This window comes from Pagrus major, chromosome 16, assembly GCF_040436345.1.
Source record: "Pagrus major chromosome 16, Pma_NU_1.0".
Lineage (NCBI taxonomy): Eukaryota > Metazoa > Chordata > Actinopteri > Spariformes > Sparidae > Pagrus > Pagrus major.
Genome location: NC_133230.1, coordinates 24,768,195 through 24,990,085, shown reverse-complemented (window position 1 = coordinate 24,990,085; position 221,891 = coordinate 24,768,195). Strand labels below are relative to the sequence as shown.

Genomic DNA, 221,891 nt, shown 5'->3' with positions numbered 1-221,891 from the left:
GTTTTTCTGTGACATGACAGAACATAGTGTAACAGTAGCACCACACTAAATCCATATTGTCAGTTATACACCAGCATCTGTCTAAAGTTTGCGTGCAACATTAGCTGCCAGTCATACCAGACCATGTCAGGCTTTAGATGCAAGTTACATAGTCACACATCAGTTATTGTTTAATATAAGGCATATTAACCTGTTTTCCTTTCCTTGAAATGTAACTCTCTAACATACAGTAGGTTTTGTCTTTGATTCACCAACTTCCATCTCAAATTAGGCCAATATCACTCACATACTGTATCAGTAAAACTTCACTCAGACTTCAAAGCATGTTATGATCCAGATCTGAAGCCAGACCTTCACAGTACATGGACATCAGTGCAGTCCAGGCAATCAGCTCATTTTAAGTGACGTTATTGTTTTCATGTAACACATAACAGTTATGTCAGAATCACATCGTTTAATGCAGTAAATATAGAGGCATGTCAGTGTTTTGTTTCTCAACAGATGATCCTTTGCATGTTCTTCCACGCATGTATGACCCATCTGCAGTATGAACAATCTTTTCTCTCATTTTTCCCTTTTTCATTTGTTTTGTTTCCTTTATCCTTTTTGTTTTTCATCCTATATATACATATATGAAATGCATTTTTACCCCGCAAAAAATAAAGCAGCATAAACAGCGATTTATATTATAATTGTTTTCTTTTTATTTATTTTGTTATCACTAGAAACATCTGGCGGGCCAAACTGAACCTTATGACAGGCCAACTTGGGCCGCTGGCTATATAGCAGCACTAGTATGGTGAGATTGTTCTGCTGCTGCGGGGCTAAATGATGTTAACAATTGTGCTGTATTTTTTCAAAACTAGACAGTACGAAACCTCATAATAGAATCCTTCTTCTTAACACATTTAACCCAATACTTCAAAACATAATTTCACACCTGCTCTCATTTAGTGATGATAAAAAAAGAAGATTTTTTTTGGCAGTCTGTTTACAAAGCCTTATCTTGGCTGGCATTTATATCAGATCCTAGATTTTCATCCACATTACATGTACTGTATGACTCGACTGATGCCATCGGAGGAGAACTATGTGATGTCAGTGACCTAAACATTAAATATGTAAATAAATAAATGAATGGGGAGTATGGTGTTAATACACTTGCATATTTTTACAGAGTGTTTGGGCCGTCACAGAAGACAGAACTTTGTTTGTGGTGCTTGGCAGTAGAATTGTACTTTATTGTTTTGCCCGCCCAGAGTGAGATGGTGTGAGTCAAATAACACTTAAGATCACTGTACCAACATATTAAAAATCATTTATTTTATAGTTTAAATAGACACTGTTTTTTAACATGTACTGTACCTATCAACTTAAAAATATGTCAAATGTTAAATATAAATATAAGCATGCTGTATATACTCTATATTGACATGCATGCAGAAAAAATAAATAAATAAAAAATTACTATTTTTTACCAGCGGTATTACTACTATTATTTCGAAATATTATACAAGCCCACAGCAACATAACTTCATAGCAAAGCCTATTAAATAATGGAGAGGCCTTTTTTCTGGGCTCCTGGCTCGTTGCACTGTACCTGCCCTCTGTGAGGGGGGGGGGGGCTGCCTGGATCTGACCGGACCGTGACCCAAAGACCAAGAGAGACATTTAATAATACTGAAGCGGAACCACAATGTCCAAAAGACTGAAACCATCCGGCGCCCAGGGAAAGAAAAGAAGGAAAGAAGAGGAAGAAACACGTGAAAAAGAAAGAGGTACAGTAACATCAATGTGATGAAGTGAATGAAATGAATAGTTTAATGCATCGTAGTTACCGTTGTTGGAGCAGAGTGTTAACTTGCTAGCTTACGTCGGACGATAGTAGCATTGTTTAATAATCAGTAAATAACTAGAGTCGACGTGAGTTAATGTTACTCCACCTTAAATTCATCAGGGACATTTTAAAAGTTAACGTCAGGCCTGTTCAGGTGTTATTTTAACCTGTTGGCTGTGTTTTCCTGCTTGTATGTCAGTTAAAATGCTATTAGCTTTCCATCCCCTTTATAAGTAACAGGGCAGTTGTAAGACTTTGGTTTATTGTGTCACAGTTTATGTTTGTTAAAGTTTACATCAGTGTTAAAGTGCAGTTAAAGTGTATTACCGTTAATACTCCATACCTTCATCGTATTATTATTAGTTGAGTCTATATTAGTCTTATGTATAGCATTGCACTGGTCCAGTGGTCACATATACTTATCTTCCCTCTTCAGATTCTCTTTTAAAATATTGAAAACGTGCATGCAGTTTCTGTGTGAGTGTATGAAATTGACAGCGATGCCATGGGACGCCAGCTAAAATCTTGCCTAGGGCACCAAATTGGTCAGGGCCTGCACTGCATGCATGCTCATATCCACCTACTCACATCCACCTAATTCATGTATTAAATAACATGTTAACATTAATCATTCATTATTTTTGCTTTGACTCTCTGCACTACTGTATTCTTATTTACAATTTACAGAAAGTTGTTTATTTATAATATATATTTTCATCTACTTGTATGTGCACAATGTTTATGTTTACATAAGTACAGGGTTTTGTGTATGTCTTTTTCTGTGAAAGTACAATGAGAGCAATGAAAAGCTATATGCTGAGCATTTGGCCAATAGAGCTGATTCTGTTTCTGACTGAATTATCTATTTAGTTAATAATCTAATGCAACATCACCAAACTCCACCACAGATTGCACATCTGCTTTACAAAGTGACTAATTCTTTCAGAGTTGTTAGACTGAACTGGTTTACATTGATCAATTGTTGCTTTTATTACGCCCCCCTTCTGTAGTTCTCACTATGTTCGCCTTTACAACACTGGAGGGCAGTATGAGCATGATGTAAAAAATGGACAAGTCACAGCTGCACCCTTCTCCATCCAGGCTCCTACTGGAACACTGTATATACACTTGATCATACTGGAGTGTATACTGCCATACGTCATATCTGGCCCATATTCAGGATGAGTTGTGGCAAGATTGGGTTGTGGTTCTTAAGGGTCAAAAGATAATGTATGGTCCTGTTATTTCACAGAACATGTAACACTCAAAATGACCTTGTAAAGCTGTAAGGTTCAATTCTGCTGAGCTAGTTTACCAGACAATCATAACTATTATTTTAAAAACAACCGCTACGATTAGGTTTTCTAGTATCACCTCTCAAAGTGTTATTGATTCAATTTAGAATTTACATAGAATATTTTTTGGGGGTGAAAAATTCAAAGTTTATTGTTGTAGCATATAAAAAAGCTTTTTTTTTGATGAACCATCATTTAAAGATGATTTTTTCATTATGAATAGACCCCTTTTTATGATGATCAGTCAAGGAGTCACTTTAGAAGCGCTAAATTAGGTTTAAATTAAAATGAAATATTGCATTATAATTAATGATTTTAATTTAGCAGTGAACACTTATCTTAATATTGTTATTACTTCAAATTCAGCAGATCTAAATCAAAAAGAAAGAAAACAACACCTACTAATTGCCCATAATGAATTGTCACAACAATGCACTCTACATAAAACCCAATCTCAGGTCCTCTCAGCCTGTTGCCATGTAGCCGAGATGATTGACAGCCTCAGTTCATCCCGTCACAAACCCATACCTTGATGCCAGGTAAACAGTTTTTGTGAATGTTGAAACAAGCTAATTTCACAGCTGACCTGCCTCATTGGAAAGCTCAGCGGCTAGTGTAATTAGCATTAGCTTGGTAAATGTTAGTAGGCTACAGAAGCTCACTGTCAGTGCAGTCTAGCGGTATTCCTGACACCTTAGCCAGCCGTTCATTTGGCACACATAGCAAATACTAGGTTAAGTTAGCTAAGACCAGCTAACTACAGGGCTGTCTGGTCAAAGCCTGACAAAAGGATAAAGGGGCACTATGTAGATTTGGAGAAGAGATTCAAACTCAAAATTTTAATGTTTGCAATATTGATGAAGTAATAATGCAAACTCAGAAATATTTATTTTTTCCACAACTGAATAAACAAGCTGCTCTCAGAAGAAAATCACCAGAACGCAGCTTGAAGCTAGAAAGGTGGCAGGGTCCGCCACCTTGTGTTGTCCTTTCAGACCAGTTTGTTTATTCAGTTTATTCAGTCATGAAAAAAAAGAGTTTGTTGATTCAGTTTGTTTCGGCATAAAAAACAGCCAATGAAGATCTTTCTCTTCTGGTTAAATATTCTTCCCCTAAACTACATAGTGCACCTTTAAAACTAGCCTAAACGTGACATTAATCTGAAACTTAGAAAGGAAAATATGCACTTATTTGGCTTTTTATTGCTTTCAAAATGGTGGTGTTAGGTTAGCTAGAGTCAAAGTGAGGTGAGAAGTTGGTCTAAAGCTGTCTTTAACAATTTTCTTTGCTTTTTTTTTCCGGTCTTCACCTTTTCACAGCTGGTTAGGTAAAGAGCTGAATGCACTCATTGCATGAACCTGCAGCACACAGAGTAAAAGGTAATGGGGATGATCTCATACATGTTGGATGGGGAGGGACCGTACTTTGAATTCACTTTCTGTGACTTGGGTTGAATTAGTTGTCATCCCTTAAATAATATAATAATAACCTTACCTGCTGCATAAAAGTTTCACCTTGGAACTCCTAATTTAGGCCAGGGACTCTTTAATTGCTCATTATGACTCGACGTTTAAGTGTTTCACATCTCTTTTTACATTGTCTCTGGCTTTCAGATGCCCACAGGAGGTGTGAAGCTGATCTGGTGTTCAACTTGAAACATTAAAGGTGACCCATTCTTTGCAGACCCTTTGGAGGTGGCGAGGTTGGAAATGTAAGAATTGAACAGTGATTTTTCATTATGGCCAGCAAGGCAAGGAGTGCATTTTATTTGCACAATTGTACAGACTAATATATAAACTTGTCTGACGGGGCCCTATTTGGAGGTAAGCAGCTAGCCCCATGCTGCAGTCGCCTTTAGTTTTCTTACAGAATACTAATTATGTTTGCATAATTGGTTTTAGTCATTTAAATGGGGAGCTTGTTAAATCTTCCCCCCCTGTTTTCACCTACAGCTAAATTTAGCTAACAAGGTCTGTCTGAATGTGAACTGCTTTGTTCAAAGAATGAGGCATTAGTGGTTTAGACTTCAGAGTGCAGTGTCAATTGATCTTACATCTTGAAAGAATGAAGATAAAATTTGAAATGACTTAAAACCGCTTATGTGATAAGCTGTTGGGAATGTTTTTGTGCTCCGTCGCTGAATAGCTTTGAGCGGCCTCTTTTCGTGTAATGGCAAAGAGATGGAAAAAAAATGTGACATTTTGTTTTAATTTCCACTTGATTATCTGTGATTATGTGCTAAAACAGCAAACTTGCACCCCTTTAAAGAGACAGAGTGAAAATGTAAAAGGCTGGAAATTAGAATCACCAGAAAAAAGTATGGCCTGGGGAAAAGCATCATGTAATGTGCTTTTCCGCATCCACCCCGCACTCTCTCATTTTTGCCATTTGAATATACACAGAATTATTTACACCTTCAAGGCAACTCGACTGAACTGCACATCAGTCAATTAGTAAATCAGAAATTTTCTGTGATTCCAGTTTAGCGTGGAGTCCTTGGCTCCCTCTGGTCCCCCCCTTTTAGTCTCCCATCCTGACAGTGACAAATTACTCCTCTGCTTGGCGAGATTGAAAATTAAAAGCATTTAAAGTTGCTCATGCATTTATGCTAATGAGAAATTCAGATATGATTTGCATGCGAAAGAGGCTAGTCTGAGAACTCATCATTGCCCCCACCACCTCCAGCCCTGCATTTCTTTAGGCTCTGTTTTTTAAATGTGAGCGAAGGAGAAAATGTGGTGTGTAAACACTCTCAAAATATGACATTTAAGATGGCTGCGTACAAGAAATTGTATTATTGCCTCTAAGAGGATCTTTGTACAGTATTTATGATGCAACCTACCATTGGCACCCCCCTATAGCCACTCAGGCAAATTGGGTCATTGTGTCTGGCGTTGTCACATCACACCACAGGAGGAAACACTACGAACATAATGACATTGTGCAGTTACTGCTCATGCTGTCCCCTGTTGGCATTTGGATAGAGACAATTAAATACAGGATGTACATCCTAGTATAACACTGGCGAGGCAAAGTTTGAATTATGAACATTATTCTGTGGGCATAAGCCTCTAAAGTCTAATATTAAAATGTTTGTTCAGATGAAAAAGGCTTTGTTTTGTGATAAACATGTGCGGAACACTTTGGAGCTGGAGGATTAAAACTCTGGGCTGATTTGTTTTCGAAGTAAGCTCCATCCACGTCTTCCTCTCTCAAAATATCAAAGCGCACCCTCCTTTTGAGTTTGTTTGTTCCACGGTTACTAAATGATTGTAACCTTGGAAACAAGATGCATTAATGAAGGTGGAAAATGAAATGGGACTTTAATTTGTTTCAGTGTTCATAGCTGAGGTGAAATGGATTAGCTTTGATTGAGGTGCGAGATGAAGAAGGAAAGCGCTGACATGACACTTGTATTTGTCATCATGTCATTTCAAGGAGGATGCTGCAGCAATTATGAATACGGGTACACAGCAATTAAAAGCGGTAGTATTCATTAATAATTTTTATATTAATTTTTCAGTGGCCGCTTAAATGATTGCCACTGCACACAGGCTTTCCAATTACGCTGCTTAATTAGAAATGTCAATATTAAGAAATAATTAAACTTGGGAATACATTAAGGTTGTCAGAAATGCTTAAAAAGTTATGACCATCACTCAAATGATGTTTTCTCTAATATGTTTTGCAATGATTTGTAAATTAAAGATGAGACTTTAATCAATGTGAGTGGCAAACTCAACTGGATAGTTACAAACTTACATGATCACCTATGTATATATTTTTTTTAAGCAGCATCCACGTGGAGATTGCAATCTTATCACGGTATAGAGTGAAAAGCTGCTTCCTTACTTTTATCTTACTTTTATCTCTCCAAAAGCCTGTTGAACAGAACTTTCTAAAGGTCTCCAAAGAGATGCCCGAAGGATCCACAGGTTCACTGAGGCCCAATCCCAATGTCCACACTCAGACTCAGACTTTGAGGCGTGTTCCTGGTGAGTCTGCGAGGGTTTAGCGTTGTCCAACCGTGAAATCCGTCAAGTGTGTGAGTGCTCTGGCCACTTTCCCTGAGTCCGCAGACTTTGCCTGAGGGAATTACCCACAGTTTGTAGCGTTGTAACGTTAAACAAAGGGTTGCCATGGGTTACCAGTGGAAGTCTGAAAACATAAAAAAAAACAAAAACGAAAGACACAGATAATCCAGATGATGGAGCTCTTAAATGTCTGATTAATTTAATTACATTTGTATTATAATAGCGTTTTTTATTCACAAACAGAAATGCTCTCAATAACTGGGTAGATTTTCTACTGAAATTAGTAATTATCAACAAAAAAGTGATTTTTGAAACAGTATGAATCAAATATGTTTATATGTTCTATATATGTGCTCCTGTTTTTTGTTTTTAAATGTAAACCCACAAGGTGAAATGAAATATCACAAAGTGCTATCCCATTCCTGTTATACCATTTCAGCCCCTTTTAGCCCCTCTCACTCAAACACTTACTAGGTGGCATCAGCTAAGACTTTGCGGGTTCAGGGGTTAAGGCTTTACGGGGGGACATTGGGAGTGGGCATAATGTCAGGTACTCATATCTGTAGTCCTATTAGTCTTTAGATTCATCACCCAGAAAAGATATGTTACCTGCAATTGTATTGCATGAGAATGAAGATACATTCTAGAAATCAACACAGCAAATGATTGTTTGCAACATGATGTTAAAACATGATGTATGTATGTTTTAATGCCTGTTTAAGACCAGAGCAGTTACAGTGTTGATACACACCTGTTTAATAGTCACCTGCAGTATGTCTGTTAGATAATAACCAAATAATTATCTTTTTTTCTTCAATGACAGTTTCAGTTTTCTATTTAATATGTATACAGCGCATTTATGTGTGTATGCTAATAGTGAATCAGCTGAATAATCCTCAAATAATTGCCTGTAATTCCATTAGACAGCTTCATATGTATTTTAGATATGTATACTTTTGCGTGTGCGTGTGCCGCCCTTTCAAATTAATTGAATTGGAATTATGTTCAATACACTGAAATTATCTCCCTTTCTCTTAAAATAATAAATGGAATATATTTTGTATGTGTCTGGCCTTACAGCAGAGAATTAGGTCATTAGTTAATTTAGTTTTTTCCTGTTATCTCAGAGGCTTCGAGCATTATTTGTGAACACGGGCGATATTCTCTCACAAATACTAAAAACTTCGCTCTGGTTTGAAACGTTATCAGATGAAAAAAAAAATCAGACGTGCTCCGACCAAATGAAACTGTCTGGTCATAAACTCATTGTAATAGCTGATTTTCCAAAGCTGTAGCTGCAATGTAACCCATGTCGTGTCCCATTCAGTGCCTGTGGAGTTGTTCTGTTTGTCTCTCGATATTAAAAGCATCACTTGCTTGTTTTTATCCTGAGAGACAAACCAATTTTGGACTGCCTTTGATCGTAGGAATACATTTTCATTCCAATATGGATCTCACAGGTAGCTGCATATTGATACTAGTGGATTTAAGGCAGACTGGTAATCAAGTAAAGCCATCACCTGTTGACTGCAGCGGAAGCTCGCTGAAAGAAAGACTTGAAAGCATTTGTACCTCAAAGCGATGGCAGCCTCTAATGATAGGATTGGTTTTGGCACAGCACGTTGGCCATGTTTCCCTCAAAGCCTTGTATGACAGCTCTTTAATTGGACTGCTCCGCTCCCTCAGTGCTGTAAAATGTTACTAGCCAGTATTGCTTGGCTGTTATGGTATAATTATTCCACAATATACTGTAATAAAAATCTAACAGGACAAAGTTGATCTCAAGGAGTTCTGTATGTCTATTTATGAATACAGGCAATTTCGTGTTCATTTGGACCTTGATATCCCTCTCTGAGACTCACTGAATCATTTCTCGCCCTAATCAAGTGCTAACTGAGCGCTCATGCATGTAAGAGAATGAGGAACTCAGACTGCTCGGCACTACAGTTAAAGCAATGTTTTTTGCCTCCATCAGAGGATAATTACTAAAACCATGTCCAATTACCTTTGTGTGTTGTTTGTAGCTCTTCAAATCAGCCGCAAAAAAGCATTTTGCAGAAGTTGTGAGAATGTAATGTATAATCTCATCATCATCCATATCTCCATGAGAGGTTGTATGCTTGACCTTGATACCGCTGACATCTCTTTCTGTCTGTCTCTTACTTGTTGCTCTTGTTTTCCCCCCGCTGAACGGAAAGAGTAAAAAGACCCTTGTGAACCAAAGCCTATATCAGTCAGATGAGAGGAAATAGCGTGTGTGAATGTGTGTGTGTCTCCTCTTGCCTGCGGCTGCAGATTAGCCATGAGAGCCAGAGGATCGCCCCCGCTCTCTGACAAATGAGAAAAGCCACAGTGGCCCTGGCCAAAGTGACAGGCCAAATGGAAGCAATTCCTCCCGAGGCGGGGGAGAGCAGCTGTGACCAGGGCCTGCTATGCCACTCTAGACAGGACCCTATGTATGTGTGTGTGTGTGTGTGTGTGTGTCTGCGTGTGTTTGTGTGTGACTGTGTGTTTTTCTGTGCTGTAGGGACTGAACCCACAAGACAATTGGCATTTCTCTTCCGGCGGTCCCCGTGAAGCGCCGTGTGTCGCTGACCTTTGGGAACCCCCATCAGCCGCCGATGACCACGCACCTTTACCTGTGTTGTACGGGCTGTATTAGTGTGCATCATGGGGCTGGTGTTTAGGATGTTTAGGATAATGGACAACGACCGCACACATGGTTGTGGGATCATTCCCGGCAAGGACCAGTGCCAGGTTGAATCAGCCCGGCCCCACTTCAGAGCCCTGTGGATGTGTGAGTAATTAACACTGAGCCCTGATAGATTAAATACTACCCTGCTGAGATTGACTCTGTCTGCTGCCGTTGGCATAGTGACCTGCCAGCAACAAGACACTTCGAGGGGCAAGGATGGCAAGAGTGGCAAAGAGTGTGATATGAACAACAGGGATGGAGAGAAATGTGGAGGGTGTTTATCGGTCCCAGACCATCTAAATAAGCAAGACAGGTGGACACGAGGTGTTTGAGTGAACAGGCCTAAAAAATGAGGACTGGAAGATGGATGGCTCAGGGTTGGAGGCGATTCCCACCAGTGTCTTGTGTTCTGCCTCCAGTTCAGTCAGGTGATCCGTCAAGAGACATAGCCAGACCTGCGTCTCCACAATGCCTCCCGCCTTGTCTTTAAATCTCTCTGTTCTCTCTCTCCCCTATCACCCAAGGCCAAGCGGATCAGGCTCCGCGTCGACACAGCCATCATAATTACTCCACGCCGGAAGAATCAATTACAGCTAAGCACCATCATTTCCAGAATGGAGCAAAACATTAAAGTTTAAAAATTCCAAATTATTAAAAAGTCATGCTCTCAGGGACACATACAGAATATTTACTGTTAACAAATAACTTAATAACTTCACTCCGAATTATTAATTCATGGCTCACATCGGCTCGGCGAGACTTGTCTCATGGTTAATTTCTCTGCCTTTATACATTGTTAAATATGCATCAGCTCTTGACTATTCTATATGAGCGCTCAGCAAATCGGTCAGAGCTTTGTGACTTTATTAGGAAATCTGAGCTGCAGTTTTGTCTGTTGACACACTGATTTAAATATTCTAGTCCAAACAAATGCTTTGTTTATTGCTGGAGAAATGCAGGCAGTATCCTCTGTGCATAATACTGACTAGCTGACACAGTTTGATGCAGCAGACCAGTGATTGAACTTAACTAAGTGCATTTACTCAAGTACAACTTTGAGGTACTTGTACTTTACTTGAGTATTTCCGTTTTATGCTACTTTATACTTCCATTCCACTACATTTGGAAGCAAATGTTGTGCTTTTTACTCTACTGCATGTATTTGCTAACTTTAGTTACTAGTTACGTTGCAGATTGCACGCTGCATCAGAGGCAAAGGAGTACATTTTAAAAAAAAATTCATTTAATCTGTAATCAGATAAAAAATCATTGATCCTGATAATCAGAAAAATGCTGAATATCAGATCCTATAATTGGCCAGGTGGATAACGTCAGTGTCGATAACACAGATAACAACAACTCAACAGTAGGTATACACTTTATACATACATGTAAATCTATGTTTTGATTTACTTTTGCTTGTACTTTTGATACTTCAGTACATTTATTGCCAGAAAATTACTCCTAATACCTAAAGTGACTACGAGGAATTTTCAGTTTTTGTTGATTCTAGCTGCCCCTTTTGACAAAAGTGGTACGACACCAGCACCTGCTGTTGTAAAGATCTTTGCTGCGTTTGTTTTGGAAGTGAGTAACAGAGAGATGGCAGGATGGATCGTGATGAGGTAATGTATTTATATGTGATTTTATATGTGATACATGTGATCGGACCCGAGCACGGGCATTATTAATAACTATATTGAAATAGCAGTCTTTTCGCTCATGGTCTCGTTTGCTGTTACAGGCCATTTATAATCATCAGAGGAATCACGAGACTGTTTCATAAACACTTAAAAGTTCCTCGTAGTCACTTTAAGAACATGTCATATCAGATACTTAAAGACTTTTACTCAAGTACTATTTGTATGGGTGACTTTTACTTCTACCAAAGTAATATTTTAACAATATGTTATACACTTTTACTCAAATATAGCTTGGGTACTTTTTACAACACTGCAGTAGATAATTTTTCCTTTGAGAAATGTCTGCCATTTAAGCAAAATGTCTTCAAGTCAGCCTTGTTTGAGCTAATGAGGTGGTTCTGATTGGAGCAGCTAACAATCCAGCAATCACGGGTCATGTTTTTGATGGGCTTTTTTTCTGTTTGAAGGTGAAACTATAAAACTGACTAATCAGTCATGCCACTTGAATTTGAAGTAGAAAATGATTGTGATGAAACAAAGGTGGAGAACCCTGCAAGCAGCTCGGCTAATGGACATGCAGGTAATGTGACTGGAAGGAGATTCCTGAGTTGAATGTCTATATCTCAATTGTTTAAAGGTGCAATCTGTAAGAATTTTTGTTGAAAACATAAAAAAATAGCTATACTTATCAACAGAATGTAAAGAAATAACAGTGTTGGGATTATGAAGTTGATGTATTATGTTGAGGAGATATCTCCTGATGTTAGCATGCTAACCTCCTAACCCACGGCCCGTCCAAAGCTCCTGTGTTAGTGTTGCAAGCACCAACACTCCCCTGGTGCTCCAAGCTCTCAATCCAGACCGCTAGCTGCACGGCTAACTGAGCTAACTAGCTAACAGCAGCTACAGTTACCACCAATTAGCAGTAAGTCCGGTGATATGCTGCCCCCATCTGTTTTTTTAGTATTAATTCGACAGGTTGCTAATTCTTACATACGGCACCTTTAACTTCTTGCTCATAAAATCAATATGGCCAACCCACACTGGTGTGGGTTTCTTGTTTTTGCAGAGTCTACAGGCTACATCCAGTCCTTAAGCCAATTGCAGCTGTTGGCACTTCTCATTCATTACCTCAGGGTATGCACACAGAATATCACCAGTGGGATTTATTTCCTTAATGTTCAATTCAAGTTGTTAGGCTTCCATGAGATTAATGTTATTGCTGACCTGTTCGAATAGCCATTGCAACAAGCAGCAAACATTTTCCAATACAGGTTGAACATACAGTAGTCCAGGAAATGCAAATGCACCAAGAGGTGTTAATGGATTTTAATGGGCTGGGGGGCGAGATTGAGAATAAGGAGAGTGAAGGTGCATGCTCTTTCAGCCCCTTCCAGCTGAGTGAATCAAAAACATTGTGGCAGAACCTGAAATAGTTTGCAGCTTCAGAAAAAAGTCCCCAGGGGCTGTAAATTGGCTCTCAGAAGAGGAAAAAAGAAACAATTGCCCTTTACCTCCGAGGTTGCATGTCATCTCTCTGAAACTCACTACTGGGCAGATTAAGGTCAAGTAGACCATTCCCCCCACCTTTTTTCCCCCTCCTCTCCTCTGAAGGGAGCAGAGAGAGGGCGAATAAAATGATGACAGCGAGGGATTGAGAGAGAGAGCGAGGGGAGAAACTGGGATTTTGAAGGTCTTTGAAATAGGTTTTACACCCATCCCTGGTGGTTTTTCCTCTCTCACTCCAAGAACTGTGTTGATAATGGCTGCTTGTCAGGGAGGATGAGCCCACCTGCTCTTTGTAACTCAGTCCTGCTGGTTCAGCTCATAGCCTCGACATAAATATGAAAAGAGCGCAATTGGGGGTTAGTAGGGGTCCTGCTTTTTGGATGTAAGCGGCCTCTTAATGCAGTTGTAAAGGGCACAATATTCTATGAAAGGACTCTCAAGGACTGAGAGGAGACATGAACATTACCCAAACTGTAGGCCTACTGAGATACAGTAGGTCAGCCTCCAAACAGCATATGACGCTAACACCACATTATGTCATTAGGTACTCGCTCGTCACAGATGATAAATCAATAAAACTGAAGTGGCATGCCTGCCAATTGTAATTACAAAATCAATTGACGCACAATTAAGTCTTTTATTTCAGTGGATTGTCCTGTCAATCATGCACGTTCAGTAATGTGCGAGTGAATGGCATAACATTTCACCTTTCCATGTCAAGGGCACAGTTGCAAAGTCTGCCGGCAATTAAGAACTATAATGTGCTGAGTCGAGCACGGCAACAAAATAGGCAGCAATTTCTCCTGCACCCGTTGAAATTATGCTTATCAGGTACCTCGCCTCAGCAGAGGTGAAGGGTCAGCCCGAGCAGGCAGGCAGCATTTCTCCACATAATTGAGAGAAGTTTGGATTTAATTGTATAATTAATCTTGTCAAATTAAGTTACACAGAAGTCCGACCCCTAAATTAGGCAGTCTGGAATATTTTAAATTGCCTTAATGTGAAATCTGGCTCCAGAATGCACTTTGTTCTCTCCTGATGGTATGAGGTAAGTTTTTAGCCATGATGAACACGGCACTCTGTAATAACCTGTTAGCAGTTCTTATCACGTTGTTCCTTTATATGATTAATTTCCTCAGAAAGTAATTGCAATTTCAAAGAGAGGTTCATTTTATTGTATAGCTTATTGTTAGCCAGTGAAGTGAAAATATAAAGACTGGATTCATGGTAATGCTCAACAACTGAATGCTCAACTGGATTGGAACGTGAAGTTTTTGAATATTGGTCTTTTCGATGAAGGTTTAGTTCGGCAATTTGTTGTCCTGCTGTCCTACTGCGTTCATTTTTTGTTGTTTTCTCAGTTTGCATTTAATACCACTCCCTCCGTGAGCCAAGTGGATTAACTTTGAGATTACCTGGAAGTAATCACAGTTATACTGTTTAGAAGTGATGGTGAACAATTGTATGGTGATGATGTCTTGTGGCAACATCAAAGCCCAAGGCTAACACATGTGAACTACCGTTAGGCCCATGTGGTGGTGACGGAATAAATGGAGGCATACAATTATTTTCTGTGCGACTGGACTCACCTGAGAAACCTTTAATTATATTGTTCTGATGTGGATTTTATGACTTTTGGTCATTAGTGATACAGTATGAGCCGTGCTGTTCAAAACATAGATAGATAGCGCCGGTGTTAACAAAGATAAGATAAGATAAGATAAGACAAGATAGAACTTTATTAATCCCAGAAGGAAATTCTTGTTTCAGAGCCTGCTCCACAAAAATTACAGTCCCAACCAGTGGGTTCCCCAGGTCAGGGTCACACACTGGCCCAGTTTTTTTTTTTTTTTTATGAGAATAAAAACAATATTATTAAATATTAATGAAATATACAAAAAATATAAAGTGTTTATAGGACTGAAATGATTAGCTGATTACATGATTGACAGTAAATGAACTGACAACCATTTTGAAAATTATTTAATTGATTAAGTAATTTAGATATTGACAATGTGACTCAAACATGTCATCTTTGATGTGTTTTCAATGTTTCATATGTCTGTTTGTTTTTATATACAAGTACCCAGGACTTCCTGAAAAGTACTGTTGATACTGAACGGATTGTTCCAGTGAAATTAAGTAAATTATATTGGAGGAAAAATGTAGAACATTCACTGCTCCGACCCTCAAATTGTGAGAATTGTGTTCTTCTCTTTAATATCATCATAAACTGTTAAACCTTTATCAAGCTTTAGTTGTTGCATTATTAAGATTAAAACATGGTTTAATACACATTTATAGCAGCATTTATTAAAAGTTAACTATGCTTTATGCAGCTAGCAGATGTGAAGGAAGCACAATGCCTTATTTAGATTAATAAAAACTTTAAAGTTTTTTTAAAACTGGTAATGAATATCATATGATCTAACAATAAACTTGTTTTTTATGCTATTATTAACACTTACAATACAATCTTATTATTGTTAATAAGCATCTTCAAAGGACTTATAAAGGCCTTATTACCTATTAACTAACTCTTATTACAAGGACCTTAATATAAAGCGTTACCTCGACATGTTCTGAGATCACATAAATCCTTAATGTATGTAATGCAAATGCATAGGTGAAATCCTTGGATGTATGCATACTGATCTACTCTTTTCGTGAATCAATAAGTGGCTCCAGTACGTGACAACTTTATCTCGTACACCATAAATAGTTTTATGACCATTGACAGAGTCCTGTGTGTAATTATGACCTGCTACTGAATAACTCTGTCAGTGGAGCTCACTGCCAGCAGCCCTCAATAATCCCCTCTGAGCTCCGTCCTATAGGTTATGTTTTGATATGGCAGTATAACCTTGTCGTAAATCAAAGGCTCGAACTCCATCTCTAAACAAATGAATGCACCTCGCAGTGTATCAGCCAGATAATCTTGTTTCGAGTCACAGTTAAAGAGTGCATCTCCCAGCAGTGTCTCTCAACAGACTTTGCAGAGATTAGAAACACTTGAGTGGAGATTGGTTGGGGAGCGAAAAGCCAGTTGAGGGCGTCACGCGAGAAGGGATAAAAGTTGGAGGCATCAAGTATCAGTGACCTGACAATAATCTGAGATGTTGATGATGCAAATGAGAACATCATCGTGATGTACCTTTTGCACACACTCATTTAAAAAAGAACTTGGATAAAATAAAACCCTGCTGAAATTCTAGTACAGTGTGTTGTGTTTAGTTTGCTGCAGATGTTATTTGTATTTTTAATTATTATTTTCTACCTGTGCAATCGACTCAACTCTAATGACAACATCTCCATTTACTGCAGTATATAGATGAGAACGCACGTCAGATCATCTACTGCCTGGAAAGCAGGAGGCCCGTGGGGTATTTGCCAGCATAATTCTCTTCTTAACACGACGACCTTACTCTGCTGTTGTTGTCAGATTTAGTAACAGCCGACACATGAGAGGAGCTGGTTAGAAAAAAAAAAATCTCCTTCGGCTTGTTCGAATGCCAGCTATGTGTGCGAGCTTTCAAAGGGCCTCTTTTATGTGCGTGACGTATGACTGTTTCTGTGTGTACGGCATCTCGGGGAGAGAAACGCTACCCCAGCACAACGCTGCTGTCACCCAGAATACAGATGGAGGATCTGCCCTTGTGCACTTTCCCTGAAGTACATACTTACATAGATGGCTCTATTCAGCAGTGATGTGTGTGTGTGTATGTGTGTGTGTGTGTGTGTGATTCTGTGTAGTGTACTTCCTGCAAGTGGAGAGACGTAGGGTTGCTGCAGTGGAGTATTTTGGAGTGTGATTATTTTTAGAGTCTGTTCCAGTCACTCTCTGTTACCAAATTGAGGAAGGTATTTTGGCGATAAACCCATTTCTGGTTCCTGGCAGAAAGTAACACTCTCAAGACTCAGGGGGTCACAGATGTGGTTCTTTGGGTTCGTTTTTTTGTGTCCAGAACAGGCATACGTTCCTATCCCGACAGAGAACATAAGGATAGCATTAATGCCGTATGGGAAAGTTGTCTCAGACTACAACCCTGGCCACTGACACTCAACATGTTTAACCTCTAACCCTGATACTCCCATGATATTTTGCAAAAAGCCTCTCTTTCTCTGTAGCACTCCATTGCAGCATTCTGTTTTGAAATTGAATCTTGCTGCTTTTTTTAGGACTTCCATGCTTTATTTGGCTTCCTCCTCTTTTCCCAATCTGTCTTTGATTGTTCAGGGAAATCTTGTGAAATGCAAATGGGGCCAAACAGAATGTAATTGCTGCTGTGTGATGATTACGAGGGAGAACTAATGATGTCCCAACACCGGGGTCAGGTAGGGTTTAATTAGAGGAGGCACAATCAGTGTCACTCCACTCTTGCGCTCTCCTGTTCCCGGTGCCTGTCTGGTCCTGTGCCAGCTCGCTCTCCAAGAGAGTTTAAAGAAAATGGGCTGCTGATGTGAAAAGAGAGCGAGAGGAGGGGCGGCAGAAATTAATGTAGCTAAGTTCCTTTGTTCCGAACGGGGCTGTTTTGGAAATGGGACCCCGTAAGAAGCATCGCCCTGTCTGCAGATAAAGGTGTAGGTTAATGAACGCAGCAGAATGGAAAAGGTCGAAAACATTGGTCCATTGTGAGAAAAGCCTTGTGATGTGCTGCGCTTAACCCATGCACTGTGGCACGTACTCTCACGCTCACCTTAGTGAATCAGAAAGGAAACACCTTCCATGCCTTCGCTGTGAGCATGAATTATTGTTCCGCAGGAGTATGTTGCGCAACTGAGCAGATTACTCAAACAAGGAGACCAGATTGGACAGATGAGCGAGACCAGCCAAGGAGAATAACTGTGGCCAACATTCCTGATTATCCAATCACCGCTCCAAAAACATCAATTCCATCTCGTCAATAGATAATTAAGAGGGATAATTGGCTGGCTGCGCTCTGGGCAGACGAGGATTGCTGGTAAAGTTCCATCCCTTACCTCAGCATCAAAACACACACACGTAGCCGAGACATCTGTCCGCTGAAGGTCAACGTCATATCAAAAGAAGTTTAAGATGGCACGCAATCCAAATTGGAATATATTATGTTTTATTATATGTTAACATTTTCAAGCATTTAAACTATCCTCCATTGAAGAGTGCAATAAGATATCTTTTAGGATCTTTTATGGTCCAAGTGGAGAGACCAGTCAGCTGTTACACATTAGGATCCTTTCCATGAGGCCTCTGTTGTTTTTAAACCACGGATTACCGTATTTTACCAGGGCGCCACCTCACCCTTTAGGAAACCAGAGTTCTTTTATTGTCAACCATCTTTGCTCGGAGCTATTCATCCCTTTTAGATCCACGAGTGTCTGTGAAGTACAGGCCAGCAGATTTAACCGGACAGGGCCAGAGATTTAAAACATTGACCTGCCCGGTCTCAACAGCTGTGTGCTAATCCATTCCATTGCTCCGACCGTCCTCCCCCCTTTTTCCTGCTCTGGTGAATAGCAAGGTCCTTAATGTGTGAGATCAAGAGGAAAATAAGGCTCTCCAAATGGAATCAAATCACACGGAGGGGCTGCCCGGCTCGCCGCAAAAGGCCTCGGCAGCATTAGGGCCAGAATAAGACAGAGCAATTGGACTGTAATTCCTTTTCCAGCTATTAGCCAGTCACAGCTTGCCGTTTGCTCGCTTCGCTTCTCACCCCCCCCCCCCCCCCCAACCGACCAGTCTTTGATTAATTCATTAATTCACAAACAGAAGCTGAATCACATCTCAGCACTCGGTTGACTCAAATTGGATGCAGGGTAACAATCAGTCCCTCCCACCCCAGACTGATCTGACAAATAAAAAAATACAGCATTACTGAGTAAATAGATCTCTGTCCATTCGGCCTGATAATTTGTTGCATTTTCATGTTTTATTTATGCTCAGAGAAGCTGCCTGCTCTCGTATATCACAAACCCAACGAGGCAAGGCGGGTAGGGGTGTATTGATTTGGGTCGACTGTGCACCCCTCAACACAGCCCTTCCCCTACAGGCCCCTGCTACGCCCCTTGCAGTTTGTATTCGTCTCAAGCTTTTAGCCCTCTAGCCCTCGTGCATTGGCTCTCATTCAATGGTCGCCCTTCTTGGCTCACACAAAGCCCAATCCCATTCCCATGCATTCAATATTCCCATTATAAGCTCATTAGTCTAGTCATTGTTTTGGGCTCATTAATAGGATATCCATCGCCTTAGACACCTCTGAATTACCATGTCACAGTGTGGCCCCTTTCAGAAGATCAACAGTGGGTGGATTTGCAGAGTTGTGTGAGCGTGCACGTCTCGCGCTTGTGCGTGCCACGTCGACCTTGAGTTTGCTGACATGCCAGCCCCTCTAGAAACCTGCTGACACACTTCATGTAGATACACATGCACCCACACATACACACACCGAAGTCCTCCCTCCTCAGCCTCAGTTCCCCGCCCACCCGCTCCCAGAGGCTTGTCCGTCAGTGATGCAGGAGACAGCGGAGCGAGCGGGCAGGGGGGCTGGGGGCTGGATTGGGGTTTTTAACATGCGAAGCAGGTTCTCCTGTGCGTACGTATTGATCCTCGGAGGGCTCCCAGGCCCCCTTTTCCTTTCTTTCCCCGGCAGTGGAGGCCATTCATCACCGAGGCCATGACTGGAGAGCTCAAACAGCCGTCTCTGTCAGAAAATGGGCTGCGGCGGGCTGTGGCGTGCCACACCGAACTGGCCTCTCTCATCAGGAGGGATGAAGCCTTGACACAGTGGCTCATGGCGTGATCTGTTCCTCTCACTCACAGGAGTCATCCATAGCGCGCTGGTCAATGCACAGTCATGCCTCTATAAAGCCAAGCTTCCCTTAACTGCTCTATTGGATTGCAGTGTACTACTCTCGCCTAACATGTTTTTATCGATTTGCAGAGAATGAAAAAAAATCATAAAAAGAGGATACCGAGCAAGTGGTTTTGCTCTTTGGTAAAAGCAACTTGTCTCGCTGACAAGAAAACAATCAAGTTTTAAATGGCGCTTCCTCTGTAGGGCCATTTTTAATCTGCGCTCAAAGAGGAAATATGAATATGAATATATCCAGGTCATGTTTATCTCTGACATCTATCCCCTGGCTGGTGATTTATGCAAGTCTCCTGCAGTCTCCCTTCCTTCCTGCCTCCTGCCACACCTAGGTCCTCCCCCGCACCCTCATGTTTGATTGATAGTGACTTTCGACGCCATGGGGAGATGTGCATCCCAGCTGAGCTGCCGAGACTGGAGCTCCAGCCGCGGCCTAGGTTTGGGCCACGACAAGGACGTACAGAGAGAAAGACAGATGGTGGGAGGGAGCAGAACGGAGCGTGGCCTCAGCATCAGATGTGTTTTAAATAACTTTGACAGAGGAGTTTGAACCGTCTCTCTGGGCTGGAGCTAATCTGATGTGAGAGGATGCCACACTGAGGCTGATAGGACACAGAGATAGAGGAGGGGAGGGAATGGCAAAGGGAGGCATGGAGGGAGAGAGAAAGGGTAATAGAGGTGCTCACTCAGCTGGTGGGAAATCTGCCCTCTTCATCTTTTCATCTCTCCAGCCTCTCTCTTTCTCACTTTGCCCCTGCCTCCCTCAACCAGTTATATCCATTTACCACCAAGCCCAAGCTCTCCTCTCCTCTTTCTCTTTCACACTTTGCGTCACGCTCCCTCTCGCCTCCCTCCATCTCTCTCCCTGTCGTCCCCTTCGCTCACCATCTCCCCCCACCTCGCCGCTCCCTCCCTCTGTCTTTCACAGACGATTTAGGAAGTCACAGCCTCTCCCTTCCATTTATGAAATTGCTCATGTTATTTCCTGCCCCCCCATCCCCCCAAACCCACCCCTGTGCCCAGCACCCCCCCATAAGTCTTAGTGGATGCATCCTCTCTCTCCGCAGATAGTCCCCGAATGGCCCAGAGAGCACACAGCTCAGTGGCCAATGCTCTACAAAAACAAAAATCCATCCGGAGGGTAATATTCTCAGACAGCACGACTAGCCCCTGACACCACGACCCGGCCATAACACAGAGCATCCATTCTTAATCCCCACCCATGGCCTCTTGTTTACCTCATCGCCCTCTGGCCACTGTGAAAAGGCACATGCTGCCCCATTTTTCCCGTGGCTGTGTCTTTTTTTATGGCTTAATGCTCTGAGGCCATCGCTGTTATGAGCGTTGTCCGAGTGCCGGTATAGTCAGAGAGATTTACAGGGCCTGGAAGCATTTTTTTTCATTTATAGTGAAGCACTGCACCTGTTTCAGGGCTTTAGAGGAGAGAGCATTTTACAAGAGGATAGACATATTTTTGAATGAATGAAATGAGTCTCATGAGCACTCATACTTGTCTAATATTATTTTTTAACTGATGAATGAGGACACTCGGAACTGTTCTAATTTAAAGAGGCCAGGTTAGATCAGGATTTGGGTTAAATTTAGCGAAAAAGTTATTGTTATTATTGATTATTTGGCCACTTGGGGGCAGCAGATCAAGCTGCAAACACAACACTGACATATAACCACATGCCTATGTATACTTTCACACAACAGCATAGCATTCATTTGGAGTCAAGTTTCATGCCAAGTGGTGAATGTAAGTCCAATATTCACTTCCGTTTTTGCTCTATTTTGGTCTCCACCTACTCTTGAGGGAAATATCTGGCTCTTTAGCTGCTAAAGGCTCCACTATATTGACCAGCCAGCTGCAAGCGCTCTGTCTGTTGTTTGGTGCTGTGCAGGATGGAGTGTTGCGCATGACCATGCTCATATTCTGGTGAACAGTGAACTGAACGTAACCATTTGCAACTAATGAACGTGAGCATATCCGTTGTTTATTCCCTTGAGAGTTAACAATGCTTAAAAGTACGAGTAGGCACTAATAAAATTCCATTAACAAATTGAGTAATGTTTCATATCGAGTAATCAAGGAAGTTTATTGCAATTCATTACAAATCCAGTGGTGGGCTGTATTGTATAGCCAGGAGCCCTCTGCTAGCAACAACAACTGTTTTCAACAAGCAAAATTGATTACTAATAACAGATGACATTTAGCACTGGATTTATCATTATAGATTTATTTGACAAGGTCTCCAATAAGACACAGAAGTTCAAGGCTGGATTACAAAGCTGCTGAAAGGGATACGATCGCACTGGAGGACTCATTAGCACAACAGCATGGGCGTAAAAAACGAAGTCTGTAACATGCAGCTTTCCAGGGATATTTAATATGTTGTATATTACACTTTTGATGTTGCATGTGACATTGTTGACGACGAGGTCGGGTAGTAACGCATTTCTTGACATAGTAAATGTAATAATTTCACCAAAATCCTTTTGGAAACGTGTTAATATTGCTTTTTTACTGCTAAAAGTGATAATTGGCTGGAAAAAGAATGCATAAAATGAAAGAAATTGTGAACTGTGAGCGTGAACTGGTTCTTTTAAATCTGTGTGATCTGAACTTTGAACTAGTCCACGTGAAGTGTGAATGGCTGCTGAAAACTAAGTTGATGAAAGATGTGAAACTGAACCAAAACATAAAGTTGCAGACTGTAAAACCAAAACAATCAGCTGAAAGTTGGTAAAACACTCCACAGACTTTAGGGAACTGACAAATTAGGGGATAATTTGATGTAGGTTTGTCACTGCAAAAGACCCCTTTCACATAACACATAGTTATTTGATAAGTTTGTGATGTAAGAGCATTAATCAGAGCAGCTGTAAGTTTAGTTAACTCTTGATGTAATAGCACATAACTAACACTAACACTATTATCATCCTCCATACTGTAGCTTGCTAGCTAACAAGATAAAATGTGTAAATAAGACATTTTTTAATAGTGGTTGGAAGAATTTCTTTTATTTTTGAAGGCTAACATCTTGTCTGTATGCTAACTCTTGGTAAGATGGCAAATTAGCAAATATTTCAAAATCTCCTTGATGCTTTATTAGTGAAATTATGTAAACTTATTAACAGTAATTGGGTGTAGTGCAGTGTGCATTTAACCTTACACAATGGAAATCCCCCCATAAGAATCAGAATGCAAGGATGTGTGTGTGTGCCCAGCCTGTGAATGTGTGCATGCAAGCACATACAAATGTCTTTTTCAAGTTAGAGTGTGATGTAGAGCAGAACAGACAGAGGGCCAGACAGAAGGAAGTTGGGAATGAGTGTCAAATGGTGAAAAAAAAAAAAGAAAAGAAAAATCCAGGGGAACCTTGATGGCGCTTGGCTTGCTGTGAGTGGGAGAGGGATGGCAGCGCAAGGAAACAAGAGAGATTGAATGAAGGCTGTGTGTGTGTGAGGTTGTGGTGATGGTGGAGGGGGGTTTGAACGTGGCGGCCTGTCCTTGTGCCTCCTCCACTCCTCTCCCCTCAGCCTTCTCCTCTCTCCTCTCAGCTTGTTTCTGGCTCATTACCCCCTCCACCAGCAGACTTCTCCCTGGGCGGCAGTGAAAAGAACTGTCCTCTCTCGCTCTCACCGACAGCCGCAGCCCGAGCACTGCCCTGCCCTCCTGATATTAATCAACACGCACATACACACACACTTTGGAGCTCGCGCGCACACTCTCCCTAGTGAGCCCCTCTGACGGACAGGCTGGTGGGCAGCCGTCTCCTCTCCCGGCCCTCACTTGCAAATGAGACGTCCAACCCCTTAGAGAAGCAGGCAAGGGACAGGATATTAGAAAACTTTTATTGGGAGGGAACTTTGTTTTCATTACATGATCTTATATGGGGTGGCTGTGGGAGGAGATGCTAATTGTGCATGGTGCTGCTGGGTGGTTTTTTTTTTTTTCTCTTACATGCTTTGAAACTTTCTAAATTCGACAATCCATGACCCCACTACTAAAAATACAAGAATGGAACCTATTAATGCACAAAATCAGATTTTCCATCCATATTTCAAGCTGCTCAATTATAGTAATTAATTTGACATTTATGAGGTCAGAAATCTATGGATTAAATCTTTAAAAATAAATATTGTGTCATGCTTTTCCAGTAGGGTGCACTGTGACCGATGACATGTGTTTCACTCCGTGTGTTATTATTAGAGAGTGCCTCATTATATACAAATGATACAAATATCTCTATTTAGAAGTTTAAAAATGTGATATTTAGTATACATAAAATATGTAATATAGACATATTTAACATAAGAGCATAACATAAGGCGTGACTTAAACCTTTTAAAGAATTTTGGCTGAGGTATGTACCTGTTGGGGCATTTTACAGTAGAAAAATAAACTTCTCAGTGTACAGAAGCGGCCTTAACCTAATATCAGCCAATAATAATGATAAAACATTACTTTGGAAAAAGTGAAAGTCACCGATATGAATAATATTTAAGTAAAAGTCTTAAGGTGTCTAATATTATATGTATTTAAGTATCAAAAGTAATTCGGCAACATGTATACTCTATCAGAAGTAGGCTACGTGAAAAGTAAATTATACATATATGTACAAGTATTGTATACTATAAATCAACCAATTATTGGCCTGGCAGATTGTCAGATCCAATATTTAGTGTTTTTCTGATTATCTGAATCAGTGTTATTCTTTATCCGATCACTGATTAAGTTAATTAATTTTAAAAATGTGTTGCTTCGGCACTGATACAGCAAGCAATTTGCAAAGTAACCAGTAACTAAAGTTATTAAATAAATGTAGTAGAGTAAAAATTACAGTAGTTGCCACCTAAATGTAGTGGAGCTGGAAGGATAAAGTAGCAGAAAATGTAAGTACTCAAGATAAGTATAAGGTCTGAACAGTGACCTGAACTCTCCCAGAAGAAACAAAATTTCAAGTTTCGAGAGGTCTTTAATAACTCATTGTCTGATGCGGCAATGAATCGCCTTAGAAGTACATCAAATCAAAATCTGATGTCCTCTATGATGTCCATTGTGAATGTATAGATACAGCTCTGCCCTGGTCAGTGTAGCTGGCCTTATCTTCTGTCAATAATATGTGCAACATGATTGATCTGGACATGTGCAGGGGGTTGGTTTTTTATTACAGCTCATTGGCAGCTTTCATGTGTTGTTTTGTAGGTCTATGAATAATTGTTGTGCGGTGTCGGCATGGTGATTTTCGACTAGTCCGTGTCTTGTTGGCTACACCTCCCATCATTTATGGCCTGCACTAAAGCTGAGTATTGTTACTATGGTAAGATTTGGAGAGATTGGATGTTAAAAAAAACAACAAAAAAAACCCCCTTTCGTAGCGATTTTTCCCAGAAATAGACCACTTAGTAATGAGATTTTTATTTTCCCTCCTAATATTTGGTATCCGAGGAAGCAATAGCTTGATAAAGTCTATTTGCAGCTTATCTCAATATCTATATTTGTCTTTAAACTGAGTCAGAAGACTAGCGGAGACAGCTGACTTGCCTCCCAAAGCAGTGTGGTGTGTTTATTACACACTGTCGTCTCTTGCCTAAAGATATCCCAGAGCGCCTGCCCCTCCCTGCCTTACCCTCTTTGCCCTCTCTGAAAACCTGTGCCCGCTGACAGTCTGCCAGGTGCGCCCATACCCAGGAGACATGCCCGGTGTCACTGAGCAAAGCGGGCTCACGTTGGCCGCGGAGAGAGGCAAGATGCCAGCTCGGCCGCAGAATAACTTTAGCTGGGGGACGCAGAAGATCCCCGTTGCTGGTATGTGTGACATTAGCTGGCTGCTTTCCCTCTCCTCTCGGCAAAGCTCGTGGCCCCAGCTCTGCCTTCACACGCTGACTGGGTATGTGACCCGGTGTCCAACTGACATATTCCCTGGCAGGGAGTCAGAATATGAAATGATCGTATTATTCACGTCCTACCTTTGACATTGTCTGTTAGCTGTGCAGCAGGTAGCGAAGATAGAGCTGCAATCTGGCGGTAGGATCCACCCAAGCCAGTGTGTCTAAACATCAAGCAAGGAAAAACCCAGGAAACCCAGCACTGGCTTGTCTCTCGTGCGTTGTTACACAGCATCATTTGAAACAATGAGTATTCAGTGTGTCTCTCTCCTGGCTTGATGCTGTGCTAATAGCTTAGCCTCCACTATAGCAGTGCCGTCTCCTGGGTGTTCCTCGAGTCTTCCTGTTCTGATGAGAGCAGCTGGACACCGGGGAGTCTTCGTCTCCTTTCTCAGGCAGGCTATGCAATTTAAACCTGCCTCGGGCATGTAGATATTACTCCCCGGCGAGATGGCTGAAAATTAATGGAAATTGTTTTAGAGGAATCATTATTAACATTCTCCTTTGGATGCCCTTTTGTCATCTCAGCCCTGTCGCCTCTCCTGTTTTATTCTCACACTAATTTATGCAGCCGTTGACATTCGTGTCGGTGTGAGAATGTGCCGGGAAATGTGAATAATCAGCCTAATAATTAGTAATTGCTCCGTCACTTCACTGGGCATATATTTTGGCATTAGAAGAATATCAATCATGCATTTATTATCTTATTTAGCTGTTGTTTTTTTTGTCTTATCTTCACTGCCATCATTTCTGTTTTTTAGCATCCAGTATGCAATGCTTCGATTTTTCCGCCACTGTAGGCACCACTAATGCACAGGCAAGAAGGTATTACAGTTTTTCTTCTCATGTTTTTCCCCTGGTGAAGGGGACTCGGTTGTAGTATAGTATAACATAGCAGATATACTCATCTCTGGAACCAGGAAATCACATTCCCCCACACATACGACTCAATTTCACACCCCGAGCTGGATTAAGAGGACTCTTCACTCCGGGCCTGCGCAGGAAAAAGGGTAAATATCACCCTTGTTCCCGGTACCGGAAAATCCGCTATTTAAATGGGGAGTAATATAACTGACATTTTCCAGTTCATTATGCAGCCCCTGACCTTCACAATGTACGACTCGGATACTTCCCTGGCAAAAGGCGAGGCCTGGTTCTCCCTAATGGGAAATGTTTGACCTTGTCAGGAACTAAGGGGAGGTTAGGGATGAAGGAGGCTGTAATCGGCCCAAGAGAAATGGGACGCAGCGGAGGAACACCTACAACAATGACTAAGACAGCAGTTAAGGTGGCAATCAGTCCGATCTGCAGTCACTAAAAACTTTGAAAAATAACAATTTCTTGACAGATATGAGAAAATAATCTATTTGTGTATTTTTGGGAAGCAATAACACCGTTGATATTTTATGTTAATTTCTGATCTTTGGGGATAATCTATAGCTCTCGAATGTGTATTACATCATCTGGCCCTCAGATTTGTGTTTATCTCTGTTTGTGGCCAAACTACTGAAGCTTATCACAGATGGATTTGACTAATCTTCAACTGGCTCTTTGCCTTTATGTCCAACTGTACTTTAAAGACTCCTCAGGATTCCAGATAAATCCATCGCACTCAGTCACCAAACGTAATAGAAAGTAATCATATCGGGAGTCTTTCACGGATTAGGCTGTTTTGAATGTGACTTATAATCTCTTCCATTTGTGTGAACTACAATGATGTGCACTGGGCGCCTGGCAGAGATAATCTTATTACCCAGTTGGCTTTTGTTTTCTGCTGCCTTGCTTTTATTCTTTATTAAAACATTTTGCTGCATTAAACATGCTAATTTGTGGCTGGGCATAATTGGGGTCTTGCTTTAAAAACCTCTCCCCTGTTTGGTATAAGATTAGGAATTTCATCTTCAGGATTATGCATAGAGTACAGTGAAAGCCCATGAAATAGTCTTGCTTTCCATTATGTTTAAAGCCACTCAAGCTTATTAATGTGAAAGGAAAATGTATTATTCCCCACACAACAGCATTGTCATATGACAAAAAGATGTCAGATGGCAGCTATTTTGATTGATGGGATTGGTCGGCTGATTAGTTCTCGTCCAATCAGTATGCTTCGGGGATCAAATTCATCAAGACAATCAGCTTTCAAACAGACAGAAAAATCCTGGTAATTCTGGTTCAGTGTATTTTCAGGATTGTTAGAAATAGCCCAACATTCACTGTCAGAGCTGCAACAGCAAAGCTGTCAAATCTCCTATAGTACTATAATCAGAAATGGAACAGCAGCAAACCTAGCTTTGGACACTAGAAGGGAGAATGTGAGGCAGATAAAACCCTGCAACTCACGTAGGAATCCTCATTGATCACTGGTGGCTTTTCATGAGCCTCAGATGTGGAGAGATCAGAGCTTCAATCTTACTATGAAATGATATCTCACATTGTGAAATGATTCCCAGATCTGCGCGAGAAAAAAAAATGTCAGAGAAAGTGCAAAGAGAATATTCAGGTGTCAGTATTTCTGCCTCGCTCACCTAGGGGTCTAATAAGTGATCACACAGAAAACGGGGAATCTCTCTCCCCGTAATGGCGAGCAACTTTTGATTTTGTGTCAAAACATATTTAAAATTTGAACAGTGCCGTCATTCCTGCGGCGCGCCGCTCTCTCCGTGGGGCTTGTCATGGAAGGCGTCACGGCATGCAGCTCCAATACACGAGGCTCCTTTCATTTCTCTGTCTGACATGTTAAGTGTGATGGTACAAAGAGGTTCCATTTTAATTGTTTGGACAGATCACTCAAGGGAGAGGGGTTTTGATTTTGGGTGTTGACAGAATAGGCACAGGCATGCTGAGTTGCTTTGGTGTCTGTGTTGCCAATTCTGGCACGGCATTGTATTGATTGTGATCGGCTGTTTACCTCAGGCCACACTTAAGCTAAAGGCCAAGCGTTGTCCAACCTTTCACGGTAGCTATTGTTGTGGGAATTAGGTTACCAAGACAGTGCTGTAATGTAGAGATGTCTTGTTATTGCTCTACCCTTTTTGGATTCGTACGCAAAAAATCCATTCAATCAAATTGTGACTGTCAATCAATTTTTATTGGATAATCTTTCAGGTAGGCATGCAGCAAGCTTAGTGACAAACAAGCCATTGATCTATAAGCATGGGCCAACTGCATGTGTAATATATGTATTAAATAAGACGAATGGGCACTTGGGCTGCACCGCGCAGGCACTTTATGAAATAGGAGTATACTTCAATGAAGCCTAGTGAGTGGTGAGAAATCACCTGTTGATGGCCCATAATGTAATAGAACATTCCTTTTGAATGGGCGGGAACCATAATGTCACACAGTCCATTAATATTCTCCTGCTGTGCCCACGTCTTGGCGCTCCGCTGTGGGGGAATGATTAGGGTGACGGACGACGGGGCGATGACACGAGAAAACAACGTCCCCACCTCCCTTCTTCTCCTCGCCCACCCCCTCCCTCCCTTTTCTTCGGCTCCCCTCAACCCTTCAACACAACAGCCACAAATTACCCACTTTGCTTGCAATATTATCAGGGCTGATCGTTGGTGTCCATAATTAGAGTCTTAGTGTCGTCTAGCCTCCATTAGGCTAACAATAGAGCTTTGGAACAAGGCCACTTTGGGCAAATAACATATTGAGAACACTTGACTTTTGTGAAGAGATTGTGAAAAGCATCTGAGGCCATTTACTGATCCAAACAGCCTTGAATAGTTCTGTGGCGGGTGGATCTGTAAAAAAAGGCAGACTGTGGAATCATCTCCATTGCAGAAAACACACATATATACGGCCAGAGAAGCATGGGATGCAATCACAAGCAGGAACACAGACACACACATCTTTATGCTGAGAGGGTGACAGTGTTTTGCCTTTCTGTGCCCGTATTCCTTTGACACAAATACAAATATCATCACACTGCACGCTGCAGCCTAGTGGAGCTTGTATTTCAATCACACAGCGTTAGATAGCTTGCCGCTGAGTTTCCTCCCAGGCTACGGAGAGAGAGAGCGCGCTCTGTATTCTGAGCCCAGGCCCCGTTTGATCTCCGTCATCGCCCCTCTAAGACATCATTGTGTAACACTGTAAAAGCGGACGGCTTCATGGAGCGAAGGAAATATCAAGGAAGTTATTCATAAATATTAGATAAGATCAAAACAGCCAGTTGCTCTCAGACTCTGAGCTCCTGGGTCAAGCCATCCACATCCCTTTGATTTTCCTTCTTCCACTCAGACTGAGCAGGGAGGATTGAGCATGCACTGAAATGCATGACCCCCCCCCCCCCCCCCCCCCCCCTTAAAGAGCTGGAAAACAGGAAAAAAACACAATGACTCCAATCCTGTTACTAATAAGCCACTAATAAAGCACAAATCTGCTGTTTTGTTTCATTTCTGATCAACACTTTTCATTATTCATAATTTTCTTGTTTTGATTACCATCCCTAACGCACAGCGCACCGAACCTGAGGAGATTAATAGGCAGCATTCTCCAAACTCTTCCTCCTCTCCTCCGGAGCTGACACAAATTGGTGAAATATCACTTTGATCATGCCTCCTGAACAACAAACAAAACACAAACCTAATTAGCCTAATTCAAAATCGTTCCAAATGCCTCTGTTTTTTATGGAAGCCTTCCTTCTCTGTGCTGTTGTTAAAGGATAAAACTCAGTTGGATGGGCGTCAGCGTATCACCTCGGCGTATTGTGTGCGGATAACTGAGCAAATGAGTCCCAGAATGTGTCATCTGACCTTTGACCTTCACTTGACAGAAGGCAGGGGGCGCCAGTTGCTCTGATGCATCAGTCCTCATTCCTCGAGACCAGTATATCAGAAAGCAGAACAAAGAAAACCTGCTTTAAAAAGACTTACAGGCTGTGACGCTTATTTTTTTTTTTTTCTTTTCCGATGTGGGAGAGCTCGCTCCGCTGACTCCTTTGTTGATGTTAGTCATCCCATCTGGGTAGAAATGTCAAGTGGCAGGAGAATCAAAAAGCTCTCTGATTTATTGCACCACTTTAAAATAAAAATCCCAGTAAAGAACGGGTGTAGGATCTGCTGATGTACTGACTGTGGACTGGTTTTACATTTTGCACATCATATGGAGTTTTTAGTAAAGTCTTGATGATCACATCAACACCCTTCATCAACTCATGAATATGCTAAGTCCACCATGAAATGAGCAAAGTGTTCATCTTTTGCTGCTGGTGCCACTAATTTGCTATAAAAGTTGATGCATCGCATCAGCGCCTGTTTGCCAATGGGGACTTTTTTCCAAGGGCAGCAATGCACCAAGGCTATACAGCATTTGAAGTGTTCACTTACTACAAGCAGCATGAAGTCTACCTTGCAATGCTAGCGGATTAGCTCACGTTGCCTCGCTAACATATGCAATGACTGCCGGCGAGCTCTTCCCCATTAGGTTTGCACATCAAAGGCGGCGGGAGAAGTTCTTCACAGGCAGTTAAAAGTGGGCTCAGTGTGGATCTTGTAAATACCGTCTTTGAGTCTGTGCCTCTCGGGGGACACTTCACACACTCCTCCAGTCAGGAGAAGGGAGGGAGGGAAGGAGAGGAGCAGTGACAGGCATCAGAGGGGGCGGAGGGGATGGAGGTATGGGAGGGGAGGGGGGTGTTTCTAAGAGCCCAGTCCCCTGTCACCATCAGGATGGGATCTGTGGATGAAGAAAATCACTCTCCTCTACTCTCCTCTCCCTGTCTGTATCTCGCTCTCATCCTCTTCCTCCTCTTCACACTTCACATGATAGCTGACAGTAAAAGTAGAGCATGGCTGTTTTCCGTTTTTCTTTTGAGTCATGTTTTTCATAACACATAAATAGAGCATGCGGCGTCCTGGGAATTCTGTGATTCTGTGTTTCGGTATACAGGCGGACACAATAGCATCCACTCCTCTCAAGTGTTGTTGAAAACATTTTATCCATCATAGCCGTTTGTAGGGCTCTGGTGAGGCCCTCGACTCCGCAAGGAGCAGAAAGGAATAAGAGATGTGTTTTGTTAGCAGCCACACAAACATACAGATGCCCAGACGCGCACATACCGCACACTCCCAAGCCCATCGTTGCCTGGTTTTCCAGACTGATCAATGCAAATGCGGTTATTTACCCAAGCCTGAAATGAAAAGACTATGGATCAATTTGATGCACTTCCATAGGGTGTGCTCACAATGGCTGGCTTGCTTTTTGTCTCAGCTACACCCCCTTCTCCTCCTCCTGAGCCATCCACCCTTCATATTAAACAAGACCCCCCCCCCCCCCCCCCCCCAACCACCACCACCACCACCCCTCAACATCACTAATGCAAAATATACTACCATGCTCTCTCTCACGTACACAAACCCTCATCCAGGCGTTCTCTCTCCACATGCTCTTCCTCTCTTTTTCTTTCAAACACACCCACAGTGTGACACTGGGGCTGCATCCGTCTGAGCTGTGTGTGTGTGTATATCTGAGTGTGTGCATGTGTGTGTTTTGGGCTGACCCACTTTCTGTGCTTGGCCAGGCTTGTGCTGCTGCTGCTGCTGCTGTCTGCTGTGCTGTTCTGTGCTGCTAGGGGGAGATCCCTGCAGACTCCCTCGGAACAGACTCCAGCTCTCTTCCTGACAGACACTCACCGTGGCATGTTATCCCCCCGCGGAAAGGAGACCTCTGCCTCTCTGCCAGTGTGTGTGTGTGTGTGTTTGTGTGTGTGAGCTTCAGATACACCTTGATGCAGACGCACGAATGAATACTCCCAAAAAAAAAAAAAATGCACGCACGCCGGTGTACACGCAGTAACAGCATCCTCACACTCTCGCACACATATGCAAAGCACATACCATCCCAGATCTGTATATTTTTAATTCCATCCACCCTCCTCCGGCTCCTCCTCCTCTCTTCCCCGTGTTTGTCTGGAGTTATTGTTTCAATCTTGCTGCATCAGGGGGCCCCTGAAGGTTATAAATTAAACATAAATGCAAATGCGCTGAGCCATTGCCCTCCTCCACCTCCCTCCTCCTGCACACACACACACACACACACACACACACACACACACACACACACACACACCCATCCTCGCCATTCAAACAGATCAGTGTGTCTGCGAATTAATAGGAGAACAGTGGGCTTTTTTTAATGAGCGAGAGAGGGAAATTAGAGTTGCAAAGCCACAGCGCGCACACCCAGAGCTGCAGCCGAGGCAACGGCTTGAAAAGCCGGGCGCCATCATAGAATATGCTAATGCTCCAGGTCCCCTCACTGTCAGCCCTAGTGTTGCTCTAGATGAGATCAGAGCTGAGGCTTTGATCTGGGACACTGATGGGAGCCAGAATCGTCATGTGCACAAAGTACAGAGAGCAGGAAGGGTGTGGATGAGGCTTGTTCTAATCAGAAAAGGTGCAGTGATGAAGCCCGGACATAAAGAAATGCTCGATCATTTAAGGACATTTGTCTATACAGTACACACACCAGCAGCAGTCTGTCACCTACACACTCTCCTCTCTCTCACAGGATGTAAATGTGATGTCTTCTCAGGGTGTCCTATAGATAAATAGCCATCTGGTCCTGTTGATGCTATAGGCTGGCCCTGAGTATACTGAGTAGTGAACACCATGGAGACTCTATAGTTGGACCATAACAACGTTATAGCTTTTATTCTCTGCCATATGGGCTCATAAAGGCAAACGGCTGGGAAAGGTTTCTAGGGATGTCACCAGCTTTTATTTGTGTCCAATGAGCGAGCTTCCATTTGGAAAAGTGGGATTAAGCCTCTTGCTGTCATGTGATGATATGATTTTTTTTCCATCTTACATGAGTAGTTTCGCAGAATGCATCATATATAATATTCTTTTCACTGAAACACAAGGTCTGTCACTGCATGTGTTTTATATACTTTTTTCTTCTCTCTCTTGTACTAACACTGTATCTCCAGCAGGGGTCTTCCCATTGTCATGGACATGGCTTCACAGTGAATTACACTATACGCTCAGACTCTACACCTACAAGTAAAAGGCAGAGTGAATGTGTGAATTAAAGCAACAATTAGCTTCCGCTTATACATTCTCCATCACTACCTCTACAGAGATCACCATTATTTTGGTTATCATCGCCTCCACCGCTGGCATCTTCACTCATCATCATCATCATCATCAACACATTTGTTCCCACCACCACCAGTCATCATCATTATCACGGCCATCCTCAGCACAACTCTCATCCCCAAATCCTTCTACACCCCCCCCCCCCCACCCCCCACCCCCCACCTCTCTTCCTCCCTCTCTCCCTCACTCCCCTCCACCCCTCTTTCATCCGCAGCTCCCTCTGTTGATCAAATGCATCTGATCTCATCAAAGCGGACCCTCTGCTCATTCAAGTCCCAACAGACACCCCAGCTTCTTTACTAAGCACTGTTTTGCATTCATGTTTGAATACCGCTGATGGGATAGCATATCTTGTAGACTTTGGTTTTTGTGTGGTCCTACATTGCAGCCTGGGGTTGATTTTTTTTCTTTCTTTTTTTTTCTTTCTTTTCTTTTTTTTTTTTTTTTTTTCTAAATTTCATTATCATTTCAGACAGGTTAGTCTCTGATAAAGTAAATCAAATGAAGGGAATTAAAGAATGTAGACTTTTATTCAAATAAGACCCTAATGAAGAATGCCTTTAATATTCATAATATTCATATTACATTCCAATGGAGACTTACAACGAGTTTATGGTGACCTAATCTTACTGAATGGCAATTTTTATCTGCTATCCCACCGAATAGCCCTGTAGAATATTAGACAGTTTATAGTTTGTGATATTTCCACGGTTTCCCTCTCATTACACGATTGCTGTGGTTCTTTGTTGAAGGGCAACATTACTCCTTCTCAGGCTGAAAAGAAGTGATAGGAGCGCGTCGGGGACGAACTCTGGTTCAGATATTACAACATTATAGCCGCTATAAAGTGCGATTACATTCTTATTCCGATGGCAACATTATTGCGCACAGCTTGTGGTTGCGTGTCCGACTCCTGTCAGAGCTGCAGAGAACTGGCTTGAGCCGAGGGACAGAGAGGGGTGGGGAGAGGGAAAATCAGATCTGGATAAATGCGTACCAAGTCGCTCGGGCAAACTTAACATCTGCTGGTGTGTTTATTTGAAGGGTCCGCGTGGAGCGGAGGAGGAATGTCTGTGCGTAATTTGCAAATACGGTTATTGTTTGTTTAAGAATATCATGCACTTTAGTCTCAAGGAAGGGGAGTCATTCCTTCAGCGTCTGGGGCGCAATTATTAAAATAAATCCAGATGTTATAATGACAGTAAGACAATGTGTGACATGTCCAAATGCTGCCACACCAGTGTCTCTTTGTTTTTTTTGTAAAATCAACCTGTAAAACACCGTAAAACACAGAAAAATCTAAATGCAGCGTGCGTAATGGCTCACTACTCCAGTCCGGATTTTCCATGTGAGGCGCGCCGGAGCCCTGGAGGTGGATAAGCTGGTAGAGCCCGCTCTCTCTCATGCCATGCTGGGCCACAAGGGCTCCGGGAGACGCTGCTACATATTACCGAGAACCGGGATGGAGGAGAGGCGGAGGGGGGAAGAGAAAAAGTTTCGTTTAAACCTGGCAGAGAAACTTTCAACATGAAGCCTCACTGACGCACCGATTCACCACCACCACAGCAACAACCAGCGCTACAACAGAGCTTGCTTTTCCACTGAATACATTTTTTCACCTCCCAGCTTGTGTTTTTCTTCCCCTCTTGTGTTATTTTCTGCGCGCAAGGCTGGTCGGGGCTTGCTGTCACTGCGCGCTGAGATGTTGGAGTGACCATGGCTGCGCAAGTTGCATCGGCTCCGACCAGAACTAATAACAAAAATAAGAAATTATCCAGCGGTTTGGGTCCGGAGCTCAATTCGGGGAAATCCGGAGGAGGAGGAGGAGGAGGAGGGACCGTACAGCGGACTGGACCGATGCTGAGTGCCGGAGATGGGACTCTGAATAATGTAGACCATCACCGCCGAAACGAGCTCAACATGGTTCATTCAACTTCCACGACTCACAATGCTCCGGACGGCCACGACAAGGATGGGAATAACCTCGCGTCCGCCCCGGCTTCGACTAATTCAACCACTTCCTCGATGGAAACGGGTTTGATCGCGAACCACAAGCTGAAATGTGTGGGGAGCAGCGGAGATCCCCCTCAGTCTCAGCCGCCGCCGCAGCAGCAGCCGCCGCCGCAGTTCGGCCAATTTGCGCCACATCAGCAGCGACAGATTCAAAGTAACAACACCGCCAATAACAACGGCCAGGGGCCCCGTGGGGACAGAGGTATGGATCACCAACACCACGGCGGCAAGGAGAACCTGTTGGGGGGCCAGGGGGAGCCACAGCAGCAGCACATGCCAGGGAAAGGTGAGGGGGAGCTCACCTGTAAACCCGCGGAGAGGATGATGGGTACCAGGTATGAACACACTAACTTGGGGCCAACTAGTAACAACTCTGAGTTTAATAACAACTATTACACTCCGAGGCCCTGCTATGAGCAACATGGCGGACAGCAGCAACAAAGCAGTGGGATGGGGATAACGCACTCCTCGGCACATAACAGCATGGAGAACTCCCACGAAGCAGGGTACCACAACAGCCAGTACAATCAGTACCCGGCGGCGTACCGGGCGGGCTACGGCGGAGGGGCCTACGGGATGATGGGCCCCTCTGGATGCCGGCAACCCGGTAACATGATGATGGGCAGCAACTCCTCGGCGAGCCACGGCAAGCCTCCCCTGGGAGCTGCTCAGGGTGGGTTTCAGAGGTTCCCAGGACAGACTCAGCAGCAGCAGCAGCAGCAGCAGCAACCCTCAGGGGCCACGCCGACCCTCAACCAACTGCTGACGTCCCCCAGCCCCATGATGCGGGGTTATGGCGGTGCGTATCAAGACTACAGCGGCTCCACGGCGCAGCAGCAAGCCGGCATGGGCCTAGGGAAAGACGTGGGGCCCCAGTATGGAGCCAGCTCGGCCCACGGCTGGGGAGGGCAGCAGAGGAACCATCCTCATTCAATGAGTCCGGGCAACGGAGGGCAAGGCCTCGGCAGGACGCAGGTAAGTTTGGGAAACTTCTCGCTCCGGTGTGCACCAGTGAACTTGGGTATCTCACCGCTGGTGTGTCACTCATAATAAACCATTTATAGGTGAATTATATGGGTTAATATTTTTATTCAGGAGATTTTAGGCTGTGTTTAAACGTGTGAAACATTAGACCTACCTGAGCTTTAACATGACAGAAAAAAGGAAGAAAACACACATTTATTTTTTTTAAATATCTTCATTTATTAGGATATTTTAAGGAGCCTGCAACAATTAATAGGATAAATCAGAGGCTGTGTTTCTGCCGTCATATATCTATAGTTCATTTTCCAGTTGTGTGCTCTCCTTTTTATTTCTTCTCTAGTTTTATATAGTGGATAAAAAGCACCGTTCACGTTGGCTGGACCTCTCTGCCGACGTGGTGTCAGACACGTTGCGAAACGCCCTGTTTAGAGGACGTGTTGTGTTCGAGGCGCACGTCGAACAAAGTGAAACGCTCCTATAGAAAATGTACATAAATGCTCAGTATAAACTGTCGTATTCATCATGTGTTGGTGTTTAACTGATGTGAAGAATCGCACAGACACCGCGGCCGTGCAGAGACCGTCCGTCTCCCCTCCTCTCGTCTCCTCTTCGTGCGCTCCATGTCGAGCCGGAGCGCTCCTGTGTGCGCCTCGTTTATTCCCGTGCCTGCTTCTCTCTTCACTATTTGAATAGTGGAGGTAAACTGGCTAAAAGCTCTCCGTACTCCTCGGCTCACAGTTGACACCCAGTCTGCCATCTGATTGGCTCCCTGTGGCCCCGCTGGGCAGACTGCACGGAAAAAAAAGAAAAAAGAAAAAACAGGATTCTTGCAGGGATCCTTGGCCATGGCGCTGTAGTGATGCTGCGTTCAAGTCTTATGGGAATACTCCAGACTTGGAGGCCGTCCAACGCAATAATTGAAGTTTTATGAAGGTTTAGGCTGCTACTGATAATTATTCTCATCTTTTTTTCCACACTGAACAGACACTTCAATGTCAGCCCAAAATGATAAAGAAAAAAGATGATGTGTTTTCATGTAGAGTGAGTTATCACCTTGATTTACTTGTCATATTTTGCTCTATCCAATATGTGAGAAATTGTGTCTTACACATGTGATGTTCATGCACAACCACAGTTTTACACAACATCCCCCCCCTCAAGCTGCACTTCTGTGGGCCACTGCTGCAGCTGGGCGTCGAATGCCTGGCTCGAGGGCACCTCAGTGGTAACAGAGTGTTGCTAATTGTTCAAGTATTCCTCCGTCTGTTTTGGAGGAATCCAGTCAAGGATCCCTGGGTGTCCCCGACCCTGAGCGGAAACAGTGATGTGTCAACAGTGTGCAGACCTGCAGCCAGGGGGAGGGAGTAGCCGCCAGCTCAGAACACTGGCCCCTAGAAACAACGCAGTCTCGCTCCAGAAGAGCCATGACTGTGTGGTTGTTTTTGGTGCACTAAATTATTCGCACTGCTGGATGGCACATCTGGACGACTGGAGGGCAAGGTGGTTGAGCATGGCTTACACTGCCTGCCTCTCGCAAAACAAAAGTGGTTCATTAGCCTACATTGTTTCAATCAAGGGCAATTTGTGTTGAATGCTGGGAAACTAAGTGAATGTTTAAGCAAAGGAAGGTTTGCTGTGGTAAAGATTATGCACTGATAAGCTGGACCAACATGTGTAGATTGGTGTATATATATATCCAATATACACACACACACACATCATAGCAGTCACAGCATATGAGCCGTACTGTACACATTCAGTTTTTCAGTGCAGATAATTCCAGCAGCCCCCTAAACAAATCTTAAATTTAACATTTTATACTGCAAATGTTTTTTTTTTCCTTCCAGTTTTCCACTTTAAGAGTAAGTGCATGCGCTGCTGTGTTTTTCTCGACTCTATCAACATTTCAGCAGCAGTATATTCACGCTACAAAAGCCCTATGTTTAATTCATATTTGGAGCGGCAGCACTGCTCTCCTGCGCGCTGACAGGCTGTGTGAGAAAGGCGAGCAGTGTAGTGCATAATACTGCCTCCAAATTGGCCCCGTGATATGACTGCGCTTCACTTCAGAGTGCGTTTGGTCGGAGCACGCCTCTGTCACCTGTTGGCACAGTTTCCCCTCTTTCAAATTCAATTTCCCTCCCCACTGCCTCTCTTCAGGAGCAAGTTGTGAGCGAAACGAGTGCACCTCATTTACACCGCTGTCTGCCCCCCTCCACCCTCCACCCTCCACCCTCACACTCACTTGTCTGGCCACTCACCAAAAATGAAGACGGAGCCACACCGCTGCGTGTGTGTGTTTGTGTTGTGTACACACACACACACGCACACGCACTTCAGAGAACCGTTAGATATGTTATTCAGAAGTGTGTGTTGAACCTGCTCTCTCATCAACACGACATTGTCCTAGTTTTGAAATTACTGTGGCCTATTTAATTGAGAAAAAACAGAACAATATTCAGTGTCCAGTTTGCGACCTTCTGCCCGAATGTGTGTCTGCATGTGTGTGTGTGCTCTTCCTGCTCAATGTGTGTTTTTCTCTCTTTATGTGCAGTGTGTGCCTATAGCAGTTACATAGCAGCGATCCGAATAACTTACATAGGTTTGCATCATAAATGAAACAGCATGTTCTGTCTCAACCTATACGTGTAACAAGAATCTGTCTGTTATCCACTAATCACAACACACAACACACACAGAGAACAATAAAAGTAATTAGTAGAAAATAATGAGGGCCTAGCAAGTTGGAAATAGTGTTGTTGCTCAGATAATTACAGCAGCAACTCATTTAAAATCTGACCTAATAAAACAAAAAATGAATATCTACAGTTTCCACTAATTTATCACCATTATTCTCTGTGTTTTGCTTTTGTTTTTTTTGGAATTGAAATCAAAGCTCAGTAGTTCTACATATCAAAGACTAGACCCAATCCCATCCTTGGTAATGTGCTTACCTTGAAATGATTCCTGCTTGCAGTGCTCTCCAGTGCATACTGTTTACATTTCTCTCTTATGAATTATTAGTGTGATACGAACAAAGACTTTATAATAGGAGCAATGCATCAATGTCACATTGTATTATGCGGCTATCTCAGGGAGCCTTGTGCATAGTGATGGGCCTGACTGTGGCTGCTGGAATTTAATTTATGGTACATGTTCTGCATCGGACCGACAGCCCATGGGGTCTGGTCAGGTGTGTGTGTGTTTGGGTGCTTCCTTTCCTCCTGTGTTTGTGTCCTTGAGTGTGTGTCTCTCCTCTCTGTCTCCCTGTTTATGTATGTGTGTGCAGTCAGGAGGAGGCTAAAGCCCCTTCGTCAGCACTAAGCAGTCCAACCTCAACCCCACCCGTCTCTCTTCCTCCGTCTGTCTCTCTCGCTCTCTGCCCCCTCCCGTCAGTCGTTTGTTTACGTTGTTTTGTTTACATCTCTGTCTTGGCCAGCCAGCGCACTGCTGATTAGCAACACCAGAGTGAAATTTTAATTTGCTCTGTTGCGTCCGATAAGGGCCCCGCGCCGCGTTTTTCATCTTCCTTGGATGAAACATAGAGCCTGCTTAGGTAATTGGCAGGCAGGGGTTATCCCTGGTCTGCATGCGGTTTCCACAAAACGCCAATTAATTCAGATTTTCAAAAATAATGTGAATTAAAAAAAACAAAAAAACAACAGCTGTCCAGTTGCATCACTGGACATAAGCTCACATATTACCAGCTAGCAAATACAATGATTGTAGTTTTTTTTTTTTTTTTTTGTCTGGCTCCACTATGCACTCACACCATCCCCTGGAGTCAAAGGTGGATGTGTAAACGCCCTGAAGAAAGGATTTAATTAGTGCGAGCTTTGATTCAGTGTCAGCTGTTTCTCAGCTCCGTCTTATCCGAACTGCCGTGTGTCAGGAGGGAGCAGAAAAATCAAAACGAAAGCAATTTTGGGGACGAAAGTTAATTGTGCATGTGGGAGAATTTGACTTTTCCTGTGTGGACGAAGTCGTCCAAGGCTGTTTTGATTTGATCAGTCATTTAAATTTCATTTTTCAGCCTTATTTAGTCTGTGTCAGCAGTGGTGGATCCGACGTATGATGACCCTGAAGGAAAAGTAAAGCCATCCTATGGCATTTATCCCAGGACTACTTCCTCCTACTGGCAGCCTACTAAACAGCCTTCCTTAATTTTGTACATAGTTACAACCATTACTAAAAGCTATGCAGCCTGAACACTGAAACAAAGAAAAGCTCTTGTCAATATTATAATAATCATGTTATCAGAACCTCTGCACACAATTATGACATTTTATGTGAATTCTGGCAGCAGACATGTTGCATTTGTCATTATTTTTCCAGCCAGTGCTTCCTGTTGATTTATGACAGATTTCTTTTTTACCCCCAACCCCTTTTTGTGATTGGATTTTAATTTGTCTTTCCTACCTCAATAGGTCATGATTTGCATAAACCTGCTGCTAGCATTGAGACTTAGCTGCAGGAGTATGAGGCGGCCAGAGATGTAGAAATGTAGGCGATATTTGAAGTGAGTCACATGGAGGGCTGCTGACTTCTGAGGAATGGGCCCGGCCGAGTTCTCAGAGACAGAAAGACAGAGAGAGAGAGGGAGAGAGAGAGAGCGAGAATCACTATGTGAACTCTGGCAAATGTCAGCATGGTTAAAATTCTCTCCCTGCGGATCTCGCCCTGCTTCATCCTTGTGAACGACGCGAAGAAAAAGAAGTATTTACGAGTTGTTAGCCTCTCTCACACACACAAACATATTGGGTTTCCTGCCGTCAGTAGTGTGTGTGGCTGGCAGGGCGCCAGGTCTCATGGCAGTGGGTGCTGTGGTGGCACCCCAGCCCCCCCCCCCACCCCCACCTCCACCACCCTGACCTTCACATATGCTAATTAGCCACGTGGAGCTGCTGAAAGGAAGGACCCCCCTCCTCCCCCTCTATCCCAGAGGAGGGATGGTCTTTCTTTCTTTCTTTCTTACTATATACTAATAGTTTTATACTTACTAAACAGATGGTCCTATACTTTTTGCAGCCATTTCTTTTTGTTCCCCCTGTGTTTTCTCTCTAAAAATGCTCTCTCCTCTTTTATCTGCCTCATGTCCCCGGCTCTCAGTAGCTGGCTAGGTCTCCCGAGGGACCAGCAGTCAGTTCAGAGGTATTTAGACAGCCAGCATATCCTATCGAATATTTATACACTATACTGAGCAGATCTGTGGGCTACTACTGAAACACTGCCCTGCTTAGAGGAACTGCTTCCTCCATGTCCTCTCTCTCCTCTCTGGACAAAAGGAAATGAGAAACAGGCCCGTCCGTCCCTCTAGAAATAAGCAATTTGGGCGATTGCAGCAATTAATGCAATTAATTCAAACAGTCAGCAGGACATTTCGAGGATCCAACCAAACTCTGCTTCTCCTCCCTTTTTGTATAATAAAGCTAATGGTCTGATAGTTCAGCTGAAGGAAGAGAAGAGAGGAGGATAATTGGCAGATTATCCAGGGAGCTGTTTTTATTTAGACTGCGAGAATGTAGATTTTTTGGTGCATATAAAAAATATATGTATCTTTTCAGTCTAGTCTGGCGACTCAATAAGCACATTTGATATAAAACTTAGAAGCTGTGTTGTTTTGTAAAATCGGGCTTTTGCCTTTTTATGTTCTCAGAAAACACAAGTTTATGAGAATAAATAAATAGGAGTGTGAATGTGTCAATTGCGACAGAAAGTAATAACATTTGTCTCAGGTAGATATGCTTTGGTATGACTTAAGTATCTTTTTCTAGTTGATTGTTTTTTAACAGTTGCTAGTGGAGTCAGCTTACTGCAGATAACATAAAAATGTAAATGCATGTTCACATAAAAGCCAGTGTGTGATTCATGTAGTGTGTGTGTGTGTGTGTGTGACTTCATGTATGAACTTCTAACAGCCACCATCCTCTCCTCCTCCTAGCAGCCCTGCGAGATAATCATCATCAACATCATCATCATCATCATCATCACTCTCATCCATCACTTTACACATCAAAGCCCCTGCACTCCTCTCTGTTTCCAGACTGTAGACTGTGCACTCCAGTCACACGTCTCGCTGTTTGGTTTGAGTTGATCCTAATCAGTGCTGGCACGGTGGGACCATTTGCTCAGCTAAAAAAAAAAAAGAAAAGAAAAAAAAAAAGAATACAACCAAACAGCACCAGCAAGACGCTGTCTGTCGTCTGTGAAGCACAGAGCGACAAAAATAGAAAAACGATGGGACACGGACGACGCACCGAGTTGGTGTTGATGAGTTTTGTCTTTTACTTTGGGGTCGTTTCTTTTTCCCTCCGAGTTCCACATTCTTTTTTCTTTTCTTTTTTTTGTCTCTCTCTGTGACACACACATGCGTACATACACTCACACTCTTAAACATACACTTATTTGTATGTCTTTTGCGTTGTCTTGTTATTTTCCCAGCCACAACATGTTTCTGTCATCTTTTTCCTACCAAACCTAAGATTGTCTATTACAGCTTACTCTCTCTCTTCTCTCTCTCTCTCTCTCTCTCTCTCTCTCTACGCGTGTGTGTGTGTGTGTGTTTGTGTGTGTGTGTTTCTGTGAACAGAGCTGCTGTGTGGATGTATTGGTGATTTATAGTCACCAGTCAAAGAAAGACACATGTGGTCACTCCTGGCTGAACGATACCTCATTTAGATCAACTTTATCTCAGCAATTTAGAAAGCAACATCACACCACATCCTCCTCCCCATATGATATATGCACAGTGGACACACACACACACACACACACACACACAGACACACACATGCATGCATATTTGACACTGCTGATTGGAGATACTGTATGTGATGTTGAAGGATTCTGGTTGTTCTGTGTTGGAGTGGGTGTGGATCACAGATGTTCACTCTTGGTATTTCTCTCATTTTCTTGCACGGTGCACCTCTCTGATATGGCCAGACATGTGTTCTACATTCCAGCCACTCCTTTGACACAAACCGGATCAACTGGATTAGATATCGACAACACGAGTGAACTTTATTTTGAAGTTTAAATGTCTTATTTCTTTAAGATGTTAATTCCTCCAAAGGACATCAATACAGTTCGCGAGAGCAGATGTTTGCTGTTCACAGTTAATCTCCCTGTGCAACTGTGTATCTCTGTGTGTGTGTGTGTGTGTGTGTGTGTGTGTGTGTGTGTGTGTGTTTCTAGGTGCACGCACGTGTGTGTGTCTCCCTACTCAATGAACATCCATAGTTACTGTTGGCTAAACATGCAAAGGTTACTGTAATGTCAGACACATGCCAGAGGGGAGTGTGGAATACCACATTAACATAATCCATAGACAACTGTCCCATTTACAAACACTGCCGTGCCGGGCTGATCGCCACAGCACTGCAGGAGCACATGACTGCCTGCTTCCGCTACGCTGCATGACACTGAATGGAGGAACTACAACACAGTAGCACTTCCCTGACGGAAAGACGTTTCCAAGGGAAATGGCCGGTTGTCAGCTTTTTGGCATGAGTCGGCTGGACAAATTATGATACTTGAACCTGAAACATTCCTCTGCTTTACCTCAGGCAAAGACTGACGGCTTGGCTTGCTCGTACAGTTATACAATTTGAAGATATTGTTGTCTTGTCTGACCTGCCGGCCCCCGGGTGCATGTGTCAACAGTTTGTAGTGTACTGTGAAAACTTGTAATAAGTCAGCGGGTGGAGACTTGATTTGGCAACAATTTATTGGAGGCAGACTTGTAAGGTTGTCGCCAGAGTCTGACTCATACTGGATTTTTGGGTCGATGGCCATACCAACATTGAGGATTAAAAAATGTACGCATTGATGTATATCAGCTGATTTTCTTATGTACACAAATTAATACAGAAACATATATTTTGCAGCAATTCCTCTAACGTCGTTATCAAATACTACGACTAACATAATGAAGGCAGGATATCTTACAGTATAACAATAAACTTTATTTGTCCAAAATGAAAACGTAGCACTTAAACAGTAAGCTTCACTGAGAATTTCATTATTATAACCTACCCAAAGCATCTTTTCTGCATTATGTTCTGTTAAAAACAAATCCTATCAGCTAGGGTTGAGCAAGTACTCGGCTGAAATGACTATCCGGTACAGATAATATACTTTTTACGAGTACGGGTATCATCTGAGTAAAAACATTGAAGCTTAATTCTGAGGCTGTTCTGTAAATAGCTTTAAAATAGATTAAAATATAGACACCTCTGATCAACTCCTGTCAATGTCAGTCTTAAATTAACATTAATTCCGACAGCCACACCTACGTCTGGGCCGAGCCCCACCCACTCCTGATATAAACTCCGCCCATTCCAAGTACAGATATGGATACAGATAATTGAGTTGGTTAATGGGTACAGATACAGATAATGGTGTACTCACTCATTCCTAATATTGGCATTGTCACTGAACACACACTTGGGTTAAAAATAGGATTGTAGACCTGTTTTTTTCGTAGCTTTGGTTCTTTATACTATTAAATTTAGATGTGGTATTGTTTTAAACACATGATTTCAAAACAGTATTGAAGTATTGATCCTTTTCCTACTGTATCTTGCAGACTATTAAAGTGCGAATTTTAGAGTTTCATTTTGCTCTAAAGTCCAGATTCACACACAGATATACGCATTCTTTTGGGATATTTCTCTTAGTTGCATTATTATTTTCCGTTATTTTCAACAGTATCTTTCCTCCTTTTGGGACTTGCCACAGAAATGAAAACAAAGCAACCACTGGACTAATATTTAAAGCATTCAGCGTTAATTAGATGCTTTATAGCGGCTAACATGTTGCCCTCTCACCCGCTGGGGCTGGAGTCTGTGCTGCCAGTTGGAGTGATTGTTTTGATAATTATGTGTGCATAAGCCGGAGAAGAGGCTCTCAGTGCATTTTGAAAAATACATTTCTGCATTTAAAGCTCGTTTTTTCGACAGCGCAGAGTCTGTGCTCTCAGCGTCGTTTTGAGGGATCCATTGTTTTCACTCGCGTAACGGGTATTTTAATTAGTCTGTCTTTGGAAATTCCCTGTGTGTGTTGTGGTTTGCGTTGGACACTGCAGACTCCCACAGCTCCCAGACATTTCTCAACTTTTTTTTTTTTTCTGCACATTGGCCATATTCCAAAAAGCAGAGTCATGCATGGAAACTTCTGCAAAGTCACATTTTTTCTCCTCTGTATTTAAAGTATAAACAACGTCTCCATCTCTACTGTTCTCCTCTTTTTTCCCCCCTCACTTGTTTCCAAGTCTCTGTCTCTCTGTCTTTTGGATGCTAGTTGTGGGTGACCTTGCCTGGTGACTAGAGTGCCTACTCATTAAGTAGTAAAGATGAATGGTTCCATTATAGCAGGGGGAAAAAACGAGCGCGGCCAATTAGTGGTAATTAACAGCGGCGAGGGCGAGGCGCTCTGGAGGGCATGCTGACCCGCACTCTGGAGGGGGCAGAGGGGAGCAGCGGGCGTGTGTGGGGAGGAGATTTAGGTATATATGCGCGGAAAAGTGTGTATTCGTGCATGAGCCCATGTGTGAGTTAGGGGAGCTGATTATAGGTGTGTGTATTGATAATATGGAAAGGAGAGAAGCAGTTAGAGTTGTGTGATCGATGTATGTGTGTATGTAATCAGTGGCATGTGCATGCGTGAATTTGTGTATTAAGGTGTTTATGGGATGCTTAAGATGCATGTGTGTGTGTGTTACATGTACATTACAAGGCAAAGATTCAAGTGTGTATCCCTGTCCACATACCTGAGAGCTGACAGATGGGAAAATCACAGCGGGATTCGGCACGTTTTGAGCATTTAGAGGTGACGGGGGTCAACAGCCGGCAACACCTCTCTTTGACCTTTGACCCCTGATGTGATGTCACTCCCCCTCCTGCAGCCCTTTGGCGTGGCCAGGGAGCTCGTTATGTAAAGGTCTGAGAATAAAAGGCCCTGAAATGCCAAGCCGATATACCATCAGCACTAATGAACATTTTGTGATGATTTTTGTTCTTAATTGGGGATATTTTTTTTTTTTGTGCTGATTAGCAGTATTTTAGCATCTCGGCATCAAGGAGAAATTCAAGGTTGTTCACCGAGAGACTCTTTCTGTCTCTCTTTTCTCTTTCTCAGCGGCTGCGCTTGATTTATTCACCCCGCCTACCTTCGTTTTCTTTTTTCTTTTACATCAGTTCTTGGGTGAAATTGTCACAGCCGTGTAATCCTTTGGGGTGCCACTAGCTGGGAGACTCGCACGTGAGCGGAGATGGGCGTGTGTGTTTGTAATGGTGTTGGCGGCGGAGTGTCTAAACAGTAGGCAGGGCCGGGTCTTGTGTCCAACATGGAAATCCTGGCAAGTCAATAAAGCGATGTTCAATATACCAGGCGACAAGGCTGTGTTGTCACTTTAACAGACATGCTAGAATTGGCAGTTAGCGAGAGACAGCATTTGTAGAGGCTGGGGAGTTTTTTTTAAGGTATTTTGCAAAGTGCTGGCAAAGTGCTTCTTTCAGGGCCCCTGAAATTGCAATGCCTGGTAAATGGATGGTTTGAGGAGTATACAATGTATTAGAAGTCAATTGTGCATGGGAGGGCCTATTTTCCATATCGCTAGTCGAACAAGTGTGTCACTCTGTGTGTGTGTGTGTAGCTGTTGTGTCTCTGCCTTCGTGGCACACACACACACACACACACACATTCAGACTGTACATGCCCCCGCTCCATCTATTCCCCTGTTGCTTCAGCGTCTCTCGACTCAGTCATGTGCAGGTCTGTCTGTGCAGTGGGGATGGGTGAGGGAGGGGTTACACTGTGGGGGCTGCAACGTACATCAGAAACCATTACCCGTAATGGCCTCTTTCCCCACACCCCGCATATCCATTCCCCTTCCCCTCTTCTGACATTTATTTTATGACTGCTTACATATCAAATATTTAAATAAACAGAATCGGGGGCTTCGGTTGAGGTTTGCCCGGGGGTGACGGGGGGGAGTTGCGGCGGAGGTAGAAAGGGGATGGATGATGACATTCATTTCCGAAACGAGGAAAGAAAAAAAAAACACAGGGTTGGATGGAAAGGGTGGTAGTGGTGGAGGGTGGGAGGAAAAGCAGCAGTGGCGGAGAGGAAGGGGGGGAAGAAAAAAAATGCTTCGCTTGGCTCCAATCAAAGCGGGCGGAGGACGGCGTGTTTTTCGCTTACGCCTGGCAGCGGCGGTGACAGACGGTTGTGTATGCGCCTGGGTGTGCGGGTGCGAGTGTTTATGTGCGAGTGCACATTGTCGCGGGGCTCATCCGTCAGCATTTCCTGGGGACGAGGGAGGACGTGGGAGAAGGCCCTTGTGGCTCGTAAAAAGCAGCCCGCCGTACTGAAGCAATATCAATTGCGCGGCAACCGGCAAGGAGATCAGAGCACGATGCAAAGTAACAAAGGGAAAAAAAGAACACAACAACAAGAAAACAAAAGTGTAACGCAGCAATGAGAGGAGGTAGGAAAAGAAAGGACAGAGGGAGGGAGTGAAGGTGAGGAGGAGAGAGATTTATCTTTTCCTTTTTTCCTCAGGAGAGGAAGATGGAGAGAAGGCGGGCGAGGAGTGTGAAGGGGAGAGGTGGAGAATGAAGGGGATGAAGACAGAAAGAGAAAGGTGTATCTATATATAAATATATATGTGGAGAGACAGAGTGGTCCTGGGGTGCAGGCGGCCAGTCGTGCGCTGGCTGGCGTCGGTGGGAGGCCCATTACTGTCAGGCTAATCTTAAAATAATTAATTGCGAAGTCGACGCTTTTTAAAGAGTATTGTAATTGAATCCTAAATTAGGCTTGGGAAAGGGGACGCGTCCTGCTTTGCTGCAAGTCTGTTCCCATTCTCCAGTCATACATACACACACACACACACACGCACATACGCACACATGAGTGGGTCGTGCGCGCAGGCGGGCAGAAGGAAAAAAAAAAGACAACAGGCGAAGGAAATGCTAATGAAATGCATATTTGGGGAGAAAGGGGCCATCTATAATTTAGCTGTGCTCTTTGAATGTGAATGATGTGTGTGCAAGCGCTGTGATTTATTTTTGTTGTGCAGAGGGATAATTCTGTCAGAGTAGGCTTTTATTCTTGTAAACAAATGTGGGGAAAAGAGCAGAATAAAAGTGGAGTAATAAAGTAAACAGAATGGTATGAATACATTTAGCTAGTGGCATGAATAATTTGTATAGGGGATGGAGGGGTTTGATGAAAGAGAGATGACAGATATGAGAGCTGTGATATTGCCTGATGAAATTTTGGGCTGGCCTGCGATTCACTATTTTCTGGCGCTTGTTTTCATTTTGGTGTGATTTGTTTCTCATGGATTAGCGGTGCTGTGTGTGTTTATCTCTTCCTCTTTTTTTTCCCACACCCGCACAAGTAGACAGAGCTTAGCCTGCGCAGACACACACACCCAAAAACCCAACACGCACCTTGTAACCCCTCAACTCCTCCAAGGCCCTTTTGCACTAGGCTCTGCTTTAAAAATGAGCAGCTCAATGTGCTTTCACTTACACACACTGCTGCCCACATGGCTCCTCTTGGATGACCTCTGCGAAACTATAGGCTATAGAACTCTCTGGATCAAAGCTCCGGGAAAAAGGGTCTGCCCTCCATAAACGTCGGCCCTGCTCCATAACTCTGGCAGGAGCCCGGGAAGAAAGATGGCACAGGGTGCGAGGTCAGGGAGACAGCTCTCCAAGGCAATAATGGAAACTAAGCAGTCAACAGATGCCTTTTGTAAAAGAAGAGGAATGGATAAACATGGAGTTTTTTTTAGGGGAAATTTGCTTAATTTTACAATATTTATGTTTATAGTGTAACTCTGATAATGGCTTCTGATATTATTTGATTTGCTCATTGTTGACACACACAGATTACAGGATTAAGCACAGAGGAGTTGCAGGAAGTCAGATTGCTTAAATATTTTCTGTTATGTTGCACCGTGCCTCCACAAACACACAGGAACCAGTTTAACCGCTCCCGCCAACATGTTGGCCCTTGCTGCTGCGCTCACCCGAGAGCACAGGGCTGAGCACTTTAGCTTCAGCTTCATTGTCATCTGTATTAAAGTCCTTGTCAGAATTGAAATACAATGAAATTCTTCAGCTCTGGCACAAGAATCTGGCTGCATCTGTATGACAAATCAAACGTTCCTCATGCTGTTTTCCAAATGTTTGAAACCTATTCAAGTCCTATTTGGCCCAGATCTGACAGCTATAAACTTGGCTCAGAACATCCCATTTTCTCCTGGCTGACTGGGATGAATAACAGCAGCGAGGACAATATTGTGGTCTAGCTGAGCACGGCTGACTCTTCTGTCTCTGTGATCCCTCTATCAATAAGGAACACAGGCCTGTCAGAAGGCCTGCCAACTGTCTGGCTGTCCACGCAGCCTGCTCTCTACGCAACATCTGGACACAGATGGTACGCACTGATCACACACTCACACACACACACATACAGAATACTTATACACATGTTTTACTGATACTGGCAGACATTCACAGACATGCTGAGCATTTACAGTTGGTGAATTCAACGATGTGTGTGTGCATACATACATATCCATAAACATAGTTAGCAAACATATTGTTTTCTAAATCGTATTTATTTGCACTCATAGTGTGTGAAACCATACACTGAAAACATACAATAAATGCATGCACGCTCGCACACACACGCACACACACGCGCGCGCACACACCTTGTTTCGACACATGGTGAAATCTGTGTGTTGCAGCCAAAGGATCTGCTGCCTCTCCCGGGAAATATGTGCATCCCTTTAATATGTCTGGCCTTTAATAAAAACCTGAACGTTAAAGGTCGGTCAAGGTTCAGTGTGTAAAACAAGTCATGATCACGGCACTCATTCAGGCCACAAACTGGCTCACATTGCTTTCGATAAAGTATGTGGTTGCACTGTTACTAAATGCCGAATTTAATAATAACAGGGAGATACAGCTTTTGTTTAATTTTCTCATATGAGATGATGAAAACTCAAAAATGAAAATGAAAAACGGGTTGGGTTCTATACATGAGGTGTACATAGACACAGTCATTTTCAGCGTGATCGTGTCCAAATCTAATTAAGGCCATTTAATTGCAAATATCACTCAATTTCTTCAGTCATATGCTATTCATATGGTCTGGCACAGCCAGTCCTCTGTACACATAGCTGCCCTGGAGCTCAGCAATAATGGAAGTGAATGCTGGAGTTAAGTGTGAGTCAGAGGTGTGTGTGCACAGCCAGGCCATGCATCAGGGCTCCCACAGGCCTGGAGCCTCTCATTGATCGACCCGGCTCCCCCACCTCATGTTCTCAGCCAGCTTCGGTGATTGATTCCCAGTCAGGGCCCTGGAGATGGGAGGCCTGGCCTGGGCTCACAGAGCCTGGGGCCTCCCAGAGGGCAACCTGGAGGGGCTGCGGGGGGAGGGAAGCCAATTTCCAGGGCCTCCTAACCCAGGTCGAGGAGCCCATTTTCTGGGGAAGCCTTCACAGCAGGGGTGGAAGAGTGGAGGCTCACATTCATTACAGGAGAAAATTAAGGCCACGTCTGCTGCTGCTGCCGCTGTGACCGCTATATTGAGGTGTGGGGAAAAACAAGGTGGGGTGGTGGTGGAGTGTGTTTGAGTGCATGCATAGAAAAGGTGAGGAGGTTAAGAGATATTGGTGAGTGTGGGTTTGCGGGGAGAGAACACTACCTTTACATGCTATTACACAATCTGTCATAGCCATACACACACTGTTCTATTACCACTGAAAGCTGGAATAAATTTCCCGACTCCACTTACAATGCTCAAGCCTCTAACCTGCTGTGTTCCCATCCACACTGAACATCACCGCTGCCACGCGTGAACAAGCCCCCTCTCCATGTCACTTTACCACCGTAAAGTGACATAAAGTAAAGTGGAGGGGGAAAAAAATATTATCTGAAAATCAATTTTTTTCTAATTAACTTTGTAAATTTCCCGCTGAGCTATCAGACGTGGGGGCCTTGTGTGTCGTGCCGAGTCCCATAATGAAATCAATTTGGTTCAAATTGTTTCAGGTGACTTTTAATGAGTATCTAATATCCGCCTGAGGGAGGAAGGTCAGGATATCTGTTTGTTATTTGTGTTTTTGTTTTGTTTTTTTCCAGTGATGGATCACCCGCAGGAGAAATATGGATGGTTCCGCCCTGGAGGACTGGGCAGTGCTCCAAAACAAACAGCCTGAATGTAAATCCTCATTTTTAGCGGGGAGCCTCTTTAACTGCACCGCGGGTGTGACCTAGTTTGACAAGTTGCTTTTTATAGATACACTATATTTACTATTTATTAATTCATTGATGAAGGACATTTTGTTTTTTAATGTTACACCTGTGTTTCAGGAGTTGAAAACAGACTCGAGCAGGAGAGACGGAAAACGGCTTAATAACGGGGAGGGGGGCTTATTGTGGTCTTGCTTTAAATGGAGCTCTCGCATTCATAATTTACTCTGCTCCCTCTCTTTCAATGGCCAGCCTCCCAGCCCGAGGAGCTCGTTAAGCTTTGCCTTACAGGGAAAACTAATGGATGGCAGAGAAAGCCCCCTCAGGACCCTTTAGCATCGTTTCTGTTGGTCTGCTCGCTTAGTATTCACTTATGTATTTTCACCCTACTCTGAGCACAATATCATGAATAACCATTGCTAATTCATAAACACACTTGGCGATACGGGACCTCGTTCATAATTATCCAAGCTGTGGAAACGCAGTTCCTCTCCAATACCATTCCATTAGCAAAGGTGGTGATTTCCTTGAATAAGGGGCGAATCTAGCCTGCATATTTAATACCCGCATTTCGGCTCTGGGAGACGAGGGAAGCGAAAGGGCAGCATATTTGCTCAAATAGCCTGTTTTCTCTCTTTGGGGCAGATGGAGTTATTGTTATTTTCCTCCCTCCTGCCCCTTTTTTTCTCTCTTTCATTTGGTTGTGTAACAGCATCTCCATGGGGTTCTGTGGGCTGGGGAACTTAGAGACGAGCGCATTCCTCTCGTTCCACCACGGCCCTTAGATGAAATGGGGTTTTTCAGCGGCCCACCGCCGTCCCAGGGTCGTGGCAGGCAGGAAGCACACAGGACTGAGAGACAAGAAAAGACTGGGAATGTAGCAAGGCTCTCACATAACAGATTCTGTGAAAAATAGGCAAGCAGCGCTGCAAGAGCTGCCTTCACTATTTCCTGAAAGCATTTAATTTGCATTGGTTTCAAAGCAATAGTTGTAGCGCCACACGGGCTTACCTAGAAGCGTTTCAATGGATTTTCCACCTGGTGAGAAACTTTTTTTAAGAGGCTGGTGTGTAGCAAAGTTTGTCAGATGATTTAAAAACACATGCTCAGCACATGGAAAAAACTGTGAAGGTGTTAGAAAAGAAGAGAGAGTTTTGATCTTTGACCAGACTTGAAAAACACGACAAAAATGCCCCCGGATGAAAAGCTTTTTGCTCGAACTGGATCCTGTGCATGTTTATCAAGTCCATTTCTTGTTATACAGTGGGAATCTGAATGAATTCAGTGTTGGAAAACTGCACCCTGGCAGGAGATTTGACTGGCAAATTTGCAGTCTGTGTTCCTCTTCACATGCTTTCTCGACTGTTTGCAGACGATTGCATTTTATTTGTTTTCATTCTCTAATGGCGTGTCGCGGGCATGTCAGCCGGATCCCGTTTTGTCATTGAGGGTTTTTTTTTTTTTTTTCTGTCCCTGCTGCTTCCTCAGCCCTCAGTCTTGGCGAAGGAAAAGGGCTCTGGTGACCCTGCAACCCCAATCTCACTTGAGACAGATGAAGCAGCCTCTCTCTTCCCTCCCTCCCTCCCTCCCTCCACCCTCCCCTCTTCTCTTCCATCGTCCTCCTCCCCTCCCTTAATGACGTCTTCGTGCTTGGCCGTGACGAGCCGAACGCTCGGCAACTTTTCCTCATGAACTGGGGATGTGTGTGTTTTCTGAGCACCCTGATCTTTGTGTGTGTGTGTGTGTGTGCGCATGTGTGTGAGGGTTTGTTTGTGTGTGGTGTAAATATTGGTGTCAAACGCAGAGGGCACGCCGATCACCGGCTCCGAGGACGACGCAGGAGAGAGAGCAATTATGTGCATTGCGCCGAACACAAAAGCACGCTGGTCGGCCGCATAACATCAAGCTCTTATCTGGCTTCTCTGTGTCTGCCTTTCTTTTCTCAACTCACAGCATTGTCAAACATACACTGTGTACGTTTCCCACCGTCTCCTCCATGGCTGTCACTCCCCGCACCTCTCTCTCCTCTAATTTCATGCTTCTCTTTGCTAGCCAGCCTTCATGCCTAGCTGCCTGTGCCATCCAGGCATATTGGGCTGAGGAAAGGCAATTTGGCTCTACCCAGCTCCCTGCGGACCAGTGCTACTCTTCACACTGTCATTCGTTATGAGACTTTTTACTAACAAGGCGCGCGTGCTGAGATGCAGGATGAGATTGTATTTCAAGACATAATTCACTGAATTCGGTCCTCTTAGCGATGCGGCACTCACGTGGGAATTTACCGTGCACACAGCTCAGCTACTTCAACCGCACACTCAGACAATAAGTTCTGTTTTTTAAGGATAAATTGAAAGGAAAGATGTGTCAAGGCCAAGCATGACTTGACACATTGACTTGCTCGAATCCTGGCAGTGAAATGAAGTGATGAACCGATACTAAAGAGTGATCTATTCCTCACGGAGGCCAGGCAGGGAGGAGTTAACAGCGCGCTGCTCCTCTCCTCTCCTCTCCTCTCCGCTTGATGACATCAGTATTGTCTCTGCATCCATGAAATTAATTTTTCTAATCTTAGTCAGCAGGAGCGGGGGAATTTGCACACATTAATATGGAACTCGATCTGTACTCGCCCACTGCTGCAGTCTCTCTTCTCCTCTTTCTCTCTCCCCCTCTTCTCCTCTCCCATCTTTTCTCTTACCACCCTCTCTATTCTTTTTTTTTTTCTGCTTGAAACAGCAGGCCCAAATGCACAGGGTTTCAAGCCTGAAATGCAGAGCTTTGTTCTGGAGGCCGAGGCATCGCCGGGCCCCGCAGTGTAATAGGAATTGGAGAGTGCTCTGCTGCATGGTATAAATAAATAACATAAAAGACAAGGCTGATTGTCCCAGCAGACCAACCGGCTCTGGCTGCAGCATGTTGATTCTCCAGAGGCAGACGCGGCACAGAGGATAAAGGGGATCCGTTGACAATAATTATCCTTATTTGTTTCTCCTACACAAATACACACGGGCTAAAATGGTTTCATTATGCAGGTATAAAAGCCTGCGTTATGCTGTAGTCTTTCCAAGAAAAAGAGAAGATAATCAATACCAGAAAGGCATCTCGGGGCTAATTTTCATACACAATCAGGTTTGATGCGTCTTTCTAACATGATATTCAGAACAATTTGCACCATGTGAGTACCAAATAGGTCTTTACACCTAATAGTTGAGAAATATGAATCCTGCTATTTTTGCACATCACACTGAAGACCCCGGAGTATCCAAGGAGCTAACAACATCAAGCTTTGGAGCAGTAACACTCGCTGTAGCAGCTAGTTCATCAAGCCTGAGCTGAAATGGTTCTTTGGGAACTAAACAGGAAAAATCTGTTGCTCTAGATGGTATTAAACCACCTGGTGATGTGAGGGATCATATTAGTTCACTGAACTGCTCTTTCGAGGTTTGAACTATTTCTGAAATAGCCTTAGCTCAATAAAGCAGCTTGTAGCCCATAAAGGACAAACAACCTTGATTCCAAAAGAGTTGAGATGCTGTGTAAAACATGAATAAAATAGAGCGTGATCATTTGTGGATATGTTTTGACATTTTCTCAATTGAAAACAGTACAAAGACAATTTAGTTAATGCTTTACATCATCAACTTCATTGATTTTTGTAAATAAGTGCTTATTCTGAATTTGATGCCAGCAACACGTTTCAAGCAATTTGCAACAGAGGCAACCAAAGACACCTGTTTGGAGCATTCAACAGGTAACAGGAGATGGTGCTATGATTGAGCATGAAAGGGGCATCCTCAACAGGCTCCAGGCAAAGTGAAACACGCTAGCATAAAGGATATTACTGCATGTGCTCGGGAACACTCCGAGAAGCCATCGTCAGTAAATACAGTTTTTTTTGCCAATGGCTGCATTCTGTTTTTATTTACATTTACATGGCATCACAACTTTTTTCGGCTTCGGGGTTGTATAAAGGAATGTTTTTATCCCCATCAAGGAGGTTATGTTTTCACCTGTGTCCGTTTGTTGGTTGGTTTGTCACCAGGATTCCACAAAAACTACTGAACAGATTTCCACGAAACTTGGATGGAGGTTGGGTCTCGGCCCAGAATAGACCCCATTAATGTTTGGTGCGGTTCCAGGAGTTTTTTCTTGCTTTCTTCAACATTGCAAGATAGGCAAATGTTAGACATTTTTCGTTAATTTCTCAGGCAATAATGCATTGATGCATTGATGAAAACAATCAGGTGTATTAAGATGGCTGCTATCTATGAGTGAGTACAATTTGAATACAGATCGTAGATCTGGTGAGCTTAAATTATGGTTAAGCAGTTATGTTTAATTTGAAATATTAGAGTGATACAGGGCGATCAAGTTTGATATTGGATCAGGCCTGATTGAATTCAGGAGGATTGTTGGGCCTTGGTGGAGGTATGCACTCTACTGAGTGCCATTTTAGTTTATTACAGTTTTGGTTGCATGAAGAACAGTGTTTTGTTTAGGTCAGAAAAAAGATTAGTAGAAAAACTACAGGCTGGTATCTGTAGAGTAGCAACACAGATTTCACTGTATTGTTGCTACACCTGCTAAGTGGGTGAGCCTTTCTCTGCCACAGTTTCCTCTGTGTGTGTGTGTGTGCGTGTGTGTATGTGTGTGTGTGTGGATAGTAAATAACCGAAATGAAAGGCTGATGCAGACAGCTGATGATTTGGTCATCTAGTGTGAAGGACAAGGGTAGCAATAGCCACAGGGACACAGTGTGTGTAAGTGACTGTGTGCGTGTGTCAGCCCTGTTCGAACATGTTCATTCACCACGGCTGATAAATCATACGATTTTTTTAAAAATAATTCCCGCATTGAAAATGAAATTGGAATAATAACCATTTACCAATATTGTTTTATGTTTGTTTGATCCCAGTGTGTGTCTCATAATCCACATATCCAAGCCTTTTGTGTCGAGCGTTTTGTCTCTTTCTGATTAACAACTTCGCACATTAAAGCGAGGAGTAAAATCATTTTTTGCAACATAAAAATGTTGAGCTCAGAAAAGCAATTTAGCAGGTTTCACCCCACAGTAATTTCACCCATGTTCTGTTTTAATGGCTTTGTTTTGCGGGAAAAAAGGGAGCTCACGAGAGTCGGAACGCTGGAGAGGAGTTCATAAATTGAATTTTAAATTTAGCAGTTGAATTACTATTGTCTCCCATGCCTCCTCCCCCTCCTCCATTGAATGGCATGCCCAGATGAACAAAAGTGAAAAACACATTTGAAGAAAATAAAAAACAATTTCTGTATATTCCCTCTAGTTTTTTATCTGCTGTCCCTCCTGGCACAAACACGATTCACTTCGTGTCATATTCATAATTTTTTTTCCTAAGTACAGCCATTTCTCTGAGGGTAGAGAAAAAAAAATAATGTTTCAATTTGTCAAGAATTGTTGTGTTTTTTTTTTTTTGTGCTTGGTGGTGTGAGGGAAATGGTGGGCATATCTCTAGGAAAAGGCTGCAGTGGGCTGAAATCTCATTTAGTGGAACTTGTCATGAGAGCAGATATGAGGCTCCGTTCAGGGAGGCGGAGAATACACATTCATTTTTGCCTCTGTGGACAGGTGTGGATAATGCCATGTGTGGAAGATGGACCACTGTATCAGATAGCTCTATATAATTTTATTGAGGCTGTTTTATTTAAGAATTGCCCACAAGTGTGTGTGAGAGAGCGGGAGAGGGAGATCAACAGTGAGAGCCAGTGCAAGACACATTTCTGTGCATGTGTGTCCAATCGAGCGTCCACTTCTCCGCTCCCAAAACTCTGAAGTTGTTTTCTGTGTCCAGTGCCTTTCTAAGTGCAGCAGTTAACAGTTTTTTTTTTTTTTTTTTTGCAAGCGTGTCTGTGTACATTTGGCAGCCGTGTGAGGGGATTTACTTCTGTTGCGCTCAGCATTTTTGGCAAACGGAGGACCTCTTGAGATGGATTGGTGAACTGGATGGAGCTGGGGAGGGGGTGTGTGTCCCATATCATGGGTGGCACAGTGCCCTGGATTTTCAGAAACTGGAGAGCAGATATTGCTTAGTGGACCTGTGTGTCTGGCTTGTGGTTGTCCTGAGTGTACAAACATTAGAAACATATGACCAGCGTCATTTTTAGCACATCAATAAATTCTCCAAAACAAGCCTCTCCTTTGATATTCAGATGGTTTAACTCTGTATATTGCTCAGCTCAGACACACTTAATGACTCAATCTATTTTAGGTGCTTTCTGCATTAAGTATCACTCTCTTTCCTCTCAGTCAGGCTCTTCATCGTCTCGCTGAGCATTAAGGATGATGATTCAAGGTTTTCTTTCCAAAATCTTGTTTCTTGAAGTTGAAGTTCATCCATCATTATTTCAAAGAAATACAAATGATTTTTTCTATCAGAAACATGTCAAATGGTTTTTACTCCACAATGGCTCATAACTTGAATTATTCTCTGATGTGGTTTCTTCTAATGTTGGCAATCATTTTGTCAGATGAGACGTCAGCTCTGTCCGCGGTTAAATACTAGTAAACTCTACAATAGAGCTGGGTGTTATGGCCTTAAAATAATATTGCAACATTTTTAGGTTATATTTCGAAATCTTTTCTAAAGCACTTCATAAATGCTAAATCTAGGCGACAAAATCACCTATTACAATATTTTTGACATAATACCTGGATAACGATATTGGAACAAAAATCCTAGGGATGACTGTTTGTACTCTCACAAAATATTAAAGGTGAAATATATAAGAATTTGCCACCTCTCTAATTCATACTCAAAACGAAGAGGGGGCTGCATATCACCAGAGTAACTGCTAACTGCCACGTATTGTAGATGTGGTTAGCTAGTTAGCTCAGTTAGCTGTGCAGCTAGCAGCCGTACAGGGAGCTCAGTGTGCCAGGCAGTGTTGGTGTATACATCGCTAGCAGAGCAGCTTTGGACTCGTATGGGGCAGTGCTAGCCTGTTAGCATGCTAACGTCAGTATTTTGCTATTGACAACTTTTGTAGTTCTTGAACGTGTTCTTACATATTGCTCGTTTGACACAATGAGATTTTCAATAAATAACTATCAGTAATGTGACTATAATGACTTAGATGTGCAAGAATTAGTAGAACAGACTGAATTGAGTCTAAATTCAGAATATTACCTCACTTTACTGTAACATAAAACCAGGAAAAGACAACACTTATGCCACGTGATGATACAACGATATCCAAAATCTAAGATGATACATAGTCTCATATCATGATAACGATACAAAAATCGATACGTTGCACGGCCATACTCTGGAACATCTGTAATTATTCACTCATTAGTGGTTTAATACATGACAGAGGGCAAAGTAAAGAGTACAGCATATGTTCAGGACTACAAACATGCATGAACACATTGCTAAAAGGCTTTTTTTTCTTTCTTAGGATTAGACTCTTGAAATCCTGGAGATGCAGACCTTTGCAGGATAACCCCCTCTCCTCACACACACCCACATACACCTCCATGCTGTGAAATAACTTTTAAACACCCAAGAGTACTCATTCCTCTCTCTCTGGCTTTCTTTCTCCATCTCTCTCACTACCAAAACACACTTTTTATTCTCTCTCTCCTTCTCCTCCGCACTCTGTGAAATAGTCCAAACTACTCCACGCACATGCCTCAGTAGACAAAACCACTTTAAAGCTCGAGCGCCGTAACCGTCCGCACGTAACCTGCTGAATAAAGTGCTCCCATCCCCTGACATGTCTTCTTGATATTAGCCTGGCAATATGAGGCAGCTGCAATTTCTCCTCTACGCTAGACAAGGTGATATTGAGTTGGGGAGAAGAGAGGGAACTGAGGAGGGAGCTGGTGGTGGTGGAGGAGGAGGAGGAGGAGGAAGAGGAGGTGGGGGGTGGTTAGTTGAAGATGAGAGAGGAGAAGTGAAAGTGTGTGTGTTAGAAACAGTAGGAACAAAATGTCATAAATCACACATGATCCTACACGGCGGAGACAAAAGGGAGAAAGCATGAGAGCAGAGAGGGAAGATAGAACAAGTCCACATTATCTGCCCGGCAGACAGACAAACACGCCGCTATGGGTGACGGATTAGCATTAGCCCGACGCACTGTACCGGAATTTTCCAATGGTGCACTGAGACCCCAAACAGCCTCTAAAAAGGCTCTGAAATACTTACAATGGAATAAATCGCCCTTGACACCTTCTCTTTCTTCTCTTTGAATTTGGTTTGTGTTCATATAAGAAGCTAGCTCCCGAAATGTGGCTTTGGAGAGCAGGTAACCTGAAGCCCCACCTGGGATTCAAAACTTCACAAACTTGGAATGCCTTGTCACGATTGGAAAGCAGAGTCCAGATACCTGCCAGACTCTCAGTCTCTACCCTTTCTCTTGTTTTCATTCAGAAGAGCATACACTCAAATGTAATAATCAGTTTGCTGTAAGCAACAACGTAGCAAGCGAGAGGAGAGCGCTGCACGGTGATTATTGGCACTGCTGGGCTGTGGTTGTGGGAACAAGGCCATGGAGTTTTTATTGCTATGGCTTCCCACCGCTTTAAACAGCATTTACAACACTTTCAAAACCCTTTCAGACATTAAAACAAAGATACAAGCTTCAGGTTTTAATTAAATCATTTTATTTTGGCCTTCCTCCAGCAAAGTTTGCTCTTGATGGCTGCGCAATAAACATCTTTGCTTACTTAATTCCATTTGTAGTTCATTTATGACCTGTAGACTTTAATTTAAGGCTTCCACTCGCTGCACAATTATAAAATAAATCAATGGTGGCTGTGGCTTGGAGTGTGTGCACTAAGTGGACTTCTGTCAGGGGTTCCAACTTGGCAGATGGTGGAGGAATTCATTTAAACGCCTCTCAGCCAATCACAGTATACCCCTGTGAACGAATGCAAGGTATTGGCCAAGAAAGAAATGCTGATGACATATCGTTAATCCCTCTTTTTCCCTCCATAGGTGTCCTCCATGGACTTCATGGCTATGAAGCGCTCCCAGCTGTACAGCATGGCCAACAATCCCTACTCCACCACCCAGCAGCCAGGGGGCGGGCCTTACCCACCTGGCCAGACATACACTTCACCTCCTCCACACAGATACCCAATGAGCATGCAGGGGAGGGGCCAAATGGGCATGGGCGGGATGCAGTATCCTCAGCAGCAGGTATGTCAACAAACTCAATCGCCGCACTTTGGCACACATGTGTCTCACCATGATTCATGACTGAGTCAGCCCCCTCTGCAGAGCCCATCCAGGCTTAATAGCCGTTGTTATAAGCGATATTGCTGTGGGACATTCGCTTCTCGTGGTGAACATTCTCCAGTGATTTTCCCCTCAAGGCTTGGCATGTTCAATTTGAGACGCAGCCTAAAACACCAGGCAGCACATCTCACACCCTGGCATGTGGTGGTGTCACTCCTGTTCATCACTCAGTTCCCCTCAGACTCCCACTGGAACGAGATGGGTTTGATGCTGTGTGGGCGTGAGTGTGTGTATGTGTGTGTAAGCATGCTCATACTTTACCCTGGTTTAATGGAGCGCGTCTATGCTTGATCATGTATCTCTATATGCTTCTGTATGCGTGCATGCTTGTTTGATTTTTTTGTATGCATGTCTCTTGCGTGTGTGTGTGTGTAGTGGAATGCTCTCTGCTTAGTAAACATAGACACAGCACAGCCGACTCACGTCACAGTCTCTCTGTACGAGGCAATAGGCCTGTGTTGGAGACAATAGTGCTTCTGTCTGCTTTATTGAGTCTTAAGTAAATCCCATTTGGACTGGAAGGGTGTGTGTGTGTGTGTGTGTGTGTGTGTGTGTGTGTGTGTGTGTGTGTGTGTGTGTGTGTGTTTGTGTGCTAAAGCGAGAGATACAGAGAAAGTATGCAAGTGTATTAATCTGTGTGTACAATATGTATGTGTTGGTGTGGATAATGTGTCCCACATTTCTGGCAAAAAGGGGACTTTTCTGTTCTGTTTGTGTACTTATGTGTGTGTGTTTGTATGTGTGTGTCTAACAGTCTAGATCAATCACTGTAGTTTGTCGTGAAACAGCAGTACCGGGCGCCACAGCGAGATATGGGGGAGTGTCCCCTGCTGTCACTGCCTGCTATATTTAGTCAGCTTGGTCTGTTGGTCTGGACTTGGACACCTCTTACTGGGGCGAGCGAGCTTCCACACATACCAAGACCGCAGAGAGAGAGAGAGAGATGCCGAGAGAAGGAGGTAAACACAGATGGACTGACAGACAGACTTCTTACAATGTCTTAAAATACTGTACAAATGTGCGTACATGCAGAGTAAATCGGTGTGTAATGCTCTTGTGTTTGCATGTAGATAGACTTTCACACATAATTTTCACATAATGCAGTGAAGATATGCAATTTGTTTAAATAAAAAAACATCATGCGGAGATAGAGAAAACATTAAAGGGTCACTATGTAGTTTGGAGAAGAAATTCAAACTCAGAATTTTAATATTTACAATATAAATAATACAACCTCTGTAATACTTAGTTTTTCCTATCTGAATAAACAAGCTGTTCTCAGAGGAAAATAAGGTCCCCAGAACACTGTTTGAAGCTAGAAAGGTGGCAGGGTCCGCCAAATACAGACAAAGTAAAACAGCAGTTGAGTTGTCGATTAAGGTCAGGTCAGGTTTGTTTATTTAATTTGTTTGGGCATTAAAAATCAGTCAATTAAGATCGTTCTCTTCTGATTATTTCTTCCCCAAAACTACACAGTGCACCTTTAACAACTGGGGTGCACAAAGAATTAAAGGGTTACTACACTGATTTTACAGTCGGGAGTCAGAGGACTAGTAGTTTACCCAGCAAGGGAAGTACAACATCAATTGTGAAAGCAAATATTTAGCCAAAAGCCGCTGGGGTTCAGAGATGTGGTTGTCTACCAGGCAGTGAGGGTCTAAGCTACATTATGGAAATTGTACCAGTATTGTTGACGAATACGTACAAAAAGTCAGGATATCCTGGCTTCTGCTGCATCAGTTTTCAAATATTTGGATTCAGAAACATGACAGTGCTGTCCTTACATTGCAGATATTGGTTACTGTGTGCAGTGGTAAAATGTCACTGAGTACTTTTACTCAATTACTGTACTTCAGTTAATTTTTTATTGCTACATACATTTTATTAAGCTTACAATCAAAGTTATATTTGTATTTTTGTGCTTTTGTATTATTTTTGTAATTGGTGCCCAGACTAACTATATTTGAAATATCAATAATATTTAAATTGAATTGTTATTTATTCTGTTTTTTAGGTTACAATATGTTAATAAATGAACAACTTCAAAATAAAAGTCAAAAACAGACTACAGTAACAAGTGCAAAGGTGTCAGCTGAAGCCAGAGCTTATTACGCCTACCCTTTTTACATGGCAAAAACATTGTATGATAATAGTAATAATAATAATAATAATAATAATAACAACCAAAGAAGTGTCATGCTAAATCACTATGTTACTCTAATGAAACAGTTAGAGTCTCAGTTCATTTTGTCTCACTGGTCACATTGTGCTGTGCAGTCCTAACAGGCAGACTTCATCTCAGACTTCATTACCCAAGCTGCAGGTCTAAACCTCCTCTGACGCATTGTGACGATGTCAACACACTCCCAAAATGAGCATTATTGAGCCTGCTCTGGGCTTCTGAAGTATCAAATACACACAATTGGGACCCAGCGGGGGTGTGTATGTGAAGACAGTCTGCGCGTAGAGAGTAATGCCAACGCATAATGACGTTCAGTCAGTAACACGCACAAAAATACATCCCTGGTACTGTTTTGTGATGAAATCCTCGGGCGTATTACATAGCCCGAGCGTAGAGCTACGGAACGTAATTAGTTCAAATAGAATTAGTTGTTCACTCTGGCTATAGCCATGGGAAATGCGCTTCTAAAGTTTCTAATTATCTGGCTCTGGCTTTAAAAGCGGCACCACCGCATTGCCTATCTGCAGCCGGTGAAATCTAGCTCACAGTAATGAGTTCGGAGGAGGAGGTTTAATTCCACGCTCTCAGATGAGCGTAATGAGCCTCACCTACAGAAAAGCGGTCAGGGGTCTGATCAGGGAGGAGCGGGGAGGGCTAAAAATGAATGCCCCAGATGTGTACTGCAAAATATACTGTACATCAAGTCTTAAAGTGACTATTAATTACATATCAAAAGATGCACCAATTGCAGTAAAGATGGACATGATTGCTGCCGTGTCTGTGGGAGGAGAAGTCTCCCACCCTCTTTCTTAACCTCAGATGTTGCAAAACTGTCCCAGGATCAGCCGGAAAAGAACATTCTCACCATCCTCACTGTGGCTGCAATCAGCATGGGGGGATTGCGGGTGATGTAAGACGCGGCACACACATTACCCCATGATGCACCGCGCGCCAGGGCTGAGACCTCAGCTCATCACAGCCAAGCATGCTGGGATGTTGCCAGGCAACGTGACGTCAACAAAGATATGCGTGTACGTCTATCTCTGTGATTTCCCTTGGACTGAGTGACTGTGTGTGTAGGGGGTTTTAGCAGAGGAACAAAAGGTCCTGTATTGTATGCCTTTCATTATTGTGATTAAATCCTACTAAAATTAAGCCCCACTCGTATTAGAAAATAACTCTGAAGCAGAACATACATTTCATCCGGCGAAGGTTAGTGGATATGTGTAGGGGACTCATACCATGCCATCAAAATTAATATGTAGCAGCGTATACTGTATATGTGGTATGATGCACTTCGTACCACTTAGATTACAGCCTGTTAAAGCAGCACTCCATTATTACTCCATTTTGTCATTCATATACATGTTTTTCTTTGCCTTTGTTTAGGTGTTTAAATATCTGACTCTGACATTTCTGCCACTACCTCAGTATAATGAAGGTGACTTGAAATTTGTGTCTGGTGCTCACAGTATTGAAAATTACAGCGCACCCTTATAGTTTAGAGATTAAGAGCCAGCCACCCAGCCATACCATCCCTTTACCTGTGTTGCATCCTCTCTTCCTTGTTTCCTGTCTCTCTACTATTTCTATTTAATAAAAGCATAAAAGCCCCTCACAATACAGAGAAGAGCTGTAAAAATAATCCTTATGAAAACTGTTGACTTAAACGTGTACCTAAGTAGTTATTGTTGTATTGTTGCAAAAGAATTTACCTCCATTATACTGGGGTGGAGTCAGAAATCTCTGAGATGATAGATATCTAAAAAAACAGGATTATCTGAAAGGTTTTGGTTTTCCCAAGCAGAAAGTAGGAGAAGAGGTTATGTTTTTGTTTCTTTTATGTGAGTGTATAACCAGAATAAGAGTGTGTTAAAAAAAAAAAGATCAATTTAAGTGCCAGAGTGCACTGTGGCACAAACTGGACTGTTTGTAGTCAGAGGCTTTTGGTTACCCAGAGCACCATATACTCGGAGCAGCAGAGGCACTCTGGGCTCTCTGTCTGAGGAGACGGAGCAGCAGAGCGCCAAAATGTTAAAATGCTACTCTTGGCTATAACTAGCAACTAAGGTTGCAGCGGTTTAAAAAACAAAATTTTATTAACGTATTGTTACAGTATGTCTCATCATCTCTTAATCGCCATGCTCCTCTCTGTTTCTTTAATTGAGTAAATAAATATTATATAACATGTCGATGGGAGTGTTTTTTTCCCCATCCATTTTCTGACAGATGACCTGTTTGTTGACTCATACAGAAAGCGCACTTTGAACAAAACTCATTTTAGTGTTAAGTGTCAGATTGGATTTAAGAACGCACCCTTTGTACTTTAACTTGATCACTAGAGCTGCAATTTCTGTTTGCATGTGTACAAACACAAATCATGTCAACTCAGCTAAATTATTATGATTTCTTTATGTTCGTTTGCACCCTGAAATATAAGGTTTCACATCTACACTGTGACATTTACATACATAAAAACAACAACGTCTGCAGCTGTTTGGACACATTCACGTATCCATTATTGAAAAGCTTGTTCATGAGAACTGACTGTTACCTTAATCTGGCTGTTTACAGTGGGGGAGTTATTGTTTTACATGTGAGCGTTCCCACTGTGTGTGTAACCCAGAGGCTATACATGACCCTCCAGTCCAGGTTGAGTCATCATTTCTGGGGGACCTTGTGTACCTGTGCAAACCCTCCAGCTTAATGTCTGGAGCTCGTTTTGTCTCTTCCACACACGCACAATCACATTCTTGCACAAACAGCGCGCACATGTTGACGTACATGTGCTCTCACACAGGCTCTGACACATTCTTACCAATTAGGTACTCAGCTCATGGCTTCCTCTGCTTAATCCAGCCATAGGAGGCAAGCACAGACACCGATCTCACTGTTGATGTCTTAGAGGGAGAGAAAAAAAAAAAAAAACCTTTCCCACCAGCCTCCAGCAAATAAGCCTAGAACTTGCATTAGGTGTAGTTAGCGTCATGCTGCGTCTGCATGCATGCCTGTGAGAGACAGTTTGACTGTGTCACAAAGGGTGAGTGCGTGTGAAAGAAAAGTGTGTGTGTGTGTGTGTGTGCGGGAGGTGATGGGAGCCAGAACAAACGTATCAGCAGGAGAAGAAGAAAAGAGGAAGAGGAGAAAGTAGAAGAAGGAGGCGGGTGTCTTGGGGATGACAGGCCACACGAGAGAAGCGTCTGTTTGGGAAGTGGAATGAAGTTGAAAGCAAAAAAAAAAAATATATATATATATATATATATATATATATATATATAAGAAAGAAAAAAAAAACAGTGCAGCCAATTCTTAGCGTAATTTCCTGTGATTTCAAAGTTGGCAGACGGAGAGGAAAAGGAATTTGAAGGAAACATTAGTGTTTGATGTGAATAGAGGGGGAGGGGTGATGGAGTGGGAGAAGGAGCAGGAGGAAAAAAAAGATATCCTGGGAAATGAAAGAAAGAGAGAGAAAGAGAAAAAAGGAGCGAGTGTGTGTGTGTATGGAGGGAGGTGAATGTGTCAACGAGTCAGGCAGAAACCATTACCAGTGTTGGCTGTTTGTTCGTTACACACTGGGCCAAACCTAATAGAAGCCAAGCATTTAAAGTCAAGTGGAAATGTGGCTGACCCCGCCGCCTGTTCAGTCCATACAAACCCCCTTCACAAGCCTGCTGTCCTTCGCTTTGCTTTATACACCTTTTATCAAGTCACACTCTCCTTTTTAAAGATTATTTTCCAGACATCGTCTTCATTCAGTAACGGCAGAAAGATGCGGACAAAAGAAGACGAATGAACAGAATAATAATACATCTGTATCCTTTAAAAAAGCCTCTGTTGCTTTCAACTGGACAACAGCTGTGTGCATTCCTCTTCTCCTTTGTTTTTATTCACTTCATGCATTTAATTTATGCAATACAACAACAGCACATTTTACAGTGGTTTTCAAAACAGCTGAAACCACTAAACTAAAAGCAGTGTCAAGCTATTGTCAACTAAGCGTTTTATAGCTTTTGGAAAATAGTTGTAGACACTCAATACAGCTTTTTAAATTTAAATTTGATTTTCAAGATAATAATGTAAAGGAGGCCTATTATGCTCTTTCGTTTTTTTCCCTCTCCTTCAGTTTTATAGTTGTCCATGTGCATGTAACAGATCTTGAAAGTCAAAAAGATCAAAGTTCGCACCAACAGAAGCTCCTCTCTCCCACAGAAAACACTGCTCCTGAAACGCCTCGTCAGTAGTCTAGCCTTTAATTCTGTGACTTTGCGACATCACACTATGTCACACATTTGCATAATTTATGCCTCTGGGCTCGTTCGACACATAACAATCGATTTAGCACAGCTGCTCTGTTGTTGTTAGTGGTGCTGGGTCAGGCATGTGTGAGGTGACCAATCAGAGGAGACTGGGTATTCAGGCGCTAAAACAGAGCGTTTCAGACAGAGGGGGAACACAGTGCTGCAATACCTGACAGTATGAGAAAACTGATGTGTTTTTTGAGCACTAAAGCATGTAAACCTATTTGAGTAGTTACCCAAAATTAAAATTATGAACCTCAAAATGAGCATAATATGTCTAGTTCAATATAATATTAGGAGCCTGTTATATAGCCAGTAAATAAATTTAATCAAAGTCAATTTGTGGTGGTTTCTGATGGTGGAATAAGGTGAGGTTACATCTGTAATGTTTGCAGATGTTTGACTAAATCTAATCTGTGTTAAATGAATGCCAAAATGCTGATAATTTTAATAAAATATGTGAGTATATACTTTACTTTGCTAGAAAACAGTGATTAGGCTTTTTCGTTTCCATTAAAACAAAAAGCTGGTAAAAGTCCTCGTCTGTCCTAACATCATCTTGTGGACTATCGACTTCTGGGAGTTAGATGGGTAATTTACGACATCGATTGAGCCTGAGCAGGGGGGTTCCTCACCGGTGGGGAGAGTGAGGGCCACTTGGAAGCACTTAGGGGCCCCGGGTGCCGGGGTTGTCTCTGGGGTTAATGCAGCCAGCGCTGCTGGCTCTGACGGATGGCTGGGAAGCCCCAATAAATCAGCCCCTCTGCCAGGAAAGATGGAGGCAGAGGAGGGGTAGGGGTACAAAGGGGACCACTCCAGCCTCGCCACGCCCCTCCCTATTTGAAAGGCTCTTGAAACATCCGAGGCTCACCGTTCAAAGCACACATCTCCACCATGCAGATACACACACGCACAACACACACTTTCTTTCTTCTATCTCCTTCACAACTCCAAACCTGCACTCCATGCCAGCCCGTGGGACCCTGGGCATTTTCACCTCACAATTAAAAAAGACATTAGGAGAGAGGAAGAGAAAGGGGGTGGGGGGGTTAAAAGAGGAGAGAGAACAGGATTGAAAGAAAGGAGGACAACGATATGGAAAGGCTGATTAATTAAGGGTTCCTCTCTGGCTACAAAATAGATGAAGTTTCAGGATCAATTAATTAGCAAGCTAGCCTACGCACGTCAATGGCTCTAATAGCCTGCTCTCATTTGTAACTTTTATTACCCCGCTGCTCTGGAGTGGCTCTTAGCCAATCAGACGCCACGTGGAGATGATGCTACGTGGCCATTAACTGGAAAGGGGGGAGAAAACCCCTCCCATTTCACAGACCAGTTGAAGTGATGCCATCAATTATACCAATGTAAAGTGTGTATATGCCAGATCTAACATAAAGGAAGACAGTATAACACAGAATGGGACATGCATTAGTAAATTCTGTGCCCACTCAGATGAAGCAGGCCATACACATAATATATAGAACTAAATTGTGATATATATGATGTGGCCCAGTGGATTACACTTTTTCATGTGAGCCATTAGTTAAATTACAAACCCAGCTGTCACTTCTTTCTTGCTGTTGCATTAGTTGTATGAGCTGCAGACTCCATCATTCTCGCTCAGGCAGGTGAAGTGATGTTGGAATTTAATATAATTTAGTGTTGAATGCAGGCAAGCGGTGTAAAACGTCACAAACTGAGTGTTTTTGAAAGATCCAGGCTCGGCGCTCTGTGTCTGCAGCGCTCTATATGTGCCTATTGATAAGATAAAAGAGCAGGGAGATGAAAGCGGAGCGAAACGGAGGGTGCGAGGAAGAGAGGGCGAAAGAAAGGGATGCTTTACGTCTTTGACGAGTTACGAGGGGATTAGCTGCTGCTCTAATTGGTTCACCGAGAATTCATCTCAGTTTTCTTCCAGATTAGAGATAGATTTTTGCACGGGTCAAGTCTGCTCCGGCGTCTCGGTTTCTGCCTCGGCTTCTTTCTGTAGAACGTTGAAGTGAGGAGACGTGACACGCCATCAACATTTGAAAACAGATCTGAGAAGGCATAGATTGGTATGATCAAGGTGTTACCTAGATTCAGCTCACATCTATCCATTTCGATGTTAGATTGATATGAGAAGGGAAGATGAAGCGGGGCCCAGCTGTATAGACTATGGAGTGTAACTTCAAAGTACGTCTAACATTCAGTATTGACTTGAATTTAGGTTGACCTGTATTTTGAGTTAAAACTATATACAGGACAGTAGATATGGTAGATAAAGCCTCAGCCTCTTGTGAAATGTGTCAAATGAAATATATTGTAGATTTAAAATCAAGAGAATCATCTTTGACTAGGTGATAAATATGAGCAAAATACCATGAACACTTAGTTCAGTATCTAATGTGTTTCTGCACAACTACCAGAAAAAGCAGACAGACAGAGAGAGAAAATGTTGAATGTTTAAGTGTAAAACATGATCTTATATTTAGGCCTATACAACTTAAAGATCTTTTAGGTCAATACAAAAGCTTGGAGCTGTCTATGTTATGTCTTTTGTTTGCTGATGCATGCCTGCTCCTGTGTTTCTCTGGTTGACATGGCAATACATAAATGTTAGTTGCCAGTTTATTAGCCTCACCTAGCTAAAACTAATGCAGTCTTATGCAGCAGTTCTGCAATAAATCCTCCCTTCATGGAGGTTATAATGGTAAGTTTTTGTTCGAGAGGTGTTGATTCAACTTTATGGTCACTTTGGAGGCTGGATCTTGTGGTGCTGTTGAACTGTACTGCATTATACAGAGAGGCGTTTTGTGTGTATATAAACACCTCTCAGTATAATGCTGTACAGTTCTAATGACCATAAAGTTGAATCAACACCTCATAATGGTTGGATAAAAAAACTGAACATTATAACCTTGTTGAAGGTGGGATTTATTGCAGGACTCTTATATTAGAATGCATTAGTTGTTGCTAGGTGTACCTAATAAACTGGCAGCTCGTAAAATGGTTTTCTTTAGGGGGGCATGTTATGCTCATTTTTAAGGTTCATGATTTTATTTTTGGTTACTACTAGAATAGGTTTACATGCTCTAATGCTCAAAACACATGGGTTTTCTCATATTGTCTCATGCCCTCTGTCTGAAATGCTCTGTTGTACTTCCTGTCTCTTTAAGGCCCCGCCTCCCGAATACCCAGTCTGCTCTGACTGGTCAGCTCACACACACCTGAGCCAGCACCGTTCACCGTGTCTCCAGTCGGCTCTATCGTGTTTTCAGCTTCCAATTCGCCTGTGATTATACGCAAAGATTATGCAAATATGTGACTTGATGTCACAAAATCATGGATTTAAAGGCGGGACTACTAACGAGGTGTCTCCAGCCTTCAGGACCAGTGTTTTCTGTGGGAGAGAGGATCTCCCTTTAGGCTTTTTGATTTTCAAGTCTTTAATGTTCACAAAAACCTATATAACGCACTGAAGGACAGGAAAAAAAAACAAAAAAGCATAATAGGTTTCCTTTAAGTTTTCCTCCTGGGATACAGGGGCTTGCTCATGAGCACTTCAGCACAGATTTACTTCAGCAAGGCGTTGACGCAAGGCACAGTTAAGTCATCGTGTCTGTGGTGTGATCCTTCAAAAGGTGTCATGGACAACACAGGCTTACCTGCCTGTAACCCCTTTCCCCTGTCATCCTCACATCACCAACACCTGATTCATCCCTCACACACCGCACGGCATCCAGCGCCGACCCGAAGGAACTTGACGATCCATTGTGTCACTGTCATTTAACACAGCGGCACCTCGGAGCGTCAGCACCCAAAGAAGCCGGCCGCGCAGCAGGGGATGTAAAATACGAGAATAATCTCCTGAGCTGATGTCGACCGCTAATGGCGAACAAGCGTGTTTCAACTAGAAGCCCCCCCCCCCCTTCCTCCCTCCCTGTTCAGATGTAATTGACATGACTCCTACACAAGTTCGAGCCTGTCATCACAGCGAGCGGTGAAAAATGAGCCGAGCCGCCGTGAGCCGAAATGATTGATCTGAAAGACGTTTTAGGGCTATTTTGTGCTGAATTGTGATGTTTACACGTGTCGCGGGCCTCCTTTCCTTCTTCTCCCCTTTGTAATTTAAGGGTGATTATTTTGAATCTGTCAAGACTGAATTCAGCTTGAGTAAGATCAAGCCTTTCCTCACTAAATGTTCCAATATAAACATTGAGAAATTCTGTATTAAGAAACGTTTCAGGTGATCAGCGATGTATTTTCCTTTCTCTCACATGCTCTCCTTGGGAAAGCCTGCTATAACTCCTTCAGTATCAAGAACTGTGACCTGCCCCCCCCCCTCGCCCTCCCTCCCTAGCTCGTTCAGATCCGTTTTTGACTCCCCCCTCCACAATGAATCACATTGGCTTTTTTCTCTCTCCCTCTTTCTCAATTTCCCCTCTCTCTTCTGTCTTTCTTGGCCACAGATTGGGGTCAGGAGTTTAGTAGGGGAAAACATTTGGAGCCGGTGGCACGGGGCCCAGAGGCTCTCGCGAAAGAAAAAAAAAAACAGAAAAAAAATAAATCGCTGTTCACACACACATTACAGAGAGCATTAACCTGCCCTGCTCTGCCTCTCCAAATGTCTCCATTACGGCTCTGCCTGGAACAACACAGGCACAGCTAGTCGCAGCCAGCCATCAATTGATGCGAGCAGAAACAGAGAATTAGAGAGAGGGAAAAATAAAGAAAGACAGACGGGGGGCAGAGTGCAACATTTGGCAGTCTTTAGAAAGGGATCCGAGATGAAAATATAGAAAAACACGCCTGTGTGTCTATCAGTCGACTATCTGCTCGCTTTCACTCGCCGTCAGTGCAATGTTGATGTTATCACTGGGTCGATAAGTCACAATCTTTGAATAGACAGGCTTGTGTTTTCATTTGGGAATAAAAACCTGCAGTATATGAAGTGCACCATGCTTCATACAAAAGAAGAAAAAAAACATTTAATTCATCTGCAGCCTAGCTTTTCTTTGTTCCCTGAGTGTGACTGTTTCTATATTTTTATATTTAGTCTTTGCTTGATGTGTAGGGTCTAGGTCGTCACGATTGAGAGTCCTGTATATCACTCCTCCTGTCCCTCACTCTTTCTCTCAGCCGTGTAAGGGCAGCCGATTCCTTGAGGTGTCAAGGGCCTCCCGATGTGTGCGAGAAGGGGGAGGAGCAGGAGAAAGGGAGATCAGAGGAGGTATGGAGCGACGGAGAACACCGTCACCTTGGGGGGAGCGATGCGAGGACGATGACATCTACAGTGATGCATCCCTTCTTCTGCTCCTTTATGTTTAATCATGAGCCTGTTGATGCTGATCCTTCCCTCCGACGCCTCACATTTCATTAAGGGACTCACCTTCGCCTGCGATTCACAAACCAGCGATAGTGTTCCCATCTCGTTCTGTGTACAGGAGATGAGTGCACGTGGTGTTAGCTATGAGCGGCTGATCTTATCAGCACACAGAGCTGAGGAGGCTGCTTGATTTGTTTTGGTCCTGAGTGTAATGATAACCTCTTGTCGGTTCAGCTCACATCCAAAGAACTAATGTGTTTCTTTAGACGTCAACTTACAAAATGCGGAGAGGGAATGCTCTTATTGTTGGACTATAAATTTGCCCGATTGAACATCAAGTTGTAAACTATCTTAATATATATAAATTAGAATAATATAGACATAGTATGTTGCCATGTTGTTGATAATTACCCAATAGAAATAATAAGAAAAAAACTCACAACACCAAAGACAAGTAATACACTCACCAAATATAGTAATATAAAAAACCATAACACTGGCATTAGCACCGGCAGCTACCCAACACATCACCATGCAGCTACATTTCACACAAATCGATGAAATGTTAGAATTACCCAAGAGTACCCAGCTCCATGCCTCCCACATCACTTCTGTATTAAGAGTTTTAAAAGATGTCTTCACTACAACTGTTTCTTTTTAACTAGAGCAATTATTTAACTGTATCTGACAATGTCACTACTATTAGAAGCATTTATTTTTCAAACACACCCTCGAAATAAATGCCAAGCACTTATTTGAGTCTTTGTCTACTTTGGAAAATCTTGTCAGACAATTTTGAGATGTTCTGCCGATGCAAAGGAGTGAAAACATGAATGAAAGAAAGATATTCTCGTTTTAACGTAAGTATCCTACAGTACACCATGTGCTTTAGGTTAGGGTTAGGGTTATTAAAATGTCAGCCTTCAAGTTACAGCCTGAACTCTCCCCAGTTTTTATAACATGAGGCTCAACGTCCTTTTCTCATTGGTTGCTATCACTTTGTCAAACTGAAACAAAGAAACGTGTTTTTCATTGTTTTATTGTGATACATCAGACAGCATGAGGAAAAGGAAAGAAAAAGATGCAGGTCAGTTGAAAAATGTTACACCTGGATAATTTGAATGCTTCAGCCGCTTATGGCAAATAAGCTTTAGAAAAATAGAAGAGGCGACTGCCACAGTCGTCGGCGCTATTTTGATGCTGGTATACTTTTCATTCTTTTGACTGACAGATCTGTCAACACTGCCATTTCTCCCTTACTGTTTCCCCGCTGCGCTCCCTTGCTGAAATTTCCTTTGATTATCCGCCTTTAAGTTAGGTTTTACTGAACTGAAAGAGAGTCTAGCTGTGAAAAAAACATACTTCATTTTGCACTCTGTTTACAAATGTAATTATTTTAATGTAGTCGGCTTTTTTGCATTCACATCCATCCCTCCAGTGATGCTGCGATTAACCCGTGTGTGTATAATTCTGTTTTAAGAGAGCAGTTGTCTGTCAGTAGGTACAGTAGCTAAGCTTACAGCTCTGTGTGATTATATTCAAACATCTTGGCTTCTTCCTGCCTTGGCAAGAGGCCTTTTGAATAAGACTTATTTTCCTTCATCACTGAAGAATGGCTGCCACCAAGACAAAAACACCTAACTTGCTACAACAAGTTCTTGATCAATATCATTCCTGTATGATTAAGTAATAAAAGATATGTTTAGCTTGGTGCTGTAATATATAATGACATTCAGATGGGATTGCATATAAAAATGTCAGTTTGAGCGAATGTTGCTGGGCAGGTATAGGCTATTCCAGCATCCGTCAGTTTGCAGGATATGTATAATATAGTATAGACAGTGTACTCTGTGAGTCCTTTTCATTAGTGTGCCCTACAATCATTGCAAGGGTGGTGGATAAGCTATTTATATTATAACTAACTGCCTGTCTGGTAATTTCCATTTGTATAGATTGGGGGGAGAGCTGTGTATTCGCCATAGAAAGGAGACATTAATAAGTATACTCAAGTATGCCTACTTTCTCAGCTTTATCCTTTGTGTTTACTCGTTGTTGCAGTAGTTAAACTAATACTTTACCGTTTCCTATGAATAAGAATTATACAATTTATGCAAAGTCAAACCTCAGTCAAACTATGACTTTATAAAACCAAATGGTTATAATTTTTTTTATTTATTTTTTTATTTTCCTTAGATCTTTCTTGAGCTGTCTCCACACCTACAGCGACTCGCTCATATTATTTGCCATTGTGACCTCATTATCCTTTGTGTATTTCAATGTGTGCATCAACAGCACGCTCTAAAATAAAAGACAAACAAATTAAAAGTGTGTTTAGTATGCTTATCAAAAAACACACTTTTAATTTGTTACTTATAATAAGTGTGCCGTATGGGACGCAGTTAACACTTCTCCTTCCTAGCCAACTCAAACTGCTGCTGTCCTAGCTCGCTAACGGTAATCAATTAACATCATTTACCTGGTGGGATCTCTATGTGTCTCCACCTCTCAACCCTGCCTCACCTATATTCTTCAAATTTTGTGAGTATCAAACAACTCGACGCTCCACTCATTCATGCTTCCTTCCTCTCTCCATTCGTCTTCATGCTTATTTCACGTTACCCATCCATCCCTCCTCTGAGCCCTTTCTTCTTCCTCCCTCTGCTACTTGTCTGTGTCACTCCTTTCTCTCCACATATCTCTCTGTCGGCATCACCGTCTTTATCTGTCTCGCTCTGTCTTTATCACGTGAAACATCGCTTTATCCATCCCTTTAAGTACTGTATCTCAGTCTGTAACACCCTTCCTCTATCTCCCTCCTGCCTATCGCTCCATCGCTGCCTCTCTAAACATCTTCCTCCAGCCTTCTCCTCACATGTCTGTATCGTGCCTCTCCTCTGTTTCACTCTCCGTGTCAGCTCATCGGACTCTTTATTACTCGTAACCCTTTTCTCTCTCTCTTTCTTTTTTTATTTCGAGCTGGCACTTCTGTGGTCTGTGGTGGCCAACTAGCATGACAGCATGCTAATGCTGATGCGGCGCCTGTGTGTCCCTGTCATGCCGCTCAGTGTGTGTGTGCGTGTGTGTGTTTAGGGGGTCGTGGGTGGTGGCTCTGCTTAGCGCTCTGGTTGGCTGAGCCCATCTGTCACTCAAAACGGGCGACCTGTGGTCCCAGTTGCCAGCCAGCCGTATCGCCACTCTGACAGAATTATGAAAATCCCTGTCTATTGCTCATTGGCCCAATTGAATTACAAGCAGTGCCTTGTTCCGTGCAAGGTTTTTAAACGGCTGATTTAAGGCACACACACATGCACACGCCACTGCCATGGATGGCTGTTTATTCCCTCCATTTGCAGAGCAGGAAGATATTGTCTGCCTTTTCATTCGACTCTTGTTTTGATAGATTTTTGATTGAGTTCTGCTCAGTGTTTGTGTGAGTGTTTGTCTTTGTATCTTAATATGCCGCCAAGGCTTTTGTTTTCATCACACTGTTTCTGCAGTTTATGGTGAATTATTTGCTTCGCAGGACGTCTATTCTGCGTCATTTCTCCCTACAGCACTTCACATCTGTTGTCATTTCATTACAGACATTTATTTGACACTGTGTGCCTGCCAAGACACTCTGGATAAATCACACTGTTATTTCGCCTGCTTCCACACACCTGAGTGGAAGGAAAAAGGCACCGAATGGTCTTATTTTCTACTTCCAGCAGTTATTTTTATTGGTATAAGCAACAGCACAGCGAGTCTGTTTATCACTAAGCATATTCTCAGTCAAAGAGAATCAGGTTTCACCGAGCTGGTGTGTACTCAGTAGGTACAGTACATTCATACAGCCGCCCCCAGCGATCAAACAGAAGCTGCATTTGAATGACTCTTTCTTTCCTCCCAAAGCCACTGTGACAGGTTGCTACTTGTTAGACCTCCAGTCTGCTTGCTGTCTCTGTGCCTATTTGACTGACTGACTGGCGGTATTTCTCTCTTTTTGTCTCCGTGTCTGTCTCTTCTGCTTGCTTACCTGATTGCCTGTCGACCTGCTTATATATCCGTCACTCTCTCATCTTGAACACACTGAAAAAATGGACGTTCTTTAAAGGTCCCCCCTGTGAAGGTTTCAGTTACAGGCAGCTTGAAAATGAGCTAGATGTCAACAATGAGGAGAAAGTGTAAAGAATAATTCAAGGTTGCATTTACAATAATCACCTCTGGCCATGATAACAACCGTTTACACAGGGGATTTGTAACGCTCTAGTATAAAAAACAGACCTTGCAGAGATAAGTACTGCATGCTTCTGCTGATGGTTAATGTGTAATAGGGGTTGGACAAAAAATATAGATAAATCAAACATATCGCAATATTTCCACTTGCGATACCACTCGCTGGTAACAAGTATGGATAAAAAAAATTCAACCATAAGACTGTTCCTGCCATTTTAAATACATTTTTCTCTCTTCTTCAGTTACAGATATCATGATATAGCGTTGATTACGTCTTTGTGATATATCTTGTATCACCTTTGTTATGCTATATCATTAATGCGGGAAAAATACAATGATGGTAATGTATTGTGTGTTCATCTGTGATTCCCACCCCAATGGGTAACCAACAAATCACCTGAATGTCCCTCAAACCCCTACAACACAGTTCTGCAGAGAGAGTAACGTTGTTGAAAGGGCCCATCTCCTTAATATTTAGTAGAGTCTGACCGATACTTGATTTCTGGGGAAAATACTGATATATATAATGTGTTTTTTATTTATTTATATCTGCTTATAAACACATATCTTTTTAATGATGTTCCACTTGTGGTTATCAAACACTTTTGGCCTGTTTTCTCTCTTTGAAAGTCCAGCTCTGATTTTCCGAGTCCTCTGCAAAAAGCTCCAGTTGTTTGTCTCGTCACAAAGGGGATCTCTCTGTAGTCGTGTGTTGTAACCCAGAGGACAATGCATTGTGTGTTCCAGAAATGGTGTTCTGATGTTAAGTATTTCGCGAGCATGCAAATGGAAAGGCTGTTGCATGCACTTGTTTGTGTAGTGGCACATAAACAGCCACATTTGCGGCCAGGTAAAGGCTGCAATTTGCAGAACAGTGCACGTCTTCGACACCTCCGCCCATGTCACGCAATTGCCGGCACATTGACGCCTTGGATTTACATAGCAACGGAGGCGGCAAAAAGTGTACCCTCCGAGGCGTCATATTGGTGGACCAAAACAGACACCCAATATACCGCGCTCTGTCTAACTAACTGACTGATCCGCAAAAAGGACAGCCAAATTGGCGGCTTGCTGTCCAGTATAAAAACGCCTTATGTTTCTGGACACCTATGTATGTACGTATGTGTTCAACGCAGTGGTTGAAGCAGAGCTTTCTGTGTATGGGAAGACTTATGAGACAAGTGATCATCAGACAGTCAAGTTAAATTCAAAAGCGATCTCAGCCACACTGGTTTGTCTTGTAATTGCTGAAGAAGTCACCAGATTTTTGCCAGTCACAGTGTCACTAACCTGCTCAATAGTGCTAATTCTGCCATGAAAAAGGTCTGTTGTCATCATTAACAAATGTATGAACCTGGTAAATCACTGGAGAACTTTATATTAACTATAATTCATAATTGGTAAATTCATTCTTAATTAAACTTTAATTGATAGTAATTTCACTGAAATGCTTTATTAATCATTTATGAAGCAATTATTTATTGTAAATTTGCACTTGATGTTTAAGATACTCTGTAAATGGTTGATAAAAGATGTTAAACATGATCTTGATGGCCATGTTTTTTAAACTTCGACAATTGCTTAATAAATGGTTTATAAAGCATTTCATTGTCAACAGTAAAATAACTATTAACTACAGGTTATTTAACTAGTACCATTCATTAATGATAGTAATTACTAGCAATACCAATAATTTAACATACTTGGAAATCCAGGAAATAAGAATCACATGACATGACATTATTCAATCAGCTCTACATACTTATTTTTACCCATCTAGTCAGTCACGGGATGCTTTCTCCCGATTCATAGCAAAGAGAGACAGCAGATGTAACGTCGGTGTGTTATCGCTTTCAGCGTGCTCGCTAGCTGTGTCCCAGGTGTATTTTTACATATAAAATCTCAGCAATTCAAACTGGCAATTTTAAAGACAACAGAAACCAGTGTAGTTTATCATTTATTCATTTGCTTTTCATGCCTTGTAACAGGGTTATATTTATAGCACCAAGAGGATTTTGTGGAGGCACAAACCTAAAGATCTCTGTTCACCCTTTTTTGTGTGATTTGTCTCTCACTCCGCCTATGTGGTATCTATCTATACCCCTTTCTATCTGTCACTGTCTCGCCCTATCTGTCTGTCTGCCTGTCATTGTACGTGTCTAAGACAGGAACCCACCCACGGTTGTCTGGTCTCGATCTGCATGGCGACCTAATCCTCGCCAATTCCACAACAGTAGTGTTCCAGTTGAGACCCACTGTGTTACACCAGCCTGTCATCGCTGATCACTGGATTCTACTTTTTTATCAGAGTGGCTTTGATCCGCATCTAATGATGTGTGTGTGTGTGTGTGTGTGTGTGTGTGTGTTTGTGTTTGTGCGTGTGTGTGAGAGAGAGGGAGAGAGTATTTGTTTGTCTTTCTTTAACAAATCCCTACATACAGACAACAAGAATTCATGTGCATTCATTTGAGTACATCGGTATGTGAGTGCTATGTCTGTAAGTGACACAGTGTCTGTGCGTGCATGCATTTGTGTGTGTGTGTGTGTGTGTTGCCCTGGCTTGCAGTAATGAATCCACTGGTGCTGTTGGCATGAGCAGGGCCATGCTATTAACCTCTCTGCCAGCTAGACTGATCTCACCCTGTCTGTCTGTCTCATCGGCCTAATGACACTCACACACTGTGCACACACACACCACACACTGCACACACACACACGCAGACCTGTCCTTTCTAATCAGATTTCCATTGAAGTGAAAAGTATTCCACATTGTCCAATCATCTCTATTCAGAGAGTCAAAAAGCTTCTGCCGGTGTCGAGAGAAGATTTCTTTTTCAACACCCACTCAAAGGAAGTTACTCTTCAAAACTATTTCAAACGTTTTAATATCCCCTTGCCCTCTGCAGCCAGATCACTTTTCACTATATTTTACACCAGCCATCAGTTTTAACAGGGCTTTTATGAGTGGGTTCTCTCACTCATAACAGTCCCAGTAAAACTACAACTCTGGATGTTACGCGCTTTGCTTTTGATCAGACAAGACCGTAATGTAGTGTAGTGGTTACGTCACGTCGGAGTCCCTATAATACTATCATATGAGATATAAATCACTCAGAGTGAGAGTAATAGAGAGGGTTTTACTTTGCCAAGCTTGCTTGAGAAGATTTAAAGGGACATTTCAAGTTTAAGGCTCAGGGCAAAAGGCTGGAGGTGGACTGTGAGCTTTACACGTGCCCAAAATTACAGCCTGTGTGCTTGTTTGATGAGTTTGCGGTGGCACTTATGGTTGTCACTGAATAAAACAGCAACATGACATGATGGGGGGAAAAATATGACATGAAAAGTGCTGTCAAAGTGCTTCACCAGCGGTCGTAAATGTTGTTTAATAGTCTGTACTTGGATTTTGTGTGAGCATGTGTGTGTGTGTCTGTGTGAATGAGAAAACCCCAGCCTCCATAGGAAATCCTTAGAGGAGCGAGGAGCACCTGGCGCTGTCTGTAGTCATAACAAACGACAAGGAGGGATTTAGACTACATTTGTATTGGTGCCAGCTTGTTACACATACTCCCTGTTCACATTCGCTCTCATAACCACCGTGTAATGCAGCATCGGCACTTGGCGTGGCTTCGCCCTCGCAAGTTTTTTTTTTTTTTTTTTTTTAAACTGCTCTGCTCTGGAATGCCCCCGCTCATCCATGTGTCCCTCATTAGGGTTACGGCCTGGGACGGTCCAGCAGTAATATCCAACACACCTCATCCCATCTGTGAGCTGACCGAGACGGAGATAATGTAGAGAGAAGGATGCATTTGGCAAGCCAGAGGACATAAAGTTAGACTTCTCTGCAGTGCGAGTTCATTAGGCAGAGAGGACTGCTGGGAGACGGGTGTCAGCCTGGTCTGAGCTAAATTAAGAACTTCAGCTGAGGGACAATCAGATGAAGTGGGAAATGGATAGAGGCCAGTTTGTGCGGGCCCACGAGGGATGTTTTGTTTTTTATTTTTCATCAGTCTAGAGGACTGTAGGCCAGAAGACTCTTCTGTTTCATGTGAATGTGAGTGACTACTAATTGCACCTGACAGTCTCTCTTATATGGAGTCATCGGAGTGCCATAAAAAATATATAAAGAAAAAATAAACAATAAATAAAACAATAAAAAAAACTAATATCAACTTAACAGAATATAAAATAATAATATGAATAAATACACACAGAAATAGATAAACAAATAAATGAAAATGCTTATTTATTTATTATTTCACATTTGGTTATTTTTATTACCACATTTATTTATGCTTTTATTTCCCTTTATATTTACCTACCTATTTATATTTACCTATTTACCCAAGGAGGTTATCTTATTTACCTGTGTCCGTTTGTTGGTTGGTTGGTTTAAGAGCAGGATTGTGCCAAAACTACTGAATGGAGAATGGGTCTCGGCCCAGACTAGAAACTGTTAACTTCTGGATGGAATCAGGCATTTTCTTTAACATTGCAAGATAGAGCCTTTTTTTTTGTAATTTTTGTTAATTTTTCAGGGAACAATGCATGGATCTTGATGAATTATGGTTATTTATGGTTAAGTTTGATATTGGATTTGGCTTGATTAAATTAAAGGGGCATGTTTGGCCTTGGCGGAGGTATGCACTCTACAGACTTACAATTTTTTTTATTTAGCAATTTATTCTTTCTAGATTTATTTTCGTATTTCCACATTTACTTATTTATTCTCTTTTTAATCCTCCTTATGTTTCCTCATTTATTTCGTCATCGTTTTTTCTGGCACTCTTATGACTCCATACTTAATATCTCCGCCCTAATTGTTGTGTGATTGCTCGTTTCAGCAGGTGGCGCCATATGGCCAGCAGGGCATGGGGGGTTACAGCCAGCAGCAGCAGCAGCAGCAGCAGGCGGGGCAGCAGGGAACCCCTTCGTACTTCAGCCCCCCTCAGCAGACCCCTCCAGGCCCAACCCAGAGCCCCTACCTGCAGCCTCGACCACCGCCACAACAGGTACCAATGCGCGCACACACACACACACACACACGCACACACACACACACACAAACACACACATTAACTCATCACATGCAGAACCAGACACCCACTGCGCTGTTTCCTGTGTGGAGAAATTAGCCAAGAGATTCAGCTGCAACCAAAATCCCCTTTGCACGCCATGAGCAAAACTGGAAATGATTACCATAACTCAATAAATATATATGAATACATATATCAGTTACACATCAGATACGCAGATGTCACATATCAGATGAAGAATGAAATTTGAAATATCAGCAGGAAAGGGATTGCATCCAAATCTTTTTCCATGGGTTCTATTTTAATATTTTAGCAGTGCTGGGATTGGCGAGATCATCTTAAGGGATAAACTGTCTGTGTGTGCGTGTGTGTGTTTGTGTGTAAACGATAGTGCGGTGTGTTGGTGGTCCAACATGCCTGGTGTATGGGTCATATTATTCCCTTGCATTATTCATGTGAGGTATTTTAGGTAAATCTCACTCTCCGTGTTTCTCTCTATTTTAATATTCTCGCCCTCTTTCAGCACACACACACACACACACACACACACACATACTGTACACACACTTAACAAGAACGGGACATTTGAATGTAATATTCAGTCAGTCATAGTGTAGAAACATATATTGTACATTAAACCAGCCTGTGCAAACCCAGTCCTTAGTACAACAAAGGGCCTGTTCCACAGTTATGTATCTAGACTTGTCCTGCCAAGTTCCAGCATGATGTTCTGTAGAAGTTTTTCCATTGGGAAGCTGGGTTCAAGCAGTTGTTTTTGAGTTGAGTGAAGGCTGCCCATGTGTTTCCCATCCACTCTGCAGCTAGAGAGATCTATCAGCCTGTGTGGAGTGACTCTGGCCAACAGCCCTGCCCTGGATCACAACAGAGCAGAACAAAACGGGGAAGGAGAAAGAACAGTGCAAGACGGGAAAGATTACAGTACCACAGAACTGGACAGGAAGGGGAAGATCAGACAGAACAGGGAGGGAAAGGAGAAGACAGGATGAACCAGAACAGGAAAAGACAGACGAGTTAAGCAGGGATGCCTTGGGCCATTGTACAAGATCAGTATCAGGGCTGAGACAGGCATGTTTTAATTATATATCGGCTATATTAGTCCATATCTAATTTTTAGTTTGATTTTGATATTCATTATAATTACATGTAAAAATACCTGATTTCACTCAATTAAAATCCTAATTCACAGCATTGCAAACAAGAGAACCGCAGTGTGGTTCATAGGAGGGATTGGAACAGCGTACAAATTTTATTATGTAATTATGTGAAAACTTAAACTTAACTTCCACTCTATATTTCAGAGGAAAACAGTACATATATACATGTAGTTAACACTTCCTTTAAAGAATAGATTACAATAGGACAGTAGATTTTTTTTTTAACAAAATGTGCTCGTTAAAGACTTAAGAGCATATAAAGTAGTCAGTGAAGCACCATGTGGGCCAGCTACAGTACTAAAATGCTACTGACGCATTCACACATCCACAATTTCAAAAGTTATTATTGGTACTGTTTAGCTTCTAATACCAAGTAAGTAAAGTACTAAGTAATTTGAAGCAGTACTTTAAAGGTCCAGTATATGGGGTTTAGGGGGATCTAGAAAAGGAATATGAGCCTTTTACGTCTACACAGGGGACGGGTCCTCTTCCACGTAGTCTACCAAGCGGGCCTTTCGTGTTTTACGCGTTTTTAGTGGCCACCGTAGGAGAGAGTAAAGCGAGGGATGTTCAGTTGGTTGCAATCTACAAACACACTGCCACACTGTAAATTTTAAAAACGACCGATTACCCAAGAATTACCAGGTAAAGTAGATAATTACAGTGTAGATGCCACAACATCCTACACACTGGACCTTTAAATGGCATTAGATTGATTGCTACTTTTCTACATGACTGATCCGTACCTCTGCCACTACAGAACAAATCAACAGCGAGTGATATTAATGAAGATATTCACACGGACAGCTCATCTTTACAGGACAGAACTGTATAGACTACATAAAACACAGCACAGAACAGGATACACAAAGAAAAATGTGCTACGCAGAACCATTTAATCTCAGCAAATATCAGCACAGGGCAGCAGAGACAGCACTATTTTCACAAAGCATCCTTTATTTTGGCCCAGACACCATATCAGCCATTAGTAGTTCACAAATGGGAATAGACTTATTTAGCATCTGCACTAGTTGATGCCATTTGGCAGTGGTGTCGTTGCGTCTGTCTAGGTAGTTACACTGTGATTTACTGAGATGTAGTTAAACCTTCTTTTAGACAGCCTTGAATATTGAGCACACCAAGATAAATAGCCAAGCAAAAAGCCATTGTGAACACAAAAGCACGTTGTCAAAAAAGGAAATCGTTAGTCTTAGCATAGTAATTTTCATTCTGAGTGAACATTTCAGCCAGCGTGCCTATTGTCTCACACTGAAAAAGCACTTACTCTTGTTTCCTCACTTAACATGCTGACACACATACACACACACATACACACACACACAGACCATGCAGCCTACTGAACAAACATTATTCACTCTAACTAGGAGAGGCTGAGATCCATGGCCACCTTGACATTTTGTGACAGTAATGGTGTGTTTTCATCATCGCTGATGATGTGGCGGCAATTGACCCTTGCTGGCATTTATAAACTAGGTAGTTCTGCCCAAGCACTTTGATTGGCCAAAGCCTTGTTTCACATGTGCTGCTATGCCGACTGCTGTGATGACCAGGGAGCTGGTTTTCTTCTGTTTCTCATTTTTACTGTATAAATGCACGTATTGTAAGGGAAAATGTTTCAATCAGCACAGACGCTTGTTAGCGCTGCATAAAAGCCACAATACCTTCAGCAGCCATTACATCGATGTCGCATCCCGCTGTCTTCACCTTTAATCTAGAAATCCTTCCTATGTGTCGGAGCTACACAGCATTTTATTTCCGAGCAACACAGCAGGCGATACGCCAACTCCTCCTTGCTCCTGTCTACTCGCCATCAAACTACGGATGGAACTAACTAAATCCACTCTTTCTGTCCACTAATAAGCTCCCAGCTCCCATACTCCATGTGGGAAATGAGCTTTAACAAGAAACCCGGCTATTAATGGACAAGCACAGTTAAAGGACACTCTTTCCAACTCGCAGTCCAATTCATCTGAAACAAGAGAAGACATATACGCTATGTGTAAATGGAAATTTATTGCTGGTAATAGGCTAATAGGCTCCCTTGAAATGGGTTTTTTTGCACTCAGTTCTTTCTTGTGTAACAAGTGCAAAAACCAGGTCCAAGCACTCACTTTATTTCAAGAGTTTATGTTCAAGTAATTACCGAAAATACACAATATTGATCATTAAAAAACATGACATTTTACACAAAAACAAAAACAAGTCTGTGCGGTGGCATTAAGACAAAGTTAATTGTCCATCGATTGAGTGAGAGAGTAATTTAGCAAGGGAAAGAATGCCAGAAAATACCAGAATACATTTAAATCACAAAGATACTAGCTCCATGTCTTTGATTTTGGATCCAAGAGTAAACATGTCTGGAAATAAAACTTACACAGTGCAGCTGTCCAAGATTACAAGTCGAGGATTTGGTGTGCTTTTCTCCTGTTCTGAGCGAGTGTGCGTCTTTGTGTCAGTTTTTTGTATGTGTGTGTCTGTGTGTACACTAATCAGCCCACTGCGCTGTAGCAATTCCGAGCTGTGAAAAGGTCAAACGGTGACCTTTCTCTGTGATTCTGGGCTGAAATGAGACATGATGTGAGCCGCACGGAGCGGATTACACGCACACACATACACACAATTGCAAGCACACGCCAGATTAGGACGTCATTGTGGTTTTGACCCCTGTTTTTTGACCCTGCATCACTCGGAGAAATCCAAGCTGAAAAGTTCTTTATTTTGTTCTTCCGGCGCTCTTCGCAGTTCCTTTCCCCCCACTCCACTCCCATTAACCCTAGCCAGAGGACATCCTCCAGTTGATGGAACCATTCCAGCTGCCTTTGACATAGAATTTGCTCTGCAACCGACCGCTATTAGCTGGTTTTGTAACAAATCGAAGCGAAAATGCCGTCTTTCTTTTGAGTCTATTGCACTGCTGTGACCTCATCTGATTGCAAAGAGCGAAGCCGGCTAAAAAGACATTTCAAAGACATCAAGGCTGATACGAAAAAATACAAAAAATATTTAATATCACATCAATGAAGAAGTAGGCTTTGGAAAAAAAATAAATGTGGGTGGTTTGTTGGTGGTTTTTGAGTGCTGACAACGCCAGATATTTTTAAATTGATGGTTGTGTGTTGTAATTCTCAAAACCACTCTGATATATACTTCAACTTAATAGGTTGAGGAGTTTTTTTGACCTCATATACTATTCAGTTTGATATTTGTATGTTTGCATGTCACTTCCCACCAAATGCTGTTGAATCAATAAACTCAATAATCAATAAAATTGCAATAAAAATGATTTCTGCTTTGTGGAAAAAAAAAAATTAAGCTCATAGGTTAGGAATCTAGAAGTATATATTTGGAAGACAGTCTAAATATCAGGACCCTAATGTTTTTGGTCTGATTGTTGGCTTCAATTACAGCGCAAGACAAATCACTTAAAAAGAGAAAATCCGTGCCCTTTCTTCCTCTCCCCTGGCCGTATTACAGTTGACACAAAACAGATGAAGAGCATGATATTTTGTTACTGTCTTAATACTTTCTGCCTCATAAAAACGGAAATGAGAGAGCTGTAATTTCAAGAATTTTGGAGATGATTTTTTATAGTATGTTTGCTTTATTGGGTAGTATACACTGGAGTGTGACAGGGGAGACTGAGGGGGGTAGAGAGGAAGGAGGTGAAAGGCAACCTTGGCCCGCTGCCAGACTTAAACTCATAATGTTGTGAGAGGAACATGCTGCTGGCTTTGATCGGGACCCTCTATTTAATTTTTCACCAAGAAACAGTGTGTTAAATTTATGTTCAGAGAGTCATTACATGTAACAGAATACATCTTTGCAATGTTTTCGCATAAAATAAACTGTATGGTGAGTATGCCCCTGAGTGGGTGTATAGTAGAGTTGTTGGAATTTGACTGCTGGTCTTTGAAGAAGGAAGTCATTCCCTGTGACATTTACTCCCAGCACAATAAAACCCTCCTATCCACTCTCTTGTGTGAAACTGATCCCACCGGTCATTTCCTCTATTGGCCTTTAACTATTTCCTCTTCCTGTCAGAGAGTAGGCTCTGGGGAGCGGCGCTGTGGCATAGAGGAGCTCTCAGCTGATTGGAGGAGACAAGCTCACTTTACAGGGACCTATACGGCAGGAGGCTGAGTCAGTGGTTGTAGATGCTGCTTAGTGATGTTCATGAGTATTGCCTGAGTGATATGCAGTTTTTTGGAGGGCTGATACAAATACCAATATTAGGGAGAAAAAGATTCTGATATCGATATATATTTAAGATTTGAGACTGGAGTGAGTTGCTGTCATCCTGTGAAAAGCATGTATCTTCAATATGTCAGGGTTTCTAAAGCGAAAAAAAAAATAAAGATAGTCCAGTTTTCAGCTGTGTGACAATGTCTTTTACTGAGCTGAGTTGAATTTTTAATTTAAAAATGATTTTTTTTTTGTCATTATGCCCATTCTATGTAAAGCGGCCGCAATACCAGAATTTAAAACTTCGATACAATACTCAAAACCTCTTTTGATACCACATCAAATGGAGAAAAAAAAGTTGTGTGCCCACATGAAAGGATTTATTTTTCAAAAAAAATCCCTGAACACATACCAAACACATTTATCTGTCATACTTTGGGTTGAAAACCTTATTGTAGATCTGTTTTTTTTTATAGCTTTGGTACTGGCGATGCTATTGAATGCAGATTTTTGAATCATTTTAACATGAGGTGTTGACACTTCTGCAACCCTACTATTCTCAACACTAAGCGGACCATCGGGTGCTCCTACACTAACATATCGTCTGGGTCCTTTACTTTCCACTAGTAGCACTGTGCCATTTCCTATTTCCTGTCTGTCACCCCCTCACCCCCAACCGACTGCAGCAGCAGGCCCTTTCTCCCACCCTCCCCCACCCCCGCTTTTAATCACACCAGGTTAATTAAAAGGCCGTCGAGCCTTTCTGCGGCCTGCCCCCCCTGGCTTTATTACCCCCTCGCTGTATACTTGCTCTGCTGCCTCGATCACTGTGCCTGCCCCCCAATGCACACACACATACACACACACACACTCTCTCACACGGAAATGGGAGCTCACCTCGGCGACAAGGTGGAGGGACAGGAAGGGAAGTTGAGGGGACAAGGAGGAAATGAGAGGCAGGAAGGAGTGTGTGTGAAGAGAGAGTGAATGAGATGTGGCGGTGAGAGTGGAGGAGAATGATTGTGTGTGTGTGTGTGTGTATGTGTGCGTGTGTAGGGGGCACTGTGTGTGGGTGGGTGGGTGGGGCGCCCAAAGTTCAATGTCATTAATTGGTCACCATTTGAATATTAAGTGAAGAACTCTGTTAATTAACAGGATAATAAAAGTGCTGCTGGCTGGGAAGGGGGTGGACAGGAAGAGGGAGGGAGCGAGGGATGGAGGGAGGACAGGCTGTGGAAATGGAGGGCATATGGCGAGAGAGAGAGGAGGAGGTAGAGGGAGAGAGAGTGAGGCTGGGTGCCGGGTGATAAGAGGGAGAGAGAGACGTCCGTGGGTAAAGGTCTGGCAGTGGTAATTTGCGGAGAGCCGCGTTAATTGTCATAACCTTTTAAATGGCAGAGTTTATCGGAGTCCTCTAAATGTCCCCGCGTATCGCCACGGCAACCCTGGGCCTGCCGCACTCCGATTGGCCGCAGCTGACGAGCACTTAAGCTTGATGAGTTTTCAGGCAAAAACTAAATGATAAAATTGAAAAAATATATATATATATACTGTATATGCCAGCAAGGTTTTGTGTCTGTGAGCATGTGTGTGTGATAGTGTGTCCGCCTGTGTTTGAGACAATGTTTTTAATTTAGTGTGTTTTTTACCTCTTGCGTTGACTGACACTCGCTAATTGCTCGACTAGAATCCGCCACTGTTTTTTTTTTCTTCTTTTTTTCCCCCTTTTTTGATTTATGTTTGTTTTTGTACAGCCGAGCCGCAATTCAAATGCAAATGAACGAGGACGGGAGAGGTGTTTTTGGAACGGTTAGGACAATCATAATGGCTCGGGAAAAAAAGGGGCCCGGTAGTTAGCGGCACAGCACCCTAGGGGCCTCATTTAGCTGCCATTTGTTAGGAAATGCCGCTACATTTGTTCCTGGATACAGACTTCACAGACAGAGAGAAAGAGAAAACACCACCAGGAAAAAAAAAAAAACATGTCACAGTCAAAGTCGAGTTCGCCAACACACTGCTATTGTTCCGCCGTGCTTCAGCAAAAGTCATGTGGGTGTACACCAGTTTGGGTGGATGTCCTCTTTAACAGCGAGCCAAAGCAATTGAAGTGAATGGGCGGATGGGGGTGGTGGTGACTTGCGAAGAGTGTGTGAAGTGAAGATGGTACAAAGACTGGCTCCTATTTGATTAGCCTGTGTAGAGTAATGGGAATGAAAGCCCTGGCTACGGCATCTGCGGCTAACACTGCTAGCTACATCTGACATCATCCCTTGTATGTGCGCACGGCCTGCACACGCACCAGTGTGTGTCTGCACGTGTGCATGTGCATTTCTGTTTACATAGGCAAGAATGAATGCTTGCTTTTGGCTGCGTGTGTGTGTGCACCGGCTGTGTGTGTGTGTGTGTCCTGTGTCAGAGCTTTGGTCCTCTCTTGTAGTCTCTTTGTGCTAAAGGTCAGGGGGATTGCTGAGATAGAATCCAATCTGAAGGACACGGCACTAGAACAGGCCCTGCTACAAATGGACCCATTAAGATAGGCTGGACACACACATACACACACACTCAGGGACACAGAGCTCACGGATATATAGGCATACACACACAGGCATCCTCGCGTCCAAGTATGCACATACAACAGCCGTTTCCATTCTAATGGTCACCTTTGCCGTGATGATAATAATAGGCTGTACCCTGGAATAAATGCCTGTCATTTGCATTGAGTCCAACCAACACACCGCTTTTTAAAGGCCGTTGCAGGAGACGGTTGTGGGTCTGCTCTATAATATATTTCTGACATAATCAGAATGTAACTGCGAATGTTTTCCAAATATTCAAAAATGGATCAAGAGATTTAAGAGTCAAGAAAACATGGAAGACAAGCAAATCATAACCAAATGTTGATTTGTCACATTTCTCAGAGCGCGGTGCAGCTCGCTCTCACTGCTGATTGTTGCTTCAATTATAGTTCAGTCAGTCTGATTGGTGGGAGTGTGTGCGCATATCTGCAAGTCTGAACCAGCCGTTTGTGTGTGTGTGTGTGTGTGTGTGTGTGTGTGTGTGTGTGTGTGTGTGTGTGTGTGTGTGTGCGTGTGTGTGTGTAAATCAATGCAGGATGTTGAATATGGATGCTTCCCTCCTCCGCCTCTGTCTGATATGTAGAGGCTGTATCTTACATGTCTGTTAGCGTGGCGGATACAAACATAGTTGAGATACAGCAGAAACACGGAAACACACCTCCTCACTTCACACCACTGTCTGACCCTTCAATCACAGTATCTCTCTCTGTATGAGTGGGTGTGTGTATGTGCTTCTTAAGGTCTTTCCCAGTGGACACCGGAGGCTCCTAGTCCTCGGGGTACTGTGGCAGGGGGTGCGCTGGGGTTCATGGCGCGTGTGTGTGCATGCGTGTGTGTATGGTGAGGCGGTGTGTTAGGAGTGCGGGGGGGTTATGGGCCTCTCTCCTAAAGACACGCAATTAAGCTTAATTTTTAATGAATATTAATGGCATTAGCGTCAGATTTTGTGGAGATGTGCATCTGCCAAGGTGCAGGGGAAAACGGGGGGATGACTAATTCATTTGGTAGTCATGAGGAGAGCGGCTGGAGACAGGGAGGGATGGATGGAGGAGGAGAGAGGGGTGGAGGCAGTCTCGATGAGGAAGATGGAGAGGGTGATGGGGAAGAGGATAGAGTGTGAGAGAAAGCAAGAGACTAAAGGTGCAATATGTAAGAATTTTAGCTGAGAATGTTAGATGACACAACTAAAATTATCAAATTTTAGGACAGCTTTGTATTGTGTTGCAGAGCTATCTACTGAAGCTAGCATGCTAACCAGCTAGCCCCGGTGCTTCCCAGTCCAAAGCTCCTGCGCTAGTGGTTTAAACACCAACACTTCCCCCACTAGCTGCACAGCTAACTGAGCTACCTAGCTAATGGTAAGTACAGTTTGCAGCAGTTAGCAGTAACTCTAGTGATATACTGCTTCCTATTCTTTTTTAGATATGAATTTGACAGGTGGCCAATTCTTACATACTGTGCCTTTAATGGGGAGAGGGTATGGACAGAAAGGAAAAAGAGGAGAGAAAAGGAGGTGGTGTGATGCGACAGATGTTGGGCCAAAAATAAAAGCAAATATAATTAAGATAACACAAAATAGATGTGAGTAGAAGATGCTGAGAAATGTAGTAAAGCAAGAGCCAACATGTGACGAAAACACCTACATCTGCACACAAAGCCTATAAAAGCAAGATAGCCCTGAGCAAACAATGGCGGTGGAAAAAAGGATTTAAAAGCAAGCATGTTAACATTTTTGAAAAGTGTAGTTTAAAGTAATCCACATCTTTTTCATGCTGTTCTCTACAAAAACGAGATCGAGGCAGACGTCAGCCAAAATCATCTTAACGTAATGGCTGTGAATTTCGCTCTCGCTGCTTTCTGTTGTGTGAGGTGGGGTGGCATCAAATGTGCTTTGCTCGCTGTCATGCCCGTTCCGTTTCTTGTTTTCCGAGGCGATGAAACTCACACCGGCAAAGCAACATTTCCCCTTGTTGCTCCCTGCTTGAAAAAACAGCGCTAGAAAGTGTGCAGTGCAAACCAGGCAAAAAAGAGCTGGGACAATGTTCTTTAATTAGGTGTGAGCGGGAAAAGAAAGAAAGTGTCAAATTGTGTGTCACAGTTTGAATCAGTGTTTGAGGCGGCGTTGTGGCCTAGATTTCTCTTAAACTGAAGGGCTAAAACGCGAGCTCTAGGATCTGACCTTTGACCCTTTCCAAGAAATTAAGAAAGTCTGCCATCACACTGACACAGTACAAAAGATGAAATTACAAGACTACTTTTGAAAGCAGGTACCTGCAAGTCTCACATCCCAAGCAATCGCCGTGTTTTTCTGCTTTTCCGAACATTTCCCACTTCCCGGTCGACTCCCGCTCCTGAGTGGCTGGGATTAACATGGTGCCGCAATATTGATTTACGTCCGCATAAAGCCTCTCCGGCTCTATATATTACACCACATTCAGCAGTCATCTATTCAATCAAATCTAATATTACACTGCCTCTCCACACAGCTGTCTAATAGCATTTAACTCACAGTTTGATTCCTGCATTCCCTCATGTACTTCAAACGCTTGCCTTCAATATCCTTCATTCGTTTCTACTATGCCAAGATGAAGTCTTTTGAAAAGCACGGAGGATGAATGAGCGTGTCTCTGTGTGTGTGCGCGTATGTGTGTGTGTGCGCGCGTGTGTGTGTGAAGACAGGATTAGCTGTGGCCTAAGGCTTAAGGTATGGAGTGGAGTGTATTTTAGAAGCTTCTAAATTAGCTGGGAAATGGGATTTTGAGACAATGGACTGGAAAAAACTCAAATGAAAGGATGCACTCGCAGCACTCCTTCATTTGCCTCTGATGTTCTCTCGTTCTCGCTTTTTCTAGTCTTTTTTCACTTTTTTCTTCCCCTGTCTTCATCTTCTCTCTCCATCATTGTGCTTTCCTGGCTCTTCTTTTTCTCCTCCTCTATCTCTTTCTGCATCTCGCCCTCTGTATCTCTCTCCCAGCATCTCTTTCTTTCTGCCCTCCCTCCTCCCAGAGCCTGTTTCCCTCTCTCTCTCACCCTCTCTGTCCATATTACAGTTGACAGTGATGATGTAAGAACGTGAGTGTAAACAGTAGTATGAGGCTAACCTCACTTTGACCCACTTAAAACGGAAATCCCCTGGAGTACACACACACACATACACACACACGCACGCACGCATGCACGCACTACAGACTCATATGCCTGAGTAAATATTGGACTTGGGTCAGCAGCTTCTCTTCTGTTCTCATTTCACTGTCTGAGCAGCTATCTGTCCATGTGTGCATTTTGGTCTGTGAACTGAACTGTGCACGTGTCACTGTGTCCACTGCTCAGAAAGCTGCCTCTCCTTTATTTACCTGTGGAGGTGTATTTGTGTGTAACGCTGGTTTCTGCTTCAAACGAATCACTTCCGACCGATGTAATAAAAGCCTGACGTTTGGCGTGCATCCAGGCGCCCATTGATAAACACGGGGGCTGTGCACACAAACACAGGGCTTGCCCAGGGCCCTGACGAGGAAACTAGCATGGCTTTGTTTTTAAAATAGCGCCTCCGTTCTTCACTGCACTCCTGTTGTTAAGTGTCTCTCTGCACCCACCCACTTATGGGATGATATGTGATCCAGCGATTGAACCACATCTGGGTGAACAGGGTTTCCCCTCTGGCTTTTAGACGTGGTTAAGGGGATGTCGCTGGTTTTTAGGTTTGAGGCTATGAAAGGAATAAGGAAGCTATTGTGGCAAGATTATGGTTTGAGGTTCCATTTATTTGGTCCATTTTCATGATGATTATTATTTGAATAACCATGAAAAAGTAGTTGAGCTTTATTTATTTATATTCGATGGTATGAATGAGAAAATAAACATAATAATGTGCAGTTGAAGATAATATTGATTAACACAGCAATAAATGTGTGATTTTCATTTTATTTTCTTCTAAATAAGAACCTGTGTATGTTTAGTGTTACTTCATTGTGCACTGGTAGAATTTTTATTCCAGGGTTCATACAGGTACTGGAAATCCTTGAATATTAATTTGTGGTTTTCAAGGTTTGAAAACTGCTTGAAACTGCTTGAAGTTGTAGGCCTAACTGCCTTACTTTCATAATGAATGGCTTTATATGGGCTCAGCCAGGTTATATAGGGTGCTAAGTCTACACAGTAACACAATTTGCAACGTGAAACTTTTTTTATTTTCCGTCAGAATGCTATTACAAAACATAATTTTGCTGACATGCCTTTATTCTCTATCTATTAGCTAAGAAAACTGAAATTGTGGTAATAGTTCATCCTAAGTTAGGGAGAGAGCTCAAGAAGAAGATTTGGAACATATTCAAGGATCTAATGCTAGACTAGAGACTAGACTAGAGACTAGGGACTGCAGGACCAGATTTAGGACCACGGCTATAGGGACCCATGGCTTTACAGTAAATCAGTGGTTGAAGCATGACACTAACAAAGCAAGAGTTATGGATTCATCTTATGTTGAGGGTAGTACTTTCCACCACATGCCTACAAAAATGGAATGATTGGCATTTTAGGAAACATAAAGATATTTAAAATGTTCTATATTTTTAGAATTGGTGCTTCAGTGATTTAATTGGCTAATAATTGAAATGTGGACATGAAGGGAGCACTCTAGGGCATTTAAGGTCATTACATTACCTTTTCTTAATAATGGATGAATGAATACATTAACTTCTTGGCTCTGCGTGAGTGTGTGTGCACTGCTGCTAATGCAGCATGCAAACTGTGTGCATAGAGTAACTTTACAGCTACATATAGAGGGTGCATAAAACCTAATATCAGATTTCATAAAGAATGTAAAAAAAAGTACAGAAATGGTATCACTCAGCCCCGGATGCACAAATTACGACCCATTTAATGCTCTAATAATAGATCCATTTCACATGATACATCTCTTGCTGTGAAGGATAATCTTCGGCTATAAAATTATATCACCCAGCTGACAGGGATATTGCCCACCTACTACAGTATAATCACACAACAGATAAGAAATCAAACTGTGGGGAAAAATGGATTTTGATAGTAAAAACCTGAACATACCCTTTATGTGTCTGTGTGTGTGAGACATAAACGTGTGGCTGCGCGTACGTATGTTGTGTGTGCAAGCACTCGCGTGTGATCTCTCGCCGCGTCTCGCCGATCAGTTATCACTAATCCTTCCACTCAGAGCTCTTTAACAAGTTGCTATTGTGCTGCAGACGCTTAACATGATGGAGGAACGACCTCCATGGTGAATGAAAGGAAGAGGGAGAGGGAAGGAGGGAGAGATATAGAGGGAGGGAGAGGGAGAGGGCAACACCTCCGACAATGGGGAGAAAATTGGTTTACACTAGATAGGCTTGTGATTACAGAGGGAACGAAAATGACTTAGATTGAACAATAGGACTGAGCGTGCGTACTGGTGTGTATTTGTATGTGTGTGTGTACGTTTCAAGGATTAGTGGGTGGTTAGGCCGGGATTTGGTTGAAATGAATTGGCGGGTACGGTGCGCTGATGGGTGCGCATTTGGATGTTTTTCAGTCTGCATGTACTGTATAAGAGTGTGCGTGTGTGTTTGTGTTCCCTTGTGCGACGTGGCTCTTTGTGTTGTGACTTGATCTAACTGAGAATCAGAGTGTTTATTGCAGCCCTATAAACCTGAGACCCTCTCAACAGTCCATCCCATTCCCTTAATCTCCGTCGCACACATTTAGACAATTTTCATCATAACAGAAGAGTGTTGTTGCCTGCGTCGTTACATAACTAGCGTCTAGCAGGAATAGCAATGATTTTAAAGGAGACCTATTATGCTTTTCCAGTTTATTACTTTGCTTCAGTGGGTTATATAGGTTCTTGCTGATGTAAAAGGTCTTGGAAGTTAAAAAGCTAAAAGTCTGCGCTAACGGGAGCTCCTCTCTCCCACCGAAGACGCTGCTCCTGAAACGCCTCATCAGTAGTCCCGCCTTTAATTCCGTGACTTTCTGACATCACGCTATGTCACCATGTCATACATTTGCATAATTTATGCCTATATTCACGGTCAAAGTGAAGCTAAATGGAAGCTGAAAACACAACAGAGCCAACCTGAGGCATCGTTAGCGGTGCTGGCTCAAGCGCGTGTGAGCTGACCAATCAGAGCAGACTGGAAATTCAGGTGGTGGGGCCTTAAAGAGACAGGAACTAAAACAGAGTGTCTCAAACAGAGGGGAAATCAGCGCTGCAGCTGTGGACAGTATGAGAAGACAGACTCGTTTTTTGAGCATTGAAGTATGTAAACCTATTCTAGCAGTAACCTGAAATAAAATTATTATATGTCTCCTTACTCCAAGGATACTGCACTTTTGAATCCATGCCATGACCAATATTTGCAAGAAAAATAATCCAAAAATCAAAACAATTTGATTTTTCTTATGTACATATACATAAACACACATTCTTTTAGCAAGAATGCTTTAAATTTGTACATCAAAGACTTATGGAAAGTATATTCTGGAGGCAGTTAAACCATGAACTTATTATTCATAGACAGAGGACACAGTAATGTCAGTGTTTTGAAATTACCTCGAGCACATTTTACTGCATTAAACCCTGTAATTTCCTTTTTTTTTTTTTTTGCCCCTTACTGCCAAAACAAATGATTTACAGCATTAGTGATTTCCTAATTTATATCCTCTTCAGAGCTCTAAATAATAGGCGGTATACCGTAAAATAAATCATTTGAATTTATCGATTATAGAGCTAAATGGCTCTCTGTGGTACTTTCTAGGAGGCCCAGCAGGAGACCTACGGCACCAGGGGTCCTGCCCCAGGGAACTCTGGGAAGGCCAACAATGAGGATGGCGTCTCCCATGACCGCCCGTCCAGTCTGCCGGTGAGTGACTGACAGTTCTGCACAAAGTATCACTGATCGACACATACAGCATTACACAATAGGGAAAAGGCTCTGCTGTAGCTCACAGTCGAACATTCAGTTGTAAGCACGACCCGCCTCTTTGGCTCTCCCTCATGGGAGACGCTGATTTGACTGCTTATATCAGAGCTTACGTCTGTATTTTGACTGCCGTCCACGCCGAAGGCAAAAAGGCCACGTGCGTGAACCCGCGGCCTAGGCATCATGCACTCACTCACACGTACACCCACATGCACAAGAAAGCATATGCACGGACACAGACATTCTCGCTAATGCACGCACACACTCAAACCCACACGCGTTTGGCATTTAGGCGAGCTAAAAAATCGTTAAGCAGGTTGACTGGAGGAGTAATTGAGGAATGCTGAGGCCAGGCTGATCTGTGAGCGGAGAGAGATGTGGGCTGCTCCACTTCTTTTGGCTAAACTAATCGCTTTTTACTCGCTAGATATCATTTCTCCCCTCACAGCTCCTCAGCACTTTCAAGAATAGAATAAATAGGCATTTGCAAATGGTGGCAAATATTGGCACTGCTTGAGGTGTGTGCCGTTTAATTTACCAGATACTTTGGAACAGCCTCGGGAGTGGAGGAATAAACTGCAAGAAAAGCTAAATTAAGTGTATGAACTGAAATTAAGCCATAATATTTTCCATAAACTGATAGGTTTAAAGCCTGTGTTCGCTGGTCGTTCCTCTGTCTTTCAACACGCACAGACACTTCCTTCTGCTTTTCTTCTGATTTATCTGTCAGTTTTCTAAGTGAGTCTTTCTCTCTCTCATGCACACACACACACACACACACACACACAGAGTCACACACTCTTTCTGTGACTTTTTTCTTCCATAACATACTAGTAGTATGTCATCTGCTTTATCTTGGCATTTCTCCCTTTTCTCTGTAATTTTCATTCTTCCACACTCCGTACCCCCCTTCTCTTTTCCTGTGTCTTTCCTTCTAAAGTAGCATCATAAAAGCGTTTTTTTTCCCCCCTCGTGCTATAATTGAGAACTGGCCTTGATGTATCAGTGTGTGAATCCGGAGCTAGAGAGCAAGGCGAGGCGAGGAGCCACTGCAGTCGCGGGGGCCGATTTATTTGAACCACAACCACTATCACCCCACGTTCCCTCGCCACTTTAATCCTGGCGTTTTACCCCTTGGGTTCTCCGTGTGTTTTCACATCCCATCCAAAGCGCGTGGCTCGCCGAGATCCTAATCGGCGGCAAGTTTTGATGAGAGAGAGACACAGAGAGGGAGAGATGGATAGATAGAAGGGGGAGAGAATGAGAGAGAAATCGCTCTGCGTTCGCCAGGCTCTTCCAGCAAGCTGTCACGGCAGAGATGTAACCGTTTTTTTTTCCTCCTCTCCCCCTCTCTCTTTCTCACTCTCTCGCCGGCGTTTGATGTCAGATCTAAAGCTGCTGTCATCTTTTTTTCCCCCCTTTCTCTCTGTCAGGAGGGAGGGAGCGCGGGTCGGCGAAAGTGTCATGTTGTTGTTTTGGGACGAGTCTGCTGTGCTATGTGATGTGGCGGGATTTTTGAAGGGAGACCAAAGGGAAAAAGTGCTTTAGTAACTTATAACAAATGCAAGTCACAGTTGCCCCTTGGGTCTGTTAAAATGTAATGTAATGGAGACAGAGCATATCTTGTATTCCTTATCGTTGATCACTTAAATGCTCCAATTAGAAAAACACAAAGCGAGTGCTCAGGACTAGCTTGTTAGCACTGACCATCTATCTACATTTCCATGTAGCTTTGGGACTAATTTTAATGTTCATGCGACACAAAGCATGATGGTCACAGTGGTTCCCAGTACAATGAATGGATAAATAAGTGGTGTTTTCCTTGTATACGTTTCAGTTTTAGCATCTAATCTGCTAAAAAAAAAAAAAAAAAATTTGCCTTGTAGCTTCTGTAGTCAGGATTTCCTTTAATGTTTACCAGCGACAATCATTTTTACCTTGCATTCACAAAGTAATTTTCTATATAGGGTTAACATTTACACTACAGTTTTCCTCTTGCAGTATTTTTAGTCCCTTCAGACTTGCTGTGGTCTAGCTCAGCCTGTTCCTCCAGTCGTACACAATAGTCAGGTCAGGAGCCAAAGCAAAGATAATCTATTGAGAAGAGGAACCACTCCATAGTGAAACTTTGTAGCAGAAGGTTGGCAGTTGTGACCATATGTTTTCTAGCCCTTTTATCTTAGGAATATTTCCACTGAGATTCAGAATCTCTTTTACAAGGGAGTCCTGGCCAAGACAGAAGCATAAAAAGTTTCACATTAAAGAAACAAGGCAACTGACTTGAAACAATCAATGAATTACATCAGGACAGTGAATTTGCCAGAGTTCAGTCACAGGAGAGGACATCCATTGCTCAAATAGTCCTTAATCCTATTTTTGTAATGTTCCATACTTATCAAGTGATCAAGTTTAAAATCACACCGGGATGAGGATAAAAAACGTAAAAGTAAATGTATGCAAAAAGTTACACAAGTATTCCTTCCTGCTTTACGTTCGTGTGAAATGTAAGAAAATAATTTAAAATGCAGTTTCCATCTCCAACCAAAGTTGGTAACTTTTGACAAAACTTTTTCGTCCTAACTGTTCATTTGTCCCATGTGATGAAACAGTTGAGTTTTTAAAATTACCTTAATTTTCCCACAACAGGTGTGGCAATTATGGGTCAAAAAAGGTGACATGTCATGTCGGTTACTGACAGGGTGTTAGAGTGCAGGGCTGCACGATTGTCACAGGATGACATGCCGACTGCTGCCTTGTTATCTCGTGCTGTGCGGCGGTGACGTTTCTGAAAATAGAGGCAGGAGTGAGAGCTCTGTGTTTACCTCCTCTCTTTAGCGCCCTCAGCCCTTTGCATCTTTTGCCTAACGTCACTAAGCAGAGCCAGTTCTTCCAGTGCCACAGTGAGGTGAGGAGGGAGCCAGCACTTTTTCGTACCCAATACCCCCCCTCACACACACACACACACACCTCCTCTCCCCCCCCCAACCCGTTCCAGTCACTACATGTTCCCTGCTCTCCGGCGCTCCCCTGACAGCCTGCCAAGCTGCCGCACAGCCTCCCATCCTCTGGGACATGGAAGAGGATGGCCAGCCATGTGGAAAGACAGAGAGAGAGGGGGATAGAGAGAGAGAGAGAGAGAGAGAGAGAGAGAGAGCTGGGGGTGGGAGGGTGAGGTGAGGAAGGAAGGAAGGGGAGGAGGGGTGAAGAGCAGGATGAGAAAAAGAATGAGTAAGAGAGAGAGAGAGAGAGAGGGCGTGAAGCGGTGAAGTGAAACGTGGTTATCTTTTTGTCACTTGTTCAGGGTGAGGGATGTTGAATTCAGGCTATGGGGTTCCGGCAGAAGCATGTTATTCACACTAGCACACATACACACACACACACACACACACACACACACACACACACACACACACACACACACACACTGTCTCTCTCACACACACACACACACACACAGACAAAAATATTTTTGTATGTCTTTCAGTGCTCATTTGCCCCTCCTTGACTTATTTTCCATCAGACAAAAAGGAAAATTCAGAAACACTATCTCTCCCTCGCCGTCTCTTCCCTCTCACTCCTGTCCACCTTGCCCTCCTCGCTTTTTCCAATGTTAGGTCATGAATGATTGACAGGACACAGCTGGAGAGGCCTCCTACCCCACCCACCACCACCACCACCTCCTCTCTCTCTCAGCATACACAGAGCTCAAACACACGCACGCGCCACACGCTTTGATACGCGTTCTGTCCTCCGCGAGCCTTTTTCACACACCCGGGTGTGCGTGTGTGCTCGGAACATGTCAGTCAGGCTGCCTATACAGTACGCACACTCTCACTCCGGCTCTCCACACTGCTGTGTTTTATTTTAGAGTCCCCCAGGCAGGCAGACAGGCCAGCAGGCAGCGCAGAGTAATGTCATCCAGCAGGGTTAGACTCAGCCTCCACATTAGTGCACACAAGGGGGGGGAGGAAGGGAGAGGAGAGAGGGAGTCAAGAAAGCAAAGGCATACGAGGGAGTGATGGGGGAGAGAGGGAAGGAGGAAAACATGTCTCTTGTATTGCTTTGGACGTATGGCTTAAAATATACAAAGATGCAAATCAGATTTCAAGAGACCATTCAAATTACGCTGACAAAATGCATTAGCAGTCGCACCGAGTGCATTATCCATGTAGGAACATAATTCCTGCTTATCATATTTTTGTATGTATTTAAGTGCTTGATACTTGGGATGTATTTTTGCATCGAGAAAAGAAGGGTAGGTGGGGGAGAGAGACTCAGAGACGAGATGTTCTCTGGACCCTGCCGCCTATTCTTAGAAACAGACAGCAGCACTGAAGGCCACAGCAGCTCCCTGCCACTGCTATGAACGCATAGCTGCTCTGAGAATAGGACAGCTAATCTGAAGCCAGCCTCACACTCCGAGGTACAGGGGGAATGTTCATGGTGACGCCAGCCTCAAATATGAGTAAAAGCAATTGATTCCTGTCACTTTACGCCTTGGTAGTCCATAATTCGCTGTATGATTTAAGATTTTTGCACAATCTTTCACACTCTCCTTCAATGTGCTTCCTCACAAACACATAATTGGTGTTTTCACCTCCGGCCTGTGTCACCGCAGACCCAGATATCATGACACAGCGAGTCAGAGGACCCCGGCTTCATCTAAAATGCAGACGGGCTATTTTTCCGCTTGTATGCCAGCCTGTTTTCGTTTGCTCCTCATGAATCATTTAGCGCGCACACACAGTTTCATGTTCACTCGTAGTTTTTTTTTTTTTTCCTTTTTTTTTGATCCTCAAGAGCTGAGAACACGTGTTTTATTTTGCCGGGGCCCGCACAATTTTGTTCCCCCACGGCTTGAAAACACAGACGCACAGGAAGTGGAATTGGTCTGTGGTTGAAATTTCTCAGGGTCGTTTGTACTTAACCTGGAGAATTCACCTGCGATCACATCTGAGAACACTTTCCCATCATTTTACTTCAATTAGGCCGTTTTCTTAACACTTGTAGCTTGTTTTTAATATTTTATCTGCTTAAATGTCTCTGAAAACCACATAGGAGTTCAGCTTGAATTTTATAAACCACATTAGTGTGCAGCTCTGCAAGTTCAGTTTGAAGCGTTGTCCACTGAAGCAAGTGAGATCCAAGCGTGAACCTTCGTGTTGACTGCTGAAGTGTCCTTTAGCAGGACACTGAATCCCTACCAGCACTCCTCTGGAGCTGACACTGCACTCCTCATCCCCTGTGGAGGAGACACACAGTAAAAGAGAATTTCCCTATGGGGATCAATAAAGTTTTTTTTTTGCCTGAAGGCTTTTAGTCGTATCTTATGGCAAAAATGTGATGGCTACACACTGTTCTACCTACTGGGAACTGTGCTGGCCAGTGTAGGTTGTTAAAGCGAACTGGTAACACAAGGCTGAGCAGCAGAGAGGGAGAGGAAGGGGGGGGGTTAGCTCCTCAGCTGCGGAGGAGGCCATGTTTATACCCAACCACCCCTGACAGGCTTGCTGACTGAAGCCCAGCCCGGTAGAGTGAAGGGTAGATAGTTAAACTGTGTATGTGTGTGTTTGAGCACTACTCTTACACACTTGCCTACCCCTATGCTTACACATGCGTACGCCCCCAACGTGTGACAGGCTTTATGATTTGAAAGTAAAGGGGGGCGAAATGGAGAGGGATGAACTTGGTTAAGAAAACACCAGTCAGGTTCCACTGGCGCCTCTCCACCAGCCTCTCCTACAGAGGAGGAGAGCCAGAGGGGGAGATAAGGGAGGAGGAGGAGGAGGAGGAGGAGGAGGAGAGGGATGGCGAGGACTGACCCTAGAAGGAGAGAAATGTTTCCCCTCAACATCATTTTTTTGCGCATCAGTTCTCTTCCTCTGGATGGTGTCTTTTGTCAAAGCTTAAAAGTAGTTCAAATTCAGGACACACACATGCACACACACACGCACACACACACCACTGATCTGTATTTCTGTGACAAGCAGGATTCTGCATAAGCATCCTGTAAAAAAAATGGTTGATGTAAATGGAACCGGGATGACTGTGTGCGTGGGTAAATGTGTGCATGTGTCGAGATGTGCATCTGCGTGTGTATGCATTATGTATTATAGTGTGTTTTTTTGTTTTTTAGGGACACAAACACCTTCCTAACTGTCCCCGCCGCTCCACCGCCGGGCAGTCAGCAGCGTGGCAGTGTGTGAAAGCTGCTGCTGCTGTATCGGGATGTTGGATGTACACAGTAAATGAACGTGACACACTGCGTGTTTTACCAGTTTGGCTTGTCCTTTCGAGGTGTTACATGCGGCGCTGTTCTTAAAATGTGATGGGGATTGTGGCTGGACGTCACCCCGGTTCACTCGGTTTAATTTTAGTATGAAAAAACACTCTTTCGCGTTGATTTCAGAACACCAAATAGATCTCCTCAAGTGCATACTTGATATATAGATTTCATTTTCACCAACCATTAATGCCAGATATGCCCTTCTGGCACTGAGCCTTCTGTTATAAATGGCGATTTCCTGTTACCACATTAATATTTAAATTAACTTTTAAAATGGCTTCAAATGTTATTGAGCCAATCTGAAGTGAAGATTGGAAACATCTATTTTATATTCATTAGTAGTTTAGACATGGGAACGTTCTCTTGTCAAATAATTTTTCAGTGTATGAATCTGGGAGACTTTCTGCTCCTCGGTGGATAATAACGTGGACAAAGTTGAGTGACATTTGCTGCAGCTTTTTCTTTTCAAAATCCACCTTTTCTATTGCTCATTTTCCCACTCTGAAGCAGATAAAAACAGAGAGAAAGAAAGAGCTGGCAAGAGAAAATGGAGAAAGAATAAGTAAAAGACGACATCATCTCCCTCCTTCCTTTTCCTCCTTATCTCCCTCCCACTTTCTTTCCCTTCTTTAGCCTCCGCTCTCTGCCCCCCTTCTCCTTTCACTCCCTCTCTCCCCGGCTTCAGTCATCCACTTCTAACCTTTCTGGGTTTATTTTTATGTCTGGTCCTGGATGCCTGGCCTCCCAGCAGGCTGTCTGGGCAGGGGGAGGGAGGAAGGAAGGAGCCAGTGGAAGGAACGGAGGAAGAAAAGTGAAGGCGTTGAAGGAAGGATGGAGGGAATGTTCTGTCATCACCATGGCTCCCTCTGGCTGCTGGGAGGCTGAAATTACATCTGACTTTGAAGTTAGGGGCAGCAACACTGCCAGTGTTGCTATAGTGACAGGAAGTGTGTGTGCATGTGTGCATGTGTGTGTGTGCGTAAACTCCTTGGGAGGTTTATTATGCATGATCCACACTGTGACTAGTCCTGATGGCATTACAGTGCTGTTATTAATCTACTCTCATAAGATACCTGTGCTTTAAACACATCCACACACAGGAAGACACACATGCACGCACGAACATATCCGTGAATTCATGCTAAGATGCGCTCTCACACGCGCGTGCGCACACTCGCACACACAGCCCATTTCACAGCTGGATTCAAACTTCATGTCGTGCCTTTTAAAGATTAAGATAAAGTTTTTTCCTCTTATTATCTTTGAGAAGGTTTAGTTGGCAGCACACTGCGCTCCCAGGCAAATGCACAAGCAAGTGCATGCGAAAACACACACACGCGCGCGCGCACAGAGTTGTTCAGATTGCAGATAGCTGTGTTTGGGTTGTTTGAGCTGCTAATATTCCACTGAGTCCTCGAATATTTATGGCTTTTGTTTTATCAAACTCTGAGCGCAAGGAGAGGAGCTTTTTCAGAGATAGATAGATAGATAGATAGATAGATAGATAGATAGATAGATAGATAGATAGATAGATAGATAGATAGATAGATAGATAGATAGATGATAGAGCTAAAAAGACAAAGGGCTGGGGAGAGGTGGAGAGAGGAGACGTATATGGAGAGGAGGGATGGTGGGATGGAGAGGGTGAAAATAATGTTCCATTAATGCAGAGCCAGGCTCTTGCTGAGGGCCCAGCGCCAATCTGCATCTCCCTACAGTCAGCCCGCTATACATTTTTCATGAACGCTGAGCGAGAATTAGCGACGGATTGCCGCTGCAAATCGCTTCTCCTTGGTCGGGGGGGGGGAAGAGAAAGGAAGAGGAGGAAAGAGACGGGTGAGAGTAAAGGGAGGAGGGAGGGAACAGTGCAGAGCTGTGGAGGAGAGGTGAAATAGAGGAGAACGGAACAGGGTGATTGAAAGGGATGTGGGAAATTAGGGGGAGAGAAGAATAGTGTAGTATTTCACAGGTGTGGTGTGCGTGCGCTATATTAACTCTTATTATGAGCAGCCGATGTACAACCAAGTCCCACTCATTGTCCATGTATATATGTAGTGACAGTTCATTTTTGGCATTATGTCAAATGTAGCTTTGTTCTTATTTTACAGTATCTTTTACTGAGTTATGAACTGAATCTAGAGCAATGCTTGAACGTGCAGACTGTCCAAGCACTGCAGTTAGTTCATAGATGTTCCTAGATCAACAATATACTGAATGTGGGAACATTAATGTCATGATCTGCAAGATTTTATACATTTTTCATATCTTGTACCTTGTGTTATTTTTTAAGACACACTCCTTATGACTAGCAAACCTGACCTTTAATCCTCAGAAAATTAGGTATTTTTCTTATGTAGTTTGGTGCGGTGTGGCTCCTCTCCTCTGATTTCCTCTCCTTGGCCCCTACACCATATATTTCTGACCTCAATCTTAGCCCGCTCTCTCCACTCCAATATAGCCCAGTAAGCCCACTTCCACCTGTGGCCTTGCGCTGCCATTACTGACCCTCGCTGACCGGCTGGCTGACTCATTGTGTGCTGGTTTACTGCCTGGTTGTTCGCCTGCTCTTCATTTCTCTAAAGAATGATTGTGTGGTCTAGGATTGGATTTTTAGGTGTGTGGAGGCCCCAAAAAATCTGTCTCCAAGCAGTTGTCTCATAGTTAATGTAGTGGTCTGTTATGTTTAGCAGAATCATTGATATTTAATGCTCCTTAGGTCTTATATTTTTAAATCTGCAAAACTGTAAATCATTTATTTTAAAATATAATGGTGAAAGATGTTCAGCATTTCATCTCACATATTTTCAGACACACAACTATAGTTCTCTCTTGTGTTTTTTAAGTTCAAATTGGGGTGTCCGTGTCCTGCCCGTGTGTCTTTGTGAGTAGTTTCAGTGTTTTTCCTCTCACAGTGGATCTCGGACACGCTGTCACCACTTGGCTGTCCACTGCTACAACATAACTGCTTTATATGGGCTATAGGATGGACCAAGAAATGCGTGTGTGTCTTTGTTGGTGATGAAAAGATGACAGAGAGAAGATGTTTATCTGTGTGTGTGTGTGTGTGTGTGTGTGTGTGTGTGTGTGTGTGTGTGCGTGCGTGCGCGTGTGTGTGTGTGTGTTTGTGTGCGTGCGTGCGTGTGTGTGTGTGTGTGCAGGGCCTATGATTGCTGCTGTAATCTGCTCTCTCCTGCCAGCCACAGTTATTACAGTTGTCGATATGGTGCTCAGGGCTTTATAGACACAAGCAACAAGACTCAGTCTGGACACCCGCCAGGGTGTGTGTGTGTGTGTGTGGGTGTGTGTGTCAAAGTGCTTTATAGTTGTTTTGCGCCCTTGTGTGTGCACGTGTGTGCATGATCCTTTGCTCGGTGTGTATGTAATTGAGCTCTCCTCTCATGTAAAGACCGCTTCGACAGTGTGCTAATTACTTATGTTACACAGTGTTTGTCCCAGCACTGTGTGCATGATATGCTCAGTGTTTACTTGATTCCTGCATGCATGAGTACAGTATGTATGTCATGTGTGTGGGCCAGTGTTCACTTGGCCAAGCATAGCGTGTTAGAGACCTGGTTGCTTTGCTGGAAGAGGGGAAAAATAGAGATCGGAAGAAAGAAAAAAAACACAGCGTGGGAAGAGAGGGAAAGGCTTCAGTGTCTGGAAGGTGTTGCAGGAGAGTCCAAAAGGAAATAGAAGAAGAAAGGGACAGAATGTGGGAGAAAGAGGGAGGCGGGGAGAAGGGTTTTGGCCGCGGAAGGAAGGAGGCGTTGAGGTGTGGAGGGGTTTTCTCCTCGTGGCATTCAGCCCTGACTGATGCCTGTTGTTCAGCCCTCTTCTCCTGTTTACTGTCCTGCCAGCCTGATTACTATCAGGGCTTGGCAGCGGCTTACAACGGGACTGAAACAATGCTTGTGTAACATTTGCTTTTGTAACACTGTCATACATGCATAAGCACACACACACAAAGACACACACGGCGAGGGTCACTGATGGCCCATTTTCCCAGTCGCGCTGCTCTTTTGGAAGTGTACGACCATCTGTCAGTGTTGGCCAAACGATTAAACAAATCCTCCCTCTCTCTCTCTCTCTCTCTCTCTCCCTCTCTCTGCCTCTCTCTCTCTGTGTGTGAGTGTATACGTGTGTTTGCACGCCAACAGCAACCTGTGACCTCCAAGGCATGAAAAACCCGTCTTCCGTGGCATTGTGTGTGTGTCTCTATTCTTTGATGAAATAAAAGTCCCATCTCTAGACGGCTCCACCAGACTAGAAATTAAGAAACAATATCCCGTCTGTTCAGAGCAAACATCTTGTTTTTAATGGATTCTTTATGAGCTCTAATTCTTGGAAATGTTTCTGGGTGTTCTGACAAAGGTTCGGTTGTTATAATTGATTCTTATTAAGTTTTAATTGTTGTTTCTCTATGGACTGAGTACATTTTAATCGTTTTAATTATTTCACGATGTATTAACGTCCCCCGAGTCTGCATCACCCCCTCAAAACCAGGTGGAAATATTTAAAAATATGCAGCAGTCCATCTAAAGTAAACACGTTTTGACCTTTTTAAGGGCACAGAGTCAATTGTGTGTTTTTTTTGAAGGTGTGTTTTTATGTGTGTGTGAGTGTGTCCGTACAATTTAACTTTGTCTGTGAACAGTACAGTGGCTCATGTATGGATTTCTTTTGCATGGTGGTAATGAGTCACGGGATGAAAAAGAAGAGCAAAACGAAAAGAGAGTGAATCCACTGAAAAACAGTGTTCTTGTTATCTTAGCCTAAAGAAACTTGACCTGACCACCATATTGAACCTTAAAATATATGTTTTGCGCTGACACACATCACCCATGTGACCTTGATGTGGCATCTACCTCCTGCCAAGAACATCTAGTCAAGAAGTAAATTTGAACTACCTGCACTTCACTTGTGTATTTACATTTCATCTCACTTAAAATTGCATTGACTGTTCTTTGGCAGCATGAACAAGCTGTGAGCACATTAACATGTTTTGACACATTTTAAGTTGATATTGCAAACTCATTAGCTAACTCTTCCCAACTGTCTGCAACCCATACAGCAGATACAGATCGACATAAGCATTTTTTCGGAGTCGTGTTTCTGTCCACCTAATATATCCAGCATTTATTAGTCATCACAGATCAGTCATCGGTATTAGTCATTCATAATTCACTCTCCTATTATCTCTCATTTTGATGTCCGGCCTCTTTAGCTGGTAAATGCTCAAGCATAGATAAGACAGAGTTCATCGTTCCAAGCCTGGTAAACTGTTCGTATAGTTTATTATTGGGTCCAAGGTTTTGTAAAATCTCTTAACCATGCTGTTGATGATGCATCTGACTTTTTCCAGATTGATGTTCTGAATCACATCTTTGATCCATTGGTTGGGTGATGGAGGGGTTACATCCTTCCATTTTAATGAGACTGAATGCCTAGCTAAAAGAGAGGACAAGGCAATGACTTTCTGTCTTTCTTAAGTTTTTCCACTTGAAAACAGCTGTCGGCTGCAGCAAAAAACAATACTAAGAGCAGTGAGAGTGAATATAACAGTACAGCAGGCCAGAAAACCAAAACAATGAGCTCAAAGACACTGTAGAGTTGAGGAGAGGTGCAAAATCAGGTTCTCTGAAGATCATCACTATGCACGACCCCTTTCACATGCAAGTAGTCTTGTGATCCGGCGGGAGCATGAAAAAACCGGTGGCAAACGAAACTTTCAATGAACATTAAGTGTTTGCGATTAGGTGCTGGTTCGTTGCAGGAACATTTAAGGTGAAGGTCAGAATTAACCACGGCACACTGAATTGACAGTGAAACGATGCGTTTCACCGCTAGCTTCTTCTACACCATACTCACAGAAGAGTACCAATTCTAATAATAAAACAGAAATACAGTGTATTGAAATGATACTCTGAAAGGGACCATTCAACATAAAAGTACTTCTGGTTTTGTAATGTACATTTTGCTGCGAATACTTTTGCATTCATCATTTTATATGCAGATTTGTATTTGTTATGGAGTATCATTTATATATCTTAAATTACATTTACATGCTTTTTGTCTAAAGCGATTTACCTATCCTCCCTCATGAATCAGCATCCCTCAAAAAGCATCTGAGTACTTCGTTTCACCACTGACCAAAAGGCAAATGTCCATTTATGCAGCCAAACACCAAACTCATCAGAAGAATCATAAAAAGATTAGTTCTGTTTAGACGGCGCAGGATTCACACACACAAATCAACTCTCTCACACACACACACTGAGTCGGGGTAATTTCGAAAAAGTCTTGTGGTAGCTTTGCATAGCATTTGGGCTAATGGCGTGCCGTTCGCTTCCTCCCAGGTCGGCGCATCCATTAGCAGCCATATTACTGCCACATAATGGCTTATTGGTTGGTGGGAAAAAATTACCAATGAGCCAGGACGAGAAGCGAGAGACAGAGAGATAAAAAGATGAAGTGAGAGAGGCAGAGAGAGATGAAGAAAGCTGTCTCTAGCAGGGCCTCGAATTGAGTTACAGCTGTTATGATTTGTCGTCTCTCAAGTCTTTTTCCCTCTCTTCTTTTTCATTTCTTGTTTCCGCCCCCTTCCCTTTCACCCTCAGGGCTTCGGGAGGTTTTTATCTTTCTAATGAGCCGTTGATTCTTTCTTTTTTTTTTTTGTTCTTACCTCATTCGTTCTGGATGGAAGGCAATATTTGTCATACTGTCAAACCAGTGTTTGCATCTGTATGTGTGGACCACGGTGGAGCTAAGTGGTGTAAAGTGTTTATGCGGTGATTTTGGGCGGCGTTGGTGGAAGAAGTGGACGCAGGGGTCAGAGTAGTTTGGCACGGTGGCCCAGGTCTCCATGTTGTACTCGCTGTCTTATCAATATGCAGCACGGTGGGCGGTTTGCACTTGACTTGATTGCTTTAATTGGTTGAACACATTTGCAACACACACACAAAATCAGACACACACACACACACACACACACACACACACACACACACACACTCAGGGTTAAAGCAGTTTCTGCCGTGCAACGGTTGCTCCAAATATATTGTTGTTGTGATGTTTTGTCCAGCGAATGTGGGACTCTGCACCGTTCAGTTCAACTTTGCGTGAGTCATCCTGCTCCTACACACTCATATGCATATTCTGTAAACACACAAGTACGCACACACACACACACACTCGCACATGCACATGCACATACACATACAAACAGACAGTTTGGAGTAGGGAGAAGTTTAAAGGTGATCCTCTGTTATGAGCAAAATTCATAAATATGTATAAGACGCAGATTGTGATGCATGGTCTCACGCACACATGCAAACACACACACACACACACACACACACACACACACACACACTCACACACAGCTGAACTGTCTAGTGTGTGTAAGCCACTGGATGTATATATATCAGCGGCTGCTCGGAGTTAACTCAACAAACATGTGCTTACTTGCTGGCTTGGCTTGGGTAGCACGTGTGTTTATATGTGTGTTGTGTGTGTGTGTGTGTGTGTGTGTGTGTGTGTGTGTGTGTGTGTGTGTGTGTGTGAGAGAGAGAGAGTGTGTGTGCGGGTAAAATGATTTGGAAATCAAATTCACCTTGAAGTGTCCTTCTCTCTCCCCTCGCCACCCCCGTATTTTTGCCTTCGTCTTTGCTTTGAACGCACTGCAGCACTCAGTTCAAAGAGAAACGCCTGCTTGTGCGTGTGTGTGAGTGTGTGTGCGCTTGTGTGCATGTGCTGGTGTGTGTTTGTTGGGAACGACAGCAGGGTTTGAGCTGGAAAGCGGGAGAAAGAGAGAAAGACCCGTCGCTGCACTCCTCTAACTCCCCACCACCAACACCATCCTTCCCCCATCAAAGAGCAGCCAGGCTTAGAGGAGCACTCGTCCTTCTCCCATCAGCCCCCCCTCCCCAATTAAAAACAACCTGGGACGGAGGGGAAGGAGTGGGGAGGGAGAGGGTGAGACAAGGTCGACTGAAAGAAGGAGGTGACAGAAGGAGAAGGGATGGAGGGAATCGACTCAGGATGAAGAGACAGATGTATGTGACCTTTGACCTCTCACTTGCTCCGATTCAGGACAGTAGCAGGGCAGGCGTTTGCTCTACAGAGGTGGGAACTTTTGAACGTTTGCTCCATCTTCCACAGGAGGATTTTTTAATTGAGGGACCCTCATTGCCTCCTACTTTGAGCTTAATTGGAACGTTTGTTATTAGTTTAGAAGCCTTTGTGTTTTACAGCGTTTATTATTATGAAGTGTGTGTGTTTATGTGCACACGTTCCTCTGGATGTTTTGTTTTTATTCTGTTACTTTCACAGTATAAAGAGAAAGTGCATGAGTGTATGCACATCAGTGCGTGCATTCTGCAAGTGCATACATATGGATTTGAGCTTGTGTATGTATATTTGTATATATACACACATACACATGCACTGGGACTGGGGATTCTATTGGAGCATTTGACCTAAAGGTCAGCCACTGGTAGAAGTTGACAGCTTCAGATTAGCGCTCAATATCCGATATTCACAGTTGACTTTTGCACGGGATAATCAAACATGATTAATGTCTCCAGCCCTTCGTGTTCGTGACTCTCGGTTTTAGACAAGACCTGAGAAAAAGAGGGACAAAGAGGATGAGATGGGGAAAGGAAGGAAAAATAAAATAAACATGTTTTTTTTCTGGGGGCATCAAAGGAAGGAATCATTAGAGGGAGGAAGGAAGAAAGATATCAAGGAAGGTTGGAAGGATGGAATGAGATTAGGAAGGAAATGATGTAAGAAGCACTGGGTTTTTAAAGATCTTGGGAAATAAAGAGAGAAAAGCCTGACTAGAGAGACGAGAGACATTTGGACTGCAGGAAAAGAAATGTTCACATCCTCACCAGGCCAGATGGAGAGTGTGTGTTCCCCCCTTCTCTCTTTTCTCTCTCTCTCACTCACTCCTCCTCGGTCCCACAGAGGCTGGTTTAAGACGACGAAGCGGCAGAGCAGGAGACAGAAAAGGTCACCTCGTGTTTCTCCTCCTCCCTGCTTCCTCCTTCTTACCGTCTCTGAAATGATTTCCACTCAAAATCCTTGGCCAAACTTCTGCCTCTGTTGTGGGGAGAAATGTTGCAGCTTGGCATCAGAATACAGAATTATTGCCAGAGACAGACAAGGAAAGTCCTGAATCTTTACTCCAAAGGTGTGTCCACATCACTTTTTAAGAGACAGTTAGCAGTCATTATGTTAGCTGACTTGATAGAGAAATGCTCTCAGACCTCTTACTTTACACTTCACAACAGTCTCTACAAGATGCTGTTAGAATAAGATAAATACTCATAATAGTAAAAGAAATGACAAATTAAGATATGGAAAACAAGAAAATACGATGAAAGTAAAATATTATGTACCTATAATTCTTAAGTCAAAACATAACATTAACTAATGTGTTTTCCGTGCCTTCATTTTTCTTCCATTGCTATTGTTTCCATGTCCCGCCTCTCCCTCTTCTCTCTCCCTCTCACCTCTGTCATTTTCCAACATTTCCTCCTCTCCTTTCTATTTTTTCACCACTTTTTTTTCATCCTGATCTCCTCTTTCCTTTTTGACCTCATCCCCTCTTATTTCCTGTCCTCCTCCTCCTCTCCTCTCTGACTCAGGAGGCTGTAATCTCCAAAAGGTCAGTCCTGGCTGACATTTTCCCTGGAACCTCATTGATTTCCGCTCGGCGCGTTGTGATTGGCTAACCAAGGCTGCCTCCATTTCCCACCAATCCCCTTTAACCAGGAAGCCAGCCAGCCAGCCGACCCTGGGGTCAACCAGCTCCAAATAGCTTTTTCTGGAGCACTACAATTCTTGTTTGCTCTATATTCCTCTCATTTCTGCCTGCACACCTCCCTGCAGGCTGAAGAACGAGGGGAAGGAGAGAGGGATGGATGAAGGAGAAGGATTAAGGCTTAAAATGGAAGTTTACAAGGCCAGTGGTTCTCATACCATGGTACAGGGGCTCCCATTGGGCCTTGATATGGTTCCAGTGGGCCCGTGGCAAAACAAGGAATTATTTCATTTTTACTGTATTTTACCAGAAAATGTAAGAAATTGTGAGAATGTCATCCTCATATATCAGGTGGACTCTCACTATTATACTGTATCTCTTCATAGAGTGCAGACAGCTAAACTCTTCATAAATCCCCCTATGGGGTTTTTGGGAAAAAATAATATGCGGTTGGAGTCTTTGGCCTTACAAGCTAAGAAACCCTGCACTATGAGCATTTTATTCTCTACCTGTTGTAACTGTATTTATGACTTTATTTGAATGTAAACTCAGCTACCTACAGTAGTTAATGGTGTGCTTTTCTCTCTATGATGGGGAATACAGTAGTGTCAGAATGTGTGGCTCGCCAGCTGAAATCATACTTTAGAGAGCAAAAAAGTATAGTAGTCGGGCCAGAAAATATACCGATATATTGTTACCTTTTTATTTTTGATATGGCAGAAGTGTTGTCTTTTCCTGGATTTAAAGGCTGTTTTACAGTAAAGTGATGTTGATATATCAATACATACCGATTCTGAATATTTGGGTTGATTTGCATGCATTATGAGAGGGCAGTTAAGCGAGTGGCGTGAGAAATCACATCTAATGGGAATATGGGAATCTGTCATATTCCTGTTTGCTTTTTGCGTCTTTATCACTTCATCACCGTTGATATCTCTGATGACCTGAACGAGTGCCTTACTTGAGGCCACTTGAACAAGGTTGATAACTGGGGCTTTTGGGGGGGTTAAAGCAGAGCTATAGAGCCTATGCACTTAGCACTGTAGCTATGCCATAGGCTTCACTATCACTGATGTGTGCCTCCTCAAAAATGTATCCACACATTTGGGCTAAGGCAGTAAGTTTCTGCTGCATACCTGATGACATCGTAAACAAGTTTCAACTGCACAGAAAGTGAAAGGGACAGGCAGGATGGGAATATATTTTTAGTTGTGTACATCTGAATATTCACTGCTTATGTACACCCTGACTTGTACATGCAGTTGGATTTGCATAACGCATATTGAAGTATTATACCTCTTTCCACGTCTGCCCCTTTATCCACTGGTGTTTTCTTCCTCCCGCCCCTCCCGGCTCTGCCGCTTCCTCCTGCAGAAAACGCCGTCCTCGTGAGACAGCAGTGGCGGCGCTGGTAGAAAATGTCCGAACGCGATGGCGTAAACAAACGGGCAGACAGCTCTCTGTCTTTCTCTGTGAAGTGATAATGTGTTCCCCACGCTGTTTTTGTTCTCATGCTAATGAAGTGGACCGCATCGGTAATCACTTTCAAACCCTCAGCCAGGGAAAAAGTAGAAACGGCAAAACAAAGGCTCGAACAAAAGGATGCTCTGCTGTTGTGCGTGTGTGTGTGCGTGTGTGTGTGCGTGTGTGTATGCAGAAGTGGAGGTAGAAATAGAAGTGGATGTGTGTTTGAAGTGGGCTTGTGTTTGTACCTTTTTCTGTTTTTATACAAACCCAACAGTACGCTGCTCACCCCCATGAGTGGCTGCAGGGGGAGGTCGAAGGTCACTGGATTCAGCTGAAATCCTGACTGAAAAGAATCCTTCTTAATCAGGTCCCGTGATTAAACGTGATAATACATGGGATGAAGCCTGTCTTTACTACCCATTCTCCCTTCCTTCACTGACATCATGTTTCCCAGCATGCATTTCACTGTGCTGCAGAGGTTGTCTGCTTTAAAAAACGCCCTTTTCTGTTGATCCTACATGTGCTGATAGATAGCTAGTTGAGGGGTACCTGTGGCAATCACCACTCTTTCAAAAACCTACTCACATTTGTCTCTTCTGCCGTATGTCTTCATCTTGCAGTCAGTGTTTGACAGCTGCTGCAGACACAGACTCACTTTACCTTGTTTGCTGTGAAGAAATAAACTTAAAAGTCCAGTCAGAGCGGCAGAGTCGCTCAACAGCTGCTGTTATAGACCGAAAACACACTTTAACTTCCCTCAGAAATATAACAATGCTGTCTGGCTGTCTTCAAGTTTGAATGTCTTGTCTTAACACTGCTGTCATACTCGACTGCTCATTGATTAGAGCGATATTGTAAAAATCAGGATGGCCTGACCTTTGACCTACTGGTCATTAAATCATGGAATTGAAGATGTTTCTGCTTGTGCATCTTCTGAACTCGAAAATATAAAAAGAAGTCATTGAAACAGTTTAGCACAATCTCTCTGCACCATAAAAATAAAATGATAGATCCAATTGCTAAAACAGGTTCTAGCCATGAAGCATATCTTGGCAGATGAAGGAAGGAATCTAAACTTTCATTTCCTGCTTAGTTTCTCTCGATATATTAATGGCTCCTCTCCTCCTCCTCCTCCACCTCCTCTTCCTCTTTCATCTCATCCCGGGTTTTTCTTTTTTTTGTTTTTTTCAAACCTGGTCTTGCTCTCCTCCAGGCTGACTGAGTTTAGGGCCGTAAAGCTGAAACGCTGCCCCTTGAGAGCTATATGTTTACTGGAGACCTTGGAAATTAGCATTTTTCATAAGGCAAGGAGCAGTTAGAAAACACATTGTTGTCAAAGATTCTGTTTTTATGTTTTGAACACTTAAATGTGAGTGTGTGTGCGCCTGTGTGTGTGTGTGTGTGTGTGTGTCCATTCCTCTGTTCCAGTGCATGTGTTTTTCCTGTCACATGTTGATATGTGTTTGTCCCGTGTGCATGTTAACATATGCTTGTGTACTGGTGTTCGTCTTCCTGTGTGAGTGTGTGTGTGTATGTGTGTATGTGTGTGTCAGCTCTCTCGATAGAAGACATTAGGCTGCAGTAACAAGCTATTGATTGGACTGGGCAGTAGGCTGCTGCTGATCTCTTATGGAAACGCTGAAACAGGGAACAAGACACACACACACACACACACACACACAAACACACAGACATGAAGCAGTACATACAAAATACATTAATAACAAGATAAAACACACACCGAAGCAGTAACCTGCGAATGTTTTTCTTTTTTGGACATCTTCCTTGTATTGATGTTTCTGCGCTGCACTCGGGAGGTCTCTTGGGAAATCAAACTGTTTGTTGTCGATGTATTTTCTGTTGATAAAGTTGAGGTTTCCCTTTTCTTTGTCTGTTCAGCCGCATTGGCGATCAGTGACCTTTACTGCCTTGTCTTCTAAAACGATCATATAACTGTTGCAGAGGAGTGCCTACTGGGGTTCCAGCGATATACTGCTTTCAAGGTATACATGGTTATCATACAAGTACATTTGCTTATATATGGTATTGAATTCTACAGTATTAGTGTTATTAAATATATATATATATGTATGTAATTCAAGTTTTTGTCAAGTTTGATTTCTGTCAGCACTGTCAGATTTTGTGAGATTATAATCAAGCATTAGTTAAACCAAAAACAACCCCAAAACCTTCTGTTTTCATTGCTTTAAAGGTGCACTACACAGTTTTGGGGAAGACATTTTAATCAGAAGAGAAAGATCTTCATTGACTGATTTTTATAGCGAAAACAAACTACATAAACAAATTTTATTATTACCTCATTAATATTGTAAATATCAAAATTCTGAGTTTGAATTTCTGTTTCCATTTGTTTTTTTCAGCAGGTGGCCGATTCTGACATATTGCACCTTTAAGGATTGTAACTAATAATAATAATAATCATAATAACATATACATAAATAATACAACATATATGATACTTTATATGATACCGTGGTATTTTCTGAGATGGTTATCTTATTGTGAAAATCTCATACCGACCCTGGAACCCACCCGTCAGCCTCTCCAGCTTTTTTACAACAGCAAAAGTAAAACCTTTGATCAGCTCAGTATCATTGAGTAGTTATAAGAGAGCGCCACAGTGGACATTTATTCATAATAAAATGTCACATCAGGAAGCGGCTGTCAAAAATATCCCCTGCATTTTTTACCTTTGGGTGCAACCTGGAGAACCTGTTAACGAGAAAATCAGCTGCGGTTTGTGAAATATTGATCAAGGTTTTTATTAACGTTTCTCTCTCCAAATATATTTCAATTTGGAGCACCTACAGAGACAAACACGCAGGCATTAACTCTCACTTTTCTCTCTCTCTCTCTCTCTCTCTCTCTCTCTCACACACACACACACACACCTGCTTTGCTACTGGCGTGATGCTGGTGTCCCAGAGGTAATTAGACTGAGGCTGTTGCTGGCTGTGCTACAGCAGCTCAAATAACTGGACTGACTCTACTACACCTGTCTTGAGGGGGAAACTGTGTGTGTGTGTGTGTGTGTGTGTGTGTGTGTGTACGTGTGTGTGTACGTGTGTGTGTACGTGTGTGGGTGGGTGTCCACACCTTCGTAAAGATGTACAGTCGATGCCTATGATCATACTTGTGTCATTGCTTGTGACAAATCGTTTGTACCCAGTTGTGTTTGTTCCTAGGTGTGTGTCCTCATGAATCCTTTCAGTGATGATGTGCCTGTGTGTGTGTGTGTGTGTGTGTGTGCGTGTGTGCGTGTGTGTGTGTGTGTGTGTGTGTGTGTGTGTGTGTGCGTGTGTGTGTGTGTGTGTCTGTACAGTACGTGCGCCTGTGTGCATGTGTCATCACCTGCCAGCACACAGTTGTTTTGACATCGCTCTGATCTCGGTGATAAGCCTTAACAACAGGAGCATATATGATCATCCTCTCTCTGACTCTCTCTCTCTCTTTCTCTCTCACACACACACACACGGACATGTACGCACACACGGGTGTAGATGAAAGGCTAGACGTCTGGATTATGGAGGAGCTAACATGACAAGGCTGTTATCTGCTATGCTCTTTATGAATATCACTAGATGGTCTTTAGGATAGATGGCGCAGGCTTTGATGATCGTTGTGTTACCGGAATGACATTTTTGACAGTTGTGTACACTGAAAAACACACCGCGACATAATGCACTAAGCTCGAACACACAAGTACACACGCACAATCGCAAATGTAGGGATTTTCATGCAAGCTGTCGTCTTCTCTCTCCAACAGTTACACACACACACACACTTTTGGGAGAGCATGCTGCTACATCTCTTTCTGTGTGACTATTTCGCGCACACAAACACACACAGCACCCAGCTCAGTGTTGTGTGTTATGAGCTGTGTGAAGCCGACAAAGGTTAGTTAGTTCGACCTCCGCCTGCTGTATTAAGCCTCTTTTCCGATTTATTGGAAAGGTAAAAACACACAAGCGCACACCAACTGGAGGCTAAAATTAGAGCTGTAATTGGGATGATTTTTGGAGGAGAGTAATAAAGAGATTCAGAGGGAGAGAGAGCGAGTGAGAGTGAAAGCCTTTTCCCCTCTCACACACCGCATTTCATTTTAAATTGAGCTTTCTTCCCTCTGTTTATTTCTGATGGCTTTATGCCACTAGACACATGCTAATAGGATTTTTGCTTATAAATGAACTTGTTTCTTTCCTCCTATAGGACCGATTCTGCTCTTTGACCACGCATTGTTCAATTATATATTTTTTTAGTTTGTTTTATTATTAAACGCAGCGTGTCCCAGAGGCTTCTCTTCTTTGCCAGGAATACAATTCTGAATGGGGAAATACTGAATATTGCACTTATTTATTTATTAATCTGACTCTATATTTCCACCAGTGTATTCTTGGTTTTTAAAAAGTCAAATTGAAAAACATCCACTGTTTTTTTTTTGTTGTATTGCAAAGACTAGTGCAAGCAGTGCTTGCGACATGTTGCTGTCTTCCTGACCTTGAAATGTGTTGTGCTTTTCGGGTTGCTATTTTCATACCGAGTGCAGCGCGCGTATGGCACAAACAGGGGAGAGGTGCCGATTGGAGTTTCATGCAAATGAGAGTGTGCTGGTAGTTTGGTGAAAAGCTTCAGTCCCACTCAGTTGATAATAACGTGCGGCTGAAATGTTTGTTAGTTAAGGTTCATTTATCCAAGGAGTCTCAGTGAGATCAACATCTGTTTTACAAGAAAAAACAAATCACATATATACAACATCACGCACTTAAGTGTTGGTAGGACTATCTCAGGATCTGCGTGGGAACTTCCCTCAACAAAATTCCTCCATTCGGAACACCCCACAACGTCACCAATGCAGACATCACTTCCTCGCTGAGCTACCCTGGTAACTTCACACCTTTGATATCTGTTACTGCTGGTTAAAAAAATGTTACACTACTGAAATAAAATATTGAATATATATATTGAAACAAACACTAAAACCAGTACAAAATGTTACTTGTGAATAAATGTGATTTGATTAACTTACAAGATGTAGCCTACAGTGTCATTCCTAAAGAGTTTGATGTTGTGCAGATAGTTTTCAGATCATTATGTAATATTATATGTCAATGATTTAAAGAATATGATTATGTCATAGATGTTATGTCATCCTTGATGATTATGAATGTGACACAAAATTAATTTCAGGTATTGTGCAACCTGTTTTTATTGTCACTCTTCTACTTAAAAAATACTATAAATCCCTATAAAGACATAATCAAGAAATATAACATTTGAATATAATGTGAACATTGTTGTTTGTAGGTAATTTAATAAATATTCACATCAATAATGATAACAGTAGTTACAATCAAGCTCCAGAGCAATGACTGATGGGTAATCTTGCTTGTCAACTGGTGGTGAAGTGATGAACTGTTTTTAAGTTCTTCTCTACACAGTTCACAGCTCACTCACCTGATTTAAAGAGAACGTTTTGAAGTTTGGCCCGTTCTATCAGTATCTTTACAGGAATATGGAGCGACCTTAAATAAAAGTCAGACAGGTTGAGGAATATAAAGATTTTATTGATCTTAAACACACCACCAGGTTAGCCAAATTCATTCAGAAACAAAAAGGAAGCCTAACGCTCTATCTGTTATAGTATAACTGATGGATATGCTGGCTAATGAACCAGCATTTTCCTTTAATGTGTGATTATCACGAGAATGCTCATAAAGCAAACTGTACTGAGCTTACATGTAATTCCACCCAGGACTACTTTAGGCTACATGTATGAAAGACTTCCCTATCTGTTGATGAAGCGGGACAGATATTAAATAAATGATTAAATGAAAATAATTAAAAAGGGCCATGCTCAAGCGCAGTGCCTTTACACAGCCTCATAAACTCACTGTGAATTACTTTCTATTGTAGATTTAAACTACACTTCAGTTTGCTGATATCCCAGAATCCCAAGAAAGACACATGATCATGAACTTGGCATCCTCAATATGCTACATTTCTCTCATCAGTTACAGTTTAATTTGTATCTCACCTGTGATTGAATGTGAATCAGTGTGTGTTTGTAGTGTGATAAAGCATGTATGTTTAAATCACAGTATTTGTTTGTGTACTAGGATATCAGTGTACATACAGTAGGCCAAATCCATGAAGGCTGTGCGTTTGCGTGTAAAATACACCAAAGCCGACTTCCCTCCTTCAAAATGGTAGATCAAGGATCTCTCTCAACTCAATTTGGAGAAACAGAGAGATGGGGAGAGAGGGATAGAGAGAGAGCAGCCACACAAAGAAAGCAAGAAAGTGGATAAAAAGGAGAGGAAAACTGCCAGGCTGTTTGCTCCCACCTGTCTTGACTTGAAAGAAGAAAGAGGGCGAAGACAAAGAACTCGCAGACGCCTGGGAAGACTTGAAAAGGGGAGCATAAAGGAGAGAAAATGGAAGAAGAGGAGGGGAGGAAGAGGAAGAGAGCAGATATGTGCGCAACCCCCAAAAGGCACGTCGGCGTTTGAAGCCGGAGCGCTGGAACAAGCGGTAGCTTCGACTTCATAGAGATCAGTCCGCGGGTAAACGACTGGAGTGGAAGGAGACGTTTGATACTGGGAGCGCTGGAAGGGAAGGATCGCTCATTAGACACATCCGCCAGCGCAGAGACACACCAAACCACAGCCGCACCGCCTGATATATCTAAGGGATTAGGATATGTAAACAAGACTGAAAGTTTTTTATTTTTTTTATTTTCATTGGAATAAATTTAGTCTTCAACTGATTTCTTTTTTTGTGTTCGGAAATGAGTGTTCTGTAAACTTAGAACCATCTGTTGATGTATTATTAGGACAGTAGTCAGATGGTATTTAAAGAAACACAACAGAATATTTAGATGGATTCATATCTAAATGATCTTTTTCCAAATAGTGAAGCTGTGTGTGACTTACAGTGCACGTGTCATCTTAGAAGACAGCTGCATATCTGTGTGAGGAGAAAATGAGTCTGCACTGCAGCTTTTTTTAATATATATATTCAAGTATTTATATATTTATTTCATGCAGAGATTTTGTTTGTAGCTGTATAGATTCCAGCTTGTCCATGTGCTCCACTGAATACAATACCTTGCAGTGTTTAACAATGGGGGGACTTGTGGAGATCACAACCTTGTCAGCACACAACAGTGTCTCCCAACTGTTTGCTTAGGTAGTCCGTACAGAGGGGTTGTGTAACCTCCAGGAAGTTGTTCCGAGCTGACAGGTTAAAAGAAGGGAGCTGAAGGTGTATCAGAAGAGATCTACGGCCGTCTACTGTAAACAGTCCTCAAGCCATCAGAGGATGTTAGTAGCGCGAAGGACTGCAGGGCAGGGGCAATTGTTTATTCCAAAACAGAATAGGAGCTTTTATTTTAGGATTTCTGCCAGAGGTCAACATGCAGTTTTGTACCATTGGCAACAAGCATTTCTCAAACTGAGTTCACCTTTTCAAAAGTCACACAGTCGGAACAACAGAAGTTAATGTGGACTGTTAAAACGATTTGGATTAAACATAATTAAAGAAAGAAAAGCCTCCTTCCTTGGTGCCCTCTAATGCCCTGGAAGACTTGTGCCAGACAAGGAAAGGCGACAAATGGGGTAAAATCCAGAACATTCTGTGATTTTAATGGGACAATGTTGCATTCACTGCTCACTTCCAGTCACAGACTCGGTTTACAGCTCATCCAAGGATGGTGACGCTTATCCTTCCGCCGCATTCTCCATTCCTCAACCCCATAGAGGAATTCTGGTTTCACTGGTGTATCACCACCAGTCACATGACCACATGTCTCTCTTGGTTGGTCTGGGCATATCAGCAGAAGATTGCCAGGGATGGATCGGATCAGGCGTGCAAAGAGATTCTTTTCTATGTGTATCGCAGGAGAGGACTTTAAATTTAAAGCTGAACTGAAATCCTGGTAAGAATAGCAGAAACGGACATACACAGGGTTAGTTTATATTAATACTATAGCATTACGCTGTGCTACCCTTCCCAATGAAGTCTGACCCCTCCTTTGCAGTTTCTTTAACGCTCCCATTCCTTCGCTCGCTCACTCTGCCTGTTTTTGTGCCTCTAATTAAAGAAACAAAGACTGAAAGACAGTGTATCAGTGATGTCGCAGCTGTCTTTACCATGAGACTAAATTCCTGCGTGGCTCTGTGTGTGTGTGTGTATTTTCCATTCAGGTGTGTGCGCTTGCTCACACCGAGGCTGGTGTTTGTGTGCATTCACCTCCGACAGGAATGTGTCCGGGAATGTGTGCACATCTGACAATGGTCAGCTGAATGTGTGATTTTGGTTCATTTGTATATGAAAGCAAGTGCATTAAGCGGTTCTATCATTGTGTGTGCGTGTGTGTTCGTGTGTGTGTGTGTGTAACTGGCGATGTGACACAAGTCGTTTTGGTTTAGCTGTTTAAACAGGCAGCTCCTCAGTTGGCCGTGCCTGGGCTGCCTAATGAAGGACCTCAGTCCATTGAGTTTCCTGCTGCGTGCAGACAGAGCAGCCAACACACTGCAGTCTGCACATACGTCCATACACAACCTCTCTCTCTCTGTCTCTCTCATTTGTTTTTCTTCCGGCCTGTCTCTTCCTGTTTCTTGTTCTCTCTTTCATTGAATCTCTGTCCATCATTTCCTTGTCATTTTTTCTTTTTTTCTCTTATCACCCTTTGATGATCTAAATTCTAATTTATTTCTCAGACTGAGCGCCACTTCCCCCTGTCTTTATTATTCAGTCTGACATTGTTGATACCAAACCAAACATCAGCGTTCAGTGGTGTTAATAGTGTAAACTGACTCAAATCTGCCCTGTAGATGTCATGGGCAGAAGCCTTCAACGACAATCATTGCAATTGAGGAAATATGCTCCATTCGAAGAAATATGTGTAGTTTGTCTGTCACTATTTCTCTGGTTTCGGCACAGGAAGATGACATCCTCACACTTAATCCCGCCTACAAAGCTCTGATTGGCTCATCAGCCACCAATTGATGAGTCTAATTCCAGGTGTCTCTGTCTTTCTTCTCCCACATTGCCCTCTCTGTACATCTTTCTCACCTTCTCTCCTTCACTTCCCCTTGTTCTTGACCCAGTCTATCTCACTGTCCAGCAACTCTTATTCTTTCCCTACCCCAACCCTTTTTTTCTCATCATCTATGAGAATATAAGAAAAGGTCAGGATGGAGGTAAAATCAGAAGAAGCGAGGGAAGAGAATTCCGCCTAAATAACTTTGTCCTTGTGCTAAGAAAAAGGCAAAAAATTTAAATTACAAACCAATGATGGAAGGAAGCAGGCAACAGGGCGGAAGAAATTAATCACCAGGAGGGTAAAATATAACGAATGAATGACAAGAGCGGGAAAAAAAACGAGAGAATGGCAAGTGGGAGAATTATTAAAATGTCTTTAGGGGTCTGAGAGCGGCGAATCATGTTCGAACACAAGAGGGAGAGGGCCAGCTGAAAAAGTATTAGCCGAACAGCGTTTTTCAAAATGGGAAGACGCAGAACTGACGGCGGAGTTTTTACCTTCCAAAAAGCGAAATGCACAGGCGATGTTTTGTGTGTTAAAAAAGCTCAGAAAGAGAGCAACTGCGCTTTCATCTCCATCTTTTTTTAGTGTTTCTGTGATCTCAACTCTGGAGGATTTCGTTTCAGCGCTTTTGAAATCATGTCCCCGTTCCCCTCTCTGCTTTGCTCCCCTTCCTTCCTGCCGCTCTGTGTGCGTGTGTGCGCGTGCGTGCGTGTGTGTTACACGCCTGGCTAACGGTGGCAGCAACACAGATGTGCTGATAGAAATCCAGAGGCTAGCAGCAAAGCTCTGAGGGACACACACGCGCGTACGCACAGTGTGACAACAGGGACACACTCACCCTGGGAGACTGAAGAAGGACATGTTAAGGCATCCCTTTGAGACACAGCAGAGGGACGTACACTCACATACTACACACACACACACTCCACAAAAATAGAATTTAGAGGAAAATGTCAAAATGTATCTCTGTAGTCCCTCAACACCCATGAGGGATATCTCCATCTGAGTCCGTGTGTGTGTCTGTGGAGGGAAGATAGAGGCCGAATTGTCACTTGCATTGACTGTTGCATCCCACTTCGCTTGCTTTCAACCTCATTGACCTCGCTGTGTTTTGCTGCCATCATGATAAAAATCACCCTTCCCTCCTCATCCGTTTTAAATCCACCCCCCCACTCCAATTCTAATTCACTTAAAGGGATGGATTGTTTATCATCCCATCTGAGGCTACAAAACCTCCCCCTTCCTTCCATTCTTTACCTTTCGCTCCATCCCTCCCTCCCCTCTCTCTTGCCGCTCTCCATTTTCCTTTTTAATTTCTCGCGCAGGCTCCTCGCCGTCGTTGTGGGTAATTAAAATGAGAGCAGGGAGATTGAAAATAGGAGGGAGAGAAAGGGAGGGAGGGAAGCGAGGAGGTTTGAGAGGCCGTATGACAGGGATGAGAAAGAAGAAGCGCGTGTGTACGTATAATGGTGGAGAGCCTCTCTCGCACTATTGGCCACGATCCGTGGCTGTCATCGCCGCAGCCAATCACTTCGTTTCTCCTTTCCTCTCTCATGTTTAAGCACTCATTATGCGTTTCTGTTATGTATTTGTATATCTCTCCATTTGAAACCCCGTCACTCCCGTTCATCCCTCCATCTCTGTGGTAATAACACTAATTCTCTCCCTCTCTCTTTCTCGCTCTGCCATGTGCAAACACAGTCATTATAAGACTGTGAAATCTACTGTGAATCTCAAAAGCACTAATGATCCAACAACCACTTAAATAGAGCACATCGCTCTCTCTCTCACACACACACACAGACACACACGCTCGTACAGTAAAGTGTCACCAGTGTTGGGAAACATTCCTCGGAATATATGTAATTATACGCTGAATGCCTGTTGTAATGCAGTATGTAAAATTAATGAATTGCATGTTTTTGCATGAAAATAATTATATGCAAATACTATGTAATGTATGAGTAATTACAGTGATATCATAGGCTGATCGCATTATAATTATGGCCTTTCTCTCTTCTTCTATGTCTTTGTTGCTGTTGGTTGTGTGGCGCCTTCAACACATAGGTAAGTGTTTTTTTTTGTTAAACACACTACTGTATACATTTCTGCCACCTTGATCTCCCAATTGAAACAATGAAAACAAAATACATACAGTAGTTTGATGACATCATGGAGCAGCGTGGGATCATGGGAGTTGTTGTCGTCATTGTTGACAAGCCATGGTGCCGATGAAAATCTGTCGTGACTCAGGTAGAAATCACGTGTTAACGTACGAGGTGATGTATTTAAGTTTCGTTCTCGTTATGTTAAAGGCGACGCTTATATTCTTTTCAGGTCTATAATTAAATTTTCGGTTACTACTAGAATAGGTTTACATGCTTTAGTGCTCAAAAAACACATTTGTTCCAAATACCCAGTCTGCTCTTATTGGTCAGCTCACACACCCCTGAGCCAGCACTGCTAACACCAACTGAGCAGTTTCGCTAAATCAACTCTTACGTGATAAACTAGCTGTTAGGCATAAATTATGGAAATGTGTGACACGGTGACGTAGCGTGATGTCACAAAGTCACAAAATTAAAGGTGGGACTACTGACGAGGTGTTGCAGGAGCAGTGTTTTCTGTGGAAGAGCGGAGCTTCTGTAGGTGTAGACTGGCCTTTTTAACTTTTAAGATCTTTTACATGCACAAGACCATGTGTAAGACACTGAAGGAAAGGAAAAAAATGAAAAAGCATCATAGGTCTCCTTTAAGTCACCTTCACCAACTTCTCTCCTGACGTATCATCTAATGTTCCCTCTGAAGTTTTAGCAACAGGTGACAAAATGAAGCACGTCGTTACCTTGAGTAAAATTCCAGATTGTTTGTGTATTTGAACATTGTTGAGTCGTTTGGGATGATGTAAGTGCACAACTCACAACATATATATAACAAAGGTGTAGTCATTTATAGGGGATCAGTTTAACTTCTTTTATCATTGAGACTTGTTTTCAGTCTGCTCAAGAACACAGAGAAATAGTCCATCCTGATTACATCGTGGCATAGCACTTCAACATTAACCCACTGAGCCACATTTTAATTAATCTTGTTCTCATCAGCTGTACAAAAACAGCAAACTAAAGAGAACATGAATCACACCAAGTTTAGGTCACAAAATACTGTGTTACTCCACATACAGCTACAAAGAGATCATAGAGTGGTCTCACCCCAAAATGAGGACTTAAATTAAAATAAATAAGCTTTATGAATAATACCTCTTTTCTTTGTGTGTGAGGATAGACAATGCTGGGTTAAAAAGAAGGTAAGAAGAGAAAAAGAAGAAGGGGATAAAGAGAGAGTGATCCAGACGAGAGCTGGCTGTGTGAATGAGCGTTCCTCTGATCGCCACAGAAGAATGTGCCTTTTCAGATGTTCTTTCCCCCGCTCTGCTTGTCCCTCTAAGGGCCCCGTAACAGGCCTTATCTAAGAGCCGTGCATGGCTACTCATCTCTGACACGCTGAATATGCACCATGCGCTGGGACGCACTAACACACACACACACACACACACACAGGCAGTTACTTAAGAGTGTGTGTCTCCACATTATTCACAGTAAATGCCAAAACGCGTCCGTGTCTGTGCTCTTCAGAGGCGTACGGATGAATGGTGCTGCGATTTGACATTGAGAATACATTGTGAGAATGTATGAGTGGCTGTAAGGGACATTTGCGGGAGCTGCATTAGAGATAGGGCTGTCATGTGCTGTCGTGGATTAAGAATGTGTTGGATTTCGGCCACTTGTGGATGAGTGAGATGTGGTCGTGCTCATGTGTCATAGTGGCGATTGGTCTGTCCAGATTTGATTTTGATGAAATTACATTGTTATGTCAGTATTCTTTGGATGGTATTGTGAGAACGACAGTGGAATAACAAACACCTCTTTTCCTGTATACCTCTGACACAGTATATTCAAATGGCTAGAGGATGGCGCCGGAGCCCAGACCTTGGCCTTAAAAAACCTCAGGGTCACTACATGTCGACCGTTTTTTGGTATTTTCATTAATATGAGTACAATATCAACTGAGAGTGACCCATCGGTTTGTGGTCTACCATTTTGAAGTCTTGAGTTTGACAATATGGCCGTCGCCATCTTGCTTTTTTGGAGCCAGATTCAGATGAGAGGGTGGAGCTGGGGAGGATCTCCTGATTGGATGTGACGCTGTGCTACAGACTTTACCGTCTGCCTGCTTTATCGTCTATTTAACTGTAAATGGGACCATAATTTCCCCAAATTAACATTGTTCTGTATTGAAGAAGACTTGAAACTAGTGATTGAGACTATAAACTCACTAGGAAACTGTTCACTGAGGTAATAAATCAAGTTAGAAGTGGGGTCATTTTCCCGTAAGCTTACATACAATCAGAACAATCAATTTTGAAACCAGCAGCGTCGCTCCCTGCTGGCCATTAGAAAGAATGCAGGTTTAAGGCGCTTCCACATTGGCTTCACATCCCAGACCTGCCCATATTTTACATAGTCAGTGGTCCTGCTTTATTGTGCCATTTTGTGGCCCTATCTTATAGAGGGACCATGTGCCAAAATCCAGTTTACTGTGCTTAAATGATACATAATTCTACAAACTCTATGTGGATTCTGTCAAGTATTCAGTCATATTCTGCTGCCAAATCTGTCCAAAAAACTTGAAATGCACAGAATAAATAAATAAGTTACAGTGCAGGTAAAACAATGAAAATATTTGCACATGTAATTGTTTTCTGTCCCTGCTGCTTGCTGAGTCTTCATTTGATGGCTGACTCCAACGCTGGATGCTGTACTTGTGTTTGAAGTCAGCCACATAAGAAGCGTGTTTGTTTGTTTGTTTGTATCCGTGGAAATTTGAGGATTTGGTGCAACCGCATTTCCAAAAACGGGAGAGACCTTTCTTTTGTATTGCTTTGTTTTTCATTGAAGCAGCCTGTGTTCTGTGAAAGAGGCTCCCTGGCATCATTTTAAGTGATGAAGCAACTTCTCAAAAGAAGCGCTTACATTTATATGAAGCTTCCCCTCGCATCTTGCCTGTGTGTACTTTCAGTGTACAGATAAATTAAAATAAATTTATTTATATGAACATCCTACAAATATTATTAAATACTTGAGTCCAAAAGTGTGAAAAATCGTGTGTGTGTTTTATAGGATATTGCTGACCTTGCCTTTTGAGCCATTCCCTGTAGAGAGATCTTAACCTAAACCCTTACTCCCCCCCAAAATCAATAAGCTAATGGAGAATGCAGGACCGTGGCTGTGTGTGTACCCGTGTGTGTGTGTGTGTGTGTGTGTGTGTGTGTGTGTGTGTGTGTCAGTTTGGTGGGTATTTGTGTCTCAAAGCAAGGGCTAGCCATGCTGGATATTGCCCTGCGGTGAAAAGGGGGATTTGGGAAGTCTTAATAGCTGAATTTCCCCATTGCATCCAAGTCTTTTTTTACCCTGCGAGGTGTGAAAAGAGCAAATAGCTAACCTTAGCTTTGCTGCAGTGGGAGTCACCAAACAGGGCCACAGCCGCTGGTCTTTCAGGCTCTAAATGACACAAACAGACGCACACACAGACATAAACTGAGAGAAACACACATATTTTTTGCTTCACAGTCAGCATGTTCCTGTGGTGTTTGTGATTTGGTGCTTCTCTGTGGAGTCCTCGTCTTCTCTCGCACACACACACGCCTTGACACCTTTGGAGGATTTACTGCGCTGTATTAGATATTTGCTTTGTCCAACATCCCGGCAATAATACACAAGCTTTGGGAATATCTCTCTCCCATTTCTGGAATTGGTTCTATCGCTCTTTTTCACCAGAGCTGACACATTATTTTGCCCTTCTCGCTCTCTCTCTCTCTCTCTCCCCCTCTCTCCCACCTCTCCAGCTCCTCTCCCTCCTTGGTTCATCTCCCTGAGGCTAGCGGAGAAGTTTGGTGCCCTTTCCCTGTGTCTGGGGTCCTGGTTTAGGACAGAGAATCAGTCACAGTTACACATATTAGATTAGAGAAGAGTGGAAACCAAATTGCCCTCTCCTCCTCTCCTCATCTTCCTCTCCTCTGTCCCCCCCCCCACATCCTCCTATTCCCAAAGGAGGTGCAGTGTCATTGTCCTCCGCTTTTTTTTCTGCCTCCATATTTCTCCACCCGCCTGTGTCCTCTGCCTTATCGCCATGCGTCGGGGTTTCAGGGACGGACACATTAATGGAGGGAAGGCTTTCTGTTGGTTGAGGCGTTTTGAGGTCAACAAGTCAACAAGAGTCTTTGTCAGTGATGGAATGTAACTAAGTACATTTACTCAGGTACTGTGAGTATTTCCATTTTCTGTTACTTTATTATGCCACTGCACTACATATTGGAGGCAAATATTGTACTTTTTACTACATTTGTTTGATTACTTTAGTTACTAGTTAACAGCACTGATACACTGCTCCTGAAATGCCTTGTCGGTAGTCCCACCTTTATTTCCGTGACTTTGTGACATCACAGTATGTCAACAACAGAACAGCTGCTCTGTTGTTGTTAGCGGTGCTGGCTCAAGTGTGTGTGATCTGACCAATCAGAGCAGACTGGGTATCAGGGGTATCAGGCCTTAAAGAGACATTTGACAGTCTTTGACAGTCTTTTTTAATTAATCGTATCTCTAAACAAACTTTTTTTTGCTTTTTAGCTGACAGAGAATTCAGCTTCAGGTTCATAATAGAAATGTCATAAATGAGTGTGAGTTTACTGTGTTACAGTAGGATCCTAGTCTTTATGTTGGGGCTCCAGCACTTCATCCATCCATTCTGCCATTTTTCTTCCTTTTGCTAATCACCCCATCTCAGCGGGGAAATGGGAAGCTTGACTTTGACTTTTACCTTTGGATGGCTGTACCTGACACAAGGGCAGCGAGCCAGGATATTAACTTGGATAAATGTGCTTTTTTCTTTGATCTATTGCCCGCGGGTTGTATTTTATCTGGCTCACTTTTGTGTTGTGAATCTGTCATATTTAGAGCACTTCCTTTGAAATTTTGTTTTGATTAAAGCCATATTTTAAACTAATAAACTATAAATAACAGCGGTGAGAATGAGTGGGAAGGGAGGGAGAACAGCGCGTCCTCCAGATGACTCCCAGGGCTTCTTCTTCCTCTTCTTCCACCACAAAGACAACTGTAATCCCATCATTAACCTATCATAGGAGACAGAGGGGGATCCCCCACAACCACATGACTGATGAAGACGAGTGTGTTGCCTTTCACCTCTCTAATCCTCTACATTGCACATTCAAGCACCCACACACTCCATTTAAGCAGAATGGTCAAAGTGTGTCATGCTGTTAAACTGAACACTGTGTAACATTAACCCTAACTATAGCCATTAGCTGCCACCCAGTCACACCTTGTACATCTGGGGAGATAATCCTCACAGTCACAAGCCATATTCCCATTAACATATCTTTTCGTGCATTTTGAAGTATCGCAGAAAAGGTTGATGGAAATGGCATAATTCAAAAAAGTTGTAAACACGTTTCACACTTACCTGAGGTGGTCTTTGACTTTTGAAAAAGAGTCACTGCACTTAATGTTTTTTCACAACATACAGCCTATATGGCAATTTGCATCTGCACCTACTCAGCTTAAAAGGTTGCATTTCTCAGACATGAAAGATGCCAAAATGTGTGGTAATTTATTTTGTAAATATGATATTGTGGTACCATCTGTTCATTTTGTCAGTCTTTGTATTTTTAGTTATTCTAAGTGGGAACTCATGCTCTGATTGTTTGCCACACTGAATGTGTTCTTTCCAGTGCAGGTACATCAGTCCTATCTGCGTCTCCATTTTTTAGCACATCGTCTTGCAAAGTTTCCAATTTTCCGCCATTGTCCTGTTATCTGTTACAGCATCATCTGCAGTTAAGCTGCAGAATGCATCTAAACAGACTTTTGTTGTGGTTTTCCCTTCCAGGTAATGTGATTTTCCCTTTTTTGTAGCTCTAATTTGTTAGGCCGAGGGCAGTGTTGTATCGTCTGAGGGCTGTCCTGAGGCTATTTGGGCCTTGGCCTGAGGATTTCTCCTGTTTGCTGTATTTTTTCCTCTGGTTGCTTCAAAGCTTTGTAGCGATAGGATCGACGGAGATAGGCACTGCATTTCAGCGGATAATGGAATTTGGTGGCTCTTTATTCAGATGTGAATTAGAAAAGAACATTGGCCTAATCTTGTCCTGTTCATACATTAACAGAGATTTTTTTGATGTATGTCTATATAATATCACTTTACATCTGTGGCTGCTGTGGTTTCATACTGTGCATCATGTGATTTGCCATGTGTCTTGGGGACTAATTGAGCGGGCTCTCATCAGAGATGGGTTTACTCTGAAGGGGACGCCCAGGCATTGAGCCATGCCAGGGGCCCCTGCGAGAATCAGCGTGAAAGGGGGACGACTACCCGCTGCACCCCATACTGTGCTTCATTGATCACAAGAAGATAGAGAGAAAGAGAATAAGAAGGAAAATGAGAGAGAGTGATATGAGAGGCCTAATTACTGGGTCTGATAATTTGCATCAAAGATAATGAAAGTCTTGGACAGTCTCCCAAATCTCTCCTGAGCATTTGTAACAACCCTCCACCTCCCCTTCCTCCTCCCTCTCTCCGCTCCGTTCCTTTTCTCTCCATCTTTTCTTTTAATTTCATCGAGCATATTCCCCGAACCCCCTTTCCGCCACCTTCGCATCAGCATTGAAATGCCAATACATCATTTTAAAGTAACACCTCAAAATGAAGTCATATTTCAGCATTTAGCCCCAGCTATGAAAAGTGAACTTCTCGAATGTCCTTCCCTGGCCTAATGGACCTAGAAATCATTCAGCCATGAACATTATGCTAATACTCACTAAGCTCGCTCTCTCTGCCTCCTTTTGTGAGTGTCTGTCATTCTATTAAGCCCGATAAACAAGTCTGATTTTCAATTATCTCTATTCAAATGAGGCCTGCGGCAGTATTTGCTTAGAGGCGTCCAATTTGAGTTGTTTGTGTGTGTGTGTGTGTGTGTGTGTGTGTGTGCACGCATGTCTGAGTGTGTGCATGTGTGTTTATGAATGCAAGCATACATCCAGCTGACAGGAGTGGTTCTCAGCTCTCTCTTTCTCTTTGCAAATGACTTATTTGTGCTATTTATGTCTCTGTACGTGTGTGTGTGTGTGTGTGTGTGTGTGTGTGTGTGTGTGTGTGTGTGTGTGTCCGGTGAAGTGTCCAAGTGTGAGCGTTTTTGCATAATGTGTAAACACTTTGTCTACCTGTGAGAGGATGCATTCAGGGGATCCCTCGCTCAGGTTTTATGGAGATGCTGTAAAGCTAAGTGGCGCCCTCTTTTTACTGCTGCCTACTTATACACGTGGGATTTCTCCCTTCGACACACACACGCACACACACACATACATCCACACAGTCTGGCCACAAGCTGAAATAGTCAGACAAACAAACTAATAAACTGGTTATTGATCATGTGTCATTACTGGGAGTCGGTCAGACAGACAGTCTGACCCAAACCAAACAGTCAGATAAGAGAAGGACAATTAAAGCGGAACATGATTCATCTTCCTTCCTCTCTCTCTCTCTCTCTCTTTCTGTCTCCCTCCTTCCTATTTCTAAGAATCTCACTCTCATCTGCCCTCCTTTACCTTCTCCCACCCTTCCTCCTTCCCTCCCTCCCTCCCTCCCTCTGTCCTCTGTTTATGAATTCCCCTTGCTTGGCTCGGCGGCCGATGGAGAAGTTTTTAGTATGCAGCCTCTCTCAAGGACAGAGCCTTGTTAGAAAGCCTATTGAGCTGTGGAGCAATAGCTCGCTATAGCCTGGCAGTGCATCTCTCTTTCTCTGCCTCCCGCTCTCCCTCTCCGCCTCCCTTCCTCCCTCCCTCTCATTAATGATGTATTAGTTTATTAGGCGTTGGATATTGGGTCGGGGACCCTGCAACGGACTTCATCACGGCAGAGCTGTGTGGAGAGGAAACACAGGGTGGAGGAATAGGAATAGGGAGGTCGAGGCGCATACAGATGTTCAAAGACTCACACACAACGCACACATATAAAATAAACATGCTCAAACAAAATAACACATGAACACTTCTGCGTCAGTATTCATGAACACGAACTACTTACTCCGGTGTGATTTAGTTGGAGTGGCTGGAAAACAATGCCGTCCACATATGGAGGCCCCCGGTCACCTGGAGACACAAGGTGATTTCCCATAATGCTGTGTGTGCAGGCTATCTGTCATGCAAAGTGAAGAGTCTTAAGCACTGAGAAGTAGTGGTGCCATTTTTGTTACATTTGCAAATACATAACGGAGCAGCCTCCTGTCTAATTTATACAGTGTGATATTGAATTGTTAGTCGCCTTGACTTTAAGTCGTTTTCTTTTCCTTGTTTTTGTCTAAATTGCTTCCTCGGTTCCATCATTTTTCCCTCTTTTTTTCAATTTCAATTTACTTCATTTCAAATCATGATCCGTAATAGTAAAAGATTTTTCAAAAATTATGCCCTCGGCAGTATTTGCATAGAGGTTAAATTTCTCCTGCGATCTCGTCTTCCCTCTTCTCTTATTATCTTCCCCTCATAATTCTTTCCTTTATTCCTTATTTCTAATTTCCTGCATTTCTCTTCTTCTTCTTCTTCTTCCTTGTCTTCCCTTTTTTCCTCACACCTCTGCTTTGCCATCAAACATCCCCTCCTTTCCTCCTTCCTTATTCCCAACGTCCATCCTTCTTCCTTATCTCCTCATCCCCTCCCTGTAGTGGTCCATCTCCGTCTCTCTTTTTTCTGCACGGATGATTTTGTTTACCCACTTGTCATTGCTGAAGTGCTCACTCTCTCCATTTGGCTGTGAGGGGTGTATAGACGCACACGCAGACACTCACGCACACACATAAATGAATGGTATATACGGAAACACACATACACATTAGCACAGATCCCAGCCTCAGCTCTTGGACTACAAAGTGGGCCTTGAAAGGCAGCCAGCCCATCACATCTTACAGTCCTTACCCCTGTGCTTTCTCTCTCTTTCTCGTTCATTTACACACACACAGACGCACATATATATACACACTGCCTCGCCATAATTTTTTTTTCTTAGTGCACTATCGTTGCTACAGCGCTGTCCTCCCTTGCGGGGGGAAGAAGAGTCGTATTTTAGGCCTAAATGGAAAGCTGTGCACTTAGAGTTTGGCTTTGGCCTTCATCTTGATGCCAGGAGACAAGAGAAGCACTCGCTAAGTGAAAAGAGTTGACTTTGTGTGAGTGTCTGTCTGTGTGTGTGTGTGTGTGTGTGTGTGTGTGTGTGTGTGTGTGTGTGTGTGTGTGTGTGTGTGTGTGTGTGTGTGTGTGTGTGTGTCCAGATAATGCTGAGGGGTATAAATGTTGCTCTAATGCTGGAAGGGAGCATTTGTGGTTCACTGTAAATAACACAGTTTTCAGATATTTGTAACATCAAAAGACCTTCTTTTTCACATCTGAAGCATCTGATTTTACCTCTCTGCATGATAAGATGATTCATTTTTTCACTGAATTCAAATCACATTTTCATCTGGAGTCCATCGAGAGGCAGCAGCGGTATCCTCTAGGTGTATCAGGAAGGTCACACATTTGAGTTCTGGAAAATCTGAGGGGAAAACTAATGAATAAAGCTTTGCTTTCCTTTAACAACGACTGTCAAGGTGCCTTTGAGCAAGGTCTCTTTGTAGTATCTGCCAGATTCCTGTCTAACATGCCACAAATGAAAGATACACAAATATTCAATATACCAGCAGCAGCAAAGTAATTGAAGATGACATTGCCGACAAGAGTGAAATCAAAGCTTCATAATCTTTGCGGAGAAAAGCATCATGTGACATCAGCTGACAAAAATAAACATTATTTGTTTGGAAGAGTTGTAGTGGTAAGACATATTCTATGTTACCTCTATTCAGCCATGCAGATAGCTACTTTTTACTACAGAAATAGTCCCTGTGAAACTGTTGACAGCATGTTTGTGTTTATTTAGAGTGACAGTGACATTGATTCTGGAAAATATGTTGCTGTTCACATTTTCTATTGTAATTTTTGAACACTGTGAGGTTACTAATTTACCTCAAAATAAAATATTCTGTTTGATTAGTCTATAAGTGCAGACTGAAGGTGGGCAGGGCTACGCTGGAAATTATGTGACATCATCAAAACACTTGTAGCAATAAGAATGCTAAAGAATGCCTTATAGGTGCAACTAGAATGGCACTCAGTGGGACCAACCGTCCCCTTTTCTACTCACTCATAGATACCAGCCACCTAAATATACCTGTTTTCTTTCATCATGATCCATGCATTATTTCCTGAGAAAAACTCTTGCAGTGTTAAAGGTGCACTGAGCAACTCTTTTACGGGCCTATAAACAGAGACAGAGCTCTTGATATAAGGAATAGCAGTTTGCAAAAGCTAACATGTATTTCCTTTAAAGCAATATTTTCATATTTGTACCCGTAGACATTAGAGCAAAACAGGCTTGTCAAAACCAACTGTCCTGGATCAGTTCCTTTCTCAGATCCGCACCAAAAGTTAGTGGGGTCTATTCTGAGAGAGACCCATCCTCCATCCAAGTTTTGCTGAAATTTGTTCAGTAGTTTTTGTGTAATCCGACCAACCGACAATCAAACACACCCGGGTGAAAACATAAGCTCCTTGGCGGAGGTAACGAAGCTATCAGAGTGTGAGTGAAATGTCAGTCTGAAATAGTTTGTGCACTCCCACACAAACAAGTGAAGCAAGAAACAATTGGAAACACCAACTGTGCAGGGCCTTTAATTTGAATTAACCGGCCCTTTCAGTCTGCAAATCTTTTGTCTTAACAGAAGACAGAAGACAAGTCACAGAAAGATAAGTACAGGTGTAAATAATAAAATGATTAGTAATGGCTCAATTCCATTTATCTGCTTTGGTAGTGTGCATGCTGGTTCACTATCATAGATTAACGCCATTGTTAATGTTATTAGTAACACCTCTCTGCTATGACAAGTCAAACTGTCTGCTGTGAAAAAGGCCTGTCTTTACAATTTTGTTCCAAAGCAACGTTTAAAAGTGTTCTTTAAAACTCACTTTTCAGTGTACACCGTGCATTTAGCCGACATCCAGCTGCCACTTAACAAGCTAGCCTTTCCTCAAATTCTAGATAAGCTGCCCTGGGCTAATATTTGGCTAACGTCATGCATAGCAGAGCATTCAAGAAAAGTTTGGGCTTCATAGGAGCGGTGCAAAGTGTAAGTCAGTCAGTTGGTCAGTCCGTCAGGTTGAAGTTTAAAAAGAGACCGTCTTCAGAAATGATGTGTTAGTCTCGTTCACGGTGCTCACTGTGATGGCTGCTGCTGTCAGCTCTTCTTTTTCACCCTCCCTGTCTGCCTCAGCACCTTTCTCCCTCCCTCTCTCTCTCTGACACTCGCTCACACTGAAACTGTCCGCTCGACCCTTGTGCAACAAGGTAATACCCTCTCTTCTCCCTCCTGTCTGGACAGATCTTTTTTTTTTTTACAGCGGCACGGCTCATGTTTGCCAATGAGCCACCGAAGGCTAGCTAACCTAGCCTCCCGCCACAGAGAGACGCTACAGAGACGCCTCATTGACAACACACTGGAGGAGGCAGAGAGAGAGAGAGAGAGAGCTAATACACTGTCAAACATGGGCTCCTGTGAAAACACGCACACACGTACTTAACACATCTTTAATTGCGTGAGAGCAGTTGCTACACTCACAGACGTGCTTGTATGTTAGTGAGGCATTTATTTCACACACTGGAACAATAAGGCGTGTGTGTGTGTGTGTGTGTGTGTGTGTGTGTGTGTGTTACGCCGTTGTGGAGCTATGCACCGCCGCTGCTAAGTTTGCATGCTACCGCTCTCATCAAGTATTTACCGCCTATTCTTTGGAGAGGATGAATAGTAAATTGCTTCTGGTATTACGACGACAGCGTCCCTGTTTTAGCTGTGGAGGACTATACACTTTTTTTCCCTCTGTCTCTCTTTTTAACTCCCATCAGACAAACACGGGGAGAGGGTGAGGGTGGAGGGATAGTGGCTCTTCTGCCAGAGTGTGTTGTGTCTTATATCGGCCCCCTACACACACACACACACACACACACACAGTCTCTTTTTTTTTATTTATTAGTATCCAGCGTGTGTCGTCACCAACCCCCCCACCACCACCCCGAATACGCAATGAAAGCTGCGGGGTCACTGGTTCCTACTCATTTTCATAATGCGGTGTACACAGGCAGAGAGGGAGAGGGAAAAGGCCAGAGAGGAGAGTTTCTCCTCTCTCCGTCTTCTTTTTCTCTCAGAGAAAGATGCTGTCCCTGCCAGGGAGGAGGACGGCGGGAGAGGAGAAAATGGCTTCCCTTCTCGTTGGAGCTGGAGCTTATCGTCTGTTTTCTTCTCACTTTCTCTCACTCTGTTACTCCCTCTCTGTGTTCTTACACATTTTAAACTGAAGGCTCGGTTCATGTGTTACTAAATGCTAATAGTGTTGTTTCCAGACTAAAGTTTTCTTTCATTCTTTATGGTTAATGCGGACTTTTCTTAATTTAAGGCAGTCTTCATATTTCTTTGCATTTTCTGCCGCTGTTGCTGCCCTTGAAAGCTAGTAATCGCAATATTGATAACAGTATACAGCATACAAAACTGACCTAATATACCCTGATATCGATAAGCGTGCTTGCTTGCTCTGCTTGCATTCTGAACAGATTGCAATATGCAGACTAGGGCGTACAGTAGAGGCGTGAATCGTCACTGGCCTCACGATTCAATTCGATTAAGATTCAGCTGTAAACGATTCGAATGCAAAACGATTCTCGTGGCATCCACAATGGTCTATATTACTGCACATGGCTGCTTTTTCATCATTTAAATTCCCCTTTTATTCAGAAAGTCCTTCCAATAATCAGACTACTGCAGTCTACAAAATAAAAGCTGCATCTTTTCAATACATAAACATTACAAAAACATTTATCCATATGCAGTGCCTTACATGTTTGTTGTAATCTACAATGATATTGCTTTCACATGGCAGCTTTAAGATAAGGCATTAATTGACTCTGCTGCACACACTTCTCAGAGTTGGATGCTAAAGTTGACAACGCCTCTTCAGATCTCTCGGAGCAGCGTTGCGGCGTAACTTCATTGTCCAGCTGAGGCCAGACAATCAACAATCAACATAAGCTGCCGTCTCTCGATTATGCTCTGTGCCGGTAACTTATGTGAAAACTGCCCTGAAAAACACTGAAAACACTGGCCATAAGAGTGACCAAACTGCACAGCTGGGGGCCATAAAACCAAAACAATGGATTAAAGATATAGTATGTAGGAATTCTGCATTAAAACGTCTAAAAACGACTAGACCTTGGTTGTATATTTTGTTGTGTTGTTTACTTACATCATCCCAAATGTTTCCAACAATGTTCAAACCCAGAGAAATCCGCTACTTACAGGATAGGGAAGTCGGCGAATGTTCATGAAGCAAAGTACATTTCCCCTCCAGCTCCAGGATGCAGTCAGCATCACAGTACATATACACGTGAAAACAGAGGTCAGCTCCGTGGATCGTTGCTGCAGTCAGGTTGATAAACAGGAGTGAAGATAAATCCACCTTTTAAACCCAAAAGTTTCAAAGTAACCTCTGAGCTCTCCTCCCGTCAGTAAACGTCTCGGATCAGAGCATAATCCAAGTGTCTCCAAGTGTTTTATTTTAGTGTCTGTACAGGCATTCTGTACACAAGTGCAAGCTGAACTACTTCCACATGTGGTCTGGCTGGTCTAGTATCAGTATGTGTTCTGCGTGTGTTTTGCAACTCACTGACAACTGACAAGCGTTATTCACTATCCAAAAAACACAGATTGCCTTTAAATACAAGGGATTTGTTCATAGTGTGACTCTGAGTCAATCAAGGTATTCATGCAGAGTGGATAATTCCTGTCATTTACATAAATGTCATTAAGGTGAGTTTTAATTATTTTGAGGTAAATATAAGCTATTTCAAGGGAAGTTGAAGTGCAGATGCAGTGTGATTTGCAGTTAGACTGTCCTGAATTTGCCATGTTGTGATCTGTTTTAGCGAAGATAGTCGTGAGTAGGCTACAGTCAGTCGTCTGACCCTCAGTGGTCCTAACGATTACCAGCTGAAATTGTGTTGCAATGCCTCAACCATCTTATTTATTCATGTATGCACCAGCTTGTGTTTCATTATCGCTGTTGTTTACTTGCATGGCCAGAGGTAGCAAGTGATAAAGATCTCTAAAGAGAGTGCAACCTTTCTCTACACACACACACACACACACACACACACACACACACACACACTTGTTTTTCCCTATCCCTCACTTTATCTCTTGATTTATCTATCCATCTCTAATTCTTTCATTCCCACCATGCTCACCTCTCCATTCTCTCTCTGTCTCTGCTTCTTTTCCACTCTCTGCTCCATCCTCCTTCCCTACACTGTTTCATCCACCTTTCTCACATTTTTTATTGCAATCTATCTAGCTCCTCTCTATTCTGTCCCTCCCTTGGAGACCACGGAGGCAATAACCAGAGCTGTGAGAGGGTCAGTCCCTGTAACCTGTGCAGGTGTGTGTGTGTGTGTGTGTGTGTGTGTGTGTGCTGCACTGTATGGATAGTGTCCTCCCGTCAAACCACTAAAGCCAAAGCCTTTAAGAGCAAGAATGAGAAAATGGTGTTGTCCTTCACGTATATTTCATGTATATGAGGTGTATGCACGGACCGCAAGGCCGTGGTAGCGAGAGGCCCATGCTTCCTAATTTTCCCAGTTGACAAAAAACAAACAGTCTGAACAGGTTTCATATGTTTCAGGGTCAAAAAATTAACTCAAGTCACCAAAGACTCATAAAATGTCAATTCAAATAAAAACAGGAGGATTGAGAGAAATTGGTTCGGAGGTTTTCACACACCTGTTAGCCAATGCCAGTCGCATTCTTTGTATTCATGCTTGGCGGCGGCCTTGGATTCCAGTTAAAGTCTTAGTATTAAATCAGTAATGGTATGTAGAATTGGTATTCGCTTGACTGTGGAAGGGGGTTTGGGGAAAAACAGGCGGAAATTGAAAATGAATGTGAACTGCATGATAGTCTACCTCCTTCCTCTCTCCTATTGTTCCCTGTTCTTTCGCCTGCCTCCCTTCCCATGTCACCATCCCTCTTCCTCCTCTCTCCTTCCTCCCCTCTTCCTCCCTCTCTCCAGAGGGATTTGACTCTAACTGGCCTTGGCGCCCGTAATGAAACCAAATCTATTTAAAGCCAAAAGCGATGCAAGTTTTAATTTCCTATTCCAGACTTAACCTTTTTGGCTGCGCTGCATTTTCACATCCACTTAATAACTTTTTACCCCTCCGCTCCCCCATTCCCCGTCTCCCCCCTCTCTCATTCTCCCCATCACTCTCACTCTCTGTCGCTCCCTCTCCTCCATCACCCCCCCACCCACCCCACCCCACCCCCCCACCTCCGTGTTTCCTCTTCCCACCCCCACAACCCTCAACCCCCCATTGCTCTCAGTGGCGAAGCACAGGCTGCCTCTTCAAGGGCAATATCTGTCAAATGATTCCCCTGTGAAATTAAGACAGAGGCCATGAGAGAGGAGAGAGTGGGGGGATAAGGAAGAGGAGGAGGAGGAGGAGGAGGAGGAGGGTGGATGCAGGAGTAAGAGGAAGCGCTGGTAGGGTGTATGTGTGTGTGTGAGGGGGGTTATACAGTCAGGTGAAACCTCTCCTCTCCTCTCCTCTCCTCTCCTCTCCTCTCCTCTCCTCTCCTCTCCTCTCCTCTCCTCTCCTCTCCTCTCCTCTCAGTTTAAAGATAGATCTGGCAGGAAGTCTCTTTGTCGCCTTTTTTCATGTTAAAAAAAGGGACAATCCGGTAAATGAAAGGCTTGGGCAACAAGGAAGGGAGATGGAAGGCTCTTAAAAAAAGAGATTTTCCCTTGTCTTTTAACGACCGTGGACTTGCGCTGTGTGAAATGCCTTTTTTTTTTGTAATGTGCGGGGTTGTGTTTACACAATCCAAGCAGATCATGTTAAGTGATTTGCTAAGAGCGTCATATAATCCCCTGTCAAAAAATATATCCCTCTATAAAATGGACGCCTGCTATAGTAAATTGACAACAAAAAGTCCTCTCTGTGAGTATTATAGTGGTAATAGAGAACATAAAATATCCACACATGTCCATATAGGGATATTGGAGGAATATGACTTTCCTGTGTGCGATGTGTAGTAACGACTGTCCATGTCAGCAGACTGAACCACATTACGAAACAATCAGAAATGTTGGCTGATCCTGAATGCACCCCTCTTCTGTTGTTTAGAGTTTGATCACATGCTCGTCTGTGCTCACAGCAAGCACAGCGCCATCTCCTGCCCAAGTCCACTATTACATCCAGTGAACAAAGGCCCCTTTCCCACCACTAAAAACAGCTCCGGTGACTTTTCTCTCACCGGTCTCAAATAAAGTTGTAACTTTCTTTTTTTTTTACACCTGCTTTACATTTACACACATAATGAATTGCATACATCTAATTATTCACTATCTCAATTATCAGAGCTGATAGCCTCGCGGCACACCTCGAGAGCTTAAATTTACAGCCCCTATTCCATAAATGTCTAAAATGAAATTAACTTTTTGCAAGGTGTCATCTGTGGCTTTTAAGTGGTGAAATTGAAGCTTCAACTAACCCCCCCACCCCCCACCTCCACACACATACACACACACACACACGCACATACACCTCATAATGAGAAGCCATTATTAGGCCGTGATTGGAGCCAGGGTACCAATATTAAAAGTGGCAGCAGAGGCAATATCACCTCGATGTCTAATACGCTAGTAGATATGTCATATATTTTAAGACAGCTGCTCCGCTATTTATAATTAATAGCAATTTAGTCCCAGCAAAAATTGGAAGACAGCTAACAGAGGGATCTTGTTCCATTAAGTGCAGATTCAGAATCAGTGTCAAAGTGACATTGTGCCGTTTTTGAGTGGGTGGTCCAGACTCTACAGGCCTTATATAAATACCACAAAGCCCATATGGTGTTCTGTGTGTTTTGCGCTGAAGACGAATTTCCCTTTGATTCCGTGTAAAAATAAGTGCAGTGCAAACAAAAAAGAAATGAAGTTGGCCTCTAAAGACACATGAATAAAAATAATCTGTCTTTATTCTCGTGCCTCACAGTCATAAATCACTCCTTCCCAAATGACAGCCTTATACACGGCATATCAGTGTGGCAAATGGCTCTATCTTATAATAGCAATGTAGCACATAGCAATATTATCTGCTGTGGAGTATTGTAGTGCATGTGTCTCAGCGCTGTGCCCTGGAGCGCTAGCCAGATTACACTGGCCCAGCGACAGTCTTATAATAAGACTCGCCCATTAAATCATATCAGCACTGCTTTTTATAGGCCAACACCTCAGCTACGACACTATGAAACTGTCTATCACGCAGAAATGTGTGTGTCTGCATGTGTGTGTGTGTGTGTGTGTGTGTAGCAGAGATAGTGTGTGAGCGGAGGAGACTGTCTGGGAGGAGACGCGTGTGTTTTACCAAACGTTGCTGGCGTTTGAGCTGCTCGCCGCGGCATCTGACAGCGTTTCATCTTCTCCTTTTATTAGATCAGCCTCGCGCCGCTGTCACCTCTCCTTTCCCTGTGCTTACATCACACGTGCCCTCGCGCGCACACAAGCCCGGGCGACCATTGGCTCACGAGCTCCGCGAGGACGTTCTGGTTGGTTAGCTGGTCTCTGTTCTGTCAGGCCGGGTAAGGAGAGGGCATCCAGGATGACTTTTTCCGTCAAATCACAGTGTGAATATGGAAACTGGATGGATGACTGATGTGATTGGTGAATCTGAATGACTTTGTGGCGTTGGCTTATTCATAGATGGTATGAAGAGCCCTTCTTTAGATAATGTTTGATGTTTCGGCTGGTGAGTGCCACAATACTGTCTCCTTCGTCCTTATCACTGGGATTGGTTTCACCACAAAACATGGAAATGCTCAGATGGGTTTTTTACTTAAGCATGACATCATCAAACACAACTCTACTCGAACTAATGATTATTTTCATTGTTGATTAACCTGTTTGTTTTTTCTCGATTGATCGATTAGTTCTTTGGTAAATTTCAAGTTCAAAGTGTCAATCATTGTTTCCCGGATCTCAAGATGATGTCCTTAAATCTCTAGTTTTGTCCACAACCCAAAGATACTCAGTTTACTGTCATAGAGGAGTAGAGAAACCAGAAAATATTCACATCTAAGAAGCTGGAATAAGACAATTTTTTACCTTTTTTTTCTAAAAATAACTCAAATTTAAAGATTGCAATCAGCAAAATTGCATTAAGAGTACATTCAACCAATGCATTTTATTGTTCAGTACTCACGTTTAAGCCCTTCGACCTTTTTGGGGGACTTTCAACACAGCACACAACAAGATCAGTAGATCCGAATATCCAGTTGTGTCTTGACAAACTTCCCCACGTCACACACACGCTGTGCTGTAAGTAGTTTTCTGTCTGTACTCACCGCAGCTTCCCAAGCAGAGCTGTCATGTCAAATTTGTCATCTCTGATGGATGACGTCGGGATCTAGAAGGGAAGAGTTAAAGGAGCGATCCCACAGAAGACGGCAGAGCAGCTCAAATTCTTTTGGACAAAGCAGATTGACGTGTTTTTGTTCCTCGCACTTTACGCGCCGCCTTCTGAGGGACGTTTTTTCTGTTCGGTCGCATGTTTGACGTGACTTGCTCGATTGCGGCGGCGCAGCAGTGAAGTTAATTCAAAGGGTGCATGTGTGCGTTCCGTCTGTTTGTGCTGACAGCTTTGTGATTTCTTTCCTTATCTTTGATTTTTTTGATTTACTTGTGTTGTCACTTTTCATGACATTTCTCCACGTCTCACTTTGTTATTTCTTTAAAATGTAGAATCTGGATTGTTCTGCAAATTACTGTACAGCACTTGCGACAAAATGGCAAAAGAGAAGCACTTTTTGGAAATGTATTACATCTGAGCGCACTTTTTTAATTGCCTGTAATTGTGAAAGATGCTGCCGAAATCACACATGAACATCTATCCGTCGCTGAAGTCATGTGGTTCCCCAAAATAATCAGTTGATGATACATTTCCCAAATCCAGCCAACAGAAACTAACGATCGACACAGTGGGATTTAATTGAAATGCATAATTGCATTGTTATTCACACTCGTTTTCATGCTAATGCAGCACTCCATACATAAGCCTCCCCTGTCATTTACACACACACACCTACACTACACACACAAGTATACAGACAAAATCAACTGATAGACAGGAAGAGACACAGACACTCACACATCAATTTCTGACGCCGAAACATGCTGCACATACAAAGTAATGTAGTGTACACATGAACAGACAGGCACACACACACAGCATCCCAAGGCCTCTGCACATCTCGGTTAATCCAAGCCGTCAGTCAGTGCTTCGGGGGCCTGGATGCTGCCGTTTGATTGTAATTGCAAAAACCGGAGGCGGACGAGGGAGAGCCAGGGATGTCGATAGACAGGTGGAGGGACGGAGGGATGGATTCCTCCTGCCATACCCACAAGTCCCTGCTCAGCACGCTGTGTGACTTTGTGTCAGCAGTTTGTCTTGTGCATAGCTAATGAGGGGCGGGCTCGAGTCTGCCGCCGCCGCTCTGGTTCGATCTCTCTGTCTCTCTATCCCCTGGTCTTCAGCTGAATCCCCGACAAATGAGATTTTGCCTGAGGTGGATGGAAGGATGCTACGCGGAGCGAGGCCTCTGTCTGCCTGTCTGTCTGTTTGTTAAGAAATCTCACAAGCCATAAAAAGACCCATAGGTTTTTCCTCCTCCTAACCTCCTCTGCTCCTCTCCTCCTGCCCTTTTCTTTGGCCTCATCTCCCTTCATTCTGTCTCTCCGCAGCACCGTTTGTCTTCTCATTTCAAGATGGAGGCCGTAATAACTCGCAGTGAATTGTTTTAATGAAGAAACAGGGGGGAGCGGGAGGGAGGGAAGAGGTAGACGGAAAAAGAAAGAAGAGCAGTGAGGGGAGGAGGAGGAGAGGGCAAGGGCAGACTGAGCAGTAAGAAATTGGAGGGATGAGAAAAAAACAATAGACAGAGTGGGTTTGAAATGAAAAAAAAAAACACAACAGCTTCTCCAATTAAGAAGAAGTTTTTTTTCGTTGTTTTGTTTTGTTTTGTTTCTTTGGTCATGGACAGTCAGTCACACTTGCTTTGTTGAGTGTGTGATGAATTACACCCCTCCACTCCTTTTCCTCTGCCTTTGTTGTGGTGAAGCTCCAGCCGTTTGTACCTCCTACAATATCTTGCGCTGTGAATTCTCCATGCCTGTTTACCAACCAGGGTTCTTTTGAACTGGCATAGAGAAATGGCTTTTTGAAAAGTCTCTTTGATGGTGAGCCCAATTTGTTTTCACCGCTAAAAAAAGTTTGTTTGAGCGCTCCGAAATGTGGGCTGACGTCGAAGCCGGGGCTTGTCCTGAGAGGGCTGCTTCCTCCCAGTGTGACTCTCTCAGCCTATGAGTGCATGAGCGGTGTGTGTGTGGGGTGAAACCCAGCTTGTACGATTTGATTAACCTGAAATGAGAATCATATTGTCTCTTTATTGTTCCATCAACTCGCTGTGTCTGTAATTGTCTGTCTATTTGTCTAAGTAAATACAAATCCATTTTAACACCCACATATGTGTGGATCTAATAATTAAGCGTAAAGATGTATTTATTTATACTTCTTTTCTATTCTCTACTGGAAGGCCAGAAGTCAGGGTCCAGACTGTCTATGGATAACAGCTAATGCATGCACAAACATTTACTAGAAGCTGCCAAGTGATGTCTCAGGTTATTTGGCATTGTAATTCATAATAAATATTTGCATATCAAAATATGGCACATAGACAGGATGATAAAAACAAACAGAATACAATACAATACAGTTATTTGCACTTTCACACATACTTTTTAACAGGGCTGCGACTAACAGTCATTGTTATTGTCAGTTATAGTGCTGATTATTTTCACGACGAATAATTAATTGTTTGCCGTTTTAAAAATGCTCATCACAGTCTCCCAGAGCTCAAAGTGACATCTTCAGATTGCTTCTTTTGTTTAACCAACAGTCCAAAACTCAAAGAGTCTTCATTTACTCTCATGAATGACAAAGAAAAGCAGCAAAAAGTTACAGTGAAGAGGTTGGAACCAGCAACTGTTTGACATTTTTGCTTGAGAAAAGACTGAAAAGAGCCATTAATCATCAAAATGGTTGGAGATTAATTTTCTTTCAATCAAACAATTGATTCATTGACTAACTGTGCAGCTCTGCTTTTTAATATAACATGACATAGGCAGTTTTGCTGAAGCTGAACCAGCATTAGAGAGTAGAAATAGAATGTAAACAGTAGACATGAAGCCTGCTTCATGTATCTGTTGCAGTGGTTCCCAATTGGTGTGCTGTTTGTTAAAACCATTTTTATTGCAATATACTGGCTATACTATAACTATACATAACTATACAACAAGTAATAAGGGAATTTATACTTTACTATATTGGTACTTTGTACTATTTTGTACGAATACAGATGTGCCTTGAGATTTTGGCTAGATAACAACCCTTTCAAGTGCCTTTGGCTCAAAAAGTTTGAAAACCACTGTGTTAGTGTATTTTAATAACTGCAGGAATCTTTTAGAGTGCACAGGACCCAGATAAAAGTTACTAGGAAAACAGAATAAGTAAGTAGCTCTTTGTTACTCAAAACATAGAATCATTTTTCAAGTTTTCACAAACATCTCATCATCTGATAGGCGCCCTAAAGCTTGAAATGGGTCAGCATCTCTGTAATTTGGAGTCCTATTTGGACTGGTCATCTAATTACATAACAAGTTTAATTTTTAAATGTTTCAGGAGAAATTAAGTCAAACAGAGACTTTGTTAATAATTCATCAGACAAAATCACATCACATGATGTCGCCACATAGCTTACGCACACTCTGACAGAATTTAGTTTAGTTTAGTTGCAAAAGTAAAATACATGTGCAGGCGAGGTATAAACCTATTACGGGCTTATCTGGAAGAAAAAAAATAAAAACCTTACCTTAGAAAAAGAGGAAAAACAAAACATACGCTTCTATAAATTAAAGATAACTTTATCACATTACAAGTGTGATAAAGTTACAATTAGCTGCTAATTAAGAAAACAGCGCTATGTTGAAAACAACAAGATTGGACAGTTCATAGTATAATCACTTATACTTATCTTATTGTTATACGTTATGCAGCTATAAATAATAATTTGAGTCTCATTTGTGTATAGACAAACACAATGAATCAGTTACTAAGTATGAGTTTGTTTTCCATAAATGGACTGTGGATATTTTGAAGATTCTGTCCTTGAGATGTACCATTTTAGATAAAGGTTATTTATTTGTCTTGTTATATTAAAATGAACTTGAGAATTACAGAACTTTTCAATTTTTTCTTCAAAGTTTTACTCGAAGAAGAAAAGAGTATGCAGAAAGTTAGAGAGGTCTAACAGAGGTGATTATGATTTTATGCATCCTCCAGCTGAGAGACAGATTCAGTGTCAGGCGTTAATTTATAGCACAGTAATTCTCAGGATACACAGATCACAACCAGATATCTCTCAAAATTCCACCAATCACATTATTGATCAGCCCTCGGGGGCTGATGGATTGCCGAGGCGGACGCACTGACAGGCGGCACGTCCAATGGGAGAAAGAGTTTTGCATCGCACCGATCAAACCAGACCCTCAAACCAGACCCCCGCTCACCTCCCCTCCCTTCCCCACTCCCTTCTTTTGATCAGAGTCATTTTGACAGTGATGCATAAGTCTCTGCAGCACAGGGCTGGCTGGCTGGCAGGAAATGCCACAGATCCCCCGAGAGTAGAGGAATGGGGGATTAAACAGAGAGAGACATCCCCTTAAAGAAGGAGTAAAAAGGAAATCAATGTTTCCTCCCTCTGCGGACAGGAAGAGCTGTTTAAGGATGCTTTCACTCTTGTGTTTTCTGCAGCCTTTTTCCCTTCAAAAGAAGCTTTTTTGTGTGTGTGTTTTGTTTCAGGTTAGTTTGGTCTGCCCCTCGCCTGTTATAGACTGAAGTCCTATGTGGAGGTTAAATCGTAACAAATCATCACTATCATCCCCTGTGCTGTCCTTGTCTCCCTCCCCATCCCCTCCTTCTGAGCTCTTACTTCCTTTCTTTATTTCTCGCCACTTCTATCAAGGAGAAGTGAATGGCACACGTTTCATCTCTCCAAAGCGACGCCGGGCCTGAAACACCACAGAGGCAGAGCTGGCTAACATTGAACTGGATTGGGTAGAATAAATACAAAGGCAAGAGGGAAAAGAAAGCAGCTGGGGAAACAAAAAAGGATGGAGCTGCAGATGGGAACTAACCTTGCCGAGGTTTCTCTGATGTTCCTTTACACACACACACACACACACCTCCACCGCACCCATTACTGTCAACCCCTCTTTCTCTCTCTCCGTTTCTCTCTCAAGTCACCCTTTTATTTGTCATGTTCAGAGGACAGCACCAAAGCGTCTGAGGAATGGGAGGTTACAGTGTATTAAAGGAAATGTTGTTTCACAAAAATGGTCATTCCCCTTTCAGCAGGAAATACAGAGGCTACGCAGCAACAGCACTTCAAAGCTGCCCAGAAAACTTCCCATGAAACGACTTTGATTTTCTGCATCTAAAGGGGACAAACGGGAGATTTTCCCCCTGGTGTCTTGCTCGCTGCAGTCTTTCTCTCGTTGTTCTTGGCTGTTCTTAACGTTGCACTTTCTTGCCGTATAAAAGGAGTAGAGCGTGAATTTATTAGCTCTCACAGAAGACCTGCCGACAGGCGGGAAACATGTTGCTCCACAATCATCGTGTGCTGACAGGAAATCCACATGCGCATGTAAAATGCACTCCTACATTTTTTGAACATCAAATTCATTATTGACATCACTGATCTTGAACCCTTAAATCTGGCTTATGAAAGCAGCGACACTGAGGAGGATGTCATTATTCATGTGTTTTAAATGGCGAGCAATTAACATTTGATAACATTTGAGGATGAATGAAACCCGTCATTCATGGATCACTTTTTATGCTACTGGAAAGTCCCTTACTGACCCATTTTGATGAAATATATCACATAGAAATAATGTGTCGGCGGCAAATAGACTGAGGGAGCTGGTACGTGCAAATTAGTGAGTAGAAGGGGCAGCGGAGAGGAGGAGAGAACCAGAGAGAAGTTAGACTGGTTGTTTGGACGTGTTAGTTTGAAGTGAAGAGGCTGCAGTTGGGTGGACTGTCTCCCTGACACACACACACACACACACACACACACACACACACACACACACACACACATACAACCAACCCCACACACAACCTCTCCCCCCCACGCTCCTCCAATGGCCCTGTCGGTGTGCCAGGGCGGGTGATTACCGACGCTCTCCCCCAATTATGGGCTGATTATTCCGCCGCGCTCTAATTGACTGGGGAGATATGCAAATGGCTGTCATTTGGGATGATAAAGGATGCGGGTGCTGGATGCCCCCTGCATTATTTAGCCTCGGCTGTACGCAGCGTGAAGGATGTGGCGTGCGCTTTAATTGCTGAGGAGAGAGAGGTTAAGCTGAACGAGCAGCTGAATTAGAAATGAGGAATTTGGGCCCTTTATTTATTTCTTTATTTTGCTCCTCTCCTTCCATCTCCCTCTCTCTCTCCAACACACACGCATACACACACTCTCGCACACTCCATGCCATGCGTCATTTTTTCAGTTCTCTCTTGGGTGAGTGGAGAGGTGAGGAGGGGGTGGGTGGATGGCAGGATGTCATGCTGGAATGCCATAAATAAAAACATTAGCGGAACCAATACGTGCAGAACAAATAGGGTGAGTGTGTGTGTGTGTGTGTGTGTGTGTGTGTTGTTCTAAGGGGAGGCGGTGAGTGGTCGGATTGTGCATTAAAAACTAAAGTGCAGAGAACCTTTGCGGACTAATGAAAAAAAAAGTTTCAACAGCTCAGACAATAAGCAGGCTCGGCCTGTCTCCTCTGCCTCTGTGAAGCTGCCGTTTTAAATGAAAGCAAATTTAAATACATACTTCACGGCGGAATACCAATGGCCTAACTCGCCGTGTTAAAGGTCGGACTGGTGGGTGGGTAGAGAGAGTTTGTGGCACCTTTGCCTTCCGTACCTGGGCGCACAACGAGGGCCCAACCTCCACGTTTATTTAGCCACTTAATGGATGATGTTGGTTGTTTGAGATGCTTTACCGTTGTCGGTGCAGAAAACAGCAGGGGGGCATTAAGCGAATAGGGCCCACTGGCTAAGTACTCCTAGCTGCTACAGCTTGGCACATTATCAGGGGGAATCGGAGTGAAACTCAACACTAATCCCTACGGTTTGGAGACAAGCAGCACCAGATTTGGGCGTCTTTAACAGCTTAGGGGTAATAGGGCCTTAAATGTCCCATTCAATGTGGACCGCCCCATATCTACACATTATGAGAGGCTTAAGAGCCAGGGCACTTATCACTCAGTGAGCCCCCTATCTTACAACAAGCAATAATTGTTAATGCGCTGGAGTTACTGTTAGCATTATCACCAGATTTAGTGAATCTATTGGAATCCTGAGACAGGTGTCCACGCTCCTGTTTGACCCTCGCGCCTGACTCCGGGACCGCTCAGAGGTTTTTCAGCTCGGCGCCGGTGTTGAAAAACAGAGAGAGCTTTCTTTCCCTCTTATCGAGATGCGGCGGTATTATCAAGAGATTGTCTGGGCTTTGTGAAGTGTGCAGGAGCAGAATTGAAAAGAAAAGCACAATTGCTTTTCAGTGCTTTTGTGGCTCTCCTCTGCACAACTTCGGGAAGCCCTGAACAGTTTGTTCTGTAGGCTGCTTTTGTTCCAGATAACAAAAACAGAGAGAGAGCAAAACGACAGCCTTCAATGATGTAGCCTTCCAAAGTGCTGCAGTGTTTTTCAAATCAAAAAATACTTCTCTATTATGAAATAATATAGTATTGTTTCCTATGAACACTGTTTACATGCAATTATTTCTCTGTATAGTACCGACCGCAACTGTTCATTTTTGTTAGCAGCAGCAGCAGCCTCGGTGCTCCATGTGTAGACTCCACACAGGATGTGTTCTGGCACAGTTCTGGCAGCACGCTATATTGTAGTTAGGCATGTACAACAGAAGAAAATAGATCTGACACACAGAATGTGTAGACACAGAGGCAAATATAAGCACTACTGTGGTCTTTTGTAGCTCAGTATCGTGGAAGTAGAAGAAGGTGTGCGGAGTTGTAAAAATAAGTCAAGGTTTGAGCTTCTATCTCATACAGTTTTCATCCTTTACAACCACAACTGCTGTTGTGCATCAAGTGCATCACGTTGTGAATCAAGTGCAACACTATGTTTGCCTTGAAGAGACCCTTCAAGAGTGTGTATGATTCATTGCATTGAGACCTTAAAGACTCTTACAGACACAGAGTTGTTGGAGAGAGATCAGGAATTTTGCTGTGTTACACTGTTGATCTGTCCTCGCTGCTGCCTTCACCGCAACAAAGGAAGTCTAAAACACAAGAAATAAACACTGACTTTGACGGGAAAATGACTTAATACTGTAGAAATTATCTATCCATGAAGCAAGATAATTTTTGGAATGAGTTTGTTCAGTCTAGAAATAAGAAGGCTCTGATCATGTTCAAAGGTCTGAAAATGCTGAGAAAAGAAAAAAAAACTGGAAGAGAATGCTGGTTTTTACATCAGATTACTTGGTACAGCACAGTGATAAATGAAATAAATGAAATATTAGCAAATAATTCTTCATTGCTATTTTTTGCATTCTTGATTTTGGCGCACTGAAAAAATTAAGGCCAAAGAACAAGAAAGAAAATCGCTTATTTAAGTGGGAAATTACGGAAGCCCATGGGTAAAACATAGTTACTTCCTCTGTTTTCCCTCGATAACAAGTTCAATTTTATTTGTTTTCTTGAGATCACAAGTTACTTATGTCATTATCAGGAGATAACAACTTTTGTTTTCCTGAGATAAAGGGATGATTTTGTCTCCAGATTAAGAACTTTGTTTCCCCAAGATCACACGTTATTTATGTCATTATCACGAGATAACAACGTTTTTTTTCTTGTTTTCCCGAGACATATGAATAAATGACAGTGTTGACAAAATATGAAGTGAGCTCAGAACAAATGCAGGACAAGGCCTACCTGTCTACATGAGTGTTCAAGTCATCCATCAGTCATCATTGCTTTCTTCTGATCTCAAAATAATTATGATGTTATCTTATGATAATGACATAAATAACTTGTGATCTCAAGAAAACAGATGAAATTTAACTCATTATCATGGGAAAACTGAGGAAATTATGTTTTACCCATGGCTTTATCAGTAAATTACCAAATTTTAAGATTTCCTGACTAATTGAGGCATAAAATACATATTCATCATGATCAATTTAATGAATTCAAAGATAGAAACTAGTAAATGACTTTAAAAACAACATAATGAACCTCATATTTCCAAATCTTGCTAAGCACAGAACATTTTGCAGTGCAGAGTCACTATGTTACATCTCTCAGTTGTTGCTAGGATAAGAAGATAGTGTGCCACCTGTGGCAGTCTTGGTCAGACTTAAGTGAGAGAAACTTCAGGCACTTGAGGAGGGAACATTCAGACTCCAAGCTCGTGGCACAACACAGACATCCATGGGCTGGCATGCGAGCATATTTGAGTGCCTGCTGGGGTCTAGCCTGAAGCCCACATGGGTTTTTGGCGAGCCTGAGGCGTGCCAAACATCTCCCCTCGGTTTGCAAAGAGTGCCCTTGCCTGTATTTGGAGTCTCTCTGCCTTGTGCCTCCTCGCCTCACTGAGGATTTCACTCAGAGACCCTCAGGACGTGGCAGAGACTCTGCTCGAGAACTCTTATCTGCACACACATTTGCTCTTACATTTACATATTCCAGTTTTGCGCACAAACACACACATTATCTAGTGGAGACATACCCTGTCAAGGCATGTTCGCACAACCCTACATGCAATTATTAAGGCAGTCGTGTGGAAGTACAGTGCTGTGTGTTAGCAAGCACATTTTGACCAGCGTTTATAGTGTAGCGCTCAAATCATTTCTCATCATCATCACCAATTATCATCATCATTCCAGCCTTGCTAGACATCCCAGCTGATTGACATCAAAAAAAGAAATTATGGTGTGGGTGTTGTGTTAAATCTCACTCCACTAAGTCTCTCTCTCCTTCTCATTTCTCTTCTTCTTTCTGTACTTAATAGCACTTAGTGAAGGGTATTACAGTTGGTGCTCTACATGGGGCATCACATTAAAACCCTCTTTCACACACACACACGCACACACGTTTAGAAGTCCATTTGGATTCATTTGCATGGCATTTCATTTGGATTTTGCCTCAATCGACGGTTTGGGGGGAGGATAAAAAAAAAAAAACATCTTTGTGTAATAGCATTTCCTCTTAGTCTCCAGTGCACCATAAAGATAGAAAGCACAGCGGCCGGAGCCGATAAATGAGTGCAGTGCTGCCATGAGCAGACCTGTCCCTCAGGCCTACAAACGATAGCTGTTGGAGTTAATTACAGTTTACATCATCATATTTACCCAGAGAAGAGAAACAGAGATTAAAACTCGCCTCTGAGCCCACTGAGGTGTTATTTCTGTATATAGTGTACCACAGCGAGGTGGAGTACAATCGTCGCTGTGTGTAACATTATAATGGATTTTACGCCTGACCCCTGAAAACACAGGTTCTATATGGATATGTGTGAAAACATCAATACTGTTTGGAAGTGCACAGAGAAAAATAGCATATAAGGATTGGTCCTGAAACAATACTGACCCGATTAGATGTAAATGAAAGAGTTTTTGGTCATTGCTGTTGTTCGTAGTCTACATACTGGCCATAAAGAGATCCTTTCCTGACATAATTCTAGTTTAAGAGACCAGGGACGAAACTCAAAGTCTTCCATCTGTTGAGAAATGAATTATAAAGTTCAGTCAAAGCCAATATGAGGCTTCAGCAGTCGGGTTAAGTCATATTAAGTTGGTATCTTCAGACTTTTTTTGGCAACCATCCCTCTTTGAGTTTCCCCTGACAGTGTTTCCTGGCTGTGTTACATGGGAGGAATAGTAACACAAAGAGGACATTTTTTACTAAAAAGATGGTAACTTTTGAAAAGTAAGCCTGTAATGTAAGGCTGTGCTTACGCAGAATTACATTGGAATTACACAATTACAGCAGCCAATAACAAGACTAAATGTACATCATGTAGTCATGTCGGTATTCTTTTAAGAGAGATGTGAACAGAAAATGTGAACCTATCCTTTAAACGCACAGTATGTAATTTCTGCCACTACGGATCTCTCAATTAAAACAAAAGAGTATGTTGACGTCATAAAATAGCATTGGATCATGGGAGTTGTTGTCTTTATTGTGAAACAACCACCATTGAAAATCTGTCTGATTTGAGATGTGAGAGAGGCAGAAATATTCACAAATTAGAAGTCAGTCAGGTTAAAGCTGAAGGTGGAGTTTGTTAAAGTACAATGTCCAAATCCCCAAGAATTAGCACAAAATTCAAAATGGCCGACTTCCTGTTGGGTGAACTTCAGAAGGCGCTTGCGAGTATATCTTTAATATAGACTGTCATTACAGTATAATTATTCGTTAACCATCAGTATTTTGTGTATTAATAGGAAGTTCTGTGTGTTTACGTGCAATTTCCATGACACTGTTTCCATATATTTGTATATATTCAGACAGCATTGTGTAAGTTTTGGGACTACAGGCTTCCTACACAGAATCCTGATCTCCTCTCCTGCTGAGCAGACTACTGTGTGCTCAGGTGGAGTCTGGTGTCCAGCAGGAGGTATGGTGGATGGGGGGGGGGGGGGGTTGATAACACAGGGGGAGCAGCAGCTAAAATTGCACAGAGCAGATCTGAGGCTGAGGGAAAGAAAGAGAGATCATTGTGGGAGAAAGTCAACCTTCCTTATTCTATCCATTTTGCAATGAGATTACAGGATGTTGAAGTTTCAGATAAATACCATATCTAGTGTTGCCTATGCTGTAGATATGTCTGTATAAATCAGCAGGCTTAAAATCTTCTATTTTCCTTTAAGGCTTGGTGCAGTGGAAGTGAATGGCATTTCATCTGCGGTGCCCACAGCGTTGAAAAATGACATTTTAAAAATTCAACAGCAACATATATTGTCTGGGCACTGAAATAATCCCCATGGAAACTGTTGACAGTTGTTCTGTGATTATCCTGAGCAATAGGAACACTGTTTTGAGAGATGTTGCTGTTGAATTTTTTAAATGTCATTTATCAATGCTGCGAGCACCACAAACAAATTCCTTTCACCTCCATGTCAGGCAGAAAGCTCCAGAGACAGATAAGTCATATTTCAGACGAATAAAACCGAAACTATAGCATGAATAGATCATTTGGGTGGGCTGACCCTTTAAGCCACTGAAAACTACCATTTCTTTACACACTACTGCGACAACCAACTCTATTTTCCTCTGGCAGAGGCACTTATACATGTTTCAGATGGTAATCAAATAAATGAAACCTATCAATGCAAAGTCTGTCTTTCAGTTCTGTGCTGTTTGGAGCCATAAGGGAGGTTGTTTCTTGAGTGTTACCGCTCACAGTGCTCGGTTGCTATGTTTGAGTTTGTGTTTCAGGCTCCAGTTAGCTGGCTAGCCATCTGGTGCAGAGCCCTCAGCCATACTATCCCTCTGACTGGGGCAGACAGAAAAGTAGATACTCAGTGTGAGTGTGTGTGTGTGTGTGTGTGTGTGTGAGAAGAGAGATAGAAGTGGCTAGTTTCTCCAGTCGCTCTTCTTTCCTGTAGCCCACAGGAAGCTGCAGCCATTGGCTCCTCCCTGTCTAGACAGAGAACCACTTTTCGCACACATACGCTCTCTCACACACTCACACACACTTGGTGCCTTCTACCATAGCAACTTTGATTAATTCCCTGTGTGTGGTGAGAGGAGACAACATCAGCACCATGGTCAGGGGAAAAAGGCCCACAGTCTGCTGGATGTGACAGCTCCCTGCTTCACACTGATGCCTTATACCCTGCTGGTGTCTGCATGTGTGTAAGTGCGTGTGTGAGAGTGAGAGCAGGTCAGTAGGATGAGTGAGGGATGGGATGGGATGGGGAGTGTGTTTGTGTTTGTGTGTGTGTGTGTGTGTGTGTGTGTGTGTGTGTGTGTGTGTGTGTGGTTGTAGCTTCATCTGTCCCCTCGGCCGCATCAGTGCTCAAGCATGTCTTGCTGTGACAGCCCAGCAGCCTGTGTGCCTGTCACACACACACACACACACACACACACACACACACACACACACACACACATATACTTACACAGACAGAGGCACACTAAACGAGAGAGTGCAGGCAGGCGCCAACACCAGCGAGGTGAAGGGTCACGAGCGACTGCCTCTCCAATGTTGTGTGAAATGTGTAGATGGCAGTCTCGGCCCATTATGTGCGTATACGCGACTGTGTGTGTGTGTGTGTGTGTGTGTGTGTGTGTGTGTGTGTGTGTGTGTGTGTGTGTGTGTGTGTGTGTGTGTGTGTCTTGAGGCAGGAGGGGGGCATCTCAAAGTAACTGGTTATTATCACCTCAATATTTTTCTTATTATGACAATTACATGCTCTAGGAGCGAATTAAGCGATACAGGACGCCAAGCGGGAGTGGTTGACAGCTATTTGGAGACTCAATGCACAGAGCAATTTGCAGCCCCGAGCCAAACAAATTGGATTTGGGCCACTTTGGATTGGGGCCCCAGATTGTTGGGCGTTTGGTTCCCCCGACCGCATGCCTGCCTGGCTGGTTAGCTGGCTGGCTGGCTTCGATTCTTTACACATGACTATGTAGCAGACAGTTAGCCAGGTAACACAATGCTCCGTGGCCCTTGACAAGGATTAAGTGTACATGTGGAGGAAGGGTGTATGTGTTGATAAATGCATTATACTGAGGGTGCTTTTTTTAACGGTAGTGTTTCATCAACCATAACTTACAATTATGGGTTTATTGGGTATTTACAATTGACATGTTTATAGTCTATGGGTTTTAAGCTTTCCCACCCTTTCATGTTATATAGTGCTGCTACTTTTTTGGGCTTGGGCCTCACAGCTGTGCTCAAGTGTGTGTATAATCCAAATGAGCCTAACAGCCTCTAAACGAATTACTGGTACGCATTTTCCCACCCCTAAACTGCCACTGGAAAAGCTGGCAACAGCACCCAATTAGATGAAATGCAATTATTCCCATCCATTCACACAATTAGCCTGTGGGTTAACAACCTAGCTGTACATCCGGCTAGCTCTCGGTGTGTTTTGGAAAAAGCCATCGCTATGGTTACACCTGCTCTCATGGTAACCCCATCATGTCAAATGGCACGCACCCGGGACAACCAGTCGGTCGGAAATAACAATCAGACCTATTGGTGGAGGCAGCGCATTACATCAGTCAGCTAAGAATACTGGAAGGCCCGATTGGCTGAGACAGGGAGTGGTACCAGGAGTGGGAAGGAGAGAGAGAGAGAGAGAGAGAGAGAGAGAGAGAGAGAGGGAAGCATGCGCCCCATGTGCTCAGTCGAGCGAGGGTAGATAATGCCAGGCGACAGACTGGCAGGCTGGCAGAGCGGGTGGGCACTCACAGCAGCATGATGGAAAACAAAGGCTTTGTGTGTCACCGCCGAGATCGCATTAACCAAAACAAGCAGCCACGGACCGACTGCCACACGGGCTTGGTTGTCTGTTCCACAGGCTAAGCCATGCGTGGAGAGAGAGATGGGGGGCGCCTGTCTGACTTTTTATATGAAATAACATGTTGCCGGGGTAATCAGAGAAAGTAGAGTGTTGACACTGAATTGACTGTATGACAGAGCTGCATAAAATTCAAAACAAATGACATTTTTGTTGTCACAGCCCATGCTTTCCAAACATGAAGGGTTTGGCAGACATTTAGTTGTGTTTATTCTGTTCTAGTATGTTTGGTACTTTTTGCCAATATTAATAATCTTCTAATTTGACTATTTCCAGAAGGATGCTGCCTCAGGGTGCCTTCACCTTAACATTTACAGTCTGACACTTAGATGTAAGCAGTTGTCCAGTCACATATTACCATATTACACTGTCGGCTTACTTGTGCAGAATGTTGTGTATTTGCTTAAAAAGATCTTCCTAGAGTTCAGCAGCAGAATCATATCATAGTAACTAGGGGGGTCATGATTCTCAAAATCCACAATTCGATTTGACTTTCGATTTTAACATTTTGTCACCACGGCAGCTTCATCCTATTGCTTTTTGCAGGTTAGGGTTAGGTGAGTTCAAAATAGTATTCACCATAAATAAAGATTCCAGAGTTCAACAAAAATGACCAGCCTTCAATGATTCAACAACAAACCACAAAAGATAGAAATTCAGTTTGTTACAAAGTTCGGTGTCTCAAGCCTGTCCAGTGTAAAGCATCATTAATCAAGGATTTCATGTTATCAGTTTAGTTCAGTTCAGTTTTTCCTCTACAAGTGAATCCTCTTCTCGTTCAAAAAGGATCTCTGGGCTTGATCATCAATCCTGCACTTGAATTTGATTGTCGGAATGTTGATCAATTTTCATGAAACCCATAGTAGGAACACAACAAACATGCGAAAGGTATTTTCTAGCCTGAATGTGCATGTGTAGGGCTGCAACTAAAGATTATTTTCATTACCCATTAATATAAGAATTATTTTCACGATTAACTGATTGTTTAGTCTATAAAATGTCAAAAAAATGTGAGAAATGCTCATCATCATTTACCAGAGCCCAAAGTGACCTCTTCACATTGTTTCTGTTGTCCAACCAACATTCCACAACTCAGACTCTATATTTAATATTTATTTAATATCATAAATGACAAAGAAAAGCAGCAAATCCTTACAGCTGGAACAAGCAAATGTTTTACATTCCTGCTTGAAAAACTACTATAACAATTATCAAAATAGTTTTATTGACTATTTGATCATGCAGCTCTACATGTGCACCTTCAAAATGTGGCTGTATTAAGATCTAGATGACACACTGACAGATACAGATACTGAGATATCATTCTGTGGTGACAGTAATGGCTGCACAGGACTCAGGTGGGACAGGATTGAAGGGTCAACAGGCCCGGTATAGCAGGTAGGATCAGCTGGCATACTCTTCCTCTTCCTCCCCGAGCGGGCACCAGGCAGGAAACCGGGGTCACTTACAGGTGACTTCCCCCATATTCAGCTACAGCTGGGGCACAGCCGCTAGTGTCTGAATGTGTGTGTGTATGTGTGTGTGTGTGTGTGTGTGTCCATATGTGTGTGATGTGTAGTTAGTGGGGCAGCCATCACTTTGCATCACATCACATTTGGTCTCCTCTTTACCTCTCCTGCTGTCTCTCTTCCATCTTTCACTGTCATCTTATCTCCTGTCGTGCTCCACACATATACAGTCAGGGTTCTGTCCGCGGTATTGGTGGGGATTCCCTCGAATCAATCCAGTAGGGGGACTACCCCCCCTCCCCACACACACACACACACACATAGTTCTCTGCTCACCACAGGGAATGAAAACTGTAATATGAACTCACCCTTGGTCTGAATGAAAGCCCATTACAATTCATTTAAACCACAGCAGCCAGTGTACAGTAGTGGATTTGTCTGTGGGTAATGTTTTTGCTCTTCTTCCATATTAACCTTTGTCACCATGACTGCAGACACTTTATCTCAGTAATTACAGTAATTCACAGAAAAGTTAAAGGGACAATTCACCACCAAAGCAAACGAACATACAGTATTTTTCCTTTGGTGTGAGTTGCCAAGTTTTGGAGATGTCGGCAGTAAAGATGTCTGCCCTCACAGGGTAAACATTCATGCGTCCTCCTCCGTGTAAGGTTAGCTAGCTTAGTTAGCATAGTTAGCAGGCCTCTCGTCCATTAGAGAGGGCGAACACTTTATTCTGCGTGGTGATACAGACAGAAAATAGTTCCAGTAACAGGGTCATGATTTCTTGAAGGAGGCATTGCTGTTGAGTTTGTTGAATGTATTTTTTTGGCGCGCAATGTAGTTCCACTATATTCAACATCTCTATGGGCGATATCATTCATAAACTCATGCCAAAACAATGATAAATAGAAGAAACGTGTATTTTTCATTTTGGGGTGAACTGTCCCTTTAAACACTGTTACACTGTGCATTAGGAAACTATTGGAAATATGATGCATCATGTGTTCCACTACTTTTTTGTTTGTCAAGAAGCTTTAATAGATTATACAATCTTCTCTCTCAGTCAAACAATCACATTCCAGCTGTGCTGAAACAGCTGCAATAACACTGTTTTTATCATGACATCATATTTAGCAGGACAATGTTGTTGCGTTCTTCCCGCTGTGTGCCGCTTCTCATCAAATGCTTAGGCGACCTTCAAAAACGCTCACTGTAAGCCCTCTCTTCTGTTCCAGGATCTGTCCGGCTCGATTGATGACCTCCCCACTGGGACGGAGGCCGGCCTGGGCTCAGCCGTCAGCGCCGGCGGCTCCTCCAGCAGCAGCAGCAGTAGCCAGGGGGAGCAGGGGGGCGCCAGCAACCAGGGACAGTCCCCCTTCTCTCCCCACGCCTCCCCCCACCTTCCTAGCCAGAGGAGCGGGCCCTCTCCCTCCCCGGTGGGCTCGCCCGCAGGCTCCACTCAGTCTCAGCAGTCGCGATCGGGCTCCGGACCCATCTCTCCTGCCAGCGGACCCGCTGCCAACACCACCGCACCGGGTAAGGCTGCCATTAGAGCCTTTTAAACTACGTGCACATGCATCTTTATAATCTCATTTTATCTTGATGAAAGGTGCGACTTGTAACATGATAACTTTATTAGTTTAATCACCACAAACAAACAAGACTATCACTGACAAGATTGCCGTCTGAACCAGACACTACGCTGCGTTTTACATCATGTACCACCGTGTTAGATTCCCTGGGAAATTTGCAAAATTGCTTTACAGCTTAAAGGGAAATTGCTTTGCGCCACCAAACAGGAGGCTGCTGTTTGAAAGCAAATGAGAAAACAACCACAAACACATCAGTCAGTGATGTCAAATGAGGTTTATTGAAGATGAAAAATAGCTGCTGTGACATCACCGACTGGGGTGTGGCCAGTTTCCAGTCCCATGTGCTCCGGTTTTGATGCGCTCTTTGAAAGTGATACTTTATAGCAAACTTGTTGCTGCTGTAAGCGCAGCACAGTTTTCACACCCACATTTCTGCTTGACCTTTCCATTTATTTTTGCTATTTAAAGACCTGAGCCTGATTTCATTTGTTTTTTAAATATGTGCATTTAAAGAGGATTTTAAAAAGGTCATGTAGTAAACTGACCCTTATGCAGAACAGGGAGACAAGTTTCCACAAATAACAACATTCAAATGCAGTGTGTTTTGCATTGCGAGAGTAGATTGCGAGGATAAAGCGTTGGCATCACATCTGTCTATAAACAAACAAATCAAACTAGGAAAAAACAGGATTACAAGAGGAAACCATTGTTTATTTGCCTTGAATCAGTGTCTTAATTGAATATTATTACCTATTATAATACTCTCTGTGTAAATCTAACCACTAAGACTTTCCTTAAGTGTTGGGTGAGCAGGGTCTGACCTCTTTTTATGAACCATAGCATAAGGGTGGCAACATCCAGGTTTAATAGCACCTCTTTTTTCTCACCTCCAACTCACCGTATAATCCATCCAGATCAATTTTCATTCTGCCAGTTTGGACAGAGGATGAAGCCGAGTGCACACTGCAGCAGAAAACCAAATAATATCAATCCAGCATGTCTAGACTTTGATATCTCGGGTCCATTTGAAATCCTAATTTAGACCGCGGAGGAATATTACAGCTTAGTGCCGAGCACTTCATGGAATATGTCTCATTCATTTTCTCCACACAGGTTTTGTCCTTGCATAGGAGGGATTTGTTAAGTCTTTGATCACGGTGTTGTAGAAACACGTCCCTACAATTCAGGAGAATTTTAATAAAGTCCATCTCCCTGCTACCTGCGGATTGCTCAAGTATTTCCAACATTTATGTCCAGACAATATTTCCTCTCCACTCTCAGTGTTAATGAATTGAGACTGACTGGTAGTGGAAGACCTCCCATCTGATTTGTAGCCTTATCTGAGATATGGCAGGCCAAACAAGACACCAACAGGATTATCAGACAATGCACGGTGTGTCTGTCTGTCTCCTGAGGCCAGAGCAGAGCGCATAACCATTTAGATAAACACTGAGCATTATAAACCAGTGTGGATGTGATTTGTCTCAGACAGCCCTGTGAATCTGTGTGTGTCTGCGCGTGTGCACGCCGTTCCCGCCCGGCCTCCCCGTCACTGTGTGGCTGACCGGAGCGTCAGCATGTCTCAGACTTGTCAGTCACTCTGACGAGGCGGGGCAAAGTGTCGTGAGTGAGATCCTGACGCCTCCTCCTCTTCTTCCTCCTCCTCCTCCTCCTCGCAAGCGCTTACCAGAGTGATTGACGCTAATGAAAAACTGGGACAGTGGTTTTTCCAGGCGCCCGTGCCAAGAATCATGACGAGAATCCGGAATGAGGCGGCAAAGACGAGAAGCGAAACCGATCGCTGGGACGTGATTAATAAGAAAATATTTTAAAATATTCCCCGTGCCAAATAAATGGTGATAAAGCGTGGAGCAGTGAGTAACATCTGGCATGTTTTAGCGGCTGTACTACAATCAGTTTGAATTAGATCAAGGAGCAGCCAGCCTCAGAGAGACACGGGAGAACTAATGTGGTTAGCACACATCTGATTACTAACGCTCCGCTTTCTACACTTCATCACAAGTTAGGACACTTTGGTTAATGTTGTCGTTTTAGTTTGGTACAAGTCAGTGAGGAGAGGAGGGAGCAACACTGTGTATTTATGTCTGTGTATGTATATTCAGCACTCCTACTTGTGTTACTCCTGCAGCCACAAAAAAAAAACATAGCTAATTATTCAAGCCAGTTTTGTGAACAACAGTGTCCTCTAAATAAACTTAATAAGGCAAACATTAATGAGCTAATTAATTAGTTTGAAAAAAATTACACTTTTTGTCTGCCGTAGTTTGAGCACCAGTCAAGAAACAGTCAAAACACAACATATCTCGTGGCTGCTTTGGATTGGGGTTCATTAAGGCTACTGTCGGTGGAGAAATTGAAATTGCAGGCTGTTCTATAATTGATTCTGCTCCTCGACTGACATAAAAACCTGCTGTTTACATTAATGTTGGAGGTAATTTTTCTCCTACGAAACTCCATCATAACTGTGCCGTGAATGTCACCACACGATGTCACATTGTGAGTTTTTATCGATTCATCCCCCACAATCCGGCACACAAAAACATTTTCTTTATTGTTCTGACGTATTACTTGAAGGTGCACTTTGCAGTTTTGGGGAAGGCATTTTAATCAGAAGAGAAAGATCTACATGTATTCCTAAACAAACTAAACAAACAAACCCTCTTCGTTTTCACGATGGAATAAACTGAATAAACCAACTGACCTTAAAGGATAACACAGTTTCATATGTTTAAATTTGGTTTCTGAGTTTGAATTATCGCTCCGAAACTGCATGGTGCCTCTTTAAATCATCCTCCATATAATTTTGTGTTTTTGAGTAGCATAAAGGGGCTACAACTATCATTTTATAGTACAGTCCTCAGTTGTATAGTGATAAATAATTAGCAGATTTTTTTTCCCTTTAAATAAAAACAGTACTTGTAGTGCCAAAGTGTGTGTTCACACAAATGTGTACCGTGTTAACAGGTAAAAAGGTATTAGTGAATGACTGTAAGTAAAGGCACGTCATCCCAGGGCTTTGTAAAAATAGTAATTTTGTATATGCATGTGTCTTTGTGTGCGTGTGTTTGTGTGTCAGTCTGTCAGTCTGTCACCGGTCAGCCTGACTCGGTGGAGTGATGCGACATGTCACACGGCTGAGCACTCACGGGACACACGTTACCCTTGACAGCGGTCAGAGGAGAGCAATTTCATCATGTCATCCTTTCACCTGGCTGTCAGACACACACACACCAAAAAACACACACATCAAAAAATAACAGTGACGGCAGGTAAAGCATACATAACAGCGGGTTTTCCCTGTGAAACATATATGATCACGCATATAAATCACCTGAATATGCTTGCTTGGTTGGAGGAGTGACAGTGTTGTGTTGTGTCTGTGTTTATGTGTGTGTGTGTGTGTGTGTGTGTGTGTGTGTGTGTGTGTGTGTGTGTGTGTGTGTAAGAGAGAGAGAGAGAGAGAGAGACAGAGGGGGAGACTGACAGATTGCCAGCCTATCATACACCCATACACTTGCACAAATCTATCTTGTCGGAGCTCCACGGCACGCCTGTGATTCCGTCGTCTCCTCAACCCCCCCCCCCCTCTTTCTGTCTCTCTCTCCGTCTCTCCATGAAGCAAATCCAATACACTGTAACATTATCCGGGCCTCGCCTTGCTATTTGGATTCTCTCCCGGAGCCAAAAAGGCACACACAGGGCCAAATTGATTTTCCTGTTGCGCTAGATTTGTGACAGTCGAGCAGAAATCACATTGCTCAACCGCCAACCTCCCCCTCCTCTTCCTCCACCTCGTATTCACGCACACACACACACACACACACACACACACACACACAAACAGACTTTGATACACACACACACACACACACACACGCACCTCTTTCCTCCCAGTGTCTCTAAAGCAATTCAGAGCGTCCTCAGAATATTTTTCTCCTTCCATGAGACATCGGGGACGAGGCAGGCAGACATTCCTCTCTCATCCGGACTGATGCGATGCTGAAGAGGACGAGCTATGAGCTGGAGAGTGCAGAACACAAGGCCCTGAAAAAGTTCAGCCCTCAGTCCCTAATGCCGAACTTTTTCAGGAAAGACATCAAATATGCTGATTTGTGTGTGTCTGCATTTCCTGGATATTTCTAGATGTAGATAACATGGTTTGGAGTGCGTACACGGGCTGTGTTGTCACCAGGATGACAAACCTGTCAGTATGGCGTCACTTCCCGTCAGCCTGAATATGGTTGTCACCAAGAATGAGTAGAAGACGTATCCATTAGCAGACTGAACCTGACTCGCACTGAATCGAACTTCACACAAACACAGCAGAGAAACTCAGTTGTCACCAGCTCGGATCAGCGGAGCTGATAGGGTGGAGCTGATAAGGAGGAGAGATTCACATGTCTGCTGTCTGAGGTAAAAATCCCATAACAAATATCAGCGTCAACAAAATATACTGGAAAAAAATACACTGCACTTCTGGCTGTTTTCTGATTTAAAAGTAGTACCTGAGGAAAAGCAGTGTTCCAAAATCACCCATAGCTGTTCAGTTGAGATGACATTGTGTGAAGGCCTTAACCAACCATTCCCCCGTGTGTCCCCTGTAGATTTCCATTTCCGTTTCTCTAGTCATTTATGTTGTCTTTCTATCGAGAAGTTGCACTTTGTTGTGAGTTTTATTGTTTCTTGTGCAACCTTCTAGGACGTGGCAGATCAGCAGAGGCCAATCCACAAGGCGGCTAGACCAAAAATAATTTTTAAAGATTGGATTCAAGGATTATGTTCGCAGTGATGGTTAAATTATGTGAATGTCACGTTTTACTTATTTACTTATTGGTTGGTCAAACGTTAGCTAGAAAACTAAAGGTTTGTTATTGACTTCCACAAAATGTCAAATAACAAAATTTAACATTTAATTTAACGTTAATAAGTACACTTTGTGATCAGATTCAAGTTCTCCCTGGGCCCCAAAAGCGCATTTTCCTTGACCAACATATAACTTAATCAAGTGATTATCAGCTACATTAGCACCATTGTATTCCAGCAGCTGGACGATCTCAAGCCTTGTCCTTGACTTGGTTGTTGAGGTAGTCGTTGTGGTGTTTGCCATACACAGTATTGGATGCTTAATAAGGTTTTCTCAGATTTTGACCTGGATACAGATGAAACAAAGGATTTCATTGGTCAGACGTAGATTTCCACAGCACTGTGCATACGTTAATAAGAACCCATAAAACCATTTTATATACATTTACATGCCAATTTTTTGGGACAATAATCTGTGCTTAGTGTGAAAAGGCTTAAGATAAATACCCGTGACTACTGCAGGGTTGACCCAGGAGTAATTCCTGATAATACACATTCACATTGCACACAAAAGCCAGATGTTAGCAGGGTTAAGTTGTGTTTTTTGGCCAGTGTGACAGGGGTACTATTGTACAGAGAAACTTTGGTTGAATGTTTTGTGTTGCTGTTATCACTAAGCTTTTCTCCATCAAATCTGTTTTGTTGAAGCTGCTGACCATTTTAACCCCTTAGAAAATAACCAGTAACCCCTGTGTCCCTGTCACTGTAGCAATTTGTGTGTTTGTTTTAGACTGGAAGGCTGTAATGAGACAAACTAAACTAGATTGGGACTGTCTGTATTTACGGCTGTTTTCAGATGTGGTCTGTGCTTGGCGGTATTTTCATCTCTCTATCTGTGTGTGCCTGTGTTTACACATTTGCGTCTGGTTGTCTGCTTCGCTTTGAGGGTCAAACTGCAATACTTTTCCACATTGCGCGGCTGCTAATTGACACAGAGCACATCCACACTCCTCCATGGCCCAGCAGCTCACACTGTCTGCTGCAGAAAATCACAAATACTCATCGCTCCCTCCTCTATTTTTCTCTCTCTCTCTCTATTCTCCTCCGAGGTCCAGTTAACAGCACATCCCCCCCCCCCCCCCCCCCCTCCTCCTCCACGTCTCGCCTCTCCTTCGTCTCTCCTCACCCCTCCAAGTTTTTATTTTCTTTTAACGGGGTGATTGGAGCTCGCGGGCGAGCGCTCGGGAGAGTTTAAGCTGTGTATCTGCGCTCCGCTTCAAGTGCTTCCAGGGCCTAGAAAGGACAGAGAGGTCAGGGCGAGTGGAGGAGGCAGAGGGGAAGGAGGGATAGATAGAGGGTGGGAGATAGAGAGGGTGAGAAGGCCAGGCCTGTCCAGTTAGTTAGCTTAAGGGTCCGTCCCAGTGAATCTCCTCCAACCCGCTTTACATCTGCTCTTGTCCTTTACATCGTCCTGCAGCGTAGCCTGTGGTTTGCTTGCAGTTTAACATTTCAGAAAAATATAGTTCTATCTCTAATTATGATAATGAGAAACACAGATAGAAAAAACAATTTCGCAGCGGTGCTGGTAGGTTTCCGCGATTGGGTCAAAGGTCAAGCACAGATGCCTGGAAGGGACCAGAGTGATGACCTCAGATCAGGATTTTATGCATAAAAGTGGCCATTTACAAAAACAATGTCAGTAAACGACTTCCCAGACTAAAGAGAAAAAACTAATTTGCAAAAAATCGGACCAGAAAAGATGCCGCGGGGACGTTCAACCAAAACTTGTATTTTTCCTCTGTTAGTGGTGCAAGTTATTACAAGAAAGCAGTGGAAGAGGGTGGGTGGGGTGAGTCTTAATGCGAGTGTGTTTTGCAGTGTGGAGTGTGTGGAGCCCGGCGAGTTTTCTAGTCACACCACTCCCTGAGAGGCTGCGTGGTGGGAACACTGCCTCTGGCTGTCCCTGTCCCTCTCTCTTTCTCTCATTATTTTTATCGTGCTCGCTTTCTCTTATGTTCCCTCTTGTGTCTCACGTTCCCTCGTCCCCACCCTTTCCTCCCCATCTCTGTTTGTCTCTGCTGCTTTCTTCGCTCAGAGCGTTGCTGCGGTGCAGGCCTCCCACCGAGGAACAAGGCTGAATTTTCCATCCGCATTTCTGCCTCTGTTCCTCCCTCTCATTTCTCAGCGTCTCTCCTCCAGCTCTCTTTCTTCACTTCTGTCCTCCTTTTTTAACAGTCTTCATCCCCATCCAAGCATCAACCCCCCCTACCCACATCTATCCCAGACTCCCACGTCTCTCCTCCTCCTGATGGCTGCTCGTGTTCGTGTGAAACAGCAAAAATGCCCTCCCCACAGACACACATTATATTCACAAAGCACACCGTCGGCCAAAACAGAAAAAAAATAAATAAATAAAAGATGGCGCAGGCTTGCTGCGTTAGCCGTTTAGAGAAATCCCATTCTGACTCCGTCCGACTGGAAAACCCTAACCGAACCCTAACAGTGCGCAATTATTTTCCCTCCCCAGCACCTATTTTCCTGCTTTCTCTCACTCCATCGCTCTCTCTCCCACACATCCCGCTCGCTGTTTTTTAGCTTAAGCTGCAGTTTTGCTTTACTTACAGTTGCTACTCAGCATTGGAAGTAATGAGGATCTTGGGAAAGCGCTTGTTTTGCGAGCCACTGCAGGCCTGCGCTCGTCCCCTACAGGGAGAGTTAACTGGCATTAGCCCCCGGCTTGGAGAGGCATTGACTCGCACCCATTGAGATCTAAACCACCATTATTGGAGCCCGCTGTTTATCTGCCTCTTTCCCCTAAAGACGTGGCGAGTAGGGGATATTGCCTTGGCGCGTGTGCGTGTGTGTTTGTTGGGTGGTGCAGGTGTGTGTGCATTTACAGCCTAAGGGTTGTATTAAGAGATGGTGCTGAAGCAGCCTTTTCTCTGTATTCTACACCAGTTTATTAGCGCGCACCACTGTTACTTCACTTTAGCAAAAATGGCCCCCCGCTGCTCCAGGGGGTCTGTATGTGTGAGAAACAGTGAGGGTGCAGTTATGTGTGTGTGTGTGTGTGTGTGTGTGTGTGTGTGTGTGTGTGTGTGTGTGTGTGTGTGCGTACAGTAAATGTGTGTGTGCATGTAGCAGAGACATCACTGTGTCCTGGCGTATACATATATCTGCACACTGTTGCAAGCATGACATACTCCTTCCTTTCATCTGCAATTAATAAAAGTCTTTTCATTGACTCTCAGGTCGACTCTTCTTCATCGGCATCACACACACACACACACACAGTAGCTTCTAAGCTTAATATTACCAGGGCCCTGAAACAAAACAGAAATATGGCCACAAGTACTCTCTCTCGGCTTTGAACTTCCCCTGCATTTGCGTTTGAAACCCTGATGAAAAAAAAGCTTCAAAGACCACACTCCCTCTCTTCAAAGGAGACTCAGGGTTGCCTCGACAGTCCTCGCGGAGCAGAAATTTAAAATGTGTATTGGGTTTTTAGCGAGGAGCATTATCTCCAAAAAACCGCAATGAACTCCCATTACTTTTGGCCCTGCTGCCTTGTATCATGAGGAAATAGAAGAAAATGGATGTGCTCACTAAGTGCCTTTTTACAAAGAGGAAATTACAGTTATTTGACTCTTCAGTGGTATTCCAAAAAGAGCATCTTTGTTGTAGATTTCTTCCTGTTCCTCTTGGTCGTCTTGCAGCAGGTCCCACCTTGAGAAAAGTTCCCATCAGCACGATCAAAGCATCAGATGCGTTCGTCTATAAAAGCCCGGTGGTCTCATAGGTCAGTGTTGGGGATAAACATTTGCACAGGTGCGCTCTCATGAATGAGCCCTGTTTGAAGCTGCCACCAAAAATCACAGATTAAACGGTCCAGCTCTTTCAGAATAAAAGCATCCAGTCAGAAAGTTTTTTGTTTAATTAAAATTAAATTCTAATTCTAAGAATGCACTTAGCTACTGTTGCCATTAAATCTTAATATGCATGTAAGCAAGTGGCAGGGATTTTTTTTTTTATGCACTCTATTTTTTTGTGTGTATATTTATGTGTAAGTGCTCAGCTGGGCGCCTGTGGAGGTGTTAATTGAAGAGAGTGGATGAAGATGCATGCTGAGGGACAGCAAGATATTACCATGCCATACCACTGCCACGTGCTAATTGTGTTATAGAGCACTTGTGGGAACACAAGCAATATAAGTAACACATACAAAGAGATTGAAGTACTGAAACAAAGACACAATAAAGCACGTACCCATAAAAAAAAAAAAAAAACATAAGCAAAACCTGGGAAAAAATACAAGAATGATCACAAATATTTTAAAGGGGCTCTGTGGAGCTTCTGTTAGTATACATTAGTGGACTCCAGAATGTGTATAAAGTCACATCCTTTGGACTATTGTGAAAGAAAAATCCTCCACGGGCTTGTATAGGCAACCGTGAGAGACGGGGAAGGTCTCATTTTCACGTCACGTTACAATCCGCTCACATATGATCAATAAAAAGTGATTAATAGGTGTAAATAGGTACAGATTGTTACAAGGAGCCCCTTTAAATACAGCCATGGAGCAACTAGACCCTCAGAAATGTAGAAGAAAACTATTTTTATTTCTAAAATAAAGATACACATAGTGTACACAGAAATTCACATATTGTACATAATTCTGGCCAGATGGGCTTTGAAATCGCACACATTCAGTGACGCCAGTCAGAAGACGGCACCCTGGATGTTGGATGGAAGTGTCTCCTATCCGTTTATTTGTTCTACATTTTTATTCATAGCTAGCAAACACGGCCTTTTTTCTGCGGACAGGGAAAGATATACAGTCAGCTCTTGTTGACATTTAGCTCTCTCCCCTCTCTCTTTCTCTCAGCAGCACGTGGAGATGAACTGCACGTCAAAGATTCAGCATATGAATTATTAATAATACGGATTAAATGTGCCAGGACTCACTGTGGAGCCTGTTTGTTTTATTTGGACATAATTATTTAATGGCACAGTGTTAAAAATGATAGTGAGGAGAGGAGAGGAGAGGAGAGGAGAGGAGAGGAGAGGAGAGGAGAGGAGAGGAGAGGAGAGGAGAGGGAGGGTGAGGGGAGAGGAGAGGAGAGGAGAGGAGAGGAGAGGAGAGAGGAGAGGAGAGGAGAGGAGAGGAGAGGAAGAGAGGAGAGGAGAGGAGAGGAGAGGAGAAAGCAAGGGAGGAAGTGAGAAAATGTGAGAAGAGGCTTTGTTTGGACAGTAATTGGTCGCGAAATAATTATGAAGTGCTCCGAGCTTCACACGTTCATCGCAAAGAAAGAGGGAAGGAGGATGAGGCTGTGTCAGACTCAACTATACTACCACGCCTCTCTCGTCTGTTTCTCAATTCCTTCTTTCCCAGCAAGGTCTCTGTTTCTTGTCGTTTTTCTTTATCTCCCTTTGTATATATCTCACACACATACAACACTCATGGACAAATGCACTCGTATGTCTTTGCATTAATCTCATCTGTGGTGACAATTTACATCGGTATGTTGAGAGAGCAGTGGAGCATGGAGGGCACTGTTCCCTATTTGTACCTTCCTAGTGGCACTCACACACACACACACACACACACACACATACAGTCCAAGCTGCTGCCACCACCACTCTGCCATCCAAACAAACAGAGTCTGACAGCAAAGCTGGTGCCTGGCATGCATCCCTGCTCACACACAAACACACACACACACAAAGGCTAGCCCGTATCGGGGTCGACTTCATAGTTTAAGGGTTCAGTAAACTCCTGCTAGCGTGCTTCATCCTAACTACCCATCCACCCGTCTAATCTCGTCCCGCAACTAAATCTGTCCCTCTGGCAACAAGTGGGCATGACCCTGTGCAAGTACGAGAGGCATTAGGTTCCTCCAGTCAGACACGTAAACGCAGACTACATGAACAGCACCGTCAAGTGTTCATGCACACACTGGTGCAGAAACACATATACAGCTGCATACACACATACACACAGTACATAGCAGTGGTAATCAGGTACATGTATTGGCGTATTGTACATAGTCAATCATTCAATACATATCGAATCTAAATATTTGAAACCGTTTCAGTACTTATTTTCTGCGGTACCAATACACCGGTTCGCTTTCTCGCTCTTGCTTCTCTTCGACAGCGAGTAGATATGCACATTTTTATTTTTATTTATTTTTTAAAAGCTGAGTCAAAATACTACACTTTTATGAGTATATTTTCAAGTCTGCAGTTCTACTCAGACTAAATCGTAACTCAGTACTGAGCACAATTTCAATTAATATCTGAACCTTTCATCTGCATTTTTGTAGCCACTAAGGCTATCTGATCACAAACGGGCCAGTGAAATACCTGACATATGGCCAAAAACACAAAACTCTGCAGCAGGCCCAGGTTTTGGGAGGCGACCACGACCACTGAGCAGAACAGCGCAGGAGTTTGCAGTAATTAAGACTGAAGATTTGGAGAAACAGAAAACCCTTTGATTGAATGCTGCTATTGATAATGCATTAAACATCAACAGTTAGAAAGTAACTTGTGTTTGAGAAGAATACTTTGTACTTTTATTTAAGTACTATTCTGATACCAGTAGTGTATACATTTGAGTAATGTTTCTGTACTCTTCCACAACTGCTCATAATGGAGTATTTTTAGATTGTTTGGAATTTCTGCCTTTACTTAAATAAAGCAGTGTTTTGTTTGTCTTTCTTGCCACTGGTACATATGGGCACAGAAGCACACAGAACTAGTGTGTATTGTTTCTTTAACGTTCACACGCTGACGTTTTCCCCCTTCCCTCTTGCCACATGGTGACAGAGTAACTAATCGAATATTCCCTCTTTGAAGCAGCGCCGCTGGATCTATTCATGTGTGAGGCAGGGGGTCTGTATTTGTGTGTGTGTGTGTGTGTGTGTGAGCGTGTGTGTGCGTGTGTGTGTGAATATTTTAGCACATATCTTATTGTGCTCTTACGAGTGTTTCCTTGTGTGTTCCAGTGTGTTTATTTACACTTGTTTGTCCAATGACTTCTGTGTCTGTGTGCATGTGTGTTTGCGCGCACGTGTGTGTGTAGGCGGCCGGGTGTATGGAAATGTTGTTTATGCGGTTTTATGCAAAGCAATTATGTTGACTTAATTGGGTTTGTTTATGTGGAGAGTGTGCCACCTCCAGTCATGTATTACTGTTACTGTGGACAGACACGTCACACACACACACACACATATGCACACACACCCCTCGGAGCGGCACACTTTCTGCTTTGTGATTGAATAATGTGAAGTGTTTCCTTTATAATAAGGGATTTATATTCACAGTGAGTTTTAAGAAGACTGTAGCAGCAAAAATTGTGTTAATACAGCCCTCCTGTACTTCATAATGCATCATCCTGAGTAGACGATTACACTTGGCACATAGTCCTACTTCTATAGAGTCAAGTCAAAACATACACTGTAATTATGAATATAAGTAGTGACAACATGTACGGTTGAATAGCCTCGCCTCATCTACAGTGAACTACAACCAGTGCAGTTTAAAAACACCAACCACTCTCCCTGTTGTCCTTCCCTCTCCTCATTGTCTCAGGTCTGAATCCAAAGATAAAAGGTTAATTTGCCATCTCTCTCCTTCCTCTAGGCCAAATCAATCCACCACAGTCTCTGTCTGCCATTGTCCTAATCAGACTCTCAACTCACTATTGGATTTCAATGGAACAGGCGCAGCCCAAAGACCTGCACAATCAATGAGCCTCAAATGGCTCCGGTTTTCTATAGGGGATCGCTCTAGTTTTAATGCTTACACAAGGAAGTGGCACAGGGTCCAATGACTTAATATGTCCTCTGGAAGTGCATTTGTCATTTAGCTTATAGTGAACCACAAACAACTTCATGTATAGTGATTGTGCTGAGCTCTTGGCATCAAGAAACAAATCCAGGGCAGCTTCATTGAAGATAAAACCTTCAACTTAATACTGATGTCACGTTGTTTTTCTTCCAGCAGTCGAATGGCAGAAAACTTTTTGAACCAGGTGACTTCTGTGCCATTGAAATAAATGCGGAGAAAAAGACAAAAGTTATTATCCATTGCTTTATTGTTACAACAGTTCCTTCAGTTTTCAAGGGAATGGGAAGCAAATATAAATCCATTTTCTGTTGACCTCGCTTCATGCAAAGAAGAGTATTGGATACGTGCAAAAACATTTTCTTTTAATTTGACAGCTTTTCGTTGAAAAGACAGAGTTGAACCGTTGTTGCTCTGAAATGTGTCAAGTCAGTGCAGTATCAAGTGGATGTCTGAATCCAACAATCCTCTTGTTGTTCTTCAGGCTCCACTATGGCCCCGCAGAACTCTGGGAATGGACCAGATGGATCCCACCCGCCAATCACCCGCTCGCCTATGGCTCAAGAGAGAGGTATGTGTATGTGTGTGGCCACCATTTGGTGTTTGGCCTTGTCAGGAAGGGGAATAGTGAACGTTGGCTGGCTGCACAGTAAACTAAGCTTACCAGCTAACGGCACCGACAGTTAGCAGCAGTCAGCGGCTATGTTTGGAGTTATTTAATTTAAATTTTAAATTAAATTGACAGGTGGCAAATTCTTACATATTGCACCTTTAATGTTTGTAGAGTGGAATGATGTGCATTCGTTTTTTTAATATATTTTAGTGAAACTAGGTTGGCCTGCGAATGCATACACTGTAGTCTTTGTATGTGATCAACATAAATAGTGTCCAAAAGAACAGATTGCACATCACACTCAAGGATTAAAAGAGGCTGTGGAAATAGTTTGTTTCTTTACATTCCACACCAGTGAGGCGTGCATGAAGAGTAGAGACCATAGCTAAGAAAAACAAAAATGGTATGTTGGCAATGCTCAGGGAAAAGAAATAACAATGATTGTAATGAAAGATTTTCTGAGGAGGATGTAAACAAACAATATGGCTGGTTTGGCTCAATGCAGGCCTTTGTTTTTCTTTCTTCTGCTGTTCCAAACTGACTTTGTATGCCACCCACTTTACACCTTTCATATTCTGCATTCTTGTCCAGTATGTGTTTAAAACTAACTTTTTAAACACATGCTGGATTAAATGATACTTGTTGTCGTTTCAGCTGAGCAGGTGCTTTCGCACACAGACACAAGGATTTAGCATTGTGCTTCATCGTGGGCCAAGTTAGGTCATGGTAAAACAATGGTTTGGTAAATATGTAACAGTAAACATTTAGTCAACTTATCCTGGACTATGTTCAAGTCAGAGTGTGTTTTTTTTTTTTCGTTTTTTTTTGACAGAGCCACTTCATTTTTGGACACACTGGCTGCCAAAGGCTTGTATCGTGATTGCTAACCCACAGGCCACATGTGCCCGCCAAAACGGGAAATTGTTTCCTGCAATTATGGCCACTTCTCGAGTATTACTAAAAACAGCAGAATTGCTCATGAAAAAAAAAAATCCGCATCCACACAACACTGCAAAAAACCTGAGAGACTGGGATGTAACCTTAATGGAGTGACTGTGACTCTCCCTCTCTATCAGCCACTGAAGAGCAGTTAGCATCAGAGAGAGAGAGAGAGACAGAGGGAGTGGATGGATGAAGACAGAGCGAGCGAAGGACTGTAAAAGGTTATTTCCCAACATGATGAAATCAAGCCTGGGATTTAATGCTGCTCTCTAATGCCTGTAAACCCTCGAGCCCTCCCCAGCCCAGTCCAGGAAACACACAGCGCCGGTTAACAGGGCTGGCTGTTGTTTTTTGCTGTTTTTGCTAGCTAGGATTAAACCTCCCCTCCCTCCCTCCCCAACACACACGCCCCACTTTGCTCAAGTGCCTGCCTCCGTAAGAGCCTCTCTCCACTTCTCATTTCCATAAATCCGCTGAATGTCCCTTTTTTTCCTCTCCCGACTGTCTCTCGCGTGCTTCGCCGACTGCCTGTTGTTGTTGTCCGGTTGAGAGCTCCCCTTCGCTTTGCCAGAAAGAGAGAAAGGTTTATGTGTGTGTGTGTGTGTGTGTGTGTGTGTGTAGCGAGCGAGAGGGAACGAAGCAGAGAGAGAGAGACGGAGAGAAATCCTTGAATGTGTTATTTGCTTTTAGCACTGTCTGCACAATGTTCCTCTCCTCATCCATTTTCCAGGCAATTTAAAGCGCGATATTACACACTGTAATTTTTTTCTCCTCCTCTCCAGAATCCCCTTACCCTAATGGAAGCAAAACATTACAATAATGTCCTCGCTCCTTAAACCCAGCACTCGCAGCCTAAGCACTTTCAGGCCCCAATCACTCTTTCCCTCCGTTGCACTGTCTTTCCCTCCCACACACACACACACTTTCTCTCTCTCTCTCTGTCTGTCTTGGTCTCTTTCCCGCGCACACACAGACATCGCGCGTTTATTGCTCTGTTTCGCCGTTATCTCCCCCCACACGCTCAGAAAACACAAATATGTAGACGCATGTATGTGCACATAAGCATAACGTGGATACACACAGCGTTTTTAAACTTTTATCTCCCTCCTCTCTCCTCACCAATCCTCCTGCTCTCTTAGCAACAAGGAATTATACAAGCGTCAACGTGCCCTCTCCAACTTCCTTTCCCTGAACCCCGAACTCACTAAAGAGTCGGTCTGTGCGCGCTCGTTCAACAAAGCGGGTAGCTATCAAACTTTACAGTCGAGCGCGCCCAATCCATTTACACCTAATCTGCAATACTGAATCCCCTCCTCACACACACACACACACATGCCCACACACTCTCTCTTTTTCCCTCAATGGCCATCCAGCGACCTTTCCTCATTCGTGGTGGATTGGGAGACCTTTCTGTGGGTTTTAAAAACGGAAGGGGAGGCTTGAAAGAGCAAAGCCCAAGCGAGGATCGCTCCAAATGTCAATTTGAATGGTGGAGGCGAGTTTCGGGCCTGAGAGGCTTTGACACATCTATTGACAGAACGGTTTAGAATAACACAGTAGCCGTGGTCAAATCACCGGCTTATTCTGTGGAGAGCGGAGCACATGTTTGGATTTTTTGTTATATTCAATTCTGCCCATTCTTTTAAATGCAGACACACACATAGACTCAGCTTTTGCAGGCATACGTCTTTAAGGCCATGTCGACCTGTGCTTTGACTACTGATAGAGTCTATAAAGAGATCAGAGTGTGTGTTTAGTTGTGCTCAAGGTTCCTTTTACATGTCAGTCTGTCCTTTTTGCGCAATTTGTGTAATGCCCACTCGATGCTGTGTTACTCACTGATGCGTATCTACGAGTAACAGGAGCCAAAGCCCAGGTAAAAGATTAGGGCTTTAATGAAAAATAAGGTTATCTTTACATGAGACAATTTAATGGATCTCCAGATTTGTGAACCAAGAGCATGATCCCACTCACCTTCGCTCTATTCCTCAGTCAACATTTGATTTCACTGTGCAGGTACATTTACTACTGAAGAGCTCTTTGGGTTTTACGCCTTGAGCATTATAGGCTAAGTGTTGACATTGCTTTTTATGTGTATTTGTGCTTTTCAGGGTTCATGTCCAACATGCAGAGAAACCAGGCTAGCTCCCAGTTTGCTTCTCCTCAGTCCGGACCTCCTATGTCCCCCCACCCCTCACCTGGGGGCCCATTGTATCCCGGGATGGGTCCCTATTCCCAGAGCGGCCCCTCAGGCCCTTATGGACCTCAAGGATCCCAGTATGGACACCAAGGTTAGAGCCTGTTCACTCCTTTTGCTTCTTCCTGCCACTTACTCTCCCACAACTCTCCCTACTTTGTTCTCAGGATTATACATCATTTCATTCAATGATGAATTTGTGGGAAAAACTCAAGCTTGATGGTTGCTAACAACATAAGACAAGTAAAGTTATCAGTTTATTTAAAAGACATACTGTATGCACCATATACTCTACTGAAGGTGTGCTCCATTTTGACTCCATGGTTAGCACTGTCAGTAGTCCTTGGTATCGGTCAATGACGCCACACTATGCTAAGAATTCATCAGAATTACTTCAATAGCAAATTCACTCATTTCTGTGATTCTATTGAGATCATAAGTGTAGGTGTAACCAGGCCTTTGACACTTTATCATACAATAGTTTTGGTAATAGATTTAGCTGCAAGTTACTTTTGATTTGCTTTGAAGTGTTAATAAAGAGCTAATATTCTATTGACGGCACAAAAGTTGATCTAAAGGTCTAGCTTTGTAATATGACCAAATAAGCAGTTCCCCCCCTCAAATTTCAGTGTATTCCTTTAAACACGACTTTGTCTTTATCCTGAGGCTTTAATGAGAAAGCGTGTCCTTGGAATCAGGCTCAATGAAACAACACAAAAAAACTCCTGTCACAAAAAGAGAATGTAAATGTCAGGCCACAGTTTAAGAAAGACTATTGAAAAGCCAACATGAGATAATTTGATTTCCCACAGGCTGACTCCTTTCAAACTTTACAATGAATTAATTATGAAAACAGGTCCTGTGTTGACTTTCTGCGTAAACTTTTACTTCACATCAGATTTGTAGAACAACTTGTTTTCTCATTCATCTTACTGGAGTGCTCGTTCATTCAAAGGGGTTATAGAGGAGTTTGGAAGGATGACTGTTGGACCCCTATTCTTCATCACACTGGGCCTTGACATCAGTTATTTGGTTTCAAAGAGAGTTTGCTAATGAGTGATACATAAAGACTCATTTTGAAAGGCATAGCCATCTTTTGTTTTGGTTTTTAATTCTATCTATAGTGCCAGTCTATCTGTTTCTGCTTAAATGTCACCTAGAATGTCATCAGAGCTTCATTCAATTCCTAATACTAGATAAAGAGGGCCCAGATAAACAAATAATACAAAAATTATACTTATTCAGTCATTTAATTAGCAGCATTCAGTTATCTACCATTTCATGTCTTTGTTGGAAATGTGTGTGTGAACCTCTCGGTCATCCGTTCATTTAAAAGGATAATTGAAGTGATGTGTTTTAATTAATGGGATGACAATTAGGTATGAGTTTAACGGTCCTTGATCTATTGAAAGAATATAAACCTGGATGTGATCTACACCACACAGGAAGTGTGGAAGTTTGCCATGCCTCCATCAAAGTGGATTTCTGCAGAGCTCAGACAAAAAAAAGTTTTTAGAAAAGAAGGGCTGGAAAAGGTTACCATTTCATAAGAGTTTTTTCCCACCAATCCATTGTCAGACGGACAGTGTACAAATGGAGGAAATTCAACACACAGGAGTGGTCATCCAACAAAAATCACTCTAAGAGCACAATGTGAAATACTGTAGGAGTAACATCTGAAGATCTACAGGCCTCTTTTGTATTAACTAATGTCAATGTTCATGAGTTCACCATCAGACAAACACTGAACACGAATAGTATCTATGGCAGGATAACAAGGAGACAGCCGCTACCCTCCAAGAAGAACACTGCTGCCCGTCTAAAGTTTGCTAAAAAAAAAACAGACGGCTAGCGGAGGAATGTTCTGTGGATGGACGAGGGCCTGTTGGTTCAAATGAGAAGTGTCCTGTTTGCCGTAAATTAAACACTGCATGAAACGCAGCTTCTATCCCAGCTGTGAAGCACTGTGGCGGCAGTATCATGGTTTGGGGTTCCTTTGCTGCCTCGGAACCAGGACGACTTGCAATCATTCACGGAAACTATCAATTCTGGGATTGTACAGTTACAGAAAATGTTCAGTTTAATTTATTGCTGCTCAACGGTGTCACACCAGGTTCTGTTACCTCAAAGCCAGTCAGTACCACTCCCGCCTACATTTAAGAGGACAGTCTGCAGTGGAAACACAAAGTAGATCTTGTGTTTAGGTAGTTACCATCGCTGGCACAGGGTTCAAAGGGTACTATACCGAAAGTACTTTCGGTATAGTACCCTCAGCTAAACTGAAGGTTCACATTTTTTTTCCCAACAAAACTAAATGTGAGATAATTCTGCTCAATGATAAGATGACAAAAGTACACTTTAACGCAGAAATACAAACAATTCTAAAGAGTTCTCAAACTTACAAGCAGTACTCTTTCTACAACTCCCATACATACTCACACAGATACAGTCTTCTGTCATCCTGTGTGGTAGGTCTCACTGGGGGCATTAAAAAACCACTTCTTTCTGAAGGTGTGACTCTCAGAAATATTCATGAGACACTTGAACCCAGGAGGGACCTCTCTGCCCTCCTCATGACAAGATTATGAGGAAGCTTCAGACTGACAAGGCAGACTGACACATCATGAGGTTTTACCCACTGAATGATGATGTCCGGTCCTGTCGTCAGGCACGATGTTGGAAAAGGGGCCAGTGTTTGTGAAGTCTTTAGAATAATTTAAACAGGTGGGTTTTTTTTATAGTTCATCAATCATTTTTCCATTCTCAAACATGGCATGATTGCGGATATTTGTTACATTTCCTACAAATACACAGGAGATACTTCTATAAACTCAAAGTAGTGTTTGCAGCAGGTTGTTGTATCCAAAAAAGAGCATTCTCAAACATCCCATAAATCCAGCACCAAAATTAAGGACTTCTGCAATAGTTATAGCACCTTACCTATGATTGGGAGTGCCATGTCCTAAAAGCGCACGGTCTCTTCCTTTAATGATACATTTATTGTGTTAGTGTGTGTACATAATCAAAAAGATCACTGGGAACTTTACTCTGAGAGGGAAGCTTTTTATAATGAGAAGCCCAGCATACAAACACAGGGCTTCAAAAGTTAGTAATTTCAGAGATCCACAACTGCGAAACTTGTAAAGACTAAAAATATATTGCTTGTTTGAGCTAACTAAGAGAATATATTTAGCAAACCTCCTACTTTTAAAGCACAGCTAACTTCTCTAATTCAAGCTGTGACTGCAGTTGTTGGAGCAATAGTCTTTGGCTCAGTTTGCCACAGTATACAGGCCTGTTTGATGAGACATTTGGTGAATCAGTCATAACAATCATCAAAACCAGCATTTTCTGATACACAAGAAAAAAAACTCGGAGAAAATAAACACACATTTAAGGAAATATGGGAAAAAAAAGTTTGGATCGCTCTCTCTATAATTAAGCATTCTCCGCTCGCTTGTTTTCTCCAACGTACGACTCCCGGCCATCCAACAAACGTTGACATCTGCTGTTGTACTTCGTTTTCTGCCTTTGGCGACACACCAGACGAAACATTATGGTATTTTTTGGTGAATGTGTGTTTTAATGTGTCACCTTGATAAATGCGCCCATCCGTGCGTGTGTTTTCCCAAAATTGCGGCCTCTCCCTCGCATTTGTTAATGTTGATTAATAGCCCTAATGCATTTGGTATTTGGCCTCCCTTCTCCACCCACTCTTATCTCTTAATGTGACTTTGGCTGGGCTGACAGCCCAGTAAGCAGAGAGAAGAAGAGAAATAAAGTAAGCAGAGAGCGACAGCGAGGCGGACTAGCCTGGAAGAAGCTCCGGAGGCAGATGAGCGTGAAATCTCACTGTGATGACAGGAGAGATGTTCCCTTCAGAAACAGAAAGAACAGCTCAGGCCCGCTGTCTTCTCATCGCACACATTTACAATACATCCAGTATATATATGATGGTACACTCTCATTCAAATAGAATACACTTGGAAGTGAGCTGCATCTGTCCTGCATCAGTACTCTAGGATATGTTCAGACAGCAGCGCAGTGTGCACCTAAAAAGTGACACTTCTTGAGAGACTACACTTGTACAGGACACAAGAATATATATTCTCTTTTTTACTACCTGCTGTATCTACATTTCGCAGTTTATTAGGTACACCCAGATGAAACCGATGCTGTCTGATACAACAACCCTCCAATAAATCCTACTTTTGTTAGCGAGGATGTAATTGAATATTAACCAGCTAATGGGTCGTTTTACCTTAAAATAAGGTCTGATGTCCCTCCAGATTTTCACTATCCAGTGTCTCTTCAGTTGCTGATCAATTGAGACGTGGTGAAATAGCAAAAAATGTGACATCAGAAGAAAATGGCTGTCGTGTGAATATGGTCTATTGTGTTGATTCAGGTGTCATTATTGTGGTGCAGTTGTATTGTTTTGCTTTATACTGAGATGTGTTTCTAATATTTTGTCAACCTCATCAATCTGGTAGATAATTTAGCTGGCCAGGACTGCTTTGCTGGATGATGTTGCATTGCATTCTGGAAAAAGTTGAGCTAAGTTCAACTTTTTGCTGGACCACCCAGAGTTTCTTGAAGTGGCCTTCTGCACCTGCACTGTGTCAACACAATGCTCTAACTCAAAAAAAAAATGAAAAGGCGTTGTTCTATCAGTGCTAATGTCTATCTGAACACAGCCTTACCCTAAAACAAAACCTGTTAACCTTCCTCATATTTCCATTCTTTAGAGATCATCTTGTCCTCATACAAAAATTGCTAATACACATAAAATATCAAAGCATTACTCCCAACATCTCCCCTACTGGAAACCATTCTTATGAGCTCCAGCACATAGCCAGGACCATAGGGTGAACAGGGCAGGCAGCTGCTGGTCATTGTTCTTAATGACAGCTCCATCTGCTTCCCTTCCCTCTCCCTAGCGCACTAACAAATTAGCCAGCCATTAGCTAACACAGAAACACACTCCCAAGTTTCTGAACTCTACTCTGCTGTTTTTCTTGGCCTGTCCGCCTGTATGCTGGGAAAACCTCATTCTTGGGCTTTTAGGTTGCGTGTGGTGTGTGCGATACTAACTTTTCAGCAATCATGCTTGCCGGCACTTCCAGTTTGTAGCTTACTGAAGAGCATAAAAACTGTTTGGTGTTGTGTAACTCTGTAGTGCAGCTTGTGTAATCGACTACATAAGCTCCCTCCGACATACAGTTATGGTGATACATGAGACTGCAGGGGGATATGGCCCTTCTACAAACAGTACTAAAATATTTAGCAGTTATTTCCAGAGATCTTTGATTAGATAAGTCTGCTTCCTAGACTGTAACCAAACGTTTTCTTTCAAATAGATGTCAAGTCGAACCCTGCCAAAGCTTCCCTCTTTCGCTGTTTTCTCACTGCCCAAATGAGAGCTGTTAAAGAGAGAGGACTGCCCAGTTTTCCCCAAAAATATTAAAGCTGCTAAATGTTTATGGCTGTCCTTTGAAAGCCCTCTTTATCCAAAGTTAAACTGATCTCGTACTGTGTGGTGATATCAGGCTCTCCTCAGGACTCAAATGACTCCAACAGCTGTTTTCAAGACGTGCATTTGGACATGGTACAGAGCCAGCATGTTGAGAACAGTGGACACGCAGACGGACAGGCGAGGAGGATATCAGGCCATTATAGTAGATAGATTTGGAGTCTGTCTCTGCTCTCCTGCTCTCTCTCCCACCCATCGCATAGCTCCCTCCACCCACCCCCCTCGCAGGGTTAAGCACTTCGCTGGTAATGACCATGCTTCAGACAGCACTTTTAAGCCTTGGTGCCTTGCTGGAGCCGCAGTGTAATTCAGCCAAAAAAGCCAGCGCCCCGGGGAGGGAGTGGAGTTTTTTCGGAGGAAATTGACAGTGTGTGGAGCTCGTCAGCCCCAAGGCGCACCCCTGTCCTGCTTAGGCTCAGACACCCTGCTGGGGAAGGTGCTGAGGTGGCTGGGAGAGGATGTGAAGGCCTCTGGCAAGAGAAGACGCTGCAAAAAAAGTATCCATCCCAGCAAGTCATACATGTATACTGCAGTCTAATACTGGGTCTCTAAACGGTGAAAAGCGAGTGGAGAAATCAATCGTTGGTTATTCTATGTCAGTGGTCTGTGTTGATATTATCGACAGAACTAATCTGCATGATTTCAAGATATTTAAACTTTTAAAAACAGATAAAACTCCATTAGAAACAGTTAAAATTAGGGTTTACAATACATAACTCAGTGTCTTGTTCTTGTCAGCACACCACATTTCTTTCTTGCCCACCTCCCCACCCGAAACCCTCCTCCTCAAACCACTACATCCACATCCACAAAAAAAGCAAGAGAGAAAAATGCTGTTATTCATTTCTTTTATTTGTGTTCAGCCACATGGGGACATGGACAGTCTGCCCTGCTCCTGTCCTTGGCAGCTCAAGCATGCAGCCATGTAATCTGCGTTCCACTCCTTATTGATGGAGTTCACAGATCCGGAGGGCGCGTTGGTGCACCATCATCCCATACTCCACCGTAGCCGGGAGAATGACTGCCTCGGCTGTTAGCATTGGACGGTCCAGTCTGCTGAGGAAGCAGTAGACGTTAATCTGCTCGGTCACACTCCAGCTCTCCCGCGGGACTGCGGGGATTAAACCCGGCGCAGGATATAGCGTCCGCCCGAATGCGTGACCGTGCTGGGAATTTCCATGTAATTGTGAACGAAGCACCATGAGCTCTCCTTCTCCTTCTCCTCCCCTCCATCGCACTATAAATACCACCAAGACTCCCCAAAGGCACCAAGTGCCCGAGAAGCAGGCAGGAAATCAAGACTCAGCCACAAGGACACGAGAAGGGACAAATAAGAAATGACATCCTCCTTGTCCTCTTTTCCTCTTGTCCCTCTTTGATTGGTTTCCAGAGCAGTATGAGTAGCATGCAAAGTAGGTGAAGTAGATGACACACTTATTTGCATACAGTATATTTTAATGCTAACACTGCAGATTTCTTTCTTCTGGCTCATTTTGAGCAACAGGAAGTAGAGTTTCTTAGCACTTAGATTATGTTTTTTGAAAGTCGGGGTTTGCACAGAAAACCATCAACGGCTCACAATTCATATTACCTTATACTGTATGCAGCTACTGTCATGGCTAAGGAAAGACATGCTAACAAAAGTTAACTGAAGGATCAAAGTTAGAAGGGATTTCTATACCAAGGATAGGTCATTTTCGATGATTTAATGTGACCATGTTGCCAGCGATGAACTGCTGAAGCTAACTGGAAGCTGAAAACATAACAGAGCCGGCCGGAGACACTGTGAGCGGTGCTGGCTCAGGCCTGCGTGAGCTGACCAATCAGAGCAGACTGGGTAGTCTTCGAGAGACAGGAGCTAAAACAGAGAAAACTAAAGCATGTAAACCTGTTCTAGTAGTAACCCAAAACAAAATTATGCACCTGAAAATAAGCATAATATTTCTCCTTTACACTGTGTTATATATGTTATAATTGTAATTTAAACGTGACGTATATATTCTGTAGTTATCTTTATTTTGTCTTTTGCCTCATGATCCAGCCTCCTCACCTAATCTAAGCCTTACAAATCATGAATGACTCTTCTGAAAACACCTAGAATTTCATGGTCGAGCTCTCAGTCATTTTAAAAAGTGGGTTAGTACACTATCTGTCCTTGAAGAAGCGCCCTGGCGCAGCCCCAATCCTTCAGCAAGTGAATCATTCCTGTCAGGATAGAGCAAGACTCATAGGAAAGCTTAGCGTTAACGCAGTCCCACAGCTACTCTGTCTTTCCTTTGTCAGCCGAGGCAAACGTAGCCCACAACTAGAACATTTTGAATGGTAGTACATCAAGACGGATACGTTCTCTTGATGCTGCTTAATAACACATTTTTTCAACACAAACCTCTTCGACTCCATTTGGCTTCTCACTCACAACCAGTAAAGTTGTATCATGGAAACTTCCAGACACTCACTCCCACTTTTGGGGCTTTTGGGCCCATCCGCCAAAATGGGAAAGAAAAAAAAATGCAGATTGTCCAAATGGGACTGTGTGATATAAACAACTCCCTGGGAGGTGTGCTGGAGCCTCACTCTGTCACAAGGGCCAAAAACCACAAAGTGTCCGCCCAGGCTTTGGGAATGTATGGCAGGCGGCCATGACATGGGGCTCAACAGCTGTCCAAAGAGGGCTGAGAGAGGTCGCTGACTGCGGCCTTGTTCATCTGCAGCAAATCGTCCACCCGCGCCGAGAGGGAGGAAGCTGCAGGGCACCGTTCCCAGGATTTTCCACAGCGTTGTAGGCAGTTGCTTATGAGTGGAAGAAACATGGAAATGTGTCTTCTAACTGGTCGCACGGTCTCAGAAGCATTTTATTTGCATTCACACAGACACACACATATACACACATGCACTGTACACCCTACATATCCTCCTGTGTTCGTTAGCAGACATCCTTTCTTCCTGAACGCTTCCCTATTATAGCCCCAAAACCCTTGACAGGTGTCAGCTGTACTCAGCTCACCGACTCACCAAAGCCTCTCCAGAAATAATCCGCTTCTTCTTTTCCCATCTCCCACAGTAGATTTCATCACAATTTCTGGACAAATTCAACCGGAGCTGCTGACTTTTATGGGAAAGACTTTTATTTTGATTCAATATAAATCCTATCTCGGGGGTTGGGGGGTGCAGGAGGTTTTTTTTTCCCCTCCCTACCTTTCTGTCTGTCTGTCTTCCTCTCTTTCCGCCCCCACCCTCTGCTGCTTCCTCCCGCTCTCTCCCTCTGTTGGACTCGCAGGCTTATGTCATGTGGAAAGTGTCTTCACTGAAGCAGCTCGAGGACACTGAGAAGCCATTTCCATTTTCGGAGATGTTTTTTTTCCCCCCGTGTGGAATATTGTCATTCAACTTTCCCTCGTTTGAGCGTGCGGAAAAGCCTTCAGGTTTTAAAGGGACTTGATCCCCTTTTCCAGACATATTCTCAGAGGATTAAGCAGTGAGGCCCAACTAAAGCACCCTTAATCAAATCAAAATAAATAGCCCCCTTCACAATGGAGGATGCCACATTTTCCATTTCTATTTTACAGAGGATTTGTCCCAGGGAGGGAACATCGGTGGGGAAAAGGCCCAGTGCCTGCAGAGGGAATACAATGTGATGTGCTCCATATGTGTGTGTGTGTGGGAGTGTACTGCACTAACATGTACAGTTGGTGTGCTTTAGTGTGCCTCAATGTATGTACATGTTGTCTTGGACAGCATGCTCATTCTCTTTCAGCTCTTATTGCAGCTGGTGTTGGAGGCGAGCTGAGCTTTTAGAGCCAAAATGGAGGGGTTTAAGTGTGCCTTAGGAAAGCTTCTGGCATTGCGGCCGTGTGGCACTCCAGGGCAGCAACACAGCATTTACTGCAGATTAGAGCTCCTCTCAAGTGTTGCACAAAGTCAGCCTTAAGCTTGGCAATTGTTCCGAGGGCCAACCGGCAACCTGCAGCTGTGAAAAATGTCACCACACCCCATATAGTTTTACAGGCCTCCACTGAAGGTTATAGAGGTTAGGACTCAGAATTCAGTTTTGCGCTTTATATCCCTTATTCCTCATCTGTCACACGACTATTTTCTTGATGGATGAAAATGTTGTATGTGTCACTGATGCCGGTATCAGGGTATCAACTGACAAGCACTTAATAAACACTCCATCTCTCTCAAATAAAGTGATTCATAGCACCTATCTGCGCCTACGGTATTTCACAACAGCCATTTTGTGTCAATCTCGTAAGCAATCTATCAAATTCAAGTGGGAAGTTAATGTCCAAAGTGACAACAACCCATGTTTTACCTTTTCACTGACATTGTCGGTGTAATATTTCAGTGATGATCGGCTCATCCACATGTGCCTTCTTCTTCCAGGTAACTACCCTCGGCCCTCCAACTACAGTGGCACTGGCAGTACCGGCTACAGCGGCCCCGGCCCCGGCATGACCAACAGTCTGGGAATGAACGCTAGCAGCCCCATGCATGGCCAGGGGCCCGGCCAGCCCATACCTGTAGGACGCAGCCTCGGCCCAGGCAGCCAGAACAGGGTGTACCCGCCCATGGCTCCCAGCTCTCCCAGCATGCCCCAGCCAGCTGGGCCCGGGATGGGACCTCCTTCTTTGGGTAGCTCTAACCGCAAGGCCCAGGAGGCAGCAGCAGCTGCCATGCCAGGCTCTGCCAACTCAACACATAACAGGTAAGAGCACGGCAAGGAAATCTTGGAGATTGTGAGATTTTGACAGAGATTAACTTGGCTCCTCACCTAAGTTTGTGTATGTACAGTATATGTATGAGTGTGTGTGTGTGTGTGTGTGTGTGTATGAGCATTTTAATTCCTTGCAGCTGCACCTATAATGGGCTTAAAAGTGATCTTGACTAAAGAAAGAAGAATGGTGATTTTATTTCAGCAGCATTCCAAAATAAATGGCCCAAACTGAGACTATTTTACTTCCCCCAGAAACAGCGGTATGCTAAAAATTAGGGGCCAGTAAGCGCGGCTCTCTTACATCACAGGGACCTCTGTGGGGAGGTGCGCTGAAAAGCACCACAGAGAATTTGTGCACCACAGAGTTTGTCTTTTTTTTTTTTTCCAAGAGTGTTTTCAGGCGTGCAGGCAAGAGTTCATTCTCAGGGGTTCCACGCTTCTGTGAGCCATTTGTGCAACTATCCCTATTTTCCCACATCTCATAAAGTGCCTGACATTTTGATAGCTGGCACTATACACCAAATGGCATTTGTTGCAGAAAGAGAGATATTGGCTTGTGAGAAGACTGCACGGGTTGAATACTGCTCTGTCAAAACATAAAAGAAGAGAAAGCAAACCACAGGTTTAACTGTGAAAACAGCAGAGACAGAGGTGACACCAAGCACCTTAACACAAATACAAAGCACTTTGATGCTATAACTGTATATGAGTTAAGGGATATTATTTCTCCATCAGGGTTGGAGCTTTGAATATATGAGTGTTTGTAGTGTTGGAGAGCAGGGCTGTTGCGGGATTGTGTGGGCAGTAAACTTTTGCTGAACCCAGCCGGGGGAACTTGTGAAAACATGGCCGTCTTCTGAGAGGAAGGGTGGATTTCTGCGCTTCCTCCAATTGGTGCGGGTTTTGCCTAACAATGCATCATGGGAGCAGTCTCGCCAGCATTCTGCCGGCTGAAGTGGCAGATTAACATTTGTCAATGTTCATTCCCATTTCTGATGATGCATGAGTCAGACTATGAGCCAGCGATGATATTTCAGATGAAGTTTCTCTTTCTGTCGGGAGTCTGGTGACGCCGATCTGCAGGCGGCCTCCATATGCGAGGTCCCCAGCGCAGATGCAGCCACCCCAACCCTCCTCCACCCACTGGCCTACAGCTCACCCCTCCTCCACCCGTCTACCACCTTCACCTCCACCCAGACCTCACCATCCACCCATCCTGCCACCCTCACATTCACAGCACTATAGGTACGTCCACCATCCTCATGACATGTGTGCGTGTGTGTGCCTTTCAAGGGTTATTCCACCAATTTTACAGGTCTTGGGGAGTACTACTGCTTATGTGAAAAAGTAGTTTAAAGTGTTTTACGTCAGTCGCCTGGTTTAGAAAAACGGTCCACTAGCATTGCACTCCTTTAAGACTGTCGGACTGGTTTTTTAAACTGTCTATAGTTCAACAATTTCTTCCTCATTTTCGAAACCTGGTGCCTACATTACCCATAATGCAACTTAGTCACTGAGTGACATCAATGGAGGCAATTGATCAGATTACTTACAGCTTCCTCTGGAGTTACAAAAACTTTTTTCACATATGTAGCAGTACTCGCCAAGACCTGTAAACACACATTAATGTGTAAAACTGGTGGCGTTACCCTTTAAATGTATCCTGTATACATGTAATTTTGTTTGTGTGCGACAAAAGTGAAAGTGATCATGATGATATTTCTCACGCACTCCCTCTGAGATCAAAACAAGACGAGTCATCATTGTTATTATCATAATAGCCATCATCACCTTCATCATCACCACTGTAGTCATCACTGCCATCGTCGGGATGTCTGAGTCACTCTACTGAGCACGTACAGCATGATGCATGGACACACTCACAGAGTTTCAGATTGTTGTGAGCACTGTGTTGGCATTTTGGGTGGGGGGGCTGATAGTATGTGTGATTAATGATGTGCAGCCCAGTGCTGTCCTCACACTAACAAACACACACACACACACACTCGCACACACTCACACAATGCAAATGCTGGCCGAGCCATTAAGAGACGGCCGGGCTGTCAATAAGAAGTGGCGTGACATGATCCTCGCTGCTGGGACCAATCAGAGTGGCTGTCAGTCTCTCCTCACATTCGGCGAGACACCAGAGAGGTGTCGCTCACTGTGGCGCTGCTGGAGGAGAAGACTTTCTCTAACACACTCTGTTTGTTTACATTTCTGTCTAAAAAAGTGTCTGTGAAAGCATCCCTGGGTTCTTTATCTTTGCCTAGTGTTTTATCTCCGTCTTCAGCATTAAGCAGTCATTATCGTGTGTGCTGCAAAGATCACATTTAAAGCAAGAAAGCCAGTACAACAAGGGCTTTTTCTTTTGATTTTCTGTTGGAAACCTGTTTTCATCTTTCACTCCGTTCCGCTGCGGTGGAGGTTGCCGCGCATGCTAACTTCCAAATTGCTTCTGTTTTTATTCAAAACAAAGTGTAACTTCCACTGCACTGCAGGAACAACCGAACCAACAGTGGATGCTTCGAACAACAAAAGACGTGTTTAAACTAGCTGGTGTAAAAAAAAAAAATCTGCCAACTAGGTGAGATCTGCTTTGAAAACCAAAGCAGATCTCACCTAGTTGGCATAATTGTTTTCACTGTTAACAGATTTGAATCACTTGTCATATTTCAATATATTTCAAAAATATTGATTTCTTTATTGATAATAACAAGTTTTTACTACAAATAGGAATAAGTCTTCTAGCAGGGAGCTTTTTTGACAGCCTAAATTTTGTCACATTGGGCATTTTTGCAGAATACTCCAGTTTCTTGTCTCACCCTCACAGTCGTTCTTGTCTGCTATCACTCATTCTCCCTCTTTCATCCGTCCCCGTCTGCCTCTGTTCTCTCTCCTCCCACCTGTTTCACTCTTTTTACTAACTCTCCCAACTGTATCGCCCTCTCCGTCTCTGTGCAGCTCTGTTATCCTACCCAGACTGTTTTATCTCCCTCAGTCTTTCTTCCTCCCAATTTGCTTTTTGTTCTCTGCCGTCTCCAGCACAGCCTTGTTATGTTTTTCTTCCTCAGATCCCACTTTAGAACATCTGAGGGAGATCAGGAGAAAATTGGCCTCCGAAAACCTGCAGTTAAAGGCTCCAGTACCCCGGTTTGCTCTCCAGATCTCAGCGCAACATTCTGAAACATTCAGAGCTAGTTCGTCTTCGTCTGAGAAACAAGTTGTTAGTCATAGCACATGTCTAGTCTCGCTCTTTGATGCGTGGACCCCGAGTGAGCTGCCACAGCCACCCGCTCCCGACCTTCCAAATCAGGGGCTAGTTAGCAGTGATGTCATCGGTTGGTTTCTTCCTCATTTCCTCATTTTCTTGAACACCCCCCTGAACTACATCCCCACTAATAATCCCTCTACATTTCCACCTCTCATCCCCCATCTGACTCACACACACCCTCACACAATAGTAGACGCACTCCAGCTTCATTACGCTGAGTGAAAAGAATGCCAAATGAACAGAGGAGGGCCACTTCTGGTATCCGAGGGCTGCAGGCTAGGGTCGTGATTAAATCTTCATAAAGTGTGGCGTGAGTGTTTTTCTCCCTCGAGCCCTCTCAGAGTTTTTTGGGTTTTTTTGTCCTCCACCGACCGACTTGAATCAGGAACAAATGTCCCTCTTTTATCGGTTATCCAGTTTGATTGGTGATTGAGGGGAAACAGCGTTGGCCCGGAGAGTTTTGAGAACTAAAAGTTGATTTGTGTCAACGAGAAGTGAAATACAGTTTTTATTGCAACAGCACAGACACACAAAGTCTTGCAAATCATAATTTTTGTAATCTAGGAATTGCACTTTCATTCTGCTGTTGCAGGTGCAGGGTAATTTATTCATCATTATACAACACGTGAAAGTTTGGAAACTCCTTCATGCTACACAAATTAAAGAACAAGTCTCTGTGGGCACAGCAGTCTCTGATCTCATGTTGTTTTGCCACCCTGAGTCCCTTCTTTCTCCATTTCCTTTCCCTGTGACCGGACATTAACCAGGAGCAGCTATGGCTCGCTTTGAAAAAGTAAAAAAGTAAATGTCACTTCATGCACTGTCACCTAATTTCAAAAATAGATGCTGGTCAATCTTGAGATCACATTATTTTTTCTGGAAAACAGCATCAGTTTCATGAAAAGTTGACTTTTTGGGCGTACCGGGCTGCCAGTTGTCAGCATGATGAATTGCTGTGTTAAAAGTCTGACATGTTATGTTCAAATAACACGGACGATGTCAAGCCTGTCAGTGTGGAGGAAGTACAAGTTTGTTTGGGAGAAAGGTGCTGTACAAAATTTTGTAGGGGCTGTAGAGTGATGTTGGGGATTTTTCTTTTTTTTTCTTTTTGGAAAAGCGAAGAGAACAGAAAGTATTAAAAGGTATAAGCTTTTCTTGGCAGCAGCTTCTGAGGACAGAACTGGCTTTTCAAATGACTTTCCAGCGCTGCCGGCGACACTCTACAAAAAGTTCCTGGAGCTATAGGAACGGGCTCTGTCGAAAAAATAAGCATTTAGCAGGAGAAGAGCAAAGCTCAGGAATAAAAAAAGAGCCGTAAATCAAAGGGAAATTGAAGGGAGAAAAATGTTGGAAGAGGGGAGAAGAGAGGAGAGTAGAGTGCTCCCAGGCAAATCCTCGCCAAATAATTCATTTCTGACCTCCTTAGTAAGTAAATTTGCTAAATAAATAAGAGCAGCGCTTGAATGTCAAGAACGGGGGATGCTGCCTGTGGCGCTTTGTCGCTCGCAGTCTTGGCAGTGCTGTGGAGCGCTCTGCTTTCATTAGATGGGCAAAATAAATGGCTTCTCCTCCATCCATCCTGAGCTGTTTGATGTTTAGGAGAGAGGGGAGGGAGAGGGTAGAGTAGCTTTTCTCTGGATTTAATATGTTAAAAGCTGTCCTTTTATTTTTTGTGGGAGGTTTATTCTGGCCTCCCCTCTGTGAGAGTGTGTGTGTGTGTGTGTGTGTGTGTGTGTGTGTGTGTGTGTGTGTGTGTGTGTGTGTGTGTGTGTGTGTGGTGAGTTGAGTCAGGAGTTTGGAGGAGCTATGAGCCCAAGCTGCCCTGAGAACAGATTGGGTCCATATATAATTCATGGCCTCCAGCCGATCCACTCCATCCTTCCATCCAGCAGCCACTCTCTGCCTCCTTTTTCTCTCACTTTCTTCTACACACACACACACACAAAGCTGAGGGATCGATAGGGAGGGACGCTCAGCCATCACACACTCCTGCAGTCCCAGCGCTTCTGCTGTCTCGTCCAGTTAGCGGCGCTGGGAGGCATCGGCGCGGCCTGTCACCACGAATGAAGGACAAAGGCGCTGCCACTTCTAGAGAGACGCCGTCAGCTGGTTGGCTGGCACCTCGTAACCATGGCATCCCCTTGGCAACGGCGCCCACCCCGCGCATGAACACAAGGACACGCTCAAACACACACTGACACACACACGCACACAGACACACATTCTCTGCCCATGGTGTGAAAGTGGCCTTCTCCGATGCCCTTCACACATGTGGACTGAATAGCAATAGGAGAGAGATGGCTGTGTGTGTGTGTGTGTGTGTGTGTGTGTGTGTGTGTGTGTGTGTGTGTGTGTGTGTGTGTGTGTGTGTGTGTGTGTGTGTGTGACTAAAGAGGAGAGCATTTAAATAGAATGAATAGAAAAACAATGGAATAACAGTTATCATTTTGAAGTGACTCGGGTTAAAAAAAAAAAAGCAACAATGTGCATTTGAAAGCTCTTTGTTTCAGCTGTGTGAGATGATGGCTTTTCTACCCTAATAGTGTGTCTGGACAGGTGAAACAAAAGATTGGAACCAAAGCTGAATATTCATGTGCTCATACTAATGTAATGTCAAAACTCTCAACTCTAACTTTTCTTAAAAAACCCAGTGAAACTCGAAGAGAAAGTCGAGTTTCCCTGCTCTGCGTCTGTCCTCAGCCCACCCTCAGACAGCAAACTGAGAGTGCACCTGATGGCCTGACGGTGTTAGGATACAGTTTCTATGTTTCTTACTCTGTGTGTGTGTGTGCTTGAGTGTGTGTTCCCTTGACTCACTCTCATGGAACAGCGATTACCTCCAGCTCAGGGGCCCCAAGCTGAGAATACGCCCCCCATCGGTCCACTGAGGACCCATAGACACACTACTCTGGCTTCTTCTTCCTGCCTTAATTTCCTTCTCTCCCTTCTTCTTCTCCTCCTCTCCCTCCTTTCCCATCTCTCCATCCCTCCTCTCTCCCATGCTTTCTTTCTGTCTTCCTTCACTCACTCTTTCTTTCTCTCTCTCTGCTGCAACAGGATGTTTTTTTTTTCCACAAAGGTGCCCAAGAGCAAGATGAATGCGCTGTGCCTTTTTTTTTTTTGTTTTGTTTTTTTTTCTTTGCTCCCCCCGATAGCGGCACATGCATATATTAAGTGTGATTAAACGCTGTGCAATGCCTCCATCAAGTGCTTTCTAATGGGCTTTTTTATGACATGAATTAGTCATAATGGGAGAGCGCCACAGCCGAAAACCTCCAACCACTGTTGTTGTTGTTGTTGATTTGGATATTTCACCGCACACATGAGAGCTTCTGCTTATATTGCTTAAGGTGGGTGAGGGGCGTTTTTTTTTTCTTTCTTTACAGTATGGATAAATGAGCTTCTCAAGCATTTGGCAACTCTAAACTTATTTTTCCTCGCCGGCTAATCAGCGCTCTCTTTTGTGGGAGTTTGCATGCAGAATATACTTGAGAGGGAAGGTGATCAAAAGGTAGATTTATTTCTGCGTCTTGACTCACACAAAGCTTTTTAGGGAACACGTAGGCAGCAACGCAGGAGTCTATATTACCCCCCCCCATTATAGGGAAATGGGGCCAGATAAGCGTGGATTTGGTGTGAGCTTGTTTCTTTGCCATGGAGCTCCCCTGTGCACCTCGGCCCCCATAGAGGGATTACATATGTATCATCAGCCGTGCTCTATGACTAATTACATCTGTGAGATGAGATTATGGGGAGGTTTACCAAGCCAATCCCTCCTCTTAGGCTATGTGTATCGCTTCCAACATGAGGTATTACACTATGTTTCTGCGTGAGTGTGTGAAAGAGAGAAAGATGCCAGTTAGGAGGGAATTGACTGACATAAATCCGGTTAGCATTTTTCTTTGCGTCCACATAAAAGGGCGTTGCATCTCGGGCCAAATACTCCTCCTTGTGGTCCGTCGACGACTTCCTCAGTTGTCTGCCCCTTCCTGTCTGCTTTTCTTATTTAGTTTCAGGCCTCTCCCTCTCTCTCTCTTCGCCTCACATGTTTTCTGTCTCTCTCCGCTCTTTCTCCCCAATCTTCTCTTATATGGTTGTCCAGGAGATAATCTTGAGCCAGCAGGAGATAGACCAAATTGTTCCAAACATGGTGTTCCCTTTCAGCCCCCATGTCACTGGCTCTGGCCTGCCTGCCATGCAATGATAGACGCTGCCTTCAATCACTCACACACACACACACACATTCTCTCTCTCACACACACGCTCACACACACACAAGGACGGCTAACATTCAGCAGGTTGCAGATAAGCCCCTCTGATGTCACTTGCAACACCATGTGATGAGCCGCCAGAGAGAGAGAGAGAGAGAGAGGGGAGACTGGGGGAGGGAGATTGAGCAGGATTGATTTCTGCCGTCACCATGGCAACAAATAACATGATCCTCTCCAAAAGCACACCTTAATTAGTTAAATTATGACTTGTGGGAGAGGGGGGGACGGGGGGGAGAAAATGGAAAGGGGGATTTGCAGAAGAGAGGAGGATAGAAGAGTTTTCTTTTCTGATGCAGCGTGCTCGTCTTCAGTCTTTTTGCAAAAGCTGTCTGTTTGATCAGGGATATGTTGTGTTGTGTGCTGCGTTTTTTTTTTTATTGTGACTCTCAGATTCCATGCTGCTTGATTTTACGGATATAATAAAAGGAGTATGGCAGTGACAGACCGCCAAATATCATCTTTGTACGATTTTCGTGACTTCTGTTCCTCCGCTGCTTTCACTGTGACCCACTTATCTCCCCCACAGCCTGTTGTTGCACCGTGAATCTTAACTGGATTCGTCTCTTACCAATTCTGTTCATCATCTCTCTCGTCTTTCTGTGGCAGGCAAGGGAGCTATCAAGGCCCTGGTATCAGCCAGGCGAGCACCATGGCTACCACTGTCCCCTACAGCCAGCCAACGGGAAACAACAGCTCAGCCATGGGCAACGCACAAGGTCCAGCCTACAATATGACGCCTTCAGGTATACTAGCTTAATGAGAACAAGCAGCCATACAGCATTTAAACCACTCAGAACTCTAGAAAGCACATATCTTACAAGGAAGAGAACTATTTAATTAAAAACACCGTAATTATTTATAGCCAAGCCCATTCGCACCCACTGTTAGCCTTCTACAGCCCTCTATCAACAGATACACAAAGGTTTAAAATGAACTTATGACCCCTTCTCAATCAGCTAATTTTTGGTAATATAATAGAGACGAACCTGTTGATTAAGAAAGCACTGCCCCCCAGGTTAATGTTAGACCGAGTCACTGAAGATTAACCCGTAAGTTTTTGTTGGATGTAAAGCAGAACCAACTCTTGTTCCTTGTTCCTATTCAAAGACAGACAGAGAGGCCTGGAAGGGGCAAAAGATAGTAAAAGAAATCTCTGAGAAGCCGGTTACTTTCTCAGAGCTCTCGCTTCTCCCGTAGAGCTGGCCCCTCCAGTGAGCAAAGATTAATGTGGTGCATCCCTTCTTCTTTCTTCCCTTCACCCTGCTGCATTGTTGCTAAACGCACCTCGGAGAGCTCTGTGGCTCCCGAAATGAAAGGCATCATTTTATTCAAAACCAAATATCAGAATGCGTGACATTTGGAAAACTTCAAACGAATTAGAGCGCCAAGGTTCCTCAAAACTCATCTGGTTTGCCCCTGGGCACGGTAAAAAGCCATTAGTTTTCCCACCGTGCCGCAGCACACAAGGGAAAAATAAAGAGGGGAGCCTTGTATCCAAGGACCCCGTCTTTCTATTAATAACAAATATGCAGCTGCCGCTATGAAAAGTAGTCTTTAAGGATCTTAACTCTTCTTCAATTAGAAACCTCATGTGGGTACACAAATGTCTTTGAAAACAGAAGCGAATCTTCTTGTCAGACAACATTTCTCAAACGCAAACCTTCCCGTCCTGTCGCCACTTTGAACATGGATGATTTCCCAAACTGAGGATGTGCAGCCAGAAAGGTTGAAAGAGCACGCTGGCTTATCTCATTCTCTTTCTGTGCGTCCCTTGAGCAGCAGTCTTTGAGATGAATGGCTGGACAGGCTCTAGAGGGGCCTTGAGAACACAGAAAGAAAAGGACGTAATATTGAAACTGGGAGAAAGAAAACTATTCTGCATTGACTTTGTCGGTGGCATGATGCAAACTATTATTCAGCTGCATTTCAGGGAGTTAAATCAAATTGAACTGTCCAATTCTCGAGCAAGTCCCAAGTCATTTTTTCTTGGGCAAGTCATTTCAAGTCAAGTCACAAGTTATGTCAAGTCACGTCAAGTTGAGTCCTTAGTTAATTCAAGTCAAGTCTCAAGGCAAGTCACCTTTTTCCGTCCCCAAGAAACTTCAGTCTTACATGCAGTATCAGATCTTTATAAAGCGAAAAGACAAAGTGTTAGTACCTGTCAATAAGAATAAGGATATTATTGTCCAATTTATCCAACCGGTTTATCCAAAAAGTACAACAATAAATCAAATCAAAAAATAAATCAACATTTGTTTTTATTGTTCTTATTTTAAGGAGTGAAATACTGACAGCGAGACTAAAAAGCTAAACTGGAAACATAAATTGAACACAGACAAGTCATTCGAGACATCATGTCTTCAGTCGAGTTACAAGTCATCAGAACAGTGACTTGAGTCGACCCGGGTCCACATATCTTATCAACTGTAATACCAAAACACGGTCGTACCTCTTCATTCTGCTGTGGTGAAAGCACACCTGTAGGGACAAACCTCCTTATGAACAGAAAAACACAAATGTTTATTTTATGGCCAAAGAATACAAAAGCTACCTGCCCACAGATATCTCACACTAAATGTTTTTTATTCTTCTAAAAATGCAGTATTTTTTAGTAAATGTTTCCTCTCTTGGTGAAGGAGCCATGGGAATATCGGGAGACGGGATGATGAGCCCAGACGGGAAACCGAAAGCGGACGTAAAAGACGACGGCGGCCCCGCCAACGAGCCTCACAAACCAAAGGTACCCCCTTGACCTTTATCTTCTTCCCGTCTTACTCTGCAATTCCCTCTCGTCCTTTCCTTGCGTTTTCTTGTTTTGTTTTGTTTCTTGATCTTGCTCTCCTAATGAAGCAAACCAGATCTGATCAGCATATGCTGCCTCAGCACAGTGGGCTGCTTCTCTGTTGTTTTCTCGCCATATTTAATGATTTGTTTAACATTTACCATTCCTAATGTTTTCCTCGCTTTGTTTTTGCCCCCAGCACTCTCTTCTCTCGCTGATGTTTTGGCAGCCCGGGCTGCAAAAAAGAGAGAGACACAGAGAGGAAGAGAGGGCTCGGCATCTGCAGTACACACATGCATGTACACAGAAATATAGCGCGTATAGACACACACACACGTAAGCATATTTATATATTTATTTAATTTAACATAGAGACAGTAAAGCGCACACTGGCCTCTCCAGTCAGTCACACATACATACACACCATCCTTCTCTTAAATACTACTTCCTCAGTGCCTCTGCTCAATATACACTCACACAAACACACACACACACGTCCCAATACACAATGCTGACTTCTCATTTTGCCCTACAATTGCAGCTCAGCTTGGCTCAGCTCAGCAACAACAGAACTCTGCTCTTTGCTCTTTTCCTACCCCCCTCCCCTTGTTTTTGCTTAACAACCCCTCACACACACACACACACACACACACACACACACACAGAACACACAAATGTGCGCAAACACACTCACACGCCTCCATCACATCCACTACACGTCTTTTCCCTCCAAATCCCTGTCTTTTCTTTTGCTGATTACGGTAGTAGGGCCTTTTGAATTATTTAAGGCAGTCGGAGCAGCCAGAAAGACCCCCAGTGCTCCCAAAAGAGATGATCTGTCTGCCGAGAGAGAGAGAGGAGGAGGAGAGAGGGAAAGACAGGGGAAGAGAGAGGGAGAAAGATAAGGTTTTGCTGACATGAGCATTCTGTACACAGACCAGAAGCACTTGTCAAGCTGTTGTTCCCTCTTTCGCAGTCTCTTTCACACACACACACACTAGACATAGCCTCACACACACACACAGACACACTGATGTGAGCTAACGTGGAGTGATTTGCACAAATTGGAGCTTGTATAAAGATTCACACACTCACACATATACACAGACAGAGCAATACACACAGATCTGCATGCATTTTAAATCTCTTGCATGCAAACACATGCAGTTATGAATGTAGACTAAGACACAATGACAATAAGTAGAGATGTTGTGATACCAGTTTTGCCTTCCAAATGCTGATGCCATGCTTTAATTTTTTGTATTGGCCGATACTGATTACCGATCTGATTCAAGCGCGTTAAAGAATATATATTTGTTTTAACAGCCGCATGGATGTTATGGATGTGCTTGAAGTTGCACAAGTTGATTGCAGTTAATGAATATTGGCTAGTAATCTATTAAGTTGCATACAAGAGTACAGAATGCTGCTGGGAGGTGTAAGGGTCCTGTTTTGAATAGAAAAGTAGGAGGTGCCAGATCGGTGCATAGAGTCGTCTACTCGTTGTTACTCGATCCAGCATTTTAGGCAGTGTGACAGGCATTTCTGATGCTGTTTTCAGGAGCGGAACAACAGTGAGGCATATAAAATCTTTCACACATACACACACACACACACACACACTTTCTGTATTGAGCTTTGGCCATAGGGCTGTTTCAATGGTGGAAAGTAACTAAGTGCATTTACTCAAGCAATGTTGAAGTACTTGTTCTTTGCTTGAGTAATTCCATTTTATTACACTTAAAACTTCTGCTCCACTACATTTCACATGTACTTTTTCTTTCACTATGTTTATTTATTAATTTAGATCGATTCAGGGTAATACAAAATATGATTAACATATAATTTTACATGTATTATTATGTATTAAGCTACCCAGAAGTATGATAAGTACTTCAAATTAGCTCCACCTTTACCAGCTGCAACGAGTGATAGACAATAATTAATACATCAATATTTATAATCCAATTATTTGCATTATTCTGAAATGGGACACTTTTGCTTTTGATACTTTAATATATTTTAATGATGATACTTTTGTACTTTTACTTTTTGATTTTTTACTTGTAAAATATTTGTACAACCTATACAAATAACTTCTGTACACAAACAGTAGGGGAAGTAGCATTCATTAAGTAAAAATAGCAGTATGTTGAAAAATACTACATAATTACAGTCAAAGTCCTGCATTCATATTTTTTTAAGTAAACATGCAGAAGTATTATCAGTGAAATGTGCCCCTTCTAAAGTATAATTATATGTATATTATAACTGATGCTTGAAGATGTGAGCATAATTTTAAAAATGTAGCTGGTTGAGGTGGCACAGATTTGACTACTATTACTTATTGCTTCCTACATATAGTTTTGGGTATATAAGAGTATTTAAATCTATTTAAATCTATAATAAAGCATCACATTTTACAAGCTGGTTCAGATTGAAACTCTAACCAAAATAAGATGTTTAGTTACCATAGCGGTAAAATAAATGTGATTGGGTAAAAAGTACAATATTTACTTCCCAAATGTAGTGAAGTACAATATAACTTAAAATGGAAACATTCAAGTGGAGTGGAAAAACCTCAAACTTGTACATAAAAAACAGTACTTGATGTACTTTTCACCTCTGAGTCCAAACACACACACATGTTGACTCATTTGGGTTGTCTAACTTTAGCTCACTCATGTGTCACACTGACACCAAAGAGGTGAGTGAATGAACCCAACAGTGATGGATGCTTTTATACAAAGAAAATTAAATTCTTCCCCCGCTTTCTCTGTTTCTCTCTCCCCAGCAGCTACAGGATGGCTACAGCAACAATAACAGCAGCAGTGGCTCCCAGCAGTGTGTGTCCCAGCCGGCCACGCCAGGCGGTGCCCTGCCCGTGCCCTCCCCACTCTCACCCAGCCCAGCCAGCCTCTCCTCCTACCACGGAGACGACAGCGACAGCATCAGCAGTCCCCCATGGCCCCTCAAGACCCCCTCCAGTCCTGTAAGAGCCAGAAACTCAGACACTATTGTTTGAATGGATGTGTGCATTTACTGAATAAGTCGCATTAACATATAGACACAGAGACCAGAGACCAGCTGAATTTCCCTTTATGGACAATCATGTCAGTAAAAGCTGTTCGTTTGATTGATTCATGTATGACTGAGGGATTATTCTGTAATTACTCGATCAAAAGTATTCTTCAGAAAAGTCTGGAAAGGAGCCAGACGTGGTGGTTTGGGATTAAACTTTGTCCACCAGTGTGAACTTGAGGGGTATGAGTGTGCTGTGAATGAAGTAAACACAGGCTGCACACTGAACAAAATGCTCTAAAGAAGTGTTTATTTTTGCTTGGTCATTTAACGGAGGGCCTACTTCAGAATGTGTAAATATGGGATGAAACTTTAATGATCCCTGTGGGCAGAGTGGGCTGTTGTAGCAGAAAACTGCAGGAGGATACAGCAAAGAAAAATAAAGTGCAGGATAGACTATATAAGAGAATATGTAGTATATACTGACTACCACAAGCTGATTCTTCTCTTTTTTTGTTCTTCATCACTCTACAGAAAGCCAACCCTAACTCCTCCACCCTCAGCGGGGAGCGAATCACACGCCTGTTTGAGCTGGGTGTGGAGCCAGAGAGGCGGGGCTGGGTGGAGCGATACCTGAACTTCATGGAGGAGAGGGGCACACCTGTCGCCCAGCTTCCCGCTGTGGGCAAGAAGCCGCTGGACCTCTGGAAGCTCTACATAGCTGTTCGGGAGATCGGAGGCCTCGCCATGGTAAAGTAGAGGGAACATGCCTGATGTTGACATGTTGGGATAATGTTAGAGATGACAGACTGTTCAACACATACAGTAAACTCATCTCATTCTGCCCATGTACACCAGTTATTTAACATTCTCCAGCAGCACACTAAAGCAGTGTGGCATATGGTGTGCTTGTAAATGTTGAGAGATGTACTCAAGAGAATGAGATTAATGAAATAAATCTTGGAGAAGCCACATGCCTGAAAATGTCACAACACTTGAGTCCTGACAAAACACCATGTGTGTCAAACTGCATGTGATAATGTAAAACATATAAAGGTTAAAGTAAATACTAATGGTTGCGAGATTTAACAGGAAGCCTAAAGAAGCCAGGAAAAGGACATTCTTGATGTGGCCAAAAGTATGTGGACATGTTATCTCTATGCTGCTATAACAGCTTCCACTCCTCTACGAAGGCTTTTGGAACCTGCAGAGATTTGGTCTCCTTCAGCCACAATAGCGTCAATGAGATCGACCACTGTGTTGGGCATTAAGGTCCAGCTCACAGTCGGTCTTCTAATACCGTTGGATGGATGAGGTTGAAGTCAGGGCTCTGTCTTGAAATCTTGAAAATCATTGCTTAACAACTTTTCCCAAACTGAAGTGCTAATAGAGGCTACACACATGATGTCACAGTAGTATAACAGGAAACCAGAGCTATCAGGTACATGAAAATGTCAGGAAACCCACATCTGGATCACAGTTGAAAACAACTACCTTTAATTTAAGCAGATAATGGTTTATTTGATTCCCAGTTTTGTGGTTTCCCCCTTCTAAAAGCAGCCATGTTGCCAGATGTTTTGCCAGAGCATGACCTCTATTGTCTAAAAAAATATATATTTTATATATAAAACATATATATATATAAGGATTTCCCAAAACTGGAACTGAGAAACTGTGAAAATCAGCCGATTGTAGTCAAAGTTGTCCACATACTTTTGGCCATATAATATAGTATGTTTTTTGGTGTCAGGTAATTAATAGCTATCTGAAAATGATGTGCACTACTCATGAGTGACCTACAACTCTGTGGTCATAGTAAATACACAAACATTAAGTGGGCAGCCATGGAATGGATTATTTTGAACAAATTCAGCAGGCTGTGGTCGACCATCCTTTACGCAAAATGACTAGTGGGTGGCTGATACTACCGGAGTACATGAGGACAAATACAGGAGTATAAACCCTACACTCCTCATTTGACTCACTAATGTCTTGTCCTCCACCGTTCAGGTAAACAAAAACAAGAAGTGGCGCGAGCTGTCCACCAACCTGAACGTGGGCACGTCCAGCAGCTCGGCCAGCTCGCTCAAGAAGCAGTACATCCAGTATCTGTTCGCCTATGAGTGCAAGATGGAGAGGGGAGAGGAGCCGCCGGCAGACAGCAGCAGCAGCAGCAGCAGCATAGCTGGAGGGGACAGCAGGAAGCAGGTCAAGATCCAGCCACCCTCACCTGGTAAGGCCTGATAACAGAGCAGTTTGCTGGGGTTTTTTTTCTCCACCACTCCACTCTCCCATCTGTCGGCAGCCAAACAACAGGTGCTGCTGATCAAACTACAGGTGTCAGGAATCATCAGAGAAACAGCGATCTGTATTCATGGCAATGTAGCAGGCGACACCACCACAATAAAGGCCTTTGAGTGAAGGTAGCTGCCATGCTAGCATCTTGGAGGAATGGCAGGAATATCAGTAGCACAGTGGTGCAGATTCATAGGAAAGATTAATTAACAGGTTGTGTAAATTTGTTCCCCAGTGTAGGTTGGAAAAAACATTGATTTAGCAAAAAAGGTAATGTTATTAGTCGGATCTATGTTGTATCAGCTGCTGTGCACATTAAATGCATTAGCCCAAACTTGCCAAACCGGGTAACACTATCTAAACATGAAATTAAAATGATTCATTACAAGCCAAAAATATCAAATATTAACCAACGCTGCAAAGACATTTAATAGATCCATGGACCTCCATTATCACAGCCAGAGAGTGCATTAAATCACCAACAACAGACTTTCATTTCCACATTTTTTCAGATATTTTAAGAAACTTGTAAAAGAAGGAGGAGGTGTCAGGGGAGGGTAATTACCTGATGTCATGTCTTATGTCCTTTTTTCACAGATAATTGAAACCTTACACTGATATTAAGATTAGATAACTCATAAAGAAATGCAAATCTAACATTAACAACATAACTTTTCACTTACCTCTAGTGTTATTTACCCAGTGGTGGAAAGTAACTAAGTACATTTATTCAAGTACTGTACTTAAGTACAGTTTTCATGTACTTGTACTTTATTTGATTATTTTCAATTTTATACTGCTTTATACTTCTACTCTGTTTCACTTTGTAAGCAAACATTTTAAATGATGAGGCACCATATTACATATATTAGATGTTCTTAACAGAGCAAAACAGCCATTTAAACCATTAAGTAGACAATGAGAGGACAATAGGGCAGGTTTCACCAGTCAAGGGGTTGTTGTTGTTGTGACACTAAACAAGATCTTTTCAGGTGTACTTTAGGATGTAAATTCCTTTAATCATTGCCTCTGCGAAGGAGGAAGTTCTGATTTCCAGTTTTGTAGAATACACTTTTTCCCAGCTGTGCCTGTGAAAGTGTTTTTTTCTTATTAAAGCTTATTTTGAGACCTTGAATGTCTCCAAAAATCCAGATCCTGGGGTCAGATAAGATTTGGGTTTTAATAGTATCAGAAGTTATTCTATTTATATATTTCCAGAATTCCAGAGCATATATGAAGTAAATCTCTATCACAGGTCATACATCTCTGGCATTTGCAAGAGGTATGATGGTGTATTATATGCAGTCTATCTGCAGTGTAACATGTTCTATTCAAGATAATAAACTGTATCTGTCTGTGTTGTCTGGCTGAGATTAGTACAGTCTGAGACATTTCAAGGATATTACACCAGTCGACATCATTACTGTTGTATTCAAGATCTGGCTAGAAAATCAGGGCTGTCAAATAAGTTTGGCCCAACCAGTGTTTCTAGCCGTAAATTAAGGGAACTTGGGATTCTAGTACTGTTTTGCATTTTTGCTTTTTTTACGTTTTACATTATTCCACATTTAAGTTTAGTTTTTGCCCTCCAAGCGAAAAAGTTTGGGCACCCCTGCATAAACTAAATATAAAATAAGTAAAAGATCTGACTACTTCTTCCACCACTGTATTTACCCATGTAGAGGGTTTTTCGGTTTTACTTTGTGTGAGATTTTCAACCAAATACAACTGAGCAACAGACCTCAACAAGCTCTGCTTTGCAAACACAGCTAGTTGTATGTTTTTCTGCAATTTGGCTAAACTAAGCCCTTTAACAACTTACACCACCACAGCCAGCATGGTGATGGCAAGCATAGTGCATGATCATTATTAAAAATAGCATACAAGATTGCAATACAGATACGCGAACACACCTTAAAACCCATGAGAGACAAGTGAACATTAACACTGTTTTGATGAGGTGATTCTTAGTTTAATGAAGGTGAGCCACGTTACGATCACCATTCGTACCTCAAACCCGGGACTCCACCGTGATTTGATTACAGTGCTTCCGAGGTTAAGTAATATTGTTTTAGTGTTTTTTGTTTGTGTGTATCACCCGCTCGCACCGCGTGTCTCTGTGCACGGTTATGACGTGAGGATCAGAAGAGGAGAGAGAAAGAGCGTCAGCGATATAGAGCGGTAAGGTCACGTCTCTAATTTGCAGCGGAGATGAGAAAAGTGACCCTGGCTTTTAAATAGAACATCAGAGCACTTCACCTGCCGGAGACACTGCAGATTGCTTTTGCTGGTGGGTGGAAAGGAGCACCTGCCTTCATTTGAATATACACACACATACATGTAGCGCACATGAGCCACACACACACACACACACACACAAATATATACAAACACAGATGAATGAATTCCCTTTTGCTCATGACACTTTATAATTCATAATGCACCCCTCTCTCATCTATTCAAGAGGATCTAACCACATCTTTTTGATAGAATTTTCACATCAACAAAATCAGAGATAGAGACGGGTGAAAAACTGAAGGAAAGATCTGACTAAATGAGTCGAGACATAACAAATGGAGATGCTTCCACACAGGTGCACTGCACGGTACAATTAAGCAATTAACATCCAATCATGCTCTGTGGCATGTATAGAAATGCTGAGCAGGCCCAGTTCATTCTGATTTTGTATCATGAAGGCGAAAGGGAAAGATCTAAGTGACTTACTTTGAAGGATGGCTTCAGTCCTAGTGTTTAAGTAGGAACCATGACTCAAGTGACATCTGCATTAACATCGACACGACAGCACACTATTGACGACTGTGATGTTTGTGCAACATCAAACTATGTCAGCAAGAACTGTCGATCAATATTTACACACAGATTATTAGTATTATTAGTATGTAGCTTTCTCTACAAAGTGTTCCACGTGTGCTGTAGTGGCTTTAATACATACTTATTTTGAAGTGTAATACATGTTGGTTATTACCTGAGTGTATTTCAGTAGTTTTGGTCATCATTCTCGTGATTGTTCTCAAGTTAACTCCAGTGATCCGTTGAACACAGAGACTGCTTTAAAGAAAAACAAGCATGCAGATGATCAGACAGATTTTTAATAACCCCCCCAGGCAAGATAAACTTTCAAAGCAAACTGTTAAATTATTAGCCAAACTGTTGGCTGTTAACTTCCATCACAGTTTACAGATCGACTGCCTGGTTCAGCTTTGAGCTACCACACAGGAATCACTGTGACCTGTGCATCGGGTGTTGTTAATATTATTATTATCAATATTATTATTTTGTATTGTTCGCATGTTTTGTGATTCCCACCTCAAAGATTGTGCAGTTTAAAAAGGAATTGTTGCTCGACTAGAAATATTACCACAAAATGTAATGAATATAAAAGAATAACAAAGAAAAAAAAACCTCATTTTATGATAAATTGTCTACTTCTAAAATCAAATTTCATTTACGATGAGATATCCCAAGAGGATGAGGGATCTATTCCTGTGAAGTAATAACCTTTAAATCAGAGGAAAACATTCAACTGTAATTATTACTGACATTTCAGGTGCGCTCACTTTCAGTTTCACCTCCAAATGAAGTGGTAGCGTTAATCTGGCTACTTGTTTACAACCTGTATGATTGTCTGAATGCTCGTCTCTTGCTCTGTCTGGCTCAAGTGTAGCAATGTCGCCTTGTTGACAGATAGTAGCAGTTACTTTGGCCAGAACAGTGTTATCATTACCAGCAGACATGATGGCCAAACCTTCGACACAAGTTGTAATGCACCAGAATTTCTCTTCAAGGCTACATTTACATTATTACAAAATCTTTTAATTTGGTGAGATGGTTTACTTTTAATCGACGTACATCATACACATACATCACAATTTTGAGGTATGGAGGACTGAAAGTGCCAAAATCTAAAATAAATGAAGAAATAAATAAATGGCTCCATAAATAAATTGCTATGCCATTAAACACACCGAAAAGAAAAGTGAAAATAAATGTAGGCTTTATCTGATTTATAAAATGTGACATTTAACAATATTTGTGCTTCAATTTGCCACTTTATTTATTTGCCTTTGTATTAATTGGACTATTTGTTTACTTCCCCATTGTCACAATTCAAAGTAGGACCCAAATGCAGGCACACATAGTTAGGCAACAAAAACTGGCAACAAAAAGGCAGGCAAAGGCAAAATACCAAAGTAATACAGAAACTAATGACAAGCCAGAAAACCATAAGGAACAAATCAGGAACACAGGGAACACATGAGGGTCGGGGAACACAGACCAACCAGCGATGCGTGAGGGAACAACACAGGCTTAAACACAAACTAAACTAACAAAGCGATGAGCTGCACGTGGAGAAACACTGGGAACAGCACAGACTTAACTTTAACATTTCCTTGTCCATTTCTGCTTCATTATGCAGAATGAATGGGGCTGTCAATCAAAGTGTGTCATGATTGGTTATGCGATTACATTACATTTAAGTGAAATTAATACACACATCCATAATAATGAAAACAAATAGCATTTTAAGACGACGTACTGTAGACAAAGTGACTTGAAAAACGGACATCATTGTAGTTTAGGTATGGATACATTTGTCTTAAACACTTTTATTACTTACACACCCTAACTCTGAAATATGTTCTGAATCACAGAAATAAATCGCATCCATTTCCTCGTTATACCTCTGTGTCGATCTGCTATCTATGCTTTCCTGCTCCAAACTGCCCTACTGACACCCTGCCAGCCTATATATAGACTGACAGCCCGATGATGTCACTGAGGGAGCTTGTCCAGCGGGCTGGTGGGGGTTGGTGGGGTGGAGAGTGTGTGTGTGTATGTGTAGTAGTAGTGGTGGTGGTGGCGGCGTGTAGGGAGTGATTAATGAGGACTGGAATGTAGAACGTAAACAAACTCGACCTCGCCGTCACCTTTCATTCACAAAAATGGCTCGGCTGACTGACTTTTTTTTTTCCTCCCCCCCCCACCAACCACTACCACCCCTCTGGATTATGTCACCCGCTGACACACACACACATACACACACTTTTTTTTCCCTCATCGCCTCCTCTGTCATTCTTGTCTCCCTCTAAATGTGGAGCAGAGGGCACTCTGAGTTCACGCTCTCCTCCATCTTCTTACCCCCGCCGCTCGGTATTATGTATCCGTCTGGCCGTCTGCTCTTGAGGAATGGCAAGCGCCTTAACCTCGGCTAACCCCGCCATTGTTTGCGCTTGTCTTCGTGTGCATGTGTGTGCGCGTTCATGTTTGTCTGAAGCGGGGATATCCCATGGAAGTGAAGAATCCTTAATGCGCGCTGCCCCTTCGTTGCCCTCTCTCCTACCTCTGCTCATCTTCATGGGATAACCATCTCTCTCTGTCTCTCTCTCTTGCTCTCTCTTTCTCTCTCCGCCTCCTGTGATGTAGTGGCAGGGGGTATCATTGAATAATTCAGAATTAGCATGAATCTTTAAAGCTTAAGTCTTTCTCCTTTTTTTTCTTTTTTTTTTCTGTGGAAACGTGCGGTGCAGGGAAAGGCCACTGAGGCTGCTCCAGAGAAAGTCTTCTTACGCTAAATGCTCATTAGGATACTTTCATATTCTCTCCCGCTCCGTCTTTGTCATCTTTTAGCCGGAACGGGCTATGTTTTCCATTAAACCTGCTTCTGGGAATTTGTATCCCTTGGTTTTATCTGGTTGGGGGTTCTTTCTGTAGCTCAGCATTCTTGTGATTTTCCAGTCATCTGATTTGAGAAATTCACAGAAATGTGAAACCCAATTTTAACCCCAGTTTGAGTCTCTGTGTGAGGGGGATGTATTTTTTCTAGAAGGAGGTCACAAGCACATGCTTTCTCCAGCTCCACGCTCACTCTCAAGGGATGTATTGGCTTGCTCAGAACTTGATTTTACCCAATATGGTAGATATACACTATATTCCCCTTAAATGCATCTGTCCCCTCAAGCTTAGCCCTCCACATGAACCCTCATCAAGTCCATGGCATACCTAAAAAAAAAAGCAAGTTAAACCATCTTCAAACGGCTTCCAAATTAAGAGCTGTGCTGCGACCCCCCCCCCAAGTGGGCAATTCCCTCTGAGAAATCCTTCCCTTCTCACCTCAGTGTCCTCTCCTTCTCTCCCTCCTCCTCCTCCTCCGCTGGTAAGCAGTTCCTCTGTACTCGTCCTCTCTGCCCTCGTGTAGGCCGTTTGCTCCAGCTCACTTCTCATGTAGGGCGCCACTGTTAGTGCTTTGGCCTTAAGTCCAAAGTTATCTCTCTAATACAGCACCTTGCTGCAGCCAAAAGCCCACTATGGTTGCTCTAACTCGAACCAGCTTTAAGATGGTATCTGAAGACACGCAGCGGAGCCCTGCGGTCTGAATGTGTTACCGTTTTTTACTGTGAGTGTCTTGAATCATCGGGCTATGATAATAATCATAATAATAAGGATTCTTATGTCTTCCAGCTAATTCAGGCGGCTCCCTCCAAGGCCCACAGACGCCCCAGTCCTCTGGCAGCAGCTCTACAGCAGAGGCGGCAGGGGATCTGAAACCCCCCACACCTGCCACCACCCCCCTGGGACAGGTCACACCACTGCCCCCCAACAGGTACCACACAGACAGACTAACACTAATAGTACTGCTCTGAGTTATTATGCTGCTTTTACTACTGCTGTTACTGGTATTACTATTACTACTTATATTAATACCGTTTGTTTCTCTTCCAATTCGTCTTCATTGTCTATGGTTAATTGACAACCACAAAATGTTCCTGATGTAAAAACAAGGACTGTCTGTTGGTATAAACATACATTGTAAATCTTGTCTCATCGAAACATCTATAGTATAGAGAAGCAGTATTTTATTAAAGGTCAAATATCACTATGTGCTGTTAACATCAGTTATATTAACCCATTAGAACAAGAATTGAAGTGCTTTATGTGAGATTGAAAACTAAATCCTTTTTACGTTTTCTTGCTCTTTATATGGTGCCTCAAGGCTTTTACTTTTTTGTAAAAATGTCCTTCTCTGCTGACTTCTTGTTGTTTGATTATGAAAGTGTGGGAGCTTTTCTTTGTGGCAGATTTGCACCCTAGAAGAGTAAACGTTCTTTAGAGTTCTTTCTTTGTGATTTTAGTTGTATTCTTGTCTAACAAGTGTTGTTTAACCTCTGCAGTCATTCATTTGGTGTCTTTTGAGCACATGTTGGATGGACCCTTGTACGTGCATGAAACACGTAACATAAAAAATATCGAAACAATATCGAAACAAGTAAATAAATACATGTACTTATTATATGGTACTTTATACTTTTTATGATACTTACTTACTCCAGCTATATTATCAGTTTATAAAAATATGATGCATTATTAGATTCTGTAACAGTATATAAAGGTCATAAAAATGTAGCTTTAATTAAAAGTGCAATATGTAAGATTTTAGTTGATAACATACAAAAATTAAATAAAACTGTCAACAATTAACAGTTTCAACATTATGATGTCTGTGTATGTTGTTGCAGAGATATCTACTGAAGTCAGCATGCTAACCAGCAAGCCCTGGCCACATGGATGATTCTTACATATTGCACTTTAAACCAGCTACAACATAAAGTGCTCCATACAGGTCTACAGTTGCTCTTCTGTAATAATACTTCAGTAGTGTAAGATCACTCTGACAGGTGTCATTTCACATGAGGAGTACTTTTACTTTGAACATTTTTGACTGCATTTTCCTGTTTCTCTTTTTTTTTTTACGTAAAATTTTGAATGCAACGCTGACAACAGACTACCTTTGCTGTCACTACTAGTGCAACTATCGTCTTCGTATACGTTTTATCAGAAATATTTTGCATCAAAAGTAAACATCCGTCATTAAAATACTTAAAAAATGACAATGAAAATGAAAAACTGAAGTCTAAATAGAACTGCCTCACACTGCCTCACAACAAAGATCATAACCATATTATCAGTGTATGCAATCCATGGACTCCACCTCTCTCACACAGCTTCCACCCTCTCTTCTTCCATCCAGGAGCAGTGTCAGCGTACAGGACCCCTTCTCGGAGGTGAGCGACCCGGCCTTCCAGAAGCGTGCCACCTCCCTGCCCCCCTCGGCTCCTTACCAGCAGGGCCTCAGCATGCCTGACATGATGATGAGGATGCAGTACGACACCAAGGACCCCTTCGCCGGGATGAGGAAGAGTGAGTGAGGAGCACGCTGTGACACCCTTTCACCTAAACACTAAAAACCTAGACCTGATTCCCCAGTCTCACAGAATATTCTGAGACTGAATGAAATGTTTTTTGCTGTTGCTGCAACTAACACAGAAAACCATTTAACTCAACTGCGCATAGCTTTTAAAAGAAGGTACTTAAATTCAAAACTGTATCTTTACCTTTATTCAAACTTAAATGGCTCTTTGTCAAAATGACTCATGTATCCCAAAGCCATTGTTCTTCCGTCTGTCTCCTTGGTCTAATTGATTGTCTAGTCACCATGTCGTCTTAGATCAGGACAGATGTGTGTGTGTGTGTGTGTGTGTTTTACTACTAGAACTATGAAAGGAGATATGAATTGTTTGTTATAGCACACAGCCCTTTATCGAAAAACACACCAGCTCGTCTGATGTTCTTGTATCTTAGCCCTCGTCTCATCCTAACTTTGTTCATCCTTTTCATCCTCCTCGTGTTCAACCTTTCATCCTTCCCGTCCTGCTGAGAAGCACCTGTTTTGACCAACTCATGTGGTTTAGTTTTCAGAACAAGCAGTAGTTCTAGAAAGGATAGCGGCTCCTCTGAAGGCTGAGGAGAATGGATTCTGAATGAATAATATGGTGGATGTTAGCTGCATAACAACAGTTGCAGCCTCAGAACAATAGGCTTAATCAAGGAAAGTGGTGAATATTTATAGAGGAAGGCTGCCACCTGGTGGTGAGCAGAAAAACATAGTTCATGCATTTAAAAGAGTGAGTTTAATTTCCCCTATTTGCTTTCCTCTTTCACAGTGGCAGGAGCTGATCCATACATACCAGGCCAGATGCCCAGTGGAGGCATGCAGGAAATGTATGGTCGACCCCCATCAGCCTTGAGCATGAGCCAACGTTCACAGTATCCATACGGGCCAGGCTATGACAGGAGGTAGGCACACAATCACTATAACGACAAGATTTCCCTAAAATGAGCTCTAAGGCCTCATGTGGTATTTTTATTAATTGCATGATGATTCTCCTGTTGTTTGATCCTCAGACCGGACCATGTCATGGGGATGGAGGGAAACATGGGTCCTCCTGGGAGTCAGAACAACATGGGACCTTCTAACAGTGAGGGCAGCATGTACTCTCCCAGTAGATACCCTTCACAGCAGAGGTCAGCACCAGTGTTTGTTTTTGTGTGTGTGTAGAAGAGTACACTTGTGTAGAAAGTCAAATCAGTAGATAAATTACACGTCTTCACTGTTGTGTTTCAGACACGACGGCTACGGTCAGCAGTATCCCGGCATGCCGTATGGGATGCATCCATCTGGGATGTACCCACAGCAACAGGTGAGAGAGAGCTCACTTGTATGTAGTCGGTACTGTTTTTTGAGTTGAAAAGAGTTTTACAATGTTCCATGGTGTGAGACAGCCCACAAAACTTCATAAGATCACATTTCAACCTACATATAGTGTACTGTATGATGTATATTTTTATTATTTGCCATTTTATTATGATGGAACAAATGTAAATGATCATTTACATAAAGTAAAGTAAACTTAAATTTGCATCATTTTAGCAGTCACCATGTTCATAAATAGGTTCATAAATAGGTCTTTGTGCAATGTCATAAATGGGTATTATGGTAATCCACAGATCAGAGCTTACATAAAGATAGACAGTGTTTTAAGATTAACCCAATGCCTGTAATCTAATGTTAAAAACAGTACCTCTTAAATTGATTGAACCATATTAGAAACATTCAAAACAGTAGAAACCATATCACAAATTAAAAACTCATTTTAGGCCTCACATAGTGATCTTTCCTACTGATCTGTTAATGCCTCTGCACACATAAAAACCTGTCAAAACATTGCAAATGCAATATATACATGGATTAAAAACAAAACAAAAGAGACAGATTTGCACAAGGGACTCAAAACCTGTCCTCACAGGGCATTCATTTTTTAGTCATGTAGGTGTAGCAGGGTACTGGCAGCCTTTTATTTGCTATTTTGCTCAAAGTACATGTCTGACAACTGGATCTGGTTACATCAATTGATCTTACAACCCCGACCAATACTTCTGCAGTTTTGAGCTTCCACCAAGCTTCTACTATTGGATGTATTTTACATCTGAAATCCCAAACAAATGTATTTGAGAGAAATTTGTGATTGATTCATTATTATTATTATATTAAATTAAAAGTTATTATTCATTAAAATTATCATTTTGGTATTGGTGATAATCTAATAAAAATTTTGATGTAATATCCATCTTAATGTTGTTGCTTCATTTTTATTCCTACTACACTTTTAGTACTTTAGGCTGCACCTTTGCCAAAAGGTGCTACACAAATAACTTACTGACTATTATTATTAAAGGAGCACTATGAAGCTTTGGGGAAGACATTTTTCATCAGAAGAGAAAGATCTTCATTGGCTGATTTTTTTTATGCCTTAACAAACGAAAAAAACTAACTCTAACTAACTGACTTTAAAGGACAACACAAATTCATACTGTTGTACTTTGTTTATATTTGGCGGACCCTGCCACCTTTCCAGCTTCAAACAGTGTTCTGGGGACCGTACTGTCCTCTGAGAACAGCTTGTTTATTTAGTAATGGAAAAAATAAATATTTCAAGAGTTTTTAAAGAGTTTGAATTTCTTCTCCAGAACCACATAATGCTCCTTTAAGAGTATTAGTATATAACATGACTGAAGCAGTAGAATGATAAGAATGAATCTATCATGGCTGACAATAAACAATAATCACTAACTTTTAACACCCTTTCTTCAGCAGGGCTACAAACGGCCCATGGACGGCATGTACGGCCCTCCACCCAAGAGACACGAGAGCGACATGTATGCCATGCAGTACGCCAACCAGCAGCCGGACATGTACAACCACTACGGCGGTGGGTACTCAGGCCCTGAACACAGACCCATCCAGGGACAGTTCCCCTTCCCCTACCCCCGAGACCGCATGGCCCCCTCAGGTCAGAGCCAGCACAGTATGATGGGCGGGGGGCCCACTCCTAACCATGCTGCCGATGGCCCCAACATGTGGCCATCCAGGACAGACCTCGGCTATCCCTACCCCAACAGACAGGGGCCGCCATCACAAATGCCACCATACGGCTCAATCGGTAGAGATGACATGGACGGAAGGCCCGGGCAGGAGCAGTGGCACCGTCAGTCTCCCTACATGTCGTCGTCAGGTGGGATGGCGACCCTGTCGTCACGCCAGCCATCTTCTTATTCCAACTCTCCATCCATGGCCAACCACCTGCCCAGAGCACCCAGCCCAGGGGCTTTCCAGCGCTCCATGGACTCTAGGATGTCACCCAGCAAAGCGGTGTTTATGTCACCCATGAAGATGCCCAAGCCAGGGATGACCATGATGGGCTCACAGGGCAGTGGACCCATTGGTCAGTTCCCTCCTAATCTGAGGCGGGACCTCAACTACCCACCAGGATCAGTGGAGGCCAGCATGCCGATTCTGAAGCCCCGACGGAAGCTCAATTCCAAGGACACCGGTGAGTCCCATTATTTTTTTATTTTTGAGTTTTGAATTGGGCACTATGGAGCACTTTTTAGCTTGAAAAGTTGTGGATTTACAGTTTTCTCATACATATGAAACACCATTTCATCTCTATTTTGATGTAGAGCTAAACCTAATATTCAGGTAAAACTAGCACAACATGAGGTAAATTTTGTGAAAGGATTTACACTGATCTACTCTGTTCAATGCCCCTTTTATCATTTGGATAATGTCTGATCACTAGTTTTTTTCCTTTCTGGTTCCAAAAATCCCACGGTTTTAATCCCAGGAACGCCTGAGGCCTGGCGTGTGATGATGTCTCTGAAGTCTGGCCTCCTGGCAGAGAGCACATGGGCTCTAGATACCATCAACATCCTGCTGTACGATGACAGCACGGTGGCCTCCTTTAGCCTCTCCCAGGTAAAACCAATTTCATGACTGCTTACTGACTGAACAGAATCATTTTGGCCACTCGAGCATGCTGTGACATTTATTTTTTACATTTCTCTCCATCTGACCAGTTGCCTGGATTCCTCGAGCTGATCGTGGAGTACTTCCGCCGTTTCTTGATTGAGATCTTTGGCATCCTGGAGGAGTTTGAAGTGGGAACCATAGCTCACAAAAGCTTTTTGGACCCTGCTTCTAACCAGACAGAAGAAGCCATCCCTGACCAGGAAACAGATTCTGCTCTCCCACCTGAATCTGAGTCCGCCCCAGCGGCAGAGACGCAGGTGGAGCAAGCAGGAGCCATCATGGAGGAGGCTCCACCAGCCACTGCAGAGCCTCAGAGCCTCAGAGCCTCGGAGTCAGCGGAAGTGAACGGTGAGAAAGAGGAGTCTGAGGTGAGCGTCAAGAAGGAGGAGACAGACGAGGACAAAGAGAAAGAGGCAAAAGAAGAAGAAGAGGAGAGTAAAAAGGAGTGTGTTGAGCAGCCTGTCACACAGCTCGAACCCAAACCTAAACAAGCCAGTAAATACGATAAGCTCCCCATCAAGATTGTCCACAAAGAGGACTTGATTGAAGACATGACAGAGCACTTAGGTTACGTCACTGAGTTCACCAGCGGGTTGCTCCACTGGCAGGCTGGTGGAGGTGACTCCACCGCACACATTCAAACACAGTTTGAACCCCGGAGTGAACCACCTGTGAGGGCAGATGAAATGACAAGAAAAGAAAACAAAGAGGAGAACAAGGTGGATGATGGGAAGAAACAACCACTCAAACATATCACTGCTACTATCGATGATGTTCTGTGTGCACGAGTCGACGCCCTCTCTTACGCCCATCCTGCACGCTCCTTGCCGTCCTACCCCTTCAGGGTGCATTCAGATGGAGAGCAGGACCACATCACCCTCCTGGAGGATGAGCCTCGCTGCCTGGACGAGGCTCCGCTCTCCACCACCGCTGCCTGGCAGGACTCACTGGCCAAGCGGTGTGTATGCATCTCCAACATCGTCCGGAGCCTGTCCTTTATCCCGGGGAACGACTTAGACATGTCACGCCACCCTGCTCTGGTTCTTCTCCTGGGTAGGCTGCTCCTGCTGCACCACCAGCACCCGGAGAGGAACAGGTCGCCCCCGAGCTACCAGAGAGATGAGCAGCAGGAGCGGGGGCTGTCGAGTAGCAAAGAGGAGTGGTGGTGGGAGTGTCTGAGTCTGCTCAGGGAGAACGCCATGGTCACTCTCGCCAACATCTCGGGTCAGCTGGATCTCTCCACCTATTCCGACACAATCTGCCTCCCCATCTTGGATGGCCTTCTCCACTGGATGGTGTGCCCCTCAGCTGAAGCCCAGGACCCCTTCCCGTCAGCGGCACCCCACTCCCAGCTCACTCCGCAGAGGCTGGTGCTGGAGTGCCTCTGCAAGCTGAGCATCCTGGGCGACAACGTTGACCTCCTGCTAGCGACACCGCCTTTCAGCCGGCAGGAGAAGCTCTTTACTGTCCTGGTGCGCTACGTGGGTCAGAGGAAGGCCCAGGTGTACAGGGAGATGGCAGTGGCTGTCCTCTCCCACCTGGCACAAGGCGACCCCACGGCGGCACGTGCCATAGCCATGCAGAAGGGCAGCGTGGGTAACTTGGTTGGCTTCTTGGAGGACGGTGTCAGCATGGCGCAGTACCAGCAGAACCCTCACAGCCTGCTCCACATGGGGCACCCCCATATGGACCCGCCTAGCGTAAACATGATGTGCAGAGCAGCTAAAGGCCTGCTGGCTATGGCTAAAGTGGAGGAGAACAAGACAGAGTTTGTGCTGTATGAAAGCAGATTATTAGACATCTCCATTTCCTCGGTGCTCAACACCGGAGTGGTGGCGATTATTTGCCAAGTTCTCTTTCACTTAGGGAAATCATGACAAGAGGAGAAGCAGGACTCACACAGCAGACGTTAGGCGGATAAGATATTTCTGTGTTTTCTATTTTTATTTATCAAAATGACAGAAAATGTTTGTTTTTTTTAAAGAAGTATCCACATAAAAAATATCTCTATATATGTATAGCTTCTGGGCCCTGTTAAAAAAGCGGGTTTGGGATTTGAAAGCTCATTTTAATACAAATATTTAATACCTGCTGGTGTTGGATTGCTACGTTTGATATTTCGTTTGGCATTTTGTTTTTGTTTTTTGTTTGTTTACTTTTTCAGCCAAAGCTGCCACCAGATTTTGGTGCTGAATTACGTGGTTCCTTTCGAGTCAATGAGTCGTGGAGATGTTTTTCAGTTTTATAAATGCTAATATACTCATCAACATTTTGTTAATGGAGAGTATTTATTTAAAATGTGACACTGTACAGTAGTTTGAACTTTTTTGCCAACGCTCGTGGAGGAAAAAAAAAACACTGACTTTTTAAAATTGAAATGTATATGTCTCCATCGCTGGAAGATAAATTGTGCAATAGGACTAGAGCAAGTTGTCCCTTTTTGAGAACAAGATGTAAAAAAAAAAAAAGACACCTGCAGTGTGTGCTTTAGGCCATGAGGAGGCAGCATTGCACCAGCCAATCAACATGAGAGAGGAGCATCTGTCAGAAGAAGTGTCTAATTTATCAATCATAGCCTCAACGACTTTCACAGATGAACTTTGTGTTTCCTATAAGCACTTGTGTTATGTCTGTATTTTTTCATCACTGTGTATATAAACCGTTGTACAATGGACGCACATGATTCTTTCAGTCTCAATCAAGCATAGCAAGAGGTGGGACTTTCTGACTATTATAACAAATGCTTTTATTGTTGGTAAAATTTGTTATTGTTATACATATTTTGTTAAAGGGGTCAAATATTTGAACATGGCGGATGTAACTGATGTTTCAATGTAAAAATTCCTGTATGCATTGTATTATAGCTGAGAAAACAATCGCTTTGGTAATCAAACGTGGAAGTGCCAGGGTGAAAGGATATCTAGGCGAGGTCACATAAGAAAACTGAACACATTTCTGTTCGTTACTGTCCTCCATTCATGTCAGTGGGCATATTTTTGAATCTAGATAATGCTCTAAAAGAAACGTGTGAAAAGAAACCTTCAAAATGTCCTGAGAAGCTCATTGTAAACTTTGCCTTTTTTCGTATGACTCCATGTCTCTCTTTTATTCAGTATACACATTTATACTCTGTGCTGCACATGTCACAAATAAATGTACGATGAACATCTTTAAGCACCGGAGACGTTGCATTATGTCCAGACAATCTTAGGCCAATAAAACAAACATCAACTGCTGACATGGACTGCCTTCTATTGATTTTATTTAAAATAACAGCCACAGGTGACTCACCCGGCCTTATAGTGAAATTATACAATGACTGAAATGCTCTAGAGGGCACGTGATAAGAGGACCAGATTATTTTCCGTCACAGTGTTTGTTTTAGTTCAATTATTTCAGATGAAAAATAAAGATGGCAACTATTCAGGTATTACTTCAGAGGTCTTTGATGTATATCAAAACTGTATCCCATCCATGAATTTTTAATGACCACAAGGACATTAAAGGGTCAGTTATATTACTACAATTTAAATATAAAAACAATTTCTTTTTTGTGTTGATGATAGCTAACAGTGATGCTGACAGTAATGAGTATTGCATTGCTGCCTGTTTGGAAATAGTAAGAGGAAGAGGTGACATGAGGTTTTCTGGAAATGTCAGTCCTTCCTGAATACTGAACCATCTGTAATGTGTGGCTGTTTCAGGACACAAACCATTGAGGAGGAAAGAGTCAATCTGAGGATGAGACACAAGCTCTTTCCTAACGATTTGCAATAACATTCAAGATGCTGATAACGGTGGCACTGCTTGCATTTACAAGAAAAAGAGTGATAATGAAATGAATATCTGAAGACACTGCAGGTACACCATCATCCCTCCTGTTTAGAGAGTTTAGTGATATCCATGCTGATATTAATACTCTCATCTCAGTCAGTTTTACATCCCTCAGTACAAATATAATTTAATGTCAGGGTATTAAATGCATCACTCATTCTTTGTGAGAGCAGCTCAAAGTGCTGCTCCTTTGGACGATATGCAGGCAGCTATCAAAAAGAATTTAAAAGTGAATTTTGTGGTGTGGGTCCAATAAGAAGCCAAGTACCATGAGTACCGATTGTACTCATGACTCAAAAGTGAGTACTTTTTGTCATAATTTCCTCAGTAAGACAGAGGTCAATGACCTTTCCACCACTATTTTCAGCATGCACTGTGATTTTTACCCCTCCTCATCACAAAAGCCTTTTCTGTCTTCATGTCTAAAGTGCGCCCTGTCTGCTTCTGTGACTGAAGTGCTTCATATCTCCCATAGGCTGTTTGAACACACTGTTTCAACTGAATTCACCATTTACAAATGATATAACATATTGAAGTTAAACATGTCAATATGTTATATTAAACAATACAGTTAACAGTAACTTAAATAGGCTTCTTCTTTGTCATCTGTGGAGAAAGTCTCCAGACTCCCTTAAAAAAATGCTAAATTTTGAGAGTTGTTGCGTTAGGAGAAACTGTATAAACTTTGTGAAACGCTGTTTACAACACAGTCCTAACTATTTGGGCCTACTTCTTCATTTGGCAAATGTTATACATGAAGATATTACTTTCTTTGTGTAAAAATCTGTTCGTTTCAGTGATGTAGGTGTATATTTGCATATAGAGCAGGGATGTGATACCAGATCACAAGAGGTCACTCAAGATGCATGTCGAGACACATTTCATGTCAGATGTGAGTTGACAGGCTTGAAGCTACCCAAGCTACTCAGAAGTGATCTGATCACTCAAGACAGATGGTAAAACCAAATGTGATGAGCCTCAGTCTCGTATCACCCAACTTTTTTTCTATTCAGGCATGACATCAACTTTCAAGAAAAAAGAGCCACCCACTGTGAGACCTTTGTGCCCCATAGGAACCTCTTTCCAATAAAGTAAAGAGCACATGTATAATGGTCCTTTCTCGCAGCAGATATTTTGATTTGTCATAGCAGGAAAAGCACAGGTGTGACCAACGTCAACGATGGCTTTATTCAAATAAGTGTTCCCAGTAAGTCACATCAGTGAGTGAGCATGCACAGAACCGGAGCCCTCGAACTAGCTCACCTAAATAGATTGAAGCCATCATTAAAGGGGCACTATGCAGTTTTGGAGAATAAATTCCCACTCAGAATTTTGATATTTTCAATATTAATGAGGTGATAATACAAATGCAGAAATATTTATTTTTCCATAAATTAATAAACAAGCTGTTTTCAGTGGAAAATAAGGTCCCCAAACACTGTTTGAAGCTAACAGCTGGCAGGGTCCGCCAAATATAAACATAGTAAAACAGTATGTGTTGTGTTGTCCTTTAAGGTGAGTTTGTTTATTCAGTTTATTCAGTCATGGAAACAAAAAGAGTTTGTTTATTTTGTTTGTTCAGGCAT

At 43.0% G+C, this 221,891-nt stretch overlaps 1 protein-coding gene across 1 annotated transcript; it reads left to right on the top strand.

Moving 5' to 3' along the window:
• The first annotated feature begins 35,577 nt into the window (after window positions 1–35,577).
• LOC141010716 (AT-rich interactive domain-containing protein 1B-like) lies at window positions 35,578–218,493 on the top strand. The gene is made up of 21 exons (XM_073483804.1): window positions 35,578–36,849; window positions 61,112–61,315; window positions 82,259–82,426; window positions 97,172–97,276; window positions 161,572–161,872; window positions 175,088–175,174; window positions 178,270–178,449; window positions 188,272–188,593; window positions 196,754–196,890; window positions 198,784–198,887; window positions 201,724–201,921; window positions 202,485–202,700; window positions 203,961–204,183; window positions 210,726–210,867; window positions 212,293–212,462; window positions 213,266–213,398; window positions 213,727–213,802; window positions 215,257–215,992; window positions 216,287–216,417; window positions 216,519–216,656; window positions 216,780–218,493. The coding sequence occupies exons 1-21, from the start codon at window positions 35,578–35,580 to the stop codon at window positions 218,346–218,348; spliced, it is 6,612 nt and encodes a 2,203-aa protein (XP_073339905.1). The 3' UTR covers window positions 218,349–218,493.
• Window positions 218,494–221,891: the final 3,398 nt, after the last annotated feature.

Excerpts from the sequence above, each read along its gene's own strand:
- LOC141010716 (XM_073483804.1), top strand. The coding sequence starts at position 35,578 with ATGGCTGCGCAAGTTGCATCGGCTCCGACCAGAACTAATAACAAAAAT. Across the intron at positions 204,184-210,725 it reads GATCCAGCCACCCTCACCTG|CTAATTCAGGCGGCTCCCTC; the intron begins GTAAGGCCTGAT and ends TATGTCTTCCAG. Across the intron at positions 210,868-212,292 it reads ACACCACTGCCCCCCAACAG|GAGCAGTGTCAGCGTACAGG; the intron begins GTACCACACAGA and ends TCTTCCATCCAG.